At 42.1% G+C, this 288,358-nt stretch overlaps 3 protein-coding genes and 1 non-coding gene across 8 annotated transcripts in view; all 4 read right to left on the minus strand.

Moving 5' to 3' along the window:
• The window catches only part of CCDC198 (coiled-coil domain containing 198), a 15,878-nt gene extending 11,725 nt beyond the window's left edge, over positions 1-4,153 (minus strand). Inside the window, exons 1-2 of the mRNA XM_014075703.2 lie at positions 3,935-4,153; positions 3,557-3,786 (exon numbers count right to left, since the gene is read on the minus strand). Coding sequence (XP_013931178.2) covers positions 3,557-3,786; positions 3,935-3,960 — 256 coding nt within the window. The 5' untranslated portion in view covers positions 3,961-4,153. The remainder of the gene's footprint in view (positions 1-3,556; positions 3,787-3,934) is intronic.
• Positions 4,154-16,488: 12,335 nt separating this feature from the next.
• SLC35F4 (solute carrier family 35 member F4) lies at positions 16,489-186,902 on the minus strand. Of its 3 annotated transcripts, none has more exons than XM_087728089.1 (8): positions 186,573-186,902; positions 42,235-42,423; positions 32,962-33,259; positions 29,231-29,450; positions 22,269-22,394; positions 18,945-19,137; positions 18,125-18,214; positions 16,489-16,945 (listed from the first exon to the last, which is right to left on the minus strand). In XM_087728089.1, exons 1-8 carry the CDS (start codon positions 186,673-186,675, stop codon positions 16,704-16,706), a joined length of 1,461 nt encoding a protein of 486 aa, XP_087584215.1. In that variant the 5' UTR covers positions 186,676-186,902; the 3' UTR covers positions 16,489-16,703. The 3 variants fall into 3 exon arrangements, with proteins under 3 accessions (XP_087584215.1, XP_087584222.1, XP_087584229.1); XM_087728096.1 differs by lacking the exon at positions 186,573-186,902 and adding an exon at positions 60,866-60,991; XM_087728103.1 differs by lacking the exons at positions 42,235-42,423; positions 186,573-186,902 and adding an exon at positions 60,866-60,995.
• An 8,042-nt stretch (positions 186,903-194,944) lies between these two features.
• LOC148049779 (U6 spliceosomal RNA) lies at positions 194,945-195,051 on the minus strand. The gene has a single exon (XR_015695296.1). It is a non-coding gene; the product is annotated as a U6 spliceosomal RNA (small nuclear RNA).
• A 44,904-nt stretch (positions 195,052-239,955) lies between these two features.
• ARMH4 (armadillo like helical domain containing 4) overlaps positions 239,956-288,358 on the minus strand; it is an 81,249-nt gene continuing 32,846 nt past the window's right edge. For 2 of the 3 annotated variants that reach the window (XM_087728129.1, XM_087728114.1), the window contains 4 exons: positions 283,801-284,070; positions 253,493-253,524; positions 246,426-246,560; positions 239,956-244,501 (listed from right to left, as the gene is read on the minus strand). In XM_087728129.1, the coding sequence (XP_087584255.1) occupies positions 244,433-244,501; positions 246,426-246,560; positions 253,493-253,524; positions 283,801-284,070 (506 nt within the window). In that variant the 3' untranslated portion in view covers positions 239,956-244,432. Of the gene's footprint in view, positions 244,502-246,425; positions 246,561-250,300; positions 250,671-253,492; positions 253,525-283,800; positions 284,071-288,358 lie in introns of those variants that run through there. The other variant, XM_087728121.1, reaches the window with a different exon arrangement.

Consider the following 288,358-nt stretch of genomic DNA (forward strand, 5'->3'; position numbering starts at 1 on the left):
TGATAGAAACAAGGAATGGTCGATACATAAAACCAGTGTTTCTCAATCTTGTCAAATTTAAGATGTGTGGACTGCCACTCCCAGAATTCCCCAGCCAGCAATGCTGAGGAATTCTGGGAGTTGAAGTCCACACATCTTAGAGATGACAAGATTGAGATACACTTCGTATAACATATCCCTTCTTATTAGTCCAAATCTATTTACTCAAGGAAGGGCCCTTTTTGTGACTACACAAAGCAGAGGTTCATGATAGACACTATCCAGGACACTCACAAAACAGGCACTTTAGCAGGGCTAGTGTGAGAAAACGGCTGCAAAAGAATTACAAACTGTCTTTTGCAGGAAATCACTTCTCTATTATCAACAACAGAATCCATTTTTTAAATCTTTTTTCATCAAACCCAGATGTTTATGCAAGTGCTTGTGGTATAATAAAACAATACAGGATCTGTTGCTAAATGACCGAAACGCATTTGCATTCTCTGTAGTCTTTCAACTTGTGAGAAGTGAAGACTCCACTTAAAGTAGAAGTACATTTCCTTTCATCTTTAAAAGAGAATAATCTGCTGCTAGATTATCCAGGAGAGGAGGGGGAAATATATCCAGACAGAATCACATTATCATTATTATCTTTGGGGAAACAGCTTATCTTTTCATGGCATAGGTACAAAATGTGAAATAAACATAAGAAACAAATAAAGCATGACAAACTACCCAGAATGGTCCATCGGCATATCTACAAGAAATGTCACTTGTTTCCAAGTCAGAATTGGTGGGATCATAAAAAAGACAAAGTAATAGAAATTTAAAAAGCTAAAGTGCTCTGAGACTTTACAATTCAAACAGATAAATATCTTTCCATACAACAACATCCAGAATTAACAACTGTTGATAGGAAAAAAGAAAAAAAAGGATGGGGGAGCACCTGGAGACCACAGAAGAGAAAGGAGAAGATAACGGAATACAAAGACCTGCAAACAGAAGTAGAATGTCCGTGGTAGCAGATGGCAAAGGTAATACAGATAGTAATCGGCACCTTGTGTACAATGCCAAAACATCTGGAGCACCAGTTGAACACAATCAGCATTGACAAAATTACCATCAGTCAATGGCCAAAAGGCAAATTTACTTGGAATAGTTTACATCTGGCAATGATATTTTCAAACATATTAAATTATTATTAAAATTGTTAATAATAAATGGTCAAGAAACAAGGAAACTGGTGGCTCTGTCAGATTCCTTGAATGTTATCTAGCACAGAAAGGCAAGCAAGAAATCACATCATATTAATTAATCAATCAAGATTTTGTCTGTAGTCTGATCCAAAAGCCGGCTGGGCCAGAACTCCAACTGGCGCCAGCCTTTTGTTCCCATAATAGTCAAGGTGAAGGTAAATCCACAAAGGAAGCTTAAAAGGGCGCCATTCCTTGCTTTTTAAATTTCTCCTCTTAAAAATTGTTCCTTCCCCTTGACAAGGGAAGTTTTACCACTCATCTTCTTATTAAATGCTGAACCATGGGAATATTTACCCAGCAGCCCATTTCAAGAGACCTTGAAGAACTTATTCTGGAGCAGTGATAGGTGATGTGACAATGCATCCACAAAACCTTCTTTCAGGCTCAAGACAGACTTCCTGGCCCATTTAATCTTTTTTTGCTGGGTGGGGAATTCTGGGAAGTGAATTCTCCGTTGCCAAGTTCAAAAAACACTGGTTTAAGTCGATTCATTTGTGTTTCTACAGTAATTGGTCTCTTGATTCTTTTCCTTAAAAACTGTATTTCAAAGGTCTGAATTGTCTTGCTGTGTAATAAGTCTGTCTAAAGGACCCATTCCAGAGGTGGTATTCAGCCAGTTCTGATAGGTTCTGGAAAACCAGTATCAGAAATTTTGAGTAGTTCGGAGAACCGCCAAATAGGCTGGCCCCGCCCCCACTGCCTCCCAGCCTCCCAGCTGATCTTTTGTTACTGGAATTTCAATCATGTGACCTGAATTTTGATCATGTGATCATGGGGATGCTGTGGCAGTAATAAGTGTGAGGACCAGCTAAAGTCAGGGTTTTTTCAATGTTGATTGAAATTTGAACAGTTGCAAAATGAATTATTGTAAATTGAGAATTAGCTATATGTGCTAATCAGAGATGGGCTGCTGGGGGTTTGGGAGAACCTCTAGCTAAGATTCTGTGCAGTTTGGAGAACCCCCAAATCCCACTCCTGGCTGGCCCCACTCACCCTGCCCCTCCCCTCCCAGGAGTCTCCATGCAGCCTGTTTGGGATGCAGGTAAGTGCAAGGCGCTTGTGGAGCGGAGGTGGGTTCCTACCTATTTGGTCTGGTTTGGCCAAATAGGTAGTAACTCCGGTGGACACGTGACCGTACTGGTTCTACCCTCAACGGTGCCATCTTGATTTTCTGTTCTGCACATGTGCGGAACAATCTTCATTGAAAAAATGTAATTTTATTCCTTTTTCAATGTTGTGCGCATCTGCAGATCGTTTTAAGTGCAAATGCCCATGTGCGTGAAGCGCGTGTCTGGTGTGTGTCCTGGCTTCGCTCACGCATGCACCCAAATTTTTTGGGGCACCGAACCAGTACTAATGGTGGCTGGAACCCACCCCTGGTGTGGAGGCTTGAAGAAGGCAAAAAACAGGCTTACCGGAAGTTTGTGATGTTTGGAAATGAGCTTGTTTCTGGCCTCAGGGCCTTTGGAGCCTGGGGAGGCTGTTTTCACCCTCCCAGAGGCTTGAGGAAGGCCTCTGGAGCCTGGGGAGGACAAAAATGTCCCCCCTTGCCATAGTGCAGGAGACTGACTTAGCCATGCCCACCATGGCTACGCCCACTCAGCAACCAGGCACAGAACCCCTTGCTAAAATTTTTGAAGTCCACCCCTGCTAATGCCACCTGGAACAATGAAGATAAAAAGTGGTACTACAATCCAAACTTCTTCAAACATTTCAAGTTCTCCTTTCGAGTCCAAAAATTTCATTTCAAGTCTACTTTCGAGTCCAAGACCTGGGTACTTGAGAGACCGCCTTCTGCCGATTACCTCCCACAGACCCATTTGATCCCACAGATTAGGCCTCCTCCGTATTCCATCTGCCAGCCAATGTCGGCTGGCGACTACTCGGAGGAGGGCCTTCTCTGTGGCTGCCCCGGCCCTTTGGAACGAGCTCCCCGTGGAGATTCGGACCCTCTCCACCCTTCAGGCCTTCCGGACGGCCGTGAAGACCTGGCTGTCCCAGCAAGCCTGGGATTGAGTCCCCCCCCCTACTCGAATTGCTGTGTCTGTTGTGCTTTGAAATTGTTCCTATTGTCTGATTGTCTTTGTCTTACTTTTTGTAATTTCCCTTCCCTTGGCTTTGTTCAGCTGCCCTGAGTCCCTTCGGGGAATAGGGCGGCCTACAAATTGAATAAACTCCAAACTCCAAAAATACCATGTCACAGTTTACATACGGGGGAAGAGAGAAGAAAACAAAAACAAAGAAGGCCTTGAAGTTAGTGGATTTTTTTTTAAAGAAGTCAATCCATTTTTAAAAAAGATAAAAAGGAAACGTTAGGTTACCTGTGGGATATCTTCCGTAGCATGTCTCTCTCAAAGGTGGAAGTTGTCTTTCCAGAACTGGATTTCTCCCTGATGAGGAAACAAATGAGCTTGGCAAGGTCTGGAAGGAATAAACAGTCACACTACTAGGCTGTTTTGGTTCTCTTTCTTTGCACGGCATTGGCGTCACTTTGGTGACCTTCCTATGGGTCTTGGATGAAATCAAGCCCATGTTTCGGAGTTCGGGTGAGCTGCTTTGCACCACAAGAGAAAGAAGGAAGGAAGATGAAGCCCAGTCTTGGCGTTATTAAACATAGAAAGAGATAGAGTACCTCATTCCCAGCCTCAAAAATAGTACAATGCAGTCCTCATAATAAGGTAGCAGTGAGAAAGACCAACCTCAAAGCTGGAGAACATTTTGTCATGCAGGCATCAGGTCTCAAGGGCTTTGCTTTATTTAAATCAGGAGAAATATAAAACACAAAATGAAGTTCAAGATATTTCCTTAGGAAGACAGGTGCATAGAAGAGGAGAAACCAGCTTTGGTATTTTGTCTTGTTGATTTCTTCAGCAGCTTCTCGAGAGGAATCTGGATTCCTAACGTATCCTAATATAGTTCTCCAAGGGCATTTTTCTTGCAGAATATCCCCATATGTGTATGTGCGCATGTGCCAAAACACACATTTATCAAGAGCCAAAGGCCATGTGTTGCTATGGAAACTCCTTTATAAACTCTTCCCATTACCACACTTGGTGAGTCCAGTTAAACATTGACCTGGTCTGGGAGCTTCCTCAAAGGAGAGAATGGGCATCTGGCTTACTCAACCGGAATATTAAATTAGCCCCAAGCATTCTGGGAATCCAGTGTAAAAAAAAATTACAGAACAGGAATTTGAGAACATACCCTTCTTTTTATTCACCAAAGAATAGTTAATCCCAAACCGTCAGATATGGTGGTTGCTTCTGGCATGCCCCTTCTATTTGGAATGCCGTATTTATTTTCCACACTTTAAAAATGAGAAATCCAAACAGTGTGCCTTGGAAACAGGCTTTCTTGGAAAAGACTTTAGAAGTAAGGTCTTACTCAAAAGAAGAGTTGCTTTATAGATGCTCTGGTGTGGTGTTTCTCAATTTAGCAACTTTAAAATGTATGGATGTTAAATCCCGAATTCCCCAGTCAATATTTCAAGTTACACCTTCTAAAGCTGGCTGAGGAATTCTGGGAGCTGAAATTGACACATCTTAAAGTTGCCAAAAGCAGAGACATCACCCTGCCAACAAAAGTGCATATTGTCAAGGCTATGGTTTTTCCAATTGCAATGTGTGGCTGTGAAAATTGGACCATAAGAAAGGCTGAGTGCCAAAGAATCAAGGCCTTTGTACTATGGAAAAGACTTCTGTGAGTCCCTTGGACTTCAAGGTGATCAAACTGGTCAGTCCTAGAGGAGATCAACCCTGACTGCTCTTCAGAAGGCCAGATCCTGAAGATGAAACTCAAATACTGTGGCCACCTAATGAGAAGGAAGGACCCACTGGAGAAGAGCCTAATGCTGGGAAAGACTAAGGGCAAAAGAAGAAGGGGACAACAGAGAATGAGGTGGCTGGATGGAGTCACTGAAGCAGTAGGTGTGAGCTTAAATGGACTCCAGAGGATGGTAGAGGACAGGAAGGCCTGGAGATACATTGTCCATGGGGTCGCAATGGGTCAGACACGACTTTGCAACTAATAACAAAAAAGTTGCGAAGGTGGAAAAACATTATTCTAGTGATTAAAATTTGGGACTTTCAAGAGTTTTGTTTCAGATTCTAATAGCTGACATAAAAATGTCATGCTCTTATGTGCTATATTGACTACATGTATTTATTATCAAATTTTAAAACCACCCATGTCCCTCACTTATTTCTATATTGCTAGATCTCTTCCTCTTGATGGTCTGGTTCAGTTGTCAGCCCTGGATTTTTATACTGCTTGATGGCTCATTTCTCACTTGACTCCTGGCGTTACCTCTGATCATGCTTACAATGAATTGGGAATATGTGGCTCTTGATCTAGCTTATGTCAGGCCTGGAAGCCATCTTTTACCTTTGGGACTTCAGGCCTGCCACACTCTCTAATGTAGGGAAATGGGAGGGGGGGTTATACAGAGTCTGGGTGATATGTAGCCATAATAACATTCTTTCTCAGAAAGTCAAGGCTATCTTTCCCTGCAGCTGCAATGAGGTGACTGGGAGGCATCTCCAGTTTTGGATGGCGCCTGATTGGGCCATGTGATGGACATGTGTGTGCTGGGTAGGGACTTGAACTTTCACTTGCATGGGGAAAACCTGGAAACTTTCAGATTTTGGTTTTCCCAGATGTGCCAATATGACATCTCTAATAAAATGGAACTTTGAGGAATCTCAAGCCTCTGAGTCTTCTTTCGTTAGGGGTGTTACTTGGAACCCTGACAGCTTACTGTTTCAATAGAAGAGAATATCTGTAACTCAAGATTGAACAGTGAAGTCCTTTGTGTCCTCTGAGTTTTGTTGTTTACATGCAGATGTTTCATTACATAATTAGATAACATCATCAGAGCTGGGGAAGGGGGTGTTTGCCCCCCGTTTATATAGCTTACTGATGCCTGACTGTTTCTGCTGCTTTGTAATCTCACTGCTCTTGAAACAGGAAAGGTGAATCTCCATTTCAGCCACTCAGGAACTCTGGCAAGGAGATCATGGCACGGCTACCTTTACAGAGATGTCTTTGGCAATTGGAGCTGTATCCCCATGGTACATGACACTAATAGCACTCATTAGGTAAAGGCAAAGATTTCCCTCACACATGTGCTAGTCATTCCTGACTCTAGGGAGCAGTGCTCATCTCCATTTCAAAGCTGAAGAGCCGGCACTGTCCAAAGATGTCTCCGTGGTCATGTGGCCGGCATGACTAAACACCGAAGGCACACAGAACGCTGTTACCTTCCCACCAAAGGTGGTTTCTATTTTTCTACTTGCATTTTTACATGCTTCCGAACTGCTAGGTTGGCAGAAGCTGGGACAAGTAAGGGTAGCTCACTCTGTTACGCGGCACTAGGGATTTGAACCGCCAAACTGGTGACCTTTCTGATCAACAAGCTCAGCGTCTTAGCCACTGAGCCGCTGCATCCCAATATATATAGCACTCATTGCTGAGCTCAAAATGGCATGATATGGTACCCTTTTGGTCTGGGTTCTGGTACATGGATTTTTTTTTATTCTAGTGAAACTAAAAACCAAATCCTATGAGCTAGAAACCTGTCTGGAATGATGCACTTCAGCTGAAGAACATTTGAAGCGCCTTGCTGTTTCAAGCCAAAGTCCACTAGTTCTGTGTCTTGTGCCAGCTTTCCAGCAGGTATTAAATGATCTGCAAAGTTTGCCAAGCCTCATAGAGTCCTGCTGTTCTTACTTTGTTCCCAAAACAAGAGAAAAAAATCACACGGCTGAAAATCATTGGTTGCCACTGAATTTAACTGACATAATCTGGGTTTGTTCTGGGGGATGCAAAAATAGAATTCTGGAGCATATGTAACCCCAAAGTTGCCCAACTTTCATATTGGTTAAAATTAAATTGAAGAAACCCTATAATAGATTTGTATGCCGATTTAATAGATTTGTATGCCGCCCAATCCTGAAGGATGTATAATGTATCATCTTTCAAAAATGTGGGCTAGAATACATCATTCTTTGCTTTTTCCAGGAGCTAAATAAAAAGTAAAATTGGCAGTACATCCCAAGTATTGCATTAGATTGGGAACAAGTATCCTTTTTCAGTTGGGGACATGTTTTGAATTATGAGCAAATGTGACAAAGAACTTGCCTTGAGGGCTGATTCTTTACAAAGCACCTATTTACTGGTTATGAATGAACTCCAAATCTCTATTAACCTTTGTGAAGTCTGTGGTGTTACTAAATAATCGAAGGTACTAATGTCTGGTACACAGTTTTACATATGCCAGTTTTCTCTTTAAGTTCTTTTTTATTCTTAAGGAATCCTAGAATCATAGTAATGGAAGGATTTTCTGTTACTCACTATCCTGTCAGAACTGAAGAAGCTTCTTGGATGAGAAGCAAAACGCCTTCAAAGAAAAAACAAGGAAGTCCAGTTGCCCCCTGAAAAAAACACCTTTGGGACAAACTATGACCTGGATTACTGGGAATCTCTACAGACCCATAGAATCATAGGGCTGGAAAGGATCTTGGAGGTCTTCTAATCCAAATCCCCTTGCCTAAAATAGGACTGCTTATACTAGTGATGGCTAACTTTTGATCCTCACGTGCCAAAAGCACGTGCACAATGCTACGTTACCACAGCAGTTATCTTGACCTTGTATACAGCTTTATTCCTCTCTAGCATTCATCTCCATTGTTCAGTGATGTATTTCCTGCTTCTCTATGATTTACCTCTATCTGCTCCTGTGAGGCACTTCCTGTTCCTGTTGGATGTATATGGATGACTTGTATAGTCATGTATAAGGATCACTTGTATAGTTGGATGTATATGGATGACTTGTATAGTTGATGTATATGGATGACTTGTATAGTTCGGCACACGAGGATTTTGCAGACCCGAAAATCAGCTGGCCGGCGGCACATGCTTGGTGGATCTCAGCTGGGGCTCGCATGCCAGAGAGGCCTCTGCATGTCACCTGTGGCACACATGCATTAGGTTTGCCATCACGGGCTTATACCATCCCAGACAAATGGTTGTTCAATCTTTTCTTGAAAACCTCCAGGGACCTTTTCTATTGACTAATTGTTCTCATTGCCAAGAAATTCTTCCTTATTTCCAATTTGAATTTCCCTCTGATGGGCTTCCACCCATTACTTCTTGTTCTGCCCTAGGTGCTATGGAGAGGAAATTGACACCCTCTTCTCTGCAACTGTTTCCCCTGAGCCGTCTTTTCATTAGAATAAACATATATTGCAGTGGGCAGGGGGGGGGGGAGAAGAGTAACATGAGTAACTCTAGCCAAAAATGTTCCCAGTCCCCTTACTCACCACCCCCCTCCACTGTTTACCTAGTTCCCTTGTACGATTCATTATACGATTTAGCCTCCAGACCCCTTATTATTTTTGTCACTCTTCTCTGCACTCTTTCTCGGGCTTCAGCATCTTTTTTTTAACATGATGATCAGAAGTAGATGTAGTGTTCGGGTGCGGCCTCCCTAGCCCAATATGGGATGGTCCTGTCACTTCCACAGAGCAGTACTATTGCCTTCAGAAATAAAAGGTTAAATCTTTTTAAGAGTCAGATTGCACAGAGAGTTGGTGGGCACTAAGGGATTTAACAATATATTAGAGAGGCCTTGCCTATGAAGTAGATCAGTGTTGGTTAACTTTTTCCAGACAGAGTGACCAAAGCACACGCCCCAACCCCCAAAATGCAATGCCCCCACCCATGTGCCCCACCCCTATGTATGTGCATGCCCCCACACATAAGCCCCTCCCTTGCACATGCATGCATGCCTCTGTATGCTCCCCACCTCTCTGTGCATGTGTGTGCCCCCTGTACATGCCATGCCCCGCACATGCACACACAGCCCCCCGCATTCTCTCCTCCCTTCCGTGCATGCATGCACCCAATGCATGTGCCCTGCCCCCATGCATGAGCAGCAGAGACCCGAAGCCCAGCTGGCTGGCGGGATGCACGCGTGCAACTGCAGCAGAGCTGAACTGGGAAGACAACTTGCATGCCCACAGAGGGTACTGCGTGCTACCTCTGGTTTGCTATCATGGAACTAGATGGATAAACGATCAGTTCTAGTCTCAGGATGCTTCCTCTGTTCCATTGGCCCCTGTCCCCATCATAAATCTGCATTGGATGGATTGTTTTCTCTGGCATTTTTGTTACTCCCCCACAGTTCCGGTGCTGATGGTTAGGGGGGGCCTGAAATGATGGCTTTAGTCCTTCTGCAAAGCGCAAGAATGAACTGCACCACTCTTACTGACTTTCCCCAATATAGGTTACTCACCCACATAAAAACTCTCTTCACGCTTCACCGACTTCATAGTTATACTGCAGAGTAGTCACTGCGTGGATAACTCTCCTTTCCTGACTGAATGGAGATTATTGCTGGGTAGTGAGGGCAAAAAAGGGGGGACTTCTTGCAGGTGGGAAAAGGGAGAGGAAAAGACTACAGCCTCCTAGTCCTTTCACAGTGTGCTGGGCTCCAAAATTGAATGTTTTTGCCATAAGATCAGGAGCTTTCAGTGTGCTTTAATCAGTGAGTTAGAGCTTAAAATACTCAGCTTTACGTCGTTATTTTCAAGGATTTCATTGTGAAGGACTAAGTTATTTTCTCTCAAATGTGTTTGACATAAAAGCAATGCTTTTTCTTTTGCTGCTTGATCGTTCATAAAAGATTGTTCTCTTTACAGTCCAAAATTAGAAAGAGCCAGGAAGTTAATCTTTTCCAACTAATTTTATTAAAAGGCTTCCATGATTCATAATAGGTTTTGCCTTTGAATAATATTTGTTAGTCAGAAAAAATAAACGAACTCCTCCTACAATGCAGCAAGCTAAATAAGGGTTTAAAATTGACAATTCACGGCTGAAAGTTTGATCCTGTATCTGTTTTAAATTATGTCCTGCTGGATTATGTAGGGTTGATGTAAAAGTGAAGATAGCATCTTCCTGATCCAACAGCCTATATATTATATGTGCATCCTTCCCTCTGCCCTTTCCATTTAAATGCTGAAATTCTCTCATTCACCTTTCGGGTGTACAATGTTAAACCACAGCCTCATGAATCATGGCTTGCTGAACAAACACATTTAGCTAGGTTTACCTACAACATAAGCCAGGATTGTACCTTAATGACTGGATCAACGGTGGGTTCCTGCCAGTTCGCACCTATTCAGTAGAACCGGTTTGTCAAATCTACTGAACCGGTTAGAAGCGGTTCCACCAGTGGACCCAGAAGAGGTTCCAAAAATTTTTTAAACCCACCACTGGTCCTTGAATATGATTATTCTACACTATCGTGCTCATATTTATAAAACTCAGTGCCTCTGTGAAAGGTAAGGATGACTACTGCGTTTGTGGTGCAATCAGAACATTGCGTGTGTTGAAGTTGTTTTAACGCAAACCAAAGATGCCTTTTAAAAAACAAGTTTACATCATATTCTTATGCATGCCAGTGCTGTGTGTGAGATAATTTAAAGTGGTTCTGAGAAGTGTCGTCGGCATCTTCATATCTAGTCACATGGGTGTCAAGCCACTCCCACAAAGGAGGCCACACCCACAAAGTAGGTTCGAACAATTTTTGAAACCTACCACTGGGCTGGATCACAACAACAGCCTACCATATACTAGCAAACCACATCATGTTTTGTGATAAGTGATGGACTGGAAACAAGAGGATTTAGGACTCAAGTCCAAACCTTTATTCAGCTGATGGAAGAAATGCCCATCTGGGTTCAGTTCCAAGTGGGAAGAAAGACAAGGGTTTAATGGTGGACAGGACCACATGGTTTGAGGGCAAACCATGTGGGCAAAAAAAACCCACATGGGTAAGAGAGTTGGGCTTTGAACTTGCTTCCTGTTCCTGAGGCAAGAATTGTATCCTGATTGGTTGTCAGACTCCCATGAGGTCATACAGGGGTAACTTTGTAGGTTGTCTTGAGTCCCAGGTTTGGTTGAATCTTGCTGGGCGATGTAACCTTCTCAGGTGTCATGTGATGAGATGGGTAGAGGGCTAATCCTATTATGTCCTGAGGGGGAAGGTCTTTTGTGTTGTAAATAAGGTGGCCCAGCCTTTTGGGGGCTATTAAGAAAGGTGGGAGCTGCTTTCCAAGAGCATGTTCCTCCTTTTCTCATCCAGGGAGGTATAATATTCTGTCTTTTTAATATTCATTAAGGAGAGGGGTAGGTGCTAACTTTCTACACAGCCATGCAATTCCCTGATGAGCTCTTAGTCATAACAAAAACTAATCATCAGAGATAATAACAGATCAACTATCTGTTGATAGATTTCAACTATCAAAATATACTTAAATGTGCTATTATCTATTACAGTTAGTCCCTGACTTACCACTGTTTGTTTAGCAATTGTTCAAAGTTATAACAACACTGAAAAAACGTGGATTACAATCAGTCCTTGTAGCAACAGCACTTAGACTTATATACCACTTCACAGTGCTTTACAGCCCTCTCTAAGTGGATTACAGAGTCAGCCTCTTGCCCCCAACAATCTCGGTCCTCGTTTTACTGACCTCGGAAGGATGGAAAGCTGGGTGAACCTGGAGCCACTCAGAATTGAACTCCTGGAGTGAGCAGTGAGTTAGCCCTGCAATACTGCATTTTAATCACTGCACCACCATGACTCTTATATTTATGATTATCACAGCATCCATATTATGACAGGATCAAAATTTGGGCACTTGGCAACCAGCATGTATGTTCAAAAGATGAAGCATCACGAGATCATGTGGTTACAATTTCTGATCTTCCCAGCCAGCTTCCAACAAGCAAGATAAATGAGGGAAGCTGGATTCACTTAACAACTGTATGATTCATTTAAAATTGCAGTGACTTGCTTAATAACTGTGGCCAAAATTTTATATCATAAAACTGGGTGTGAATTATTAACAACCACCTTGCTATGAAATAGAAATGCTGATCCCAGTTGTGGTTTTAATTCAAGGACTTCCTGTACTGGGGTGGTTTTAAAAAGTGAAAAATTGGAAAGTGATCCAAGACAGGGCACAATCTTGAATTTCAGGAGTTGGTTGTCTGATCGGTATCAGAGCAAAAGGCACCAGATTTATTTACAGGATTCTGGTGGCTCAGTGGCTAAGATGCTGAGCTTGTCGATCGGAAGGTTAGCAATTCAGCAGTTTGAACCCCTAGTGCCACATAACGGAGTGAGCTCCCATTACTTGTCCCAGCTTCTGCCAGCCTAGAGTTCGAAAGCATGTAAAAATGCAAGTAGAAAAATAGGGACCACCTTTGGTGGGAAGGTAACAGTGTTCTGTGCACCTTTGGCGTTTAGTCATGCCGGCCACATGATCACGGAGACATTTTTGGACAGCGCTGGCTTTTTGGCTTTGAAACGGAGATGAGCACCGCCCCCTAGAATCGGGAACGACTAGCACATATGTGCGAGGGGAACCTTTACCTTTAATTTTCCTTACCTGCCACAGCCTCCCCTGGAGGACCAGGGCATGGGAGTTGCACACATAGCACTACTTGTGTATTTCCTAAGTTACTCCATCTCTGTGTTGCGATCAAAGGAAGATGAATGAATGGTTGGTTTTGCAAGGTATTAAGAGTGCTTTCTTCAGTGTTCATTTCAATTTATAAGAATGCATCATAGCGACAGGGAGGGCATCCAGCCATTAAACACTCTGCTAGCTCTATTCAGTTGCCCAGACTCCACCCCACGAGGGATTATCAGGTCATTAAAAGATGATGATGATGATTGTGAGGCACCATAGAGTTCATTGGGTCTTCTGTTTTAAGTTCAGTCTCATCCATCATGTGCTTCAAGGGAAGATTTGTTTCAACAGCAATAAAAGCTTGCCATGTTCATCCCTGTGCAAGAGAGTTACTGTTGCGATGGCTTCTTTCCTGCCTTTTCAGAAATGCATTAAGTCCTGGGATAGTTCTGCAGCTTGCATTATTCACGACACGTTTTGTTTTGCTTTCAGGGAGAGGCTGAGATCGTCCCTTACGTGCCGAAGAATGTAATCTCGCAGCTGCCTCATTTGTCAAACTGCATTTTTCTCTCTCTCCTCTTCCTATTCTTAGAGCCCAGAGGCAGTTTTGTCTAACAAAAATTAAGTTAGCAGATTTCTGCACTTCTAGATGATTGAGTTTTGCCTGCACAAGAGAAGCTGTCTGGTTCTTTTCTCACATATGGGGCAAATCAGCCTCTCTCTCTCCCTCTCTCTGAGCTCAGCCTTTTAAGACGGTAACCAGAACTGCAGCCAAGAGTCAGTTTCTGGAGACACTGGCAGGCGCCTTCTGGTGCACAAAATGCCGCAGGAATTGACAAGCCCTGACTTCCAGGATGTGTTTCATCCCAACCCCCATTTCTGTGGATTCCTTCAGAACCTAGGAAATTGTAACATGTGTCAGCAATAAACCACTGAGAAACAAGGTCTGATTTCCAATTGTTTGGGGGAAAGAAGAAAAGGTTACATTTATTTCTTTAGGGATTATTTTCTTCCTTCTGTTCAATCATCTCCGATTCCGAGAGGCTCAGACAAGTCCCTGCAGTTTTCTTGGCAAGCTTTTCAAAAGAAGTTTGCCATTGTCTCTTTTCTATGGCTGGAAGAAACTGACTGGTCCAAGATCACCCAGTTGGCTTTGTGCTTAAGGTGGGGCTAGAATTCAAGGACTTCCAAATTCTTGCCTGATGCCTTAACCACTACTGGCCCTAAGGTATTAGCAAAAAAAAAAAAAAGAAAATGAAAATAAAACAAGATTTGCTGCTTGCCCCAAAATTCTAACACTCCCCTTGAGGAGCTCTGACCATTTAGGTGATGTTGTCAGCACAAGCTTTAGCATACCACCCAATGAATACATAAGAGAGTCTTTTGACTGCCATCAGATGGCATGGCATTGGGTACATAGATCAGTGTTTCTCAACCTTAGCAATTTTAAGCTGTGTGAATTGCAACTCCCAAAATTCCTCAGCCACCCTTGCAAGTTGAATTGAGAGGGATTGCCCAAGGTTACCCAGTGAGTTTCCACAGATTAGGCTGGATTAGTAATTTATAATATTTGAGAATGCTTAATTCAACCTGTCATTAAGGAGTTAGAAGTAGGTTTTCTTCCCCCTTCTTCTTTGGGCAGGTGATTTTGAACCTAATAATTGTGCAACCCTAAGCTTTTTCAGACAGTGGTCCAAATGAGATGTGAAATTATTTGTATCAAATGTGGATTTTTAATTAAATAGGAATCCTGGGATAGAGCATTGGGCCATGGTAGGTGTAGAAGGAAAGTAACAAAAAAAACATTCATATTAGTGATTGAAGGACTATGATATCTGGAGTTGGTAAAAGGCCATAAGAAAAGGATTATTTCAAGAGTGAAGTAGTACTGAAGTATGAATTGACAAAGGCAATTTTAGGCTGCATCAACTCAGTTTCAAATCACCATGACAATTTATTCTATCTTGGTTAAAACCTGCTTTGAGTACTATGATCAGTTCTGGATATTATGCCTTAAGAAGGATTCAAAGAAACTAGAGTAGGCTGGGTTTTTTTAATCATTCCAAAATAGAGAACCTGAAAAGGTATTTTAAATTACAGGAAGGCAAATTCCAGGTGAATAAAGATTGTATTTTCAAGCGGTTAAGCAATAGCACTTAGACTTATATACCACTTCCCAGGGGTTTATAGCCCACTCGAAGCAATTTACAGAGTCAGCATATTGCCCACGACATTCTGGGTCCTCATTTTACCAACCTCAGAAGGATGGAAGGCTGAGTCAACCTTGAGCCTGGTGAGATTTGAACTGCCAAATTGCAGACAGCAGGTGATCAGCAGAAGTAGCCTGCAGTACTGCACTCTAACCACTGCGCCACCGCGGCTCTTAAGAGCAATTTGACAATGGAACTGATTGAAAGACATGGTGGAGTCTCCTGCTGCATTCCTGTTCAAGCAGAGGCTGAATGGCCATTGGCCATGCTTTAATTTGCATTCCTGCTCAGAGCAGTGAGTCAGCCTCAGTAATCTAAATGGCCCTTTTAACTCCAGGAGTCTAGAATTATTGACAGATCTACGGATGACCAGATTTGTTTTGACATTTTTAGTTCAAAATGCCATTGCCCAGCCTGTAAAGTTTGAATCTCACCAGGCTTAGGGTTCACTTAGCCTTCCATCCTTCTCAGGTCAGTAAAATGAGGACCCAGATTGTTGGTGGCAATGTGTTATTGACTCTGTAAACTGCTTAGAGGGGGCTGTAGAGCACTGTGGAGCGGTATATAAATCTAAGTTGCTGTTGCTATTGCCATTTCATTCTATATTGTACACAGTAAGGTTTAGTAAGTTTTATGGCTTAGAATGTGACATCCAAAAATGAAAGAACTGTCAAACTGGAAACCTAGGTTACAAGAAACTTACAAGTCGTTACAACGACTTGGAATTGCTACAATTTCATTTTGGATGGCATGATAACCTAAAAAGCATGAACACATGCTATATGCCGGTGTTGGGATATGTCAGTGGTGAAATTCAATTTTTTTACTACCGGTTCTGTGGGCATGGCTTGGTGGGCATGGCAGGGGAAGGATATTGCAAAATCTCCATTCCCATTCCACTCTGGGGCCAGCCAGAGGTGGTATCTGCCAGTTCTCTGAACTACTCAAAATTTCTGCTACTGGTTCTCCAGAACCTGTCAGAACATGCTGAATTTCACCCCCTGGGATTTTATCTGTGCAATGTGTCAAAATTGCAGTGTCTGAAACTTAGCTTTGTAGCTTAATTAGTCCCACAAACATCTGCTACTAACCAGAACAATAAAACAAAAGGCCAAATGATATTACAACACACATTTTGTTACCTGACCCTCCCTGCACACACCTATGGCTAGTAATTAGACTAGCTGTTTGTGATGATAGTAGAATGAAGCAACCGGAACTGGAAAAGTAATGATTTGGATCTTGTACTTTCTCAGTACAGCCTTTCCTGATTTTACACCCATTTAGATCTGCTGTGATTGCATCTTCCAGAAATGCTGAAGGCTAAATAGGCTGGATAAACCTGCTATGGCATTTGCACACGCTACACACAATTCAGCACATGATATACCAGAGGGAATTTTAATAAGACTCAATGACTGAATCACCCAAGAATAACGAAACTGCTGCCACCGGTCAATATCCATCTGCCTAATTCTTAAACTGAGTTCTGGATTTGATTTAAAGATGATTTTTTTTTCTGTGAACCATCTAACAAAGTACAAAAAACATTTTCTTTTGTTTTTGTTTTTTTTTAAAAAGGAATTTATTGTGGTTATTTTCACCTACTGCTGGACAAGTGTACAAATGTCAATCATTTACATACCAATGTGTTGAGCATTAAATTTATAATCCATCCCTGGTCTTTAACATCACTGTCCTTTTTAGTGTACAGGTGGGTGAGAAAAAAATTATTAAATCATATTCACAGAATATACATGGTCGTGCAATCACCAGCTCTAAGCCAGCGGTATAGACACCGTCCCATTCGCTCTACTCCTGCTCCTGAAGTGAATGTTTGAATCAGTCACGTCTTCAGCATGCTCTTCACTTTTCTTCTCTTTTAAATTGTTGATAAATCTCAGTGTAATTTCATCCCATTCCTCAGGAAGAAGCATTAGCAGGAACCCAAGGCAGATGAAGATGGTGGCTCCCAATCGGACGACACTAAAAATCACCTCACGTTTGAGGAGATCAACAGCTGGGGGATGGGGGATGCAAAAAGAATGAATCAAAATATCCCTTCTCTATTTGTCAACTCAATGACGGGGAAGGGAGACAAAAGGAGACAACCATTTTAATAATTTTTCAGTGTAAAGGAGGAAACATTTTCAACCTAGTTACGTTATTTTTGGATGGTGCCCACAATTTTTTCTGGCCACCATCAATCACCAGAAAAACAGACTGCATGGCTGCCCATCTTGAACATAAGGATTTCCCCAAGAATTGGAATTCAGCAGAAGAATCTTTCACTGACTTTTGGGTCCCTAATTTACCTTGCTAAAAGAACCCTTTTCACTCTCTCACACTGAATCTATAATATAGGACAGCGGTCTCCAACCTTGGCAACTTTAAGACTTGTGGACTTCAACTCCGAGAGTTCTGGGATTCTGGGAGCTGAAGTCCACAAGTCTTAAAGTTGCCAATGTTGGAGAACCCTGGTGTAATAGGACACACTGGTATCATCAGTTTTGTTCACCTAAAATCACAGCATTGATAGAATATCATTGGAATTCGGAGTGTCCAGAAATGACTAGTTAGAGTTAGGATAAAGGTCTGCCTGTCTTGCAGAAATGTGTTCCTCCCACCAGCTGATTTGGGGTGACCACTGTGGAACATTCATAGGCATCCTGATTTCTTGGAGCTTCAGTGTATGAAGATCAGGAGACAGTTTAATAGCTAAGCAGGCTATGAAAATCAGTTTGGCTGAGGAGCAGGCAAAACACATCTCAGTCAGGGCCTAAGGTGATGAGAGGCTGTTACATCTTCCAAGAACTTTAGAGGCTAATGGGCCATGGATCAAAGTCAAAGAAGCACACAGGCACATGCATTTTATGTAGTGCTTGGGAGTAATTAGTTAAAGCTGGATTTCTGTCTCCACTAGAATTTGCATATATGCTGAAGAGGTGTATATCTAGTTAAATTCACTCTTAGCATCTCTCAGAATGTTCTCTGCTTGCCCTGATTAATCTCGCATCCTTTTGCACTAGGATGGCATTCCCTTCTCTGTGCTATTCCTTGGAAAATTTTTATGAAGAATCTGGTGTTTCCTCTATAGAAGTACTGGAGATCTATTCCAACAGTACAGAAGAAACTAATAAAATGAATTTATCGCTATACTTTTTTTAAAAAAAAAATCATTGCCATCCATCATTTGTACCTGCATTGCCAGGAACACTGAGTACTGTCCCAATAGATATTAAGATTGGATATGTAAGCACAACACCAACATTCACCAAAATGTTGAAAGCTATGAAAGAAAAAAGAAAAGGAGAAAGTGAAGACCTCTCTCACACAATAACTAGATTTCAACCTGCAAGACTGAAATTAACTCATTTAAATCCCGATAAACTTATCTAAACCATCTTCTTTTTGCAGTACCCAGCATCTGATCGTCCGGTGTATGTATGTATATGTGTGTGTATGTATTACAAAATGCTGAATTACACAATGCTACTAAATTTGTAACTTCTACGTTAAAAAATGGCATTTTAGTACTAAACAAGTTAGGAGAAACTGTTGATTGGAGGTGGTTGGTGCACTAACAGAGATGGCACTCCAGCTCTCCCCCTCCAAACCCTTGTTTTTTTATTTCTTTTAATTTTTCAAATTTTAATCTCTCTCTCTCTCTCTCTCTCTCTCTCTCTCTCTCTCTCTCTCTCTCTCTCTCTCTCTCTCTCTTTCTCTGTGTGTGTGTGTGTGTGTGTGTGTGTGTGTGTGTGTGTGTGTGTGTGTACCACTCAGAGGCACCTTGAATCATGAGATGGGCAGCAAACAAATTTGATAAATAAATAAACTTTCCTCCTCTAAGGATTCTCTTCTATCTAAAAAGATGCCCAGAATTTTATGCAGCTGCAGAATGAAAAGGACAGATTTTCTTATAAACTGACAAAGAGTAAAACCAAAATGACCCAAAGATTCTGCTGCAAGTAAAGTTGAAAGAAGCACTGGGATACGGAAACATTTGCTCAGACACATACCCAGCCAGAGGCCTGCAATTCCACACAGAAAGCCCCATGGCACAGCTGAAAAAGGTGACCAGTATTCCACTTTGGTAAAGTACAAGATGATGGGAGTGATGGAAAGGAAAATCAAGTTAAAGAAGCCAAGGGTAGAGATGAAGTGAGCAGCTTCACCGAAGTTGGCAGTTCCAAGAAACATCTTAAACAAAACCTAAAAAGAAAGGAAAACAATTGAGCATACATACCATGAAGGGTCTCTGGGGATTCTCATCCAGGTGAGAATCTCTGGAGATCAGTCATCCAGGTTATAGTTGTCCCAAAGGTGCTTTTTCAAGAGGCAACTGTTTTTCTTTCTCTTGAAAAAGCACCCTTGGGACAATGCCATGAAGTATATTCAGAAATGGTCTCAGTGGAATCACATGGCAGGGATCCATTGTTGGAAAGTCCATTTTGACTAAGGCTTTCTGTGTCTCTCTGAATTGTTTGCGTTTACAAAAACTGGTCTTCAGATTCATCTTTGGCCCTTCACTTTCTCACTTCTTTCCACAATCACTAGTTCTTAGGGAGTTAAGAAAAGTGGTATGCTGTCAGACCTGGAAGCCATCTTTTACACTGGGCCTTCAGGCCTGCCACATTTTCTACTGTGGGAAAATGGGAGGGGGGGGTTATATAGAGCGTGTGTGATGCATAGTCAAAATAACACTCTTTTCTCAGAGAGTCAAGGACACCTGGCCCTGCAGCTGCGATGATGTGACTGGGAGGCATCTCCAGTTTTGGATGGTGCCTGATTGGATCATGTGAAGGACATGTGGGTGCTGGGCAGGGGTTTGAACTTCCTTTTGGGTGGGGAAAACCTGGAAACTTTCAGATTCGGGTTTTCCCAGCTGTGCCAATATGACATCTCTAATAAAATGGAACTTTGAGAAACCTCAAGCCTCTGAGTCTTCTTTCATTGGGGGTGTTACTTGAATCCCTGACATATGCTTAGGTATGTCATACTGAAGTCCAGGGCTCACAGATCATTTGCCTGGGACAAAGACAAGATAAAAGTAAACGAATTACTTTTATCATCTCCAACCTGACACCAAAGACTTTGCCAGCTTGGAGTTATTGAAGATTTAGTCCAATCCACCTTGAAAACCCAGCTAAAGAATTATGTGGCATGCACATAATAATGCCAAAACAATGTTTTCTCCAACCACCTCAGACTTGAAGTGAGTTGTTCTCATTATAACTGGTCACTGGAGTAATTAAATCTTTAGTATATCAATTAAATACGCTTATATATAGCCTCTAGTTTGGGCCTCAGGGTTGGCAACAGCCAAGAGCATCTCTCTTATGCAGTTTATTCAGTTGGCGATGGGCCTACTGAAATGTGATCAACACATGCTGCTGTATTATTTATATTTACATCCGTCTCTCTCTAAGAGGGCTGAAGGTTTGATTTGATGTATTTATCTTTCCTGATGTAGAGTACTCTGGGCTGTGTGCAAAAGGGACACACATACAATTTGTCAGAAGAGCAGGATTTTGGCAACTGATATTTATAGCTTGCTAATCTCAATGATTGCTCACTGCCGAGTGCTTTTCATGAGTTGCCTCTGAAAAGCCTTCTGAATTTTCAAATGGTTATAAGATTGTGGCAGGGCTGTGGAGTCCTTGGTGTTCTCTGAACTTGATCATTTGTGGACATTTTATTACCAGACCAGGTACTAGTGCTAAAAGGGAGTAAGGTTTGTTCTCTGTTTATATACATATATATGCTTGCCCTGCCAGTGTTCATGGGAGTGTCGTTTTCTATTGGGCAGTTCCTTGATTAGAGTACAGGTAGCCCTGAACCATTGCGACAAGCGACGGGGTGGCTCAGTGGCTAAGATGCTGAGGTTGTTGATCAGAAAGGTCGGCAGTTTGGTGGTTCGAATCCCTAGTGCCATGTAACTGAGTGAGCTCCCATTACTTGTCCCAGCTACTGCCAACCTAGCAGTTCGAAAGCATGTAAAAATGCAAGTAGAAAAATAGGGATCCCCTTTGGTGGGAAGGTAACAGCGTTCCATGTTCTTTCAGCATTTAGTCATGCCGGCCCCATGACCATGGAGACGTCTTCGGACAGTGCTGGCTCTTTGGCTTTGAAATGGAGATGAGCACCACCCCCTAGTGTCAGGAATGACTAGCACATATGTGCAAGGGGAACCTTTACCTTTAGCCCTCGATTTATGACCATAGAAAGAAAGTAAAGAAAACATCTGCAAGCAAACAACCAAAGCAAACTTAGAAGGCATCTAGGACTCCATGGTTCAGTCCTGAGCTACATACATTCTCATCTACAGATATTGTGACAGGAGTTAGAACAGGAAATCATTGGAAGCCACAATCAAATCTGAATTAACTACCTTTTCTCCTTCAGGAAATATTTTACATTTTTATTGACTTTTAGATCTTACTGCTTTCAAATACATTCCTGATTCCTGCAATGTTTTGATGCAGTCATTTGTTTCATATATTTGTTTTCAATGAATTAATTGGCTGTGCATTTGCTTTTTATTTACAATTTTAAAATCAATGACAAATCAATTAGTATAACTGATCAGTAGAGAAGCAGTACGGAAATTATTTGTCACTATTTGGGCATTGATGTAAAACAGTTGGGAGCACTACATCACAAATTTTTATTTGGTGAAGGGAATTTTTCCCCCTTTCTTTTAAGAGAACAATTTTAGAGTTTATAATTCAAGATTTGTGTGTACACTGGTTTAAATTGGTAGAAAACTATAATGTCAATTTTGGACAGTTGTTCCCTGAAATCAAATGAGTTTCCTGCGGAGCCCAAGAATGGAGCTGAACTTCTATAGGCTGAGTTAACTCACCTTTATTTTAGAAGACATTCTGATTTAAACTAAAATACAATTGGAGAGATTAGTAAAACATAGAATTATTAAGAAATCCCAAGATCTCCTAGGGAATCTCAGCAGAGTGACAGACAGATCATTCCTGAAAGGAAGATTTCCCCACTTTCATTGAAAATATCATCCTTAGCTTTCAACATTTTCTTTTGCTTGTGTGTCACAGTTGAATGTCATAAAATACTGGCATATAAGATAAGAGGAAACTCATGGATGCTAATCTTGCTGTCGTGGAATAACAGAGATTTCATTAAGACTTGATAAGGGGAATCCAAACCAAATCCTTGGAGGCCACCATGTAATTACCTAGCTGCAACTTTCTTCCAGTGCACATTGTTCAAAATGTGAATTAAGCAACCGTGAGCACTGTTTTAAACCCACCTTGCTTTGTTTGTCTACGCATTCATTTAAAAAGGATGAAAATGGTAAGAAAATGACCTACCTTATATAGCGCAGAGGTCGAAGCAGATCCAACTGCATATGCAACACCAATAATTGAATCGCCATGGAAACCATCTGCATAGGCCATCATAACAATTCCAGTGATGGCCATTATTGCGGCAACTATCTGTGCAATCCAAAAGGAAAGACATGTAGAAGGAGTTTATTATCTGGAAAGAACCACGATAAGATGAGTGTTGCGCGTGAGAGACATTAAAATGACTTGCGGACATGGAATGGGAAGATAACACTACAACAGCCGTGCAGGTTATGTACCTCCCAGAGAGAGACTGTACAATAACCTTGTTCTCTTTTCTTGAAAATCAAAAGGATTATTTCGTAGATTACTTTAGACTGAAGCCCATTCAGGCAGAATTGCTTCAAGATCAGATTAGTTTGTTTCACAGGTTGACAGCCATAAACCTAGCTTGGCCACTGTTGTGTAGTCAGAGAAATTATAGCTCTAGGGAGTAAGATTCAAAACACAAAACGGGCAGGTTCATTCATCAGCAAAATGCAACGGTGGAATAAACTTCAGCTTGTTTCTCGAGGTGAGTACAAGCAGATTGAAAAAAAGTATCAAATTCCAATGGTTCTACCCTGTTTCTCAGAAAATAAGACCTCCCTGGATAATAAACCCAATCGGGCTTTTGAATGCATGCACTAAAGTAAGCCCTTCTCCAAAAATAAGCCCTCCCCTAAAATACTTAAAGGCATACGCAGCTGGTCCCCGCCATTTCCTGGGGGGAAGGGCGGAACATTGACCACACGTCCCACATGCACCTTCCATCTACCAGGAATGGCCTCATGGAGGCTGCTCCCGCAAACCCTAGCTACCACTCCCCTTCTGTTAGTGACAGCCGCAAAAAGAGCAGCAGGCCCAGCAATGCTAGGGCTGGCAGGACTGTCCCAGAAACAGAGACTGAACTTCCTTTCCTCTCTGAATCAGCTGATCCACAGGCCACGGGCTGAGGTTAAGGGGGCTCCTGCACCTCAAAAATAATAAGACCTCCCCCAAAATAAGGCCAAGCGCTTATTTTGGGGGGGGTCAAAAGAAAATAAGACCCTGTCTTATTTTTGGGGAAACATGGTAGTGTTATGTTAAATGACTTCTCCCCAGTCTGGTGCCTCCAAATATTTTGGGACAGTCTTTCTCAACCTTGGCAACTTTAGGATGTATGGATTTCAACTCCCAGAATTCCCCAGCCATTATTGTTGGCTGGGAAATTCTGGGAGTTCAAATCCACACATCTTAAAGTTGCCAAGGTTGAGAAACACTCCTAGAATCCTGAACATTATCTGTGTAGGCTGAGAATTCTGGGATTTGTCATCTGGAGAAATGTTCAGGTTGGGAAAGCCTGCATGAAACCACCATTTAATAGTATACGAGTGACCAAACTTCAGCTAATTGTGCCACTGGTGATGTTACTATTTAGATGACGCAACATCTGCAAGCAAATAACCAAACTCAGAGAGCGTTAAGAACTCCACAGCCAATTCTATTTCCTCAACTCAATGTGTTTATATCACGGAGCCATGGTGGCGCAGTGGTTAGAATGCAGCACTGCCAGGAGTTCAATCCTGACTGGCTCAAGGTTGACTCAGCTTTGCATCCTTCTGATGTAAAATGGTAAAATGAGGACTCCGATTGTTGGGGGCAATATGCTGACTCTGTAAACCACTGAGAGATGGCTGTAAAGCATTATGAAGCAGGATATAAGCCTTAGTGCTATTGCTTACATGCAGGGACCCTACAGCACACTGGAGGATGGTAAAATGAATTTGAATAATTTGTACTGTATACAGTAGCTCAGTATGCGATGTGGATTGAGTTATAATTTTAGCATGTTATGTGGTTCTTAGATATAGCATATTTATGTGAACGAAGCAACTGTGTTCTATTAACCCAGTTTTACAATTCAATATATTCTGTGAATTCACCCAAAGAGTACTGACCAGTTGGTCAAGTTCAATATAATAGTGCTCAGTGTCATTAATTCAAATGCTAACCCTCAATTAAACCCAGTAGTGAGGGCAATGATCTTTAAAACAAAGCTTGGATAAGTTACTGCAGAGAGACGAAATGGCAGCCTGTCCCTACTTCCCTTTCCTGATTCAAGCTCTTACTATCTGTCATCATTTTGTTTCTGGCATAAACCCACAAGGGGGGAAAAAATCATAAGGAAGGTTTTTTTAAAAAATCTCTAGAAAACCTCACTTGCCACCTTTATCCCCCCCCCTCTCTCAAACACATATATTTTCTCCCAGCTTCTATTTTATAAAATTTTGCTGCATTCTGCCTGATACAATGCTTCTGTAATCTCAAAAGTAATACTTTAATACCCCAATCTGGTGTCAAACACTGATCATATCACCTAGGAAATGTTTGGGAATGAAGATATTAGAGCTGTTAGTGCTATTTACCTGCCTTTTATCTATCAAACCTATCAGGCACACTTAAATCATTTTTCAGCTTTACAAAAACCTTTGTATTCTATACAATAGATCACATTTTGGAGATATTGAAGGATGTATGAAACAGCTTATGAATTGAGAAGCAAATATTATTTTCAGTCTTTAAAAGAAAGATCTAGCTTTAGATACTTGCACATTAGCACTAAAATAAGCTTTAAGAACTGCTATGCATTTTAGCTCCCAGCACTAGTTATTAAAATTTATACATCGAATTAGAGTTTGTCTCTATTAATTAATTAACTGCAGGTTTTGTTGATTAATCCACGGATGAAACCAATTCAAGCTTGTCCAATTTACTTTTCTCTTTAATGAACACTCCTATGAATTAGATGAAGGAGATACAGAAATGTAGGGTTTGCACTATGAACTGAAGGAATCGTGACCTGTCAAAACCGCGGAGGACAAAATCGCACTCGACGAAAGCGCGCGTGTGACGTCATCACAGCGCGATGAAAAAAATTAAAAATGGAAATAAAATTAAAATTAAAGCAAGCCGATTCACATAAAGGTAAGGGTTAGGTTTAGGTTTAGGGTTAGGGTTAGGGTTAGGTTAAAGGTTAGGGTTAGGTTTAGAGCGTTAGGGTTACGTTTAGCGTTAGGTTAAGGGTTAGCGTTAGGTTTAGCGTTACGTTAACGGTTAGGTTTAGGGTTAGATTTAGGGTTAGGTTAAGGGTTAGGTTTAGGGTTAGGTTTAGGGTTAGGTTTGGGGGGGTTAGGGTAAGGTTTTCGCTTTATTTTTACATTTTTCGATCACAACGCGATGTTTTCGTCGCGCTGTGACGACGTCAAATGCGCGCTTTCGTCGAGCGTGATTTTGTACTCCGCGGTTTTGTGGTGGAACCGAAGGAATGTATTTCATATGTAGAAGGAGCATATTTTATTGAATTCTAATTAAAAAAAACAATGGAGCTGCTGGGATGAAAGCAGGACCTTTAAGTTTGACTCTCTTCTTCCACAACCAGATTTCCCTCATACAAAACATGGAATAGATTAAGTTAATAATCCAAACCACAGAGTGTCACATCTAAAGGGCAAGTGAGAAAAACGTAGCAAGTTCTTGAAAGCTGCTACATGTCTCAGGTGGGTTAAGAAATGGAACTAAAACAGTCAGAAATAACTCATTTCAGTGGAGCCCAACAAATTTAAACTGCTGTTTTCAATTTTAAAGAATCCTTGCTGCTACTGTCACCATCCTGGTAAATCATGTTCCATGAACCTTGAAGCACTTTGTGCCCTACAAATGCTTCAACTCTGAAGAATGCAAAGCTTGTTACTTTCAATGTCAAGTTACAAGTTCTTGTGTAAGAATGTTGGCCTCAATGCTAGTTTATAACCCCCCACCTAGCTAGTTTCCGGAAGGAAATCCATCAAACAGATTGGCAGGTTTATTTGGGGAAGTCCTCTGAGCGCAACCTGTGGGCACTTTCCTGAAAGTGGCAAATACTGCCCTGGGTTTGTAATTCATTGCGATGTGGGCTATACAAAGTGGTAGCATGGGAGGCATGGGTTGACTTCATATAGAAAAATTGCCTCTTCAGTTGCTTCTACATGTGAGGAAGTTGAGGCAACTTTCGCATTTTGAAAATGTGGGTGCATTTATTTATTGGCCTTATGAGCTGCCCCGATCACTAAAAAATGTAATAATGTGTGTCCATAATACTCCTTGTGTTCATTTAATTGATATTTTTCACATACACCCCTAAGCACTTCCCCTTTTTTATATTTACTGTCTGCCCTAGTCTCTGCAGTTTTCTTGGCAAGATTATACGGAAGTGGTTTACCATTGCCTCACTTGCTAGGACTGCGAGAAAGTATCTGGCCCCTCCCAGCTGGGTTTATGCGTAAGGTGAGGTTTGTAGCCCAGTAGCTACAATCTGTAGCCTTAACCACTATACCAAATTGTCTCTCTTGTCTGTCACTAATTGCCCAGAAATCAATTAATGGAAGTAGCATAGATACATTTATTCATTCATTCATTCATTTATATTCTGCTGTTATTATGTTCACAAACAACTCAAAATGGCAAACCTATCCAACACACCTTCCTCCTCCTTTCCCAATCACCACCCTGTGAAGTGATTTGAGTTGACAGAGAGTGAGGTCTTTCATGGCTAAGGTAGGATTAAACTCATAGTCTCTTGCTTTCTAGCCTGATGCCTTATCCACTAGACCCTTGATGGCAAATCTATGGCACAGGTGGACATTTTCGGCCTTCCGGAGGGCCAAGGAGGCCGTTTTCGCCCTCCCCAGACTTCAGGAAAGTATAGAGAGTGTGAAATGGGCCCCATGGCCCAACCGGAAGTTTGGGAATGAATTTCCAGTTGGCCCATTGGGCCTGTTTTTCACCCACCCCAGGCTCCGGAGGCTTTCCTGAAGCTGGGGAGTGGAAAAAATGCCCCAATGGGCCAACTGGAAGTTCATTCTCAAACTACCGGTTGGGTCGTTGGGTCGTTTTTCACCCTCTCCAGGCTCTGGAAGCTTTCCTGAAGCCTGGGGAGGGTGAAAAATGGCCCAACGGGCCAACCGGTAGTTTGTTCTGGAAAAATGATCTAGTAAAAAGAAAAGGCAACTAAAAGAGCAACATGCCAACAAAAGCAAATAAAACACCCCCAGAAGCAAAACAAATTAAAGTTTAATTTGTGTGCATTGTTCAATGGACTGTTAAATTGGCCATGCCCACCCAGTCACATGACCTAGCCATGCCCACCCAGTCACATGAACACCTAGCCACACCCACCCAGCTGGCCTTGCCCCCCCAACAGTCTGAGGGACCATGAATTGGCCCCCTGTTTAAAAAGTTTGAGGATCACCATCTAGCGATTAAAGTACCAGGCTAGAAAACAGGAGATTAGAAGTTCTAGTTTCGCGTTAGGCATGAAAGCCAGCTGGGTGACTTTGGGTCAGTCACTCTCAGCCCAACCAACCTCATAGGACTGTTGTCATGGGGAAAATAAGAGGAGAAAGAAATATTAGGTATGTTCATCACCTTTAGTTATTTATTTAAAAAATCTTTTTTAAAAATGTAACCTAGTTGAAATTCCAACTATTTCTCCAGATTGTGATGAAGCCAGCTGCCTAAATTCTGTCGCACGGTAGTAGGAACAAGGATGGAGTTTGCAAACAAAGAAAAAAATAAACTGCCATTCTTAATCACTTTCATTCAATTCTATGAAATTAAGTAAACAGACTGACATCTGGGATGCAAATGAAAGAGGGCAAAGCTTGCCTTGTCTCTGAGATTAGAAGCCAAGAGCTAATCTATTTCCCACCAGAACAGTATTGCAAATCCACTCTTTTCTTTGTTTCAGATAAGTGAATGGGATTGCTGCTCTTACGGGAAAAGTAAAATGCTATGTTTGGGAATGCAAGCTGAAAAGTAGTTTCTAAATTTGGAGCATAATTAAAAATAATAAAATTAAGCACCGTTATTCGACATCCTCCTATTATATTGGCAAAGAATAAGAATATGAGATTATACGAGTCTTAATGTTTCCCCATAATTCTTCTATAATAATGTCTCCCACATGCATTCCAAAGCAAGACACTGCATGGAATTATGCATTAATTCTTAATGGATTAATTGCTTGTGGCTGTATTTCACTATCGCCATCTGAGGGCAGCATTTAAGAGAACAGAAAATTGAGAAGCAGTCATATGAAAAGGTAATCTCATAATGGCGGTTTTTCTGGACATGAACTCAAGAAAATATTGTAGCCACTTCCAAATTCTTCATTGCCTGGAACCATTTCTGCTAATCTTATAATTCCCTCCCATTTATAGTACTCACTGGACACTTAACCAAAAAATGGATAAACCCGACATGCGTTTTTGGGAGCATAGTACCCAGTTTCCCTGAAAATAAGACACCCCCCCCCGGATAGTAAGCTCAATCGGGCTTTTGAGCGCATGCGCTAAAATAAGCCCTCCTCTGAAAATAAGCCCTCCCCCAAAATATTGCAACACAGCAGCAGCCATGAGGTGACCACGCTCAACGCCTCCTGCACCTCAAAAATAATAAGACCTCCCTGCAGAGGTGGGTTCCTACCAGTTCGCACCAGTTCGGTAAAACCGGCTCGTCAAATCTACCGAACCGGTTAGAAGAGGTTCCACCAGTGGACCTGGAAAGCAGGCCACACCTACAGAAGAGATTCCAAAATTTTTTGAAACCCACCACTGACACACAGACACACAGACACACACACACTCACACAGAGAGAGAGAGAGAACACATGGCCGGCAATCCACTCCCACCAGGTCACATGGCCAGCAAGCCACTCCCACAAAGGAGGCCACGCCCACAGAGTAGGTTCCAAAAAATTTTGAAACCCACCACTGCCTCCCTGAAAATAAGACCAAGTGCTTATTTCGGGGTCAAAAGAAAATAAGACCTTGTCTTATTTTCGGGGAAACACTGTAGTTGTCTTAGATCTTCAAAGTAAAGTTTGGGCAATGGAAACTATCATTAACAAAAGCTGTCTAGACCATTACCCTGACACCCATGAACCTGTCTTTCAGGACAATCCACGAGAGCAGGAAGACAAAGGCTTTGTTACAACAGAAGAGGGCCGAGACGTCTGTGGCGGTCAGCTTCTTCAGAGCCAGCAGGTATAGGTAGTTAGTCAAAGTCCACAAAATAGAAAAGGGAGCGGTTCTTTTAAGAAAGAGTTTCAGCGTCAGACCATCTTCGCCAAAGATCCGACTACATTCCCTAGAGACATAAAAAAAAAGATTCCTCTTTTAGAGGGATACAAATCTCCTCTCAATTTTGCCATTTCACAGCATCATAACTTTAATGTTTTAAGCTTGTTCTTCAGCCATGCTTCAGAGTGGCTGGCCAATTATTTTAAATCATGGTGACCTGCTCACATGTTTTAATAGAATGGTGCTCTGGGGTAGCCTCTTCTACATCAGAACTTACAATAGAAAGCCTCTCAAATGGCGACCGGGGCAGCCTCATGCTTGCCAACCTGCTCTGCACCACCTCTACGCAAATCCCCCGCCAATCTGTAGTGAAAAGGCTAGTGAAAAGGTGTTGATGGCCAGGTGGTCTAGTGGTCAAAGCAACAGGCGAGAGAGGGTGGGAGAGGATGAGTTCTAGTCCTGCCTTAGAAATAAAAGCCAGCTGGGTGAAATTGGGCCAATCACCAGGAGACGGTGAGTTCTAGTCCCACCCAAGGCATGAAAGCCATCTGGGTGACTGTGGGCCAAACACTAGGAGACGATGAGTTCTAGTTCCACCTGAGGCATGAAAGCCGGCTGGGTGACTGTGGGCCAAACACTAGGAGACGGTGAGTTCTAGTCTCACCTGAGGCATGAATGCCCAGCTGGGTGAAATTGGGCCAATCGCCAGGAGACAGTGAGTTCTAGTCCCACCTGAGACATGAAAGCTGGCTGGGTGAGTTTGGGCTAATTACCAGGAAATTGTGAGTTCTAGTCCCACTTTAGGCATGAAATCCAGCTCTATGAATTTGGGCCAAGAAAGGATGTGTTTTCCCCCCCTGAAAATGTTTAGATTAATTTCCAGAGTTTGATCTGAAAGGGCAAAGCATTTATGTACAGAATGTGGTAAAGGGGTTTCCAGCTAGGATCTATGAATACGGCATCAATCATTATTTACTTTTAGCCAGCATTTTGCTTGCAGTTATGATCTAAGTGAAAGAAATGGATTCAAGAAGGGATATTAATAGAATTTAAAATAGAGCTATCTGAATAATAACAATTCACATCTAAATATGGAGGCAAACTTGACATTTGATGTAGAGGGTTTCAAATGTGAGAGAAGGATCATGCTTTGTCAGAATTCGGTTAGGCTTACTCCCTAGAAATGTTTTTAGGTTTGCAATCCCATGGATTTTTTTTAAATCTGAATTTACAGATTTGACTTGGGACCACAGTATTTCCATGTGGGAGAATGGAAAAAGTAAATAGAATATAGGTAGTCCTCAACTTATAACCAATTGTTTGGCGACTGATTTATAATAGTATTGGAAAATGTGATTTAGGATGGGTCCTTGCACCGCTGCAGCACCCCCATAGTCACATGATCATCTCATGGTCACATGATCATCAACCTTTCCAGCTGGCTTCCCACAAGCAAAGTCAATGGAGGAAGCTGGATTCACTTAACAACTGCAGTGATTTCTTTAACAACCATGCCAAAAATGGACATAAAATCAGATCTGTATCACTTAACCATCTTGCTTAGCAATGGAAATTCTGATCCCAATTCTGGTGCTAAGTCAAGGACTTACTGCATGGTTGGGTATCCTGCCGTTTGTTCTCCCGAACATAGATATTGTTCTGGCATTCTGAGAAGAAGGCTAGGAAACTGATTTGAAAAAAAAATGCTGGGCTAAGGAAATAAGCACTTCCAATAGTGAGGAGTATGGCTACTCTTGAGAAAGAGAGAAATGAGCAGGTGAACCAAGATGGATTTTGGCATTTAAAGGCTTGTCTATTCAACAGTGGCCCAAGGCATCATCATTAAAAGCTTGCCTGTGCCAGCATGGTCTGGGAGAATATTGATAAGAAAATAGACTGCATGGAATCCTATCCAGACAGGGTAGTGATTTTGGCAGCCTATTTGGAGTGGAGTGGAGCTCTTATGACATGGGATCAGGCTCAAGGGAAAAATCTAGGACTGAGTTTCTCAATCTTGGCAACCTAAGGAAGTGTGGGTTTCCTCCCGAAATTTGCTAGCTGGGGAATTATGGGAGTTGAAGTCAGAAGTTGCCAAGGTTGAGAAGCATTAATCCAGGATAATATCTCCCTAGCTTGAGAATTTATCATTCAATTTCCCACTCAAGATACAACTGTTGATGATAATTTGCTCTGAATGAAAAAAAAAACCAGCAAGCAATTGATCCCTTTTAGCTGATTCCCTACTTAATCCTAGTTAAAATATTTCATGGAATTTATTATTAGTTATAAAATTCAAATTCAGCACTAAATAGTATTAAGTAGATACAATCCTTCAAAGTACCCGATGAAGATTCATATCTTTGTCACCTGCTACTTTTATACAAGAACACCTGTCCCTGGACTATAGAGATCTTCTGCTTGCAAGTGTTATTTTATCTCTGAACAATGATTCCCCTCTTCCTTCAGAGCTTTGGTTTCCAGATGCCAGAATAAGAAAAAGGCTAAAACTTGCAGTCTGTCAGACCTGCCAGAATCTAAACCTCTAAATAGAAATGATCCTTGGCTCCGTTTGTTGAGAAGGGTATAGTTTATTAGAAATCAAGTGTATTGCAGTATTGGAAAGCCAGAACTGAGAATTACGTGCCAAAGGAGAGCCGAGGTGGCGCAGTGGTTAGAGTGCAGTACTGCAGGCTACTTCAGCTGACTGCTAGTTTGGCAGTTCGGCTGTTCAAATCTCACCGGCTCAGGGTTGACTCAGCCTTCCATCCTTCCGAGGTGGGTAAAATGAGGACCCGGATTGTTGTTGGGGGCAATATGCTGACTCTGTAAACCGCTTAGAGAGGGCTGAAAGCCCTATGAAGCAGTATATAAGTCTAACTGCTATTGCTATTGCTATTGCTACTTTTCTCTCCCTTAACTATCTCTCATTGACCACCCCAATGTAACCAATCAGGTTCAGTCAAGATGTTTCATGATGATCAGTCCAAGCGCATTTTGGTATGTGGCTTTCTCCTTTTTCCAGCTGGATCACCTTGAGGCAGCATCTCAAGGAGATACAGCACTTACTTTCATTTCCCCCTTCATTCCCCTTCTCCACAGTTTATGACAGGCTCTCACTGCATAGCAGCAAAGCACAAGCAAGCACAAAGTGGCAGCTGACATAGTCTCTAATGTACATACAAACATATTTTTTTCAAAAAGGTAATAATAATTGTGTGGATTCATCAAATAATATAAATCATCTGAATGTCTAGATTTTGGATTTCCTTTTGGATTCCTATTCTATTTTTTGTAACATTTTATTTCATGAAGAGTTCTGGAAAATTCAGTCAGCCTTGCATTGGGGTTCTTAAATACATTCTAAAAAAATAAAATAAAAAGAAGAATTTATTAGATATGTACAAGAAAAAAAATGAGAATACTTTTTGAAGAACTGTTGAAGAACTTGAACAAGTTGACATGGCTACAAAACTTTTCCCCAATTGCTTCCCCCCCACTTGAATGAAGAAAAGATGTCAAAATCTTTTAAGTGACAAGACTGAAGTCTAACCAAATAGGAAAAGCGGCTAGAAACCTACCTGAATTTTTTGATTGGAGACTGCTTTTCCTGGGCAGTTGCAAAATGTCCAGAATAATAAACGGGAAAAAACATAATATTCCAATTTGTAGAAAACCAAGTCATGAAAAATGGATAATCAAAGTGCTTGTATGTGATTTTGACAATCTGTGTTGTTCCAATCCAAGAGGATGAGACTGACAAAATAATTAGAAATCCCCAGAGGATCTTGAGAAATGTAGATGTACAAGACTCACAGCGGGTCTGTGCGTGGCTCTCCTGGCTGATGTTTTCAGCTTGAGTTTGTGTCCCTTCTTCTCCTACAAACAGAGGCAATGAAGATAATTAAAGAAATGAAGGTTACATTGGAGACCAGTGCATTGTCCTGGTTAATGAAAAAGGAGGAATCACAAGAAACCGTAACATTTCAAACTACTGTTAACATCCAGACAAAATGCATGGTTCGTGTTGCCAGAAACAGTGGCTTCTGTTTGCATGAGTTTGGGGAGCTTCTGTTTCAGCACAACTGGAAGATGCCAAGATGGGAAATGCTGACCAAGATTTCAAGAAGAGAAGGAATTCGGAGAAGGAGGAGCCAACATCGCAACGATATGGACGTGCAGTCTCAATGCTCCGAGACCGCTGTCGATACTTTTGCTGCTAGGTGGTCCAATTGGACTTAAACTGTCCCATAGAGATGGTGAACAGGAAGAATACATCTTGCTGATCTCAGGGACACCGCAAAGTCCCTGATCGATCCAAGAGAAGTTCTTCAAGCCGGCAACAAAAAGTCCAGCCCCAGGCTGATGAAGTTGGGACTGCTCCAGAACAAAAGGGAAGTGGAAAGAGAAAGTGTGTCCATCTGGTGAGGAAACTTTATTGTTTTGGAAAAGACTGCCAAAAAAAATCAGTTTTTAAGTTAAATTAAATCCGAAAGCAGAAGAAAATAAGCGGTGAAATTAACCTATATTGGATTGATTTGAATAGTGTGTTTAATTTTACTTTGTGGATTGAAGTGCTCGCAACTTTATTTTAAAGAGAACGGATCAGTTTTTCTTCTTCTATTTTTTATTTTTATTTTTTAACCTATGGATTAAAGTCTTCTTATTTCAACAAGGACTTTTATTACTTGCTATTAATTCTATTTGAGAACTCTGTTTCTTTTAAGTTTGAAATAACATTAGAGAGTGGAAAGCAATACTGCCACTTGGAGGCTTGAGGCTTGAGTTTTTGAAACAATGCATTTTCCCTTTTCCTTTTGATCTCACTGACTTTGTATCTTGAGGCTTGGCAACTTGTTTATAGAAAGTGATAAGAAGCAAGGGCACGAATTGTTTTTACAGGTGCACTTTGAGAGTCTTACTGGCAGTGGGAGAGGAAAAGAAACAGAACCTTCTTTTTTTGAAGTTTATAAATGAACTTGTGTTTAAGCTAATTTAATATAAGAAGCCTTGAAAGCCAGAGTGGCAGTATCTACTAGCTTGTCAAAATGGCACAACTTTCAAAAGAAACAATAACTTTGCAAAACATCTTGGCTGGAATTCAAAATTTATTAGAAATAACAGAGAGAATTGAGAAAAAGATGGAAAAAATAGAGTTTATAACAGCAAAAAATGATGGGGTCAGAGTCCCAAAAATTGAAGGGGAAAATTATTATAAAGACAAGATAACTGATTACTTTATCAGTGGAGTGAAAGTGGGAAAAGGGGAATATGGAAAAGGGAATTAGATTGACAGGAATTATACCCCAGATTTCAAGGCATGGAAGAAGAAAAAAGAGGAAAGACGATGGATTTAAGGAGAGAGAACTTCTCTCTCCTTAAATCCATCGACTATTTCATGTAAAAGGATGTTAAAACAACCACAGTCAAATGAGAAGCATGGTATGTTTATAGTAAGATATATAAAGATTTTTTATTTAAAATACATAATTTGATTTGAATTATAAGCAATGACTGTGGAAGAGATGCATGAAAGTTATTTGTAACCAATCGACACACCCCTACAATATGATTAGTGATTAGTAATTTAGTAATCTTTAGAGTGATATGTTAAATAAATAATTGATAATAATAACAAGGTGCACACATGTGCTGGTTTGAAGAGAGGAAACCTGATATAATTAGCAAATGAATTTCTATTAATAAATAATAATAATAACAATGAAATGACAAGGGATATAATTAACAATATATATATGCACTGGCTCAATAAAAGGTATTGGGATACAAATAGTAAACAGCGACTTGGAAAAGAGGATTAGAAATTTTGTTATCAATCATAATTAATTCTTATTTAGAACATGTTATAAAGGTGTAATGTTATTGGATGATATTAGAAATAATTAATGAAATGTCATTATGTGGTTGTGTTTTTCAATTTTGGATTATTTTAAGCAAAAGGACGTTAAAACAAGTATAATCAAATGAGAATTTTGGGATGTTTATAGTAAGATATATAAAGATTTTTGATTTAAAATATACAATGTGATATGAATTATAAGTAATGACTGTGGAAGAGATGCACGAAAGTTATTTGTAACCAATCGACACACTTCTACAATATGTAACGAAAGATTATTTTATTTTATTTTTTTGTGTTGTGTTTGTCTGTTTAACCAAAAATAAAAAAATTCTTTTCAAAAAAAAAGAAGAGAAGGAATTAGGTAGTCTTGTAAATGTTGATAGACTAGAGGAACATCATATTACAGTTATGGGATTTTCACATCACTAGTATCTGAGCAACCTTCATACAAGTTTTCCATATTATGCACAAAAGGGGCACAGAATTGATATGAATCTTTCTTGGGGTGGAGGGGGAGAACTTCATTCCTTGAATGCATCTTTTTGATATCACAGTTTGCAGCAACTATTTCTCTTCTCTGCTTCCATCTATGAAGTCAATTCTTATATTTAGTGGGCCCTTAAATAAGACACCCTATGCTGATGTCCATCTTTCCTGAATAAGAGCTGTAGCAGCACAGTTGTTAGAATGCAGTATTGTAGGCTAATTCTGCCAATTGCCAGCAGTTCGATTCTAACCGGCTCAAGTTTGACTCACCTTTTCATTCTTCCAAGGTGGATAAACTTGCCATACTCAGCACCTCACACTGGGTTGCCTTTTCAATAATACTCTTCCTTACAATTGCAAAAAGGATACTGCATGACAAGTAGAAGCAAAGAAGGGAATAGCAAACCAAGGAGAAAGGTCAGTAGCTGCTGAGGTTATTCCAATTGTTAAGAAGGTATAGTACATGGGTTCTCAAGTTATGGTCTGCGGGCTGCTGAAGCCATTAATCCGGCCCATGCAGGACCACATTGCCACGCCCACCCTTTGGCTGGGCGCAGGACTTACAATCCGCAGCCAAGCAAGCTGGAACTGAAAGGTAAGGCCAACAATTTTGGCTTGCAGAGACCAAAAACAAGCTGTTTTGCCTGTTTTTGGCCTGCAGAATGCTTCTGGGGGTGGGGGGTGGGGATGAAAAATGGGACACACAGATGCCCCAGTAGGTGAAAAAATGGGCAAAACAGCCCATTTTAGCCAAAAAAAACCTAGCTGTTTTTGCATGGTTTTGGCCTACAGAATGCTTCTGGAGGTGGGTGGTAAAAAATGGGGTGCACAGACACCCCAGGAGATCAAAATGGGTTAAAATAGCCCATTTTTCACCTCACCTGTCTCTAGAAGATAAAGAGAGGGGGGCAGAGAGGCAGAAAGAGAAAGAGAGAGAGAAAGAGAGAGGGTGAGAGAGAAAGAAAGAGAGAAAGTGGGGGAGAGAGAAAGAAAGAGAGGGAGAGAGAAAAAGAAAAAGAGAGAGAGGGAGAAAGAAAGAGAGAGAGACAGAGGGGGAGACAGAGGGGGAGAAAGAGAGAGAGAAAAAGAGAGGGAGAAAGAGAGAGAGAAAAGGAGAGGGGGACAGAAAGAGAGAGAGAAAGAGAGAGAGAGAGAAAAAGAGACAAAGAGAGAGAGAGAAGAAAGAGAGTGAGGGTGACCAAGACAGAGAGAAAGAGAGAGACAGAGGGGGGAGAGAGAAAGAGAGAGAGGGAGAGAGAAAGGGAGAGAGGGAGAGAAGTGGAGAGAGTAGGGAAGAAAAAGAGAGAAAGAGAGAGAGGGAGAGGGAGAAAAAAAGAGAGGGGGGACAGAAAGAGAGAGAGAGAAAGAAAAAGAGACAGGGAGGGAGAGAGAGGGGGATATATATTAGAGATTGCTACAAATAAATTAATTAGGAACAATTCAACTACAAAGGAATTTTGTATCTGTAAACCTTGTATAAACAGTAAAAGAGCAACCCCATTAAATCCCACAGGAGAGGCATGCTCTAGGTCCCATCTGCAAGATAATAACATTGGCAGGACCCAGGAGGAGGGCCTTTTCTGCCTTGGCACCTGCCCTTTGGTACATCACCCTCTCCGAGATCAGAGTTGCCCCAACACTACTGGCCTTCTCCAACTCATTAAAAACTTGGCTTTGTCATAGGCTTAGAGCTCTGTTATTGTATTGAGCCCATTTCTTGGCTATATTAAATGTGACATGCTGAGAGTGTTCCTGGCTGCTATTTTTATGTTATTTGTGTTTTTAATTCTGGTTTTGTCCTCTCGGCTGCCCAGAGTCATACTTATGTGATGAGCAGCCATATACATTTAATAAATAAATAATTGACTGGTACATAGATAAAGGGGAAGAGTTCTTCCATCAGAAAAACCTGGGTGCCAGCAAACACTGAAATTTAGATTAATTTTCTTCTCATAGCTCATGACAAATTATTTGCTTTCTGATCATTCCAAAAAGCAAAGGATTAATTTACTAGACATTAATTTTTTAAAATTAAAATACTATTTTCATGGGTATCCTCCTCTTTGTCTGGTTCTGAGCTATCCCAAATATGGGAAACAAAATTCCATTTCCCAGCTGTCTGACTTCCTTTAGGCTGAAAACTTATTAAGGTCTTTATGATCTCTTTATTTTTAGAGCATTGCTTTTCTTTTTCCCTATCTTCCTTGACTAATTGGATTTGTTTTGTTATCTTGATCATAAACTTCTTCACTCCAGTCTAATGAATTTATGGTTCTATGCATGCACAAAAAAATTCCTAAACAGCTACTTGACTAGCTAACTTACTAAAAGAATGAGAAACGATTTAGTTTTCTGCAATTGTTAAGTTTTTGATTAGGATTGGTTGCAATAATTAGTTTACAAAGGAACATTTCAAAACATGAATGTTTTTTCCAGTGAAACCAGTCTATCAGGGTAACCGGGTGTACCCAATTATGGGATGGATCATGCTGCTTCCTCTTTCACTTTTCAGCCCCAATCCAGGTGCCTTCACATGCAGTTGCTTTTGCGACAAACTATGTTTGTGTTGAATTTATGTTTACTGACAAAGAAATAAAGGGAGACTACTATAGATCTATTTCAAGCTATTTAGCTCTCATCAGCTAGTCATACCCTTAACCTCTTAGTAGCTTGAAATAGATCTATATTAGTTCTCCCTTTCTTTCTTTGTTGGTAACCATAGATTCAACACAAAAATAGTTTGTCGCAAAAGTGACTGCCTGCAAAGACTCCTGGATTGGGGCTGAAAGGTGAAAGTGGAAGAAGTAGGATCCATCCCATAATTGGGCAGACAAGGTTGCCCTGATAGACCGGTCTCACTTGAAAAAAACACTTAATCTCTCCCCTGGTATAGCCGACAAAGCGAGGAGAGCCCGTGGTTTAGAGGTTAATACATCTACCTAATATGCAAGTAGCCTGGGTCCGAATCCCAGAAAGGCTTATGACTAGCTGATGAGAGCTAAATAGCTTGAAATAGATCTATACTAGTCTCTCTTTATTTCTTTGTCAGTAAAAATAAATTCAATTTATGCTTCAACCTTTGTGTTTGGGGCTGGTTCCTGCATGCTGCTACTACTTCCATTACAACTACGCATACAAATCAACTGTGCAATAAAACCTGCACAGAGAGGGCACTGTTGCACCTTAAGAAAGCCAATGGTGCAGACTTTGTATGCAGAAGTTCCAAGGTTTGGCTCCAAGGAAGTCTGCTGGAAAACAATCAAGCAGAAGTGTTGTGGAAATCCACTGTCCATCTATCTGAGATCCTGGAGACTCAGTGCCAATCAGAGAAAACAGTAATTGTCAGTATGCAGCCCTCTGTTACTGGAAAGGAAAGCAACTTGTTTCTTTTTCAAAATATAAATCTGAATGCCAAATATCATTTGCCTCCCCTCCCCAAATGATAAGAGGATGCAACCAGAGGTGGAGAGATCTCTGCCCCTTTTGTGTGTGATATCACACAAATGCAGAAAAGGAAGGGGCAGAGTTTGCAACTAGGGAACACTTTTAAGAGTCGCTTTGGGCAGCTTATAAATTAAATAAACACACAAACAGTGTTTTTTTGTCAATTTGAAGGAAGCAGCATATTGTTCTAGACATTTCTACATGCAACCATCCTTCTAAGCATTCCAGCACTGGCAGATGTTCAATAAATAACATTGATTATTAATTGATTATGTTCCATCAAATTGTTTTCAAATCCTAGTGTCTAGATCAGGGATGTCAAACTGAAGGCCCAGAGGCTGGATGTGGCCCGTGGGGTGCTTAGATCTGGCCTGCGGGGCTGCCCTGGGAACATGATGACTCTGCCAGGCCCTCTCGAGCTCCGTTTTTGCTGGCAGAGCGCTTGGGCCACTACAGACACCCCCAACACCAGTGATGTTGAGTTGGCCATTCTCATTATGGCCACGCCCCACCTCCACCTGCCCCAAGGTCAAACACAACCCTGATGCAGCCCTCAATGAAATTGAGTTTGACACTGCTGGTCTAGATAGACAGATAACACAATGGCTACTACATTGTATCCAAATTCCAGCAATCACACATTTCTACAATTTCTTCATAACAATGCCCAATTCACAATAATATATTCTTATCCAGACATTGCAACAGTTACAGTGATAATTCTGACCGTCCGCTGAATAGCTTTTCAATCTGTATGGGGTATTAATAATTGAAATATATCGATATTTTAATCTATATCTTTTGGATATATTATTTTTAATAATATAACTGTATTTATCTTAATACTTTCATTGTAGCATTTTGTAAATTACCCTCATCATGTTTTTTACTTCTGTAAATTGAAAGACATGGGAAAAAATAATACATTTGCATTTTTTGTGCTGCTCTTAGTCAGTCAAAATAAATTCAGAGATTAGCAAAAGAGGAATCATGAGATAAGAGAGTCACAAGGCAAAGGAACCACATTTCTACAGCTTTCTCTCTGATCATTATGTTTTTTAAGCCAAAGTCAACAACGGGGAAAGCTATATTTGAGGGGGGAAATCTTTCCTTCTCTGTCATACAGATTCCTGGTGATTTAAGACTGATCTTTCACTAGGATCAAAGAAAAGCCTTCTCCTCCATCCTATTCTTCCTCTTCCCATCAAGATAGATAAAATTAGTGTTGTGATGGTAGAATCAAGGTTAGTCTGGAGGTAGAGAAGAGAAGAGAAGTGAAGAGAACAGAACAGAACAGAACAGAACAAACTGACCTTGGAGGTCTTCTAATCCAACCCACTGTTCAGGCAGGAAACCCTATACCATTTCAGACAATTAGTTGTCCAATCTCTTTTTAGTTGATCCTGTTTGATTCTAACGTGCCTCTTGCCATAATGATGGTGTGGAATTAATGTTTTATCCTGGAGAGGTTTCATCCTGCTGGATATTCTTTGTGCAACTAATTTGCTACAAACATCTGTGCAAGGCCACATAGTGCACACCACTTTTGCCCATTAGTTCTTGTCTACAAAATGCCAGCATAGAAAACTATGGGCAAAGTAGACAATTCAAGAAACCATTTATTTAGTAGGGCACAGGAAGTTTTGCACCCAAGACACAAATGGAGTTGTGATACTCAATCAATCAGAATAGAGCTGGAAGGGATCTTGGAGGTTTTCTAGTCCAACCCCCTGCTCAGACCCTATACCATTTCAGACAACTGGCTGTCCAATCTTCTCTTTAAAAACTCCAGTGGTGAAGCACCTGCAACTTCTGAAAGCAAGCTGTTCCACTGGTTAATTGTCCTCACTGTTAGGAAGGTTTTCCTTAATTTCAGGTTGCTTCTTTCCTTGATTAGTTTCTACCCATTGTTTCTTTTCTTGCCTTCTGGTGCTTTGGAAAATAAGCTGACCCCCTCCTCTTTGGACAGCCCCTCAAATACTGGAATATTGTATCATGTCACTCTAATCCCTCTTTTCTCGAGACTAGACATACTCAATTCCTGCCACCATTCTCCCTATGTTTTAGTCTCCAAGCCTTTAATCGCCTTAGTTGCTCTTCTCTCCATTTTTTCCAAAGTCTCAAACTCTTTTTGGTAATGTTGTGACCAAAACTGGATGCAGTATTCCAGGTGTGGTCTTACTAAGGATTTATAAATCGGTAGTAATACTTCACGTGCTTTTGATTCTATGCCTCCGTTTATGCAATTATTGTATTGGCTTATTTGGTTGCCACCACATACTGTTGGCTCATCTTTAAGTGATCATCTACTAGGACTCCAAGGTTCACCTAATCTGTACTTATACCTTTCATTGTTGTTGGTTTTCTTTATTTGCCTGAGTGTAAAACCTTGCTTTTCCCCCCCATTAAATTTCATTTTCATTTTACTCAAGTCTTGTTGTGGCCTTCCAGTGGCCAGCAGAGCTGGCAGCAGAGTCGGACAGTGAGTAGGTTGGGGAGGAACATGGGCCAGTCCTGGAGGCTGCAGAAGGCTCAGATGAGGGCTCTGCATCGGAGGCAGAGATGGGGCCAAGGCCATCTAGCAGTTCTCAGCTGCCTTCGGAGCTAAACAGCAGTGAGCCAGAGGAACAACTGGAACCTGATCCCAGAGTGCACATGCGCAGAGGATACAGGGTTGATTTGGGAGTAAAGCCACAGGTAGACAGTGAATGGCCCCTCCCATAGGAAATAAAAGAGAAGTAAAAAGGGAATGGGCTTTTGCAGGAAACAATTTGTTCGTTCATTTCAGGAGTGTAAAGATCTGTCCATGAATCTCAGAGACTCTGTGCCAAGTTTGTCCTTGAGCAACACTGCATTAGGAAAATATTTACATAGCAGCCTTCCAAGCTAGATAAGGTCTGTGGTCATAACTTCACCTTTGAAAGACTGTTTACCAAGCCTTTGTGAATGTGAATGAGAGGAATTAACATTAGTTTAATAAAAGGGGTTTTTGTTGGGACCAGGAATCTGCTTCGTACTTTCTGGGGAAGCCTAGGTCAGAACAAATCTATTGTAAGCCTACCTGATCTGTCCTGCCTCTCTCCTCTGCCGTGCCGGCAAAATCCAGAAGGACTTCGACTCTGCAGCTCTAGAATGGGAGCAGCAGAATCTTCAGCAGCGGATAAAGGGGAATGCTGCCTGCGGAGGCCAGTCTGCGTGCTGGGGCAGTTGGCTCCCGGCTTGCATCGGACGACAGAGGATCGGGAGGCACCTGAGAAGAAAGAGTTTGCATCAGTTTGGTGGGTAAACTTCCTAGAAGCAAGAGATGGGCAACTGACTCACAATTTGTTCTATCAAAACGTCTTGAAGCATTAAAAGTTATGTACAACTGAAAATAAAACCACTTGCTGCTTGGATGAAAGAAAATGCATTTTGGAGCAATGGAAAGCTGAAAATTATTTTTTTCCTGCCTATCTATAAATGCGGTTAAATGGTTAAGTTAATGGAAGAATTAGAAAAGGGTTCTCAGATGCAACAGTGTTATTTGTTTCTGTAGATAAGAACCAATTAGAGGAGCATTCCCACAAATGCATGCAATGCAAATGCATGCCCCGCGGAAATTGTGAATGTTGCGGTTTTGTTTTTAAAGTGTTGTCTTTGTCTAGTTTTCCCCCTTCCCTTGTCTATTGTGAGCTGCCCGGAGTCCTTCGGGAGTGGGCAGCATACAAAACAAATAAATACAATACAATACAAATACAATTATTATATACATTATGGTCCATGCATTATAGAGTGTTGCGCATGCACAGCTGGTAAAGAACTTGATTTCTTTCCACTGTGGCAGTTAAGACTCCAAGTGGATGTTCAGATGAGGTTTTTCTGACGTATTTACAGCTGCAGTTACTCCATCTTCATAAGTAGCCTCGCAATAAAATCTCACGTACTTATGACCACAAAATTTCTCTTGCTAAGTGAGACAGTTGTTAAGTGAAATTTGCCTTATTTTACAAATTTTCTCGCCACCGTTGTTAAGTGAATCACTGCAGTGGTTAACATGGTTGTAAAATGAATCTGGTTTCCTCCTTTCCTCATTCCTGGCTTGCCAGAAGGTCTCAAAAAGTGATCACATGACTGTAGGTCACTGCAACCGTCATAAACATGAGCCAGTTGCCAAGCATCCAAAGTTTGATCACATGACTATGGAAATGCTGCAACAGTAAGTGTGATAAATGGCCATAAGACATTTTTTTCAGTTCCATTGTAACTTTGAATGGTCTCTAAATGAATTGTGGTATGTCGAGGACCACCAGTGTCAGGAATCTCAAAAGTGCTTTTTCAAGAGGCAAGTGGACTTTCTTTGTTTTTCTTTTTAGATGTTTTGCTTCTCATCCAAGAAGCTTCTTCAGCTCTGACTGGATGGTGGGAAATAGAAGGGAAGGGAATTTTTTTTCTTCAAAGAAAAACCCAGAAAGTCCAGTTGCCTCTTGACTAAGCACCTTTGGGAGAACCATGACCTGGATGACTGAGAATCTCCATAGACAGTATCAGGAATCAGTCTTGGAACACAAGACATGCAGAATGCTTTTTTTGCAATGTGTGAGCAATTGTGGAGGCACACACATTTAAGGTCAGTAGCAGGGAATTCCATGGTAGAAGTTAGGGTTTCAGCTGCAACATCTTTAATTTGCTAACAATTGATATATTTTTTTTAAACGTTTAGGCCGATATCTCAAAACCACACTGGCCTTGATCAGCATCATGATAATCAATTAAATTAATGAAACACTGTGAGCCAGCATTCCATGGAGATTTAATTAAAGAGTATCTTATAGTTTCCTGATAATGGCAATCTTGAAGATAGCATTTCCCTGTTCCACGTTGTAAAAGTGTCTCATAGAAGTCTTCTGTGAGGATCTGGTTACACTCTGAAAATTACCAGATTGTTTTCTTCTCTTGAAAAATGAAATATCTTAGAGAATTGTTACAGGACCTGGCTATCTCCCTATTTCAAGGAAGATAGCTATATCTTCTCATCTTAACAAATATGTTTTGAGGCTGTGGCTTATATGAATGATTAGCTCATTTGGATACGGCCATCAGAATCACTTTCATACTGAAATTGAAAGCCTCATTCTATAGAAGGGTTTGTCATGTTCCAAGGCATGATGTTACAGGACCAATAGAGAGCACAGTAGTAAATAGTATATACTAGTCATATATTTGATGTTGGCAAATGTCACAATCATATTGCTGGGATTCAGCTATTCCTGCCAGGTAAAATACTTCACTTAACTCAGTGAATTCTAACTTTTTAATGCAAATGATGAATTTGGACTAAAATCTAGTTGTGTTCCCTAATACTAGTTCAATCCTGACTTCTGATTAAGGTGGGCTAAGAGGCCCAATTATGAACCATAGTTCTACAGGCCATGTTTAATATCAAATACTCTGATTAAAGCTGAGGTTTTGCACCATTAAGCAGAAAACAATTGCTGACAGTTGCTGAAGGAGCAATAAATATTTTTACACATCTGGGAACAAGTCGACCCAGACGGGGAGTTTCCTGTTATCTTGCAAGATGGGCCCTGTTTATGTCACGCATGATCTATAAGGTGCTGACCATGTATATTTTAGGAATAGTAACTGTTGGCCATCTGGCATAGACAGTTTTTGGTTCCTCTCATGACCTTATATGCTTAAACACTGCCTCTATAGATGATGACGTAATTTGCACTATAAATGTATGGCTTTAAGGACCCTTCGGGGTTCAAACCCTTGATGCTTATTTTGGCATGTTTGAACCTGCGCATTCAATAAACTTTTCCTATATTGCATCGCTTGGCTTCCTGGTCTCTTAATTCTACTACATTTTCTGGCACCCCAGATGGGACAGAGAAGCTAAGGCAATATTTTGCTGAGGGCCACTTTGCCCCGTTGGGGTGTGGGGCTGCTGCTCCTTGGCTTCCAGGCGCCACGGGTCTTCTTTTGCCCCGGGAAGCAGCAACAGCAGCCCACCCACACCAAGGGGGACACACATTGTGAGTCCAAGAACCCTGCAAACTTAGGAAAGGAGCTGTGGTGTTTCCTGGCCAGGATCCGTGGGGAGAAGACGTCTCAGGCGAGTATCTTGATAATTGTATTGTACCTATCTCGTTTGAAGATAGAAGAGGGGGCCTGATCACCCCCCTGGACTCGGGACGGCGTTCCTAATGAAGTCCGTATAGGTTGTGTGGGTGGTTAAACCAGCGCAGTTCCTGCAGGTGGCCATTGAGTTCCGGCTTCTGGGGCCTCAGGTCGCTGGTAGTGTGTTAGGAATGGGTGGGGGAAGCAGCATACCCAGCACACCGCTGGACTGCATGATTAAAGGATTTGACTCATATTTTAACCACACTGAATATAGAGTCCCTTACCCAAAATTGACCAAGGATAGGCTTATTTACTTGTGTCAGAACCAGTGGCCACATATGGGGGTAGGATGGCCAATGGGAGGAACTTTTCGAAATCAAATTATAGATGATTTAACTTCGTTAATTGCTGCAGACGAAGAACGCTATCCCAATCAGTTTCCATATATAGATCAGTGGGGAGACGCTGTAGCAGGACAGGCTGATGAATTATTGCAGTGTCAAGCCGAAATGGTTCGCCTGTGTGTGGTTAGACCGAAGGAAAAGGGGAAGTTGAGGTTAGCGTCGAGATGTGTCAAAAATGTAGCAGCTTCAGAGAAAAAGGAGTCAGAGAAGAAAAGGATTTTTGCCCAAGACGAGGGGGAACTCTTCAGACCTCCCCCTCCCTATGCATCGGCACCTGTAGGCATTGTTGTGCCCCAGGCTATGGGTGCTGCTGTTGCGGGTAGTGGAAATAAGGAAAGTGCTGTGGGGGCAGGAGATCATCGGACAGCAGGAGGCGGAGAGGGCGGAAGCCGGGAAAGAGGAAAGTACATTGTTAGAGGAAAAGGAAGGACTCTTTCCATTAAGAGTATCAGAACAACAGGTGGCCATCAACGCCCAGGGAGATCTTGAGTACCGCCCTTGTTTTCAATATATCCCTTTTTCAACTATGGACTTATTGAATTGGCAGAAGCATTTTGGTCCATTGTCCGTGAAGCCCACGGAAATGACGGATCTGTTTCAAACCATTATGCATAGTCATAACCCCAATTGGCGAGATATACAACAGCTGTTAACTACGTTGCTAACAGCAGAGGAGAGAGAGAAATGCAAAGCAGGAATGTGAGAGGTTTTTAGAGAACGTTATCATACAGAAGCAGATAGGGCTCGGAAACTTTTGGAAGAGGCACCGGAACGGGACCCTGGTTGGGATCCTAAGGTAGCAGGTGACATGGCAAAGATACAAACATATCAAACCGTGATAGTGGCAGCTCTCAAGAAGGCAGGAAAACCCCCTGTGAATTTGTCTAAGCCCTCATTGGTTATGCAGGGAGCAGATGAGAGTCCAGGAGCATTCCTTCAAAGGTTGATTGAGGCTTATGAGTTGTATACTCAGATGGACCCGAGGGCTCCAGAGAATGTGAGGATGTTGAATGAGAGGTTTATTGCACAAAGTGCGTTGGATATTCGTAAGAAATTGCAAAGGTTAGAGGGAGCGTTGGGAAAGAATACGACCGGGTTGGTAGAGGTGGCTAGGAAAGTGTATGTGAATAGGGATAAGGTTGAGAAGAAGGACAAAGATGATCGTATGCATAAGAAGACGGAGTTGTTGGCATTGGCCTTACAGGGAGGAAGGACAGGATTGGGGCCAAATCAATGTGCCCATTGCGGATCTGAAGGTCATTGGCAGAGAGAGTGTCCAAAAAGGTTGACTCTTAGAGGACGTGGAGTGTTTAGGGGCCCGCCCGGGCGACGCCCGTTGGGACGTAACATGGTAGGTCGTGGAATGCCTGGGCAAGGGATGATGAGCCGAGGAGGGCCACCCAGACATCCAGGTCGTGGATGGGGATCGCAACCGGCTCAGGGTCAAGGAGGAAGAGGTTTTAATGCTCAAGTAAATGCAGGAGTAGAGGGAATTGGATTGGCAGGAATCGGTTGGTCAGATTGACGGGGACCTGGCTTGGAGCAGACTCCCCCCGAGCCAATGGTTACTCTGAATATTGGGGGTCAACAGACTACCTTTTTAGTAGACACAGGGGCTGGACGATCGGTGATAAATAACCGAATAACTACTCCTGGTCCATACCAAATTCAAGTACAAGGGGTGTCTGGACAAGTTGTAGGACATCAAGTCTTGAAACCAGTCACCTGTACTTTTAAGGGCTCTGAAATTCAACATGAGTTCCTGTATATACCCGAATGTCCTGTCCCATTGTTAGGAAGGGATTTGTTGAGCAAGTTAGGAGCTACTATTTCCTTTGATGAGGGAAAGCAGTATCTCACTGTTAGTCACCGGCCTGATGAAGTGTGGAGGTTGATGGTGGTTAGGACTTCTGAGGAAGAATGTTTGGATGTATGGAGGGAATTTGATGTACCAGGACTATGGGCTGAGGATAACCCTCCGGGGTTTGCAGCACATCACCCCCCTATTATTGTGGAATTGAAGCCCCTGGCAACTCCTGTTCACATTGGGCAGCAACGACCCTATTGGAGGGAAGCCATCCTGTCTATATACGACTGTATTCTAACATACTTAGATGCTGGAGTGTTGGTCCCTATTCAATCCCCATGGAACACTCCAATTCTGCCTATCCTAAAACCAGACGGGTCTTTCAGACCAGTGCAAGATTTGCGCGTGGTTAATGATAGGACAGTCACAATTCACCCGTCGGTGTCTAATCCATATACTCTGCTCAGTCTCATCCCGCCTAATGCTACATGGTTTTCAGTGATTGATTTAAAGGATGCCTTCTTTACTATACCCATTCATCCTGTTAGCCAGCCATTGTTTGCTTTTGAATGGGAAAATCCGTATACTGGAACAAGGAGCCAATATAGTTGGACAAGGTTACCTCAGGGGTTCAAAAATTCCCCAACTCTCTTCGGAACCGCGTTAGCCAAGGATTTACAATATTTTATCCCCTTCCAACAGGGAGATTCGGTTTTACAATATGTGGATGATGTGCTGGTTACTGGATAGTCACGGAACGGTTGTTGGGAAAATACGAGACGTATGTTGTGTTTGTTGTTAGATTGTGGATATCGGGCGTCCAGAAGTAAGGCTCAGTTAGTCCAACAAAAAGTCCGTTATTTAGGTTATGACATAATGCAAGGGCAAAGAGCACTAGGCCCGGAGAGAAAGCAAGCGTTGCTTAATCTGGCGAGGCCAACCGATAGGAGGCAATTGAGAGGCTTTCTAGGCTTGGCAGGTTTTTGTAGAATTCGGATTCCAAATTATGCGCTAATGGCAGCTCCACTTTATTCGTCTACCAAGGGAAGTAAGACAGACCCCTTCCTTTGGACAAAGGAGCAGGATCAAGCCTTTGATGCAATTAAAGAAGCTCTGTTAAGAGCTCCGGCCTTGGCCTTGCCAAATCTGAGTAAGCCCTTCAATTTGTATGTGGATACACGAAAGAATGTCGCTTTAGGGGTGTTGACTCAGCAGCTCGGCCAGTGACAACAACCAGTTGCATATCTGTCAAAACAGCTAGATGCTGTGGCGCAAGGGTGGCCGCATTGTTTGAAAGCTTTAGCAGCCATCGCAGAATTGCTGCAAGATTGTAACAAACTCACTTTTTCCTGCCCCATCAAGGTCCACACCCCACACTCTGTTCAAGCAATTCTTGATCGGAAAGGCCATTTGTGGATTAGTAACCAACGACTCATCAAATACCAAGCCATGATGATCGAAAACCCCCAGGTTCATCTAGTGGTTTCTACCTCATTAAATCCTGCTACCCTCTTGCCCACAGAAACTGAGGTGGAGCATGATTGTGTACAAGTGTTGGAAACCGTTTATTCCACACGACCCGATTTAACTGACATACCTTTGCCTCAGGTGGATTATAACTGGTTTACCGATGGGTCTAGTTATATACATCAGGGGATGAGAGTTGCAGGCTATGCCATTGTTGATGATGAGGGGGTAATTGAAAGCGGGCCGTTGGGAGCAGGAAAAAGTGCGCAAGTGGCAGAATTGTGGGCCCTCATTCGGGCATTGGAACGGGCTGAAGGTGAACGCTTGAATGTATGGACGGATAGTAAATACGCCTTTTTAACTTTACATGCTCATGGTGCTGTATACAAGGAAAGGGGATTTAGGGATTCAGCTGGCAAATATATACAACATATCCATTTAATTCAGAGATTGATAGATGCTGTTCAAAAACCAAAAAAGGTGGCAGTTATGCATTGTAGAGGCCATCAACGAGGTGATGATAGAATTGTTTTAGGGAACAGGGCAGCAGATGCTTAAGCACGAGCTGCAGCATTGCGTCATGAGCCTCTACCAGACATGTATATTAATGTGGCCTTGGATTTAGGGGTTATACCAGTAGACATCCAACCCTCCTATTCTTTAGCTGAATGTGATAAGGCAGTCAACGATTTGATGGCGGTCATCGATAAGGGCTGGTACGTTCTTCCGGATGGAAGAATATATGTGCCTTCCACAGTGGCATGGCAATTGGTTCGGTCCGCTCATGAAACCACCCATATGGGGAAAACAGCTTTGGAATCCGCTCTTATGAGGGATTACTATATAAATGGGTTAGCAGGGATGGCAGTAAAAGTCGCATCTTCCTGTGAAACGTGTGCTAGAGTTAATCCTAGGCAGGGTCCTTCCCTTCCACCAGGAACTATACCTATTGCCTACTATCCTATGGACACAGTCATGATTGACTTTACTGATATGCCACGAAGTGGGTTTTATCGGGCTATGCTAGTTATTGTGGATTTATACACGGGATGGCCAGAGGCGTTCCCTACTAGAACGAAAAAGGCACAGGAAGTAGCAAAGGTTTTACTTAAGGAGATCATTCCTCGATTTGGCAACCCCTCCTTTATTTCATCAGACAATGGCCCGGAGTTTGTCCATCATATTAATCGAGCCATTGCACAAGCTATAGGGGTAAAATGGCGCTTCCATTCTTCTTTCCACCCACAATCTGGTTCTCCCGTGGAAAGGATGAATAGGACTTTAAAAGAAAAGATAACCAAAATTTGTGCGGAAACACACTTGAAGTGGCCCGATGCTTTGCCCCTTGCATTGTATGCAATTCGGAGTGCTCCCAGACGACAACATAGACTCTCCCCATATGAGTTGATGTTTGGTCGGCCTCCGACGTTGTTGCGGCGCAATTTGACTGGATGGCCTGATTTGGGGCATAAGGGGGGAGTTTGGGCCATGGAAATGGTGCAGGAACTAAATAAACAGGTTGCGGAATTATGTGTTAGAGCAGACCCCTCCCAGATTGGTAACTAAGTGTCATTCTTTCAAGCCAGGGGACCGAGTATGGGTAAAACATTGGAAAAAGGAACAATTAGAAGGGAGGTGGAAGGGACCTTATGAGGTAATTATGACATCTCCACTTGCTGTTAAGATTGCGGAATCTAAAATCTGGATACATTGGACTCGTGTAAAGAGGGCCGCTGACAAACAATGGACCACACATCCCAGCGACCAACCGTTGAAGTTGAAATTGATTCGTCAATAAAGTCCAACTATATCCTTTGTTGTATTGCTATAGGTATTGTGATTCTTGCTTTCATTGTGTGCATTATTTGTATTGTGAAGTACGCCAACCCAACGGTCCAACAATCAATTGGCGGAACAGTCAATTAGCGGTTGACTGGTGGCCATTTGCTGGTGTCCCATTCGCTAACGGACAGTTGCATACAGACAATTTAAGGGAAATCCAAGCCGATCCTGCACCTGAAGCAGATCCCGCACCTGGAAGGGAAGACGGAGAGCCAGCGCAGCCTTCCCCCCCCCGGCGAATTGTCCAAAGGTCGGCGGTGGAGAACCCTTGCTAAGTCACTCCGGAAGCTGACTTTCTACGCACGGGTGAAGAATAGTGGACCAGCATACTAACCTTTAATTATTTTCGTCTTTTATCATCTTTACTAACCATATGTGCTGATTCTGTACCTGTGAATGTGGATGTTGTTGTTGTGCCCACTGTATTGATTGTGTATACGCAGTCACCCCAGGGGTGTAAGTCTACTAAAATGAATTGCCTTCATAACAAAACTATGTATAGTTTGTGCACCCTGCAAGGAAAGACTGTATGTTATAATCCCAACACTCCAGTACGCCTCAATGTAACCCTATGGACAGGCCTGCCCAAGGTGGGTGCTAGAAATAGCCCACAGGGAGAAGGCAAGCTGTATTTTCCTTAATGCAGAGCGAAAAGCAACAGCACAGGTAATGGCTCTATGGGAATATGAGAAAATGCGTCCTGTGGAAGAACCATCCAATGAACCTGAGTATGTGACTCTTCTGGAAATGTCAGATGAGTCACAAAGGGGGGACTAAGGTGGGCTAAGAGGCCCAATTATGAACCATAGTTCTACAGGCCATGTTTAATATCAAATACTCTGATTAAAGCTGAGGTTTTGCACCATTAAGCAGAAAACAATTGCTGACAGTTGCTGAAGGAGCAATAAATATTTTTACACATCTGGGAACAAGTCGACCCAGACGGGGAGTTTCCTGTTATCTTGCAAGATGGGCCCTGTTTATGTCACGCATGATCTATAAGGTGCTGACCATGTATATTTTAGGAATAGTAACTGTTGGCCATCTGGCATAGACAGTTTTTGGTTCCTCTCATGACCTTATATGCTTAAACACTGCCTCTATAGATGATGACGTAATTTGCACTATAAATGTATGGCTTTAAGGACCCTTCGGGGTTCAAACCCTTGATGCTTATTTTGGCATGTTTGAACCTGCGCATTCAATAAACTTTTCCTATATTGCATCGCTTGGCTTCCTGGTCTCTTAATTCTACTACATGATGGCTAAAAACATAACCTTTCCCCTCTCATCTCGTAGTATGAATCCCTTGTTCACATTATTCCTTCTCAGTGTTTGAAGACCACAGTGCAAGCAGTCCTCAGCTTACAACCATTCATTTAGTGACCATTCAAAGCTACAATGCAATTGACTTATGACCATTTTCACACTTACAACTATTGCAGGATCCCAGTGGTCATGTGATCAAAATTTGGATACTTGGCAACTGGCTTTTATTCATGATTGTTGCAGCGTTCAGGGGTCATAGAATCACATCTGGCGACCTTCTGACAAGCAAAGTCAATGGGGAAGCCAGATTTATTTAACTAACTTAACAACTGCAGCAATTCACTTAACCTGTGAAAGTCAACCAGAAAAGTTGTAAAATGTGGCAAAACCCATTTAATAACCATCTCACTTAGCAACAGAAATTTGAGCTTAATTGCAGTCATATGTCAAGGACTATCTGCAGTATATCCCGTAGAAAAGCAAAACAGAAATTACTCCTCTGACTAATTCTGCTCTATCCAGTCTGAGCAAATCTTTCAATCTTACTTAACTTAGAAACAGGGTAAAAACAGCTATTCTTAGTAAAGGCTGACTAAAAGGAGAAAAAGTGAGAAAGCAGAGTCATACAGAGACTAGTGAGTAATCTCCTTTTTTCATTCAAATGCTTTTAATTTTTAAAAAGGGAATGGCAAAACCAAAGTTACCTCTTTCCAGCTAATATTATTGGAAATGCTTGCCAGGCAAATCCTCACCAAAATGATACCAAAAGCATTCATTTTTCAGATACTGAGTACATTGAAGGCATACGATCTCATGCCTGTGATAAAACTGGAATCTGGACTACAAAAGCTTATAACCTACGTACATCTTTGGGCTGTTAATGTACTATGAAAATATTTTATGTTTTTTTTTCCTGCTACAGACTAACACAGCTACCTCTCTGCAATTCAAAATAATGCTGCTTCCTCTTCAACACTATTGTTTTTTAGGTAATATAGCTTAATGAGAGCCGAAGTGGCGCAGTGGTTAAATGCAGCACTGCAGGCTACTTCAGCTGACTGCAGTTCTGCAGTTCGGCTGTTCAAATCTCACCGGCTCAGGGTTGACTCAGCCTTCTATCCTTCCGAGGTGGGTAAAATGAGGACCCGGATTGTTGTTGGGGGCAATATGCTGACTCTGTAAACCGCTTAGAGAGGGCTGAAAGCCCTATGAAGCAGTATATAAGTCTAACTGCTATTGCTATTGCTATTGCTATTGCTATTAATGTAGCTTAGCTGTGCTTGGATCTCACACAATACCCCAGCCTCATTTTTGCATTTCTCCCAAACATCTCTGGATTGCATTTCAGCAATTTGGTAGCAAGTTAGCATTTTTCGCAGTGCAATGCTGGGGAGTTTTAATACCACCTTGTTCTAGTTTTCTTTTCAAAAGAAAGAGTGGGATTTTTGCCTTTTGACATTGTAAGGTTTTTTTTTTTAAATCCCCTAAGCTTCCAGAGCAATACACATATCTGTTTTACAGTATGTTAATGTACCAAACTTCCAAAAATAAGACTTAAAAACAGGTTGAACATTTTGGCTCACCGACAGCCTCTGCAGGCTGAAAAAAAATTAAAAGGAAAACACAACATGTAAAAATTATCTACCTCTGGCTTTGAATAATGCACTTTACAGGACTGATGTAAAGTTAGTGTGATGTGAGACTAAAAGGAGAAAACCAATGTTTTCTACCATGAATATCCTAAAAGATGAGTGGAATTTAAATAGAAGATAGAAGAACAAATGGTTCTTGAAAAGGTACATAGAATTGGACATGGCTAGATGAGGACCTGTACACTTCACGAGTCAAGTAGAGGGCCATGAAAATATTTACAGACCCCTCGCATCTAAATTGTTTCAACTCCTATCCTCAAAACGATGCTATAGAGCACTGCACACCAAGACAACTAGACACAAGAACAGTTTTTCCTCCCAAAGGCCATCACTCTGCTAAACAAATAATTCCCTCACCACTGTCAAACTAAGGCTGCATTACTATTACTATTAGTCTTCTCATCATTCCTATCACCCATCTCCTCCCTTTTATGACTGCAGGACTGTAACTTTGTTGCTTATATCCTTATGATTTATATTGATATTGATTGTTTCCTTATTTGTACCCTATGACTATCATTAAGTGTTGTACCTTATGATTCTTGATGAATGTATCTTGTATTTTTATGTACACTGAGAGCATATGCACCAAAGACAAATTCCTTGTGTGTCCAATCAAATTCTATTCTATTCTAGATGGGACACTAACAGATAATAGCCTACCAAGCTGATTAAAAGGAGATTTAGAAAAGACATAAGGAAACAGTTCTTCACACAGCATGTAATTAACCTGTGGAATTCATTACCACAAGACACAACAGCTATTCAGTAGGCTAGACTGGAAAATGAAGACATGATAGCAAATCACTTCCTGGGACTTTATCTTTAGAATAAACAGTTACTACTCAGAAAACGGTCCTGTTGTATGAGCATTGCGTGTGTCATTGTTTGCCACTGTAAGAGTGTATTTGCAAACCCTCCCCATCATAATTCCCGATGCAACAAAATATATTCATAACTGACAACACAGGTGAATTCTAAAGAAAACTTGGGTTTTTCTTACTTTCATTTTAAAAAAACAAAAGCAAGTAAGGCAAATTTAAAGCTGATCTGTAAAGAATGTTCACATAATTAAAAGAGACAGTTTGCATTTACACCGAGAATTGCAAAGATAGTGATATGTGTCGTGGGAATTCAACTCAGGAGGAACTGGAAGGAATGAGGAAATGCAAGATTAACAGACATTGAACCAGTTGTCTGAGCTGTGTGGTAGCTCCTTCCCCTCTCCTTTCACATACAGAACAATCTTAGATGTTTACAAATCCAGGACAAATGTTGCCAATCCTTCCCCCCCCCCCTTGTCTTCTATGTCCAAAACAGCAAAGGGCCTCCAGACTGCTCTTAGGAGACTGTCATTACTTTAGAGATTCTGATTTCTCTACCAACCTTCTTCCTTCATGTTTGAAGAGCAAGTGGTTATGAATATTTCATCATAGCTCCTAGAAAACCCGAGAAAACTCTTTCAACTACTCTAACTTAAGCCATTGCAGGGATGTGTTCTCACCATCAAGGAGAACTACCATATTCCAGCACATTTTTCTAACTTTTCTTAGTCCTATGCCCTCTATTACTCCAGGCCCTCTGGAAGTCACCTGGCAGTTTGTACTGACAATGAAAGTGTCACCAAGGCCAGAAAGACAGTTGACTTTTTAGTCACCCACCAGGAGCATAGAAAACTGACATGGACAATTTGCTACTTGATTGTTCACAAACAGTTGAAATGGGGGAGCTTCTGCATGAAAAACACACGTTATGTTCTCTCTGCTTAAGCCATTCATCTTGAAATTCTCTGGGGTTTCTGCTATACAGTGTAGCTCTTGATTTGCTTAACCTCATTTTGCTGAAGAACATAAAATAGATTGGTTTCATGTCACTCGGAAAACCATAAACAAGCAAACTACATGATGGCATAGTAGAGTGTAAATTTCAGCTACTGGGGCAGCCAATCTATGGACAGAAGGAGAAGTTTTCACAAAGTGTCTACAGATAATCCTCAATTTACAGCTGCAGTTGAGCCCAACATTAGTGTTGTTAACCGAGACAGCTGTTAAGTGAGTTTGGCTCCATTATATGACCTTTCTTGCCACAGTTGTTAAGTGAATCACTGCAGTTGTTAAGTTAGTGGCAAAACCCACTTAAGAACTATCTCATTTAGCAACAGAAATTTGAGCTAAATTGTAGTCATAAGTCTCACAAAAGAGAATCACCTGACCTCGGGACACTGCAACCATCATAAATACATGCCAGTTGACCGAGGTGGCGCAGTGGGTAGAGTGCAGTACTGCAGGCCATTTCAGCTGACTGCTAGTTCGGCAGTTCGGCGGTTCAAATCTCACCGGCTCAGGGTTGACTCAGCCTTCCATCCTTCCGAGGTGGGTAAAATGAGGACCCGGATTGTTGGTGGCAATATGCTGACTCTGTAAACCGCTTAGAGAGGGCTGAAAGCCCTATGAAGCGGTATATAAGCCTAACTGCTATTGCTATTGCTATTGCTGCTATCTGACTTTTGATCATGTGACTATGGGGTGCTGCGATGGCCGTAAGTGTGAAAATTTTTCATAAGTCTCTTTTTTCAGTGCCATTGCAACTTTGAATGGTCAACTAAATGAACTGTTGTAAGTCAAGGACTACCGGTAAAAGAGAAATGTCTTTGCCCTATCTCAATTTACTGGATGAATTTTTGAGCCTGGCTTTTTTTGTGGCTCTATATTTATATATTTAAAGGCAAATACTATTCATTCATCACAAAATCTCCAGAACCATAAAGCCTACAAACTTGAAATTTGGCACATATGTTCCTCTTGGCATCTAGGTGCTCGCTAAGAAAGGATTTGTCAAAATGACCATCTGATCATTACTATTTTTATACAGTAATTAACACACTCTGATGCTAAGAGTTCTACTCCCCCTCCCCACCTGCAAAGAACTATGTTCCAACTGCCAGTTGCCTTATATTAAAACACTCTGATGCTAAGGAGTTAGACATTCTACTCCCTCTCCCCATCTGAAAAGGCCTCTGTTCCAACTGCCAGTTGCCTCACATTCCATTACCTCAGTTCAAGCTGGCAGACATTCCACTCCTTCATTCAGGAGCGATCTAGAGCTCCTTACAGTACTAAACGTCGGTACCTCACCAAAATGTCTATGCCTTCCACCTATGGAACTGCTTCCAAACTCAAGGTGGTGGGAATGATATTCCCTAATGTGTTTCAATCACCAACCATCACTGAGCCAACAGATTGAACAGGAGTGAACCGGATTTCTCCTGCATTGCCTGATCGCATAATTTCATCACGAAGTATGGGTATTCAGCTAGTGTTTGTGTATACAACAAATGGGAAAAGAAAGGTCTTTTTTTGCCTAGACTTAGTGCCAGTTGCTTCATGAACATACAATTCATGTAGTTTTCTTGGAAACAGTATGTAAGTAGTTTTCAATGGTCTTTTTCTAGATCCTTTTTACTCCCTACTTTAACTAATTATAAGTTTGAGTCAAGTACTTGGAAAAATAATTCCTAAAGGGCAAGCACATTGAGTTCTAAATCAGAACATAATCAAGCTACGTATGTTGAGGAGAATGGTTGGTTGTCCTGGTACAGCACAAGTTAAGCATGAACCAATAGTCTGCTATAGCTGCCAAAAAAAAATCCTTTGAATCATTAGGCTGCGTCAAGAAAAATTTCATGTTGAGATCATGGGAAGTAATAGTTCTATTTTGGTTGAGTTGTACCTGGAATACTGTGTCCACAAGAAGGATGTTAAAGAACTGGAAGAATGCAAAGAGCAACAACAGATGATAATGGGCTTGGAGGTTAAAATCTGTAAAGAATGGTTTTAAAAGCTGTGATTGTTTAACCTACAAAAGGGAAGGCTAAGGGGTAGGAAAGAAACACAGAAGCTTTACAAAGAGATCTAAATTCAAAATAAGGAATAATTTCGTGACTGTGAGAATTATTCAGTAGTGGAATAGCTACCTTCTGAAAATATAAGGGCTCTTTCACTAGCGGTTTTCAAAGATTGGTTAGTCATTTTTCCAAGACAGTCAGAGAATGCCAACTCTGGACAGGGGAATGGACCAGGAGACCAATGTAAAAGATGGCTTCCAGGCCTGACACAGGGCCATTTCCCGCACTATGATTCTACTGTACTTTCATCAAAATGCAGCGTCTTTCAAATTTATCTGATGTAAAAACACATTTCCCAATTTAAAGGTGACTTCTTGGCCAAAAAGCTCCCATTTCTGTCAGCACATTTCTGCCTTGCCATCCATCCCTCCTTTCTGGATGCTGCATACTTAAAGAAGACCTTTGTTTTGCGAATTAACCATTGGTGTATTTGTACAGTAATGTATTTTGTAGTTCCTGCAGATTTTGATGGCAAAAGCAACAAAGAAGTTTCCTTGGTCCTTGGTATAATAGTCCCCTACCTTGCCACAGATTCCAGTACAACTTGTCTTTTAAACAAATTTATTAAGATCCACCCTAACAGGATAATCATGAATCAATTTAGACTGTCTCCTGTTTGAGCAGGGGTTTGGACTAAAAGACCTCCAATGTCCCATCCAATTCTATTACTCTGTTTTATGACAAGTAATTCCTTGAGTTATGGGTGCAGTTGAAAAAGATATGCAGCTGTGTTTATTTCTATCCTTGTGGCCTGCCCTCACTTTTTTTTCTATTTCTCCTGTTCCGATGCCTGGATGACCACTGTTTGAAACAGTACACTCATCTAAATGAGTATAGGCTAAGTCTGATCTAGCAAGCAATTGCTGGCATCACTGTGCTAATTCTTGCTAGTCTGCCCATCAGACCAAGAAATTAGCAGAGTCAGACATAAACAGCACAGTTCAAATGGAGAAAAGGCTGAGGATCCTTGCAGCACACAATTTGTGCTTCTGTTGTTTTTTTTATTTTATTTCTACATAAAATCTTTACATTACACAATCTGGGTTATATTGCAGAGATGCTACAAGGGCCAATTTATTTAACAACTTTAAGACTACTCTATTTAAGAAGTCTAACATTTTTTTAATGCCATTTTATCCTTTAAAAGTCTTAACATTTACTTGGAAGCTATCAAATGTTACCAGTCCAAAAGGTTCAGCTAATAAAGTTATTTAGGTTGATTCAGCCTTCCATCTTTTCGAGGTGGGTAAAATGAGGATCCAGATTATTGGGGAAAATATGCTGACTCTGTAAACCATTTAGAGAGGGCTGTAAAGCACTGTGAAGTGGTATATAAGTCTATGTGTTATAGTGCTATTGCTATTATTTCTTCTTCTAAGTCCTGACCGAGCTTGTGCCTCTTTTGAGAAATCACAACCCTTGGAGCAACAGCAAGCAAGGCCCTGCCTGCATTTTACTAAGGTGGTCCTGACTTTAAATAAAGCAGGACCCCATATAATAATGCAACATAAGAAGGAAGAATTAAATCACAACCGTCATGAACTTTAAAAATCAAACCCCATCTTAAAACTCAAAACCAAAACTAACCTGAAACCTTTCATATCTAGTGTAAGTAGGATGCTCATTTGTTTTAATCAAACATAACACGGAACCCTACAATAATTATTATTCTGGAGGAATGTTGGAACTATGCTTCTTTTTTTCACCTTCTATGAACAATACAGATTACTCGGTTATCTCTTTGCTTTCAGCAAATCATTGCTTGCCATACAAATGAACTAGCTAGGAGTTGTGCTTGTCATCAAAAATAAATAAATCCAATGCTGTAAACCAGACTCTGTTTCTAGTTTGAACTGGAAGTATCCTGAATGACTCTGTGGCACCAATGCTGGTGAACAAGTTCGGTTTTAATTATCACGATTACTTGTGTGCTGATGACTCAAAATTTATATATTTACCTTCCCGGACTTTAGCAAAACTTTGTTCCCTGCTTGATAAATAATTCTGCATGTATGTGTTCATCCTGGTGAAGAACTAGCTCAAGTTCCTTCCTATATGCTAGACTTTCTTTGCTTTCCTGAATGTTAAGCATTTAAAAAACAAAGTTTACATAAGCTTCTCTCACTAAATTTGAATACAGACCTCCCTGGTCCAAGCATCTTTGATATATTTGCTTTCAACCCCACTTCACATCCTCTGGGAAAATCAGTTTTAACATCAGCCACCAGGGAATCCCATGGATTATGAGTTCTGTACTACATTTATGTAAATCCACCAAGTCATCTTATATTTAGGCTCTCTAGAAAATTGCAGTTGGTACTCACTGTTGTAGCAATTACAGTCAAGGGACCTTGCCACGGATAGGGGGGCAACTTTAAAGGGGAAAATGGATCCCTGAGCAAAAACAATACCAACTTGATCCTATACCAAAAGCCCATCTATGAATACAAACCCATAGTCAGTAATTGCCAACACTGCTTTAAGTGATATTTGACTGCCTCTCTTGCTGTCAAAATTGCTCAGATCTCTGGTAGCTGGAATTGGAGGACATTCCTCCTTCAGAGAAGTCTGCAACTCTGTGGTAAAAAGAGCAGTGAGAGGAGTAATATGTATAACCAACAGACACACCTGCAAACAGGTGGAACAGAAAGTACCTGAAGGATGAAATCTCCTCCCTGAGTAATTGCCTGCCTTCATATTTAGAACCGCATTAAAGTCATTGATTGCTGTATTGTTGAAGGAAGACGTCTTGGTTCTCTCCCCCCCCCCCTGCACATTCATGCTATTTTAAACTACGAACCCTCCAAATAAGCAGCTAATCTTCGGAGACTGTCGTGACACAATCCAGCATTTCAAACAGAGAAAAATGGTAAGATTTTATACTGAAATACTATTGGATGACACAGGCAGACTGGGTGAGCTGGTTTAGCACTTTGCAAACTAACAATGAAAGGCAACCAACTTTTCCTCCCTCAGCTGAATCTCTTTCTCCCCCTCCCCATAAAACAGTTTTTATACACCGTAAAAACCAGACATTAGGGGGCTGTTAATCCCAATCTTTAAAAAAATCTTTTAGTTACATTTTCAAACATTTTACAAATGGTCATCTTTCAAAGGAAGAGATGGGCTCAAAAAGAAAAAATGGAAAGAGAGAGAGAGAGAGAGAGAGAGAGAGAACAGAACGGCAGCTAATTCCTTTCTTTGGGTAAGATAACACAGGAGGAAAATAAAATTGCATTTACCGTCTGATCTAGGTGAATTTAATGTGGAAAGACTGAAAGGTTCTAACGGTGCCACTCTCGATGTATGTTTCTTCATTCTCTGGAAACGTCCGCTCGCAGATGTTATGGTCTCTTCTCCGCATTTTCCCTCCACATTGTTTTTTGTTGCCCCCCCTCCCCCCCAATATCAAAAGGTACCTCTCTGTTGTGTCTAGAGACAAGATGCTGTTCGGAAGATGCTGCAGCAAGCTTGGAGGGCAGATCTGCTGTTTCCCGGGGAAACCATTTGCAACACATGCAAACAAGGCTTGACCTCAAAAGCCAATACTTTTCTCTTGCATTCGGTGTCGGTCTGACACGGCCGGCAGTTCAGAAAACAATACCCTACATGTATTGCCAAATACACCTTCCTTCAACTTCTAAGACGGAGTAAACTCCTCCTGAAAGACAGCACCTTTTGGCATGAAACAGTGTTCCTCTCTATGCCCACAAACCAGGCACGCGATCCTTTGGCAACAACAGCAGGGAAAGATGAAATACAGTACAATTTACTGGTACTTCGTGCTACGGAAACGTATGAGAGGTTATGTGGGCTGCATCTACTAAACTTGTAAACCTTTCTCTGGTCTAATACTGGTGGTGGGGGAGGGAAAGTGGGGAAGGCTTCCTGCTGCTTAGTCAAATATAATGGGATGGGAGGGAAGTCTTGAAAACCAGCACTGCATCAAAAATCAGCTAACTGGGTACTGAGAGGGATCTCATAACGTGAAATAAACCCCTCTACGTTTTCAGCTTAGCAGAATTTTTTTTCTCAGGGGAAGCCAAAACAAGCCCCCATTATTTAAAAAAAGGGGGGGACTAAATAATCATAAAAAGTATGATTAGGTACAAAGGAGTAGATGAGTTTCTGATTCTCTCAATTGTACGAATAAAAATGACCACTAGCAAAGGTAAAAAAGTGCAAGGGGAAAAAAGAGCACACCGTTTCTTTCCAACAGGGAGTTCAGAAACCACGTATGAGTCTCACCACCACAGCTATTCTCCTGCAATATTACCTTTACAACAATAGCAGTAGCACGTAGACTTATACACCGCTTCACAGTGCTTTACAACCCTCTCTAAGCGATTTACAGAGTCAGCATATTTCCCCCAACCATCTGGGTCCTCATTTTACCAACCTTGGAAGGATGGGAGGCTGAGTCAACCTTGAGTCGGTCAGGTTTGAAGGAATCGAACTCCTGACACTGTGCGAGCAGAGTTAGCCAGCAATACTGCCTTCTAACCACTGTGCCACCACAGCTCTTACAATACTGTCAGGTAGGTCAGTGATGGTCAGTACTGAATCAAGGTCATCAAGCAAGCAAGGTTTTACATGTCTGCATATCCAACATGGTACCAGCTCAGCAACCCCTCTTTTAAGTACAGACAATCCTCGACTTACAACACTTCATTCAGTGACTGTTTGAAGTTACAATGGCACTGAAAAATGACTTGTGACAGTTTTTCACCCTAATGGCTGTTGCAGCATCCCCTGATCACATGATCAAAAATTGGACGCTTGGCAACTGACTCATATTTATGACGGTTGCAATGTCCCGGGGACATGTGATCAGATTTTGTGACCTTTTGACGTGCAAAATCAACGAGGAAGCCAGATTCAGTTAACAACCGTGTTATAGTCTTAGCAACTGCAGTGAGTCATTTAACAACTGCGGCCAGAAAGGCCATAAAATGGGACAAAATTCACTTAATAAAAATGTCTCGCTTAACAATAGAAAGTTTGAGCTCTGTCGAGGTCATAAGTCGAGGATTACCCATACTTAGTCTTTTAATTCATAATTCACAATATGGGAAATTAGCATACTATTTCAAGATTAGCCGTAAAATGTTTCCAGGCCCACATAAATCCCACATACTCTTAGGGGAAAAAAGAATAACTGCTGTCTAGTTTTTGTTTGGAAATGAGTCCATATGTTCTGGATAAAGGCAAACATTAGCTGAGATGGTAAAAAGCAACCTGGGAAATTAAGAGCAGAGAAAACTCATAATTTGTTCATGCTTGCCATAGCCATAATTTAGGGCTGTAAAATACCTTCAACATTACAAATACACCTGAACAGAAATTTAAACTCAGATTTCCATGCCTTGTTAAAAACCCTACAAAGACAACCAATGCTCAATTTCTTGGAAGAAAATACTATTGGACTATATCCACATGTGCCAAGGTTTCTGTAATACACAACTGAGCCTGCTGCAATGGTAAGATGGACAATATGAACACTCTACACCAGAGGTGTCAAACTCAAGGCCCGAGGGCCGGAACTGGCCCATAGGGTGCTTAGGTCTGGCCCGTGGGGCCGCCCTGGAAACAGCGAAGGATTAGCTCGTGGTGACTCTGCCAGTGAAAATGGAGCTCGGGAGGGCCACATGCATCCCTCCCAAGCTCTGTTTACGCTGGCAGAGGGTTGCAGGAGGCCGTCGCAGCTGAAAATGGAGCTCAGGAGCCCATTTTCTCTGGCAGAGCACTTGGGGCACTGCAGGTGCCCCCCGACACGAGTGACGTTGAGCTGGCCACACCTACCATGCCCACTCCGGGCCCCCAAGGTCAAACACAACTCTGATGCAGCCCTCACTGAAATCAAGTTTGACACCCCTGCTCCACACACATCAAACTTCCCAGTCATATGTCCTTTTTGTTTAGTCATAGTTATTGGTGTTGAATTGCACATTTCACACATCCATTTCTTATATTCCAATTGGGTATCCTCCAGAGGTTTACGGCACTACATCTAACAGAGTTCCAAGATTATGAGAATTATGGTTTAAAATATCTGGAGGGTATGAGGTTGGAGAAGACGTGGTTATGCCTGAACTTTCCATACAGCAGCCTTCTCCATTTTGGGGTCCACCTACATGTGCTTCAAATTCAATAATCTCCAAGCAATATGGACGAAGGCCAGGCTAACATGAAATATATGGTTCAAACTATCTGATGGGCACTAAATTGGAAACAGTGGCTCTATTATTATTATTTTTGAGAATTTTTTTTATTTTTTATTCTTTTACATAGCATTTTAAGTATACATTCACATAGTTGTTATTCTTCTGTACATTTATCATTCTTATACATTTATTATTTCATTTAATGGGCTATAATATACAATTTGGGTTCCTTTATTTACCATCCCTTCTTCCTGTTGTAACACCACCTCATTTTCCCTTTCTTTTCTCCCTCCCTCCCTTCTCTACTTTCTTCCTTCTTCCTCTCCTTCCCCTTCCTTCTTCCCTTGCCTTTTTCCCACTCCTCCTCTTCCTCTTTCCCTTCCTACCCTCTCCCCTTCTCTTCCTCTTCCTTCCATCCTCCTCTCCTTGCCTCTTTCTTCTTTCCCCCATCTTCCTTTCATGTTCTCTTCGTTTCTCTCTTTCTTTTCTATTATTGTAGGTGTCTCTTTTCGGCCTCAGTTTATATTTCCTTGGGATGGTATTTCCACAGACCCAAATATAATTTGATATCATTTCTTATTCCCTTACCTTCGCTAATCTATCCTAGCTATATTTTCCTCCCCTTTATCTCTCGCTTTTGGCTATATACTTATATATTTAATATTTTCTTTTCTGTTTTCCCCTTCTTCCCCCACTTTTCCATTTAACAGTGCCTCGTCTGGGTTCTATATCTTCTCCCTATTTTCTTTTCTAGTTTCCTTTCTCTGACCAACCATAGAATCTTCCCTATATAGAAACAGTGGTTCTATATCTATCAGGAAGTAGTTTCCAATGGCATGCTTTTCTAAGAAAGTTCATTCAAGACTCTGTATTTCAGGAGAAAATAATGGGATTGATTTTCAGATAAATCTAAACTGCCCTTTTTTAAGAGCGATATTGAGCCAGCCACCCCAAAGTGTTATTTATGTCAACTCATGTTGCTGTGTGTTACAGTTAATGATAGAGAAGAGGTTTGAGGGATTTTCTGCTTTGTGTCAAAATAACCAGATTGGTTTTGCACCTCCTGACTAGGGCAGGTGAAAGAGACTTTTCTTGTGTCCTCCCCACCCCACCCCACCAATGCAACAAAATGTGCCACTCTGTGTCAACTTCATACAATGTAACTACCAATCATATCTAGAGCAACTAAGACTAACTGGTTAACTTTATAAACTAAAATCCATTTTATCAGATGCGTTGTCCTAAGCCTTAATTGGATACGTTCATAGGTCTCTGGAGGTGTGAGAGGGGGTGTAAAGAGAGGGGGGAAGCAGAAAGAGGAGAGAGAGAGAGACAGAGAAAGAGGAGAAAGAAAGAAAGAAAGAAAGAAAGAAAGAAAGAAAGAAAGAAAGAAAGAAAGAAAGAGGATGAAGAGAGAGGAGACAGAGAAAGGGAGGGGAGACACACACACACACACACACACAGAGAGGGAGGGGGGATTCACATATGAATTGGGAGAGGCCAATTAACAATGTGCCTTAAAGATTCTAGTAAACATACCTTTCAATAAAATATACAAAAGAAAAGAAAAGAAAAAAATTACTTCAAGTATTTCTGGCTAGTTTTAGGTCAGGTTTCTACTTTACATTTACAATCCTCCCACACTTTTTCCACACTATCAACTTCATTACTAGTTTTATGTATATATTTACAAGTTGTCTTTCCCTTCTCCTCCTCTTCCTCTTCTTCTGGAAGGTAAGGCATGCTAAGAGTTCACTAGATTATCTCATCCTTCTGTCTTTACTATACAGAAAATACAATCACAACAAGAGCCATCTAGCCTCTATTTAACACCTTCCAAGGCACTTTCACCAGAAAAATTAGGAAATTGTGTTGTGTACAACAGTTGCATTGTAAGTTAAAAGAGAGTAAATGATAGTTGGACATCAGAAAAATACAATACAATAGCAGAGTTGGAAGGGACCTTGGAGGTCTTCTAGTCCAACCCCCTGCCTAGGCAGGAAACCCTATACCGTTTCAGACAAATGGCCATCCAACATCTTCTTAAAAACTTCCAGTATTGGAGCATTCACAACTTCTGGAGACAAGCTGTTCCACTGATTAATTGTTCTAACTGTCAGGAAATTTCTCCTCAGTTCTAAGTTGCTTCTCTCCTTGATTAGTTTCCACCCATTGCTTCTTGTTCTACACTCAGGTGTCCTAGAGAATAGTTTGACTCCCTCTTCTTTGTGGCAACCCCTGAGATATTGGAACACTGCTATCATGTCTCCCCTAGTCCTTCTTTTCATTAAACTAGACATACCCAGTTCCTGCAACCGTTCTTCATATGTTTTAGCTTCCAGTTCCCTAATCATCTTTGTTGCTCTTCTCTGGACTCTTTCCAGAGTCTCCACATCTTTTCTACATTGTGGCGACCAAAACTGAATGCAGTATTCCAAGTGTAGCCTTACCAAGGCATTATAAAGTGGTATTAACACTGCACATGATCTTGATTCTATCCCTCTGTTTGTGTAGCCTAGAACTGTGTTGGCTTTTTTGGCAGCTGCTGCACACTGCTGGCTCATATTTAAATAGTTGTCCACTAGGACTCCAAGATCCCTCTCACAGTTACTACTATTGAGCAAGGTACCACCTATACTGTACCTGTGCATTTCATTTTTCTAGCCTAAATGTAGAACCTTACTCTTTTCGCCATTGAATTTCATTTTATTAGATAGTGCCAATTATCAAGATCCTTCTGTATCTTAAGCCTATCCTCTGGAGTGTTGGCTATTCCTGCTAGCTTGGTGTCATCTGCAAATTTGATGATTTCCCCATTTATTCCCTCATCCAGCAGATCCTGCACTAAATAGCAATAGCAGTTAGCAATAGCAATTAGATTATATATTACCAAGGCTTTCAGCCCTCTCTAAGCGGTTTACAGAGTCGGCATATTGCCCCCACAATCTGGGTCCTCATTTTACCCACCTTGGAAGGATGGAAAGCTGAGTCAACCCTGAGCCGGTGAGATTTGAACCGCCGAGCTGCAGAACTAGCAGTCAGCTGAAGTGGCTGCAGTACTGCACCCTAACCACTGCACCACCTCGGCTCTTAATAACTAAATAATAACTAAAGAAGATTCAAATTCCAGACAGCTTTCCTCCAGCAACTTTAATGCCATTTGACCTTCTTCTATATTAATAACAATTTAGTACTATGAAGCCATTTATTTTTGAACATTCTATGCCACCACTCAGCATAGTTTTCCAGAAAGCTTACAGAAACAAAGAGAAAAAAAAGCATTAAAAATTCATTACTAAATTAACAAAGCAATTATATCTTCTGTCAGGGTGCTCCTAAGTTAGAGTACTCCAATGAGCCCCAATGATTACAGGCAGGCAGGAAAGTTACACTTTAGGGAATCCAAGTCAACTTTCCTGCAGTATTAGAAAACAAATGCAAGTAGTTTTAAGCTATTCACATCTTTATCCAGATTGTTTGAATAAGGTCCAACTGGTTTTTGAAATTAAGCCTGCATAATTTGCAGATTGTTCCAGTGACTATGCAATTCGCACACTCTTCCCCATTTCTATCCATTTTGGGAGTGGTAAAAAATTCTGTCAACCCTGAAGCTGGCCTGGCCGAAGCCGTCTTGGAGCTTCAGTGCCACCACACTGGAGTGAGGGATAGGGATGGGGGAGTAGAGAGAGCTGGAGTTGTGTAGTCCAAATAAAATGCTTTCTCTTGGGAACCAAGGACGTTTTCACACCTGGCCGGGGGAAGGAGGAGTGATGTCACTAGACCAGTGGACACTGCATTGATTGGGCCATGTTACTGATTGTTTGGGGTTGGGGAAAAACTTTTACTTTTAATTACAATAGGTGAAGACCAAGGTGGCTTTCAGAATTGGTTTTCACCAGATATGTGTCAATTTGATATTTCCAATAAAGCTATTTTTGAGGAATCCACTTGCCTCGGAGTTTTTGCTTGCAATGGATCTATTACTTGGAACCCTGACAAATTCAGTAGTTGGCCACTACAGATTTCGATATCGGAAGTGAAATTCCTATTGCCAGCAGCAGCTTCCTCTTTTCCCCAAGGTCTCCATCAGAAATAAAGTGAGAAAGTAAAACGGCGGGCTTCTCTCATCAGCTCTGGATCACAGAATTGGCTTTTTTCCTTATCAAAATTCTTTCCTCTCATCTAAAACATTCTACAGTTTCTAATTCAATCTGATTAAAGAGGATCTTTTCTTGGCAATGCTTTCAAATTAAAAATTGAGTGTAGAGTTGTTGCACTTCAGCTTTGAGGTGCATAAGGTGCATGTGTGTATTCATTATACAATCATTTCTAGATCGTGGAAATCTATGGGACCACGGCTTCTTTCCAGTTCAAGAAGATTTGGTAGAATAGGCAGCCTCTGCATGCTTTCTTTCAGGGAATGTCACCCACAGGGATCATGGAAATACGCCTTCTCAACTATGGCTCCTTTTGGTAGAACATGGTTTATTTATTTCTAATTAATTCATTTAATTTGTATAACTGCTCAACTTGAAGCAGTGATTGTTGGTGATGAGCAATCATAAAAATGATTAAACAATTAAAACACAATGCAGAAAGGTCTTTGCCCCTTTTCTTCCTTCTATACATTTGGGAGAGAAATGTAGAAATTTACTTTATGTTGACAATAGCACCAGCTTGTACTAAGTCTTTTCAGCCTTAGAATAATAGAGTTGGAAGGGGCCTTGGAGGTCTTCTAGTCAAAAACCCCTGCTTAGACAGAAAACCCTACACCATTTCAGACAAATAGTTTTCCAATCTCTTCTTAAAAATTTCCAGTATTGGAGCATTCACAACTTCTCGAGGCAAGTTGTTCCACTGATCAATTGTTCTAACTGTCAGGAAATTTCTCCTCACTTCTAAGTTGCATCTCTCCTTGATTAGTTTCCACCCATTGTTTCTTGTCCTGCCCTCAGGTATTTTGGAGAATAGCTTGACTCCCTCTTCTTTGTGGTAGTCCTTGAGATGTTAGAACACTGCTATCATGTCACTCCTAGTTTTTCTTTTTATTAAACTAGACATAGCCAATTCCAACAACCATTCTTCATATGTTTTAGCCTCCAGTCCCCTAATTTGGATTGGTCAAGGTTTGAACCTACAACTTCTGAATACAGTACAAAAACTCTACTGGGTGACTGCAGCCTCTTCCTTTAAAACTCTGAGTAATATAAATATTAGCCTCCCAGCAGTCTTTGATGAACAGAACTCTTTAATATGCCATTTATTTTAAGTGGAAGGTTATCTCATAGGACTCTTTTGTTTAAACAGAGATTTTAAGGTTCTTAATACACTCATAATATGCTCTTCACATACCATATAATTAACTTGTGACATTCATTAACACAGGGCCAGTAATTTGAACAGTTTTTTAAATGGAATTGGGTGAATTTATGGAGAGCATGTCTACAAGGGCTATTGGTCTTGAAAGACTCAAAGTTTCTTCCAGATTGGGGCAGGAGGACGAGGTGGAAAGATGCCTTCAAGTCTTGCTTTTGAGTAGCCCAAAGACAACTGACAAAATGTGAGAAACAAAATGCTAAACTAAGATGGGGTTTCTCCTTCTCCAGCAGGGCTGTTCTCTGGTTCTGAACTTCCTCCAAAGAGTAATTTAGCTGTTCACTGACAATAGTGCATGGTGTGAATAAACTGAGTGGAAAGACAGTTTGCAGCATCAACAAAGCAGAAATCTATATTATTACTTTCAAGTTTGCAGCATTGCACTGCTGGACATAATAAAGAATAGTTGAGTTTCTATTATTATTAGCTGTAGAGGAGGAATGTGTGAGCAGGCATAATTTAGTTGTAATTGAATGTCAAATAATTAATGAACTAATCTGGGGCAAATGACAAAACCACTTAAATTTTTCCAATTCTGTACTTATGAAGTGTCTTATCTCCAGATGTCTATGGAGAAGTAATTTCTCAGAACCAAAGTTTAATAAGAACAGTGAAAACTGTACAATATGCAATTATATTTTAAATATATTTCAGAAATTCAGTACCCCTCATTAGAGACATATTACTTTTTATTATACTGTATGTCTGACTAAAAGTTCAAGCTTAGACAAAGTAATATACTTTTGAATGGCAAAAATCACATAGCTGTTCTTATTGGATATTGTTCAAATGATTTGTTTCCCTTTTTAAAGAAGAGTCAATTCCATGCTATAAACTCATCTTTAATTTCATTTCCATTGAGGTGCATTGCTTGCTTGTTATCATCTTATTCCCAGATGCTCAAGACAGCCCAGAATAATATCAATAGTAATGAATTATTAAATATCTATGCTACTTGTCTTCCAGTGTTATTATACTTCTCCTCCTCCTCCTCTTCCTCCATCCCATCCCCCTGTGAGGTAGTTTGGACCAACTGACTCAAAGTAACTCAGTCAGATTTCATAGCTGAGGATAGTCTAGAACCCAGGTCTCTTCAGTCCTAGGACAACACCTTAACCAGGGTTGGGTTCTGGCATGCATGTGCAGAAGCAGAAAGCAAGATGGTGACACCTATGGCACTGCCCGGAGAAGCAGTTCAGGGGTGTGGCAGGCCTGGGTCACTGCCAGTTCCAGCAACCCAGGCCTCCATACCACTACCAGTTTGGCCAAAATGGTCCGAAACGGTAGGAAACCACCACTGACCTTAACACTGCAATAGACTATTATGCCCATCATGCTAACCCTAAATGGTTAGCCATCATTCCAATTGGAAAGGGGAAACCATAGACCGGGATCGCCATGAATTTTCTTTCCTACTGTCATCTGCCTATTCTGTAAATAGAAAATGCTGCTTCTTTTCTATATAGACTCTGACTGAATCCCTGATCACTGCAGATGAAGTAGAACTACCTCCATAATTTTGATATCGCCTACAAGTCTTGATCTTGCTGGTAGGGACTGGGCTAGAAAAAAAGGGAGACTCTGAGTTCTTGCCCTGCTTTAGGCACAACGCCAGTTGGTGGATTTTATGGCCAGGATTCCAAGTAACACCTCCAACGAAAGAAGACTCCAAGGCTAGAAGTTCCTCAAAGTTCCATTTCATTAGAGATGTCTTATTAACACATCTGGGAAAACCCGAATCTGAAGCTTCCAGGTTTCCCCCACCAAAAGGAAAGACCAAGTCCCTTCCCCTGCACCCACATGTCCATCACATGGCCCAAATCAAAGGACAGTCCCAACTGGAGATGCCTCCCAGTCGCGCCACTCCAGGTGCAGGGCAGGATTCATTGACTCTCAGAAAAAAGAATGTTATTATGGCTAGATGGGTCCCCGATTCCATACACATACACCCCCAAGATGGCTTCCATGATTGACATTCACTCTCTCTCAGCCCTAGGTGAAAGGCCATGGAAGGACAAAAACAGCCTTTGCATCAGAAAAAAAAGGAATTCCCTGTCATAATAAGACTACCTAATTTCCATCAATTTAAGGGCTATGGACTAATAGCAGAAAAGGCTAGGAGGACCCATTTGAGGAAGGAAGTTCAGGAATCCCAAAACTGAAATGGCTAGCTGAAACATCTACAAGTTTCAAGACCCCCCTTTATTCGGAAACAAAGGACCTCTGTTTTGAACCTATCCACTAAGATCCAGGTTTCAAACTCGCGGCATCACGTTGCCGTCACGTGATGTTTCGCAACATTTTCCCCATTCGCGGAGCTGGGGTGGGCGTGGCCTGTGCGTGACGCATCCAGCCCATGGGCCGCCAGTTTGACATTCCTGCACTAAGTCCACAAAAGGAACGCTGGTGGGTTGCACTTTATGCATCCTTGCTAGAAGGTTTTACACATTTTACAAAACAATTCCTTGATTGAGGTAACATGCTAGGCCAAAATAAGGAAACAAACTTCATTTGTTTGCTAGGCCAAAATAAGGAAACAAACTATGCCATTATGGCACAGTCCAATATGTATAACAATATGTACAATATAAAAAGGATCATAAAAGGGGAAAAATTAAAAACCACATATGGCCTTTTCTAATTTTATGATATTTTTAGCCTTATATCCAACATCAAAGATAACCTAAAGCAGTGTTTCTCAACCTTGGCAACTTGAAGATGTCTGGACTTCAAGTCCCAGAATTCCCCAGCCAGCGAATGCTGGCTGGGGAATTCTGGGAGTTGAAGTCCAGATATCTTCAAGTTGCCAAGGTTGAGAAACACTAACCTAAAGGTTAGTGCTAGCACTAATTTTTCCTGGAAACTCCATCTAGGGCTGTTTTCTCTTCCCTTCCTTTCCTCTTGCTTTCTGATTCTAATTCCTGTTTAATCTCTGTCTAATCCTCCCTAATACTTTTCACTTGAAATCTTTCTTTCTCTTGCCACATTGCAGATAACACAGCAAAGCCAAGTGGGCTTTATCAAAGGAAAAGAACCAGATTATATGTTAGCTACAATGTAAAATCAGAAGAGGAGGCTGGAGAAATTGACTGAAACCAATCTGGCTGGCTGGAGTTGAATTATGTAAGAATTACCACTCCACCTGAAGTGGCTTAGGGGATCAAAGCAGTGTTGTCTTTGTCCCATAGAGATGGGATCCTTAAATGAATTTGAAATGATCCTTCGCTACACTTCACTTCAAGATGAGAGCCCAAGTAACCACAGTCATGGGGTGGAAAAAAGGAAAACGTTGAAAGAAAAGTGCCTTATAAAGAAGGGACGAAACAGTATCAGTTTGTTTTCATTGGGATTCTTCCATCATCTCCTCTCATTCTGCAATTTGAAACCATCTCGGAAACTTTCCAAAGGGAAACTGCTGTACTGTATTAAGGGTTTTCGTTTTCCCAACTCCTCCCAAATTTGCCTAAGGCATGGTACATGCTGACCTTATTACAGCTTTTGCCTCTGTTTAATTGCATCATTAATCAATACCATCATCTCATCTCAAATCCAAATCCAAATTCAAACCTTTATTGTCAATGCACAACCTGTGTTCAATGAGATTGGATGAGCCCCTTAGTGCAGCTCCCCAAACACAAAATACATCTCAATATCTCGTAAGTGAAAGAAAAAAAAATGTAGCCCAATAGATCATGCTAACAGACACACAATCGTGTGTGTGTGTGTGTGTGTGTGTGTGTGTGTGTGTGTTTGTGTGCATAACAGAGGTGGGTTTCTGCCGGTTCGCCCCGGATCGGGTGAACTGGTAATAGCAGCGGCGGGAGGTTCTGCCCAGTTGCTTCTGTACTTGCGCAGAAGCGTTGCGTGAGTGAACCGGTAGTAAAATAAATTAAAACCCACCACTGGTGCATAACATAACAATATATTATTTTGCACCAGTAGACATGTTGTTGCACGTTGAGCTGGCCCTGCAAGGCTATCATGCTAAATAGTTATGGTGTTATGCTGCATTCAGAAGTCTGACAGCCCACGGATAGAAGCTATTTTTCAGCCTGTTCATTCAACTAGCTTGTGCTTCTGTATCTCCTGCCCGATGGTAGGAGAGTAAAGAAGTGCTGACAATGGTATCCTTCTGCGATGACTGGGGGAGGTGGGAGTGGGAGGCACCATTTTACGGTGGTTCTCCTCTTACCCCTCAGACAGGTCGCAGTCGTTGTTGGTTGGAGGACAGAGGTCGACCCCTAGGCCCCTTACATATGGGGTGCCGCAGGGCTCGGTCTTCTCCCCCCTCCTATTTAACATCTACATGTTAAAGATCATTCGCCGGCACGGGATTAAATACCACCAATATGCGGACAATATTCAACTGTATCTGTCCGCCCCATGCCAACTCAGCGAAGCAGTGGAAGTGATGTGCCAGTGCCTGGAGGCTGTTAGAGTCTGGATGGGAGTGAACAAGCTGGCACTCAATCCAGACAAGACCGAGTGGCTATTGATGTTTCCTCCCAAGGATAGTCCAGACTCTCCATCTATTAGCCTGGGGGGGGTGAAAGTCTACACCCTCAGTACCCCCATGTTACACCTATCCTCCGCGAGCTGCACTGGCTCCCGATTGGTCTCCGGACATGCTACAAGGTGCTGGTGATTACCTTTAAAGCCCTACATGGCCTTGGATCTGGATATCTGAGAGACTGCCTCCTGCTACATACCTCCCAACAGCCGATAAGAACCCACAGGCTAGGCCTCCTCCGGGTGCCGTCGACCGGACAATGCTGACTGGAGACCACTCAGGGGAGAGCCTTTTCTATAACTGCTCTGGCTCTGTGGAATGATCTGCCCGCAGAGATCCGGACCCTTCCCACTCTCACGGCCTTCAAAAAAGCCACCAAAACCTGGCTGTTCCGGCAGGCCTGGGGCTGTTGATCTATGAATTAGGTCCAACCCCCAGCTAAGCCGAATGTATATTGTGTTTTTAAACTGTTTTCATTTTTCTCCCCTATTTGTTATTTTTATCTTTATCTCGTATTTGTAAGCCGCCCGGAGTCCTACGGGATTGGGCGGCATATAAACTTATTAAATTACGAATTACGAAGGGTGTGAATCATCCTTAAGGATTTTCCTCACCCTGCTAAGACATCGAGTCCTAGCAATTTCATCTAGTGAGGTCAGGGGACAGCCCATGATATTTTGTGCTGTACTCATCACTCTTTGTAATGTCTTTCTATCTGTGGCTGTCAAGCCAGCATACCCTACCGCAGGTGCTAGTTGTCACCTACAAAGCCCTTCATGGTATTGGACCTGGGTACTTGAGAGACCGCCTACTGCCAATTACCTCCACTAGACCAATTAGATCCCACAGACTAGGCCTCCTCCGAATTCCATCAGCCCGCCAGTGTCGACTGGCGACTACCTGGAGGAGAGCCTTCTCTGTAGCTGCTCCGACCCTCTGGAACGAACTCCCCGTGGAGATTCGTACCCTCACCACCCTCCAGGCCTTCAGCATAGCCCTTAAAACCTGGCTGTTCCGACAGGCCTGGGGCTAAAGACTTGCTGCCCCACTTCGAATGTATGATTGTTGTGCTTTTAACTATGTATGGTTTTTATGTTTTTTGTAACTTGTTTGTATTTCCCCTCCCTTTTGAGTTGTGAGCCGCCCTGAGTCCCTTCAGAGAAAAGGGCGGCATACAAATAAATTAAACCAAACCAAACCAATGCAATATGTGAGGACGCTTTCTATCATAGACTGGTAGAAGGAGGTCATCAGTCATTGTTCCACCTTGTTTTTCTGGGAGATCCTGAGAACATGGAGTCTCCGTTGAGTCTTCCTGACCACCTGGATCGTATTATTTTTCTGTGTGAGATCTCCACTAAGATGGACTCCCATGAATTTGAAAGAAGAGACCTTCTTCACACAGCCCCCCCCCCCATTGATGTAACGTGGGGCAAGTTCCTCTATCTTCTTCTAGAAGTCTAGCATCATCTCCTTGGTCTTGCTGATGTTTAGGTGCAAGTTGTTTTCTGAGCACCATGTGGGTAACTCCTGGATCTCTTTCCTGTATGCTAATTCATCAAATCCTGTAATAAGACCCAGTACGGTGGTTGTGCAAGGCATGGATGCTTAACTTTTTAGGGGCTATGAGGCAGGTTTAAATAATAATTCCTTTATATTATAAAAAAAATCCTTGAAATGCTGTGCCGTGTTGTGATTGACCACATCTCAAAAAGCTTACTGTAGATCCATTGCAGTTTTGCAAGAAAGACTGGGCAAAATAGTTGAGATGCTAAAGCAATTGCTTTTCTAGAGAAAATTACAGTGATTGTTGCTTTTTCATATCAATTGAAAGCAATTGAAGTGAGGCCAAACAGAACTGCTTAGTATTTTGATGGTGAGGAAAACATTTTTCATTCTTTGTTTTTCTATTGTTAGGGTCACTCACTCAGAATTTACATAACACTAAAGATTAATATATCATCAAATTAAACTCAGTTCCCGAGGTCTGCCTCCATGCAATTTTCTTAGCAATATTATGGAAATAGCTTGCCGCTGCATTCTTAAAAGATGATTTTTCAACTTTGTGGTGTAGTATTGGGGGTCTTAGGTCATTTCCCATTTAAATATTAACCAGGGCCCAAATCAGCCAAACAACTGAATGCTCCTACACTTAAATTGTGCAATTCGCTCTCATTAGATATGGTAGTAGCCATCAATTTAGGTAGCTCTAGAAGGTGATTTGACAAGTTCATGTAGGAGTTTATCTGTTTTTATTGATTATATGCTACCCCCTGAATCAGAGGCAGCTTAATCCACATTCCAGCTGCTGGGAACAAGAGTTGAATAGGATTATCAACTTCCAATCCATTTTTTTTCATTATAATGTTTTATTTCATTTTCATTTTCATTTTATACAATCACTTATATACTGTGCATAAAAAAAAGAAAAAAGGAAAAAAAAAACCCAACATAACACTTCATTCCCCCATACACCCTCTCTTCTCCCCCTCCAACTTTCCTTTCACCCCTCCAGCATTCCCCTCTTCTACTTCCCTACCCCCTCAGACATCTCCCCCTCCCTCCATTTCACCCTCCTTACATTCCCTCTCACTCCCTCTTTACTTCTCCCTTCTCTTTCCCTCTTCTCCTCACTTTGGTGTATCCATACAATTCAATTTGTTTTTTACAATAAAAGTAGAAAAAGAAAAAAGGAAAAAAAAAGAAAAACGAGCCGCAGTACACAAGTGAATTCTTATTGTTCTAAGGATTGAAACTGTAATTCCACCCTCCCCCCTCCCCCCTATAATCCCCCCTCCCTAACCCCCTTACGGCTTCGCAGGTCCCATGCCCGGCATAATTCTTTAACAAACATTTGAGTATAATAAGGCCAGCTAACTTTAAAATTAAAAAAATAAGATAAAAGTAAAGCCAAAAAGAAAAAGGAAAAATAGTAGAAAATAAGAAATAAAAAAAAAACACCCACACTCACACACAAAAAGAAGAAAGAAACAAAAAGGGTCAATAAACCCACTACGTTAACACAGCTTCCCATTATCTGTAAATCTTAAACAATGTGACTCATTCCAAATTTCGATTATTTTGCTACTTGCAGGGTTTCAAACTGTATTAGAGCCAGGTAAGTTGATCAATTAGAATTCCCCAACTAAAAGTCTCCTTGCTTTGTCTATCTATTCAGACCTTTAATTTATCTCTTTTTTATCCAAATATCCAAACCTTTCTATAACACCATTAAACTCAAATACTTCTTTCATTTTTCATTTCCAACACCTCCCTTTCTATCCTTACCCACCTCCACATATAAATTTTTTACCTTCCACCCTGCCTTTATCCATATCCACATATATATTTTATCCACATTCATTGCTCCTCCCATGTTTACTCCACTTTCCTGAAGATTCTCCGACCAATCTTTCTTAACCTTATATTGATATAGCAACTCAAACAAACATCAGCTTGCGTTCTAGCCCCAGGTAATCTAATTAAACTTTCGCTGCCCTTCCCTCTCCCACGCACCTCCCAACTCCGTTCGTCCCAAACCGCAACTCAAAAAGATCACAATTTCCGCTCTCCTCGCCTAAGAAAATAGTTCATGCACAATTTGAGTTAGAGTTCAGACAAAACTTCTGTACAATATATGTCCACAATCAGCAACGCTTCTTTCAGTCTCCATGTCTCATCATCGATATGCCACTTTTCCATTTTATCTCAGACGGAAATCATAAAACTTTAAAAACATCGCTTAGTCTTTATTCTTTAGTCTTCTGCCCTTCCGGAAGAGAAAAGCAACACCCTCCGCCTTGTAGCCACGTGTCTCGCTGTTTGTCTTCTCCTTCTCCTTGTCTCTCCCCAGATCCGGATGAATCAGGAAGTCCCGCCTTCAGGGTCTCGTAGTAAAATTTTCGGGTTTCACAGACGGAGTTAATGCGGTGTTTTTGGTTACCAAATGTAACTGTAATACCAGCTGGGACTTCCCATTTGTATGAAATCTGAGAGTTTCTGAGTTCTTCGGTTAAGAAAGCGTACTGTCTTCTTGTTCTTAATATTTGAAATGGTATCTCTTTAAAAACAATCAAGTCATCCCCATCAATTCTCAACCTCTTTCCGTAGAGCCTCTGTATTATCTCATTTCTAGCTTCCCTTGTAGTAAAGTATATTATTATGTCCCTCGGAAGCTGTCGCTGTTTTGCTACCCAGGAATTCTGGCGGTAAATTCTTTGAATCTGCCAATCAAAGTTAAGTCCCGGACTTCCCACCAAGCGACTGAAAGCCTCAAAAAATGTCTGTTTCAAATTCTCCTGTTGGTTTTCACGCAGTCCTCTAACTCGTATAGCAAAGACAGTCTTGTTATAATTTATCATGACAAGTTCTTTTTGGGCAGATTCAATTTCCTGTTCTAACGTTTGAATTTTTGATATCAGATTAAGGTTAGTTTCTTCCAAAAGTTCCAATTTGTCCTCCGTTTCAGCAATATAATCTGTCATGACTGTCATTACTCCGATCATATCCTGCTTTGTCTGAGCAATTTTAGCATCAAATTGATCACATAAATCCGATATCAGTTGATTAATCTCCTGTCTGAAATCATTAAGCGTTTTGAGAAGGAATTCTTGTGTTAGCAAATCTCCCGTGGAGGGTGTAGGAGACAAGGGTAGCGACTTCATAGCAGTTTTTGGAGATATGTTGTTAAGGAAGCGCTTCTGTTTAGGTTTGGGAGCCATTCCAAAATAAAAATAAAAGACAAGCAATCAAGCGAGCCAAAAATCAAAGTCTGTGCTCCCCTCAGTTAATCTTTTAGCAATTAGTACGGAGAAGCCTTCAGGAGGGTAGGGTCAACTAGCTACGTCAGATCAAACACAAAAGCTACGAGATCGCCATCTTGTGACGCAGCTAAAAAAGAAAGGGAGCCTTTTGCGAAATTGAAGCTGGTATTTTAAATAGTAATAGAAGAAATTCCTCGGGAATGGTCCCCGCCCGGATTGGCTTTTAAATAGCTTAGCTTTGTCCTGGGGGGGGAGGCAATCTGCCTAGGCTGCAAAAAAGGCAGCGCGGAAAACTGGCCGGAGTAAAGGCTCAGCTAATGTTGAACCTCTTCTCCATTCACAGCAAAAAGAAAAGCTATGAATTACAAAGAGATCCTAACGGCTGACCTTCTCCCTGCCCCTTTCTGCCAGAAAGGGGAGATATCTATAGATCTTATAAGATATACGAACCAGAGTCCTGGCAGGAGCTTTGTTGAGCTCCCGACGGCGGCAGCTCCTCCCCTCGAAGCCTCAACTCCTTACTTTCCACTTCCAATCCATTTGATGAGCTTTCTAAATATAAGTAGTTGGGCTCTGTGTGGCACAAAACAGTAAACGAGATGGGCATGCTGTATCCTACCGTGCGAGTAACGATATTTCCAATTTAAATAACTATGTGTACTATGTCCATTTGGGAATTATTGAGTCTGTCATCTGCACCTCTATAACTGTCTGGTTTGGCTCTGCAATCAAACAAGACAGACACAGACTTCAATGAATAATTAGAACTGCAGAATTGCTACCAACCTGCCTTCCATTGAGGACCTGTATACTGCACGAATCAAAAAGAGGGCTGTGAAAATATCCTCAGACCCCTCACATCCTGGATATAAATTGTTTCAACTTCTACCCTCAAAACGACGCTATAGGACAGTGTACATCAGAAAACTAGACACAAGGACAGTATTTTTCCACATGACATCACTCTGCTAAACCACTAATTCCCACAAGACTGTCAAACTATTAACTAAGACTGTATTACTATTCTTCTTCTCATCCTTCCTCTTACATATCTCCTTTTCAACTTATGACTATAACCTTGTTGCTTGTATCTTACAATTTATATTGTTTTATTTAGTTTCCTAGTATGATTTTGATTGCTTACTTAATATCCTATAACTATCACCAAGTGTTATGAATCTTATGATTCACGATGAATGTATTTATGATGACTATGATCATGATTAATCAGTTATATCTTTTATGTACACTGAGAGCTTATGCACCGAAGACAAACTCCTTGTGTGTCCAATCACACTTGGCCAATAAAGAATTCTATTATTTACATGCTTGGTGTAAGCTGATATTCAGTCAAAGTATAGTATCACTTTTGAGAACAAGGAGTTGCAATATCTAAGAAATAAAATTTAGAGGAGGAGGGAAGGAAGAGGAGACCAGCAGTTGTCTCAACCTTCTCAGGCAATACCTGTATTCTTGCATGGGTTGCTAAATTTCTGCTATCTCTGTATAAAAGGAAGAGTCATCAAAGGAAAAGTGATTTTTATCAGCTTTTTATTAGAGACATCTTCTCTTCCCACTTGGACATGAGGGATTAGTGGTTTGAGAAGCTCCCTGCTCCTAAAGGTAGGAACATATTTCTCTTTTCTATTCCACAAATTCTCTGTTATGAGAAGATGGTGTGGAAGACAGAATGAGGAGCAGCAATAGCCATAAATTAAGGTAAACTTGAAACAGTGGTGGGATACAACTGGTACGCCCCGGGACGGGCATACCGATGCCTGCTGGAGCACCAGGTACTGTTCCAGTACAGTGCTCCAGAGGGCCCACCCACCCACCCGACCTCCTTACTTCTATTTGAGCTGATTGGGGCATTTGTGCACGCACACAGAGTGTACGGCACCTGTGCAACGCTCCGCCAAGCAGCTGGAGCATCGCGGGCGGTAAGTACATATACGTGTGCTGTGCATGTGCACGTGGTGGACCCCCAGCCCCATTGCAGTGTACCGGTTGCAATGGGATCCAGAACCCACCACTGACTTGAAACCAATGTGGGGTATAGGCTGTACCTCTAACATTTTCCTCCTTTCCCTAAATTTTAATTTTAAAAGTCTTTTTAGATCTTTTCGAAAAAGATTTCTCTTTTTTTTAATATATTTTTTTCAAAACAAACACAACACATAAAATCTTCCTTCCTTACATACTGTAGAAAGTGTATCAGTTGGTTACAAAAGGTTTTTGTGCATCTCTTCCACAATCATCAAACATAATTCATATTAACTCAAGTATTTTAACTCAAATATTTATACATGTTACCCTTGTACCTCCATTTATATTTGACCGTAATTATTTAAACGTCCTTCATCATAAAATATACCGAAATTTAATACATAACCACATACTGGCATTTAATTCTCTTTAGTTTTTCAATGCCCTCACATGCAAACACTTATGCAGACTATGGTTGCGTCAAGAAACCATGTTTTAACCCTCAAATACATCTTCACAAACCAAACTAAATGATGGTGTAAAGGTAAAGATTCCCCTTACACATATGTGCTAGTCATTCCCGACTCTAGGAGGCGGTGCTCATCTCCACTTCAAAGCCGAAGAGCCAGCACTATCCAAAGAGGTCTCCGTGGTCATATGGCCCAAATGACTAAACGCCGAAGGCACCCAGAACACTGTTACCTTCCCAACAAAGGTGGTCCCTATTTTTTTACTTGCATTTTTACATGCTTTCAAACTGCTAGGTTGGCAGAAACTGGGACAAGTAACAGGAGCTCACTCACGTCCTATAATGATGGTGTACTTAACCATATTTGGTTGACAAAGCCCCAAGACCTGGGTTCATGGATAACTTAAATGATAAACAATTCTTTGCAATCTACAATGGCAGGCTTCACACATACTAAGCCCAAATCAAATCAATTATATGAAGTTTTATCATAAACTTCTGCAAGTAACCAAGGAGAAGGGAAGAATGATGTCCTGTGTCATGATGTTGCCATGCACATGATGCAAACTAGTAATTATATAAAAATTGCATAATTAGAATAATTTGTACATTGTTGTCCTGATGTGCAGATATCGTTGTAGTTTTTACCTAACACCCATATGAGAAACTGCTCTAAGAAGTCTGCCTGCCTCCACCCTCCCCTCGCCCCTTGGTTTCCCTTTGGCTGTTCTACCCAAGTCATATGCATGTTTGAACTTGACTGGATACAGCCCTGATTTTAATGGCATCCCTTGGCTTTCATTTGGCAGACCAAATACTTTAATTCCTGCAATCATTCAGAGTTTCCATTAATACATGCAGGGTGGAAAGAGGCATATTAGCAGCAATGGCCTCCTGCTTTGATTTGTGCTTCCATTCCTTGTAAAATAGTAAGAACCCAGGTTCTGACTAGTTTCCCAAAGGGACTACCAAACCAGGATAATCTGTTGTGAACACAGAGGATACATTACAAAATGACGCAAAAACCTCAAGATGAAAAAGCAGCCCAATAAAAATGTAGCAGCAGCTTCCCAAATCCCAAGAGTGAGGCAGCAAAACTGACTTTAGCTGAATGATAAAATTAAAAAGAAAGGGCCCGAGAGAATAAAAACATCTTCATCTACCACTAAAAAGATCGGATTGGGATTATATTATGCAATCACCCTGCTCCGTTCATGTAGCTTTGTAGATGACATTTTTTTCCATTTAAAACACACATATGCATGCACACAAACAGTATTATACATGTTTTCTTGCTGTGGAACAGATGAACTCTAAAATGACAAGTTTCCAAGGTCTCAAGGGCAGCCAAAATTGGAACAGCACACAATGGCTTTTTGAAATTTTCTCCCAAATCGTGGGTTTCGTTTTTTCTGATTTTTTTCCATGGGGAAGGAGAAATTCTCAAGCAAATTCTCAGGAGAAAGTTTACCCTTATTAGTGAGAATACCACCCCTACTGAAAAACCCAAAAGGTTACCTTTTCTCCTCTGCTTTCAAAAGGCAACTGGACTTTCTTTGCTTTTCCTTGAAGACATTTCATTTCTCATTCAAGAAGCTTCCTCAGTTGTGAAGAAGCTTCAGTTCTGAACTGAAGAAGCTTCTTGGATGAGAAGTGAAATGTCTTCAAGAAAAAAACCAAGAAGGTCCAGTTGCCGTTTTTTTTTTTTTAAAAAAGCATTTTTTGGAACAACCATGATCTGAATGATTTAGAATCTCAATAGACTATTGAAAAACTTTCATGGAAGGAGTCAATATTTAATAAGAACACAAGAAAATATGAAAGCCACAAACTGGTAAGCGATGATTGTATAAAGAAAGAAAGGACACTCACAGCCACCACATGAGCAGCTGTGAATTTGAGAGTAAGGGCATAAAATAATCCACTGATGAAAACAAAACAAAAAAATCTCTTGATCAGAATGTCATCAAAATTCTAATTCTCTCTGGAACACATTTCAAAATGATAGAGGAAAATATCAAAAGATTCTTTTCTGCAAAGCCCTATGTTAATACTAATCTATGTTCCCCTTTCAAAATGTATTAATTATCTTGCCCAGACATTTATAGCACAGCTGAAGGGCAGATATAGGCTTTAACTTCTTGGCAGAAGCAATCATATATATTTTCTGTCTGATGTCTTAGACAGAATGAAAGGAGTATTCTCCCTGTCAGAATGGAGATGTACAATCCAAAATCTTCGGCTCTATTTCCCTGTTTAATCGAGGTTATCACACACACGCATACACAACCTTATTGATGTTCTCAATCAGCTTTACTACTGCTTCTTCTCCCATGCCATTTTTTCTCTCAAACGTTGGGCAGAGTCTGTGAGCTTGTTTAAAGATCAACTTTTCACCTCAAGGAGTTCATGGTCAATTTTGTTGGACAAGGCATGAAATTGAATGGATGATTCTTGGATCTACTGCCATAAATCAGGGATAGTCCGCAAGGTTTCATTCGATTAAATCAGCAGACCCTACTTTGTTACAAGACCAGCCTTTCTTAACAGCAAATATTGGGAAGTGATATGAATTTTCCTGTCTTGGTGTTCAGAGTTCAATCTATCTTGATCGATCAATATTTGAAAATGATGCTTTATTCTCCTAAAGAAGAGGAAGGAATATATTTTCCATTTTTAATCATGATAGAAAGAATAGTATTTCCAATGCCTTTCATCAATCCAAAAATCTAATCCATGGATCCCTTCACAGGTTCAACTGAATATGCTGCCCTATATAATATTTTTTTCCTCCACAAAGTGCGAAGTTGGAGGCTTTCATTGGTTTATCAGATTTGCTATCACTAGAATGTTTTTGAAAATGAATTGGATAAAGTAATCTTCGTCACAACAAGAAAATAAAACTTCCAACCTCAGTTGTTCTTGCACATGAAGTTTTCATTTTGCAGTCGAAAAATCCAGAAAGAAATTTAGTGAAATGACGATCTACACAAATAGAGAAATGCCCCCAAGGATTCAAACTAAACACCCAGATCATCTTGCAAGACTGGATACCTTCTGAAAATCTGTCTCTCCCCACCATTCTGGACACTAATTTTGTGTAAAAGTAAATGATAACAGAAGAGGACATATATAGCTCAAGATTTATGTATCGGTAAAGATTTTCAGTCATCCAGGTCCTCCCATAGGTGCTTTTTCAGGAGGCAACTGGGCTTTCTTGTTCTTTTCTTTGAAGACCTTTTGCTTCTCTTCCAAGAAGCTTCTTCAGCTCTGACAGGATAGTGGAGAATGGAATCCCCGTCTGTTGGGGATGTTACTTGGAACCCTGACATTCCAGTTGCTTCCTGAAAAAGCACCTTCGAGACATTTATGTATTTTATTAGTCATATGATTTGCAAATAGGGAGCCACCCAGAATTTGATATAAGATGAGCACCTATATAAATGTATTAAATGTTTAAATAAATTTTAAAAAACCAAATAAATCGTGGGATCCTTGGCACTATCTTAAGTTTGATCATTTTCCTACAGATGTTTTGTTAACCAACCGCATGTCCAATGCAGACATTGGGTCAACTGGAAACCCAACAAGCCTGGAAAACGGGATCACAGAGAGGCAGCTACAGAAAGCCTTTTTGCACCCAGCACAGTTGAGCAGAAATGTCTCCTTGCCCATGTTGACCTTGTACTAAGGCTGATAGTTGCCTAGGCTGATAAGCTGGCCGTTGTATGGCTGAGCGAAGACAATGAGATTCTGCTGGCCGAGAGTATCTGCTCCTCTTGACACATCGTCCCTGCATCTCAGTATAAACCGCCTCCAGCAAAGATGCTGGATGGGCTACGGAGCCTGCCTCTGGAACAAACTTAGACATGCATGGCTGTGACTTGACTGCTGATGAAACGGTGAACAGTTCAAGGCACAGGCAAACACAACAGCTAGGACGTTGTTCTCTGCCGCTTTGTGGTGAGCAACTGAAACGCACACACACCATCACCATGCTGCGTTGCATAAAAACAGAGGCAGTCCTGCATAATGCTCAACGTTTTGGCTTCGATAATCTCTTCCCAGTAATAGATCCTTTCCCCTCTACTGCATACCAGTTCATTTACAATGCAGAAAACCTCCTCCTCACCTTTTGAAAAACAAAGAAGCTGCTGGATGCGTGGTTACAAATGTGCCAGAAAACTGATTAAATATTATTTAATACTTGGAAATAAATCTTGCCAGCTGCATTATGCCTGGCTGCACATGATATATGACAGCCGTAGCCATACATTTACATATGCACACTGTACAGATAACACTGCATGTGCACGCAGGAGATTTTATTTCTGGGGACTAAAGAAGTGGTGTTTATACTATATATATATATATATATATATATATATATATATATATATATATATATATATATATATATATATATATATATATATATATATATATATATATATATATATATATATATATATATATATATATATATATATATATATATATATTTTCCATTTCAGCCCAGCATTGTCTTGGGGTTTTTTTTGGGGGGGGGGAATCAAACCCTGAAACAATCTGCTTATGCATAATCCCACTAACTCATTTGCTTTGATCTTCCATGCTATGGTGGCTGGGAATAATGGAAATTGAAATCAAATTTGGAGGTTAGGAGACTGGAGAGACCATAGCAAAATCTTAGATGGAGACAGAACCTGAACATGGCAGAAGATCTGAGACCAGCTCATACTGACGCAGCAAATCTCTATCTGCGCTGTATCCAATTAGGTAACATCTTAGATGCAAGAAGCTTTAGATATTGGTCTTCATCAACATTAGAGAAGTCTTCAATTTGGTACACCAACAAAAGCTATGAAAAAAGTAGACCTTGCAGGGACTCAGTGCCTCTTTTTATTCACTAAAGCAACCCCTCTCTATTTTTTTTTCAAACTTTTGAGCTTAAAGAAGCTGATTTACAAAGTGCTAATGCAACTCTTGGTACTTCGGGCACTGCTGCTGAATGTTCATTTGTTAGTGCATACAACTTTCACTTACCATATGAAAAATAGAGGCTGTGAAGAAGATTGCCACTTCTTCCAAATAGATAGTACTGCATCGTTTGGTGCCGCCTGTAGAAACCTGCTTTCTGGCAGTATAAAACCTTGGACTGTAATGCTCCCAGCAAAAGGCAGATATGCATAACTGTGATTGCTTCCTGGGACTTTAAAAGAATCACTTTTATGTTTCTAGGGCAAGGCTGGGAAGGAACTGCTGGTTTAACATGGCCTGGCATTCAGAATGCATCAGGAAGTGAAGTTTGGAAAATATTGGTTTTGATTGCACAAAAAAAGTTAGTTCTTGCACCTCAAAAGACTGCACATTCGGTATGTCAGCTGCATCCTTTCCTGAAATTATCTGATTTGGGGATTGTCATTCCATCTTGACAAATATAACATGTGTGGGCTAACCTTTGAAAGTGACTGGTTGGTAACACGTGGCAGCCAGACTGCTAATCAGTGCGAGCTAGAAAATTATATGATGCCTGTGCTGAAAGACCTACACTGGTTGCCAGTTTCTTGCCAGGCGTAATTTAAGGTATCAATATAGATCAGTGATGGCGAACCTCTTTGGCACCGAGTGCACATCAAAAACATCCCCTGGAAGAGAAGGTATTGAAAGGAGAGAAGGTAGTTCAAACATGGTTCCAGTATGGCCAATTACAGGCCAGGTGGAAAATAGACCAAAAAACTGGTTTTATCCAAGTTGAAGATAATTTGTTTAAACAAATAAGAGATCAAAGTTTAATTCATATAAAGAGGATATATAATGTACTAATACAGATGGATTCGGAAACAGAATTAGTTAAAGATTGTATGATAAAGTGGGCTCAAAATATTGAAGAACCAATAATGTTGGACACATGGGAAAGAATATGGGTAAGAAATGTGAAATTCACACAAGCACAAAACCTGAGAGAAAATTTTTATAAGATGTTTTATATATGGCACTTAGATCCTAGAAAGCTGGCTTCTATGTATCCAAATGTACAGCCTAAATGTTGGAGATGTGGTTCTCTCGATGCTACATATTTTCATATATGGTGGACTTGTCAAAAGGTTAAGGCATTTTGGATAAAAATGTGGTGGATTATGCAAAATATCTTTAAAAGAAGGATAAAGTTTACTCCTCAGTTATTTTTACTAGGTATATGTACTGACTTTACAGCGCTAGAGACTAATTTGGTTCTGCACCTAATAACGGCAGCAAGACTGTTGGTGGCGCAATACTGGAAGAAGGAAGACTTGCCTACAACTCAAGAATGGACATTGAAAGTCACAAACCTAGCCGAGATGGCTAAAATATCGGCATATCTTAAAGACCATTCAAATGAGAGATATAAACGAGACTGGAAAAAATGGATTGACTATATACAAAACAAATATGGGACTAAGAAATTACATATAGCCTATGCTTAAGATTAGGAATAATCTAAACTGCTCAAAGTTAGTGTAACAGGAAGAAGCTGAGTTCAATGCAGAGATGTTATTAACTTCGTTTTTTTAATTTCCTTTGTCTCAATATATTTTAGACTGTGTTTGTTAAAAATCTATACCGTTTATGGGCTCTGGGAAGTCGGGGTGGAGGGAGGTGGGGTGTTAGGGGGGAGGGGGGAGGGGGGATATATAGTATGTGCTAGATTTTAAAGTAACGTGACGGCACTTGTATACTGTTGCTCTTTAATTCCACTGTAAAAATAGGACAAGCTGAATATATTAATAGATTGTAGAAATACACTGAAGGGAGGAGTAGAGGGATAGAAGAAAGAGGGGTAGCGAGGGTGGGAGAGAGGACTGGAGGGAAAGGGAGAAGGAAGGGAAGGAGTGTATTGGGAGAGAGGAGTGGTAGAGGGGGAGGGGAAGTAGGGTAGAGGGGAATGATGGAGGGAAGAAGGGAAGTTGGAGGGGGGCGAAAGAAAGGGTGTATGGAGGGTCGAAGAGGTACATTGGGTTTCTATTTTGGGGGGTTTTGTTGACGAGAGGAATGGCTGTGTTTATTGTTTAATGTTATTTGGCTCCGGTTATGCATAGTATATATGTGACTGTACGAAAATGAAATGGAAAATAAAAACACATTTACAACAGAAAAAAAAAACATCCCCTGGAAGAGAAGCTGCCTAATCGGCATGCGCACCCTGAAAAATGAACTTCCAGTTACCGGCATGCACAGGCGCCCCGGCCAGCTTGTCTTCTGGTTACTGGTATGCATGCACGCATGACGATCAGCTGGCTGGCACCCATGCACACAATGGAAACTGGAAGATTAGCTCTTCTGGTTTCCAGCACCGTGGAACACGCAAAAAATAGCTGATCGTCACGTGTGCATGCGTGCCAGAAACCCAGAAGAGAAACAGACAATGCTGTGCACTCCAGCTGATATGGCTCCATCCATGTGCCCCTTCAGGCACGTGTGCCATATGTTTGCAATCATGGATATAGATCCTTAAGGAGGGACAGTTGGCCTAGGATCTTTTTATAAGACCATTAATCTCACTATACATCTATTCTAGGTTTGCTTCTCAGACCATGGAAGTCTGGATGGTGCAACTTTACCAAGAACGAGTGCTTATGGCTTCTGGGGTGCCACAGACCTAGAAATTTTCCAACTTTGGTTCTGATTAGGATTACATTGCCCTAGGCCAGGGGTATCAAACTCAATTTCATTGAGGGATGTATCAAGGTTATGTTTGACCTTGGGGGGGGGGGCAGGTGGTCATGGCCAGGGTAGGTGTGACCAGCTCGATGTCACTCATGTTGGGGGCACCTGTGGTGGTCTGGGCAGGGCTGGGGTATCCATTGTCTCCAGCAGACAAAGGTGAAACCAGGGAGAGCTCTGTTTTGGGGCTCCCTTTTTGACTGCAATGGTCTCCTGCAGCCCTCTGCCAGCGAAAACTGAACTCCCAAGCTCCATTTTCATTGGCAGAGATACCACAGGCCAGTTCTTTGCTGTTTCCAGGGTGGCCTCACAGGTGACATCTAAGCACCCCATGGGCCAGATCCAGCCTACAGGCCTTGAGTTTGACACCCTTGCCTTGACAGATCTGGTATGCAAAGAGACATACTGCCCCAGACATACCCAGTGTGCAATTTGGGAGTTGTCCCAAATGAATGATTCCTACTTAAAGAAAGCCATGGTTCTGAATGTCTGTTCAAAACTATTTTGTATACTAACTGCACCCATTTCTGGATGGAGAGACCCTACACTTATTCACTCATGCCTGGGTGATCTCTTGTCTGGGTTACCACCACGCACTCTGCATAGTCCTGCCCTTGACAGCCATTCAAAAGCTACAGCTGGTCCAGAATGCAGTAGCGTGACCCATTATGGGTCACCTTAAAATTGCTCCAGGCCCTATGAGTGACTGTCATTTGACAGGGCATAGGAAGACTCACTGGAGAAGAGCTTAATGCTGGGAAAGATTGAGGGCAAAAGAAGAAGGGGACGACAGAGAATGAGGTAGCTGGATGGAATTACCAAAGCAGTAGGCCTGAGCTTAAATGGACTCTAGAGGATGGTAGAGGACAGGAGGGCCTAGAGGAATGTTGTCCATAGTGTCACAATGGGTCAGACACAACTTCGTAACTAACAACAATAACAAGAAAAACAGCTTTTTCTTCCATTGTGCCCGCCCTGTGGAACATCATCCAGAAATTAGATTTGCACAATCCCGCTGACCTTTTGTAAAACATTAAAAATGGTTTTGCCATCAAGCCTGGGTGCCATCAAACTATATATGGGTGAGCCTATTTCTTGGTTATGGTTTTGTTAAATGAGTGTTCTCGGCTGCTACTTTATAATAATTTTGCAGCTGAAACCCTCAATGAACTGCTTTCCCAGCCTCCTACTTCAGCTAAATTATCTCTTGCTCTACATCGATACTCAGTTGATTTAACAATAGTTTTATTCGTTGAGAAGGGATTTACATGCACTTAACGTCTACTAAAAACAGGGCTTCACAATTAATTATCAGAACATGAAAGTTGCCGTCTTTACAAGGCGAACCAAAACATATGCCAAGCTGGTAAACAGATGGCAATCAGCTTAGATCATACAAATACAGTACATTGGAGCTATTTTCCAATCTATGAACATATGCAATGAATACTTTAAATATTCACTTGAAAACACAATGAGTGCCACTGATGCCTCCAAAAAATTTAGAACAGGCATGGGACAATTTATCCACCCAGGCACTCCAAGTTTTCAAAGCTCAAGAAGTGGCACAGTTACTATATATTTCAATCTACCCCATTATACTTTAACAGAAATGGTTTAGTTTTGCCTACATGTTAGCAATCATTGGGCAATGCCCAGAGGTGTGTTGCTGCTTTGCATTTAGTGGGGTGAATGCTGGTGACTTAGCTCTGGAAGTATAGAGACCAATGTTGGGGGGGGGAACCTTAATTTGGCCTGGGGGGGGGGTTATTACCTCTTTAAATATAAAGAAGATCCAGGATAGGAGTATGAAGAACACATCTTGGTCTAAAAAGATCTTGACCTACAAGGGATTTCCTGAATGGAGTGATAAAAGCAGCATTGTGCCAGCTGCTTATTTGTTATATAATCAACATACAAAAACAACAGGGAACATTTCTTCTGGCCAGACATAAGCTATGCCACTAGCATTTTTAACAGGCTGGTACACACGCAAAAAAAAAAACCTCACCAACCCTTTGCCCTTGTGATACGTGTAAGGCAGAGGAATTCAATCAGTGGAGCGTGAGCTGCTGCATTCCTCCATTTATATGCTTTCTATTTATATCATGTTTATTTATAGGAGTATGCTGAACTGGGATAGGCAATGCTTTATTGTATTCCTCCCGGCTGGAAGTTCTCACTGAGTGGCCATCTACTCTCCCCAGCCAATTGCATAAGGCAACATTTAAATCCTTTGGATGTTTCAATTAGAGTGATGCCACACTTTAAAAAAAATCATTCAGGATTTGAATGATTTGGATTTCAGCATCTCTCTTCTATTAATTAAAGCAGCCTGACATTTTTAGCCTTCCTTGTGGGCCAGAAAACCAAGTTCGGCTGTTTTAAGAGTTACATTAACTTTAATGAGTGAAGTTTTTTACTGAGCATTTGAGTTAAATTATTTTTGAAGCATAGTCTTAGTATTGATTTATTAAGTAATACTTTAAACTTTTAGCAAGGAAGATCCACTCTAGTTGGAGGCACACACACACACACACACACCTATTATTCTATCCCCTTTCTAAATAAGTAGTGCTATGCCAAGCACAGAAGAGGAAATTAAAATATTCAATTAAAGGAGTTTAAATTTTCAGCTTAAAGAACTTAAAGGAAATTAGCTAAAACTAGTTTATACTAACTCTTCACATTTTTTTATCCTTCCAAATCATCATTGCTGCTATCACATCTACACATTGCTTTTTGTTTTTTAAACTTCTCATCTCCCTTTTTCAAGATTTCACCAGCAACTCCCAATCACAATTTCTCGGTCTTCTCCCTCCTCTTGAATTCATTTGAAATGGGAAGCTAATTGGTTTCTCTATATAATCAAACCAACTTACTGTACTTTTTATTTATTTGTTTGTTTATTAAATAAATATACTGATTGTTTTCATTGCTCTGCCATATTCAACCATTCATTCTTGACTCTCTTCTCTTTTTATAACACAAATTCTCAAGTACAGGTAGACCTCAACTTACGATGACAATTGAGCCCAAAATTTATGTTGCTAAGTGAGAAACTTGTTAAGTGAGTTTTGCCCCATTTTATGACTTTTCTTGCCACATTTGTTAAGTGAATCCCTGCAGTTGTTATATTAGTAGCACAGTTGTTAAGTGAATCTGATTTTCTCCATTGACTTTGCTTGTCAGAAGGTTACAAAAGTTGGTCACATGGCCCTGGGACACCGCTACCATCATAAATGTGTGTCAGTTGTCAATCATCCGCAAATCATGCAACCATGGGGATGCTGCAACGTTCATAAGTGTGAAATATGGTCATAAGTCACTTTTTTCAGTTTCCTTGTAACTTCGAGTGGGCACTAAGTCAACAGTTGTAAAGCGAGGATTACCTGTACTTCATTCGCTGGCTGGGGAATTCTGGGAGTTGAAGTCCGGACATCTTCAAGTTGCCAAGGTTGAGAAACACTGATTTATACTATTCGTATTCATTATATTTCTCCTGCTATTGGCATGTCTTCAGATTTCAGATATCTACATCCATCGCCCCACTTCTGTTAATGTTTCAGCAAGATACACAAATTCAATGCTCTAATTTTTCTCTATGAACAGCTTCCAATCATTCATGCTTGGGTGTTTTTTTAAAATTAAACTTTATTATAAAAATACAAATAGAAACAAAAGTAAGGAAAGTCAACCCAATCTTGGTGTGGCCTCAAGAGCAGATTGCAAAACAGGCTGCAAGCAAGCCATTCTGGCAAATGGGTACAAGAAAACCATTAGAATTTAAACATTTAAAGATATCTAGAGCTGAATTCTAATTAGCATAGCCACTAGGGCTACTTAGGATCTGCAATAAAAAGCCACTTATTCGGTTTGTCTCTGATTTTCCTGCACCAGCACTGCATTGCTTGTTTGCCCACCTGTTTATTCATTGTACTTGCAGATTCTCAGGTGCCTCTCTTTTCAAAAAGTGCAAACTGGAACTGAGATTTGGGGACAGGAGTGTAACTATATTCATTAGCTAATCACTTGGTCAGCTGCTGTTGTAAGTCTTACCATCAGACATATGCTCAAAATTAAGTAAACACACTCCAATTGCCAATAGAAGAGATTGTTTGTAGCTCAGGATTGAACTGTGGGGTCCTTCGTTCTCTGAGGTTAGTGGTGTTTTTTGCAGATATTTTATTACCTAGGTAACATCATCAGTGCTAGAAGGGAGTGAGCTTTGCTCTTAATTTTATATATTAGTAGCTTGCCCTGTCAGTGTTGGTGGGAATGTTCTTGGTGGTTCATTAATTAGGTTGTTGTCTACTGTTAGCTTCTTTGTCTGCATTGGCAATTCCTTGATTAGGGTATTGTTTACTTATTAGTCTTGTGTTAATCTTGGTGTTAAACTCTGCTCATATGGGTGTTGATTTCTGGTGGGTAGATAGTGGCCTTTTTATTTGGTCTTTTTATTTCATTTTGGGCTTTTTGATTGTCTCTTTTAAGTGATATGTACATGTTGTTTATTTCTATGTGCCTATTGATGGCCAATTTGTCTGAGTTCCAGGCCTTTTGTAGCATCTATATTTACTTCCAAACACATCGTGTGTTGTTTAGGTCAATTTTCTCCTTATTTGTCATTATTTGTGGTAAGATGTTTTTCAAGGTCATGTTACTTGAAGCTATTTTTCCTAGCTGTCCACTGTACAGTGTTACTGGCTTCAAGCACATTGTCTTCTGTGAAAGGCTGATCACAAGAAAAGCACATGGATGTTATGGTACCTAAGATTTCATGAAAGGGCAACCAGAATGTGACAGGCATGCACATTTTATGAAGGTACCAATCCTTCATGTCCATGGGAAGAGGCTCCTACTTGTACCAGGAAGATCAGAAGTAATCAGGATTATGAGTTCACAGGTATCTTGTGCTTGTTAATGAGAGAAATGATAAATAAGATGTAATTTGCCAGAAGCTCATTATGAAACTGATGTCACTCACTTGTTCTTGCACTTCAGTGGACATCAATCGGCAGATTGAACATTTTCTTTCTCACCCCCCCAAAATATGGCTATTTGTAAGAAATCTAAAACCTCACAGTGTTTCTTATCCCCAGCAGTTTGTCCTCAAACAGAAAATGAGTTAACTAAATACATTTGCATCTTATTAATTTAGATCAGACATTTAGCTCCTCTCTAATGAAACCAAAATAAGTTTAAACATGATGACTATTTAAAGATACAACTATCTCCTAGTTCCCTCTCAAAAGAAAAGGCCACACTTGAAATACTGCATCCAATTTTGGTTGCCACGTTGTAAAAAACATGTTGCGAATCTAAAAAGAGTGCAGAAAAGAGCAACAAAGATAATTAGGGGACTCCAGGATAAAACATATAAAGAACGGTTGCTGGAACTGGATACAGGGATGGGTTCTGGTAGGCACTACTGCCGGTTTGCTCGTGCACGCGCATGCACAGTGCAATTTTTAAAAAAGATGGTGCCACCCAGAGAACCGGTTCGGTGGCGTGGCAGGCCTGAGTTGCTGCTAGTTCCAGTGACCCAAGCTGCCAAACTAGTCCGAACCATTAGGAACCCACCACTGACTGGATATGTCTAGTCTTATGAAAAGAAGGACCAGGGGAGACATGATAGCAGTCTTCCAATATCTCAGGGGTTGCCACAAAGAAGAGGGAATTCAAGCTATTCTCCAAAGCACCTGAAGGCAGGAGAAGAAGCAATGGGTGGAAACTAATCAAGGAGAGAAGCAACTTAGAATTAAGGAGAAATTTCCTGACAGTTAGAACAATTAATCAGTGGAACAACTTGGCTCCAGAAATTGTGAATGCCCCAACACTGGAAGTCTTTAAGAAGATATTGGATAGCCATTTGTCTGAAACGGTATAGGGCTGTGATGGCGAATTTATGGCACACATGCCACAGGTGGCACATGGAGCCATTTGTTAGGGCACACAAGGCATTATATATATATATATAGCAATATAGCAGTAGACTTATATACCGCTTCATAGGCCTTTCAGGCCTCTCTAAGCGGTTTACAGAGAGTCAGCATATTGCCCCCAACAATCTGGGTCCTCATTTTACCCACCTCGGAAGGATGGAAGGCTGAGTCAACCCTGAGCCGGTGAGATTTGAACCGCTGACCTGCTGATCTAGCAGTAGCCTGCAGTGCTGCATTTAACCACTGCGCCACCTTGGCTCTTGGCATTGCCCTGTCAGCTCCAGCACACATGCGCACACTGGCCAGCTGACTTCAGCCTTCTTTTGAGGCCATTTTTCACCCTACAGACAAACCGGAAGTTCGGTAACGGACTTCCGGTTTGCTTATAGGGTCATTTTTTGCAGCTTTCATGCCTAAGGCAGGACTAGAATTCACAATCTCCAGGTTTCTACCTGGTGCCAAAACTACTAGGCCAAACTGACTCTATTTGAAAAGATTTTCCCTCAAAAAAAAATAGCCCAGCCTTTTAAATAAGCATAATACTCTATCATTCTAAATGAAAAGACTATGTTTGATTATGTATAGTAAACAACATTCAGCAACAGTAGAATTCCACAGAAAAAGAATTGGTCTATTTGGTTAAATCTGTAAAGTTCAGTCTCACTATCATTTTGATCCATTTGCTTGTTCACAAGGTTGCACTGACAAAGAAGCAATAACTATCATTATCATCCTATTCTTTCTTCTCCTATCATGGTCTACATTTCATAGCAATCAACCCCATACCTCTTGATTCCTGCTGTCATCTGAATACACTTTACTTTTGATGTTTACCTGCCCTTAAATCTGAACCTTTTTATATTTCATCTTCTGCTTCCCCCACTTCCCCCTCCCTGCAAATGCCTCCTCTGTCCTCTTCCTTCAACTGTCCTGCCTCTAGAATTACTGTCATTAAGTCAAGCTGTATATAGATACCTTACTCCCTTCAGCACATGCTCTGCAAAGTTTCCCTGCATTTAGGATTTTAATGCCAGCCAAACTGACAACCTCTGTTTCCCTCAAGGAATTTGGGCAGGCTAGATTGTTGAATGCTCACTTTCTTGCTGCTAAAACTGCTTGAATGTTCTTTTAGTTCGCCAGTTATATAGATTTTGCAATCACTCAGAAATATTTTTTTTAAAATTCTTAAGCCTTTACAAATATAGTTAGTTGTGCCTTATCGGGGCCTGTAAAATACAAGCATAAACCTTTCACCTCAGAAAGTCTCAGCAAGCCACTAGAACTACATTTTTTTTTAAAAAAAACTACTTTCCCCGTCTGTGAGATGTTTTTATACATTTGCGTGGTTAAAATTCTTAATGCCTTAGGGCTGCCTTCACAGTTGGCACCAAACTAGGAAAAAAGTCGGTTTCATGAAAATTCTCTGACATGTGCATATTTTAATCCTGGAATAAATTTCCATGCAGACAAGGCTGTGATGGAGAACCACAATTCCCAGGCCTGACAAGCTTTTAGTTTTCTGAGGAGGTCAAAACATCTGGCTGGAAGGACCACATCAGTGTTTGCATGTGAGACTATCCCCCCACACACACACACCCTGTTTGTTAGCACTGGAGAGGGAATATCCCAGCGGAGTGACAGTCTATCATCAAACAGGCTGATTTAGAGTAGAATGAAGAATGATGTGAAAAAGGTTTTACATTCCTCGGTTTTAAGTAGAGCTGACATTTATTTCAGCTGCATTTACATACAGACAATGCATTTCTCCCCTGATGATGCATTTAACACTCTGCCTGTTATAAATATGCTTGCTTCCTGCATATGCAAGACCACGTCCAGGTAATGCCATTTGATTTGACATCATCTTGAAACGCAGGGGAGCAATTATCCCTCCAAAACCCTGACTCTCTGTTATAGATTAACAGATTAGATTAACAGGTAATCCTTGATTTATGACCACAATTGGGTCCAGACTTTCCATTGCTAAATGAGCCATGCCTGATATTATGATCTTTTCTGCCACAGTTGTTAAGTGAATCCAGGGGTGGGCTTCAAAAATTTCAGCAATGGGTTCTCTGCCCGGTTGTTGGGCAGGCATGGCCATGGTGAGCGTGGCCTTGTCTGCTTCCTGCACCATGGCGGGGGGGGGGGGGCATTTTCACCTTCTTCAAGCCTCTGAGAGGGCGAAAATTTCATGTTTGTAGTCAATATTAAACATATATTTTCCAAATCCCAATTTGGCCAGGAAGCAGAATGATGATATCTGTTCTGCTCACCACCTCCATCAGATTCCTTGTCTCCATTCAGACTCTTCCTCTCCCTGAGATGTTTTGATGATCAGTTAGAATATTTGAATGACTGAACATATGCTAGCAAGTCAGTGACTATTCTTAAGCAGCTATATAGACCATGGATGCCAACCTTGGCAACTTTTAAGACTTGTGGACTTCCACTCCCAGAATTCCCCAGCTAGCATGGCTGGCTGGAGAATTCTGGGAGTGGAAGTCCGCAAGTCTTAAAAGTTGTCAAGGTTGGCATCCCTGGTATAGGTCTTCCCCAGGATGATCTGTCCTCACTTGAGCCTTTCAGATCTTCTAACAGCAGTAATCAAGTCCATCCACCTTGCTTCTGGTCATCCGTTTAACTTGAAAAGTGCTTCTTGGATGTTCTTTTTTCCATTTTATCTCCATGCCCCCTTTCCCCTCTTCTGCATCCATTTTATAGTATAACCCTAAAAGCAGGGACATTCTTATTAAACTGATCGTATAACCTGCCCTGTAAGCCCTTCCAGCTTAGAAGATATAGTATGGCATAAACAAAATGCTATCATTCTTTGGACTGCAAATCTCTCTAGCCCATGGCTGTCTTTTAACAGCACTTTCTTTTCACACCAGCTTCCTAGAGTCTTGGGAAAAAATGATTAGTCACCCAATTATTTTAGTTTAAGTTAGAGCTACTGTTCTTTTCCTCAGGTCCATACAGCAAGGCACATACAATTTCTTAGCCTGTGGATTACCCTTAGCCTTGCAGTCCAGTCCCAGGGGATTTCCCTCCAAAACATACATAAAATCTGAACTCTGAAGCAGAGATGTGTGCATGGAAAATATCTATATTAATTTCATATTCCTATTAACAAATTAAATGTTATGATTAAGCTCACACACTCAGTAAGTTCCCTTTCTAATATCTTCATGCAAGTTTTGGAGAGGTTTGAGATGTCATATCCAAAGCTTGGAGAGACACATGCAATGTGGGGTCACAAACTCTGCATTCTTGTCATGAGGAAGTTATAGATCCAATGTCAAGCCCAGGGAAATCAGAAGATCCAGGCAGTTCAAATGGATATAAAGTTTTATTGCAAGCTTAAGCTCCCTATAAGAATCTGAACTACTAACCGATTGAAGCCAAATAGCGGTGGAAGAGTCAAAGGAATTCAAGGTGGGCTGAACTTTGATCTCTTGTGGGTGCAAAGGAATTCATAACTTATGACTGCCTTTGACCCCTTCCTTGGGCTCAACCTGGTCATCTCCTACATCCATCTTTCATTTACTGTCCCACCAATGCCTCCAATACAATGTATGTTCTACTGTGTTGCACTGTGTGCAATATACAGTGGCTGAACAATGGATGTTTCACACAGGTGCCTTTGATAAATCTGCCCTCTGTGAATGGGCTTAGCATGATTTAAAAGTCATCCAAGGCCATGGCCATTACTGTTTCTTCTGATTGTGAATTTTGTTTAGTTGACCTTAACGTGGAAGAACAGGCGGATAAGGAGAAAACCTCTCTATGAAAGGGAAAAGCAGCAAGGATTTAACAGACTGAAGACAAGTTTAGAAGTAGCAGGTTTTGGGGGCATCACAGAACTAAAGTTCATAAAGAGTGCAGAAAACTCAATTTGCTTGAGTTCAAATTACCAAGCCATACTTTGATTTCCAGCCTCCTTGAAACACAAGATCTTCCAAGCCTGTGATGCTGGTTAGAGACCAGTAGAGCATTTGTGTGGGTTTTTAAAAATCATTTTCGATCAACTGTATTAAAAGAGAAAGAAAATGAACAAGTGATAAAAAGAAGAAAATGATGTGAAGATATTAGTAAATGGGCAAAGAAGTTCAAGAAGTTGTACAGTTAGTGCTCACTATTAGCTTTTTGAACTCAATTACTAGAAAGGAACACAAGTAGAAGAACCATTCTCTTCTGAATAAATTCTAGCAGGGCTGTGATTCATTGAACTCTAGCCGACAGCCAATTGAATCTGCCCCCCCCCTTTTTTTTTCTTTACTTTCTTATGGCAGCAATCATGGGAGTGTTTTAGTTCAGCACTTCAATGCTTTGCTTTGTAATTAAGGTTGGAAAAACCTTGACCCAGACATGCAGTTAAAACCTGCTTTGGGGAGGACATCTTGGCTTGCTTACAATTAAAATCAATGCTTTGGCTTTGAATTAACACAACATTAGGGAATTCAAGGGGATTAGAAAAAAACCCACTTTCTTTTTAATGAAAGCTGCTTCTCTTGGCAAATTCTCCAGAGTTTAAATAATTATTTATGCTCCTTGCAAAAATGCAAAGGAGAACTGTTTTGATCTTTCCTGCTCTCCTTCGTTGGAAATTGCATTAAACATTTCTGCCAAAGATCTAATAAAATGGCTTAATCATATGATAGCAAGGACTTGCCCCCTCATTTAGCAATTATTATTTTGTGCCCCATACTCTGGAACAAGAGAAAACTACTCATCAGCTTCTCAGCTGTGACTACCCTTCAAGTAACATGGTCCTGAACTTTATAGGATGTTTAAAGGAGTTTAAGCATTTTAACTTAAGTCCAGACACAATAGATAGTGTAGCTTGCCTGGTAGTAGTGTTGTATGTTTCACAATCTTTCCTAATAGTTTTTAACTGCCAGGGATACTTTAATTTGATCTACGCACTAGGCAGGGGTTGGATTTAATGACCTCCACACTGTCTTTTCCCTTTTTTATTTTAGCAGCAAAGCTGCCCTTCCAAAGTTAGTTGAAATTCTGGTCTGTGGATGATTTACTGGATGTATCCAATTTAGCTTGCCTTACACAAGAAAACAGAAGATAGCCTTTTACTGGAAATAAGCCATTCATTTGGTGAGCTCGGCATTGGAATACAACACATAGCATTTCTTTTATTTCAGACAAAAACTGTGCTGATCACCTATTTAAAGAGGCCAAGTAGAAGTATCAGAAGAGCGGAGCTTTTCTTAGTGAACAAGATTAGCTGAATCATGTACAATTTGACAAGCATATCCATTCATCAATTCCTTTTCTAGATCATAAGTAGGCAACGCACTATGTGGGACCAACTCTTTTCAACCCTTATCGATACAGTAAATGAAAAGGGTTGTGGAGACTTTAGTCCAAAATATCTAAAGCAGGGGCGTCGAACTCGATTTCAATGAGGGCTGCATCGTGTTTGACCTAGGGAGCTGGGTGGATGTGGCCAGTGTGGACGTGGTGAGCTCAACCTCATTCATGTCAGGGGAACCCCTCCCAGGCTCCATTTTTGGCTGCAGGAGGCCATCGCAGCCGAAAACGAAGCTGAGTAGGGCTGCACATGGCCCTACCAAGCTCCATTTTCATTGGCAGAAGCACCGTGGGCCAATCCTTCACTGTTTCTAGGGTGGTCCTACAGGCCAGATCTAAGCAGCACATAGACCAAATCTGGCCCACGGGCCTCAAGTTTGACACCCCTGATCTAAAGGGATATTTGGATACTTGGATAGCTTCTTTAATATCTGGTTTAGATTTCTTTCTTTTTCAAGCCAATCTCTAAGATGGGTAGATCAACTCTCTCAACATACACCAAGCACCATTACCATCTTTTTAAATGAATGACGCTCATCGGTAACATGCAATACTAAGAAGAGTGGACAATATCTGTGCTCAAAGAGAAATTTTTCTGGCAAACATCGAATGGTCATTTGATGGAGACCTCAAACTGACCCATTTCAAATGACTTATTACACAAAGGTCCTACAGAGATTCTCAATCATCCAGGTCATGGCTGTCCCAAAGGTGTTTTTCCAAAATGCAACTGGGATGTCTAAGGTTTTTTCCCTTGAAAATGTTTTGCTTCTCACCCAAGAAAGTTCTTCAGTTCAGCGAAACATTTTCGGGGGGGGGAGGGAAACCAAGCAAGTCCAGTTGCTTTTGGAAAAGGACCTTCGGGATGGCTTATTAAGCATTTGTGTCTAAAGAATATTTATCATCTCACAACAAGAAACCAACTTTTAGATTCATTCTTGTATTGACAATGGGTTTTCCCCTTCTGTTTAGGTTTGGAAATTTTAAGAACATTCTTGGTGACGTTCAGTAGTAGACCTAGCTTGGATAGCCTACAGAGTCCTGAATGCAAACCTGAAGCATGTGTTTTTGGTTTCGTTCCAAGCAAAAAATGTTCCAGGATTGAAAGATCAAGGGAAATTCAAAGCCTTAAGTGGTGACACAGGATGATGGAAGCAGCTAAGTGTAGATGAGGGAAAGGAAAATGTGGGGGAAGAAATTGCTTGAGTATAATTCTCTTTTAAGGACAGTAGCACTGGTGACTATGAGGAACTAAGGGGAAGGAGAGAACTGGGAAAAGTAGGGGAAGTTAATAGCAATAGCACTTATATACTGTTTTATAATGCTTTACAGCCCTCTCAAAGTAGGTTACAGAGTCACCCTAATGCTCCCAACAATTTGGGTCCTCATTTTACCCACCTCTGAAGAATGGAAGGCTGAGTCAAGCTTGAGCCTGGTGAGAATTGAACTGCCAAATTGCAGGCAGCCAGCAGTCAGCAGAAATAGCCTGCAGTACTGCACTCTAACCACTGCGCCATCAAGGCTCTATGAATACATAGCCAGGGAAAGGACAGGTAAATCAGAGAAAAGAATGAGTGGACCAGCCAGATAAGACTATGGTCTACAGGGAAGGAAGATCAGACTGAGGTGTTGAGGTATATTGGACTGAATTGAACTGCAGGAGGCTGGCGCACTAACCATGAAGAGAAGAACAAAACAGCAGTGGGGCAAAGCATACCAATCCTGCTTTACACAACCATAAGACCCTCTCCAGATTTTTCTCAAATGAAACCTGGAACAACCAAAATACCCCAAGTTTCACTTCAGCTGGATTGAAACCTGCCTGGAAGAGGCCAATCAAGCTTCAGAACCACAAACGTTGTATGCTTAAAACACGACACATATTCCCAGTTGTGTGCACAACTCTAGTATTTATTATTAATAAGTTACCTTTTACTGGCCCCAGGTATTTGATTGCGACATGCACCAAAGTAATATTAAAAGCAAAACAGAGATGGACCTTCCCAAAACAACTTACAAGCTATTGTTTAGTAGTTGAGAAAGGCAACAGAGGCAAGAGCAAACTCTTGCACAACATACTCAGGATGAGTTTCATTCAAGGACAAGAACTGGAGGCTAAAACATGAAGAACAGTTGCAGGAACTGGGTATATCTAGTTTAATGAAAATAAGGACTAGGTGAGACATGATAGTAGTGTTCCAATATCTCAGGGGCTGCCACAAAGAAGAGGGAGTCAAACTATTCTCCAAAGTACCTGAGGGTAGAACAAGCAGCAATAGATGGAAACTAATCAAGGAGAGAAGCAACTTAGAACTGAGGAGAAATGACATTTAGAACAATCAATCAGTGGAACAACTTGCCTCCAGAAGTTGTGAATGCCCAACACTGGAAGTTTTAAAGAAGATGTTGGATAGCCATTTGTCTGAAAAGGTGTAGGGCCTTGATGGCGAACCTATGGCACACATGCCAGAGGTGGCATGAGGAGCCATTTCTGAGGGCATGTGAGGCATTGCATGTGCTGGCCAGTTGATTTTCAGCTGTTTTTCACCCTCCGGAGAGCAGAAAACTGTCCAATGCACAAACCGGAAGTTTGGGAATGGACTTCCGGTTTGTGTGTTGGGCTGTTTTTTGCCCTCCCCAGGCCTCTGGAGCCTAGGGAGGGGATAAATCGACCTGCCAGGCCCACTGGAAGTCAGAAAACGGGCTGTTTCCGGCCTCTGGGGGGCCTCCGGTGGGGAGGCCGTTTTTGCTCTCCCTAAGCTCCAAGAAAGCCATCCACACATACGCGTGCATGCACAGGGGGCACGGTGCAGGGGGGCATTAAATTATGGGGGTGAGCATGGGACCGCGCGCAATAGCAGGTGCAATAGCACGTGTGTGCTTTTGGCACCCAAGGTGAAAAAGGTTTGCCATCCCTGGTGTAGGGTTTCCTGCCTAGGCAGGGAGTTGGACTAGAAGACCTCCAAGGTCCCTTCCAACTCTGCTATTGTATTATTATATTATAACTAAGGGATTGCCAAGTTTATTAGATCTGATGGATACATGAAGGATTGGATCCCAAAATCAAGACATGATAGTAACACTCTTTTTTCACAGTTTTGCAAACTCTATTTTTAGTATTTAGAAGCATGCTGTTGTTGAGCACTGTGGTTCCAGGTAATTATTATTATTATACATCAGGGATGAAATTCAGCAGGTTCTGACAGGTTCTGGAGAACTGATAGTGGAAATTTTGAGTAGTTCGGAGAACCAGCAGATATCACCTCTGGCTGGCCCCAGAATGAGTGTGAATGAAGATTTTGCAATATCCTTTCCCCAGGAGTGGGGAGGGAATGAGGATTTTGCAGTATCCTTCCCCTGCCACCAAGTCACGTCCACAGAACCAGTAGTAAAAAAAATTGAATTTAACCACTGTTATACATGCAAAATAGTGTTAACATTAGGCTTCATTGTTTTCATTTGTTTTGGAGAGGGAACAAAGAAACCAATACTTAATAATAGAGTTAGAAGGGACCTTAGAGGACCTCTAATCCAACTAGTTTCTCAAATTGTAGATCTTATACAATTTCAGACAAGTGGTTGTCCAATCACTTCTTAAAAACCTCTGGTGTTAGAGCACCACAACTTCTGAAGGCAAATCATTCCACTGATGGCTTGTTCTAACTGTCAGGACATTTCTCCTTAGTTCTACGTTGCTTCTCTCCTTGATTAGTTTCAATCCATTGTTTCTTATCCTGCCTTCAGGTGCTCTGGAGGGTTGACTCCCTCTTCTTTGTGGCAGCCTCTTAGATATTGGAACACTACTGCTGTATCATGTCATTCCTAGTCCTTCTTTTCATTAGATTAGACATACTCGATTCCTGCAATTGTTCTTCATATGTTTTAGCCTCCAGACCTCTAATCATTTTTGTTGCTTTTCTCTGCACTCTTTCCAGAGTCTCCACATCTTTATTTATATATTTTAACTGAAATAGAGATAATATAAAGAGGCAAGAAAACTTTAGGTGCTGGGAGGGACTGAGCTTCTGGTAGTATGTATTTGATTTGGTGAACATCCCAAGCTGATTGCAATGCATTGCCACACTCTCCCACACCCCAAAACACTTTGGGTAAGATATTTGGCTACCAAGTTCATATTTAAAACAGACAGCATCTCTATACCCAGATTTTACCCTGATCTGAAAGCAGCTTTGGTTGATGTTAGAAGCAGTGTAGAGCTAAGCCAATTTATTTCTAGTACTGTACAGCTGCAGTTTAGTTGAAACAGCAGTGTAAAAAAAATTAATGCTGTCACTCCATAGAGTTCATTTTCACCCTTAGAGGGTTCTTGCCTCCCCCTCCTGGATTCCTGTGCTTTGACTGCTCTAGGAAATACTTCCCATGGAATTTGGCTTGATGGCTTTAAAAATCAACTGCTCAGATATTTGTCTGCATTTAGACGAATGCAGTGTCTACGTGTAGGAATGCAAAAAATATATTTCACGTGAGGACCTGTGGCGGGTGAGGTGAAGGCAGGACAGTGATTATTTAACAATCTATATACCTTGGGGGCAGCTTCGTGCAGTTGGCAATATGGAGGGTTATCATGACCATTTAAAGCTATTTCTATTTCTTGGCAATGTAGAAGGGACCAAAGACAGGGAGTAAAAACTGCCTTCAGACCCAATATTTGCATAGGCAAATCTTGTGGCACAGTGTTGCTTGTGAGATTTACAACATTCTACTAGATTTACATTTCCTAGATATCCTCAGATCTGCATTCTGCTTCTTGACCAGAAGGAAGCTGACTTCAACATTAAGACATTATTTTTGACAATTTAGCAGGTTAATACTAAAAAAAAAAAAGTAGTCACCATATCAAAGTCAACAAGAAAATAAAACCAGCCTCCTATGGAAGAGGTGGTGGAATCTTATTCTCTCTAGTCTTGCGCAGTTGGGCCTTGTCTATGTCCTCCTGGGAGGGGAGGGGGAACATACAGAGCAGAGCAGAGACAGACAGAGCAGAGACCCCCCTGGCTAGAGAAAATTCTGAAGTGATCTTCATTCTGCTTCAAGTAGATCAGCTGGTGCTTGATAACTTTGCAGCAGCATCTGAGATTCTGAGATATTTTTTTTTTGCCTGCTTCCTAACACATTTTATCTATGATCTCCAACATGTAAGGTTTGGCATTAGTAGGCTCCCTGCATGCCTGACTTCATGACTTATTCAAGATGGTTTTAATTATAGATGCTATAATTAAAAGGAAAGCCAAAAGGTTGCAAAGCAGAACAGCAGCCTGCAGGGTCATTTTTACTTCTCAGAAGATTTCTGGTCCATCCACTCAGAAGCAAAGCAATGCAAAACAAAGCAGAGCAAAACAGGGGTGGTAGGAAGCATCTTGGAAGATGAGGATCAACCTCAGAGCTATGTTGCAGGATCCAATCTAGGTTGATCACCAGAACCAAAGATTTTGTTGTGGCCTGTCGGCCCCTCCAGCGGCCGAATCAGAGGAGGAAGAGGTGTGGGAGTCAGGGTCAGCATCAAAGCAACCTGGGAGCTCTGAGGGGGAAGAAGGAATGGAGCTGTCAGAGAGAGACAAAGGTGGAGCCTGGGCTGTCCGTCAGCCCTCAGATGGAGAGTCAACAGCCTCCAGGTCTGGAACTGGCTGATGAGGAAGAGGACAAACAGCTGGGCCCAGTGCCTGATACACAGAAGGCAGAGGAGAGCAGAGCAGTGGAAATCTGTGGGCCGATCCCTGGGACGGAAGACCAAAGCCCCACCCTAACTCTGGGAATAAAAGGCAGGGGGCGGAGATGAATAGATGTGGCAGACAATTATTCATCTTCCGGACGGACGGACTTGTTAGCAGTCAGAGAGAAGCATTTTGCTGGAGCTGCCGGCACTCCTAATTAAAGGAATCTTTGAGTTAACTTCAGAGGGTTTCTCGTGTTTGGAGAGTGGGACAGAACAGATTAGTCTTCAAAGCTTCCATCCCCAGGGAACTTCTCTCTCGCACATTCTATTGAGAAAAGAGATTCCTGAGGATGGGCTCCAGTATAAGTCCCAAAACTCAGAAGACTAAACTTCTGGTCCCGATGATCAACCCAGACTGATCCTGGGACATTATCCTGGGACACATGTATTTGCCTTCATTTGTCAGAACCATGTGTCTGGCAAATGGATGTTTGTTGATTGGCCATGCCTACTGTGGCAGCTATTTTAAGAATAGCACACTGTCACGTTCTGAGCATGCTCAATAAAGTTGCGTTTAAGCGGGAGTTACTCGACAGCTGATTGGCTGGTCGTTTGACAGCTCAGAGTATAAAAAGGGAGCTGTCAAACGAACAGCTGTCGTTCCTGTCTGAAGCTGGTTCCATTCTGTTAGCTTGTTACTGTTTAGGGAATAAACTTGTTAGCCTCTTTATTCCCGTCTCCGCCTCAGTTATTATGGCTCAACCCAAGGTCCTACCTTCCCTACAGTAACCCAATACACACCTTCCCCACAGTATATAGATCAGGGGTGGGTTACTGCTGGTTTTACTACCAGTTTGCAACTCGCGTGCATCAGGCACTGTAAATTGTTCTTTGTGCATGCGCAAAACATTTTACAGTGAACTGCACACATGCAGTCACTAAAATCCAAGATGGCAGCGGCCCAGCAGCAGCGAGGGAACCGGTTCAGGGGTGGGGCAGGCCTGGGTCGCAGAACCAGCAGTGACCCAGGCCTGAATTCCACTACCTGTTTGGCCAAACTGTGCCAAAATACCTACAGTATTTTATGAGTGGAATGTACTCACAACTTTAAATTTGCCCATTTTCAAAATGTGGAGCTTCTTACATTATATTTATTCATTTTATTAATGTGACTTAGAAGCCATCCCAACCTCAAATGACTGTCTACCCTTTACTTTTTAAAATAACAAGCAATGAAAGGTACAGGTTATAAAACTCCAGAAGAAAATCCATGCATTACAAAACATCTTACAGGGCTCAACACTTACCCTCCTCCAAGATCTGGGAGAACAGCCAAGTTTTCCTGAACAACATCAGGATGGGAGATGCCCGGATCTTCAGGGGGAATGCTATGCTATTCCAGGGGTCCGGCAATATAAAAGTAACAGCCTCCACTGGGCTGCGTCCTGAATCCTTAAGCCTGACTGAGCAGCTTCTCTGTCTAACTCTGCTTATTGTTCAGTCACTCACCTGCTGCTCCACTATTGACCAAATATTTCTAAAAAAAACTACAGGTGAACAATCCCATATTGAAATAAAATGTCTAAAGTCCAGCAATGCAATAGTCAGCTATCTCCTTCCTCTGTATAGTGTAAGGATGAATACTGCACCACAAGATTTTTAATCCTTTTATTGCTTACAGGTGTATGTTGTGTGTGTGAGTGTGTCATTGTACAGACCTCTCTTTGAGCTCTTTTGCATGGCAAACAATAAACAAATGGCAGTTTAAATTAATAGTAATGCAATCCTATGCTCTTCTACTCCTAATTAAATCCCTGTGTGGATTACAGCAACTCTTAATGAAGCTTATTATAAGTGTGCACAAGATAGCTGGCCAAAGAAATCCATTTTAAAAGATTAATGACAGGATACAAAGCAATTGATAGTGCTGGTATTGCCGGTAACCATTTAGCTTTTCCAGATATTCACATTTTCTCCCCTGAAAATAATTCACTGCTGCCTTTGGAAATATTTCAATCTAGGAAAATGATCTGCCATGATCACCTCATTTAGCTTACTTGAGTGAGTTAATGCATTTTAATGAAACTGGGACTTGACTGTGGAATTACACTTTGGTTAATGACCATCCCCTTTGGACAACACTTCACAATGGAAATGTCCGGCCCTTCAAAGGAAAAATGCCACCAAAGATTGTGACCAGATATAAAGACTTTAATTTTTTTATAAATGTCTTTCAAACAGAGCATATGGAAGATTTCAAATCCAGCATCAGTTAGTCAACTGAGATTGTTACAGGCATTATATATGAAGTTGGTATTTTTTTAAAAGGTAACAGAATGTTTATAAGTTTGGAATTATAACAACCATGATATGTGCATAGGGAATTGATGTTCAGTTATTGCTCAAGGAACATAGATAAAGGTTCCCCTCACACATCTGTGCTAGTCATTCCCGACTCTAGGGGGCGGTGCTCATCTCCGTTTCAAAGCCAAAGAGCCAGCGCTGGCCGAAGAAGTCTCTGTGGTCATGTGGCCGGCATGACTAAACACCAAAGGCGCACGGAACGCTGTTACCTTCCCACCAAAGGTGGTTCCTATTTTTCTACTTGCATTTTTATATGCTTTCAAATTGCTAGGTTGGTTTAAACTGCTCAAAGTTTGTGCAACAGGAAGAAGCTGAGTTCAACGCAGAGATGTTATTGACTTTCTTTTTTTTAATTTCCTTTGTCTTAATATATTTTAGACTGTGTTTGTTAAAAATCTACACCGTGTACGGGCTCTGGGAAGTCGGGGGGGGAAGGGAGGTGGGGTCTTAGGGGGGAGGGGGGAGGGGGGATATATAGTATGTGCTAGATTTTAAAGTAACACGATTGCACTTGTATACTGTTGCTCTTTAATTCCAGTGTAAAAATAGGACAAGCTGAATATATTAATAGATAGTAAAAATACACCGAAGGGAGGAGTAGAGGGATAGAAGAAAGAGGGGTAGAGAGGGTGGGAGAGAGGATTGGAGGGAGGGTGAGAAGGAAGGGAGGGAGTGTATTGGGAGAGAGGTGTGGTAGAGGGGGAGGGGAAGTAGGGTAGAGGGGAATGATGGTGGGAAGACGGAAAGTTAGAGGGGGGTGAAAGAAAGGGTGTATGGAAGGTCGAAGAGGTACATTGGGTATCTATTTTGGGGGGTATTATTGACAAGAGGAATGGCTGTGTTTATTGTTTAGTGTTATATGGCCCCGGTTCTATACAGTATATGTGTGACTGTACGAAAATGAAAATGGAAAATAAAACACATTTACATTTTTTAAAAAAATTGCTAGGTTGGCAGAAGCTGGGACAAGTAACGGGAGCTCACCCCGTTATGCGGCACTAGGGATTTGAACCACCAAACTGCCAACATTTGTGATCAACATCTTAGCCACTGAGCCACTGCATTCCCCACAAGGAACATACACATTAAGTATTTTCAGATGAAACAGAAGGAAAATGCCAGAGAGAACAAGAAAATAAATGAATGAATGAATGAATTGATTAATTTAGCCAGTTTGATCTAGGGTTAAGGTACTAGGCTAGAAAACAGGAGTTCATGAGTCCTAATCCCCCTGTAGTCATGAAAGCTGACTGGGTGATTTTGGGCCAGTCACTCTCTCTCAGCCCAAATTATCTCAAAGGGTTGTTGTGGTGGTGAAAATAGGAAGAGGAAGGAGTATTAGGTATGTTTACCATCTTGAAAGTGTGATAAAATATAAATAGATAAATAAAATCACACTCACAGTTTCAAAGAAGCCTACAAGTGAATTTACCCTATCTCCTGAATGTCTTGCCTTCCCGGTTATCAATTATCGAATACCCATCGCATCTTGCACTGAGCCTTAAGTCACTGTTAAAAACACAATGGTAGTTTCATACAAACTCAAATTAAAACAAGCATGGCACATTAGTTAACCCAGTAACTGTAGTTCTATGCTTCCTCTGGTGATCAGAAATGACTAGTCCTTAAACATGATGCAGGGAAGATGGAATTTTTGCTGCACTGATTGAGAAGATGCTCTTCCTAACCCTTGAAAATCATAGTTCACTATAGGTAGTAGTGTAATCAACCAGATTCTGATTGCAAGGTAGAAAAATCTGAATCAGTCAAGATGTTGGCCACAACTAGGCAATCAAAACTTTGCTGTTTTTTTTAATGTCTCTTATGATGATGTAAAAGGATGATGGGATTATAGGCAACATCTTAACAAAACACTCCATCCCAGAAAAGGAGAAAGAAAAGAGATTGTATGAAGATCAGGAAGATATTATAGAAGAAAAAGAGATTGAAAAAGAAAAGAATTTAGATGATTATACTGGGATTTACAGTTATATACCCAAAGGAGATAAGGGAGAAGTGGCCCCAAAAAAGGGAAATAGCAAAGGTGGGATCAATGGGAAAAGAAGGGGGATACTGAAACAAAAAAATTAAAAAGGAGAAAAAAGATTGGAAAGGGAAAATACAGGAATTTTAAGATCAAGAAAAAGAAAAAAATTAGACAAATGGGTGGAGAGAAGAGAATATGAGAGAAATGAAATTCCTGAGAGACTAAGAGAAAATAGTTGAAAGGAGGAAAGAAAGAAAAGGATTTACTAGTAGAATAGAATGAAACTTAGTAAATATAGCCAACAGTATATATTCAATAAAATGTGTGGGATACAGATTAAAATTGCTACTTGTGGATAACTAATTAAATGAAATGTTTACTATATAAAATTAAACTTGAGGATATGTATTATTTTTTTTAAAAAATTATTAACAAACATGTAAAATACACAAACACAAAACTTAGACGTACACCACATTTACACAATACAATATGAACAGGAGCTCCCTGTTCTTTCTAATAGCAATTATCAATCGATACCGCTCACCTTATATTATTTCCCCTTCTATTGTATTTCATTTGGATTTCACCATTCTTAACCCTTTTATTTTACTCATAACTATTATTTTTGTGTTTTGTTATATTCCTTTATTGATTCTTGTTTCTTTCCTCCATCCACCTATACCATTTATCCCATATCTGGTAGAATTCTGATTCTTCTTTTCCCTGGATTTCTTTAATTAGTTTGTCCATTTCAGCACAATCCAGAGGATATGTGTTATTAATAGTAAAACAAAATAATAGATGGAAATGATATGTTAATTTTGATTAACTTTGAGAGGCAAAAGGATATTGTTTATATATTAAGAAAAAATATATGGAATATGGAATAAAAATAAGATGACTGAAATGTAAAATGGAAATATGATGTAAAATGTAATGTGCATATTAGAAGATGTAAAGGGGGGGGGAGAACCAGGACAACAATTGGTTCATAAAAGAAATTAAAATATGTAACAATAAATAAATAAAAAACTTTGTTTGGGGGGGGGGGGAACCACTCCATTGCAGATGCTCCAGAAAGCCACAACACAGGACCTCCAGTAAGTGATTCTGCAACATATGAATGGCTGAGAAGGAAAAGAGTAGCGCTACAGGTTCACAGTTTTAACTTTTAGGCTAAAAGGTATTTAAAGGGATTAACAAAGGTAGGCAGAAAGGGAAGGAAAGACAATTTGGGGAAAGAGGTAATTTTAGAAGCACACTGTCAGCCTCTGCTTTGCTTACTTGCTATCGGCTGCCATAGAAACGGGGAGGGTGGGGGCATGGTATTTGGGATGGGAATAAATGGTGCTGGAGGTGATGTGGCTAAGGGAGTTTTCTTCTCACCATCTTCTGCGCATGCTGATGGCCGGTGTTTGGACCTGGTCAAGGCCAACCGTCCTCCATACCAACGTAATGATGTTGTTTGGAGATGCCATCCACATGACACCTTAGGTAGTTGCAGATTGGACACTGGGGTGGGAGTCATTGGAGGGAGGGGGTTGGGTAATCGTTTGATATGTATGTGTTCGCGCCTTTCTGGCTCAGATCTTGCTTTTTAATTCCACAAACAATGGAGTTGGGAGTTTTCTTTCTTGGTTACTGAAGGAAGCACGCCTGACACACGCTATTGGTGGGGGAGCAGCATCAAAGCCTCTCTCACACACATCACCCTGCCTTTTTGAAGCTTTGCTTAACACCAACAATGTTTCCCTTCATTTTGGAATAATATAATATCACATTATAATATAATTGCAGGAGTATTTTCTGAAGAAAATGTAGACCTCATCTAGAGAGCTCAGCTAAAGCCATTTAATTGCTGCCATTACAGAAAATTAAAAGACAAGTCTAGCCAATCCTAGGTGTCCCTTTAGATTACTAAAATATTTGTTTTTCCCATCCTGAAAAATAAACTAATAAGTTGGTTTGAAAAACAGAAGAAGCTTGATAGAGAAAATGATTGGCACCTGTGAGATGTGGTGACTAAAAGTTGGACAAAGACTTGGAAGAGCCAAAGTTTTCCTCTTGGAAATTCTTCAGAAGTCCTTGAACCAATCATTCCTCCTTTGAGCCCAATATACCCCATCGGACTATTAATGTAAAAAGAAAACTGGAGGAAAGACAGCTATGTAAATCTTTCCAATTTTCATCTATTTTCTCCACACAATGCAGAATTGGCTCCCTTTGTATGATGTCTACTTGTCTCATCCACATTAGGCAAATTAGAAGATTCTATCCTATCTTAAAAGGCTTTATCCTAACTCATAACTAGTTTCTTTTAATTTAGTTTTGCTTGCTCTTTTCTGTCATTCCCCTCCCCCCCAATTTACAGTAACTTTTATGAGCAGCAACCAGAACTAATGTTCCAACTGATGTTGCACCAGCATAAATTTGAGCAAGTGTGTTACAAATTGTACAGTGCAATTTTTTATTTCTTACTAAATGACCCATAGCTTGTAATTTTCTTCTAGCAAATGCACACAGGTTTGCTCTTTCATATATCTCTCCACTGTATTGCAAGTCCCCTTTCTTTATCAGCCATTGTCAGCATATCAATGAAGTTAGGAACAGCAATAGCACATAGACTTATAAATCAGTGCTTTATAGCCCTCTCTAAGCCGTTTACAGAGTCAGCATGTTGCCCCCAACAATCTGGGTCCTCCTTTTACCCACCTCAGAAGGATGGAAGGCTGAGTCAACCTTGAGCCCGGTGAAAATTGAACTGCCAAACTGCAACCGGTAGTCAGCAGAAGTAACCTGCAGTACTGCATTCTAACCAGAGGTGGGTTCCTACTGGTTCGCACCGGTTCAGTAGAACCGGTTCGTCAAATCTACCAAACAAATTAGAAGAGGTTCCACCAGTGGACCCAGAAAGCAGGCCACACCTACAGAAGAGGTTCCAAAATTTTTTGAAACCCACCACTGATTCTAACCACTGCACCACCCTGGCTCTGGCTTCAACCACCTCCCTTTTTGCCCAATAGGCATTGCATAGGCATTGCTTTACTATTGTTTCTGATAAAATGTATAGGACTGGTAAGTATGGCAGCAATGGGACGCATGAGGACTAGACCGCAAATGAGAAACTGAAGCATGAGATATGCAGATGATACCACTGTGTGTATTTTTAGCTGAATTAATTAAGGAGACAAAAATGGAAAGTGAAAAATCCAGTTTAGGGTTAAACACTTATATTATTGGATCCAACCTGGGTCGAACCAGAGGTTTAGTCTTCCGAGCTTTCGGACTCATGCTGAAGTCCATCCTCAGAGACCTTCTCTATAGCAGAATGTGTGCTTCGGGCTAGTCTGCGTGTGGAGTTTATGTAATGCCTGTTGTAGGTGGCTTTTTAGTTGTTGATTGGCACATTGATGACAGGCTATTAAGTCATTGGCTGTTGTTTCCTTATGTTCCCAAGCGCTCAGCAACCTAAGTACTTGATAAGCTGGTGGTAAATCAGCATTCCTGTTGACTGACTTATATTATACATTATCAAGACTTTATTGACCTAATAGAAGAGAAATGAAGCTGATTGATAGCTTTCTTTTCTTGGGCTCAAGAATCAATAAAAACAGATAATGTGCAGGAGAACTAAATATTAATTCAAAAGAAGAAGTCTGTCAGGAATTTAGAAGAGGTCATGAAGCTAGGGACATCTGAGTGACAACAAAGATCAGAAAAATTAAAATATGGTTTTCCCAGCACTTTTATAAAATTGTGGAAGCTGAACACAGAAAAATAAAAGAAGACAGATACTTCTGAGTTGTGGTTGTGTCTGCAAAGAGAACCAATTAGTCCCACAACAAGTAAGGAATGAATGTTTCCTTGAGGCCATGATCAACAAGCAGAAACACACGCTCTTCCATTGTGTAATATGAGTGGGATTTTTTTAAAGTGATAGTATTGGACAATCCTGAAGATGAAACTCAAATACTTTGGACACCTAATGAGAAGGAAGGACTCCCTGGAGAAGAGCCTCATGCTGGGAAAGATGGAGGGCAAAAGAAGAAGGGAACGACAGAGAAGGAAGTGGCTGGATGGAGTCACCGAAGCAGTATGTGTGAGCTTAAATGGACTCCAGAGGATGATAGAAGAAAGGAAGGCCTGGAGGAATGTTATCCATGGGGTCATGATGGGTCGGACACAATTTTGCAACTAACAAGAAACAACAACAACAACATTGGACAATATTGAGACAAATGCAAGGGGAGACAATGGGTAAAATCAGTGGCTGAATTGAACAGATTGCTGGAATGTCTTTGAAAGAGACTTGCAAGTCTTTGAAAGAGACTTGCAAGTTATTACTACCGTAGACAAGTCAAAATGACCATCATTTGACCCTGCAACCGTAGGAATCTAACCTGACTCATGGCACCTAATGTTTTAATGCTGAAATATATTTTCCTACTGACACGTTTTGAAGAAATCATTCCTAGGTTCCTTGCTGTGATTTTAAATAATTTTGGGTAACAAGCAAATGTGTTTACCTCACTGCTCACCACGTATCCTTTGCCACTTATGAACAAATTTAAAAACACAGATCACAACAAGGAATACTGTAATAGATTATCTGATTTTTACCTTTCCTTAAAAGAATTGTCCATTTATTCCTATTTCAAATTTCTGCTTCTTAACCAATCATAAAGAACAAACTCTAAGACACAGGCCAAAGATGTAAAAATCTTTTAATATCGAAATCCTTTTGGACTAAGATGACTTATTAGCCACACACACTGCAGTGTCACACCTGCCTTTGTGATCGTTTTGATTTCCACTTGAGAAGAAAAAGGACAAAGAGGTATCAGCAGATGGCAGCACCTGGCTGATTTAGGAAGCTAAAAAATATTAAGCTCTGTTAATACTTGGGTGAAATACTCCAGGGGATACCACTGCTGTAGACTTGACTGGGAAGTCTAAAAACATCTGCAAGGCAATGACAAGCTACTTTGACACTGCTTCTAACGTTCGGTTTAAAGAATTCTCAACAAGGGGGAACAATAGTTTTTAAAACAGTTGAACAGATTTTGGCATGAGAACACCAGCAAGATATCTTTCATTACTTTATTGGATCATGGTCCCCTAAATCAAGGTGATTCTGTTCATTTTGCTAATGAGGGTAAAAAAGGCCCAAGGAGGTTCTGAGATGCTAACATTCTGCAATGCTCTTCGTAGAGAGGTCCACAGTTGCTCTCCACTGTCTTAAAAAGAGCTGGTTTTTAAACAGCTGAATTGAGAATCTGTTTACCTGTTCCATTCCACTCCACTCCACTTGGTATATTCTGACTTGATTTGACTTTGTTACCTGTCTTGATATATACCAAGGCAGTGCATAAATCAGATAAATAGATTCATTTGAACTGACTTGGGTCATATGATGTGCTCAGCCAATTTAACCAGGATTTACCAAAAAGCACAACTGCCTGTGTTTGTTTAATAAGCTAAATTGTAAACTATATATATGCATATCCCGTGTCTCATAAGCCATAATTGATCCATTTTTTCAATAAACATAGACCGAGTGGCTACTGATGTTCCCTCCTAAAGATTGGCCAAGTATTCCATCTCTCAGCCTGGGGGGTGAAATTACATGCCCCTCAGAGAGGGTTCACAATTTGGGAGTCCTCCTGGACCCCCAGCTGACTTTAGAACACCATTTGTCGGCTGTGACCAGGGGGACCTTTGCCCAGGTTCGCCTGGTGCACCAATTGCGACCCTACCTGGATCGGGAGGCCCTTCAGATAGTCACTCATGCCCTTGTGACCTCAAGACTCGATTACTGTAACACGCTCTACATGGGGCTGCCCTTGAAGAGTGTTCGAAGACTTCAGCTAGTCCAGAACGCAGCCGCGCGAGCAATCGTGGGAGCACATAGGTACACCCACGTTACACCTATCCTCCGCGAGCTGCACTGGCTACCCATTAGTCTCTGGACTCGCTTCAAGGTGCTAGTAGTTACTTATAAAGCCCTACATGGCATCGGACCTGGGTACCTGAGAGACCGCCTCCTGCCAATTACCTCCCATAGACCAATTAGATCGCACAGACTAGACCTCCTCCGGATCCCATCTGCCAGCCAATGTTGGCTGGCGACTCCCCGGGGGAGAGCCTTCTCTGTTGCAGCTCCAGCCCTCTGGAACGAGCTCCCCGTGGAGATCCGGACCCTTACTACTCTCCCGGCCTTCCGCAAAGCCATGAAGACCTGGCTGCTCCGGCAGGCTGGGGGGCTGTTGAAACAGTCAGCCCCACGAGAACTATGAATGTTGTGTATTTTAAATTGTTGTTTGTCTAGTTGTCTATTTATCCCCTTCCTTTGTTTATTGTAAGCTGCCCGGAGTCCTTCGGGAGTGGGCGGCATACAAGACCAATAAAATGAATGAAATGAAAAATGAAACTGAGCCAAAATGAAGCAAATCTCATTAAGGTTAGGTCAGTGATGGCGAACCTTTTAGACACTGAGTGCCCAAATTGTGTGCACGCACATGCCCAAACTGAAAAGTGCCCGGACATGCACAGGTGTGCGCATGCACAGACATGCACATGCCTGGACATGCACATGCATACGCATGCTTGGAAATCCGTGAACATGCATGTATGCACAGCAGAGACCCAAAGACCAGCTGGCCGGCAGGAAGCAGGGCATCCCAACACCAGCAGCACAGCAAGAGGTAACATCTTTTTGTTTTGTAAGCTTCTGTTTTGTCGTTTGCAGGAAAACAGAAGCTCATGAAAGAAACGGCACAGAGATCTGACCTGGGACGACAGTGTGCCTGCCAGCAGAGAGGGCTCTGCGTGCCACCTCTGGCATGTGTGCCATAGGTTCACCATCACGAGCATAGGTAATGTGTGAATTCAGTTGTTGCATTTGATGATTTGTATCTGTGTATTTCTATCCTTCTCCATTTCATGCCGTTCAATATCTTGGACCACAAGTCACTCTAGTCTCACCCTAAGTTTCTGCACAACATCCTCAATTCCTACAAACTGAGTCTACATCACATAGTATAAGTAGTCCTTGACTTGTGGTCATCCATTTAGCAATTGTTTGAAATCATGATGATACTGGATACCTATGACTGATCTTTGCACTAATGGTCAGTTACAGAATCTCATGGTCATGTGATCACCATCTGCGACCATCCCAGCTGGCTTCCAAAAAGCAAAGTGAGTGGGGGAAGCCAGATTCACTTAACAACTGTACAAGTTGCTTAACAACCACAGCAAAAAGTTGTAAAATCAAAAGCGATTTACTTAACAACCACCTCACCTAGAGACATTAATTCCAATCCTAATACTAGGTCTATCCATATGTGTGTGTGTGTGTGTGTGTGTGTGTGTGTGTGTGTGTGTGTGTGTGTGTTTGTGCTGATAAATAAATAAAGGGAGACTAGTATAGATCTATTTCAGCACAAATACAACACAAATGTAACAAAGGCAACAGTAAAAATATTGGGTTTCTGTCTGGATGGTCTCTTGTGACGAGCCGATGGACAGAGAATGGAAGTAGTGAACTTCCTCCCATATTTGGGCATACCAGGGGTTGTGACTTTAAATATATACCTTTCTCCCTGGCTTAGCTGATAACGGAGGAGAGCCTGTGGTTTAATGGTTAACACATCTGCCTAATATGTAATACAGCCCAGGTTCAAATCCCAGTAAGGGTATGGCTAGCTGATGAGAGCTAAATAGCTTGAAATAGATCTATACTAGTCTCCCTTTATTTATTTATCAGCACAAATGCAACATATATATACAACATATACCATATAGATAGATAGATAGATAGATAGATAGATAGATAGATAGATAGATAGATAGATAGATAGATAGATGATAGATAGATAGATAGATAGATGATAGATAGATAGATAGATAGATAGATAGATAGATAGATAGATAGATGATAGATAGATAGATAGATAGATAGATAGATAGATAGATAGATAGATAGATAGATAGATAGATAGATATAGTGTGTGTGTGTGTGTGTGAATTTATTTTACCATGAATTGGTAAGATAAATAGTCTCAATGACCTTAAATAGTCTCAATGGCTATTTAAGGAGAAAAACATTTGTCTTCAAATGGGCAAAGAGGGACTTTTCTTCCTTTATGAAACCTGCCATATGTCTGAGTTTTGAAAACATATGTCCTGTGTTCTTGCTAATGAGGCTGCCATGCTTCTCTTTTAATGGATTGTAAACTGAATTAAAATGTCATGGGACATTTGTATTTGCATGTCTACAAATTATTGTAAGATTCTCATCTGAAACTGCAAAAAAAAAGGAAAGGAAAACTAAGAAGTTGATCAATGCCTGTCAGATAGACTTTAAGATTCATCATTTTAGGACAGGAATGCAAAATGTGTAACCATGTTGTCCATCAGCATTCTTTTGGACCCATGCTCCCTCTACTATATGGAGTCAGATTTTAGCCGCCGCCTCCTCCTCTTCCATGTGCAAGTTCCTAGCTTAGTCAAGACCATTGATACCTTGATGGACAGCTCAGGTGTACTATTTTAAAAGATTCTGGAACAGAGGTGGGATTCACTTACCTTCCTTACTGGTTCGCAAATGTGAGCACACAAACCTCATCTGCGCACGTGCACCACCTTTTGCACATGCACAGTGATCGTGCATTACATCGGGGGGGGGGGAGTCACCTGCACCACCCCTACTGGTTCACCCAAACTGGAGAGAACCATCTGAATACCACCTCTGCTCTGGAGACTGCAAAAACAGGAGGATTTCATATTCATGGCGGGAACATCTACTTCTAAATTTCTTACACCAGTATTTTTTATAGAGCAAAGAAGAATAGACTTTGGCACATTTGTACCAAAGCCCATGCTTGAAGATACTAGATTCATTTGGCAATGCTAAAACTTCCCATCCTTTATCCCTACTCAAATGGAGAAGAAAAGAATGAATGTCTGCTCCAGATAAGAAACCTAATAGAGCTACAGAAGCAAAAGGAACAGCCAAGTCAACCGTAAGTTGTTCATATATGATCAGATTGCTGGCACAGCAGTTCCTAAAGCTTACATCTTTGTTTTAGCAGCTCCCTTTCTCTCATCAAGGAGCTGCTTATGTTGGAAAGCTCCCCAGCTGGCATGCAAGACAGAAGCCAATTTAGGTTTCACAGGAATAAGGGGAGAAAACTGCATTTACACTAGGAGTGGTCAACCTGGGTTAACCTGGGGGTGAAGTTAAAAGAGGGATCAGCCCAGTGGTGGGTTCTGGATCCCGGTGCAAGCGGTACGGGGCTAGGCGTACACCCGCGATGCTCCGCGGCACTCCAGCTGCTCGGGAGAGCATTGTGCAGACACTATACACTCCATGCGCATGCGCGGAAGCCCAAACAGCTCAAATACACGTAAGGAGGGCAAGTGGGTGGGACCTCCAGAGTATCATACCAGAACAGTACCTGATGCTCCCAGCAGGCACTGGTACGCCCATACTGGGGCGTACCTGTCATAACCCACCACTGGATCAGCCTGAAATCTCTACATCAGTGGTGTCAAACTCAAGACCCAGGGGCTGGCCAGGGAATATCAAAGGACTGGCCCAAGGTGCCTCTGCCAGGTAAAACAGGCCACATGCAGCCCCCTGCAACCCATTTTTTGCCTCCACGACCTCCTGCAGCACTCTTCCAGCCAAAAATGTTCTTGGCCCGTTTTTGGTGCTGCAGGAGGCCATGGAGGGTGAAAAGGAGCCGAGGTGGCGCAGTGGTTAGGGTGCAGTACTGCAGGCCACTTCAGCTGACTGTTATCTGCAGTTCAGAGGTTCAAATCTCAAGGTTGACTCAGCCTTCCATCCTTCCGAGGTGGGTGAAATGAGGACCCAGACTGTGGGGGCAATTTGCTGAATCAATTTGCTAAAAAAAATTGTAAACCACTTAGAGAGGGCTGAAAGCTCTATGAAGCGGTACATAAGTCAAATAAATAAATAAATAAATAAATAAATAAATAAATAAATAAATAAATAAATAAATAAATAAATAAATAAATAAATAAATAAATAAATAAATAAATAACTGAGATGCATGGGGGCCAGTAAAATGCTGCAGGAGGCCATTCAGGCTGAAAACAGGCAGAGGGGGCTGCGTGCAGGCCACCCCCTGCCCCGTTTTGGCCCGTAGGGTGCTGTAAGAGGTGTCCATCCCATCTTTCCCCCACCATTTCCCATTGCCTCCCCCACCAGCCTGCAAAGGAGAACTACAAAGCTGATTTGACCCTCGAAGAAATCCAGTTTGACACCACCGCTGTTTAGCATTTCCAATACCAGAATAACTGAAGACTGTTTAATAAAAACTATACCTGTTAGACAAATAAATTACTTTTATTATTTTTCCATAACACTCAAGTCATGCCTCAAAGAAGCTTGCATGGATATAAAACAGACACATCTAGGTCTGGTATTCTTCAGACATGTGGGGCAGGCTGGGAGGAATGGAATTCAATAATCCAATAATTCTGGAGCACATCAGTTAGATTTAAATTCTAGCTGTTGTCACTGAATTTCTGTTTCGTTCAAATAAACATGTTCCTTCAAAACCAAGTTGAGACTCCCATATTTAATCACCCCTTCTTCCTTTTCAAGAAGAATTGTGCCAAGCATCTTTTATAAATGAATCACCCCTGTAGATTTTGCGTTCACACTTATTACTTTTCCCTTTGCACAAGCCAACACTTCATGAGGGTCAGGGGACATCTTCACACACATTAAACAAGTCACACAGCAACTTACAAGCAAACCACATACTTATTTTCAAATGCTTCCAATTTCACCATCTCTGTTTGCAGCCTTGCCGTTTTTCAAACATTTTTCAAGCATTTTTTACTTCATTTCTACCCCTGTTTTTCCTCTTGGACTCTAACTTTATAGCATAGATTTAAATTCCATTCTTGAGTATCTCAGTATTGACTGAAAGTGTTTTGCAAGTGTTCCTAATTATGTTCCTGCTGTCAATACACTGCAAATCACAATCTTAACACATGCCAGACAGGCTAAACCTTAGCCAGTGCCATTATCAGGCATGCTCATGCTATTGTCAGGTATAAAAAATAAAGAGCACCAGTTAGGTTGCAGCATAGAAAATTTAGTCAAGTCTCTACACAAATATCTAGTCAACTAAAGTCCAATGCTAAATTGGCTCCAGATAAGGGTCAACAGAATTTAGGAGGGGTTGGGCTTGGAGCACTGGTAAGAATGCAATGACTCTTAGCTGATGACGTATTTAATTCTGCCCCCACCTCTCCTGCAGCTATTCTGTGCAAACTAGGATTTCTAAATCTAGTGATCACTTTGTAAGCCAATATTCTGTTGCTTTAGAAATAAATATAGCAGATTTACCAAAGAATAAATCCTGCTGAATATTATAAATCTTAATTCAGTGTAAACCTATATAGGATTCCACAGGAAAATTGCAGCAAAAGCTCTTTAATAATCTGATGATCCTTTAAAATCAAACAAATGTGTTTACAAAGCATGTGTTTTCATGATTATTGTCCATTTTACCAGGTGCATGGGACTAGTCTAACAGAGTAATATATTTAATTACATGGCTGCTAGAAAGAGAATAAGAATATTGATAATTATCAATTGATAGTGACATTTAATAAAACAATCATGGGCTGCAATTCAGCCACAATTACATTATGTAAAAATGTATTTTAGCCTTTAAACATGTGTGAGTAGCCACCCCAGTAGGTAATTAATATTAACTGCAGCTCCAAATTTCATTTCTCTTTTATTCCTTACTGTTTTACTCACCCAGGGGTTATACTTCTCCATTAAGATGCATATTTGATAAAGCTTACGTTATAAAATAGAATGTCAAGGTTCCAAATAGCATCCAAAATTAAATCAGAGTCTGAGGCAAAGCATTCTTCAAAGTTCCAATTTATTAAGAGAGCCATGTTGGCACATCTGGGAAAACCCGAATCTGAAGGCTTCCCAGTTTTTCCAGGCAGTTGAAAGTTAAAGATCTTGCCCCCACATCCACAAGCCAATTAATGGTCCAATCTTCCACTGCCATGCTGGCAGTTCCATCCATCCAGTTCTGGTCAGATGCAGAGGTGCAAAGACAAAGGATGACCTTGGCTTTCTAGAAAGAATTTTGTTATGGCTACATATCATCTAACTCCATACAATCCCTCCTCCCATTTTCCCACAATAGAAAATGCATAGTAGAATAATAGAAAGGGTGGCATGCCAAGAATTTGTTGATCTAGAAGATGATCTCCAGAGTCTTTTTTGGTTTTGCACCAAATTATTATGTAATTTTGCCATTTCTACTAGGGAAGAAGGGTTTGCTAAATAATGGCTTAACTCCCCATGTCATGCTACCATCTGTTTTCATAACAATATGAAAACGGGGCTCGCCCCCCCCCCCCCAGCTCCGTTTTCACTGGCAGAGGATTGCAGGAGGCCGTCGCAGCTGGAAATGGAGCTCAGCAACCTGTTTTCACTGGCAGAGGCACCATGGGCTGGTCCCTCACTGTTTCCAGGGTGGCCCCGTGGGCCAAATCTAAGTACCCCATGGGCTGGATCCAGCCTGCAATTCTTGAGTTTGACACCCCTGTCCTATAAGAACAAGCAGTCTGATCATGGGCTATTTTTCCAGTTTTTAGATGAGCCTGATTTTAGATTTATACATATTATTTTGTTCACTGACCAGACCAAAGGAAATTCTGAAAAGATTTAAACTGAGAGAGACACTTCTAGGATGAAATCGCCATTCTAGTGACAGCTCTAAACTTCAGTGCAATTAAGCAAAACAGTTTATCAGCAATGCTACAAAGACAACAAAAACTTTTTTAGCCTCAGCACGCAAAAAAATAGTACTGTTACCTATGTAAAATACATCTATATCCCTTAAGTAACAATAGGCAGTGAGGGTTGACACCTCACCCATAATCTCTTTTTCATTTCTAAATTATGAAACCGTTTGGGATTAAAATAGGCTCATTTGCAAAGTCTGTAGCTCTACTCCATTTCACACACAAAAAGCTGATATGTACAGAAGGAAAAGCAACAGAAAAGGCTGCATTGCTATCTGGCCCATGGTTCACTTGCCTTAACTATTATTACAGCTTCTCAAACTCTACTTTTCCCCATTTGCTCCCCCCCCCCCCAACAACAACTTCAATTTTTCAGAGAAAACCATTTGGCATTAGGGGACTCCTGTCTGCAAATTTTGTCCTGATATGGCTCAAAGCTGAGTGAGGGAATGTACCCAATAGTAATTGCAATTGCCCATTTCCAATAATCAGTGGTGCGATTCAAATAATTTAACAACCAGTTCTCTGCCCTAATGACCATCTGGGTAGGTGGGGCTCGGTGGTCATGTGACTGGGTGGGCGTGGCCAACTCAAGGTCACTCAGGTCGATGGGCGCTTCGCCTTAGCTGTTACAATGTAATAAGCGTTAACTGGAGAGGCAGTTTCTGTAAGCAGGGCAATGAAGATTAGGCTAGAAACAACACCAAAATGTTTCCTTCCTGCCTTCCTTACAGGATTAGCCCTGTAAAGTGGGAAAAAACAAAAGGAGATTTCTTCCAACAATCGGTTTTCCGAACTGCTTAGAAAGTTACCAACGGGTTCTCCCAAATAGATGCGAACCAGCTGAATCCCACCACTGCCAATAATATTCACACATGTTTTATCCCTGACTGGTGAAGGTTCTCTAATGCAAACTAATGCATTCTAAAATTGAGATAAACCTTTTTTTATATAATAAAAATACTACACCTATTTTTATTAGGTATACTACCAGGGAAATACAATAAAAGAATCATATACTTAATGTTATATGTAATAACAGCAGCTAGGATTACATAGGCACAAAATTGGAAAAACAGAAGTATACCTACAGATGAAATGGTAATAAAGAAAATATTAGAATGTGCCGAACTGGATAGGTTAATGATGGAACTTAAAGATAAAGGGGAACAGAGTATTACTCAACATGGGACATTGTATAAATGGTTAGATTGCAGGTGCAGAGATTAGAAACTTCATAATGAAAAGAGATCAACAAACTAGAAATAAGTACAGGTATATAGATATATAAGAATATGTACTGTAAGGTAAAGGTTCCCCTCCACAGAACGCTATTATCTTCTCACCAAAGGTGGTTCCTATTTTTCTACTTGCATTTTTACATGCTTTCGAACTGCTAAATTGGCAGAAGCTGGGACAAGTAACGGGAGCTCACTCCATTACGCAGCACTAGGGATTCGAACCGCTGATCTGCTGACCTTTCTGATCGACAAGCTTAGCATCTTTGCCACTAAGGCACCCTGTCCCTCTTACCGTTACCGTACATTACCGTAAGCAATATTAATATCAGACTGTACGTGACTATGGATTAAAATGTACATTTAAAAAACAATTGAGATAAATAGCTGTAGTTAAACTTGCTAATTCTCATCTATCATATTTCCTTGATTCTACCACCCAAGTCTTCTTGTATCTGCTCCACCCAGATCATTTTAAATAGTTTTGAAATAGCCTCCAGGGTCAGAAGCAGTGTATCTTTGAAATTGCCCAAACAGGAGGAAGTAGCTATTCTTATACTGCCCTGCTTTCCAGAATGTGACTACTTTGGAGACTATTTTGGGGAACAGAATGCCACAAAAGGTAACTGGGCCTTTTTGGAACTTCACATGTGACGAATAAATTGCTAAAAATGCAGCACTTGGAAATATAAGTTGAGTGAACCATGAAACAACCGTAGGCGTATTTTACTAAGAAGCTGTTCTACTCCAAGGACTCCTGATGTCTAAGTTTCAAAGGAAAGTTTCCACACAAGGATAATCAAGACTGTGGTGCAACACTTGTATCTGTTTTAAAGGCTGCCTTTATCAGAATCTTCCATTTCATATTGGTAGGGGTAAGGAGAAATGTCTGTACAGATAGTCCTCCACTTACAACAATTCATCTAGTGACCATTCAAAATTACAACAGCACTGGAAAAAGTGACTTATGGCTGTTTTTCATTCTTAGGACCATTACAGCATCCCCATAGTCACATGATGAAAATTCAGATGCTTGGCAACTGGTTTATATTTAGGATGATTGCTATGTCCTGGGGTCACGCGATAACCTTTTGCGACCTTCTGACAAGCAAAATCAATGGAGAAGCCAAATTCACTTAACAAGCATGTTATTACCTTGACAGCTGCAGTGATTTATTTAACAAGTGTGGCAAGGAAGATTGTAAAACAGGCAAAATTCACTTAACATCTCTCATTTAACAACAGAGGTTTTAGGCTCATTTGTGGTCATAAAGTTGGAGACTATCTGTATTCTGCAATATATATTTTACTAAATTATACATTACTGTTCTGACCCCCCCCCTTCTCCATCCAGGAATGAAAGCCAAAACAGATGTACAAAAGAATGTTTTAATCAGTCCAGACTATTGTTGGCTGCAAGCCCAAAATAAACAAATAGATAATCGCTCTGGCAAAAAGTCCTATAAACTCACGCAGCACTGCAAACAGGCTTCTCACAGCAAACCACTTATCCAAATTGGTTTCTCTCGATTTGTGAACACGAACGAGAATGTGAACGAGAACGTTGACTCCTGCAACCAGGGTGTGGCACAAACAGTTCCCTTTATACTCAGGAGAGGATCCCAATGAGCAACAGCTGCTCGCAATCATCTCCTGTAAGTACTCAGTTGTTCCTTCCCCCGAGTAACCCTTCGATGGGGTGCATCCTGCAACAACTCCCAAGTGTTTCCCTGAACACACCCTCTGATCCAAGGCTCTGCCGCCACCTGGTGGTCAACGGCTCCTGCCGGGCCACAACACATTACAATCAATTTTGAGAGCTAATTTGGTTTCGTGGTAAAAGCACCAGGATAGAAATCAGGAGTCTGTGAATTTTAGTCCAGCCTTCGGCGTGAAAGCCGATTGGGTGACTTTGGGCCAGTCACTGTCTCAGTCCTGGACATCAAATCTGAGCAATGAGCCAGTATATCAATTTTTGTTGCAATCAATGGATCAACACTTGGTTGATCTGGAAAAAAAAGTGAATCCTGCATTTGTAGAAAAACTGCTAGGGGAAAAAATCAATATGACTACAATCCAGATTAACATCACTGCATGTCCTTTCTCTTAGAGTTAACTGACTCACAAGATGTACAGCAAATAAATTTGATAAATAAGTAAATAATGAAAATTTAAGAGTGACAGAAATATTATTTCTCATAATCTAATAACAAAGGAAGAAAGTTTTTTCCCACAATAATAGCAACAGCACTTAGACCTATATATGGCTTCACAATGCTTTACAGCCCTCTCTAAGCAGTTTACAGAGTCAGCCTATTGCCCCCAACAATCTGGGTCCTCATTTTACCCACCTTGGAAGGGTGGAAGGCTGAGTCAACCTTGAGCCTGGTGAGATTTGATCTGCCAAATTGCAGGCAGCCGGCAGGCAGCAGAAGTAGCCTGCAGTACTGCACTCTAACCACTGCGCCACCTCGGTTCTCTATATAATACAGGATGCAATTTAACCAGGATGCAATTTATTATTAGGCATCAAATTCAATAGAATGCATCATTGATATATTCGTTGGTTTTTTTTAAAAAAAGAAGATTCCAACCGCAAGAAATTTAGAGACGTTGCAAAGATTTCCAGTATATTTTCCCCTTTCGTTGTAAAGATATAATTTTTTACTCTGAACGAGAGAGAGAACATCAATAAAAGAATTCCAACTTGATAGCCTTGGGACCTGAAGCAGAACAGCTTTGGCCATTTCTCACAACATGACCCTCTCCAGCTGTCAAGTTAGTTCACACCAAGGAAGCTGCGCAGAGTCTGGCCAAAACATTTTTGAAATATGATTTCTAAGGTAAACCAGCAGCTCTGCTGGAGGAAACAATTGTTTATACAAGACCCAGTGTGATGAATTTAAAGAGTAAGCGGTTCTGGATCAAACTGTTTCTCAGCTGGGACGTCACTGAACCCAAAGCAGAGGCTCTTTGTTCTGGAGTCTTTCTTATATATAATACAGAGATAATAACCATGGTCTTCATTTGTGACTACAATCCCTGCTGCTTGAAATAATGGGAGTCAATGGGGCCCAAGGCTGGGAAGCGCTAAAAGTCCAATATTAAAATCACCTACTTAAGAATATACTTAAGTGAATTTGGCAGCTCGTACTTTTGACAGACTTGCACAGAATCGTGCATAAAGTATGAAAGCTAAACTAGAAATGGAGGAATCTGTCTATTTCAATTTCTCATTCATTATGAATCTGTCAAATTCAGTTTTTATTTTTCCATCCTTAAGTTTGAGTCACCCCATTTCTGTATTAATTGGAGAATTTGGGGGAGGGGGGAGAAAAGCTCCCATTTGCATTTCCAAAAACATATCCATTACTGTTGCAATTTTGCCTGCAAATATGTATTTTAATTTCTATGAATACACATGTTTTTAAATACTGTTATGTCTATATGCACTTGAAGGAAAGTTCCTCCAATACAAAGGGGGCATATTTTTCTGATGACATTTGGAGATGTTCTCTTTTTAAAAGATAACAGCTTTGAATGGTATATTTCTTCAAAAATGCAAAATAAAATAACACATTGACAGATTTAACCACAGATGAACAACTGGGAAACTATTAACATCTTAGACTGAGCCAAAGCAGCTAGAGAATTCCTGGAACTAGCATTCAGAGAAATCAGCCATCAACAGACACATAGAGATAAACCACATTTACATACCAATTAAAAGAGACAATTAAAAAATCTAGGAAGGAAACAAAAAGATTCTCTCTCTCTCTCTCCCTCCCTCCCTCCCTCCCTCCCTCTCTCTCTCTCTCTCTCTCTCTCTCACACACACACACACACACACACACACACAGACACAGCAACCCACATTCAGGAATAAGCACCAGATAAATAATCAGGCAGAAAATATTCAGGGTTCCACCAAGAAGGAAATCATATCCCCACCAAAACTGGCAAGGCAATCTACTGCATATAAACAGGCAGCAAACTACATACTCACTCACACTAGTGATATTACCTAGTTAGGTAATAAAACATTTACAATCAAACAATCAAACAATGAGAGCACTAAGAACTCCAAAATTAAATATGTTTCAAGTCAAATGTAAGCTAAACAAAGAAATGACTTATATCCGGAACACATTTTTATTGATAAAAAAAAAAACTTTAGAGTTTTAAGGGGTCATATTAATCTGTAGGGTTTATGAAGCCCTCCAAGTCCCCTCTGTCTATAATTGCCAAGAAAATGATATTTCTTTCTCCGATATTATCCTTCCGAAGTAATCTTATAAGATAAATTTGGCTCAGTGAAAGTCACCAAATCTAAGTCACCTGGGAGCTTCTGTAGCAGAAAATAGGACTAGACGTAGTTACAAGATTGCAGACTTTTCTCACAATGATGAAAACAATGTCACACTGTCATAACATAAGCTCTGTCATTTGGAGGTGCACATGCAATATCATAATGTATGTACAGAAAAGTGCTGTTTGTTTGCAATGATGTACAATTGCTGCTTTATTGGCCCCCTTGAAACCACATCTGGATACCTCTGTCTAAGGTTTCCCTACACTTAGTGCAACACATTTACCTTTACATCATATTTGTTCTTTTGATTTAGGCTTTTTAGCCATTTAGTCACTGTCTTTAATATTTTCAGTCATGCTTTTCCATCGTAGTTTAGACAGAAGCTATTGAATAACAGCACCCTTAATCAATAGCAAACATAATCTGGTGGTGATGGATGGGGCAACACAACTAGTTGGAGAAGCTTAGTTAAACTCAGTGGCAGGGACGTGCAGTCAGGGGCCTCACCAGTCTCATGAGGAAAAGGAAAGAATTTTTAAAATAATTAAAAAGGCCAAGGCAGTTGCTGCCAGACTCCAGAGTCACAGTGACTCTGAGTCTGCTTAGTGCTAACTGTAGAGGGAGGCAAGAGAACTATGGGCCTCCTTTGCATAAGGAATTTTTCACCTTTTAACCCTTGCTCAGAGTTAAGGAGGCACGTGATTCTCCCGCCTCCTGATCTGGGAGCAGCAAATCATGCCTTGCCTAAGTAAGTTGCTTTTTTACTTAATTTTTTACATTTTCATCATGGCGGGCGGACAAGAGGAGAGTTGAAATCCACAGCTGGAAAAGGTATGTGGATCAGACGGAGGGGGGATTCAAAATGATTGTAATTTAATTTGTATTTTTTTTATTGTGAGGAATTTGTGTATATGTGTGTGTTTGTGTATGTGTGCGTGTGTTTCGGGATAGGCGAGGTGGTGGAGTGCAGCAGCGGCAGGGATGTTCTTGCCGCTGTGTCCAACAAGCCAGGCGTATCACGTTTATGTCCAACATAAACGTGAGACCCCTGGCCTGTTGGACACAGCGGTGGCGGGGGGAGGAATGGGCTGGGTGGGCTGGCTGGCTGGGGAGGGGGGAATCATGGCCACTCAGGCCCCAGCGGCAGGGCTTTAAAGTGGAGGCAGGGCCCCGGCGGCAGGACTTTAAAGTCCCAGCGCCACGTCCACCATAGAGCTTATTTGAATCCCACCACTGGTTAAATTCAGTTTTTCAACAGTGCTTTTATCTGTTTGCCTTGCTTGCACTTTTTGTACAGAAGGTGATGCACAGATTTACAAGCACTGATGATGTTACCTAGTTTCGGTAATGAAACATCTACAAGAAATCAACCAAGCTTAGAGAGCACCAAGGACCCTTTAAACCACCTTTGTAAATTTCCATCTGTAACGGAATAGATAATGGCACACAGATCCTCTGACAAGGGAAAAAAATGAAGCTATTCTGCAGACTGCCCACACATCTGAAGGAACAAGCTGGCTAGCCATGATGAAAAGGATATTAGCTGGAGTTCAACATCTGTAAGGGCATTGGTAGGGGATTTAAGAAACTGGAATATGTTTTATCAGAGATGCAGCCTACCTTTATCTCTTTTAAAAGTTATTTTGAAAAGTTCAATCTTCAGTACTGGTATAAAATAAACAATTCTAAGTAAATTCAACTTTCCTTGTGCTGAGACCTCTCTGCCAGATTTTCAGACTATTTGGAGAAAAGCACCAGGGACAAAAGCATAACCTTTCTGTTTTTCTTCTCAGACATAAATGGCATCTTTCTGAATAAAATTTTCTTCCACCTGAGATACACGTAATTTAAGGGACCTAATCAGTTTGAGGCAGGGTTGGGTTCCAGCAGCTGCTACTGCATGCGCACGCACTTGATGCACACTACACATGCATGATGTGCATGCACAGAACCTAAAAACAAGATGGCGGTGCCTACAGCGCCACCCGGATAACTGGTTCGGTGGTGCGGCAGGCCTGAGTCACTGCCAGTTCCAGCGACCTAGGCCGCCAAGCCACTACCTGTTCAGCCAAACCGGTCCGAACCGGTAGGAACCCACCACTGGTTTGAGGTGGGAGATGGAAACATTCCAAACGAAGTATGACTTAATCTGTGGCAAAAGCCGACAAATGGGGCCAAATGCCCAGAGGGTTTTTGAACTTATTTCGGGCCTTATTGGTCAAGTAACTTTTTCCTCTGCTCAGAATTTATGAAGATGCTGAGGTCCTGCCCAAAGATGAAGTTGGCAATCTCCAGGCAGAGTTTTAAATGTGAAAAGTATTTATTGACAGAAGAGCTTAGTTGTTGCCAGTTCTGCTGAAAGCTGTTTTAAAAACGTAGTCAGAGAACAAACTGGCAGACTTCCAAGCTAAACTGCAAAGAAAGAAGGTTTGGGGTGGGGGGAGAGAATGGTACTTGTTCATTTACACAAGAGAGCAGCAATGCGGACTTTCCTTGGAATATTAATTCCCTGAACAGAAGGAGGAAAGTTGTAATAAGCCTATAAAATAATTTCTATTTGTTGGTTTTGTTTGTACAATGTGCTAAATATCCTAAGCTAACTGGAGTTTGTTTGTTTGATACTTCTTTTTTATGGAAATTATGTCCCTATATATATTGTCTATACATATTGTCTCTCTATTCAGCAAATAAATCTCCCTGCAGAGTACTGGGAGAACATAAGAATAGACCTTTCCTAGCATACCAGCCAATAGGTACCCTGTTTCTCCGAAAATAAGACCCCCTGGATAATAGGCCGAATAGAGCTTTTGAGCGCATGCGCTAAAATAAGCCCTCCCCAAAAATAAACCCTCCCAAAAATATTGAAACACAGCAACAACCATGAGATGACCACGCTTGCCACCTACTGCACCTCAAAAATAATAAGACCTCCCCGAAAATAAGGCCAAGCATTTATTTGGGGGGTCAAAGAAAATAAGGCCCTGTCTTATTTTCGGGAAAATATGGTACTGGTATTACTTCCAAAGGCTTTCCTGCTGATCTAAGTTAATAGGCTGGTTACTAATAGGAGAAACAGTCCCACAGAGAGTCGGGCCCTAAGCTATATATGGTTTTAAAGATCAATATGAACACTCTGAATTGTGTCCAGTATGCTACTGGACATTTGTGCAGATGTTTCAGTGTGGGAACTACATGATGCCTGTAAATTACACTAGTCAGAGAACCAACTGCAGCTTCCAGACACAAGACAAGTTGCAATCAAGGTGTGGATAAAGTCTGGCTAGTTCAGTAGGGATTACTAACTGTAATGTACAAACATATTCCTTGCAACAGCCAGACATGCAAGTACAAGTAATCCTCAACTTACAACCACAATTGAGCCCAAAATTTCTGTTGTTAAGTGAGGCATTTGTTAAGTGAGTTTTGCCCCATTTTATGGCCTTCCTTGCCTCAATTGAATCACTGCAGTTGATAAGTTAGTAACTCAGTTGTTAAGTGAATCTGGCTTCTCTATTGACTTTCCTTGCAGAAGGTCACAAAAGATGATCAAATATGAACCAGTTGCTGAGCATCTGAATTTTGATCACACAATCATGGGGGTGCTGCAAAGATTGTAACTTTTCTCAGTGCTGTTTTAACATTTGAACGGTCACTAAATGAACTCCTGTAAGTCGAGGACTCCTTGCACAGTGAAGGTAAGGGATCAAGGAGTCTTTCCAAACTGAAAATCTGATCTTTCTGTGGAAATAACATTCCTTATAGAACAGGCATCAATTAAATCCCAAATCCAACTGTTTTTCTTGTTAATAACACCCCATCCTGTCTGGATTCAATTTCAGCTTCTTCAGCTCATTATTTGGGTTTAGCACTGTTCAAGATTGCTGATTATTCCCCTGAATTAGTAACTACAGAGTAGTAAAGCTAGATGGCACCCAGTTCTAATGCTCTGGAGGCTACAAGTATTTTCGTTTTGATATTACAAGACATAGAAAACAAGACAGAGCTCTGAGGGAGGTCATAGGTTAGGAGGCTTCTGGTTAGGAAATGGAGAGCAGAAGACATCATGGCTGAAAACTGCAACTAGATGTTGGATTCAGAACATTGAAATCTCTCTGGAGAAAGAAGAACATTTTTAGATTACCCATCAGCACTCTGGACAGATGCTTTTTATGAAGTAGACAGCAGGAGCTGAGGTTTTTGCTGTCAATTTGCAAACAACTAGAAGTTATGGGATTCCACTGAACTTGAATTGAACTTCCATAAACATAGCCTTTATGGACTCAAAGTTCAAATTTCACTTCTTAATTACTTTGGATTTTTTTTACTGCTTTTTAAAAATTGAGAACCTTCAGAACTGCAAGTTTTATTTTATACACTGGATATGTTTTTCTGCAATCTGAGTTTAAGATTTTGTGACTATACCGCAAAAGGATGATTAAAGTACTGATTTTAGAAAGTTTTAAATGAATTAAAGATTCAGGACTTGAATCAAGACTTTGAAATTAATTGCAAGAATCCTTCCCATGGGAAACTTTCTATGTTTGTATCTGAACTGATAAGATGACTTTGAAGGTTAGTCACTAGAGGGCATCAGAAGGAAATGAATTCAATGGTGGATATGTTGAGAGAAATTTATGACAACACTGCCCTCTTCTTCCAAATCACCCTAAAAATGCAAATCTTCAGGTTGGTGGAAGTTGGCCGGCATCATCAGGCTCACCATAAACTCTTGAGTTGAAACTGCTCCCAACCACTCAAACTTTGCAGGCTCAAGGTTGACTCAGCCTTCCATCCTTCCGAGATGGGTAAAATGAGTATTCAGATTGTTGGGGGCAATACGCTGACTCTATAAACCGCTTAGAGGGGGCTGTAAAACCACTATGACGCAATATATAAGTCTGCTATTCCTAAGTCTGCTATTGCTAAGGGCTAAGGGATATTTATCTTTCCTTCTGATATGCCTTCTCTGTCAAATTTTCAGATTCCAGAGATAAAAGCTGGACTTTTAGGTTTTGCTTTCCAAGCATATGGATTATTCTTCCTCAAGCATGGTAGGCTCATTCAGGGCATGCAATTAACTCCATGCGTAGGAATCTCATTCAGATCAAGTTTATTATCAGGCATTCTTAATAACAAAACTTACAGTTCAGTGTTAAGATACTTCTGACTTTCCATAATCTGCCCCATCATGTGATGTAAAAAGATGATGAATTGGCTCCCATGTTGAGAGGAGACACATGTGTTGCTTCTCTGGTTCACAATGGCATTTAAAATGACCGGCTTGTTCTGAAAGCAGGCAGAATGCCCAGTGGCCAATCAGAAACACAGATATGATCACATGTCATGGAACTATATTTCCCATAAGGCAGCCTCTGCCTACATTTCCCAGGAGGTAGTTTCTTAAAGGAGAGAGCTACACTATCTATATACTGCTGGGGCAGCACACGCGGGTCATTGTTTTGAATAAAATTTTCTTCAATGTAACTCATGAGATGCTTTAGGAGAGCAAATGTTTGAAATGATGCATGATCTGATCCTTAACAAACGCCGACAAACAGGGCAAAATACATAGAGGTGTTGTTGTTTTTTTAATTAATCTGGCCTTACTGCATTGGGTGAATTTCTCCTACAGCCAAAGTTGATAAAGATACAGAAGCCTGGCAGAAAAAAACTGTGGGCAACCTCAGGGCAGAATTTAAGATGTGGAAGGCATTTATTGACAGAAATGTTTAATTGATGCCAGTACCATGCAAAGCTATTTAAAATGCAATCAGAGAACAAAATGCCCTGCTTCCAATCTAAAATGCCATGGAGAAGATTTTAGGGGTGGAGGAGCAATACTTGTTCCAGTAAAACAAGGCCTGCATTTTTACAAATTTCAGTCCATTGATCAGAAGGAATGTAAAACAGTATAATGAGATTTATAAAAACATTTCTTTACACTGGCTGCTTGTACAACGGATGAATCCTAAACTGAGTTACCAAATGTAATGGCTGTGTTAACACTATATGCTGTATTAAGCAAAATGTATTACAAATTACTGAGATAGTCGGTTTTATCCGCCAACGCATGGCTATGTTTCCCATAATACATTGAATTAAAAACCACCCAACATATTTTTAGCCTACTCTAGGGCGTTGTGTGAATGTTGAAGCAATTTTTGCAATTGAAAAGCCTTTTGTGGTATATGGCTTTGTATATAACAGCTGCCAGGATACTATGATTTTTACTGGAAATTACACATAACACAGGTCTACAAAAAAAAAATTCGAGAGCTGTTTTGGCTGTTCCACGTAATCTTTATGTTTTTTAGTGCGCTGAATCCGAAAATGACATCCATTTTGTCATAGGACATCACATTTCCTGACAATTTAGATAACTATGTTAAATAAGGCAATACCTCAAAATAAATGGAAATAGACTTATAAAATTAAAGTTTTATTACAATATTTTCATGAAAATCCTTTTTTGAACTGAAATGAGCTCACCTACAAACACTAAACTCGATTCTTCTTCCTTGTGATGCTCCTCTTGGTGCATTTATGCTTGTGAGTAGCATCTGGAATGTCTCTCTGAAGCATACAACAGTAGTCTGCCATCATTGTAATGCTCCATTTTCCCTGGTATCTCCTTTCCATCTCTTTAATGTCTTGGTGGAATTGTTCACCTTGTTCCTCACTCACAGCTCCCAAATTTTCAGGAAAGTAGTCAAGGTGGGACTGGAAGAAATGCACTTTCAAACTCATCAGGCAACCTAAAGCTTGAAATGCTTTCAGCATTCTTCCAACAATCTTTTTGTAGTGAGGATTTTTGTCATTGGCTAAAAGTTTCTGTACGACTTCTTTAAATGCAATCCACCCTTCTTTTTGAGGATCCATCATGGTATTGACAAACTCTTGATCATCTATAAGCCTTCTAATGTCTGATCCGACGAACACACCTTCCTCTAATTTTGCCTCCGACAGGCATGAAAACTTGGTGACCAAGTATTTGAAGCATTCTCCACCTCTTGGAAGTGATTTTACGAATTGCGTCATCAATCCCAATTTTATGTGGAGAGGTGGTAGAAGAACTTTATGGGAAGGTACCAAAGTTTCTCGGAGGACATTTTTTTCACCGACTGTTAGCACCCTCGGCTGCCAACTCTTCTTGGTCCAGTGATTTTGTCGGTCTCGACTGTCCCATAGACACAGAAAACAAGGATATTTGGTATACCCAGCTTGTTGCCCGAGCAGCATGCACAAGACCTTCAAGTCCCCACACACTTGCCAACCATGGTCTTCATATTTAAGTTTACGAAGAACCAATTCCAAGTTCTCGTAGGTTTCCTTCAAGTGTACAGAATGACCTACAGGTATGGAAGCGTAAAAACCATTGTGGAGTAAAACTGCTTTGAGACTTCTTTTTGAAGAATCTATAAAGAGACGCCATTGCTCTGAATCATATTGGATTTTAAATTGACCCATCAGACCTTCAACATCGATGCAATAAACCAACTTGTCTTCCTGAGTGAAGTAAGGAACGAACTCCTTTTCACAATGTCTGAACCATGAAGATGACACTCCTGGCAACAATAAATTCCTGCTTTTCAGCCTTGATCTGAGTAACTCAGTGGCATCTTTGGGAAGATTCAAGTCTCTTACCAAATCATTCATCTCCTCCTGAGAAAACAATTTTGGTCTTGTATCATCTTCAAAGTCAGAACCTGATTCGTCATCTGGTTCAGATATGACTTCACCTTCATCGGAGCTAGGTATCTCTTCCAAGGTAGCAGGGGGCTTGGGTACTGGTATATCTGTGCTATGGGGGATGGGACAAATTGCTGACTGAAGATTGGGGTATGAAATGGAATGCTTCCATTTGGAATTAAACCCTTTCACATCGCATGAACAAAAGTAACAGTCATCACTATGGTTCTTTTGGTCTCACCATACCATAGGAATCCCATAACGGAAAGATTTTATCTTACCCTTGAACCAGTTTCAGAGGTCCTCAACACACCATTTGCACACTTTATGAGGTGGCCAAACTTTATCTTGATCTCCAATTTTTAGTCCAAAGTATGCAAAGTATACTTTTTTCACAAAGTCTGTAATATTCTGCTGTTGCTTCAACACCGTATATTAACCACAGATGAAACAGAAACTGTCTGGCGAATTAATACACTTTCGTGTAGCCATAACATAACAGTTGAAGAATGATGAAGTAACATGAATTGTGATGAAAAAGTGTGAACAGCCTAGAACCAAGAACCTGATGATGATTCATGCACAAGTGTGGCATGCAGGAGAGAGTAGCTCTGTGTCTGTACACGAGATGAGATGTCACAGTGCTGGCCACGCCCCCTGCACTGACCGGAGATGCTGCTATCTGCCCTGTGTTTCCCTCCCACTGGATTCTTCAGGAAAGATTAACCCCTTCTACCATTAGAAGCACAGACTTAAAACTTGCTTAGCTTATGTATGTATTGCTGACCATCAGATTTACAGTGCTATATTTTTTTTATATAACTTGGACAAACCCTTTAAGGCTTTTTTGGCATTTTATATCTTAAATGCACTTATGTGAATTAATTAATAGTAATTTGGACTTTAAATTTGGTTAAAAATCCATAATATAAAAAAAAATACCAAAAATTTAAAAAAATGATAAATTTGAAGACAATTTTGCATGTTGTGGCAAATCATGACGTCTAGGAGTTTTTTCAATGTTTTATTTGTTTTCAGCACACCAAAATACATGGAAATTAGATGAAAATAATCAAAGAGCTTTTTAGTCGCAGACCTGTGAATTGTTTCTTTAGAAGAATAAGAGATTAAGGTGGAAGAGTACACATCAATATCAAAAATAACTGTATTTTTTAAAAGTTTGATATCGAACTTAATTTAACCTCGAAACAGTTAGTGTCTGTCCGTCCGTCCGTCCGTCCGTCCATCCATCCATCCATCCATCCATCCATCCATCCATCTATCTATCTATCTATCTATGTATCCAGCCATCATCTCCAGTTGAGTGGCTTTGGGCCAGTCAGTCTCTTTCAGCCCAAGTTACTTCACAGGGTTGTTGATGTTGGGAAAATTATGAGTGAAAGGAGTGGTAACTATCTCACCACCTTGAGTTACTTATAAAGTAATGTTTAAAAATAGGTAAAGAAGTCTCTGTGGATTTTACTCTGCTAGACACTGCTAACTACAGGGGAAGGTGCACGTCATTTGCAAGGTAATTGAGCAGTGCATTCTGTAGACATTACACGCTTATGTGGCCAGCATTATGTCATGGAGTGCTGTTACCTTACCACTGAAATAGTACCTATTTATCTACTTGCATTTGCGTGCTGTCGAACTTTTAGGTTGGCAGGAGCTGGGGAGAGAATGGGAGCTCACCCTGTCAACATGGTGTTCGGGTCTCGAACCTGGGCTGCTGGATTTTTAAGCACACGAGCCCAGCATCTTAACCACTGAGTCAGTGCACCACCTATAAAGTAATAAAGGCAGGATAAATATCTATGGTAATAATTAATAGTAATTCTGAACATGGATTTGCATCACATCTGAAAAGTGAGTTACTCGTAAAAAAAGGTTTTAAAACATTGTATCTTGCATATTTTGTTATAACAAAAATTCTTCTTAAATTTGACAGACATTTTTATTACTTAATTAGTCTGATTTGCAATTCTTAACATATTGATGATATTTGTCACTGAATTGATTCCACTAACAGTTATGAATGCATTTTATATAATATTAATCTAAGGTGACTTTGAACATTCTTGCTCAGTTTCACATGACTTGTACATCTCTTTTTGTTTTGGTTTCTCCTTTCTTGCCTTTTTTCTTGGATGTTTTTTAAAAGATGTATTAAAATAAAACAAAATAATAAAAAGGGAAGAAAAGCTGAGGAAGGATGGAGTCATAAAGTTGTTTTGGTAGTATTGTGGGATTCAAAACCTTTTACTACCAGTTCTGTGGGCGTGGCTTAGTGGGTGTAGCAGGGGAAGGTTACTGCAAAATCCCTATTTCCTCCCGATCAGCTGGCACTCAGGAGGCAGAGAATAGATGGGGGTGTGGCCAGTCAGAGGTGGTATTTACTGGTTCTCCAGAACTGGTCAGAATCTGCAGAATACCACCTCTGTTTGAATACCAGGTTCTTACCCCATATGGAAGGTAATCAGTAGACTGTAGTTCTGGCATACTTGTAAAAAAACAAACTGCAAACATTTCATGATTAGTCCCCTCTTTGGATCGATTTGAACAGCAAGTATATAACACTTCCAAGTTTTTTGCAAGTTTAAGGATCGATCTATTCCAAATACTGTAGGGATCTTTGTAGCTTTAAAAGCGAGCAGGCATATTTTGTTATTAATAGGTAAGTGATTACATTTTGATGCCTCATCACATGATAAAATGTTGCTATGGAATAACCCAAATTTGAAAATAGCAAGGAAGATTATTTTACTGGAAAGTTTGGGCGAAAAAGGGATCGACACTTTCAGTCACTTACTTTCTAATGGTTACTTTAAAGCTTTCAGAGATGATCTGTTGAGTTTGACTTACTTATAATATCTGTTTGGAAATATACACAACTAAAACATGCACTGTGAATATACTCTATGCAACCTCTGTACAGGTATTCCTCGACTTATGACCACAATTGAGCCTGAAATTTCTGTTGCAAAGCAAGACAGTTGTTAAATGTTAACTTTGCCCCACTTTATGATTTTTCTTGCCACAATTGCTAAGTAAATCACTGCAGTTTATTTAGTAATACAGTTGTTATGAACCTGGCTTTCCCATTGACTTGCTTGTCAGAATGTCACAAAAGGGGATTATATGACTCCGGGACACTGCAACCGTCATCCATATGAGTCAGTTGCCAAAGCATATGAATTTTGATCATGTGACCGTGGGGATGCTTGCAACCATCGTAAATGTGAAAAGGGGTCATAAGACACTTTTTTTTCAGTGCCGTTGCAACTTCGAACTGTCAAACTTCTAACACTAAATGAACAGTTGTAAGTTGAGGACTACCTGTACAAGAATCTGTTCTACTAATGATCAAGGCGAATTGGCGCCAGATAAAAATCAACAGACTTCAAAGAGGACCAGATTTAGGTCTCTTTCGAGGTCATGGGGACTCCAGACTGATGATGTGTTTGACTCCACCCTCAGGCTCAGTCTGGCCATCACCTACAGTATGGTCTTGATACTCTAGCACAGTGTTGCTGAAACGGGAGCAAGCAAGCGGGCGCGAGGGAGCGCCGGAAACCGAAAGAGAAGCTCCCCGGCATGCGTGCATGGGAGCACCAGAAACCAGAAGAGCAGTCACCTGATCTTCTGATTTCTGGCACCAGCTGGCAGGCGCAATGTGTGCACTGGAACCCAGAAGAGCAATAGGCGACAGCTGGTGTGCTCAAAGAGATGGCTCTGCATGCCACTTCCAACACGCGTGCCGTAGGTCCTCCATCACAGCTCTAGCATGTTCCTTGGTGACCTGCAATTTTAGGATCTTTCAGAGATGAAGCACTTAAAACCAAAATTAACAATTCATTTTTATGACTTTAAAAAGTTAAAGGAAAGTTAGCATTCATGTATCGGATGTCCAATGGTCGCTTCCCCACCACAGTCACATGACCACATGACCAGCTGTTTACAGCATCCGTGATCACACGAAAGCATTTCATGATGGTTTCCCAAAACCCAGAACTTCTGGTTTCCAGCAAAATCACACTAGATTTGCTTAGCCAAAGCAGCCTTCACACTTACAATTGCCACATTCACACTTACGACCATTGCATTCACATAACAATTGCTGCAAAAAAGTGGTAAAATCAGGTCAGTCATGTAACTGACCTATTCTACAATTGTATACAACTATTGTAATAACTGCAATGGGCAGGCTCAATTACATAATAAGAACTATGTGCAGTTAAAGATCTGAATGTGATATTGAACTATATTATTAAAGGATTCTAGAATGCAACTTCAAATTATTTTCCCAAATTATGTGAATAGGAACTTGTTACAAAGATCAAGTGAATTCCTTGTGGCAACAGAAACCATTAAGATGTGTTCCTGTAGAATTAGGGGAAATTTACTGAAATGAATACTGTATCTTGTTGGTATAATACATCAACCCAGCAAAAAAACAATCCAAAAGTTTCTGCTGTTCAGTTTATGTTGGAACATTCCGGAAAGTAAGATCAGATCGCACCTATAAGTTTTGAAAGGCAACCTTTAAGAAAATTAGAGGAATTTGTATTTCACTGGTTCTAGCAACACCAAAATTATAACAACTGTCATTGGTTTAAAAAGAAAATGAAAACTCTACAAATAAGGATATGATTAGATTTATTTAGCAAGGATATTTTTACCTCAGAAATGGAAGGAGACCTCTGAATCCTGGATCTTTGGCTTTCTAAATTATTAGTAATCGTTTTAATGACTTAGAGTTGCAACAGTACTTTAGCATTTTGGCATCTCCACTATGCAATTAACCTGGTAGAATTAACTAAAAGGACATTACTCAGCATGGCAATCCATGAGAAGGCAAATGATGGCACATGTATGAGGTGGAACAGCTTGCCTCCAGAGGTTGTGGATGCTCCATCCCTGGAGGTTTTAAAGAAGAGAATGGACGGGCATCCATTTGTCCAGGATGGTATAGGGCTGTGATGGCAGACCTATGGCACACATGTCAAAGGTGTCACGCAGAGCCCTCTCTGCTGGAATGCACACCGTCGTCCCAGGTCAGAACTCCATGGCTTTTCTTTCGTGAGCTTCTGTTTCCCTGCAAACAATGAAACAGAAGCTTACGAGAGAAAAAGAGCTTACCTCTTGTCGCGCTGCCGGTGTTGGGATGCCTTGCCACCCACCGGCTGGCTGGTCTTCGGGTTTCTGCTCTGCATGGGCGCATTTGCGCATGTCCATGCATGTGTGCATGTCTATGCATGTGAATTGGTGCATGCCCGTGCATGTGTGAGTCCATGCATGTCTGTGCATGTGTGCATTCACGCATGTGTGCGTGCATATGTATGCGCCTTTCGGTTTGGGCATGCATGCATGCACAGTTTGGACACTCAGTATCTAAAAGGTTCGCTATCACTGTTATAGGGCCTCCTGGTCAAGCAGGGGATTGGACTAGAAGAGCTCCAAGGCCCTTCCAACTCTGTTATTCTATGTTCTCTGACCCCCTCATACAAATGCTGCAATTAACAGGCTTGTATCAGGGATCAGAATGCATGCCTGTGGTATTGTTGGAAGAAATATCCATATGGTTCAGTTACAAGCAGGGAGAAAGACACTGGAAACATGGAGGCTGATTGGATGGCATATCCATTTCTGCAAAGGGGGTAAGGTTTCAGTAGGCCAAAAATGCTGTATTCAGTGTATAAGACGCACCTGAATTTTCACTCTCTTTTTTGAGGGAAAAAGGTGCGTCTTATACTTTGAAAAATACGGTAATCCTATAATGTCCTGGAGGGTAATGTCTTAATCCCATCACCCTGGAGCTGAAAGTCTTTTGTCTTGTAGATAGGCTGGTCCAGTCTTTCTTAATGGGCACCAAATATCTGCTGGGGGCAGGGAGCTGAGGCTGAGTTTCTGTCTCCCTTAAGATTTCCATTTCTCTTTTAACAGGATATATAATATTCTGCCTTTTGAAATATTTCTCAAAATATTTCATTCTTCTGAGAGTGGGTGGCTTCCCACAATATCATTGTATATAGGCCAACATTACAACTGCTGGGTAGAATGATGTGGATGCCACTGCATTACTAAAATGTGCTTAGGACCCAGGAATGGGTCAACTGACCTCCTTTTTGTATGTGTGTTCCTACAAACACTAGGCTCTTTATTTAGAATAGTATGGGAAAGGTTGATTCTGCTGTCATCTGAAATCATGCTCCCATGAATATACTGGGAAGGCATGATATATAATTGACTGCCTCACATTTTCAGCAATTGTAAGCAGGCCTTCAAAGACATTTGGCCCTTTTTGAGTTTTGCTGAAAATGCTGCTCACTATGTAAATATTATACAGTTAGGGAGCAGCTTTCAGTCTCCAGTGGTGCCTTTCTAGAAAGATTCCCCAGGGGAGCTAGCCCAGCAACTTTTTTTATTAAAAGGGAAGGTCTTCCTTATTAAAAAGGCAGATCCAGAATAGACAAATACACAAGTGTCTGCAGTGGGACAAGGAGGGAAGTTGTAAAACGGGTCACAGCACTGCAATGCAAATTCCACCCTTTATGTACTTGCAATGTGACATCATGATGCAAGTATGAAAGAGCACAGCTTCTAAAATGTTTCTCCATTTTAGACAAAGAAAATAAATACAATATTTCCTGCAATGAGACTACTGTATTTTTCAGACTATAAGACGCACTGGAGTATAAGACGCACCAAGATTTTGAAGAGGTAATTTTTTTAAAAAAAAGTTTTTGCCCTCCCTGGTCCCCAGGAACAGTTTGCAGGCCTCCCAAACCCTCTGTACACTTCATTAAAAATGGGGCAGGCAGAGAGTTTGGGAGGTCTGCAAAGTGCTCCTGGGGGCCGGGAAGGCAATAGCAATAGCAGTAGACTTATATACCGCTTCATAGGCCTTTCAGGCCTCTCTAAGCGGTTTACAGAGAGTCAGCATATTGCCCCCAACAACAATCTGGGTCCTCATTTTACCCACCTCGGAAGGATGGAAGGCTGAGTCAACCCTGAGCCGGTGAGATTTGAACCGCTGACCTGCTGATCTAGCAGTAGCCTGCAGTGCTGCATTTAACCACTGCGCCACCTTGGCTCAGTGGGAGCCTGCAGTGCTGCATTTAACCACTGCGCCACCTTGCCCTTTGGGAAGGGCAAAAATACGTTGCATGGAGAGTTTGGGAGGTGAAAAACAGGCCCATTTTTCACAGAAACGGGGCATGCAGGGTGTGTGGGAGGCCTGTAGAGTGCTCCTGGAGTCTGGGGAAGGCAAAAACGAGCAAAAAACAGCCTGTTTTTCGTGAAAATAATTTATAAAACTCCTGCTCACGGAGGCCCATTTTATTCTGAAATAACCCTTCTGGATCCAATCCATGACATTTATGGAATCTTTAGTAGGCTATCATAAGCGGATGTTGGATTTAGTTCTATAGAACGAAACTCTGGCTCTTGGAGCTATAAAGTAATTAATATTCAAAGGACAAATTATTCAGTTTGGGTACATAAAACCTACTAGAAATGTTCTGGAAGGTAAAATGGTTTCAGATTGTTCCAAACTCTGCGACAGTTGATCATTGCTCGATCTGATGAGTTTTATCAGGGCATTTTTTCTCATGATTATATGATCACAGTTCTATGGAAATAATTACCATATTTTTTGGAGTAAAAGATGCACCGTTTTCCCTCAAAAAAGAGGCTGAAAATCTGGGTGCATCTTATACACTGAATACAGCATTTTTTGCCTTCCAAAGCCCCACTCCCTTTACAGAAATGGCCATGCATAGCCTGTAGAAGGCTTTCAGCGAGCTCCTGGGGGCTGGAGAGAGCAGAAATGAGTGAAAAATGGGCCGTTTTTTGCTCAATTCTGCCCCCAAACCCCCAGGAGTACTCTATAAGCCTCCTAAAGGCTATGCATGCAATTTTGTTGACATGGGCCCGTTTTCACAAAAAATGGGTCATTTTTGCTCATTTGGGGGGGCACCCCCCCCCCAGGAGCACTCTGCAAGCCCCCTGAAGGCTATTCATGCCTTTGGGGGGGGAGGAAACAGACTCGTTTTCACAAAAAAACGGGCTGTTTTTGGGAGGTTTGTAGAGTGCAAAAAACTTTTTTTTTTAAATTTGCCTCTTCAAAACCTTGGTGTGTCTTATACTCCAGTGCATCTTATACTCCAAAAAATACGGTACAGATACTCAACCAATAACTAAGTATTACCAGAGGTGGGTTGCTCCCGGTTCGGTTCGGCCTGGATTTGACAAACCGGTAGTGGTGGTGGGAGGCTCTGCCCCCCCGCCCCCAATCCCCGGACGCTTCACGAGCACAAGCGAACCAGTAGCTCTGGGATTTGGAACCACCATCTGAGTATTACTGTACTGAAAGTGATATGTGAACAATTAGAAGTTACAATTAAAAGCATAGCAATTGAAGTATTGAAGCGGGCAAAAGATGATGGGTAGAGGACTTCTTTTTCTTTATGGCTGCTTTGACTTGTTTTTCCTTTCAGCCCTCTTTTTCTAAAGAATAGCAATTAAAATATAAAGCGGGCAAGAGATGATGGAGGGATGATTCCTGCTCCTGGTTGCTGTTTTGAACTGTCTTTCCCTACCTCTCCCTCTTTGCTCTCTTTCTCTTTTTCTTTTTTTGTAGGCAGATGATTTGATTACAAGTTAGACAGGAAAGAAAAAAAAGTTCTGAATATAGGATGATATGATTAAAAGCTGGAGTAAGAGATAGAAATAAAGGGAATATTAATGTATTACACTTTTAGTTGATAAAATGGAAGTACTAAGAGAAATAGGTGGAATAACTGAATAATGATAGATTGTAAGCTAATATAGATGTGTATTGTAATGGGAAGTTCATAAATTGATTGAATTTAATAATAAACCTTATCAGTTTTGTTTGTGTTGGAATTTATGGAGCCCAGATGCCACACTATATAAATATATAAAAATAAACTTTTTTAAAAAAAAAAGAAGTTTTTTGTATCAAAGAAAATAACTCTTTTTAGCAATAGCAATAGCAGTAGACTTATATACCGCTTCATAGGCCTTACAGGCCTCTCTAAGCGGTTTACAGAGAGTCAGCATATTGCCCCCAACAATCTGGGTCCTCATTTTACCCACCTCGGAAGGATGGAAGGCTGAGTCAACCCTGAGCCGGTGAGATTTGAACCGCTGACCTGCTGATCTAGCAGTAGCCTGCAGTGCTGCATTTAACCACTGTGCCACCTTGGCTTATTACTCAGCCACAGTGGTTACCTGAATAAGAGTCGTCTAGGGCTTCCTAAATTTTGTTGTCAAAATGAAACCGAACTTTAAAAAGTTAGAGAAAGAATGAATAAGGATGAATAATGAATAAGAATGACCGTTAAAAAGAGAGAAAGAATGAATGAGGAAAATATTTTGAAAGTCTTCCAACTCTCTTGATTTATATATTTATTATATCAGACACAAAGGGAAGGAAGGTTTAAGGCAGCAGGAAATAAACAGTTTCTTTCTCCACGCAAATGGGTTAGATTTGCTTCCTTTCATAATGTTTAGATGTGCCTTACAAGCTTCCTTCCTAATATCACTGAAAACATTCTTTTAATCTTCTGGTATTTATCCTCCCCAGACAGTTTTGTACAACAAAAAGCAAAGATTGTTTCATCTTTGCAAGCAAAGCAATTAAACAGAGTGATTAGTTCTGTTTCTTCTTATCCAGGAAGGAATCATAGAAGAAATTAGCACACATACTAGGCTAAAATAGGATTAGGTAGCTTGTGGTACAGTGTATTATAATGTCTCAGCATGTTATGTAAACCCATACATCACATGAAGCTGTGTTATGATTACTTTATTGGAATATTTGGACACATGAATATATGAATATGGTGATATTTTATTAAATCATGATTAAGGTTTAACATTACTAAAAGGAGGTGGAGAAGCTCAATTATAGTATCAAAGACACAGACAGATGCTAACTGTGGAACAAATCACAAACTGCACATGTGTATGCTCCAGGCTATGTTAAAGAAGAAAGCCATTGAGTTTCCAAAATCTGAATTTGAACATGTTGTGATTGAGTTGCGAAGTTGTGTCCAACCCATTGTGACCCCATGGACAACATTCCTCCAGGCCTTCCTGTCCTCTACCATCCTCTGGAGTCCATTTAAGCTCAGGCCTACTGCTTCGGTGACTCCATTCAGCCACTTCATTCTCTGTTGTCCCCTTCTTCTTTTGCCTTCAATCTTTCCCAGCATTAGGCTCTTCTCCAGTGAGTCCTTGAACATACACCCAATATTTTCAAGGAGAACATTAAGGAACACCTGAAGCCCTTGATCTCAGCCCCTGTACACATTCAGCACAACTTCAGAGGCCCTGGCTTTCAGCTACTGCTTCCAAATGTCAGGTGAGTCTGTAATAAGGCCACCCTTATCTGCAATGTAAGTCTTGATGACCTGGCATGTTTCACCAGGACCTGGATTGAGCTGAAAGTGGTGGGATGGCCCTTTTTAAAATATGCCCTGCTGGATTTCAAATGTAGCACCAATCAAGACTTTGGGGCAAGGGTGGAGGTGTGGCAATAGTCATCCAAAGGTTACCAGATGTGAAATCTTGTTCGTTATCCTGTTCTGCCTTCTCTATGGATGGGGATTGAGGAGGCTCTGGAGTTCATGGCCCCATTCCATGTCATCCGAAACATGAGATGGGGCAATGGTCATATACTGGGTCTGGTGTTTCTATTGGGGCAGTGGCTATATGATCCAAAATTGGGAGATCTTATGATGTCCTTCTTGTCATGGTCAGATTACACTTTGATTAACATGAGATTATCTGATGCTACCATCCATTGCAAGGAGACCAGACCATTAGATCATGCTGATATATACATCTCAGAAGGCTTGAATTATGGTTAATGATGGTCCAACTAAATCACCTAAAATTCAGAACGGGACAAGAAAAGGTAGTCCTTTGTCCCCTTTGTTGTTTAGTTTGGTTCTTCAAGCATTGAATGGAGACATCAGACAATATGAGGTGAGGGGCTAAAATTATAGTTAATAAGGTATATGAACCCAGAAGTACAGTCTAACCCCAAAATGTTATGCTAAAGTACTCCAATGAATGGATAGTGATCAATTCAAAGGAGATCAAACATGGAAGGAATATACTGAAATACTGTAGGGTAGAGATGTCAATATCTAAGATACCTTAGAAGATATTCCCTACTTACACTTCTACTACTAGAAGATGAAATTAGATCAGAACTCTGGTCATTACCAAGTTGAAAAACAATGGGAACTGATGGAATACCCACTAAAATGTAGCAAGCCACAAAAGAAAAAAACAGTCAAGGTTCTAACTGAGCTTTGCTAACAAATCTGAAGAATGATACAGTGGTCAATAGGTTGGAAAAGCTCAATGTACATCCCATTACCAAAAGAGGAGTGTTAACAGAATGTGCAAACTATTCCAAAATGTCCTTAATTCCACATGCTAGCAAAATAATGCTTGGGATCATCCACGCAGATTAGAGCCCTATATGAAAAAAGAGATGCCAGATGTTCAGTCTGTCTTTAGAAAAGGCCAAGGGACAAAAGACATTATTTCTATATTTGAGAAAGCTGAAGAATATCAAAAAGAAGTCCTTATATGCTCCATTGATTACATAAAAGCCTTTGATTGTGTTGATCATGTTCATCTTTGGAAAGTGTTCAGAAAAAATGTGAGTCCCAGAACATCTCATTGTCCTCGTGATAAACTTTTATGCAGGTCAGGAAACCACAGAATGGACAGAAGATGGTAGGAGTTGGATACATTCAATGACAATGGGGCCGTCACTGAAAGAGTTGTAGGAGCAGGTGAGGGATAGATCATTCTGGGGGGAATATGTGGTCGCTAGGAGTCAACAACAATTTGATGGCACATAATCAAGCAAATGAGCTTTAGCGTGTTATATGAACCCAGCCATCACTGAATGCAGCCAGATATGCTTTATATAGCTGTGCTTCCTGTATCCACTCTTTACCCCCCACGACTACTGCTGGGAAGGAAAGCAACACACGCTGTGTTTGTATTCATTTCCATCACTGCTCACTTTCACATGGAGAAGGGAATCAGAGAAACGGTACGGTTTATGCTCCTTGCATAAAAGCTAAGTTCATTTTCCAGCATCTCACAACAATGCATGCAGAACTGCAGCATATCAATGCAGAGCTGAAAATACTGAATTACATAAGGAGATTACCTGATTTAGTACAATACACTTTTGTATGATTTTTTTTTCAGAGTGTGATTTCATCTTCAGTTGCAAGGCTATAGAATTTCCTCAATACAGAAGGAACCCCAAACAGTGGGAAACTATTGTTGGTATCGTTCAGTTTAGTTTGCACTGAGCAGACTTGCAGTCTCTATCCCAAGGTCACTTAAGCCAGCCAGAAGAGGAAGATGTTCAGCCAGCCAGCAGAGGAAGATGTGAACAACAGATAAGATGTAAAAAGAAGTGAATTTTAATAACACCAATTCAGATTATCTATATGCTACTAAAACTCTCATTGTCATTACCCTTAAATGGGTGAAATGGTACATCACAGGGGCAACATTTTTTGAATCAAGATACCTCAGATGAACTAACTTACAGAATGTGTTCAAAATACAGGACCAATAACTCTCAAGGGAAAGTTGTGGCTGCTTCAGTGCTATTGGCTTCTGCTACACTGATGAGATGCCGCGATCTTCATTTTCAACATTCTGTGACAGTTTCCCAGCCAATCTCATAATCCTTTGCTCCCTCCCCCATCCAACAGCAGCCATTTGGGAACCAAGGGAGGGAGGAAGGAAGGGATTTCCCAAGTTCCCTAACAGATTCTCACAAACTCAAAGGGAAAACTGATAGCGAATTGAAAGTGGCTCCCACTCCATGGTCCGGTGGTGGTGGGTTTCCATTTTTTTATGACCAGTTCGCTTGTGCATGCATGTCTGGGTGGGTGGGCATAACCTCCCACCATCCCTACTATCGGTCTGCCCGATCCTGGCCGAACTGGGAGCAAGCCACTTCTGCCATGGTCTATATCATCACATCCAGAGGAGGGGGGTGATAGGAATAAGTAAAGCAACACCAAACTAAAGCACCTCACCTTTTAATGTGTGCTATGACATCACATGCATAGAAGAAGGGGAAGATCTTGCACCACAATGATAGGGTGCTGCTTTTATTGTTTGGACAGAAATATCTATACCACTGCATCTCAGTACAAGTAAGCAAGAGCTTTAGATCAAATACTAAATATCAGGAGAAAAAAGGAGAAATTTCCTCCAAAGAAAGGCTGAAGTGGCCCTCTGAACAACAGTAACACAATCTAAGTGGAGCATCATGGGGCAAAGACATGGTGCCCTTCCTTGTGAAGATATACATTAAATAATCTTCCTGGTCTGCATAACACTGGAAACAAGGTGGGACATTTAAAATTACAGGATCCTGCTTTTAAAAAGGAAGACCACTAACCTCCTACAGCCCATCTAAAAATGTCATAGGGCACCAATTTCCTGAAGTGGCTCCTTTTGAAATCTTTTTTTAAGATGTAGGTGAGGAAGCAATTACCGAAGGCAGCCAGCAACACCTGGATATTTAAAGAATGCAAGCTGATAAATATTACTGCTCATGCCAGGAGCCCATAATCTCTCGTGAGTATTATTTGTCTTCCTGTGGTAAATTATTTCCAAAGTGTGCCTGAGCAGCCCTAAGTGCTAACTTCATAATGTTTTCTTGCTTCAAACAAACATGATTGGCGCTTCAGAGCATGAAATAAGTAAGTTCCGTGGAGGATTGTATTTTTAGCTCTGCCAGCCACGAGATGAAGCTTTGGCTTCTGCTGGTATCATCAGCATCACAAATTTGAAACCGAAACAATGGGTCTGTTTGGGAAAACAGGATTAAAACGAATAGATTTCTGAACTTTGAACCATACAAGAGGCCCAGCTAAATGAAATAAAGATATTACTAAAAAAATATTTCTCTTCTTCATTCTGGGAAGCTGGTAGGTAGTAAAGATGACAAAATATACTGATATTCATGCCAACATAACCTTTTCTCTTTCTCATACACATCTCTCTTCTATCCAGGTACTAAATATGGTTGTTCTCTTACTTAAGGTAAAAGTTCCCCTCACACATATGTGCTAGTAGTTCCCGACTCTAGGGGGTGGTGCTCATCTCCGTTTCAAAGCTAAAGAGCCAGCTCTGTCTGAAGACTGTCTCCATGATCATGTGGCCAGCATGACTAAATGCCGAAGGTGATTGGAACACTGTTACCTTCCCACCAAAGGTGGTCCCTATTTATCTACTCGCATTTTTACATGCTTTCGAACTGCTAGGTTGGCAGAAGCTGGGACAAGTAATGGGAGCTCACTCTGTTACACAGTGCTAAGGATTCGAACCACTGAACTGCCAATCTTTCTGATCAACAAGCTTAGAGGCATCTATAGAGGAGCTCCAAAGAAAAGCCCAAGACATTAGTTTCAGCCTTATGAACACCCATTAAAAAGAGGTGGATTTTGATCATGTAGTATGTGAGGAGGACTTGGGAGTGACATGATAGCAGTGTTCCAATATCTAAGGGGCTGCCACAAAAAAAGAGGGAGTCAAGCTATTCTCCAAAGCATCTGAGGGCAGGACAAGAAGCAATGGACGTAAACTAATAAAGGAGAATAGCAACCAAGAACTAAGGAGAAATTTCCTGCCAGTGAGAACAGTAAACCAGTGGAAGAGCTTTCCTTCAGAAAATGGGGATGCTCCATCACAGGAGGCTTTTTAAAAGGGACTGGAGAATCATTTGTCTGAAATGGTTGGTTTATTTGCTCTTATCATTTGATTTCCTTTGCTGCATCCTTCCCAGCCCTGCGGTATCTTCTCTGAAGTGTCAAAACCAGAACTGTACATACTATTTCTAGTGTTACTGCAACAACCGTTTGTACCACCGGTTTGTATAAAGGCCCAGTGATGATTCTGTCAGTTTTATTTTCAGTTCCTTCCCCTTTCATGTATTTCAGCTGCTCATTACCATTTGTATGTGAGCTTTTCAAGTGTCATGCAGGATGAGGAATGGAAAATCTGCACTAGTTAAGACCAAAAGTGTGTGATGTGATGGTTTGAAATGCTTCTCCATGTTCAAACAAACTAAAAGGACCCTATACACATATTATTAAAGAAGGGACCAGATAACATCTTCTGTTCTCTGCAGCGAATTTTTTATGTGCAGAGAGGTTTTTATTCCACTTTAGTCACTTTTTTCAGTGCCATCATAACTTTAAAGAAATGGTTGTAATCAGGGGTGGATTCCCGTTGCTGCTAATGCCGGTTCACTCAGGCAGGCGCAGAAGCAAAAAACAAGATGGCGGCGCCTATGGTGCTGGGGAGAGAACTGGTTCGGCGGCGTGGCAGGCCGAGTTACAATCTACTCAGCCGAGCTGGTCCGAACCAGTAGGAACCCACCTCTGGTTGTAATTCGAGGACTATCTGTAGCAGTGCTGAAGTAAAATTCAGGGCAAAGCCTAGCCCACATATTGAAAGGATAGGGTATGACCTTAAGCTTTGCAGCAAAAGTTTTGCTTGCTCTTCTCCATCTCTGTTCACTTACCTCAGGGGTGTCAAACATGATTTCATTGAGGGCTGCATCAGGAGGTGTGGCCAGGTTGTGCATGGCCAGCTCAACATCACTCATGTCGGGGATGCCTGTGGTGGCTCGAGTGCTCTGCCAGCGAAAACGGGCTCCCGAGCTCCATTTTTTGGTTGTGACGGCCTCCTGCAGCCATCAATGAAAACTTAGCTTTCATTGACAGAGCTTCCTTCTCATTAGGTGGCCAAATTATTTGAGTTTCCTCTTCAGGATCTGGCCTTCTACAGAGCAGTCAGGGTTGATCTCCTCTAGGACTGACCGGTTTGATCGCCTTGCAGTCCAAGGGACTTCCAGGAATCTTCTCCATAGTTCAAAGGCCTCAATTCTTTGGCGCTCAAACTTTCTTATGGTCCAACCTTCACACCCATCCATTGCAACTGGGAAAACCATAGCCTTGACTGTATGCACTTTTGTTGGCAGGGTGATGTCTCTGCTTTTTAGTACACTGAAGGTTATGCTAGATAGCTGTTTTCTGGGACGGTATGAGGATTCCTGCCCAGGTCCTGCCAAGCCCATGTTGAATTCCCATCCCTTCCATCCAGGGATTTAAATGTTTCCCCTCCTTATTTATGTTTTATATAGGAGGCATTTTTATCATAAACACTCGTCACTGGTGGTGGGAGGAGGAGGGGGAAACAAAAGAGAAAGAGCTCAAGTTAAAGAAAGGCTAAACATGAATGACCTGGTTCCCTTCTGCTGCTTTCAGTTTTGCAAATGAAGCTTGGCAGAATGACTGAACAAATAAAAAATAATTAGTTAAATCCAGAATTTTGACAGATACCTGCAAACCAGATGAGTTCAAAATAGATTCTCCTTATGCGCCAGTAAAAAGCAACCTCAACAAATTACAGCAAAAAAGGGGGGAAGGGGGGAGGGAGGGATGGTGGACAGGACAGGACTCATAATTTAGCCTGCTTTAATGGATTGCTGGCATCAGAATGGAAATCTGAAATTTTCATTAGAGCTGAGCAAACAGTTCACAAAGACAGAGTTTATTCATCAGTTAATTGTCGGGGGGGGGGCTTTCACAAAGTGGCTTCCTTGGTTGTTCAATAAATGATATTTGGGACCAGTTTTTAAGATTCCCTCAATTTTAATAATGCCAAGGCAGACAAAAGGCAGGCCTTCCAAATCCTTTTCCTTGCAAAAGTTCTTGTCTTGTCCAAGGGACAACAGCTAATTAAATTGTAGTTGAGGAGAAACTATGGAATGGAGGAACAGGTTTGTTTTTTTTAGAGAAGAGCATTAATGTAGACACCCTCTCAAGGGGAAGGTAAATTCACCAGCAAATCAAGATTACAAAAGGCCCCGCCAAAGTATGCAAGGTTTCTTGACCATTAGTGCTAAAAAAACCAGCCTGCTGCTTGAGCCTTTTTATTGGAGATAAATGAACTATGGTTGAAAATGTGCCCCTTGCAGGGGTGAAATCAGTGGTGGGTTTCAAAATGTTTTCGAACCTATTCTGTGGGTGTGGCCTCCTTTGTGGGAGTGGCTTGCCGGCCATGTGACCTGGTGGGAGTGGCTTGCCGGCCATGTGTTCTCTCTCTCTCTCTCTCTCTCTCTCTCTCTCTCTCTCTCTCTCTCTCTCTCTCCTTTCTTTTGTCTCTCTGTCCCTTTTTTCTTTTTTTCTTTCATCTCTCTCTCACTCTTTTTCTTTTTTATTTATTTATTTATTTATTTCTTCCTTTCTTTCTCTCTCTATGTGAGTCTGTCTGTCTGAGTGTGTGTGTGTGTGTGTGTGTGTGTGTGTGTGTGTGTGTGTGTGTGTCAGTGGTGGGTTTCAAAAAATTTTGGAACCTCTTCTGTAGGTGTGGCCTGCTTTCCGGGTCCACTGGTGGAACCTCTTCTAACCGGTTCAGTAGATTTGACAAACTGGTTCTACCAAACTGGTGCAAACTGGTAGGAACCCACCTCTGGGTGAAATCCACTTACTTTTGTGTTCTGTCCCCCCTTCACGGCTCTTAACAAACAGCAAGACAAATAAACTTAAAAGGACTTTCTTTATCAGTTCTCAGCTCAGACTGGCTTCGAGCCCAAAAATAACATAAATACAAGTCTCCGACAAGAATGCAAAACAGAACTCTTACAAGCAATGCACTTCTCCAGTGTAGCCTTGAATCAGGGTTACAAGAAACAGAAAGCACTTATCCAAGTGTATCTTCCATAAATCACGATTTATGATCAAGCAATGTTGTACCAAACAAGAAACACACGAAAGAACGTTGACTCCAGCAACTAGGGCGTGGCAGCATCTGTCCTTTTATCTCCAAACTTTATCTCCAGCCCCAGCTGCATAATGAATCTTGTATCCCGAAAAGACTCACAGCAGACATCTGCTGAGTCACAACACTTTTGCTACTTGTTTGGTAGCAATGTGAGCGTGCACATGTACATTCGCTCGCATATGCCACCTTCATGCATGCACAAGGCATTCCATGCATGCACAGATCATCAAAAACGGACATGATGAGGTCCGGGCAGGTGGGCAGAGCGTTCTACCAAGCTTGCTTGAAAAGGTAAGTGAACAGCAAGGGGGCAGAATATGCTGTGCCACGCAATTTATATTAGCTAGAAAGGAGGATTTTCTGTTCATCAGAAAAACCGGTTTGCCCAAACCGGTAGCATTTTTTTACTGCCAGTTCGGGCGAACAGGTAGCATTTTTACTACCAGTTCGGGTGAATAGGTCCGAACCAGTAGCATTTCACCCCTGACCTCTTGTATATATTGTGTGTGGGCAATCCATGCTTACAGACCATTTGTAGCTTCTACCTCTCCTTCTGAACAACTTTTGACATTGCACCTTCAGTAAGGTGACCAGATATTAACAATGGTAAAGAGGGATACCATTGACCAGGGGCAGGGGTGGGTTTCTCGCCCCGTTCCAACCGGTTCGGTTGGAATGAGGCCGGCGGCGTCCTCGCACACACGCGCGGCGCACGCATGCACGTGCGCGGCGCACACATGCGTACTAGCGTCTGTGCGATGCTCCAGCTGCTCCTGGAGGATCGCGCAGGCGCTGTATGTGTCCTGCGCATGCGTGGAAGCGCAGAATTCATCACAACCGGGTAAGGAGCGGGCGCGGGGGCGCGGGTGGGCCCTTCGCCGTTCCCGGAAGTTACTTACTTCCGGGTTCGGCAACCAACCGGTTCGCAGGGACCGCTGCGAACCGGCTGAAACCCACCCCTGACCAGGGGTGAGGGGGGTTGATTAATTTTTTTTAAAAAAAATCGGGACTTTGCAGCCCCACTCCAAGAACCTTCCTGTAAATAGTCATAAAATATAATTATATGAATTAAATGCAGTATTATTGAAGGATATAAATTATTGGCTATTTTTAAAAAATTAAATGTAAATGTAATATAGGCAGTCCTCAATATACAACAGTTCATTTAGTGACAGTTCAAAGTTACAACGGCACAGAAAAAGGACTTCTACTTCTACTGTTTTTCACACTTATGACCATTGCAGCATCCCCATGGTCACGAGATTTACATTCGGATGCTTGGCAACTGACAGTTGCAGTTTTCCGGAGTCATGTGATTCCCGTTCATGGCCTTCTGACAAGCAAAGAATGGGGAAAGCAGATTCACTCAACAACCATGTTACTAATTTAACTGCAATGATTCACTTAACAAATGTGGCAAGAAAAATTGTAAAATGGGGCAAAACTCAATAAATTTCTCACTTAACAGCATAAATTTTGGACTCAATTGTGGTCGTACATTGAGAACTACCTGCACTTATCTTCAGTGTTACTTCATTCTGCTGTAGCATTAAATTTCATATAGAACAAGCTTGTTCCTTCAGAATTGTGGAATTGTTATATAACTGTCTACCTTTAGAAAAGTTTCTCTTGAGTTAAACTCAGCTCCTATAATTTTATTGATGTGTCGTAATTTTCTTAGCAGTAGTATGGAAATTGTCATTGTTGCTTTTGGACAATTTTTAATATTTTCCTATTAAATATGCAGTACTGAGATTCCCAGGTGGGTTCCCCTCCAATTATTAGCCAGGTTCAACCCTGCTCATCTTTTTCAGAGCAGGCAAAAACAGCCAGGTTACATCCCTACAAATTGAAAGCTAAATGGGAAAAACAAGAGTTTCAAAAATAACCTGGCAGTTTTTGAATATGTTTATGGTTTCTCCAGGAACCGAGCTAGACTCAAGGAAGATTATATCTTGTAAAAGGAATTATAGAGAAAACACTGAAATAGTTTAATCAGCAGAAGCATGTCTGCTTGATTCAGCAACAAGTATTATTAAATTCAGTGAGACTCCTGTTGTCTTCTAGCCTCCTTCAAGCCAATTTGCTTAAGATCTGCACCTCTGTACTGAGACTTCAACTCCCAAAATTCTCACGCAGGCATTTAAATCTGATGTTTAGGAATTAGGGCGCTGTAGTCTCCATTCTGCCAGCTTGGAAAATGCATTGATACTACTGAATGTATTTACTGTAGGATCCAATTATGCTCTGCAGAGTTGTGCATATTGTATGGGAGAAGTTCTGGCAGATGGGACGGAGCGAGCTGGAGGATGTGTGTGGGGCTTACAGGGCCGTCTGGAGAGGCAAGCTTCCAGGAGGCTGGTCTCCCACACCCTACGCCCTCCCCTCCAGCTGGGCAACGCCGCCGAGCTCTTTGCCACCAGCGACTCTCGGTGCTGCTGGAAGAAAGAGGCGTGCATGGAGTTTGGCCACCGCCATTGCCCGATCCCTGCTGGCCCCGCAGCCCCCGCCGCTTCCCTTTTACCCACACCACCTCCGCCTTGCCCCTGCCTGGGACAACTACCGCCGCTTGTGGCTCTGCCAACCTCTCGCCCTCCCTTCGTGGTCTCTCGTCTTGTGTCCAAAGGAGAGGGGTCCCTGGCTACCCACAGCCTGTCGCCCTTTTGCCCTCCACTCGTCCCCTCCTGAAAAAGGAAGGAAGGAGGGAGGGAGGAGAAGGAGACCGAGAGAGGGATGGAGATAGGAAAAGAGGCAAGAAAAGAAGGAAAGAAGGAAGGTGTTAGGAATAAGAAGAAAAGAGGGAAGGAAAGGAAGGAACAAGATGAGAAGGAGGAGGAGACAGAGAAAGGAAGGAAGGAAGGAAGGAAGGAAGGAAGGAAGGAAGGAAGGAAGGAAGGAAGGAAAGCTCCTCAGAGACAGATCTACAGAGATCTACTGCACATGTGAGAAGTTCTGGCAGATGGGACAGAGTGAGCCGGAGGGGGTGTGTGGGGCTTACAGGGCTGTCCGGAGAGGTGAGCTTCCCGGAGGCTGGTCTCCCGCACCCCATGCCCTCACCTCCAGCCGGGCGATGCCACCGAGCTCTTTGCCACCAGCAACTCTCGGTTCTGCTGGAAGAAAGAGGCGGGCATGAAGTTTATCTGCCCCCCCGACTCCACCTTGCCCGGTCACACCCTCTTGCCCTGCGGAGGGCTTGCCCGGTGAAGAAGACACCTGTAGCAACGGTGCCAGCAGGCAGGCAGGCGGGGCGCAGAGGGAGGGAAGCGCCGCTGCAGGTAGCTCGAGGCGGCACGCCTTGTCACAAGCGGCTCTCCAGCCACAGCAAGTCGAAGGGTGGGCTATTGCACCCCCGCAAGCAAAAGGGCCGCTGGGGGCCGCAAGACTGCTTTGTTTCTGGTGGGTAGTTCTAAGTGAGGCGGCAAGAAAACCATGTGCAATTCATTAAGACTTACTCCTTAATATATTAATTCAGGATTTACAGCTTAATGACGTCAGTTTTTCCATATTATATCTTTTCAATTTACTACTGCATAGCAACGTTGTGAGCTATAATGCAGAACCCCAATGCTATCGCGAGTAGATAAGTCTTCCCTTGAATATCTAGGCTTTCTGCTTTCCGAAAGCATCGAACTGAGAGATTAAATATTTGTCTCAACAGATTGGGATGAGTGACATTCTCGTTCCTACAGAGACGGCTATTCTTTAGGCGAAGCTACAGCACTTTTGGTCCTCCTTTGGAAGCCGTCTCTCATGATGTTTGCAAGCCAATCAAGAGTGTGGCTTTGAAAACCTGCGGTGTGATCATGCTGCGCGGGAGCAAGTGTCTCTCCCCGAATATGGAGGACATAGTAGGCAACTTGTATATATCCTAGAAAATCAGTAAGACCCGCTGGCGGCCCCTATCTGCCATGGCCTTGCAACCTTTTTACATTGGTAAAGATAATTTTTTAAAAAAAAAAATCGGGACTTTTTAAGAACGCGGCGGGACGCGGGACAAATTGTGCGAAATTGTGACTGTCCCGCCAAAATCGGGACGTATGTCACCTTAACCTTCAGCAAATGGCTGAAATCATGTCTCATGTCCTCAGCAACTCAAAGAAATCGCAAGAAAACCAAGGCCCTGTTTTCTCTCAATTCCCCCAAGCAAACTAAGAGAATGTAAATGTAGACTCTTTCAAAGTCACCTTTAACAGAACAATAGAGTTGGAATGGACCTTGGAGAACTTCTAGCTCCAACCTTCTGCTCAAGCAAGAATTTTGGGAGTTGAAGTCCACAAGTCTTAAAGTTGCTAAGGTTGGAGGCCCCTGCCCTATACCATTTTAGGGAAATGGCTGTCCAGTCTCTTCTTAAAAAGCCTCCAGTGATGAAGCACCCACAACATCTGAAGGCAAGCCATCCCACTAGTTTATTGTTTTCATTGTTAGGAAGTTTGATTAGTTTCCATCCATTGCTTCTTGTTTTGCCTTCTGGTACTGTGGTGTTTTGCTTTCTGGCAGCCTCTCAAATATTGGATGACTGCTATCATGTCATCCCTAGCCCTTCTTTTCACTAGACTAGACATACCCCGTCTAGTCTTCGTGTGTTTTAGCCTCCAACCATCTTCTAAGATGAATAAGTATTTTAAATACCCAAATTAAAAAAAAAACCAGTGGAAATCCAGCTTTTACACATTTGCATGACATTGACAGCATCTCCCGTCACTTTTCGCTGCCAAACTTCACCCAATTTGTTTTACGTAACTGAGCTATAATCCTTTTCTTTCTATCTTCCCCAATCTTGCATTCTTCACCTAGGCCTGTGATGGCAAACCCATGGCATGTGGGCCACAGGTGGCACACAGAGCCCTCTCTGCGGGCACGTGAGCTGTCACCCCAGCTCAGCTCCACCACGCATGAAGACACACTTCCTGCCAGCCATCTGATTTTTGGGTCTCTGCCACACAGGCATGGTGGAGCAGGGCACATGCGGAAAAGCCGAGATGGCGCAGTAGTTAAATGCAGCACTGCAGGCTATTTTAGCTGACTGCAGTTCTGCAGTTCAGCTGTTCAAATCTCACCGGCTCAGGGTTGACTCAGCCTTCCATCCTTCCGAGGTGGGTAAAATGAGGACCCGGATTGTTGTTGGGGGCGATATGCTGACTCTATAAACCGCTTAGAGAGGGCTGAAAGCCTATGAAGCGGTATATAAGTCTAACTGCTATTGCTATTGCTATTGCTATAAGGCACATGCACATGCGCAGGGGTTTGGAGGGAGCGGGGAGACCCTGCACATTGCATTATGGGTATGGGTTTCGGTACGCGAGGACAAAAAGGTTAGCCACCACTGACCTAGGCCATAGTTCCTATAAGGCAGGGGAAATATGTCCATTGGACATACTGATTAGGATTTATGGGATCTGGGGCTCAAAAATATTTCAGAGGGACCGGATTGGGATCCAACAGAAGAGAAACTGTTGATTGGAGTGGAAGAGACCACACAACATGTCCAGGGGGTAATATGCGGAGGTTGTAAACGGAGGTAATCCTCAATTTACGACCACAATTGAGCCCAAAATTTATGTTGCTAAGTGAGATATTTCTTAGTATGTTTTGCCCCATTTTATGACTTTCCTTACCACATTTGTTAAGTGAATCACTGCAGTTGTTAAATCAGTAACACGATTGTTAAGTGGTTTGTCCACTGACTTTGCTTGTGAGGTCACAAAAGATGATTACATGACCCCGGGACACTGCGGCTGTTATAAATGTGAATCAATTGCCAAGCATCCAAATGTAAATCACGTGACACATGGGGATGCTGCAACAGTCATAAGTCTGAAAAATGGTCATGTCTTTTTTTTCAGTGCTGTTGTAACTTCAAACAGTCACTAAGTGAACCGTTGTAAATTGAAGATTACTTGTACTGCTTGTAGTAGTAAAATAGTAGTAATTGCAACAAAAAATACATAGAGGTATTCCTCAACTTACAACCCCAATTGAGCTACAAATTTCCGGAACAGCCAGGTCTTGGTGGCTTTACGGAAGGCCGGGAGGGTGGTAAGGGTCCGGATCTCTACAGGTAGATCGTTCCACAGGGCCGGCTCAGGTACAGAGAAGGCCCTCCCCCGGGGGGCCGCCAGCCGGCATTGTCCGGTCGACGGCACCCGGAGGAGGCCCAACCTGTGCGATCTTGTTGGTCGTTGGGAGGTAATCCAGGCATCCAAGGAAACCCATCTAGATATTCAAGCTAGCAAAATGTCTTGTGTTTTAAAGCTATTTACAATCAAATTTATCAATGAACTGGTATAATGAACATTTACTAGAAAAGCTGCAATAAAGATCTTAATTGACCATCTATAACCCCACCCGAAAGACATTTCAGCAAATGTTGGGTTTCTTGAAAATGAAATGCAGTGGGGGGTGGGAGAATAGATAAGAGGAAAAACCTCCTTAAACCAAAATAGTAACCTTCTTCAGAGATGTCAGACTTCATATGGCATCATCAAATGGCAACTAAAAAGCCTCCTGCTGTTGTTTTGTGGCGATGCAGAATCAAATCAGCAGGCATGTGGGTTTTGTTTGGAGATGTGGGAGGAAAATAAATAATAAAGAGACGAATAAGCTATCAGACCAAAGCTATGGGGGAGGTGGGAATCTGCACTGAAATGAATTAATGACAAAAGGGAGTAGTGATTTCACCCTATTGGTAAGGTTGCTACACAGGTATTCCACTCCCTTAATGTGAAAATTCCCCAACCTTTAAAACTCATCACTCTCAGGAGGAATTAGTGTGCCCTCCATGGCTCCAAGTGGTTTTCCATGGCTTTCTTCTATCTAGAATATTTCCAGTCTAGTGCAGCAGTCTCCAAAATTGAACTTCAGTTGCCAGAATTCCCCAGCCAGCATGGTTGACTGAGGAATTCTGAGAATTGAAGCCCACAACTCTTAAAGTTGCCAAGTTTGGAGAGCTCTGGTCTAGTACAGGGGTCTCCAACCCCTGGTCCATGGACTGGCACCGGTCTGTGGCATGCCAACAACCAGACCACACAAACAAGCAAAGCCCCGTCAATGGGATGCAGGCAGTATGCAAAACTACACCCCCTCTGCTCCACAGGAAAACCTTCCTCCATGGAACTGGTCCCTGGTGCCCAAAAGGTTGGGGGCCGCTGGTCTAGTACATAGTCCTGGGAATTTCTGGTAGTCTTCTGTTGTGGCCCAGCAGGAGCCGTTGGAGCTGCCACCAGACTCCGACAGCGAGGGGCCCTATGAGTCGGCTCTGGAGGATGTGGAGGACCCTGGACAGGGTTCTGACTCCGAGCAGGGTGCAGAGAGGCTGGTTCGCCACCAGGAGGCGCCTGAGCCTTGGACCAGTGGGGAGGAGACAAGGGAGTGTGATCCTGATGTCAGCAGAGAGTTGTTCCTGGATGCCCAGCACCCGAGAGCTAATAGGTATAAGGAACAGTTGCGCAGTTACAGGAGGAAATTTCACTCAGCTGCTGATAATTAGGCTCCTCTCCAGACTATAAAAGGAATGCTTATGCACACACCCCTTTTGCAGAAGTCAACGCATTAACAAATGTTGGAGAACAGTATTGTGAGCCTGGCAGGCTGGATTGCTGCCACGGCTTATCTGTGTTGGATTGCTGCTAAGGCTTATCTGTGCCGGTTTGCTGCCAAGGACCTGTCTGTCTGTTAATAAATTCCATAAAGTATATTTGACTCGGAGTGTGTTGGTGTGGGACGAGGGGGGTCAGAACAGTCTTCCATCCAAGTAGTAGCAATACCCAACCATGCTTAGTTTTTTTAAGATCAGCCAGCATGGTGAGACTGTATCGAGGAAACCATAATAATAATATCAGGACAGAATGATCTGTGGTTCCCTTCCAAAATGAACTAATCTCTAGGGTATATATGTGCAAGGTCAAAACTTGGGGAAGTGGGATCATTTTGTCTTTGTTCTCATACTGTCATCATCCCCCCCACCACCATCATTTGTGTACGTAATGCCAACCTTGCATAAATGTGAGCTGCTATTGTCTTTATAAAGCCCAGATTAAAAGAAGAGATGCTGTGAGGAAACTGTTACGTATGCACAAAAGAAATGTGGGGATTTATCGTTTCAAATAAGCGCTGGTGATTCTCATGAATATTTGAATGCAGCATTTTTGTAATTCTTCCCTGCAATGCCTGACTCACTTCAATGCTGAGATGCAAGCTACTAACACTGGGAGTTTATCCTACAGAACTGCCCAGAATTAGAAACAAAATTCAGCTTTGTAATAAGTGAGATTTTTGCGGTCCCGTTAAAGCCAGATGAAAGAAGTAGCTTTTTCTAGCCTGGAGCTTGATGATGGAGCTTGAGAAAGGAGACCAATTCTTGAGCAGTGGTGGCTAGTTTGGAGCTAGCCTTTCCCATAAACTGTCTCTCTCATGCAGCATTTCCAAGAAACCTCCTCATTAGGTAAAACACTATGCTTCTCCCTGTCTCACCAAGTATTTTGGTGAGTCCTCCTAGTCATCTGAGAGAATCCCTCCTTTGGCACGAGAGGAGGGTCCGCCTGTCTTTTCATCCCCATAACTTCTCTTGCCAGTCACCACTCAGGACATAGAGTTTTCTAGGCACCTCAAGGCCTCTGAAACAGGCTCCCTGTGTCTTTAGGAGATGTCTCCTTTTTAAAAGGCTCTCGTTTTTTAAAAAAAAAAAAAACCAAAGGTTTAATTCTTACTGACATTCTTGGTTTTGACAATGTTTTATGTTTTTATTGGAAGCTACTAAGGGAGCTATAGATGATGATGTAGTGTAGATGTTAGAGAGACAGACAGACAGATAGATACAGTTTACTTTAGTTTAGTTTATTGTCATTGCACATGGTGCAACAAAATTAAATGCCGTCTTCAGATTACACCATAACTATAAAAATAAAAACACAAACATACATCCTTTACTTTCTATATAATTAAAATATAGAGAGACAGATAGAGATAGATAGACAGGGAGAGAGAGAGACAGAAAGACAGAGAGGGGGGGAGAGGGAGAGGTAGAAGTAGATGTAAGAAATAAATATCATACTGTGAGTGAATCATTTGTACAGGGAATGGACCAATTGGAAGTCACTATTTTTAATCTGAGAAGCACTCACAGACTTCTAAAAAGCCCTTCTTCAAATAAATCACAAGGTTGCTAAATTGTAGATGTATTTATTTTTTTATTGACATTTCTAAACCGCCCATCTCATGCAAAGCTGCGTCTCCCATCTAGGCACCCTCTATTATCAAGCCCATCTTGGGACCAGAAGCCTTTGAATATATTGGTGAAGTTGACAGATCTGAGCACTTTAAAAACTTTTCTGATGGCATCTTAAAAAAGCTTTCTCTTTGGGGGGGAATGGAGGGAATGAGGGGATGGGAACAAGGGCTATATATCACTAATTTTGTGGAAGAGGTGTGCAATATGCAATATATTAATCCAAAATGGGCAAAGATGCTTCAGATCCAGCATATCTGAAAACAAATACAGTGAAGGTAGCCATGCCAAATCCAAAGATCGCATCTACTAGTAGTGGATGCAGGAGATGGATCTGAATAGAAATATGGATGAAAAGAGAGGGTGAGACCGAGAACAAGAGCAGAAGTATCTGTACACTCGGATTATCTCTACTTTTTCCTCTAATGATGATTGCTGTTGCGTACTGTTTCTCAAGCTTAAGAATCTGGAAAATTCTGCAAGAAAAGCCATAGCACACCTGCCTTTTTGCAGTTACGTTCCCTTCCTTTTGGGAATGGCAAGGACCTACTAATTGCATACCTCTTGCACGTCCCAGCCCTTTTTCCTCCTTGTTGTTGCCAGCAAACAAGCAACATGAGCAATACCTCTCTGGTGATCCACGATTCAGCATGTTGGTTGGGAAGACAGACTGCTTCTGATTAAGCGAGGACTGGGCAAAGAGTATATAGTATATCTCTCATTAAGGGAACCACCATGCTGAACCATCCTGCTCTCTTCCATCATTTCAACCTTTCACTTTCTTCTACACTTGAACAGCTTGCTGGAAAGTGTCAGGCATTCTAGAATACGCACAATATCAGAACTTATTCTCAAAAAGGAAGCTAGGAAGGATAAATTCACTGAGGGCCTATATTAGGACTTCTCTTGTGGTGAAAAGGCCAGCAAAGCGTAATTACTTCTTCCCCTTTTTAATATCCACATGAAACCTCTAGGGTAGGTCATCTGTCAGTATGGGGTTTGGTTTCATCGATATGCTGATGATGCCCAATTATGTACAAATAGTTCTTGTCTTAAGGGACTTGGTGGCTCAGTGGCTAAGATGCTGAGCTTGTTGATCAGAAAGGCCGGCAGCTCGGCAGTTCGAATCCCTAGCTTCCGTGCACCTTTGGCATTTACTTAATGCTGGCCACATGACCACGGAGATGTCTTCTGACAGTGCTGGCTCTTCGGCTTTGAAACAGAGATGAGCACCGCCCCCTAGAGTCAGGAACGACTAGCACATATGTGTGAGGGGAACTTTTACCTTTACTTTAGTTCAGTGTTTCTCAACCTTGGCAACTTGAAGATGTCCGGACTTCAACTCCCAGAATTCCCCAGCCAGCATTCGCTGGCTGGGGAATTCTGGGAGTTGAAGTCCGGACATCTTCAAGTTGCCAAGGTTGAGAAACACTGCTTTAGTTCTTGTCTTAAAATCATTCATTTAGCAGCCATTTAAAGTCACAACAGCACTAAAAAAGGTGATTTATAACAAATGACCCTCACAATCATATGGTCAAAATTAGGCACTTGGTAACCAATGTGTGTTTACGATGGTTGCTGTATCCTGCGTCACTTGATTGCCATTTGCGACCTTCCCACAAGCAAAGTCAATGGGGGGGAAGGCAGATTCACTTAACCACCATGTGATTCAGTTAATAACTTACGTAAATCATGGTTGAAACAAACCATGACCTACTTATCTGTGAACTCATTTAGCATCATAAAAACTCTAATAGATTACAGTCTATTGAGCTGAATAGAGTCTCACCATGATGCAAAAAAGATGCTGAGACCTTAGAAAGAGAGCAGAGAAGAGCAACAAAAATAGTAAGAGGTCTGTTATGTTTAGCCTAGCAAAGAAAAAGCTTAGGGAAAACTGTAGTCTTCTAACACCTGAAAGGCTGTCACAGGGGAAGAGGGTGCCGATTTACTCTCCATAGAAGCTGAGGCCAGGACAAGAAGTAATGGGTGGAAGCTCATCAGAGGGAGACCCAACCTGGAAATAAGGAGGAATTTCCTGACAATGAGAACAATTAACCAATGGAACAGCTTGCCTCCCAGTTGTGGGTAAATCTGGAGATTTGGGCAATATTGGCAACCCTTTGATCAGCCGCGATGGTACAGTAGTTAGAGTGCAGTACTGCAGGATACTTCTGCTGATCACCGGCTGCCAGCAGTTTGGGAGATCGAATCTCACCAGGCTCAGGGTTGACTCAGCCTTCCATCCTTCCGAGGTCAGTAAAACGAGGACCCAGATTGTGGGGGGAAATATCAGGGGTGGTATTCACTTACCTTCGCTACCAGTTCGCAAATGTGAGTGCACGTGCCACCTCTATGCATGCGCAGAGCATCAAAAATGGAACAATGTGATGTCCAGGTGGGTAGGCGGAGCCTCCCACCGTTGGCACTACCAGTTCGTCAGAACCAGATAAAACCGGCTGAATAGCACCACTGGGCAATACACTGACTCTGTAAACCACTTAGAGAGGGCTGTAAAGCACTCTGAAATGGTATATGTCTAAGTTCTATTTCTACATAAGGACTTCTGCCTTAGGCAGTAGGTTGAACTAGAAAACCTCCAAGGTTCTAGCCTTATGATTCTCTTTATTGGGCCAGGAGTTGACAGGTGGATGTTCCTTAAGTGCAACTTAGGGTCTTTCCTGGGACTACTGTAGGCAGAGCAGTCTAGACCTGACATGATTTTCATCAGAAATCAACCTACCTTATAGACCCTCGCATCCTGGACATAAATTTGTACCCTCAAAAAGACACTATACAGTACTGCACACCAGTACTAGACACAAGAACAGTTTTTTCCCAAACGCCATCACTCTGCTAAACAAATAATTCACCACTATCAAACCATTCACTAAGACTGCATTACTATTACTATTAGTCTTCTCATCATTCCTATCACCCATCTCCTCCCACTTATGACTGCAGGACTGTAACTTTGGTGCTTGTATCCTTACGATTTATATTGATATGGATTGTTTCCTGATTGCTTATTTGTACCTTATGACTATGATTAAGTGCTGTACCTTATGATTCTTGATGAATGTATCTTGTCTTTTTATGTACACTGGAAGCATATGCACTTGTGTGTCCAATCACAGTTGGCCAATAAAGAATTCTATTCAATCTATTCTATTAAATTTTTTCAATGGGGATCTTTTCTGAAGACCTTCAAAGAAATTAACTGGTCTTTTCCACTACAAATTAACTGAGCATAATTAGGATTAAGAACCTCTAGAACAAATAACCTCTAGTTCTCTGCATGCCTATTGTGGAATTTTGTACAGCATTTTTAACATGAAAATATTTTTTACTCAAGCAGAATCCAGGCCAGCCAATGGGTAAGAAGAGCTATTAAAATGTTCTTATTTGAACAGAGAATTTTCTTGAACAACAAACATCATCCTGTCATAACAAGGATGCTGTGCACAGAGATTCCCAATGCAACTTACAGTCCTCTTGCCTCATTTTTCTTCAGTTCTGCTTTGCCAGCTAGAGAATTAGATTAACTTTTAATTACTGGAGTAGCAAATGGAAATTTCTGCTTACTGTGCACAGAAAGTTTATACATTATTTCTTGCATTTCATGTGGTCTTAGTCCCCAATTTACCTTCTATGTCCGTAATAATGTACTGCTTATAATAAAGAGGGATTGAGTCCAGCAAAGCTCTTTTCACAACAAAACACATCAAATTTATTTATTTCTATCCCACTTTTTCAAAGACCAACAAGACATCCTCCCATCTTGTTCATGGAAAGATTTATTTACTTGATACATTTCTATTTCCCTTCCCAGTTAATCATATCTCAACATGATTTACAATATAGCTATTACAATGTAGTAATAAAAATTATATATATATATATTTACAATGGAACGGTTCCAAACAAATCCAAGAATCTCTTCCTTTCTTTGTCAATTTTTTTTCTTTTTTTAAGATTCCTTTCATTTGCTTTTAGCTGACCTTTGAAGGGTCAGCTGAAAAACAGCCTACAGAACTAAAGTGAAAATAAGCAAATCTGAGTAGATGAAAGATGGGCTTCCTGTCGAGTCCAAACAGTGAAAATGTGGGAAGAGACAATAAAATGGAAATGCAGGTGCTACAAGTGGAAGAAGGACAAAATAAACATATCTGCAGATGTGGTGGAATTCCCCGTCATTTTCAGTGAAAAATGGGGAAATTTATAACAATACAAAAAGAGGAGATACACTGGACCGGGCCAAGGGTCCATTTTCATTCAGCAAGTTCAAATGCTTAAGTGGGGGTTTGCGTTGAGGCCCCTTTCCATATGCCAAGGCTCTCCAGATCTGAGATCAGCACCAGGCTCCTGAGTTCAACCACACAATGAAACTTGTATAGGTCTTGGTAAAGTCCTCAGTATTCTCACCTTCTTCTGAAGCCCTTTCTCATATCTTTCCTGGTTGCTCAGAAGGAGAGTGGAACAAAAGTGAGAATGGTCACAGATTCACTACCATTTTTCAGGTTCCCCTATTAAATCACACAGATGATCTAATGCACAGTTCAAAGGGAGGTATTCAAACAGAGTTGCCATGAAGACACATACAAGTAGTGGTCCCAAAATGCTGAACAGCACATAAAGGACAATGTGTATGAACCTTCTAGGTCCAAGTCTAATTCTACTCACTATATCACTGTGCCTATCAGTGGGGACTAGCTAAACAGAATATCTGACTTCAAGGGTCAATAGAGCCCTTGTTTTCAGGTCAATGACAGGTCATTTTAGAGTGTCTATGGAGACTCTCAGTCATCCAGGTCAGGGGTGGGATTCAAAAATTTGTACTATGGGTTCTGTGATCATGGCTTTGTGGGTATGGCAGGGGAAGGATACTGCAAAATTCCCTCCCCTCCCCATTCTCAAAATTTCTGCTACTGGTTCTCCAGAACCTGTCAGAACTGGCTGAACACCACCTCTGACCCAGGTCATGGTTGTCCCAAAGGTGCTTTTTCAAGAGGCAACTGGACTTTTTTGTTTTTCCTTAAAGAGGTTTCACTTCTCATCCAAGAAACTCTTTCAATTCTCCTTCAATTCTCATCCAAGGACTGAAGAAGGTTCTTGCATGAGAAGCAAAACGTCTTCAATGCAAAACAAAAAAAGTCCAGTTGCAGGGTGGGATTCTACCAGTTCGGACCAGTTCGAGTCAACCGGTAGCTCCAACAATCAGCTGGGAGTGAACCAGTTCACTCCCACGATCAAGTGGGCCTGCCCGCCCACTGCGCTATACTGACCTATATCTTTTCAGCTGAGTCTCATGGCAGAGTAGATTTCCACACCTCAGCTGTTTTCCTCCCCAGCAGTAATGGCAAGTTTTCTCAAAACCATGCACAACGAGCGATCATTGAACCGGTTGTTAAACCAGTAGGATCCCACCACCGCCCAGTTGCCTCTTGAAATAGCACCTTTGAGACCATCATTTTAGAGTAGTTTTAAGAATCTACATTTAATTTTAAACTTAGGCTTCACTGAGTGAACTGGTAAAATGGTAACACAGTCTTTTTGGCTTATTTTACAAAATAGCAAGCCAGTCCTGCTGCGTTTGAAGTGCTTCCTATTTATTCTGTAGAAAGGAATCCTGGAGCCCTGCTCCCAAATCCTACCCTCAGGTGCCACCAATCACACTTTATTGTGGTTTGCTGGAATTGTCCTGCTGACAACTGTTTAAATAGAAGTAGGGTGGTGGATCTTTGGTCCCACTCAACAGGAGCCTTATACAACCACAGGTAATCCTTGATTTGCGGTTATTCCTTTAACAACCATTTGAAATTACAAAGGTGCTGAAAAAGTGACTTACCACCAGTCCTCAGATGGACAAGCATCTCATATGTAGTCACACCATCAAAATTTAAGCACTTGGCAATGGCTTCCAACAAGCAAAGTCAGTGGGAGAAATCAGATTTGCTAAGCAAATATGTGATTTGCTTAACGACCATGGCAAAAAGATCATAAAATTGGTGAAGATTCTATCACTTAATCACATGCTTAGGGATAGATATCCCTGCCCCAATTGTGGTCCTAAGTCAAGTGCCTTGAATTCAGAACTGGGTGGGCAATTCTGCAACCTCTCAGCTGGTCTGTACCTTATAAGGGTTTTTTCATCAGACTTTTCCCGGGCTCTCGAATAGAAAATTTATTCTTCCTGATTTAAATTCACCCTTTTATTTGGGCTATACTGTATACCATTTTTCTTTCCCGGGCTCTCGAATAGAAAATTTATTCTTCCTGATTTAAATTCACCCTTTTATTTGGGCTATACTGTATATAATTTTTCTGCATTGGCGTTTGCTGGTTGGTGCATGTGAGGTTTGTGTCCCAAAAGCCGCCTTCTGCAAACTTTGTATATTTTTTTTAAAAAAATGCATTTGGCTCATTATCACAAGCAATTTGCTAAATCAGCAGAAAAAGTCCCAGCTGCAAGTGGCAAGCTAAATAATAGAAAACAAAAGGATTGTTATGGTTTACTTCAAACCTAAATGCTCCAGATCATGGGGGGAAATGTGGCTTAACTAGTGTGTGTGAGAGAGGGAGAGAGAAAGAGAAAGAGAGAGAGAAAGAAAGAGAGAGAGAGAGAGAGAGAGATCCTATAACCTTAGTCCTGGAATCTTAGTGGTTGTTGTTGCTTAATGAAGCCAATACGTGCTTTTGACAAACAAACATGATACTTGAAGGCCATTTACTATCCTAGATAAATCGAAGGATAATAAAAGTATTGTGGCATTATTTATTTATTTAGAAGTATTAGATGTATAAGCCAGCAAATCAAGAGACACTGTACTCTTCAAAGAAGTAAAGTATTGTTGGTGTTTTGAGGCATATATCCATATAGTTTTCTTGGCAGCAGTATCAAAATATAGGCCCTCGGGAACATATTTTTTTCACTTCTTAGCCTAAAAGCTACAACGTCCAAGGGGTTTCTCACTGAAATACTAGTCAGGTCCATGCCACTTAGCTTTTTGGAGACCAGATTGCACTACCACAGATTAGCAAATTTGTTATCATGTAAGCTTTTGTTGGCAGGGTGGTGTCTCTGGTTTTTAGTATGCTGTCTAGATTTGCCATAGCTTTCCTCCCCAGGAGACTCCCATACATTGCAACTCCCCAGTTGCAATGTATGGCTGGGAAAGTTGGACCATAAGAAAGGCTGAGCACCAAAGAATTGAGGCCTTTGAACTATGGTGCAGAAGAAGACTCGTGCAAGTCCCTTGGACTGCAAGGCGATCACACAGGTCAATCCTAGAGGAGATCAACCCTGACTGCTCTTTAGAAGGCCAGATCCTGAAGAGGAAACTCAAATATTTTGGCCACCAAATGAGAAGGAAGGCCTCACTGGAGAAGAGCCTAATGCTGGGAAAGATTGAGGGCAAAAGAAGAAGGGGACAACAGAGAATGAGGTGGCTGGATGGAGTCACTGAAGCAATAGGCATGAGCTTAAATGGACTCCAGAGAATGGTAGAGGACAAGAAGGCATGAAGGAACGTTATTCATGAGGTCACGATGGGTCGGACAGGACTTTGCAACTAACAACAAAAAGCTTTTGTAAATCCCAGTTTATTTCAGACAATGCATGGAATCTCTGGGAACCAGGCTAAACATGCAGTTGTCTATGTGGAGAAAATCCCTCTTTAGAAGAAAAACTTCCCAAAATAACTTATAAAACATTTGTTTATTGAGATGCTGCTGAGTTCCCTGTGAATTCTGTTTGTGGAATTCACTTCTATCTCCTATTTCTTCTTCTTCTTCCCAATGCCTTCTACTGAGAAGGAAAGACAAAATGAAATACATGGACAGTCTTTGTATTAAAAGCTTCTCAGAGCAAGAACAGGAAGCGACTGACCGAACCTGAATTTTCCATCCATTTTTGAAAAAGTAATGTTATACATAAAAGATTAGTGACACCAACTTTTGAACTTGGGTTCACTCAATATGCTTCACTGGCTTGTTTAAGGTCTATCTGTTGCTTTCATGCAACATACTAAACATGGCTGGTTTTAATCTTGGTTAGATTTGCTTTATTTTGGATATGAGGCCTGAATTACAAATATGTAAATGAGCACAAAACTGTAGCAAAGAAATTGGAAAGCATAAACTCTTTGCTGTCATTTAGTAGTCAGCAGGGAGTAGAGTTGAGTAGAGTAGAATAGGAACAGGAACAGGAACAGGAACAGAATCAGAATCAGGAACAGGAACAGGAACAGGAACAGGAACAGGAGAGTTGGAAGGGAGCTTGCTTGAAGGTCTTCTAGTCCAACCGCCTGTTCAAGCAGGAGAACCTATACCATTTCAGACAGGTGGCTGTCCAGTCTTTTCTTAAAAACCTCCAGTGATGGAGCAGCCACAACTTCTGAAGGCAAAAGCTGTTCCACTGGTTAATTGTCCTCACTGTTAGGAAGTTTCTCCTTAATTCCAGGTTGCTTCTCTCATTGATTAATTTCCAACCATTGTTTCTTGTCCTGCCCTCTGGTGCTGATAGTATGATTGAAGCTCCTCCTGCTTTATTTTCTTTTTTTTTATGAGCATTAATCATTTTAAATTTTAGGAAAGCAGATTGCAGCCGAAGGTTTGAAATAAAATCCTAACATAAAACCAGAGGTGGGTTCCTACCAGTTCGCACCAGTTCAATAGAACCGGTTCATCAAATCTACCAAACTGGTTAGAAGAGGTTCCACCAGTGGACCAGGAAAGCAGGCCACACCTACAGAAGAGGTTCCAAAATTTTTTGAAACCCACCACTGCATAAAACCTAATTCCATCATGCATGAATTAAGAAAATGATCAGCTCTCTTTCAATGGATATTAAAGCTGGATAGACATAAATACAGGTAGTTCTCCACTTACAACATTTCATTCAATGACCATTCGAAGTTACACTGGAAATTTTGACATGAAGAGTTTTCACATTTATGATCACTGCAGCATCTCCATAGTCATAAATCACTTTTTTCCACTGACGTTCCATTGTAATTTTGGTCGCTAAATGTACTGTTGTAAATCAAGAACTAGCTGTATTATGAAGGTAAGAAAGAAAATTGATTCTGCATTCATTAATGTAGAAACAAAAAGATAAACTGGCTGGCCTTGAATATTTCCCATTTTGAGATATAAAGCCTTGTTCAAAAATGAAAATGGCTGTGCTCTCTGGCCCAATTTCTTCCATAAAAGCAAGCTGAATGCAACGGCGATCAAGTAGTTAAGAAATACGTATGATAAAACAAGAAATACAGAGTCAAGAATAGATGAATGCTATAATGAATGTGGACCGAAGAGAAAAGTGATTGGAACACAATATCATAAAACAACAAGAATCCAGGAGATAGGAAGGCAAAATAGTAACAAGCTAAGATAAAGGTAAAGGTTTCCCTGCACAGTTGTTCCCAACTCTAGGGGGCAGTGCTCATCTCTGTTTCAAAGCCAAAGAGCCAGGACTTTCTGAAGACATCTCCATGGTCATGTGGCCAGCATGACTCAACACCAAAGGGGCACAGAGCACTGTTACCTTCCCACCAAAGGTATTTCCTATTTTTCTACTTGCATTTTTATATGCTTTCGAACTGCTAGGTTGGCAGAAGCTGAAATAAAGTAATGGGGGCTCCCTCTATTACGTGGTGCTAGGGATTCAAACCACTGAACTGCCGATCTTCTGATCGACAAGCTCAGCATCTTAGCCACTGAGCCACCGCATCCCTTAAAACTAATTACTTTATTGACAATTGACTAACAAAATACTGAATGACAATTTCATCCAAAACCTGAAGAACCCTCCATGATTCTTTAAGCCAGTATCTAAAAGACAATCAGGTCATTCTTGACCAAGAAACATGTATGGCAAGGAGTATTCTGATACCTGGATCTCCCCCACTAAAATGGTCATGTCCCCAGTTAACCTCACCTCCCTCAGAAAGTCAAAGCATCCAAGACAGAGTCATCACTGAACTGAATAATTCAGCAGCTTCATAAGATCAGAGAAGCAATGCATGATGATAGGACACAGAAAAGACAAAATCCTAGTGACTAGCTGAAGTCTATCAAAATTCCAACTAATCACTGAAACATTATCCAGTATATAAACTAATTTAATTCAATCAAATCAAAATAAATTGAGGGAACTAATCACATTTTTTTCCAATGGTGCATGACAATGTTTTACAAAAAGAACAGCTCCCATCCTCATTTTTTAATACAGTACTGGCTTCTTTTAAGAATCATGTTTTAAAGATACGATCACTGGAGCTTTCCAGTGGATTAAAAATAATTCAACTGATTAATGAACTGACCAAATGAATTTACTAGATTTTGAAAATATAGTGTGAGAAGAAGAGGAAACACTTTGTTACAAATCTGTCAAAACAGTGAGGCTCTTCTTATGAAACTGCTGGAAAATAAAGATTTTATACCTGGAATAAAAGATTAGGAGAAAAGCTGCATGTCACAGAAAGGGTTATATTGACATTATTTAAAGGGCGTTCGAGGACTCTAGACATCCTGGATTTTTTGAATGAAATGGGAAAAATGCTTCTTTGTGTGCATTGTTTTTTCTCTCTCTGAGACTGTTATTTGTTTCTGGTGACTGCCTTCTGGAATTTCAATGTGCAAATTTGAATCTCACTCATGGTCTCTCAAAATAGTATGCAAGACAATCATCTATCCCCAATTAAAATAGAAAGTTGGTTCCCCAGCCTGGTGTCCTCCAGATATCCGGGATTACAAATCATATCATAAAAGATGTTGGATAGCCATTTGCCTGAAATGGTATAGGGTTTCCCGCCTAGGCAGGGGGTTGGGCTAGAAGACCTCCAAGGTCCCTTCCAACTCTGCTATTGTATTGTATTGTATATCATTCTCGGTTCACATGGTCTATGGTTAGCTTTAGTACAATCCAACCAGGGGTACCACGTTAAGAAATTCTGATTTAAGATTATGCCTTGCTTTTTGTGCCATAATTATTCGTCCCTTGAGACTAAAAACCTATATTTACAAGTTTTTTCATGGTGGTATAATTTAGAAAATAATCACCTGGTGCTTCTTTGGAAAAAAATTGTGCAGAAGAAAGACTTTTTAATGATGAGAATCTTTTGATGCTGTCCATAGTTAGATGTGTCATTGAAAGTACAGTAGGTTACCTTCTTCCATCCAACCCCATATTCCACTCATCTGGTAGAAAAACTTCACCTGGAGAACTCTGTTTTGGTGGCCTCAGAAGATATGAGATGACAAAAGCATCTTTATTCCTGCTCAGATTAATTCCATCCAAACTTCTCTCTTCCCAGAATAAAATTATCCAATAGTTCGGGTGTCTCTGCTTCCTTTTCTTTGCCATTTTTGCTTTGTCTATTAAATTATAGCTGCATTTGGCAGTGCACAAAGTAAATAAATAGATCACATTTTAGTGCACATGCTATGCCATCAGCACAAATGCTGCTTGTTGAGTGTATAAAAGTCCCTCTTGAAAAATATTTGGCTACTTTTATCTATGGAGATTCTCAATCATACAGGTCATGATTGTTCCAAAGGTGCTTTTTCACAAGGCAAGTGGACTTTCTTGGCTTTTTCCTTGAAAATGTTTCGCTTCTCACCCAGTTCTGAATGGAAGAAGCTTCTAAGGTGAGAAGCGAAACATTTTCAAGGGGGAAAAATCAAGAAAGTTCAGTTGTCTTACATTTGTACTCACTCTGCATATCATAGTAGAATTTGTACATCTTTGCAAAATTCCTAAAGAAACTGATCCATAACTAGTTCAAACCGGACCAGCAAGAATATTACAATCAGCAGTTGGATTGAATGAGGTTTTCCCTGTATCAATAGCTTAATTGGTTTATCAATGATTTGAAATCAGGTAGGAGCACTTAAGTGATGGCAAGATGGCATCAAACAATAAGATAATGAGAATCAAGCAGGGCATGTTGATAAACAAGTTCATCTAAAATATGAAAAAAGGAGACAAAATGACAAATGAGATTCTGTATAAATATAGAAGGAGGACACGCTGGAACAAAAAATCTGAAACCCAAAACAGAATTTAACAACACAGACAGACACAGTATTAAAGTATAAATTGGCAGTGAAGTAGGAAGGATGAGAAAAACAGATGACCTATGAAGTAAAAAAATTGGTGAGTCCCTGGTCCACCAACTGAGTTATTTACTTGCTTTAACAATATGTAATTATCCCAAATATGAATTCAAGTTGATACCTTCAACGATCAAAAAATATTTAAAAGTATCTCTCTATTTAAGCCAAGAACCTTGAAAGTTATTTCAATAAAAGATTAAACTGTCTGCAGCAATATGGATATGATATATTATCTATTACTATATCATAACAGAGAACCTGTTAAAAATAAATAAATAGATATCAAGTGGAAACCCTTTCTTCTGCAGATGAAAAACACACACATCTCTTACTAATAGAATATAAAAAACAATATCTCCAGTAGAACTTGACTCAGATTAAGGAAAGAGACGTGTTAGGTATTTCAGATACAATTGTCTAGATGTTAGCTAATTCGGATAATGAACCATCTCCAAAAAAACCAACCAAGCTCTGAGAGCACCAAAGAACTCTCATTTCAATTCTGAGCTACAAATATTCTCCTTCGTTGGTCAGTACAAGCATGCAACAACTGCTTTCAGGTGATTCATACCCAACATAAAACATGAGGGCTTCAGATATTTTGGCATGTATTGCAAATTGGCTGGGGAATTCTGGGAGCTGAACTCCACACATCTTCAAGCTGCCAAGGCTGAGAAACACTGCTGTAAACAGCATCAAACAGAGCGATTTTGTTCTGGAACAAAATGTTGCCCATGGGAAGGAGAGAAAAACCCAACCACATTGGGGGATGAAGGGAGAAAAGGGAAAGGAAGGAAGACCCAGAGAAGATGGGGACAGAGGGATACTCCATACAGTGAAGTGTTAAGAGGAAGAGAGGAGAACGAAGGAGGAGGGAGCCAACCAAAGAACTAAAAATACCTCTTAAGATCAATAAATAATATTCGTAGCTTAGGGTTGAAATGAGGGATCCTTGGCTCTCCCTGAGCTTGATTGTTTTCTTGCATACATTTCATTACCCAAACTAGGTAACCTCTTCAGTGCTAGCAACCCTTCATGCTCAAAATCCTCTGGATTTGTTTTTCTTTCAAAACTGAGGACAATTAAAATGGTTTTGTTTCTGCTCTACTGGGGCCAAACAGATGGTGCAGCAAAACTCTCAGGACATGCTGGTTTATTCCAGGTTTCAAACAAAACCTACTGTCTGTTTTATGCACATCCCTACTGAGAGCCATTCGGCTCGGAGACTGCCAAGATGGAAGGTTGAACTTTCTGTCTGAAATTGATGGGCTATTACCAAGCTGCCATCCTCCCGCCTAACTTCTAGCAAATGAGAAATGTTGACAATCTTCCCAGCAACTGGAAGCTTAAAAGCTTGGGTAGCTTTTTCATGAATTACACATTGGCAAATTCCATGCCCATTCCTTCTCAAATTTGTCTAGCGTTTGGGATGAGGTGGTGATAAGTCTCTGTTCAGGTGGAACATCTAAAAGATTTGGGCCAGTTCAAAAGAGGTTTTTGGGAAATGACTACTAGATTTGTGTCCTTTCCTGCAGACTTCTTTTTTTAGAAGTTACACCATCTTGCGCTTCGAGAATCTGCTTTAAGGGCCCAAAGTTAGGAGGAGGGAAAAAAATGGGAGGTTTTCAGATTGCCTTAGATAATTGTTTCCTATAGATTTTTGCCTGTTTGCTGCAACAACAATCCAGTCTTAAATGCCACCTTCACCATATGAAAAAGTTATCAAAATTTCACTACTGTTGAAAGGAAAATTAGGTCCATTCGGAGCCAGGTTTGAAAGAATGCAGGACAAATGTTTGAATAGAATAGAATAGAATAGAATAGAATAGAATAGAATAGAATAGAATAGAATAGAATAGAATAGAATAGAATAGAATAGAATAGAATAGAATAGAATAGAATTCTTTATTGGCCAAATGGGATTGGACACACAAGGAATTTGCCTTTGGTTCATATGCTCTCAGTATACATAAAAGAAAAGATACATTCATCAGGAATCATAAGGTACAACACTTAATGATAGTCGTAGGCAGTGGTGGGTTCTGGATCCCAGTGCAACCGGTACAGTGCAACAGGGCCCAGTGTCCACCATATGAACCTGCGCAGTGCACGGGCACATGCGCACAGCATACACATGCGTACTTACCACCTGTGACACTCTGCGATGCTCCACTATGCTGCAGCTGCTCGGCGGAGCATCACGCAGGCGCCGTACGCTCCATGTGCATGCACGGAAGCCCCGAAGAGCTCAAATACTGGTAAGGAGCACGGGCAGGTGGGTGGGCCCTCTGGAGCACCATACCGGAACAGTACACAGTGCTCCCGGCAGGCACCGGTACACCCATACCGGGGTGTACCGGTGGTAACCCATCATTGGTCATAGGATACAAATAAGCAAACAAACCATACTAGGAAACAATCAATATAAATCATAAGGCTACAAGCAACAAGGTTACACCCATGCAGTCATAAGTGGGAGGAGACGGGTGATAGGAACAATGAGAAGATTAATAGTAATAGTAATGCAGACTTAGTAAACAGTGTTGACAGTGTTGAGGGAATTTGTTTAGCAGAGTGATGGCATTTGGGAAAAACCTGTCCTTGTGTCTGGTTCAGGGGTGGGTTTCAACCGGTTCGCAGTGGTCCCTGCTAACCGGTTGGTCGCCGAACCCGGAAGTAAGTAACTTCCGGGAACGGCGAAGGGCGCGCCCGCCTGCGGTCCTTACCCGTTTTTGACGAGTTCTGCGCTTCCACGCATGCGCAGGACACATACAGTGCCTGCGCGATCGTCCAGGAGCAGCTGGAGCATCGCGCAGACGCTAGTACGCATGCGTGCACCGCGCGCGTGCACGAGAACGCCGCCAGGCCCGTTCCAACCGAACCGGTTGGAACGGGACGAGAAACCCACCCCTGGTCTGGTTGTTCTGGTGTCATCTAGTTGTTCTGGTGTCATAGTGTCATTTTGAGGGTAGGAGTTGAAACAATTTATGTCCAGGGTGTGAGGGGTCTGTAGATGTTTTCACAGCCCCTCTTTTTGACTCATGCAGTGTACAGGTCTTCAATGGAAGGCAGGTTGGTAGTAATTGTTTTTTCTGCAGTTCTGATTATTCTCTGAAGTCTGTGTCTGTCTTGTTGGGTTGCAGAGCCAAACCAGACAGTTATAGAGGTACAGCTGACAGACTCAATAATTCCTGAACAGTACAAACAAAGAATCAGATCAGACGTTCAGAGGCGGTCTGAAGAGGCTCTTGGCATTTTCTTTTAGAGGAAATGTTTTGCCTTTGCTCTTTGAAAGCAAGCAGAAACAATCTGCTTTCTAGAAATTCTTAGAAAGTGTAATTGACCAGTTCTCCTAAAGGGAATGCTGGAGTAGGCATCCCACTGAGCCACAGTCTCCCACTTAATTAGCATTACAGATGAAGGTAGCAAACTTGTGGAGGAAAAGATCTGTTATTTATTAATGGGAGAACCTCTGGCCTTCTGAATGGAATGATTACCTGCATAGGCTGGTGTCTTTTATCAAGGGTCAGGCCTGTTACCTTTTGCTACAAATGTCATTTCTAAATGGCAGCAAGATTGAATGACAAGGAACAAAGGGAAGATTTTAATGGCAGAAAGGATTTGGTTCCCTTTCCACACTACCTTTTATCATCCTTGCTTAATTTATTGAAAGTGAACTTTGCTGATCATATAGACCCGCGATGGCAAACCTATGGCACGCGTGCCACAGGTGGCACATGGAGCCTTCTCTATAGGCATGCCAGCCATCGCCCCAGTTCAACTCCATTGCACATGCACGCACGTCTCCCGCTGGCCAGCTAATTTGCAGGTCTCTGCCATGCATGTGGGAGACGTGCGTGCATGTTTGGGGGGATGCATGCACAGGGGTCATGCACACATATGCAGGGGGTGGGGGAGTGCGGGGGGATATGGTGCATCCCCGCACCCTGTTTTTGGTCCCAGGAGGCTCCAAGGAGGCCTGCTAAGCCCAAAATGGGGCACGGGGGGGGGGTTGTTACACACATGCATTGAGGGAGCACAAAGGGGTCATGCGCACATGCACAGGGATGGGGCACATTGCATTATGGGTGTGAGCGCATTGTTGCATGTGGCACGATTTTGGAACGCGAGGACAAAAAGATTAGCCATCACTGATATAAGCAATTACAAGTATTAGGGGACTTGAGAAACATATAAGCATATATGTATATATAAACACATACGGACATATAAAGAACAATTGCTGGAATTGGGTATTTCTAGTTCCGTGATGGTGGACCTATGGCATGCATGCCACAGGTGGCATGCACAGCCATTTTTGTCTGTCAGTTCCAGCATGCATGCGTGCAATTGTAATTTAATTGTAATCTAATAAATTTATATGCCGATCAATCCCATAGGACTCCGGGCGGCTTACAAGAACAAGATTAAAAGATAAAAAGTTAAAAATAGGGAAAAAAACAACAAATTTAAAACAACACACCATACACTCAATCTTAGTGGGGCTGGACCTCATTCATGAAGTCAACAGCCCCAGGCCTGCCGGAACAGCCAGGTCTTAATGGCTTTTCGGAAGGCCGAGAGAGTAGGAAGGGTCCGTATCTCTACAGGTAGATCGTTCCACAGGGCAGGAGCAGCTACAGAGAAGGCCCTCCCCCGAGGGGTCACCAGCCGGCACTGTCCGGTCAATGGCACCCGGAGAAGGCCCAACCTGTGAGATCTTATCGGCCATTGGGAGGTATGTGGCAGGAGGCAGTCTCTCCCCCTCTCCTCGGAAACCTGGACATTTGATATTCGGTCTTGATTTTGGGCTGTTTTTCGCATTCCGGAAAGCCTCCATGAGAGGATGCCATTTTCACCCTCCCCAGGCTCCTAGAAAGCCTCTGGAGCCTTGGGAGGGTGAAAAACAGACCTACTGGGCCCACCGGAAGTTGGAAAATGTGCAATTTCCAGTCTCCGGGGGGCCGATTTTGCCCTCCCCAGGCTCCAAAAAAGCCATGTGCACATGTGTGAGGCAGCGGGGGAGGGTCACACATGCATATGCAGGGGGCACGATGCAGGTAGGCAATAACATATGGGGGTGGGCACGCGAGCGGACGTGGGCGCTTGCTTTTGGCATCCCCGACAAAAAAGGTTCACCATCACTAGTCTAGTTTAATGAAAAGAAGGACTAGGGGAGACATGATAGCAGTCTTCCAATATCTCAGGGGTTGCCACAGAGAAGAGGGAGTCAAACTATTCTCCAAAGCACCTGAGGGTAGAACAAGAAACAATGAGTGGAAACTAATCAAGGAGAGAAGCAACTTAGAACTGGGGAGAAATTTCCTGACAGTCAGAACAATTAAGCAGTGGAACAGAAGTTGCCTCCAGAAGTTATGAATGCCCCAACACTGGAAGTTTTTAAGAAGAGATTAGACAACCATCTGTCTGAAGTGGTGTGGGGTTTCCTACCTAAGCAGGGGGGTTGACTAAAAGACCTCCAAGCAGTGGTGAAATTCAAATTGTTTTACTACCGGTTCCGTGGGCATGGTTTGGTGGGCACAGCAGGGAAGGATACTGCAAAATCTCCTTTCCCACCCCACTCTGGGGGCAACCAAAGGTGGTATTTGCCGGTTCTCTGAACTACTCAAAACTTCCTCTACCAGTTCAGAACCTGCTGAATTTCACCCCTGCCTCCAAGGTCTCTTCCAACTCTGTTATTCTGTTCCTTTCTTTTCATTCTAAAGAGTTTAAATATTCATTGAAAAACAAAAACAAAAGAAGCCCAATCTTTTGCAATTTCCCACTCCTCACTTCCCCCTTCCCCCATCTGACCAAATTAAGTTCTGTTTTTGCCCTGGAAGTGACTTAAATCAGCATCTGTTTAAGGTTAATGCCCAGGGCTATCACAGTCTGTGCTAAATAGAAAAATCATGCTGAAACAATAAAAACGGCATTGGGTCATTTCCCAACCATGTATAAAAAGAAATCTCTTTTCATTAGACCCATGCTGTTTCTGTCTTTAAAAATACAACCCAAAAAAGCAACCAGCAGCAGGTCATCTGATCTATCCCAGTCAGATAAAGTGCTGCTGCCCTCAATAGACTGGTCTGCTCCAATTGCCACTGGGCGCCAGCATTAATTGAAAGTTTCCAATGCAGAAATATTCTGTTTCAACAAAACCATTTGCTTGCCTTCTGGCTCATAGAAGAGAAGACACACACACACACACATATACACACACAGACAATCCCCAGTCATTCACTTGCTGATGAATGATCCAACACTAGTCTAAATCCAGGATGGAAAACTGAACCCTATAAGCCTACTGCGGTACGTCATGTGTCAAACACGTTGTTGTCACATGACGTACCGCAATTTTTCCCCCTTTGCTAAAATGGGGGTGGGCATGGCCAATGCATGATGCATCCAGCCCATGGGCTGCGAGTTTGCCACCCCTGTTAAGGCTAAAAGCCTTAGGCTAAAACTTCTATGCAGAATAGATATTTTATCTGGACTGTTTAGCTCAGTACTGCTTACACCAGTGATGGCAAACCAATGACCCATTTGTCAAAAGTGACATGCCACAACATTTTGGATGACACACCAATACCTGAAAACACCTATTTTCAAAAGCACACTTGGCATAATTTTCAGAGGCTGCAGAGGCCATGTAAGAATTAGGTCTGCTCTCATGCAACCTCCATAGCTTTAGAAAAATCACAGGAAAATGGGGCCCCTCCATGCTGTTATGGGGTTTTTTCTTCAGAAATTCAAAATAATAATAATAATAACAATAATAATAATAATGAGGTTTGCGGGGGACAGGAACCTGGCAAGTACCAAGAGAGGGATCTGTGAGCACCAGATTGACTCTTAATTTGCAGTAACTGCACTGATTTTCCAAGCTTCTCTTCCCAGATCACTTCTTTTTATCTCGTGGTGCTCTTAGCTAAATCCTGAATTGTATGCAATTCATCCTGGTCAATACAATGAGAAACTCAGAGTCTGCCACAAAACAAAGACACCCCCACCCCCACCCAATACTGCAGCGAAGCTATTTAAATTCTATATATCCCACTTTAATGAGTAAGGACTTTTAGCTAGTAATGTGTGTTCACTTCCTTCAAAATGTTTCCTATTATGTCAGAGTCTGGGCCTTTGTCCCAAAACTCTATCCTCAAGACACCCCTGAAAATCTCTTGCTTCGTGTCTGCCTTTTGCAGAATCAGAAGAGATGATGTTGAGAGTATGAAGTCAGGCAATGCAATAGACACCCCTCAACCACTGTCCTAAGTGAGATAATAAAAACAAGGACAAATAGGCTGAAAAACAGCTTCTATCCCAGAGCAGTAACTATGTTAAATTATACTGTATAGTGCAATATTAATGCAATATCCGGGGTTTTCAATTCAATTGTATAGAATGTGAAGGACGTGTGTTTGTGTTTTATTTTTATAATAGCTATAATGTACACTGAAGAGTTGTTAATCTATTCTTGTGTAGCTTCTTCTCCAGTAATATTGAACTGCAAACTAGGGCATAAAAAACTTTTCCTAGACCAATTCTTGAATACAGCTCATCTGTCTGGAACCCACACTGTGTATCAGACATAAATACAATCAAAAGAGTCCAAAGATATTTCACAAGAAGAGTCCTCCACTCCTCTGCTCACAACAGAATACTTTATGCCACCAGACTTGAAATTTGGGACTTAGACAACTTAGAATTTTGCCGCCTTCGATCCAACCTAAGCCTAGTACATAAAATTATCTGCTACAATGTCCTACCTACCTGTCAAGGACTACTTCAACTTCAACCACAACAATACACGGGCACACAATAGATACAAACTTAAGGTAAACTACTCAAAACTCGATTGCAGAAAATACGACTTCAGTAACAGAGTGGTCAATGCCTGGAATTATTACCTTACTCTGTGGTTTCTTCCCCAAACCACCAAAATTTTAACCTTAGACTGTCTACTGTCGACCTCACCCCATTCCTAAGAGGTCTTTAAAGGGCATGCATAAGCGCACCAGTGTGCCTACCGTCCCTGTCCTAATGTTCCCTTTTATTCATATTCATTTCGTAGATTCATAATCATATCTATACATATGTTGTGTAATTCATGCTTAACAAAATAAAATAAAAAAGATGGCATTTAATTTTGTTGTACGAGGTGTAATGACAATAAAGTAAACTTTTTTAAAAAACTAAAAACTAAGAAAGGACCATCACTCAATGGCAGAGTAGATGCTCTGCAGGCAGAAGAAGCCCAGCTCAATCCCAGCCACTGATGTGTTATAGAGAAGATATGAAGGCCTTGGGTCCACAGAACTGGCTCTGGGCTACAGAAGTAAAAGCTCTGTAACTTCCAAATAAAAGGGTGCTTGAAGAAGAGAACTATATTTAAAAAAAAGCATAATAGAAGCTGGGCTGTTGGTCTGAGCTTATATTCTAATACATTTCAATAATAGAAGCTGCCCATTGGGAATGCATGGAGTCTCCCTATATAGGAATGTACCAAATATCCCAGAATTGTGGAGCGAGCACTACCTTGCTCCTATCCATCCCAACTCAAAGGAAGTTTCTAAAATGTTAAATGAGCTCCTGAACTACCCATTACTTTGTTGATCTAGAAGCTGGATCAGTTCATTCTCAGCGCCCACCTACAAAGTGAGGAAGAACTTATCTTTATCACAGCCAGATGGTCTCCAGCATCTGTCAGGAGAATGTACAATAATACAATAGCAGAGTTGGAAGGGACTTTGGAGGTCTTCTAGTCCAACCCGCTGCCTAGGCAGGAAGCCCTATACCATTTCAGACAAATGGCTATCCAACATCTTCTTAAAAGACTTCCAGTGTTGGGGTTTTCACAACTTCTGGAGGCAAGCTGTTCCACTGATTAATTGCTCTAACTGTCAGGAAATTTCAGTTCTAAGTTGCTTCTCTCCTTGATTAGTTTCCATGTATAATGTATATGTGGTAGGGTGAAAAACTGTCAAGGACTTAAAATAATATGACCATGAAAGAATCATAACTGAAGAAACCAATTCTCCATATTCCTAGACCAAGTTGCTGCTGTACTTTTAAAAAATATATGTATAAGTATGATACCAATTCAATGCCTTCCAAGCCTATTGTATTTGTAGATGTTGAGTCTCTAGCAAGAGTGCAGAGAAGAGCAACAAATATGATTAGGGGACTGGAGGCTAAAACATATGAGGAATGGTTACAGGAACTGGGTATGTCTAGTTTAATGAAAAGAAGGACTAGGGGAGACATGATAGCAGTGTTCCAATATCTCAGGGGCTGCCACAAAGAAGAGGAAGTCAAGCTATTGTCCAAAGCACCTGAGGATAGGACAAGAAGCAATGGGTGGAAACTAATCAAGGAGAGAAGCAACTTAGAGCTATGGAGAAATTTCCTGACAGTTAGAACAAATAATCAGTGGAACAACTTGCCTCCAGAAGTTGTGAATGCTCCAACACTGGACGTTTTAAAGATGATGTTGGATATCCATTTGTCTGAAGTGTTATAGGGTTCCTTGCTTAAGCAGGGGCTTGGACTAGAAGACCTTCAAGGTCCCTTTCAACTCTGTTCTTCTAAATTCTAAATTTCAACTGTGCAAATCCACCATCAGGATGTCCTGGGCTTCTCTGAAGGAAGCACAGCTGTGGAAGCCAATGTGTCCTTGCCACACAACTTTTCATGTGTTCTTTGTCACCATGAAATAACATTCTCCTTACACTTGGCAGACAATTGTTCTCTTTCTACAAAGCGGTGATATAAATGCTTAAATCAAACAGACCACCTGGAAATATGTGAAATATCCACAGAAAAGCTGCATTGCTGCAAACTTAAGAAGCCACATAAGATGAATACTTTGGCCACTATCCAAGAAAAGGCTTTGCAGAGGTAGTGGGAAAGGAGGAGGACAAGGCTCTCATTGCCTCTGCACGTGATTTGTTCCACTTAATAGCCACCGCAAATGGTCAGAAATAAAATGCTCTCAGTGTCTGGCCACAGCTCCAAGTGCTGCTCCTGCTTGCATACTTTGTTAGGGACAACTTCATTTTGTGTTTGAAACTCAGAGCCGTTTTCAAACAAAGGGGCCAATGGGCCTTGCCCTCTCTCCTTTTATTAACCACTTCGCCTGAACATGGGAAACAAGTTATTAAAAGTTTATTTCAGAAACTGGTACACAGGCTATCCACCCCAGGAAGGCAGGTCCAGCAGCCACACCTTCCTGCAACCATTACTTGGAATCTCTCTGCAATCCCCCCTTTTTTTAAAGCCAGTTTTAATCATATGAAACATCTCCCTCTCTCCGCGCCCTCGTAGTTTTAAGGCTCTCTTGCGACACCTTCTCTGCTTAGTCGTCTTTGAACCGCAGCGAACCCGGAGCCGGATTCCCACACGCGCCGAGGCCGCGGGACGCTGATGACTGCAGCTTTATCCCGCTGCCGAACCTACCCACCCCTTAACAGGCAGGCCGGGCAAGACTCGATGCGGCAATCCTCAAAGCGTGCGCGCGATTCTGTCTCTCTCTCTCCCCCCTCCCGCCCCCTTTTTCTTTCTTTCTCTCTCCCCCACTCCCTCCCTCTCTCTCTTCCCCCCTCTCTTTCTCTCTTTTGCCCCACCTCTCTTTCTCTCTCTCTCTCCTTCTCTCTTTCTCTCTCTCCCTCCCTCTCTCTTTCTCTCTCTCCTTCCCTCCCTCCCTCTCCCTCTCTCCCTCTCTCTCGCAGCTGCAAGGTGCAGATGCGCAGCCAGTGCGCTCCTTTCGCGCGGGCGCCCCTTTGCTCCTTCAAACGCGCGCGCACACGCCACGCAAGCCCCGAGACCCCCTTCTTCGCCGAGCCCACCATTTTCGTAGGAGGTGGGAGGAGAAACAACCGCCCACCACAGGCAAATCACGAAACAGCCCGAGGCAAGTGGACGTTCCCCAGCCTAATATGCAGAGCGTGGAAAGGGGGCGCATGTTCTTCCTCTCTTCGCCCTCCGCTCCCCCCATCCCTCGACCCCCGGAATCCAGCGCACATTCTCCGGCATCCCCCCTTCCCCCTTGCCCTATCCGCTGCTGCCCGGTTTTGGGGGTGGTTTATTTTATTTTTATTTTTATTTTTTTGAAAGGCTCATCTCCGGAGGAGCGACAGCAAAGTCGCGCAGGGCACGAGGGGGTTAAAAAAGGAAGCGAGGACATTTCCTTGCTCCCCAAACGAGCGGCTCAGTTGTGCGCAGGTTTCCTGCGAGACCCCTGGATGAAGCGATACCTTCCCGCTAGAGGAGACGGAGAGGGGGGGGGGAGTGCGCCGACTTCAGCCGGCCAGCCAGCCAGCCTGCCATCCCGCAACCCAGCGCAGCGCAGCAAGCCACACGCGGATTGCCCACGGCGCCGCTTTCTCCTTACTTTTCTGGCCGGAGTAGCCGGGGTAGTAGCCATAGTAGCCGGTGATTCGAAGGATTCGGTCCTCGATGGTGGCTACCCCGTTGGGCGCCGCCTTGACATCCATGCAGAGGGGCTCGGACCGCCCGTCCGGGCTCCTCAGGGGGGTAGCGGCCGAGGCGGCGGCGGAGGAAGAGGAGGAGGAGGTGGAGCCGGCCGCGGAGCGTTGGGCAGACGCTGGGCTCGGCTGGGTCGCTGGCCGCGCCTGCGGTTGCAGCGTGGGCCAGTGTGCTGTGCTCGTGGCGGCCGTGGCACGGCGGCTCCTCGGCGCACCTTCTCCACAGCTTGGTGCAAAGAGCGGCTCCTCTGCATGATCGCCGAGGCCGCCGCCGCCGCCCCCCGTGTGGCTTCCCCAGAGCCAGCCTCCTCCTCCCCCTCCCACCTCCGCGAAGTTTTCGTGCGGTCCCTTCGCGGCCAGTACTTCCACGCCGCGAGCGGCCAAACTTAAGTCGATGGGCGCGGACCGAAGCGAGGAAGGGGCGCGAGCGGGATTCGCGCTCCCTCCCGACGAGGGAAGAGCTGGAGCCCGGCAGAGACTTCGGAACACAATCCCCATCATTCCCGCCCAGTTAGAGGTGAGGGGAATTTTGTTCTGTTCCCTACCAAATTCTTTGGGATTTCGGATCCTTTTCAACTCCAGGATTCCTCTCCCCCTCCCCTCAGATAATATTGGACCACAACTCTCACGCTCAGCCAATGGACCACAACTCTCACGCTCAGGCAACATGGCTAATAATAATAATTCTGGATGGGAGTTCCCGTCCAGGGCGTTTGGGAAGCGCCCAAGTAACAGAATCTCTCTGGAGCTGGTTGTATCAAAACCTAATGAAACGAAGTCAGAGAAACCGGGAAAGGGTAAGGAAGGATGTCTATGGAGATTCTCAGTCATCCAGGTCGTGGTTGTCCCATAGATGCTTTTTCAAAAGGCAACGGGACTTTCTGGGTGTTTTTCTTTGAAGATGTTTCTCTTCTCAGCCAAGTTTCTTGGATGAGAAAAACCAGAAAGTCCAGTTGCCTCTTGAAAAAGCACCTCTGGGACGGTAAGGAAGAATGTGTTAAACATTGAGAAAGTCAGATATTTATGAACAATCTGATCCTATAAATACAGGTAGTCCTCGATTTACAGCCACAATTGAGCCACAATTTTCTGTTGTTAAGCGAGACCTTTATTAAGTGAGTTTTGCTCCATTTTACATTTCTTGCCACAGTTGTTAAGTGCATCACTGCAGTTGTTAAGTGAGCGAATGTGACTTTCCCACTGGCTTTCCTTGTCAGAAGGTCGCAAAAGGAGATCCCATGATCTTGGGACTCTGCAACCCTCATAAATGTGAACCAGTTGCCAAACATCTGAATTTTGATCACGTGACCATGGGGATGCTGCAAAGGTCATAACTGTGAAAAACGGTCATAAATCACTTTTTATCAGTGCCGTTGCAACTTTGAACGGTCATTAAATGAAGTGCTGTAAGTCAAGGAATGTTTGTAATAATTACTTTATTTATTTTTTTATTTATTTTTGTTTATTTGTATGCCGCCCTTTTCCCTGGGGGGACTCAGGGCGGCTCACAATCAAAAGGAAGGGGGGAAACAGACTTTTACATATAGACAGTACATAATTAAAACGCAACATTCATACCATTCGGGTGGGTCACAATCTTTAGCCCCAGGCCTGACGGGATAGCCAGATTCTAAGGGCTGTGCGGAAGGTCTGGAGGGTGGTGAGGGTACGAAGCTCCACGGGGAGATCGTTCCATTGGGTCGGGGCTACCACCGAGAAGGCTCTCCTCCGATTAGATTTATTTATTTATTAAACTTATATACCGCTTCAACTTCTCTAAGCGGTTTACAGAGTCAGCAACTTGCCCCCACAGTCTGGGTCCTCATTTCACCCATCTCGGAAGGATGGAAGGCTGAGTCGACCTTGAGCCGGTGAGATTTGAACCACTGAACTGCAGATCACAGTCAGCTGAAGTGGCCTGCAGTACTGCACCCTAACCACTGCGCCACCTCGGCTCTTATATGTGAGGTATCCGAGACTGAGCCATGGTATTCCCATTTGACACTCCATGCAAAGTTGCTGCAGCTACATGAGAAGGAGGGACAAAAGATAAAGGCCCCTGAAACACAAAGAATAATAGAATAACAGAGTTGGAAGGGACCTTCGAGGTCTTCAATCCAACCCTCTGCACAGGCAGGAGACCCTATACCAAGCTCAAGGCCCAGGGGCCGGATCTGGCCCTCGGAGTAAGATCTGGCCCACAGAGCCATCTTGGAAACAGCGAGAACTGCCTGTGGTGCTTCTGCCAGTGAAAATAAAGCTGTAGAGGGCCATGTGCGGCCCTCCCAAGGTCCATTTTCTCTGGCAGAGGGTTGTAGGAAGCCCTGGCAGCCAAAAACAGAGCTTGGGAGCCCATTTTTGTGGGCAGAGAGCTCAGGCCACCACAGGCGCCCCCGACACGAGTGATGGTGAGCTGGCCATGCCCACCCTGGCCATACTCACCCCAGGTCCCCAAGTGAAACATAACCCTGATGTAGCCCTCAATGAAATTGAGTTTGATACCCCCAGCCCTATACCACTTCAGACAAATGGTTATCCAACATTTTCTTTAAAACTTCCAGTGTTGGAGCATTCACAACTTCTGGAGGAAAGTTGTTCCACTGGTTAATTGTTCTAACTGTCAGGAAAATTCTCCTTAGTTCTAAGTTGCTTCTCTCCCTGATTAGTTTCCACTCATTGCTTCTTGTCCTACCATCAGGTGCTTTGGAGAATAATTGGACCCCACCCCCTCTTCTTTGTGGCAGCCCCTGAGATATTGGAACACTGCTATCCCCTCAACTCCTTCTCATTAAACACAATTTTGCTATGGGTTCTCTTTTCTCTGGAGGAAAAGAGCAAAGGAAGTAACTGCCTCCTTTGCAAAGGCTAAAAGTTTCCAAAAGTGGTCACTTCTAACTAACCTCTGCAACTACAGCGTTGTCTGTGCCCAGGCCCACAAGGTTACAGGAGATTATACTCTTCGGAAATGATACATGGGTCTTTAAAGAGCTGTGCAATTTATGCTATAAATTTTATTTATAGGAATGAAGAGCCTGATAACAACATGTGGTGGCCTTACTTTGGCCTGAACCGGACACCTCTGCCTCCAAGCTCTCCCTTTCTACTGATAGTAGCAATTTCTAACATAAACAACTTTTTAAATTGTACCCATATATTAATTTTCTTCACACTTTGCAAACAACCACCTGATTTTTATTTCCCACTTCTTTTCTTCCAGGGTTATCAAGTAGCTCCAGTTTAACAGCTCTGCCTAAGTGTACTTTATTTATTGAATTAATATTTATGTAATTAATTAATTTTATCCTGACTTTTATTATTTTATCAATCTCAAGATGGCAAACATACCTAATACTCCTTCCTCTTCCTTTTTTCCTCACAACAACAATCATGTGAGGTGAGGTGTCATTGAGAGGGAGTAATTGGCCCAAAGTCACTCAACCAATTTCTATGTCTAAGACAGGACTAGAACTCAGAGTCTCCTGATTTCTAAGCTAATACCTTAACTATGAGACCAAAATAACAAATTGTGTCCTCCAAAATTAGTCAGGAATTAGTCAGTCGCTTAAAAATAACATTTGGCCAGTCAGCCATATTGTCTAAATGCAACCATTATGGTACTTCATCTGCTTTTCTTAAACTACATCTGGGAATAAAGAATGAATCATCCACTGAAATTGATAGGAAGGGCCTTCCATTTGTATATCATAAAGTTCTCCTTTATAAAAAAATGTGTAATTATGATGCTCCCTGCCAAGAAGTTAAGGTAAAGGTAAAGGTTCCCCTCGCACATATGTGCTAGTCATTCCTGACTTTAGGGGGTGATGCTCATCTCTGTTTCAAAGCTGAAGAGCCAGCACTATCCGAAGACGTCTCCGTGGTCATGTAGCCGGCATGACTAAATGCCGAAGGCGCATGGAACATTGTTACCTTCCCACCAAAGGTGGTTCCTATTTTTCTACTTGCATTTTTACATACTTTTGAACTGCTAGGTTGGCAGAAGCTGGGACAAGTAACAGGAGCTCACTCCGTTACTGGCGCTAGGGATTCAAATTGCCGAACTGCCCACTTTTCTAATCAACAAGCTCAGCATCTTAGCCACTCAGTCCTTGCCAAGAAGTTAGCAATATTTTTTAAGTATATTTTTAAAATTACATTGAACAATGCAATTGTAGACTACCCTACAATTTGCTTTGTGTGAGGTAGGCAGCTACAGTATAAATATTGATTGATTGAACAAACAAGTACTAACTGAAAGGAGCAAGCAGTTAGAAGCCTGTTACTTTCACTCCCTCTTTGAAGATTTCCCAGAAGTATCTAATTGATCACTACTGAAATCTGTCTGCCTGATTGGATGGATTTGAGTCTGAAGTAGTAGTACCCTTTCCTTAGGCTCTTAAATTATGAATTCTCCAGTCCTTTAAAACATTATTTGGTAACCTTGACAACTTTTCAGATGTGTGATTATTTTTGTTTAATAAATACATATTTACAAAATATAAACTGGAATGAATATCTTTGGGGGCGGGGAATAAGGTCAAACAGAAATTCTGTCAATGATAGGTATTCATGTATGTATAGACAACTATCTTGATTTTAACATACACCTATGTGACAACACGAGAACTTCCTGCAACAGCAGTTTTGATTTTTTTTAAAAAAAAGACTATGTGGTTATATAATCAGCCAATCTGGAATAGAGTTTGTAGATAGAACAGCAAACATGCAGGTGGACAGATGAAGAATCTGGAAAAATACCAACAGAAGTGGGTAACTTCATTTGTCCTTTCTAATGCCACTGAAACATCCCACACACTTGGTCAAGAAATGATGTGGGTGTGTTTTCAAACGTTTGATCTCACTGCTATTTTGTTCTCATTCTTGTTGTTCGGAAACATCATGCATACTATTCTGAAAGGAAATAAAATATATTCTTAGTTTCCTTTTATACTTGTTCTTTTTTTTTCAGGCAATGGTACCCTTTATCACATCAACAGCTTCACATGTCAGGGTTCCAAGTAACACCCCCAATGAAAGAAGACTCCGAGGTTTGAGGTTCCTCAAAGTTCCATTTTATTATAGATGTCATATTGGCACATCTGGGGAAACCCAAATCTGAGAGTTCCAGGTTTTCTCCACCCAAAAGAAAGTCAAAGATCCATCCCCTGCACCCACCAGTTCATCACATGGTCCAATCAATTCACTGACCCAACTGGAGACAAATCCCCGGTCACTCCCATCCAAGTGCAGGCCTGATGTCCTTGACTCCCAGAGAAAGGAATGTTGTTATGGCTCATCTACCACTCCTTGCAATTCTCCCCTCCCATTTTCCCAGGCACTAAATGTGGCAGGCCTGAAGCTCCAATGAAAAAGATCACTTCCAGGGCTGACAGAAATATACAACTGTTGTAGCCTTTCCTCTCCAACTGTCCTTTCCTACCTCATACACCCAATAAAAGCCTTTGACTGTCTTCCAGAATACAACTGTCTCTAGTAGGTTATTGCTGTATTACAATACAATCCATGACTTTTCTTTGGAAAGGTGTAAGCTCCACATCTGATTCAAGATTAAGAGCCATCAGAAGGGAGAAAATGGTGTTTCAAAACTTGTCCATCAATAGGAAGCAGAAGCTGGGGAAAAAGCACAACATGTCTATGGATCGCCTTGTTTCCCATTAGAAGAACATATAGTAATTTGTATTATCAATCATGATTATCTCCAAATCCACAGATATACAAAAATACTCAATGCAATTAATAGATAAATGTTAACATCTTCATTCCATTCTTCAGTAAAAAATAAAATAGGCTTCAGAGCAGTTAGAATCAATAATCAATTAAAAATATACATTCTTACAATCTAAAAGTCAAGGTATAAAAGCAAAAAAGGATTAGGAAGGAAGCAAAAACATGAATACAAATCTTTGAATATTTCATGTGAAATCAGGTTGATGCATTCTGTTCAGTTTAATCTAAATGGCCACCTCAGAGTTAGTAAGTAAACTCTTGGACACACAATACAGAAACCTCCCCTCTCCCCCACCCAAAAAAAAAAACACCCAAGGGGATGCAGTGGCTCAGTGACTAAGACACTGAGCTTGTCGATCAGAAAGGTCAGCAGTTCGGTGGTTCGAATCCCTAGCGCCGTGTAAGAGAGCCGAGGTGGCGCAGTGGTTAAATGCAGCACTGCAGGCTACTTCAGCTGACTGCAGTTCAGCAGTTCGGCTGTTCAAATCTCACCGGCTCAGGGTTGACTCAGCCTTCCATCCTTCCAAGGTGGGTAAAATGAGGACCCGGATTGTTGGGGGCAATATGCTGACTCCGTAAACCGCTTAGAGAGGGCTGAAAGCCGTATGAAGTGGTATATAAGTCTAACTGCTATAACAGAGTGAACTCCCATTACTTGTCCCAGCTTCTGCCAACCTAGCCATTCGAAAGCATGTAAAAATGCAAGTAGAAAAAAATAGGAACCAAAATGGGAAGGTAACAGCGTTCCATGCGCCTTCAGCATTTAGTCATGCCGGCCACATGACCACGGAGACATCTTCGGATAGCGCTGGCTCTTCAGCTTCGGAGATGAGCACCACCCGCTAGAGTCCGGAATGACTAGGGGAAACTTTACCTTTACCAAAACACTCAAGTCTGTTGGAATCTGAACCCAACCACACAAAGGATCCTTTTGGTCACAGCACCTGGGTGTGGATCATTTTTTTTTAATGTAGTCTCACTTCTTTCTTTAGACTTCAAGATGCTTTAATAAATTAAGCCTTAAAACTTGTTTCAAGTTCTGAAATCTTACTAAAGGCTCTGTTAGTAGTGTTTAGTGTGTAACACACTAAGGTGAAATGAAAATGTGTTAAATGTTGTAATTAATGTAACATCAGTGAAAGGTGCTATATAAAAAAAACTTCCCTATCTCTTCTGTAATCTCCAGGCTATAGACAGCCTTGTTCAAAGATCTCACTAAAAAAGGTTACAGAATATTTCTACAAGCCTTTGATTCTGTTTGGGATTTTAAGTATCCAAAAATAAGTTGGAACTAAATGATAATACTCAGGGTTCTAAGAAGTCTTTTGATCTTAGCTGCATGTCTCTTTTTTGTTCTGAATAGTAATTAAAACTGCCCTTCATAAAATAGGAAATTGAAGTTCCTCTCTTAAAATCGCAAAGTTCAAAGGTGATTCAGCAAAGCTGCTTGGAAAGACTTTTTTTTTAAAAAAAACAAGAAAATGCTTCTTCACACAGTGCACCCATGGAATTCGTTGCCACCTGATGTGATGATGACCCACTTATTTGGATGGCCTTAAAAGAAAAATGGGGAGCCTCGGGAAGGTTCAAACATTATTAGTCTTGAAGAATCCATATTGAGTACTTAGGGTTAGGATAGAGCCTGCCTTCAGATGCCAGTCACAGGGAACACAATGGTAATGAGAGGATATCTTTTTAAATCTTCCTTGTGAGTTCTCCAGAGGCATTTGGTTGGCCACTGTGGGAAATAAAATAACTGGGCTAAGATGAATCTTGGACAGGTTCGGAAGGGCTGTTCTCATGTTTATCTGCCAGCAGGAGGAAAGTCACCTCAAGCCTCCACTCCTTTATTGGCTAAACCCAGTGGTGGGATTTATTTGTTTGTTTGTTTGTTTGTTTGTTTGTCAAACATGCACAAGATAACATCATTTCAAAAGATCTAAGCCCCAGAGCTCACTGTAACAGCATTGCAAAAAAGCCATTAAGAGTTGTTAATGTAATTTTGTGAAGCTTCCTCTCCAGTAACATTGCACTGCAAACCAGGGCATACAAAACCTTTGCCAGACCAATTCTCAAATACAGCTCATCTGCCTGGAATCCACACTGTGTAATGGACATTAATACAATTGAGGGAGTCCAGAGGTATTTTGTGAGAAGAGTACTCCTCTGCTTGCAATAGAATACCTTATGCCACTAGGCTCGAAATCTTGGACCTGGACAACCTAAAACTATGCCACCTACGCTCTGACCTAAGCTTAATACACAAAATTGTCTGCTAAAACATCCTACCTATCAATGACTACTTCAGCTTCAACCACAATAATACATGAGCAAACAATAAATACAAACTCAAAGTAAACTGCTCCAAACTCGATTGCAGAAAACACGACTTCAGCAACAGTGGTCAATGCCTAGAATATTCTACCTGTATTGTTACATCCTCAAACCCTCCCAGCTTCAACCTTAAACTGTCTGACGTGGACGTCACCCCATTCCTTTTTTTTTTAATTCTTAAAAGTATTTTATTACTCTTAAAAATATGGAACGCTTCACGAATTTGCGTGTCATCCTTGCGCAGGGGCCATGCTAATCTTCTCTGTATCATTCCAATTTTAGTATATGTGCTGCCGAAGTGAGCACAGACGTCACCCCATTCCTAAGAGGTCTATAAGGGGCTGTGTATAAGCGCACCAGTGTGCGTGCTGTCCCTGTCCTTCTGTCCCCATTTATTTGTACTCATTTCTTATGTATATACTTATACCTGCTTATACATATAATGAGGACCCGGGTTGTTGGGGGCAATATGCTGACTCTGTTAACCGCTTAGAAAGGGCTGAAAGCCCTATGAAGCGGTATATAAGTCTAACTGCTATTGCTATATATGTTTATATGTTATATTCATACTTATACTTGTTTTCTCCTACATGCTTGACAAACCAAATACAATAAATTAAAAAAAATTTATATCCTGCCTTTATTAAATTTTTAAGTACTGGAGGCAACAAACACACAATGTTCATTCCTCCTCCTGTTTTTCCCACAACAACAACCCTGCGAGGTGGGTTGGACAGGGAGAGAGAGAGAAACTAGCCCAAAGTCACCCAGCCAGTTTTCATGCCTAAAGTGGGACTAGAACTCACAGTTGTCTAACCCAGTGCCTTAAACACTACTTCAAACTGGCTTTCTGATGCTGGGGAACATGAGATAATCCAATGTTGGTGGTTTGCTCTTCAACTGTATCTGTAAAGTTTCTGCTCCTTCTTTTAATTCTGCGAATTTAAGGGTGGGGCAAGGAATTTAGCAAATGGTTATTTATCCCTGAACTCATCTTTTAGAGTTCTTCGTGAGTGCTCAATGCATATGAATAAAGATGATCAAGTAGAAAAGTATCCTTCAGTCTGAGGCCCATATCCCCTACCTGTGTTTTGTTATGTGCTTTAGTGCTGCATAAAAAGACTCCTAATTCAATGGCACAGTGAGCATCTTGAAACATAAATTAGTAACCTCTAAAGTGAGTAAATCGTGAGGTAGGATGACATGAATAATCTATTAGAAGACAGAAAGATGAGCTAATAGTTATCAAGTCTGACGTGAGACTGATGCTTTTTGTCTTCTTCATAAATGAGCTAGAATTATCTGTGCCTTGGAATAGCTAAGTTGCTGATGACACCCAATTGTACAGAGTCGGGTTTTTTGCGTTTTTTTAAAAGGTTGTAAAATATCTGAACTGGTTCAGTGCTGATGAACATAATGAAATAAAATGACAGATGCTGTTCGGTGGAAATAAATGTACAGTGACACCTATTGAGGCAAAAACCATTGTTGTAACTTTCTAAATGTAAGAAATAGTTTCTAAGTGCGTTTGAATTGCTTATTTCATAAGGGGCTGAACATACAATACTTTTTTCCTGTTTCTAGGAACAGTTGGATTGCTATTCTGGTCATCTTCTTTTTCCTTGTATGCATGTCCTGCTTTTAAAATAGTACCTTTAAGAAGCATAGGGGATCTCCAAAGAGACCTATAGGAATATTTGAAATCTCAATATGGCAACATTACTGGATTGATGGAGCAATTAAGCACAGTTTCCTGGGTTTTTCTAGCAACCACAGTTTTTGGAGCCACTGTGAGGTATTGCTGTCTTAGCATGGAATATACCTCCATTCCCTCATTCGCCAATGGCCATTGGAGACCACACCTAGAGCACTGCATCCAGTTTTGGTCACCCCACTACAAAAAAAATGTTGAGACTCTACAAAAAGTGCAAAGAAGAGCAATCAGGATGATTAGAGGACTGGAAACTAAAACATATGAAGAACTGTTGCAGGAACTGGGCATGGTTAGTGAAGAGAAGGACCAGGGGAGACATGATAGCAATGTTACAATATTTGAGGGCCTCACATATACAGGAGAGGGAGAGTGTACTTTAGAATAACAGAGTTGGAAGAGACCTTGGAGGTCTTCTAGTCCAACCCCCTGCTCAGGCAGGAAACCCTACACCACTTCAGACAAATGGTTATCCAAGCTCTTCTTAAAAACTTCCAGTGTTGGAACATTCACAACTTCTGGAGGCAAGTTGTTCCACTGATTAATTGTTCTAACTGTCAGGAAATTTCTCCTCAGTTCTAGGTTGCTTCTCTCCTTGATTAGTTTCCACCCATTGTTTTTTGTCCTACTCTCAGGTACTTTGGACAATAGCTTGAACTCCCTCTTCTTTGTGGCAACCCCTGAGATATTGGAATACTGCTATCATGTCACTTCTAGTCTTTCTTTTCATTAAACTAGACATACCCAGTTCCTGCAACCGTTCTTCATATGTTTTAGCTTCCAGTTCCCTAATCATCTTTGTTGCTCTTCTCTGCACTCTTTCTAGAGTCTCCACATCTTTTTTACATTGGGGTAACCAAAACTAAATGCAGTATTCCAAGTATTGACTTCAATCTGGGATCTGCAGTGATATCTAGTTTATCCTCTTTAAATGTGAATGGAGTGAACCCAATGGATAACAGAATTTGGCAAGCCTGTAAGTTATACACGAATCCAGGGCAAGCTGGTAGTTACTTTATTAGCTTTCTGAGAAATGAGACAGCTCTTAATAAATTTTTATCTCCTGTTTTCTTCATAAAGAATAATTGCCCACACCAGCTTGGTTTCTACAAGGGTCATTAATTGAACATTGCTGGCAACTATCCCAGCAAGGGTCTGCTACAAAGATCTCTTATTGCTCAAATCTTCATTGCATCGTCTGCAACATTTTATTTCCTGTTAGGCCTCCATGTGAGAGGCTCTGGTTTGGTAAAATAGACTGTGGGTTTTATTCTCCATATGTTTATATGGGGAAAAGAAATCTGCCGTAGCAGTGCTAGATATTTGATCAGCTGTCAGATGGCGGAAAATAATGAAAAATTAAAAATTCTCAATTCCCTATTAAAGTAATGTTTGTCCTGATAGTTGCATGGATACATCCACAGAGCTTTCATACCTGGAACTGGTTTGGCATTGCCTTAGTTCTTCTTTTACTTTCTGAGTTCAATCTACAGCCCCGGAATTCTTTAGTGGTTCCCTCTCGCATGTTCTAATCTACATAGACATTGCTTTGCTTCCAAGCCCAGACGTGGCCCGCTAAGTGTCCAGATGTGGCCCGCTAGGTGTCAAGGTACCCATGTGTGGAATATTGTCTATACTTCTGATCAATGCAAATGATCGATGAAAAAAGGATATTATAGAACTGGGAAAAGAAGAGATACAATCCAATAACATGATCTTTTGAGTGTGGCTAGAAAAATTCTCCTAGGAGGAAAGATTGTACTATTTGAGGGTTTTTTGCCCTGGGGTGGGGAAAAAAAGGAAGATGGCAACAGAAATGAAGCTGGCACAGCAAGGATCAGCAATTCCCAATTAGTGAGAGCCATTTTCAGCAATACCCAGCTGCCTTCTATTACTTTGAAGATAATAATCAAATATCCAATATCTTGGAAAGCAGGGGTTAGGGTTAGGGTTAGGGTTAGGGTGGGTTCCAACAGCTGAACAACGGGTTCGCATTGCAAGCATGCCATATGTGTGTTGCGTGCGCATGCACAGTTTAACAAAAATTGAACTTCCACATTGCAAACAAGGAAAGGAGCAAGGAAAACAGCTGAGGGGTGGCAATTCAATCTGCCGCTACTGATCAGCTGGGCTTCAAAAGCAGACATAAAGGTCAATATAACCCGGGGGTAGCCGGGCGAACCCACTTTCACGGAAACAGAGAACCGGTTCACTCTCAGCTTGCAGTCAGAGCTAACAGTTTGTCTGAACTGGTCCGAACCAGTAGAAACCCACCACTGTTGGAAAGGCAAGAAGAGAAAGCCTAGAATTTAAGCCTTGGAGTTGGGGGGAGGGGAGTAGAGTTGCACTTTTCTGTGTGTAGGACTATAGGAAAATTATAGTTTACAATAGATGGATCTTGTCTACAATAAAAGATCTAAGCTAGCCAAGTCACATCCAGAGGTCTACTGCCAAGGCAGCCAATTCTATAATAAGAGACTGAGAATCTGGAGAGTTAAGATTTACAGGCTGAAGCAAGACAAATATAATAGATATTTATTTACAGACACATTCAGGAATACATCATAAAATGCAACAGCACGCCCAAGAAGAGCAGCACTAAAGGGCTCAGATTGCTATTGTGGGAGTGCTATATTTCAGAAAGAACCATTTTGCCATGAAAAGCTATTCAATTTGAAAATAATAGAATGTACTATGTAATATAGGAACGGCATAAATCATATAACATACAACTAAGGAACTTTAATATGAGTCTCCCAAGATAGGTGGCCAGACAATTCAGAGGAGGGGTAGGGTTAGGAGGAGGGATAGGGGTATGGGTAGGAGGAGGAAGAGGAGAAGGGGGGAGGAGGAGGAAAAGGAGAAGGAGAAGTAAATTAAAAGTAATTTTTCAAGGTGACTCATCACCTTTACTCTTTATGTTTTCAATATCCCCATCAATAACCATTTTGAACAAAACAAACTGTGGATATGAATTGGCTTTACAAAGAGTACAACTTTTACACTACCTCTATGTGGATTATTTTAAATTATTAGGAAAACAAAGGTTGAATTGGATTCCCTGCTAAAGAGCAGAGAAGAATTCAGCAAAGATCTTGCAATGCAATTTGGCATTAATAAGTGTGCAGCCATAGCCATAAAGGCATGCAAAACTGTTGAAAGTGATGGAATCCGGCTTAACGATGAAGATTTGATAAAAGCAGTTGTGCCAGAAGAAGGCTGCAAATATTTGGGAGTTTTGGAAGCTTCCGATTTATTATAGAACAAATTCAAAAAAAATACTTCTACCATATAGATCAAATAAGTTTGGAAACTTTTGATATCATAAACAAAATGGTGGGAACATCATCAAAGCAATCTCAATACCCATTTTATAATATGAACAGAAATAGTTGACTGGGTCCAAGATGGAATTTGATAACTTGAATCAGAAAAAAAGAAAAGAAAAGAAAACTAGTGACAATGCACCATGCTTTAAACCCCAAAAAGTGCTATTGATTGGCTGTACTTACCAAGAGCCGAAGGGAGCAGAGGGCTCCTACAAGTGAAATGAACTATGGTGGAAGGAAAACATGGTTTGAAAGACTACATGAAGAAAAGCCAACAAAGGCTTGCTAAAGGAAGGAAGTCCATCAAAGATAGTTCTTGAAAACAGCAAATGTGAAGGCTGAGTATAGGGCAAAAAACACAATTGAAAACCGGTTTGTAAATTGAAAGAACAACCCAATGCACAATCAGTACTTGAAGTACATAGAAGAGAAAGACAGTAATAATGCCACCTAGAGTTGGTTAAGATCAGGAATGTTAAGGAAAGAAACTGAAGGCTTTATTTTAGCAGCTCAAGAACAAGCTTTGCCAACTTTCACTTTACATGAAAGCGAAAATACAGCATGTGACAAAAGACAGCAAATATTGCCTTTGTAGAGATAAGAATGAAACAGTTGACCATTTGATCTAGCAAATTTCACAGACTGATATTCATGCAGCGACTCCAAAAGCAAGTCACATCAAATCGCCCCATCTACACCTACAGCCGTACCATTTTTCAGCACTGTCAAAGCATTTATTCCTTTTTTTGCAATCATTCTTTTTTTCTTGTCTCACAACAGAGTAACCTTTTTCTGTGGATCAGATACATTTGCTGTTGTGTTTATTTTATAACTTCTATCGCCTCACACATGCAGGAGGCTTGCAAGGGTAAAAATTGTAAAATAAACAGTTTAAAACAATAATAAAGATGGCCATACTGGAGATAATAGCATACCACTCACACTCAGGAAGCCTCAGTAATAGGCTTCCATAACAAATAGCAGACTTGGGTAAACTGCAACCTTTTACAGTTTTCCCAATTCTCATCCTTAGTTCTTCCCTTTTTACAATTCAATGGTATATAGCACTCAACTATTATCAACCTATGGATTCCCATTTTCATACATACCACCACAATCTAGATCAGTTTTTTTCTCAACCTTTGCAACCTGAAGATGTGTGGGCTTCAGCTAGCAGGCTGGAGAATTCTGAGAGTTGAAGTCCACACAGCTTCAAACTGTCAAGGTTGAGAAATGCTAATCTAGATGACATAAATTCATTTTTTTATTAGCTTCAGTCTTTCTTTCATTCATTCGTTCATTCATTCATCAAGAAGAATAGAATAGAATGGAATGGAATGGAATGGAATAGAATAGAATAGAATAGAATAGAATAGAATAGAACAGAACAGAACAGAACAGAACAGAACAGAACAGAATAGAATTCTTTATTGGCCAAGTGTGATTGGACACACAAGGAATTTGTCTTTGGTACATAAGCTCTCAGTGTATATAAAAGAAAAAATACATTCATCAAGAATCGTAACGTACAACACTTAATGATAGTCATAGGGTACAAATAAGCAATCAAATCATATTAGGAAACAATCAATATAAATCGTAAGAATACAATCAACAAAGTTACAGTCATGCAGTCATAAGTGGCAGGAGATGGGTGATAGGAACAATGAGAAGATTAATAGTAGTGCAGCCTTAGTGAATAGTTTGACAGTGGTAAGGTAATTATTTGTTTAGCAGAGTGATGGCATTCAGAAAAATGTGTACTCTGAATTTGTACTAGCTGTTGGTCATTCAGTGTTAGACCAATTATACGCAATGCCCGTTCGTTGCATCGCTGAAAATTTGCTATCTTCTTGGCATCATCATCGTTATCTGGATTTCAAGCAGTTACATCTGGTGGATTCTGTACAGCATCCCATAAACCTTCCCTACGCAGGAGTAGACTGCATTTCATAGACCAGGAAAGATAGTTTGTTCCATCCAACCGGGTTATCATCGATAGACTTGTTGATGGGTCGCTCGCCATCTTCTCCAGGATAGTAACAATCACTACAATAAACAGCTGTCTGTATACAGTATTGCGTATCAACACCAACTCCCCTTTAGCTACGTCTGGTACACTCTGGGCCCATAACCAGTGTTAGATAAGTTCCCCGTTGGGAGAGCGAGTGCATTCAGAGAAGCATTGTGAGAGTTATGTTGGAGAACACACAAACCAGCATACAAAGACACTGCAGTTTAAATAGGCTTTTACTTTCATGGAAATAGAGGTATCAGAGTCCATCAAACAGTCCAAGTCATACACGGATAAGACAGTCAGTCATCAATTTCTTTCAGTTTAAGGGATAATCCAAATAACATAGTCCATAATCATACAAACAGTCTGGTAGTCAAAGTTTGCTAGCAGTTGCAAAACTTACAATAGCTCATGGCACTTTCTATCAGCCAGCTTCCGAAACACTCAGATCAGATCAGCCCAGCATCTAACAAACAGAGAGCTAACAGTCATTCTGGCTCCCTCTTATGGCCGATTGGGGAAACAGCAACCAATCACATTTTACAGCATGATTTAAGGAAACAGGTCATTGTTACATGATTTATATATTGCCAACCCAACCATTAAATTATATTCCCAACACTGTTCTTGTGTCTAGTTGTTCTGATGTACAGTGCTCTATAGCATTGTTTTGAGGATAGGAGTTGAAACAGTTTATGTCCAGGATGTGAGGGGGCCTGTATATATTTACACAGCCTTCTTTTTGACTCATGCAGTGTACAGGTCCTCAATGGAAGTAATTGTTTCTTCTGCCATTCAAATTATCCTCTGAAGTCTGTGTCTGTCTTGTTGGGGTGCAGAAATCCGCATTGTCTCTTCCATATATCTATTTCTTGACTTCACCCCACAAAACCAAGCCGCCTTCTTCAAATTTGTTATAGTTTTCTCTTTTCAAATATGTGAACATAGACATATTTCTTTGTTCACAGACACAATCTGATTTATTAATTCATGCCTTTTAATATTTGCACCGTTATAAGGCCTTAATAAAGTATTAAGTGTACTTTGTTAGAAAATATTGTAATATATTACATTCATTTAGTTAATATATTGCTTTACATTAACTAAATGAAATTAATGATGGCAAGTGGCAGTTGTGGCTAGGAGGGTTTTTGCACAACTTCATATTGTACACCAGTTAATTAATTTAACCCCTTTAAAATTAATGGACATGTTAGTCATTATGGCTAATTCTCTTAATCATGCTTCTCGTAGGAAATAACACCCTGCAAATGGTACTTCATAAAAAAAATGTTCGGTTAAATTAAATTTGGAGTTTTTTAAAATTTACGTTTATGTTTTGTTATCAGAGAAAGGGGGTGGGAAAAGATGGTATTCTTATTTACTTCAAAATAAACATTACATTTAATCCTTAATAAGAGGCAGGAAACCCTTGAAATATTGAACAAATTTACCTTTTTCCACATTTTAAGTAATAAACAGCCAGTCAAAGAATATACTTGCATGAAGAAAGAATCTATTCCTGGTGCCAACGGGAATTATCCCATTCATGCTATAATTTGAAAACTTTGCATGTTCCTAAATTTTACTCAGCTACATTCAGAAATGCTATATTCTATTTGCTATCCAGGTCTTTGTAGCCATGTAGCCATGCCAGATTTCTTGGGAACAAGGAAAATGCATTGGAGAACTGAACCATTTCTGTTCGTCTGGCAAGTTCAGGCAGAGCTCCAGGTCCCATCAATTAAATGTTGAGAGACCAAAGAAAGTGGTAACATCCATTGCCCTTTGGAGTAGCAACCCTCCAGGGATGCATTTAGTGTCACTCTCTTAAACTTTCCAAAAGAACCTTTAAACTTGGGTCTGTTCCCAGGCCTAAAGTTAATAACAATAAGTATTAGTAGAGTCCCTGATGTGTTTTTTTAACTGTTATGGTGTCAGCCTTTCAAGTTGTTCTAGAGTCCAGGCCTCTTCAAGGTGGAACAGATTTGAACACCAAAGTCATGAATATTAAAGCTACTATATTACACAGGTACAATAACAAAATCTCACCATTCTGAATGTGCCTCACCCCACTCCACCCTTTATCCTAAAAATAACTCTTTAAAAAAAATTACATCTCAAGATTCCTCCCATCTCATTGTTGTCTTCCCTTTGTTCTGTAGGAAGTTATCACCCAGCCCACTCCCAGAAAAATGAAATATCCAAGGAAATATTGAAAAGGCAGAATATTTCTCTGGATGTGAAAAGAAAGAAACATGTTTTAAAAAACAGAATAGCTTCCTGTAGCTTCCTGCCCATCCCCCACTTTTTTCAATGGGCCATTAAGAAGGCCAAGCTAGTCCACTTTACATAATAAAGGCTTCTCCACTGCAGCTGCAGGGGGATGGGAGTAAAAGCATGATAATATTGGCCCTTTACTCAACTGACCACATGGCATCTGAGAACTCAACCAAACCTGGATTGAAAACACAGCCTAGAGAGTTGCCCCTGCATGGCCCCATGGGAGTCTGACAACCAATCAGAATACATTTCTTACACAGGAACAGGAAACAGAGAGGTGGGACTGAACAGGTTATAAAAAGCCTAGCAAGCCCCTCCCTCAGCCCTTCTCTTCTTCTCCACCAACATTGAAGCATGTGATCACCTTTTCTGTTCAGGACTCAAGCCTTGTGGTCCTATCCACCAATAAACCATCTTTCCAAGCAGCCTCCATGTCTCCAGTGTCTTTTTCCCCACTTGGAGCCGAACCCAGAAGGACATTTCTTTCATCAGTTCCTCAAAGGTTATTCTCATAGCCCACTTACATAAAGATAAAGGTTCCCCTTGCATATATGTGCTAGTCATTCCCGACTCTAGGGGGCGGTGCTCATCTTCATTTCAAAGCCGAAGAGCCAGTGCTGTCCAAAGATGTCTCGGTGGTCATGTGGCCAGCATAACTAAATGCTGAAGGCACATGGAGCATTGTTATCTTTCCACCAAAGGTGGTTCCTATTTTTCTACTTGCATTTTTATGTACTTTCGAACTGTTAGGTTGGCAGAAGCTGGGATAAGTAACGGGAACTCACTTCGTTATGTGGCGCTAGGGAGTCGAACTGCCAAACTGCCGACCTCTCTGATCGACAAGCTCAGCATCTTAGCCATATGATTAGGCAATTATATGCTGTTGTTATGCTTTTAAACTAGTAAGCTATATTTACACAATATTGTCAGTTGCCCAGAGTCTTCTGAAATGGGGGACTATGCAATAAATCTAATAGAGGAAGAGGAGAAGGAAGAAGACGATATCAATGAATAAATTTCCTTCTCCACCAGGCCTCAAGGAATTTGGTGATTTAAAACTGTCTGAGGCTGTGGGCTTATTTTCCCTCCAGAAACATTTTAATCAAAACTCTCTTTACTGCCATTTCTACACTATACATTTTCCCTGATTTTTGAAGGGTTAACTCTGTTACCATAAATCACAGAGCAATAACTCAATCATACCATTGTTGACATAGTAGAGTCGATAATAAATTAGCACCTTACTGGGGATTTAATTATAACATAAATCATTACCTCAAGGATTTAATAAGAGAACCTGTGCAAAGCAGCTGGAATAATGCAGCAGAAAAAGCAGGGAATTGGATTGCTTCTACAAAAATATATGAGGAAATCAGTGGAACAAGAAACAGCCCAGGTAGCTCAGCCTTTTGGGTTACATGGTGTCAACCGGAGACAAGCAACTCACAAGCATGAAGAGATGGCCATTGGGTTAGTATTCATGCTGCCTGTGATTCTAGAAATAATAATCAGGGCTGTTAAAACTAATAGTTATTAATAACCTGATCCTCTGTGGTTTGCCCAAGTTCCTTTGAACAATGAACATTGTCTCCATTGGTGGCTAGAACCACATCTGGTGGCAGCAAATTCCAACTGAGCATTATATTAAAAAGTATTTTGTGTTACAGGTCCTGAATCTCCCTCTATGTCAGACTTCCCTCTGTGCAATCTAATCGGTAAAAAATCAGTCCAAGGAATAAGAATCCGAGCTCTGATTCATGGTATTTATTAGAAGGAAGTTAAGGTTAAACCCAATATTTAAATGAGATATGCATATATATCAGCGGTGGGTTTCGGTAGGTACTACTGCTGGTTTGCTCGTGAGCATGCTGCATACATACTTGATTCGTACTGCATGCGCTTATGCGCGCTGCACGCACATATGCATTGCAATAAAAATTGTTCTGAGAAGCGAAAAACAAGATGGCAGTGCCTACAGCGGTGCCCAGAGAACCGATTTGGGGGCATGGCAGGCCTGGTCACTGCCGGTTCCAGCGACCCAGGCCGCCAAACCACTACCAGTTCAGCCAAACCGGACCAAACCGCTGGGTACCCACTACTGATATGTAGTCAATTTCTGTTGGTAAAACTCTTTTCATTTTGCCCCTTCAGTATCAAGGGGACAAAACTTATTTCTTAATTCATTAGATCTTTCTTTTCTTCGTGGCACGACAAAACCGCGCTCATCAAAATAACGGTGATAAAATCGCGTCGCTAAAGCCGCGACATCATCACCACGCGTCATCACCGCCGCGACAACAGCGCGGCGACAGAAGGGCGCTTTAAAACAGACTTCCTGGGAGGAGCCTACTGGTGGAAGCAGCAAAAAATCAGCTGCCTCCGAATTCCTGGCTACGTACCTGTTTAGAGGATCTTCCATCTGACGTCTTATCAGGTTTTCTTATCCTTCAGGCAAGAAGGAAAGAAGAAACTGTTTTGCTGGCAAATGCTCTTCGATTTTTGCAGCTTTTGTGCTTGCAAGGAAAGGGGGGCTAGCCCAAGGCAGAACGGCTGTCCGTGCTGGGAACTTCAAACTGCCTTGTGCAGGACAAAGTAGGTCTCTCCCACTCTGATCAAAGTTTTGTTTGATTTATTCTTATCACGAGCTGGATCCGTTCACTGTGGACATTAATTGCTTATCAACATTTTAGCTTCTTTTCTTTTTCTCCTCCGAAAAATTATTTACTCAGAGGCTTCTAAAATGGCGCCGAGCAGCCTGGTTTCTCCGGTAATAACGAACACTTTTTGCTAGACAATGCAAATCCTCAAAAGAATTCAAAACAAAAGAGATTACTTATCATTTGTTTTGGTTTCACAATAGAAGAATTTTACTCCTTTATTAACCTTGCTTATTTGGAAGTTAAATGGTGATGAATCTGCTGAATGGTCTTGTTACAATGTTTACTCACTGAAAGTTTTGCCAAGCCTTAAACTTCAAAATAAAAGCCTCTTTTCTTAAAGCTGCATATTTTAGAAATAGAGTTTTATTAACTGCAGGCAGATAAATTTTGAAATGGCCTCAAAACCAAATATTAACTTGAAGTCGTCACCCTCTACTTCCAGGGGCACATCCTCAGTGCCTGGCACAAAGCTGCAGCCTCCGCTTCCTACGCCCCCTGCTGGGGATGTGTTAACGAAAGAATTTTTTCTGAGTAATCTAAGCGAGGCTCTTAATGCACAGACAATTAAAATGGAAGATAAATTTAGAGATAATAGAGAGGAGAGAAAAGAGGAAATAAAAGAAATGAAAGAAGAAATTAAAAGTGAAATTAAAAGTGAAATAAAAGGACTTAAACAGGAGTTGTATGAGAAATTTGAGGCTAAGGTTGATAAAATTAGAGACGACATGCTGAGTCTTGTAACTGTATTAACAGAACATATTTCTGGAGTGGAAGATACTCTAGAGGTTCTTAATGATGCCAATGCTAACTTGACATTGAAAACAGAGGTGGTGGAACAAAAAGTGGAAAATGCTGAAAAAGAAATTATTATGATACAGTACCGACAAATGGAGTTCGCATTAAGAGTAAGGGGGCTGCGTGAGGAGAAACAGGAGAACCTGAAACAGATCCTATCGGAAGCTTTTGACCGCCTGATGGGAAGACCAGGGACCAACCAAGGCTGGCAAATTGACAAAGCTTACCGCGTCAACTCCTGGCTGGCAAAGCAGAAGCAGCTTCCTCGAGACATCGTTATATATTTTACTACAAGAGAGTTTAGAAATATGGTACTGCAAGCATCTTATAACACTAAGCTTCAAATTGGCGGTCAAGACCTGGTTGTTTTGAAAGAGATACCACCTCCAATGTTAAGAGCCAGGAGAGACTACGCTTTTTTGGTCGAAGAACTCAGAAATCGTCAGATACAGTATAGATGGGATGCACCATTTGGCATCATATTTACATTTGATAAGCAAAGGTACCGCCTCAACTCTGTATGGAAAGCCCGAGATTTTTATTATAATATATTGAAGGTCGGACACCCTGCACCATCTGGACCCAGAGAAAGACCACAAGAAAGACAGGATAGACAGCAAACTACACAACCATCAGACAAGATGGAGCATCTTTCTTCTCTAGAAGTGCAAGGTGCTATGGAACCAAGACCTAGCCGCATGACTACTAGACGTATGGAGAAACAAGCTAAAAAGCAACAGCATCAACAATCATCGGCCATCGATCAAGGATCTACAACAACAAATCTGGAAGCAATGGGAGGAGCTAGACCTAAGGTTAAACAGGCCGTGCAGGAAGCTCTAAAAATGCTTCAACCAACCAAAAATGACAACTAAGATTTTAACATGGAATGTCAATGGACTGAACTCTCCACAGAAGAGGAAGAAAATATTTCATTACCTCAAACAGTTTAAGAACGATGTAATTTGTTTGCAAGAAACTCATATCAAGTCAACTGATCAAAAATATTTGATCAACTCAAAACTTGGTCAACATTTTGCAGCTTCTGCTATGGAAAAGAAGAATGGTATAGTTGTATACTTAAGAAAAGATATGAAAGCTGAATTAATAGAAGCAGATCCCTTCGGAAGATATATTGCTTTAGACTTAATCTTAGAAGGGAAAAAGACATTACTTTTGGGAATTTATGCTCCCAATCAACAGCAAGATAGATTCTATAGAAATCTTCATGCTAAATTAGTACAGTGGGACTATAGTTCCTGTATACTATTGGGTGACTGGAATGGAGTGATAGACACTAAGAGAGATAAGAAGATTTCCCGCCTAAATACCAAGATGCGAGCAAAGTTACCCAAATCTTTCTTTGACATTATGGATGATTTTGAATTGAGGGATATTTGGCGAGAAAGAAATGCAGAGGAATGTGACTTCACTTTCTTCTCGGACAGGCATCAATCCCTCTCAAGGATTGATTTTATTCTAACCACTAATGATTTGCTTTCTAGGGTCAAGAAAACAAAGATTGCAGCTAGGATCCTTTCGGACCATAACCCAGTTTGGATGGAGTTGGGAAGGGTAGTGCAGGCAAGAAGGTCTTGGAGATTGAATGAAAACTTATTTAGATATGAAAAGTATATTAATGATTGTAAAAAATTATTATCTGAATATTTTGTTTTGAATATGAATAAGGGTACATCTATGGAATTTGTATGGGACGCAAGCAAAGCGTATATGAGAGGAGTTTTGATGAATATAAATAAAACACATAGAAATAAGCAAGGGTTAAAACGAACAGAACTGGAAGAGGAAATTAAGAGAAAAGAGCTGGAGTTAACAATGAACCCAGACGATACAAAGGTTAAGGAAGCTATTAACATATTAAAATCTCAATTTGACATGTTGATCTCTGACCAGGTGGCTACTAATCTATTATATGCAAAACACAATACTTTTTGTAATGCAAACAAACCTGGCAGATGGTTAGCTTATCAGATTAGGAAAAAAAGGAAAACTCGAAATATATCTAAACTGTTTTACAGAGGGAAGGAGGTGTTTCAACAGGAAGAGATTCAAAAGGCTTTCTGGGAATTTTTTACAGAACTGTATAAAGGGGATAAAATTAATGGTTTAGACATAGACAAATATTTAGACAAAGAGAAAATACCTTCAGTTAGAGAAGAACACAGGCAAAAATTGAATCAACCAATAACCTCGGGGGAAATCCTGCAGGTAATTAAGCAATTAAAGTTAGGGAAAGCACCAGGTACAGATGGTTTGACAGCGGTTTACTATAAAAACTTACAGTTAGAAATGGTAGAACCTCTTAGAGAATTATTTAATATGATTCAAACGGAAGGTAAAGTCCCTCCATCTTGGAAGACAGCGTTTATATCTTTGATACCCAAAGAAGAACAAGATACTACTCAACCCAAAAATTATAGACCTATTTCATTACTGAATGTAGATTATAAAATTTTTACTAAAATATTAGCAAATAGGTTAATGTTGGTCATTCAACAATTGATACATACGGACCAAACAGGTTTTATACAAGGGAGACAGATGAAAAGTAATGTTAGATTAATTATTAATGCATTAGAATATTTGGGAAAGAACAACCAGATCCCTGCTGCGTTTATATTTTTGGATGCTGAGAAGGCCTTTGATCGAGTTAACTGGCAATTTCTGTTGAAGATACTGCAAAAAATGCAGATAGGAGATAATTTTCTACAGTCAATTAAAGCAATATACCAACAGCAAACAGCACAAATTATAGTCAATGGAAGTCTAACAGACTCTTTTCAAATTGGAAAAGGTACAAGACAGGGCTGTCCTTTGTCCCCATTATTGTTTATTATAACTTTGGAAGTATTGTTGAATAAAATACGGGGCTTGGATGGTTTAAAAGGGATCAAGATTAGGCAGCAAGAATATAGAGTCCGCGCTTTTGCGGATGATTTGGTCATAATATTGGAACAACCGCAGGAATCTAGTATGGTTTTAATGGATATGATTAATCAATATGGTCAAGTGTCGGGCTTTAAAATCAACTTAGGAAAAACCAAAATATTAGCTATAAATATGAATATTAAACAAAAGGAAGAATTAGGAGTGATGCTAGGATGTGAGGTAGTTAAAAAAGTTAAATATCTTGGAGTTAACATTTTAACTTCAAATGGGAAATTATATAAGCATAATTATGAACCACTTTGGCATAGCACACAGACAGAGATGAAAAAATGGGAGAAATTGCACTTATCTTTGCTGGGTAGGATAGCGGCAGTGAAAATGAACATTTTACCAAAATTTTTATTTCTCTTCCAAATGTTACCTATACTTAAAAAAGATGCGAACCTTTTAGAATGGCAGAAGGGTATCAACAAATTTGTGTGGGCAGGAAAGAAGCCGAGGGTAAAGATGAAAATAATGCAAGATGTACGTGAGAGAGGAGGATTGAAACTACCTAATTTAAAAATATATTATGATGCAGTGGTATTATCTGTAATTAGTGACTGGATTCACTTAACCAATGATAGAATATTGAACATTGAGGGACACGACCTGGTATTTGGTTGGCATGCTTACCTGTTATTCAACAAAAAATTGGATAAGAACTTTAAAAGTCATATTTTAAGAAATGCTTTATTGCGGGTCTGGAAGAAATATCAATATAAATTAAATGACAAGATACCCATGTGGGCAATTCCTAGACACGCAATTGAAAATATGAATACAGCACAAAAACAGGACAGAATTACCTACAGACAGCTTCTTACCTCGGAAAGGGGGGTATTACAATTAAAATCTTTAGAGGTATTAAAAGAGGAGAAGGTAGTTCAAACATGGTTCCAGTATGGGCAATTACAGGCTAGGTGGAAAATAGATCAAAAAATTGGTTTTATTCAAGTTGAGGATAATTTGTTTAAACAAATAAGAGATCAAAGCTTAATGCATATAAAGAGGATATATAATGTATTAATACAGATGGATTCGGAAACAGAATTAGTTAAAGATTGTATGATAAAATGGGCTCAAAATATTGAGGAACCAATAATGTTGGATACATGGGAAAGAATTTGGGTAAGAAATGTGAAATTTACACAAGCTCAAAATCTGAGAGAAAATTTTTACAAGATGTTCTATAGATGGCATTTAGATCCTAAAAAGTTGGCTTCTATGTATCCGAATGTACAGCCTAAATGTTGGAGATGTGGTTCTCTCGATGCTACATATTATCATATATGGTGGACCTGCCAAAAGGTTAAAGCATTTTGGATAAAAATATGGTGGGTCATGCAAAATGTTTTTAAAAGAAGGATAAAGTTTAGTCCTCAGTTATTTTTACTAGGTATATGTACTGACTTTACAGTGGTAGAGACCAATTTGACTCTGCACCTGATAACTGCAGCAAGACTGTTGGTGGCGCAATATTGGAAGAAGGAAGACTTGCCTACAATTCAAGAATGGACATTGAAAGTAACAAACTTAGCTGAAATGGCTAAAATATCGGCATATCTCAAAGATCATTCAAATGAGAGATATAAACGAGACTGGAAAAAATGGATTGACTATATACAAAATAAATACGGGACTAAGAAATTCCAGTTAGCCTATGCTTAAGATCAGAAATGATTTAAATTGTTTAAAGTTAGTTCAGTAAGAAGAAGCTAAGGTCAATCTAGAATGTCATTAATTTCTTTATTTCTTTTTTCTCAATAGATTTTAGACTGTGTTAGTTAAAATTCTATACCGTGTACGGGTTCTGGGAAATCGGGGGGGGGGAAGGAGGAGGGGGGGTGGGGGGGTGGAGGGAGGGAGGGGTACACACACAAAAAAAAATGTACTTCAATGTTTTAATGATTGACAAATGATGACATATTTGTGTTTTTTTTTTTAAAGAAAAATAAAAAAGTTCTGAAAAAAAAAAAAAAGAAGGGCGCTTTAAAACAGTGTGGCGGCAGAAAGCGGATTTAAATTAAGGTAAGGGTTAGGATTAGGTTTAGGGGTTTGTTTTAGGGTTAGGTTTAGGGTTAGGGTTAGGGTTAGGTTTAGGGTTAGGTTTAGGGTTAGGTTTAGGGTTAGGTTTATGGTTAGGTTTAGGATGCTGAGTGCTTGGGAATGCGCGGATTTGCCCTCCGCGATTATGTCATCGCGATAGGGTCGCGTTTTTCTTTAGCGCTTTGAACGGCCCGAATTAGTCTTCGCGCTTATGTCTCCACGGATAAGGGCTTCACGGATTTGTGGTGGAACCTCTTTTCTTAACTGCCAGTCATTGTATTAGTATGAGAAATAATTCTCACAACTAAATGTGTTATGAAAATTATTTTGCATACTCATACAATGAGAATGTATGGATACAAGAGTTTCCAGTTTTAATATTGTGAGAAACAGAAAAATACTTTTCATAGCCACATTTTTCCATACTATTCAAGAGTTTATCGAGTTTAATATTTTTCTTTTCCCTGACTTTGCTCAGGTTAAAAAAAGCATCTCAGCTTTGTGCCCACCTCTTATAGGATCAGGAGCTGCTCTGGCTCTTTAATCAGATTAGTTGACACAATCTGCACCTTCTCCATCTCTAAAATATTCCTAAATTAAAGTGAAATTAAAACAAATAGAATTAAGAATAAAATTAAAACAAATGGGGAAAAGAACAGAAAATGCAATTATTGGATAAATAAATAGAGAAGAAACACACATCTTTAAATATGTTTGTACAAGTGAAAGTAATCTATTAGGGAAATCATTATTAATAGAGTAAGAAATATATTTGCATGTATTTCTCTTTCATTGGTTCCAAGAGGAGCAGGATAGCAATAGCAATAGCATTTAGATTTATATACAGCTTTACAGTGCTTTGCAGCCCGCTATAAGCAGTTTACAGAGTCAGCATATTACCCACCTCGGAAGGATGAAAGGCTGAGTCAACCTTGAGCCTGGTGAAATTTAAACTGCCAAATTGCAGGCAGTCAGCACTCAGAAGAAATAGCCTGCAGTACTGCATTCTAACCACTGCTCCACTATGGCTCTTAGGATAGAAAATTAAAAACAAGATGGTAGCCCATTTCCAACTTGTTGCCAAGAGAATTGCATCCTTATTGACACCAACTGAGATAATCTTTTTTTTTTACAATTTGACTGATATCCTACCTTTTTATAGACATTTAAGATGGCATACTAATGCTCTCTTCCCAAAATGAGCAGATCTAGGACAAATAAATGGGTAGAGTCTGGACTGGAACACAATTTTATATTTTATTAAAGTTTATTCTTAAAAAATTCTATGATTCAGGAACAATTTCTGAAATCTAGGAAGCCCTACAGGAGTTGACTCCTTCCCGAGTGAGTGGGTGCAATCAAGTTAATGGGGATGAAAAACCAAACCTTTGGCTACTCCTACATGGGATTCTCCAATGCTTAGCTCTTTTCCCCATTTTGTTTTAACAGTGTTGTCCCCAATTCGGGTCTGAACTGGTGCCGAAACCAATGATGGACTCCAGACATGAGGTGCTGGTTTTCTGATTGCTTTTTATTGGAGTACTCCAAGGAAAAGGGTTCCTGGTCAAAAGGCCAAGAACCAAGAACAAAGGATTAAGAAAGCTTTATACATTTTCACTAAAGGAGAAGGCGGGACAAGGTGAGATAATAAGAAATATCCTCCAATAAACATTTTAGCAACAATGCTACATTTTGTTCTATTGGTCTATAGCTGCCCATTCCTAAGCCTTGGCTAATGAATGCCCCAGGAGTTATCTAATAGACACTTCATTTGCTGCCGGCCATCTCTATTCCTAACTTTTAGCTGAGGACTGCAAGTTGTCTAATTTTTATTACTTTTATCAACTTTCTAACTACCCATAATTGCTACAAGCTTTACACATGCATATTTCCTGTTGATAAGCATTCTTTGTTCTTGCCAGACAGACACACACAACCCAATTACAGTCTTCCTGATTGACTTTCAAGTTGTGTGCCATGACCTTGCTTTATCATCCTGCCCATCAACAGTTACATGAAATCTCTGGGACAGATCTTCCATCCATTCCGGGTGAGGTACCACCAATCTTTGGATACCCAGCAGAACATCTCCATCCTTCATAGGGCGGATCCTTGTTTACTTAGAGCCGCTTTCTACAAGTAAAATCTTCCTGTCTTGTGATTTACTGTCTTTTCCAAGGCTACTCTTGCCTTACATACATTGCAATAATTCTCTCTTTGCTTTTGCTAATAAAACAAATAAAAAACCAGCTGGCCTGTGGAAGGCAGACCGATAGTCATTGTGGCCAGTATCTATCGCCTCCGGTGATTATGTTTTATTATAATTATTTGAATGTGTTATGTATATTAGGTTTCGTGGTATTTTTATGATGTTTTTATTGCTTTGATCCTCTGCCCAGAGTTTTAAATTTGGGCTGGCATAAAACCACTGTAAAAACAATGCAATATTATTGATAAATGTTTATGCATTTAATTTTGTGCATCATTTGATAGGATTTTTCAAAAAGCTTGCTTATAAATCATGTATACTAGTAGTGATTTCAATTCTCCAAGGGCATTCAGCTAAAATGATAACATCCATACACCAGAAGGAAAACCCCGATTTTTCTAAAAGATAAAAAAGAACTATTTGGGTGGTTCTTGACCTGTGATCACAACTGAACCTGAAATTTCTATTGCTAAGCAAGATAGTTGTTAAGTGAGTTGCACCCCATTTTACTATCTTTTTTTGCATTGTTAAGCAAATCATGTGGTTGTTAAGCAAATTTGGCTTCCCCCCTTCATTTTACTTGCTGGAAGCTAGCTGGGAAGGTTACAAATGGTGATCACATAACCCTGGGACAGAGCAACTATCATGAATATAGACCAGTTATGAAGCACTCAATTTTTTGATCATGTGACCATGGGGATGCTGCAACAGTCATAAATGTGAAAACCGGTCATAAGTCACTTTTTTCAGTGCCATTGTAACTTTTTTTTTAAAAGTTTTATTTTTATTTTTTTATTCTTTACATACCATTATAGGTATACATTCACATAGTTCTTTTTTACATTTGTCATTCTTGAACATTCCATTTAAAAGGTTATAATATACAGTTTGGGTTGCTTTATTTACCATCCCATCCACCTGTTTGAACACTACCTTATTTTCCCTTTCTTTCCTCCCTCCCTCCCTTCTCTACTTTCTTCCTTCCTCCTCTCCTTTCCCTTCCTTCTTCCCTTACCTCTCCCCCACTCCTTCTCTTCCTCTTCCACTTCCTACTCTCTCTCCTTCTATTTCTCTCCCTTCCACCCTCCTCTCCTTACCTCTTCCTTCCTTCTCTCCTCTACCTCTCATCTCTTCTCCACCTCCCTTTCTTTTTCTGTTGTTGTGGGTGTCTCTTTCGGCTCCCAATTTATGTTTTCTTGGGTGGTATTTATGCAAATCCAAATATGATTTAGTATCATTTCTTATTCCTTTTCCTTTGCTAATCTTTCCTAACTACGCTTTTTCCCTTTATATCTCACATATACTTGTATATTGGTACTTTGTTTTCTGTTTCCCTTCCCTTCCCCCCCCTTTTCCATTTAATAGTGTGTCCTCTAGGTTCTATATCCTCCCCTTACTTTCTTTTCTGAGTTTATTTCTCTAGCCAGTCATAAAATCTTCCCCACGTCTTGAAGTACACCGATTCCTCTTTATTTTCAAAGTCAACCTGTTCATCTTTGCATGGTCTACTTTTTTAATTATCTCTTTGTCTGTTGGTAACTTATTTGATTTCCAATTTTGGGCAAATAAAATTCTCGCTGCTGTAGTGTTTCTCTGGAAGAATTCCCAATAAAAATGTCTCTGGTCTAAATTCTATTTTTATTGTAACATTTTCTCTAACCATGTTCTTATTTTAGTCCAATAATTCCTTGCTTCTGCCATTGTAACTTTGAACCATCACTAAATGAATGGTTGTAAGTCAAGGACTACCTGTAATGTGACCATCCAGCTGGCAGTATGGGCAACCTGAATGCAAGCTGTCATTTATTCCTTCTCTGATTATAGATTGCAGACATTCCTGGCACTTCTTTACCCTCCTACCATTGGGAAGGAGATATAGAAGCATAGCCAGCCGCACAAACAGGCTGAAGAACAGTTTTAATCTGTGGGCTGTCAGACTCCTGTATTAGAAATAACATCATAACTACCTAATACGATGGACTTGCAGGGCTGGTGCAATGGGTAACATGTCCACCCTGGTGCAATAGGACTGGGTGTTTGTTAATGTAAACAGAGGGATAGAATCAAGATCACGTGAAGTGTTAATGCCACTTTATAATGCCTTGGTAAGGCCACACTTGGAATACTGCATCCAATTTTGGTCACCACGATGTAAAAAAGATGTGGAGACTCTAGAAAGAGTGCAGAGAAGAGCAACAAAGATGATTAGGGGACCGGAGACTAAAACATATGAAGAACAGTTGCAGGAACTTGGTATGTCTAGTTTAATGAAAAGAAGGACTAGGGGAGACATGATAGCAATAGCAATAGCAGTAGACTTATATACCGCTTCATAGGCCTTTCAGGCCTCTCTAAGCGGTTTACAGAGAGTCAGCATATTGCCCCCAACAATCTGGGTCCTCATTTTACCCACCTCGGAAGGATGGAAGGCTGAGTCAACCCTGAGCCGGTGAGATTTGAACCGCTGACCTGCTGATCTAGCAGTAGCCTGCAGTGCTGCATTTAACCACTGCGCCACCTTGGCAGTGTTCCAATATCTCAGGGGTTGCCACAAAGAATAGGGAGTCGAATTATTCTCCAAAGCACCTGAGGGCAGAACAAAAAGCAATGGATGGAAACTAATCAAGGAGAGAAGCAACCTAGAACTGAGGAGAAATTTCCTGACAGAACAATCAATCAGTGGAACAGCTTGCCTCCAGAAGTTGTGAATGCCTTAACACTGGAAGTCTTTAAGAAGAGATTGGATAACCATTTGTCTGAAACGGTATAGTTTCCTGCCTAGGCAGGGGGTTGGACTAGAAGACCTCCAAGGTCCCTTCCAACTCTGCTATTGTATTGCATGGTATTGTAATATGATTTATTGGGTTAGGGATTTTCTGTCTTCACTGTACATTGTATTGTGTTTGGGGGGCAGATGCACTGAGGGAGCTCAACCAATCTCATTGTACATATATTGTGCACTGACAAATAAATAAGAATGACTATTATTAATTAGAAGATAGGAGAGGGAAAGGGGACTTATTTAGGTTCTGCAGGAGTTGCTGCCAGACCAGAAAGATAACCAGACTATCAACAGATCACAAAGTGACTGGATATGTGGGAAACCCAGATGATCCACCTCTGAGTAGGTGTGAAGGAGCAGAAACTGTCTGCAGAGGACTTAGGAGGAATCTGAGAGAAGCCGCTGATAGAAGAACCAAAGCAGTGTTGCAAACTCCAAAGTAACCATGGACCAAAAACCCTCACACTGAAAAAATTCAGGTGGTTCAAATACTTGCAGGAGAGTTTTACAGAGATGGTGTCAGGGTTCCAAGTAACACCCCCAATGAAAGAAGATTCTTGAGTTTCCTCAAAGTTCCATTTTATTAGAGATGTCATATTGACACATCTGGGAAAATCCAAATCTGAAAGCTTCCAGGTTTTCCCCACCCAAAAGAAAGTTCAAGCCCCTACCCATATGTCCATCACATGATCCAATCAGGTACCATCCAAACCAGGAGTTTCCTCCCAGTCACCTCATCGAAGCTGCTGGGCCAGATGACCTTGACTTTCTGAGAAAGAATGTTATTATGGCTACATATCTCCCACACTCTGTATAATTCCCCCTCCCATTTTCCCACAGAAAATGTGGCAGACCTGAAGTCCAAAAGGTAAAAGATGGCTTCCTGGTCAGATGGATCTGGAGAAGATTGAGGGTGTTCTGTCCTCTTTTGGTCAGAGTAAGGCTCTTTTGCCATTCCATTCCAGCAACAAGTTTAGCAGAGAGGGAAATTTGCATCCCCAAGCTTGCCCTTAAAATAAGTTACTGCAAGAGGAAGGAGGGAGGATTTGGTACTTGGTTCTGCTTTGAGTTTGATTGTTGTTTGGCAGAAATTTCAATAACAGGCTAAGTAACATCCTCAATGCACTAATGATGTTACGTACCTAGTCTACTGAGGATGTTAGTCTGGTAATGAAATATCTGCAAGAAAATAAAGGTTATCAATCCAAGCCTTATTCGCTTCTTTTGGAAATTAGAACAATGAAGGACCTTGCTGAAAGGGCTGGATAGAGGGCATAATAGTTATACTTTTCCATAGGTTTTCGCCTTTCCATTCACTTACCGGTATATATATTAACAGAAATAAATTTTTTCCTTTTTTTTGCAATTTGCTGTAAATAAAAATAAGTACCACTTTGTTGGCTCTCCTGGCACTATGTATGTGGATCAGTTCCTGTCCTTATCCATGCACTGACAGGACCACATACAATAATAGCATATTATCAAATTATTTTGAGCTTATTGTTATTAAAAATGTGTAAAGAATACACTTTCAGGTGCAGATTTATTGGATTATAAATACTATCATATTTTATTCATTCATTTTTATTCATTCATCTGTTGCATTGGCTAATAGAGGGCAGGAGTTGTGGACCCTGGCATCTAGGAGCCAAGGTGGCGCAGTGGTTAAATGCAGCACTGCAGGCTACTTCAGCTGACTGCAGTTCTGCAGTTCGGCTGTTCAAATCTCACCAGGCTCAAGGTTGACTCAGCCTTCCATCCTTCCGAGGTGGGTAAAATGAGGACCCGGATTGTTGGGGGCGATATGCTGACTCTGTAAACCGCTTAGAGAGGGCTGAAAGCCCTATGAAGCGGTATATAAGTCTAACTGCTATTGCTATTGCTATCTGGAGGACATCTGCTTGACAAAGACTGGTCTAGTTGATGGATAATTCTCCAAAGCAAATGAATGGTGAAGTATTTCTTCATAGCCAAAAAGGAAACGAAATTATAGGTGGGAAATCAGCCAGGGCAAAGGTAGACTGTCCATCAACTCTCCTGTTTTCAGAAGTTACTGTCTTGCTTCCTGATGGGTGGGCAGAAGATGGCTCTTGCCATGAGTGACCTTGCTGCAGAGAAAGACAGAAACCTGGAGCTGTATTCCTATGAATTTGGTTATCTCGTGGAGTCACTTTCTTTCCAGCAAGAAGAGACTGTTTCTAAAGTTGTATAGTGGAAACAATTATTTTCTGTAAGAAATTGAGGAAAGTTAATGAAATTGTTAATGAGACTGAACGCGAGGTCTAGGGAAACAGATGGAGGATTACTTTAAATAACCTGAAATTGGTTACCAATTATCTTAAAATGAAGTTATGCAACTAGAAACAATTGACTTAGCCGTTTCAAAGAATGTTTAATAATCATCTTACAGTTGGAGATGCAATTGAGGAATTGGAAATTATCTGTGCGTTTCAGGTTTTTTCCTGGGAGAGAACCAATTATTGTTACATTTTGAGCTGAAATTGGTGGGATTGTGATGTACCTCTGGATGTGACTGTTATGTTAAAGAGTTGTGTGATCTTAACTATATTCCCATTATTGGGACTGTATCAGATTATCCATAATTGAATGTATTTCAGGAATGAGTGTTGACTAAATGAATTATTATGTAACACTAGAAGGAGAAGTCTGCCTTTGATATATAGCAGATCATTGTGATTCTCTGCATTTAAATTAGATACAAGAGGGAAGATAATATACTTTGGGCCAATTGTTTTATCTCAAAATAACTTACCTTGGAAGATTATTTTGGGAGGAAAAGAGGAGAACTATGCATGTAACCTGGAGTAGTTGAATAAATTACAGGATACGAGTGTGGTAAAAACATAGGTAAATTTATCAAATGTTTATACTGCCTATCACACTTATATGACTCTAAATAATTGGTGTTGTTCGTCAATCGTATTTGAAGAGGACCTTGACATCTAACGGGTTGTGGGTTGTCCACAGTGTGTCCGCAGGTGGCTGATAAGACCTATGCAGGGATGGAATGTTCTTCTGCCACATGTTGGGCAGACATGCATGGGCACCATTGCTGCAGCATTTGCAGCTCTGGTTTTTAAGAGTGCTCACTTCTCTTGTGCTATGGGTGCCCTTCTTCAAATGTCTGGTAGCCTTGGTGGATCCACCTGCACCATGTTGGTCGATCTTATGCCAGGGTTTCCCAGGAGGTGGTGTCGATATCCATGGAGTTGAGAGAGGCTTTCAGTGTGTCTTTGTATCACTTCCTTTGTCCCCTGTGCGATCGCTTTCCTTGAGACAGCTCACCATAGAGGAGCTGTTTAGGGATGTGGTGGTCTGGCATCCTTGCAACATGGCCTGCCCACTGTGTCTGGGCTTTCATCAGCATTTTGTGAGCTAACCAAAGGTGGGTTCCTATCAGTTTGGCCTGGTTCGGCCGAGTAGATAGTAATTCAGTCGGACACGTGATCGTACCACTTCTATCCTGGGTGCCGCCATCTTTATTTTCTGTTCTGCACATGCACAGAACAATCGTCATTGAAAAAAATGTATTTTTTTTTCTTTTTTAATGATGTGCACATGCCAGTCTCAGAGAGGTCCCAGAGATGGGCCATTTTTTGCAAAAACATTTGCAAAAAAACGGGCCATTTTTTGCAAAAACTGGGATGTTTTTCCCTTCCCACAGCCTTGCTGAAGCCTGCAGGGTGTTCCTGGGGGCCAGTGAGGACAAAAACTTGTTTTTCTTACTGGGTAGTTTGCAGGCACTCCCTTAGCTCCAGTGACGAGCCCTCCCCCCGCCCCCCGTTCGGTGGGCATGGCTTGGTGAGGGGGTCATGTGACTGAGTGTGCATGAGTGACATCAAGCTGGCCACACCCACTCAGTCACATGCCCTCATCGAGCCATGCTACCAAACTGGTAGTAAAAAAAATTAAAAATTTGGAGCTACTCTGGACAGGATTTCTGTGACTTGTCCTGCCACCAGATAGGTAAACATTTATCAATGTTTACCTATCAATGTTTACCTATGTGAAATCAATTTACACAGGTAAATTTATCCAATGTTTATACTGCCTGTCACACTTATGTGGCTCTAAATAATTAAAATAACATAGGAGGGCATGGCCAGGAGTCAAGATCCTTTCTTCACTTACCATTTTCTTTGAATTGTAAAAGTAAGATGCACATGGTTTCTTTTCGTTTGACTGTTCAAACTTTTTAAAACTGAGTTTTGCCAAAGATCTGAAGAACAACATCTTTCCTCACCAGCAAGGCGCCCTCAGCATGACTCGCTGATGCTTCCATCAAAATGAAAATCCCATTAGCAACCAACTCTCACCATCAAAGCAGAAGGTTATGCTGATAAACACAGCACATACAAAACAGCAAGTATTTAATCAGGTTTCTGCTTTAGAAGGGAAGCTTGCCAGATTCCACTAGGCTCAGGTTGATGTCGTTTGCAACAAAAAAAAATCCCCTATTTGTACAACTGACCAGTGACCCACCAAAGACCTGTCCTGCTTTTTCAAGCAAACACCATTAGTTGAAAAGAATATTTCTCAGTTCTTCAGTCTCTGCATTGAAGAGAAGCGTTTAATTTGTGGCTGACTGAGCTGGAAAACTTTCTGACAAAAAACTCCAGAAAAATGACCTAGCATTTCCCAGTCATATTTTATTCTCCCCTTATAGCTGTTTTGCTCAGTTTTTCAGCCAGTTTCCTTACTCTAGTGCTTTTAGAGACATTTTTTTGTTCCAAACTATTGTCTTTTGCTTCCCTCATCAAAAAAAATTTTTTTGGGTTAGTAATTCCATTGATCTACAGCCAGCTGTTTATCCACATGGCATTACTACCATCCTTTCCATAGATTTTGCAACATGATTGTCATCTAGATTTTAAAACCAAGAAAGGGGGAAACATTCTGCCTTGCCATTTATAAGAACAACCATCCAAGGCAGAGGTGGGGAACAATGGCCCCTTTATGACTTGTGGACTTGAAGTCCCAGAATTCCCGAGCCAGCCTGGGTGCTTAGGGATTCTGGGAGTTGAAGTCCACAAGTCATAAAAGGGCCATCGTTCCCCACCCCTGATCTAAGGTGATGACTTTGGGATGTAGGAAGTTAAAACCCACCCCTCTCCTAGAAAAATGAAATATCCTGGGAAATATTAAAAAGGCAGAATATTATATTTCCCTGCATGTGAAAAAGAAGAACGTGTCTTAAAGTAGCTCTCTGCAGCTTCCCCACCCCACCTTTGTTAATGAGCCATTAAAACCTGAGTTAGTCTACTCTACATAACAAAGGTAGGATTAGCCTTCCACAGAACCTCACCACAAGGCACCTAGGAAAATTACATCAGCCAGCAAGGCAGCCAAACTTGGACTCAAAGCACAGCCAACAGAGTTGCCCCTGCATGAACCCCATGGGAGTCTGACAACCAATCAGAATACAAGATCAAGATCAAAGGCCAGAGAGGGCATAAAACCAGGGACTTTCAGCATCTCTGCCTCTTTTCTTCTTCACCCAACATCTGGAAGCATGTGATCCCTCTTTTCTGTTCAGGAGCTCAAGCCATGTGATCCTGTCCGCCATTAAACCATCTCTCCAAGCAGCCTCTGTATTTCCAATGTCTTTTTCCTCACTTGGAACTGAACCCAGAAGGACATTTCTTCCAACAGGGGAATAAGCATCTGGGCATTTGAAAGCTTTGAAAACTGAGGTCTAGAGAGCAAAGAAGAGCTTTTCTTGTCGGTACAGTTGACCCAGGCAAGCATCTTCCTTCCTTTGGGAGTGAGGCACCATCTTGCATAAGTCCATTTTCTATCTTAAACCAACAAACAGTGTTTTGAAAGTAGCTTAGCTATTATCTCAGCAGCAGTGCTGTTATGCTTTTCAACGATGAAGCTGCAGCGTAGGCCAAGCCTGCTGATTCTTGGAAAAGGTTTCCAGTAGTAGAAATTCCTTCTTAAACCAGAGTGACAATCGAGTCTTATTTTAGCAACCTCTCCATATCTATGAAAAATGTTCCTGGATGTGAATAAAGCCCCAAGAACAAAATCCAACTTTGAACCTCTATCCTGGCTGATTAAGGTGCATGTAGCAGCATTTATATGTACTTCTGCCTTTGATCATTTAAAATAAATGGCTGCATAATTGAAAGCATTCCCAGTGGTCTTACATCTTTCCTCTTCAACTTCTTGAGTCTATGGCCCATACTTTGTTGTTAGATGTAGTGATATCTGTGTCTGTGTTACGATTTGTTAGTATTTATTTGAGGATTCAGAATTTTGAGTTGGAGCCGTCTGTTGGCAATGGGCCACTGGCTACGACTGACACTTCAAAGACAAACCACTAAAAATAGTTGCCTCATTACTTATTAATCAAGAGCATTAATAACATTTAGCACATCCTGTTGAAAGTGAATATATAACTAGATAAAATGGAATATGTGAAGGTTCCTTGGCCTTTCACTCGCTCATGAAAGATTTAAGCAAGAATTGCAAATATTTTCAGTAGCTAGTCAGTTGGCTGACAAGACAGATGTTCAGAAAATAGCAGGTTTTTTTTCTGATTTTGCAGATTCTGAAGTTGTGAACCTGCATCATTTTTTTTTTTTTTTTGAGATTTCTTAGTGGCAAAAGTTTGAGAAGTACTACATTTCTAAGGTGGCTCAGTGGCTAAGACGCTGAGTTTGTTGATCAGAAAAGTGGACAGTTCGGCGGATCGAATCCCTAGCACTGTATAACGGAATGAGCCCCAATTACTTGTCCCAGCTTCTGCCAACCCAGCAGTTCAAAAGCACGTAAAAATGCAAGTAGAAAAATAGGGACCACCTTTGGTGGGAAAGTAACAGCATTCTGTGTGCCTTCAGTGTTTAGTCATGCCAGCCATATGACCATGGAGACGTCTTCCGACAGTGCTGTCTCTTCAGCTTTGAAATGGAGATGAGCACCGCCCCCTAGAGTCAGGAATGACTAGCACATAATGTATGTGTGAGGGGAACCTTTACCTTTACATTTCTAAAGTAATGAAAGATATGAATGTAGATCCAGATGTCAGAAAATCAGAGAGACTGTGAATTTACTGTTCAAACTCAAACTTCTGAGTCCTTAAATACTAACAAAATAATATCACGAATGCAGATATCGCTAGAGCTAAAATGTGGGTAGTAAACCCGGGAAGTTGAAGGGGAAAGAGGTGAGACCATGGGAAAGTCTTTCTTGAAGATTTAAAAGCCAAAAGTTCAATTTACAATTTTGGAGAATTGAAGAACTATATAATTCAAGATCAACTTCTGAATTTTTTTTTTTTTTTGCGTAGTTTTTTCAACTTCTAGGACAGTGATGGCGAACCTTTTCGGCATTGAGTGCCCAAACCAAAATGTGTGTGTGCATGCACACCGGAGCCCTGGAAACTCTAAGGCCAGCTGGCCAGTCTGCATGCATACACTGGCCACCTGGTCTTCCGGTTCCTGGCACGCACATGTATGCCGGCCACCTGGTCTTCGAGTTTGTAGGACTCCGGTGCGTGTGCCATCACTAGTCTAATATCTTCTTAATTATCTCTTCATCTTGCATTATTTTTTCATCTTTCCAATATTGTGCAAAGATAATACAGAAGAGCAGGTGGTGACGGGTGGATGCCCACAGAGAGGGCTCTGCGTGCCACCTCGGGCACGCATGCCATAGGTTCACCATCACAGTTCTAGGAGATTGTAGCAATGAAAGAAACTGTGAAGAGATATAAGCTGTTGTGATCAACCAAGAGTGATCAAGTTACGGAGAAAACCAAATTATGGTGAAAAATAATTGCATCTAGGTTAAAAAAGAGCCACAAAGTAAATTCCAGCTCTTTGAAGTATTGTGGAAGAAAATACTGTCCAGGTGATTGTTGGATTTATTGAGTCCCCTGCTTTTAGTACAAGGGGAAAAAATATTTTGCAAGCTTCAGCAAGAAAGAATACAGAGCAGCCCATTCTGTGACAGCCGCTTCTCTTTAACCTTTACCTATTACTGTGGTATTCAATGAGGCTAATGGCTTTGCTCTTATGCCATGGCACATTTTCTCCTTGCATGACACTTTTTCTTCTTCTTCAGCTGAACTTCATTACTAAACTCCAACCCTTCACCATAAACAATGACAAAGCAAGCGAAGAGCCATGAAGAATACCTTGAAGTATATCAGTGCTAAGAACTTTCATTCCCTTGGGATTATGGAATCAAAGGAGAAGGTGGACAGGGATTCCCTTGAGTTGAATTCAGGTTCGGAGATTGCAGGGATATTCTATTTAATTTTCTTGGCAGCAGTATAGATATGGTTCACCACTGTTGGGGTTTTTTTGAGGGGTGGGATGGACATTTTTATTTCATTCTATAGTTCTAAAAGATCTCTTAGTGGTCTCCCTTTCAGCTACCATGCAGACATAACTCTATTTAGCTTTTTTCAGATCAGCCAAGGTCATACTGCTCCAGTTGCGATTATGGAGTTGCTCTGTGAGTGAGAGGGGCAGTTTCTAAATTAGATGAATAGATAGATATATAGATGATATATAGATATATAGATGATAGATAGATAGATAGATAGATAGATAGATAGATAGATAGATAGATAGATAGATAGATAGATAGATAGATAAAGACAGACAGATGATAGACAGATGATAGATAGATAGATGATAAATAGATGATAGATAGATAGATAGATAGATAGATAGATAGATAGATAGATAGATAGATAGATAGATAGATAGATAGATGGGTAGATGGGTAGATGGGTAGATGATGGGTAGATGGGTAGATGGGTAGATGGGTAGATGGGTAGATGGGTAGATGGGTAGATGGGTAGATGGGTAGATGGGTAGATGGATAGATGGATGGATAGATAGATAGATAGATAGATAGATAGATAGATAGATAGATAGATAGATAGATAGATAGATAGATAGATAGATGATAGATGGATGGATGGATGGATGGATGGATGGATGGATGGATGGATGGATGGATGGATGGATGGATGATAGTAATATAGAGTTATGCACCTTAGTTTAATTTCTTAGATACATTTATTTTATAATTATTACACAGAAAAATCCATTATATTTTCTTTTAGGAGGACATTTTACCAAACATAAATATTTACTATAATCTTTTCAGTTCTTCTTTGTCTTGAGGCATCTAATTTTGGAAATCACAAGTACCACTGTTAAAAAAGAGATGGGCTTTGCTTAGCCTTGCTACAGTTCATTACATTGTTAGGGAAGAAAGATCCCACTGATCTTTCTTGCAGGCTTCCTCCTGCAGGCAGTCCCTTTCTTCTACAAGACACTCTGAGAGTGATACAGAATGAGTGAGCAAATATACTGGTAGGAGCTTGGACCCAATTTTATCCTCTCCCAGTGCATGTAAACTCTTAGGGCCCAGGACAGAAAGGGGAGCTTTTCAAGACATGACAAAGGAAGAACAGATGGACATTTCAGTCTTCTTTGGTAAAAGAGTAGTTAACTCTTCAGTTAAACCAATGTTTCTCAACTTCAGCAACCTAAAAATGTGTAGACTTCAATTCCCAGAATGCTCCCAGAAGACCACATATCTTAAAGTTGCTGAAGTTGGGAAATGCTGGGTTAAACTGTCTGTGAAAAAGAGGATTAAGCAATTCACTGAGATCCCTTGATCTGTAATGATTTCAAAGGTGCTGTTTTGAGCACAGTATCCAGTTGTCAAGCTTCAGTATCCTAGCCCTTTTCCTGCCATAAAACATGATTGATGAAACTCTGAGTCTTGTTTTTCTGACCAGGCTTTGCTGTTTGGGACGTCCTTTCATTCCGTGATACGGCCAGTCCCAATGTCAGGACCTGGCACCACATTTTTCTATGTCAGTATTTCTCAACATTGATAACTTTAAGATGAGTGATTTTTCCCCTTTTAAGACTCTGTAATGCCTTTATTTGCGGTAGAGTCCAGGTGGCTGAATGGAACTGAGCATTTACTGGCCATATGCCCTTCCTGTCACCTACATGGAATTCACAGCAGATACTTTTCGTTGACACCCTGAGAGAGAAACATCCATCTATTGTTGCCTAGGATTGAACTCTCAACCTTCTGCATGGGAGGTGAATGTCTTCACTTCTAGGCCACCACACCTTTCTGAGTGGACCATTTCCCAGAACTAACATATGGACATCAACTCCCAGCATGCTGGCTGGGGAATTCTTGATGTTGAAGTCCACTTATGTTAAAGTTGCTAAGAATGAGAAATAATGATCTACATAAATGAGATTCCTCTCCATCTCTAACAAAATATGATAAATACACAGCTCTTGTGTTGATAAGTGGGTCCTTTTCTATGCCATTTCATGTGCAATTTTAGCTACAAATTACTGTATTTTTCAAAGTATAAGACGCACCTTTTTCCCTCAAAAAAGAGGGTGAAAATCTAGGTGCATCTTATACACTGAATACAGCATTTTAGGCCTGCTGAAACCCCACCCCCTTTGCAAAAATGGCTGTGCATAGCCTTTAGGAGGCTTCCAGAGTGCACCTGGGGGCTGGGGAGAGCTAAAATGTTTTTACCCTCCCCTCAGTCCCCAGGAGCCCTCTATAAGCCTCCTAAAGGCTATACATGCCCTTTTTCATGAAAAATGGGCTGTTTTGGGGAGGTCTGAAGAGTGCAAAAACTTTTGTTAAATTTGTCTCTTCAAAATCTTGGTGCATCTTAAACTCCAGTATGACTTATACTCCAAAAAATACGGTATTTGGTAGACATTTTTAGATATTTTTTTAGACATTTTATTAAGATTTATAGGCCGCCCTTCTCCCTGAGGGGACTCAGGGCGGCTTACAATCACAGGGAAGGGGGTGCAATACCAAAAGACAAACAGTGAGTGAACAAAATAAAATAATAAAACACAACTTGCATTCAACAGTCAACACTCGGGCGGGTAAATTAAGAACCTATCCCCAGGCCTGCTGGGAGAGCCAGGTCTTAAGGGCCGTGCGGAAGGTCTGGATGGTGGTGAGGGTACGAATCTCGACGGGGAGATCGTTCCACAGGGTCGGAGCTGCAACAGAAAAGGCTCTCCTCCGTGTAGTCGCCAGTCGACATTGACTGGCAGATGGAATCCGGAGGAGGCCCAATCTGTGCGATCTAATCGGTCGAAGGGAGGTAATCGGCAGAAGGCGGTCTCTCAAGTACCCAGATCCACTACCATGGAGTGCTTTAAAGTAGTAGTCTTATTACAGTCTTCCCCAAACTGGTCCTCTTGTTCTGCTAGGGAGACTGGGAATTTATGTCCAAAATACCTTGAGGGCACAGGGTTGGAGAAAATTATCTTATAGCCTCAGAATTATAGGAAGACACTGGGAAAATTCATAAAACACAAAATGCCTACATTTCTCTAATTAAACTTTTTTTCTGGGATTTTTTTTGGAGGGAGGGGGAGGAGCCAGAGGTGGGTTGCTGCTGGTTCAGCCCGGTTCGGCCAAACCGGTAGTGGAATTCAGGCCTGGATTGCAGAACCAGCAGTGACCCAGGCCTGCCACACCCCTGAACCGTTCCCTCACCACTGCTGGCTACCACCATTTTGTTTTTTTAGTGACTGCGCATGCACGGTTCACTGTAAATTGTTCTGTGCATGCATGAAGAACAATTTACACTGAACAGCACATGCGCGCACATGGTGCGCAGGTTGCAAACCGGTAATAAGACCGGCAGCTTCCTACCCCTGGGGGAGCCAACATTCTCCTGGCAAAGGCTTCTTGCTGACAGATGCATTCCAGTGTTCCCCCATTTCACCCTGTGACTTCAATTGCTGGGCTCCCTGCACTGCAGATTTTGCAGAATCAGAGAAGAGAATCATTCTGAAGACCCTGCCATGAGAACGAAGAGTCTCATCTAAGAGGCTTCTCTCCACTTAGGATTCTCCTGACTTGAAGGTCTGATCATGCAGAAGGTGGAAGTGAGGCCACTGGAATTGAAGCGAGAGGCTCCCTTCCAAACCCTCTCCCGTATTCCCTATTATATAAAGCAACTAGGTTGCCTCTTAAAAAACAGGGCTTGCTTCCCATAACTGTAAATCCTCCACTTTCCTGCCTACTGTAGCTACCAAGACTCCAAGCATACTGCATTGCTGGCAGGGAGGTGGGAGAATCATCAATAAGTTGATCAAGATAGACAGCCTGCTTGGCACAAGTTGCTGAATCAGCCCCCCCCCCCCCTTCCTGCTGGCTGATCCCGGGATAGGTTCTGATAGGACCAATTGTGAGCAGCCACCAATTACTGCTCTTTGGAAAGCAGACTGGAATCTGGATGACTATGAGATGTTGTTTTTAAACCTAAGTGGAGATTGCTTGGATGGAGGCTCTTGGAGAGCAGAATATCCACCCACCCACCCACCCCCAGTGCAAATCCACTGAGCCTTTTTTCCCCTTTGGCTGGTAGACAAGTATTAAATTACAGAACTCTTGAATCCTAGCACTGGCAAGAGGCCATTTGTCCAATGCCCTGCTCAATGTGGAATCCAAGTGACAGTGCCCACAAAAGATGGATGCCCAGTCACTGCCTGAAGACACCAGTGGTGGCATTCAAATTTTTTAACTACCGGTTCTGTGGGCGTGGCTTTGTGGGTGTGGTGTGGTTTTGTGGGCATGGCTTTGTGGGCGTGGCAGGGGAAGGCTACTGCAACATCCCCATTCCCTCTCCACCACATTAACCTGCCTTCCCGCTCTGTTCTCCTGTTCAGGTCAACAAAAGAAGATCGGCTGGGAGGCTGGGAGACAGCAGGGGAGGGGCCACCTTATTTGCCGGTTCTCCAAATCACTCAAAATTTCTGCTATTGGTTCTCCAGAACTGGTCAGAACTGGCTGAATACCACCTCTGGAAGACACCCATTCAACGGCAGCCAAGCATTTTTTGATAATTGGTTCAGGGGTGGGTTCCGGCTGCTGCTGCCAGTTCACTCAGGGACGTGCTGCACGGGCGTGCATGCACAATACTAAAAAAAAGGCCTTCTGTGCATGCGCAGAAGCAAAAAACAAGATGGCAGCGCCTATGGCGCCACCAAGAGAACCAGTTCAGGGGCGTGGCAAGCCAAGTTACTACCTACACGGCTGAACCGGTGCGAACTAGTAGGAACCCACCTCTGAATTGGTTCCCTTATCAAATACTCCCTTAGAATCTGCCTTCCTGCAACTTCAATTGACTAATCTGCATCCTGTCCCTCTGAAATGTTAGAAAAAGGATATTCTGGACATGGTGCTGAGTGAGATCCTTTTTTGGTATTTGAAGAGAGCTTTCATGCCCCATCACACTTCACTTATCCCAAGACTGAATATCCTCAATCACTTGAATTTCTCCCTTCATAGAATGGAGTTCCTTCCTAGTTCCCTGGTTGGCTTCTTTGCCCTTCTCTGAGCCTGCTCCAGTTTTTCTGATTCTCTGAACCAGAAGCAATGCTCAAGAGGGGCAGTATGAGAAATACAGAATAAAGCGGAACTTTTAGATTCAATGTTTAGATTGCCTCCTTCAAATGAATGCTCTGAATTCTTTTAGCACTATTTCTATTGGCTTACTTTAAGATAAAAGAACAACAAGCAAAAACCTGATCCATTTGTTTTTATTGTGCTATGGGTACATTGCTGTGGGGAAAGGAGAAATACATGGATGGATGGATGGATGGATGGATGGATGGATGGATGGATGGATGGAAGGATGGATGGATGGATGGATGGATGGATGGATGGATGGATGGATGGATGGATGGATGGATGGATGGAGAGATGCAGGGATGGATGCAGGGATGGGTGGATGGAATGTTTTCCTTGTTGTCAGAAACTTTTAAAATAATGAAACAAGAATTTCTAAAACCAACCTGCCCCAATCTGGCATGTTCAGATGCTTTAGAATTGCGCCAATTCCCAAGATTCTCTTTAATCATAACCATTCTCTTTATTCATGAAGACTGAAGAAAGATGCTAAGGCAGGTGACCCGTCATGGTGATGTGTGGCTTGTCTTTCAATCTTTTATGAAGTTTAAATGCATTTTCAGGCCTGGGATTTAGGTCCAGCATTAGCCCAATTAGGCATTTCCCAAATGACACTTTTACCAGCAGAGTTGGAATGAGAGGAGCACCAAAGAAATATATCAGATTAGCCTTAATTCCCACCCCAAACTTTCCTGCCAGATGGGGGTGCCTGCCTTTCTTATGTACCCCATTATACATCAAGGGGGAGGGGGCATGAGGGAACAAAGGCTTCCTGAAGGACAGATATTTTATTTTATCCTTTTTACAGTATTTAGAAGGTCACTGAAATAAAAAAAATATTTCTGGGCAGCTTTTAAAAAAAGAAAGAGAAAGGGGTACATACATCAAGACAAAATCATCTCCTCACCACAAACACTTGTGGGTTTGTTTCAGCAGAGCCCTCAAGATCTCACCAGGCAGGAATTCAACAGGCATAGCTTTCCTTCAAAAGGAAAAAAACTGTGTTAATTGGATATTGCTTTGGGCCCCTTTCTATCAAATTCCAAAGTGGGGGGGAGACAAAGAGGTGGACAGCAGGGGTGAAATCCACTTACCTTTGCTACCAGTTCGGTAGCCAATGGCACCTCTGTGCATGCGCAGAACCTTCCCCGTATGCACAGAGCATCAAAATGATGTCCTGGTGGGTGGGCAGGGCCTGCTACTCAGCGGGCTGGGCAAGCGAGTAAACAAACAGCGAGGGAAGTGAACAGTGAGGAGGGAATCAGCTGTGTCACACGATTTAGATTAGCTAGAAAGCGGGATTTCCTGCTTTCTAGCTAATCTAAATCATGTGGCACGGCTGATCATCGAAAAAATCGGTTCACCTGAACCTATAGCATTTTTTTTTTACTCCTGGTTCAGGCAAACAGCTGGCATCTTTGCTATCGGTTCGGGTGAACCGGTCCGAACCGGTAGCATTTCACCCCTGGTGAACAGGCAACGGGGAAGGAGCCCCAACTTCAGCTTGGGCATTCAGGATTCCAAGTCCTTCTACTTCTAATCCTAACCCTAACCCTCGAGGCTCTGATCCAGCTGGCAGGTTCTTTCAAATTAGACAGAGGAATTGGAAACACTTTGCTGCCTGCAAGGACAAGGTGAGCTCCCTCATCCTTTATCTCCTTTCACTACTCAAAAGATACTGAAGCTAGTTTGGCAGGGCAATCATTCTTTGGGGTTCTAAATCTGGCAACAGGCTGTCTTTGCGGGTATATTGCAAGTTAGGAGACTCATTGATCTTTCCCATCCAACACTTCTGTCATGGCCCCGTCGCAGTGGTGAAATTCATTTTTTTTTACTACCGATTCTGTGGGCATGGCTTGGTGGGTGTGGCAGCGGAAGGATACTGCGAAATCTCCGTTCCCTCCCCACTCTGGGGCCAGCCAGAGGTGGTATCTGCCAGTTCTCCGAACTACTCAATATTGCCGCTATTGGTTCTCCAGAACCTGTCAGAGCCTGCTGAATTTCACCCCTGCCCTATCAGATGCTCGGAGGAGGAGGAGTTGAAACCAGGATCTCCTGACAAGGATAACACATCTCCCTTGGAATGTTTGGAGAGGCCAGGGGCTGAGGACGATGCTGTCCCAGGTCCCTCAAGCATTAGCGGAGGTGGTCAACTGTATGGGGAGCTGCCTGCCCTCACAGACAGAGGGGAGAGTTGGCTGCAGGCAGGCAGTGATGTTGAGAGGCAACAGATCCCCACAGATGAGCAACAGCTTCATCCCTTACTCAATTGGAGGGTATGGAGAGTAGAGCGGAGGCAACCTCAAAGGAGGCCTGCGAGGAGGTCGCTCCACCCCTCCTCATAAGGAACACCTGGCTTAGGTTGCAGAGGCTGGGGGAGAGGTTGTCTTTGCCAGGAACAATTATTACCTTTGGCATGCACTCCCCAGCCTTGGGAAAAACTCAGCCTTGACTCATGTTTCTTGCCTTGTGTGCCTTTGCTTCATGGACTTGCCTTGCCCTGGGGACCTTAACTCTGGACTTTACCCCATGAACTTACACCTTGTTCCTCTCTGCCTTTGCAAATTGGCTTGTTGTATCCTAGCTTTTGTTTGTGGGTCTGTGAGTGACTGCCTTCAGGGAAGATTGGGGTGAAGCCCTACCAGCTGGTTGATGTACAATTTAACAGAGAAATAAAGGACTCTACAGAAGGCTGCCTCTGCCTAGCTGACCTGGAACATAAAAAACTTCCCTGTGCCTCCCTAAATTGCAGGAAGCCATGATTTGAAGCAAGGTGAAGGTGGATTGCTGCCGGTTTTACTATCGGTTCACTTCTCTCGTGTGCACGCCTGATGAGCATTGCGTGCGTGTGCGCAGTTCACTGCAAATTGTTCTTCACACATGTGCAGAACAATTTACATTGAACTGCGCACACACCCGCACTACTAAACAATGGGAGTGGCGACCAGGGAACCGGTTCTGGGGCATGGCCAGCCTGGGCCGCTGCTGGTTCTGCGACCCAGGCCTAAATGCCACTACTGGTTTGCCCAAACTGGGCTGAACTGGGAGCAACCCACCTCTGAAATGCAGGACTTGACATGTGACATGTTTTTTTTTAAGCAAGGGAGAAAGGAAAACTAAAGAGTGATTTCAGGAAGTCTAGGGAAAAGCAGGGCTTCTGAGCCAAGGGGAATCAAAAAAGACTAAAATCATAGTCACGATTGTGTGATTGTGTGCTCTTAAAAAAGGGCTTCAATCACATCGCTATAGTTAGGATCTTGACTTTTTTGCCCCCTATTGCAGATGCCCCCCAAAGGGAAGTTTGTGTATGTATCCTTCCAATTTTCCGTCTGATTACTTAGGAAAGAAAAACAAAATCCTCTTTAATTCTCCTATTCTGAAATTACAGCCTGAAGTTATGTTCAATGTTCCTTAATGCGTTTTCCTTTTGCTATTTTAATTTATTACAATAAAGGGTTCAAACAGGAGTCCTACAAAACATGTGAATTATTTTGTACACTTTTGTTTTGGTTTGATCCTAATAAAATTATAAACTAAAAAAAATATTGTGAGATGTTGTAAAATTTCAGATAAATCAATCCTTTGATATCATTCTGACCTTTATCACTATATATTAACTGCCTTTGAAGCCGGGCATAGCAAAATGGGGACTTGTTTGTGTGTGAGGGGTGGGTGACAGGTATGTCATCTATAGATGTTTACTCAAATGAGTAAATAACTGAAATTTACAAAAATTGTTTTTTTAAAAGTCCAACCACCAGACTCGTCCTTGGTAATTATATGGCTTTGTTCTAACCTCTGCTACCAGTTGTGTCTACCATCCCTTCTTTCTTGCACATGGAAAGAATTGATCCAAAAGTTCTTGCCAGAGCATGTGAAACGGAATGTAAATCTTGCCTTAAAGTAAATTTCCACAAATATCCTGAAATTGCAAACTGGACGATGCTCCAGAAGGCCTTCCAGTCTTGGGTAAAAGTTCTTCCTTCTTTTGCCTACCCCCCCTCCCTTAATCATCACCCTTATTCATTATGCTTGAACCCTAGAAAATAGATAAGTAGCCTAGCAAACCACCACAAGAAGAAAGTCAACTGAAACCAAGCTCAAAATAACTTAATTCTTAAAATAAGATTCCATCGCTCTGAAGGCAATTTTGATGAAATTTCAGATTGTGTTCTTGTTCTAATATGGGAGGCCTTGTTCTTGTGGAAGGGATCAACCTGTTTGATTGTACCACTCAAATTTAGGAATCGGTATGACTGAAAAGTAATTGATTCATTAAATAATTCCTCCATGTGGACAAATGGATTGAAAACTGCATGCAAGGTTTTTATGTGTATGGGAGAAGCTCTTGTCCCAAATGATGCTCCTCAAAAACAGAGGATGTGTCCTTACTTGGATCCATCCATATCACGATCATGGATTGAAAACATTTTTTCCTCCTTGTGCTTCATATCATCCTTATTCCATATGTGAGGACAAATCATCCTTAGTTCCATTGGCGTCATGGCGCTGTCGGAATCTGAATCTTCGGGGGGAAAGATGAGCTGGAAGAAGAACTGACAGCGATTGAGAAGGTGGCTCCATTGGCCTTGGAGGAAACTGGGGAAGGCCAGAGTCCCTCATTACCACCCTGACTGAGGCTGAGAAACACTGGGCTAGAGCACTTAGGAAGAAGAATCCTTAGAGAAGGATTGGTTCTGGTATACTCGCAAGATTTGTTTTTCTCACCATGTACATATATACATCTGATCTAGACTGCATTATTTCTCCGTGCCATATATGTGAGTAGATGCATAATTTTGTATTTACTGTATTTTTCGGAGTATAAGATGCACCAGAGTATAAGACGCACCAAGATTTTGAAGAGGAAATTTTTTTTAAAAAGTTGCACTCTGCAGACCTCCCAAAAATGGCCAATTTTCCATCAAAACAGGTATGTTTTTATCAAAAAAATGGCATGCATGGCCTTTAGGAGGCTTATAGAGTGGTCCTAGGGGTAAGGGGGACAAAAATGAGCCAAAAATGGTCCATTTTTTACTCATTTCTGCCCTCGCCAGCCCCCAGGAGCACTCTGGAAGCCTCCTAAAGGCTATGCACAATCATTTTTGCAAAGGGGGGGGTTCAGGAAGCTAAAAATGCTGTATTCAGTGTATAAGACGCACCCTGGTTTTACTCCGAAAAATATGGTATTTATTTTGTCATGTTTATGTAGTATATATTGGAGATGGAGACCCTTTGAGAGCTGTATGCAACAAAATTTCATTTTAATGTATGCCAATTAGTGTACATTCAAAATGACAATAATGTTCTTCTAAGTCTAAGTTCTAAGACCTTGGCTGCTATCAGGATGTAATGGGACAGAATGGTAATTCACATTATAAGTATTCTCTCACTTCCATTTCCTCTTAAGCATTGAGGGTGCAGAAGCATACTGATCAAAACCATCTTCCAACAGCCCTTGTCTTCAGTACAAAAAGATAATCATTAAGAAGCCCTGAAGGAAAACTATAGAAGAGACTCTACGACCATTTGTGGCTTGATAAGACATTTCTCCAGTCTTGGTTGCTTTTGATGACTGAGCCTGGTTAGAAACCTTGTGATCATCTCCATCATCTATAAAACTTGCTTCTTGGAGGCAACAAAGGGACAGGTACCGTGAATAGTAATACTTTGAGCATGCCTCCATCCAGAGGTGGGCTGCTGCCAGTTCAGACCAGTTTGGGCGAACTGGTATTTACGACACCACCACCACCACCCCAGCACTATCCCGTCTTATATAATCGCCATGGTGCCGCCTGAATGCGCGGATGCACATTCACTCATTGAGCGTGCGCATGCACTCATTCACATTTTCCAGTTCTGGGCGAAATGGTTGCTACAGTATGTAACACCCACCTCTGTCTCCATTCCACCTTAAAAAAATATGGAACATCTCCTTCCAATTGATTGGTGGGGTTTTGGATATCATGTTCTCTGCATTGCAGAGTCTGTCTTAATGCTATTTCTTGGCAAGTGGCCAGCCCTTTTCACTTTTAGAAGAATTAATGCCTCTCCCATCTGATCTTTTTTATCTCATGACTCTTCTCCCCCTTCCCCCACTCAGGAGAATTTAGGTTAGTTAATTATCAGCCTCACTTTATTTGATTAGAACCAGCCTTGCCAAACTGAAAGTAGTCTTGGATTTCTCTGCAAGGGCACAATAAAGCAGGAGCATATTTTACAGAAAAATCAGTGTTTTATTTGGGGTTATTAATGTTTGAGGATTGGGAATAAAAGAGGGAAATCTCCAATGAGCTACAGGAAACACTGGATACTCCCAGGATAGTCAGTATCTTATGTCCACTTGACAGGGTTGCAATGAATGTGGTTTTTCAGATGGACCAATTCTGCATTCATTTCCAGAATTTCTTGGACTAAAGACAGGTTGAAAATGTTGTTCCACTTAAAGTCTGAGACAGCCGACAGTTTCATGTTAGATAATATCCTCCTTTGTCCCACTCTGTTAGTTTGGCTTCCCTTTTCCAGATTAAATTAAAGCAGGATTTCATAACTCGTACTGAAACATGGATCTCTAACTTAATGCATCAGCTACAGTTATCATATGTCCTTTATTTATTTATTTTCTTGGTTTTGCTCTTGAATTTTCTATTGTGAAGCAAAATTATAAACAATGCTATCTTTATGAACCTCTTTCAAAATTTTCCCTTTTTCAGGTTTGTCCTTTATTTTTATTTTTCTAAGAAATTGTGGTCATTGTATGTCTCTGAGTATAAATGCCAGGTTCAAGAAGAAAATTGAAAGCGAAGTTTGACTTCTTGCATTTAAATGCACCCTTTTGCAAATGCAAGTAAAAGAGGAATGGTGATAATTAGAGATTGGAGCAAAAAAATGAATTTAACTTTTTCTTCTATTGCTGAACAATTGTTTTCCTTGTTTTCTTTCTAACCCAGTGTTTTTCAAACATGGCAACTTTAAAACAGGTGGATTTCAAATCCCAGAATTCTGGCTGGAGAATTCTGGGAGTTAAAGTCCACATATCTTGAAGTTGCTAAATTTGAGAAACATTTTTCTAACTGCACTGGTGGAAAGAATCATTAGTGCCTAAAAGCAACATCTAATTGTGTAAGTAGCAATGAGAATCCTTGGTGCTCTCTGAGCTTGGTTGTTTGCTTGCAAATGTTTCATTACCCAACTAGTTTACATCATCAGTATTAGTGAGAATGGGGTTTACTCCCTGTTTTTATACTATAACTTGTCCTGCCAGTGTTGGTGGGAGTGTGATTTTCTCCTTGGTAAAGGTAAAGACTCCCCTAGCACATATGTACTAGTCATTCCCGACTCTAGGGGGCGGTGCTCATTTCTGTTTCAAAACCGAAGAGCCAGCACTGCCCAAAGACATCTCTGTGCTCATGTGGCCTGCTCATGTGGTCGGCATGCCGAGGACGCACGGAGAGCTGTTACCTTCCCACCAAAGATGGTTCCTATTTTTCTACTTGCATTTTTACATGCTTTCGAACTGCTAGGCTGGCAGAAGCTGGGACAAGGAACGGGAGCTCACTCTGTTATGTGCATTAGGGATTTTCTGATTGTCAAGCTCAGCATCTTAGCCACTGAGCCATCATGTCTCTTTTTTTTGGTAGCTCCTTGATTAAGGTACTGTTTTGTGCTTGTTTGTCTACTTATTTGTCTCTTTAGCAATAGCAATAGCAGTTAGACTTATATACCGCTTCATAGGGCTTTCAGCCCTCTCTAAGCGGTTTACAGAGTCAGCATATTGCCCGCAACAACAATCCGGGTCCTCATTTTACCCACCTCGGAAGGATAGAAGGCTGAGTCAACCCTGAGCCGGTGAGATTTGAACAGCCGAACTGCAGAACTGCAGTCAGCTGAAGTAGCCTGCAATGCTGCATTTAACCACTGTGCCACCTCGGCTCTTATTTAGTAATTCCTCTATTTATAATATTGTTAGGATGTACTATTGTTAGGCTTTCCTAAGGTATTACGCAGAAAACAATAATATCCTATTCAAGGAATTACCAAGGAGAAGACCACATCCCCACCAGCACTGAGAGGACATGCTCCTTTACGGAAACAAAGAGCAAACCCCACACTCACTAGCACTGACAATGTTACCTAGTCAGGTAATGAAATGTGTGCAAGAAAACAAAGAAGATCAGATCACCAAGACTCTTGCAGCTCAACTCTAAATGACATATATTCACAGCAGGCAGTGATTTCAGATTAGATTTTCATCCTCGCTTTCTGCTGCTGCAACTCTAATCACTGTACATGCATCCTGCCAATATATGAAATTTAAAGATGCATTTTATGCCGCACGTGTTTAAGCACAGCTTTCCTTAAACAAACATTCCTTGCACTTGAAAACTTCCCTCCTTTATCCTTTACTCCTTGCTCTTTGAAGCCAAGATGAATACCTTTCCCTGCTGCTTTCAGCTTTGCTCTGCCAGCCACCTCTAGCAAAAACAAAGTTTGATCCCCTGGGATTGCCTCTTCCCCAAACAGTCCAGCTGTGGTCATTATGAAAGCCTGGATGTCCATCATCCAGAGGGGCCGAAAAATGGCACCACAGTGTTTTAAGAGTAGCCAGGAGGGAACCTGATTCTCTTTTGGTCGTTAAAAGCAAAGGTATTTCCAGACGTCTTTTCTTCCAATTAGGAGAACTTCATAGCAAGCCAAAGTGCAGAGCCAAAGTGCAGAAAATCAGAAAATCATCACCCAGAACTAATCACTTGTTCATTAATGTGTTCCTCAGACAAGGCCGTGATAAATCAAATGTTCCCAGGAAAAGAAGCCCATTTTTTTTAATCTTTCCTACATTTTTTATCTGCCGCTAATCATTTATGCCCACATGGCTGCTGGATAGGTTTTTTTTTTTTAACAAGCAACACTGTTTTGTTTTCTTTATGCGCAATATTCCTGACAGGACACATTTAATGGCCAAGTGCTTCAAAACTTTATTGGCTTGCCCTCACAACAACCCTGTGAGGTAGGTCTCTTATTCCTACCCAAAAGATGAAGAATTGGGTTGACCAAAGTGACTCACCAAAGGCCCTAAGCGGCATTCCCCAACCTGGTACACTCCAACTGTTTAGGCACATCGTGACATCGCCATAGCTTCCACTGGACAGCTCGGATTTTGGACTACCACTCTTCATCCCAACCAACACATTTACACATCCAGAGGGTTCCAGGTTGTGGAAGGCTGGTCTATAACTAGAATGCAGGACTAGGAGTCCTGAGATGCACCTCAAGCTCTACCCTCTATCTACTTTGCACTATATTCCTCTTCCTAGTTGCTTTTTTTCAGAATCCAGTTCTACACAGGTTAGAATGCTAACAAGACAAACGCAAAATATTTCTCTTCGAGCCCTGAAATCTCCAGGGGTATTTTTCCCAAATTCAAAAGCAATTCCAGTTTTAGCCAGCTTTTTGTGTTGTGAGATGCAGGAAGACTGAGCCTGCATGGAAGAGAAATCGCCTGGCATGTAATGGGGCTCAGTTTCTATCCCTGCCTTAACTAAAGCCCCGTCTATCCTTGGGCTCTAGTTAAGGGCTCAAGGGACCTCTTGCTGGCTAAAGCAATCAAAGCTGAGTTAAACATCCAAACTCTTACGCTTGGCATCTAGTATCACTCCCTTTCCTATTGGAATGCCCTGCATTTTGAGACATTCTATGCCTTCTGGGGGTGAATCAGGAAGAGAGGGATCAGTCCCAAGCTCTGGCCTGTGACATTTGGGGCCTGCCATATCTGATCCAGCAAAAAGAGCCATTAGAGAAACTGCAAGGGGCAGAACTGTTCTTCTTGGACTGGCTGCTTCGACTCTGCTGTAGTGAGCCATTGGGTGGGAGGAGAACATGCACTAGAAGATACAGAGAGGGCTTGCCTGAACTGGCAGGCATGGAGAGGAGGAGGCAAAGAGTGTCTCTATTTTATTTTATGGGCATTCTTGAAAAAAAGTTACCTTGACAGATCGAGGATAGAAGTTTCGATTCCGTGAATTTATGGTTTTATTAGAGTTGGGGGGAGGGGGAGAATTGGAAGCATCCAAAATATGATCTTTCATCTTTAGTCTAGAGCAGTGATGTCAAACTCAATTTTACTGAGGGCTGCATCAGAGTTATATTTGACTTCGGGGAATGGGTGAGCCTGGCCAGCTTGATGTCACTCATGTCAGGGGCACCTGTGGTGGCCTGGGCAAGACTAGGGGGACAACGGCCTCCTGCCGCCCTCTGCCAGTAAAAACAGAGCTCAGAAGGGCCACATGCCTCCTGAGCTCTGTTTTTAGCCGTGTCTGCCTCCAGCCCTCTCCCAGCGAAAAAGGAGCTCGTAAGGGTTGCATGCTCCCCCTGAGCTCTGTTTTCAGTTGCGACGGCCTCCTGCAGCCTTCTGCTAGCAAAAATGGATCTCAGAAAGAGTGTGCGGCCCTCCTGAGCTCCATTTTCACTGGCAGAGGCACCGCGGGCTGGTCCTTCACTGTTTCCAGAGTGGCCCTGTGGGCCAGATCTAAGCGCCCCACAGGCCAGATCCAGTCCACTGGCTTTGAGTTTGACACCCCTGGTCTAGAGCACCTCATCCATTCTGTTGCTTCTGAATCATCTTTGTCATCTCTATCATCTCAACGTCATGCTATGGCCTTCAGCCCTTGCCAGATCAAAAAAGGCAGCCCAACATATTATGTGCTACACATCACATTGTAGCCCTTGTTGGCACATCATTGGTCTTGGGAGCTTCTGGTTTGGGCATCCATGGTCCCAGTTTGCTGTTCCTTGCAGCCATATTGCTTTGTTTACAATTGGCTGGAAGTCTTAGGACCCCCTTGTCTACAGTTTTGGGATACTATGCTAGGAAGCCACTCTTACTAAGACATTTCCTGTTTATGTAGTGTGTGTGTGTGTGTGTCTGTGTGTTTTCTACAAAAATAGTGTTTAATATCCTTAAGATAACAAATCGCTCTCTATGGACTAGAAGCCTGAAATTAGAGACACATCAACTGTTTTCGTACTTCTTTCCTGCTTACCTGCTATTTACTTTGTGGTGTACTGCTACTCTGAACTCCTTTTTTCTCACCTTCACATAACCCTAAGGAGGGTCATTAAAGAAATATCCTCCAAAACGTTTTGGAAGATCAAATTGAAACCCTACATAGAGGATGTATTTACACATACTTCCATCAGGTAAAGTGATGAGACAATGATTCCCAAAACATTGGAGCCAAAGAGGCAAAGCATTTTGGTAAAATTAAGTTAGAGTATATCAGAAACGGCAATCACTTAATTGTTAATAAAGCTAAAGATTTCTTGTTATAGCTTTCATTTCATTCTCTATCTTTTGGAAAAAAAAAGGCCAGAACTCAGCAGAAGGTTGTTTGTTTAGTATGCAGAAATTCTGGCTTTAGCCAATATTGCTGAGTGTGACCTCTTCCTGAAACCCCTAACAGTTGTAGTAGCTCAGGGTGGATAATAATTGGGAGTAGTAACCAAAGGTCTAGCTTAATACACGCCTCTTGTCTTTTAATGGAAAGCAAGACAAGAGCTCTTTACTAGTTGAGTTAACTGGTGTTGGAAAAACTCCAAGTCAGAAGCACATTTTTATTCCCAAGGAAGTTGAACAATTAATTAGACCAGCCTTCCCCACCTCTAACTCCCTCCAGATTGTATAGAAATATTCCTATCATCCCCATTGAGTAGGAAGAATGGGAATGATTATCTGACTCAAGTGGAGAGGATCCAATAAATCAGACTAGGTTAGGCAATGCGTTGGCTAGTTTGCATATTTGGAATTCTGAACATCTTGGAGGGAGCTCCCTTGAAATGGCTACTAGAGGCTCGCCTATTTTCAAAACAGCTTCTGCTGTGGACACGGCCAATGAGGATAGTTCTTATTATGCTCCACAAAATGTGGTGCCCAATTGGATCTTTTCTTTCCTAAGCCAATAGATACATTTTTTTCCAAAAAAAGAAAAAAGAAAGAAAAAGAAATGACATGCGGCCACCATGTTTATTTTCCAAGAACAGAAATGAAAATATCTATTGAATCTAGAGTTATTTTTGTAAAAAAATAGAACGCTAGAGGGTGGTTCCACAGAATGCCAGCTTTCACTGGAAGTGCTAAATGAAAAGGAAGTGAAATGGGGCAGGGTGCTTTATGGAAGCAAAGACGTATACGGAACTGTCAGTCTTATTTATTTATTTATTTATTTTATTTGGAAATTTTATATTGCTACCCACTCACTCACAGGTGACTCCACGCAGCTATATACGTTTTCCAAATAAATAAATAGGGCTGAATAACTTTGCTCAATACCCAAGCAGCTGCAAAAGAACATGCGCCCGAGCTCTTGGCTTTTCTCTGAGTGCACAAAAAGTATACTCTAAATTTTTAACCCAGATCAAAAAGTGCTTTGCCTCAAGGTGTCAGGAATTTGGGCACCACTGTCACACATTTACCTGCATTTACCACTGGCTCATTGCCATCATTTGCTGACTACAGCACCAAGTAATGATCTCTCCCAGATCAAATGTACATGGACCACTTCCATATCACTTTGGGAACATTGCAGACAGTAGAGAGGCTCTTAGCTGTGGGAGCTGAGTAAATAGTCATGTGAAGTATGCCATGCATATGTCACAATTGCTTAGTACTTTGATCTTTATGGGTCCCCCACTGAGCTCATGAAAGCACTCTCCTTCCCTCTCCCCACTGTTCTTCCACTCCCACTTGTTTCACAATGAACAAAACAAAACACATGTCTCTTGGGTATGTAACTATCTAGTTTGGCCCTAAGCATAATACACTATATATACATGACGTGCTTGTTCATTGTATTCTACCTACATAGTTACTATCCTGTTTATGAGGTGGACTGCTTCTAGATGACCCATTTGTTAATTAAACACAGCCAATTATTTTCAAAACCATGAACTTCAGCTCAGGAAATCCCACATCTTAGAAGAGGCATCCTAGTGGGAGATTGACAGGCATTATTTGGGTTAAAAAAAAAATCCTCCTCCCCAAGACAATATGGGAAAGGATGACATTTTGACTGCTACCATCAAAATGAAAATTAAAACTTTAGGACCATTATTATCATTCAGCCTGCCTTGTCCCCCACTCTTAGTGGAGTCTTTGTTAGTTTCATCCTTAAAAACATGCAGTGCAATGGAAATGAAGTTGCACAAATGCATGGTGGTTTTTTTTTTTTTTAAAGGCTGCAACATGCAGTGAGTGGGATGTGTTTGGCCATGTGTGTTTCTCCTTTTGGGGACCGGTTGTGTAAAGCAACACAGCCATGTGAATGCACAACAGGGGCTGGGATGCAGCAGAAAGACTTTTTTTTAAACTTGCAAACCTCCCTTTGCAAACAAAGTAAGTCACTGGAGAACATGATGTAGCTTTGCAGCCGGATTCAAAATTCATCTTCAGAGCTGTCTGCTAAAAGCATCACCCGGTCTTGCATGCTGTTGAATTCTCTCTGCTAGTTGGGGTGAAGAGTGAAAAAGAGAGACAAAAAGAAGAAGAAGAAAAAGAACAACATCAGCTACAAGGAAGACAAGAAGGAAGACATTGTTTATTTCTTCCCTGCCTTGAAATATTCAGCTACTGCAGCTTTCTTCAACCTACTTTCTTCCACATATGCTGGACTTCAGCATCTCCAAAGAGCTAAAGTCCAATGAATCTGGAAGACACCAGATAGAAGAACACCGGGTTAGTTATAAACTTGGAGCAGATCGAGAGTAGAATCATCAAGACCAAAGCAATTTCTCTGTAAAAATAGGATAGGTTAAGTACATTGACATATAGTGGAAATACACCAAGGGGAGGAGGAGTGGGATAGAAGAAAGATGGATAGAGAGGGCGGGAGAGAGGATGGGAGGGAGGGTGAGAAGGAAGGAGGGAGTGGATCGGGAGAGAGGAGTGGTAGAGGGGGAGGGGAAGTAGGGTAGAGGGGGATGATGGAGGGAAGATAGAAAGTTGGAGGGGGGTGGAAGAAAGAGGTGTACAGATAGTGGAAGAGGTATATTGGGTTTCTATTTTTTGGGGTATTGTTGACAAGAGGAATTGCTGCGATTATTGTTTAATGTTGTATGGCTCCGGCTATGCACACTATATACCGGTATGTGAGTGTATGAAAATGAAAAAATGGAAAATAAAAACCTTTTACAGATTAAAAAAAAAGACCAAAGCAGGTGCCTTGTAGATATTTGGGATAACTCGCCCAATCTCAAAAGCTAGCAAATGCAAAACAATATAACAGATCAAACAATAAGTTCATTCTTATCGAAATAAGATGATGGGTTTAATTACCCTGCAGCTTTTACCAAGGTGTAAGGTTGTAAGCCGATTACAGCTGATTTGATTTGGGGTTAACATGCATGGCACTGGGTTGCTCTGGGATGCAGATTTCACTCTGCAGGATTCATCCTAAGTTGAATACTAATAAAATATTGTGTCTTTTCATTAATGAGGCTGGAGTACAACCAGGTCTGGGACTTACATGGTACCCTGAGTTCTTCCTTTTCCTTAGAGGAAAAAAACGTCCATCTCTTGTTATCACAAAGATTTGGCCAAAAAGATTATGATCTATTGGGATGTCATTGATTTTTAAAAAATCCTCGTCTAAAAAGGTTAAGAAAATGTGACTCAGTTACACCAAAACACTACAGAATTCAAAATAAGCGGAAAGACAACATTAATTCTACATCACCTACAAACTAATGTGTGCATGTCCCAATTTTTATATTTTTGGGGGGGCTGAGACTGGATTTCCAGTGTCATTCTATCATGAAGTATTCTCCAACTTAGTGTGTTTCAGATATACTATCTGAACCACTAAGCCAAGATGATGGAAATTGTGGCTGAACACTTCTGGGTTGGGAAAGTCTGTATTTAATCATGCTTTGTGTGTCTGTATATGTGTGTGTGTGCCTTTGGGTCAGTTTTTGACTCCAAGCAAAGGTGGCGAAGTTTTCCAGAATTGGTTTGCCATTGCCTCCTGTCTGGGGCTGAGAGAGTATGACTGGCCTAAGTACACCCAATCTTCTGGTTTCTAGCTTGGTGCTTTCACCACTACACCAAACTAGCTCTCTTCTAATAATGCATCTTACAAATCTAATTTCTCTCACATAAAGCCAATGTATTCTCTTTTTAGCAGAAACACAGCCTATGTGGCCACAGGAATAAACTTTGATTGCCTCAAAGGAAAGGACTGATACAAAAACAGTAAATGGATACTTGCTTTAAGCCATTCTTCATTCATGTCAAAAACACAAACTGCAAATTATAGGCATTTAACAGCTTTAAGTCCCTGCCTGTTAATTTGAAAGATAAGACAGCCTTTTTCAAGAGCAAGCAATCATTTGAGAACTCGAGCAGTTTCACAGCATTTAAAGAATACCAACCTTTCGCTTATGTCTTTTAAAGCCATTTCTGCGACGGCGGTTCATGATCTTGATGCTATAAAGTGCTCCCAGGATGAAAAGGGCTCCAGCAATGCCTACACCCACTGGGACCAGCATCCCAGACATGTATCCTGCCTAAGGAAGGAAGGATGGAAGGAGAATTGCAAGTAAACCTCAGGTCAAGCTGGATTTTTATTATGCTTATAATTATTTGGCCACTATTATACATGTTGCAGACCTCAAACAAGATGTTGCAGAGATGTTTCCAACTGTTAGCAATCAAGCTGCGACTTTGCTCTGCTGTCATTTAAACATAGAAAGTAATACTTAAGTTCTTAGTTGTAACTCTGGCTCTATCTTGTTTTAACCTTTTTACATCGCATACTCTTGATTATGTAATTTTACAATCTTACTACTGTGATTTTTTTTTTAGTTTTATGGTACATTATATGTTTTGAAGGAACCCAATGGCTCAGTGGCTAAGATGCTGAGCTTATTGATCAGAAAGGTTGGTAGTTTGACAGTTCAAATCCCTCGCACCGCGTAATGAAGTGAGCTCCCGTTACTTGTTCCAGCTTCTGCCAACCTAATGTTTCGACTCAAGGTTGACTCATCCTTCCGAGATCAGTAAAATGAGGACCCAGATTGTTGGGGCAATATGCTGACTCTGTAAACCACTTAGAGAGGGCTGTAAAGTTCTATGAAGCAGTGTATAAGTGCTGTTGCTATTGCTTTTACTAGTGACCATTGCTGTGTTATAGGGCAAAGAACTGAAGAACACACACCAAGTTCTCACTACGCTCTATCTAAAATAATGAACAGCAGTGGGCCAGAAGTATTAGGGATACTGACACACAATATATTCAACATATATAGCAGTGAACCCAATACATTTCCTCAGTACATCCTTGAAGAAATATGTTGTTTTTTTTCCTTCCAAAAGCTTTTGAAAATTAATTTTCTTTTCATGATCTCAAATTTTAACATTATAGAAGGGAGAGGTAAAATGTCACCTGTCTTTTGTTCTGCAACTGGAATAATTTTTGGGGAAAGAATCTGGTGTTTTACAAGTTGCTTTTTCCCCCAAGGCAAAACAACCTAAACTTTTAAGCATTTACGACTGTTTGTGTTTCTTTTAGGGTGACATTAATTAGAGCAGCTTTCGGCATAAAAAAACAGATAACTAAGGATAAAAATGAATGCTGATCATGTACCATAAAACAAAACTGTATTAACAGTAGAATAAAATTAAAACAAAAGAATAATAAGAGTAATAAACTTACGGATCAATGTCTCACTTTATGAGAAGCATTGAAATGAATTTTGCTGATACTGAAGAAACACTAAGCTTAAAATAAAGGCAGAAACACTGCATAGTCCCGTTGCAAACAAATATTTGATTTAATGTCTTGGATTTTATGCTTATTTTCTCAATTCATCCATGCTAGAAGTGGGTGGTTGCACCTAATATTTAGGAATAGGAGAAAAACAATGTGAATATAAAACTGGTTCTTCCTAAGGCATATTTTTGCCATGTTGATTATCTGTTGGACTGGTAGATAGAAGTACCAATATAGCAAAAGCTGGTTTAGGCTGAAAGTTTTGCCCCACTATTTATTCTCACCCTCATTCTTTAGGGCAAGGGGAGGAGATAAATACTCCTTAATTAGGCTTAAGTCTAACTAGCCAGGGGGTTTGTTCCAGATTGTGGGTAAAAACAAATTAAAGATGGCACATGTACGACATCCATATAAAAACTAGACGAGTTTCCATTACACCATTGTAGCTACCACCGTGCCTTTTTTAATCATTCCCTGTAGATTAGGTTGGAAGGCCTTCTAGCCCAACCCCCTGCTCAAGCAGGAAACCCCTATACCATTTCAGACTTGGCTGTCCTGTTGTGTCTCAGGTGTCAATCAGCAAAGGATCTGGGTCCTCATTGGTTAAACGCATGGAGCGTTCTGGCAGGAGAATTACGGTTTCTAATTGGTTGCCGGGTTGACAGCTGCCATATAAAAAGCTGTCAACCCGAAGTAGTTGAGTTCTGTTAGTTCTGGTTTACAATAAACATCTTCTGATTGACTTGCCTCCTGCCTCAGCTCGTGATTCCTTGTTCAGGAATACACAAAACTGGTGACGAAGGTGGGATACTAAGTTCCCTCAGATCAGTGGCTAACGAGTGAGAGACTGCTACAGAATGGTGACTATGCCTACATTCACGCCGTTTAACGCAGATAAAGAATCATGGGAGGCTTTTGTAAATGGTTCGAATGCTTCCTAATGGCAAATGATCTGGCTGAAGTGACTAGCGATAGGAAGAAAGGGTATTTCCTTAGTGCCTGTGGGCCAGAGATGTTTGGGACAGCACGAGCCCTGTCAGCACCTATGTCAGTCAATACAGTGCCGTGGGAGCTTCTTTTGACTAGATTAAAAAATCACTACGCTTCGGCCCTGTCAAAGATCACTAGAAGACATGCTTTTAGGCAGTGTCTCCAAAGAGAGGGAGAATCGATCAATCAATATATGGCCATGCTTCGCAGAGAAGCTATCAATTGTGAATTCCCTGTGTTAGATGACGCGCTACTAGAGCAGTTTGTGTGTGGGCTTAGGGACTTGCATCTACAGCGGAGGTTGTTGGCCCATTCTGAAATCACCCTCCAAATAGCAGTCGATGAGGCCAAAGCTGCTGAAATGGCTGAGAGATTGACAGTTCAAATTCAGCGCTACTTGACAGCAGCTTCCTTAGGACCGAAATCGGCTGCCGTCAACCAACAGGGTAGTCCTGAGGAAGAGGTAGATGAAGACTCTGAGGGAATCGACTGCCTCAAGACGCGATCTGCCAGAAGGCCGCAGGAGGGTTGCCTAAATTGCGGAGGCAATCATCACAGATCAAATTGCCGTTTTAAATCTGCCGTATGCAGACGCTGAGGACGGAAGGGCCACTTGGCCAGCGTTTGCTGTGCTTCCACGCCCGCTCCCAGCCAGGCAGGGGTCAACTACAGAGAGAAGTACACTAGGCAAACCGGGAAGCCAAAGACATCCTGCTCCGCTATTGATGACGACCGGCCACAAGAAGCGTGGGATGTGTGATCCACAGGAGAGCTTCCTCGAGAGGAACCGGCATACCTTTCGGACTACACATGCGCAATCCAGGAGGAAAGTAGTGTTGTGTCTCAGGTGTCAATCAGCTAAGTATCTGGGTCCTCATTGGTTAAAACACATGGAGCGTTCTGGCGGGAGAATTACGGTTTCTAATTGGTTGCCGGGTTGACAGCTGCCATATAAAAAGCTGTCAACCCAAAGTAGTTCAGTTCTGTTAGTTCTGGTTTACAATAAGCATCTTCTGGTTGACTTGCCTCCCGCCTCAGCTCATGATTCCTTGTTCAGGAATACACAAAATCTCTTCTTCAAAACCCCCACTGTTGGAGGACAGGCTATTTCAAGAGCCCGGGTCAGTTATGTGAGCAGGAGTGTCCACAGAGTAGGGTCAAAAAGTCAAGATGGCAGCTTTGAGAGTGCCATTGAAGCTTTGCCTGTTTTTTTTTTTTAAAGTGTGTCGCAAACATGGAATGCAATTTAAAAAGGCAAATCTTCAATGATACTGTTGTAGCCGCCATCTTGATTTTTTGACCTTACTCTGTGGACACTCCTAAAGGTGATCGTATCACTAGTTGATGTGCTATATTTGAGGGGTATTTTGGAGTCTTTAATGGGATGAAATGAGGCTGTCAAAAATATATTCCTTATTCTCCAGTCAGAGAAAGAAAAATAAGGCTGAAGTTTCAGGAAAACTTTATTATTTAGTTTGACAAAGCAACCAATTTTTTTTAATGCTGATTTGTCTTCCAAATTTTGGATGTACCTGATCTTGGGTATGATCTGGCAAACACCACAGTTGTTAAGCAAATATATATGGTCATTAAGCAAACCCATTGTTCACTATGGACAGTTTTGCTGAAGACCAGAAACAAAAGCCTATTTTCAGTAAAACCATCATAAAAAACATAGTCACATGACCAAGGATGCTGCAAATGACCAATTGCCAAGAGCCTAACATGTGGTCATGTGACCATTGGGGTGGGAAACTTTAGAACGGGACCGTAAGTACACTACCCTTGGGGAGGCCTGCTATAACTTCAAACCATTGCTAAGCAACTGATTATAATCAAAGAAATATCTATACCTACATAAGCCCATAAAGAGGTAGAAGGCATAGGGCGTGACCTTGGAGGACAGGAGGAAGAGCTGTTAGAAGGGAAACAATCAGATAAGAGGTCACTGTGTCCTGTCCAAAATACAACACTGAAAAAAAGTCTCCAACAAATAAATCTTTGCCTGATTCGCCCAAAGATAAGAAGGTTCAGAGGAGAAGCTTATTTAGACTTAATTTGATTTAAAGGATTCTATTACTATAGCTGTTACAATGTGGGGCTGATCTATATGGCATTGATAGCTTAGTCTGGTCTACCTTATAGGACTGACAGTGGAGTTTCATGGATTCACAAAGCAGAAGTCAGCAGGGAGGAAAGGAAAGAGAAACAAATAGGTGAGGCTGTGTATACTGACGGGTCTAGCCCAATTCTGAACAATTAAACAAGGTCTCTTTACAGATTAATCAACCTTCATCAGCCTAGTATCCACAAGGTGTCTCAGGCCTATAGGTCAAATATTCCATTGATTTCTAACCACACTGGCTGAAAATCCTAAGAGTGACATATCAACTTATTCAGGAATACAACACACAGATGATGTGTTGCATTTTGTCCATTGAAATGATAGGGCACTGCTTCTACATTTGTAAATGCATTTATGCTGATGCATTTCTAGATATTCTTATATGTAATCTTCTTCAGATATTCCTGCCCTCTAAGGGTAGGAAGGTGTGAGTGCAGAAGGGCTGTTTGCGAGTGATATCCTGGCCATTAAGCATTCTCCACAAGGACATAGTCATATCTGGATCCTTGGCTATTTTTAGATTCATATGGAAATGATCACAGTCAGTGGCCTGAAGTGCTTGGGAATGTGTAAGTATTTCTCCTCAACCTGCTGCCATTCATATGTATGTAACCTAAAGGCCCACAAGATAGCCTGCTTATCCAAATTTTAATGATAATTCATCTAGCATCTGCAGATTCAGTGGGTTTCGACTTAACCCAAGCAAGACTGAGTGGCTGTGAGTGTTTGGACTTTCTGGAAACAAGGTTTTTCCATCTGGATGAGGTGGATGGAGTAGCATTGCTCCAGATGGACCCAGTACACAATCTAGGGATCCTCCTAGACTCATGGCTCCTGCTCAAAGAGTAGTTGGCAGCCAGGCCTAGGACAGTCATTGCAGATTTTTCAGGTGGTGAGCCAGTTGTGATCATTGCTGAACTGGGAGGCTCTGGTCACAGTATCCCATGCCCTCATGTTGGGATTGTTGTTTGGATTACTGCAACATGGTCTTCTTGGGGTTGTCCCTAAAGAGCAGTTTATCATATGTGGGAATACCCTGCATCTGTTGCAGACCACATCCTCACTTTTGATAACCCGTGCAGTAAAGCACTGCTAAAGCACTGTAAAACACTCAAATTTCAGTTCCTAGTTACGACTTGAAAAACAGGCTTTGCTTCCTTCTGGGAAGGAACATGCACTGCCCTGCCCTTGTTTCTGGAGATATGGAGATGCTACATGCAAAGTGTTCAAATGACTTTACCTCCCCACAAAGGAATTGTAAAACCCAAATGAGGATTCCTGCATCTCACAGCTCTCTCCCCCTGTGGATTCTGGCATGGGAAACCTACTTAAAATAAATGTATCAGCTATACAATATTTAGGTACACATTGCATATTGAGAAGACTGTAGAATGGCAAGGCTCCAAATATATAAGCAGTAAATCCTCAGGGTGATTAGCAGAATTGGGACATACACAGTATTTCCACACAATATTCTGCTTCTACTAATTTTTAGAGAAGAAAGTAGAATCCAGGACCTGTAGCAAAAATTACTCAGTACTCAGGAAGAAAAAGGCTGGGTATGATAGACCAAAACAGTCTTCCCTTCAAAATGTGTTGGAACTATAAATCTCAGAATTCTATAACACTCATAATCCAGAAGATGCCATTATAAAAATGGGATCCAAGGCTTGAGAACCACAAATGACCACAGGACTCCAGTAAGACAGCACATGTACCTTGATCCCATCACATAGCGACGTGCAATGAAATAATGATGCACATGACACCATCTATGGAGATTCATGGTCATCATTCAACTCATAAAACAACTGTGCTCTCTGCTACCCACCCAGAAAGCATCTGAGTCTTATCAAAAGCTATGAATTAAAACAGGGATGCCCAATCCCTGGGCTGTGGCCCACTGCTTGGTCATGGCCTTTTCAGAACCGGGCCACATGAGAGGCAGGCCGGTGCAAACGTGCAGCTCCACTCATGTGAGTGGTGCCCCAAAGGTTTCTCTTCTCTCTTGCATGAGTGGAGCTGCATGCGCGTACGTACTGGCCCACCACTCATGCAGCCTGGTTCCCCTCTGCCCCCACGAGTGGGCCACCAAGTCACCTTCTCCCTAGGCTGCAAAGGTGGAGCGATGACAACAGAGGCTGAGTGGGATAAGCACGCTGTGCTCAGCTTTGCTGACTTATCAAGGCTACCTGTGCAAGACACCTGATCCACTTTTGGAGTGTCAAGCAGCCTCGGTGAGTGAAGGAGCACGAGACTAAGCCCCCCAAAGCCTTCTCTTCCTTGTGCCAAAAGCTTTTGCAAATGGGCAAAGGGCTTTGGGGGAGCGATTTCGCACTGCTTGAGGCCTTCCATCCCTTTGCAAACCCTTTTGGCACGGAGAAGCCTGAAGGAATGAGGGACCGCATCCCAAAGTATTCTCTCTTGTGTGAGTGGAGCTGCATGGCCCTGTTCCCCTCTTCCACCACCCCCGCCCCCAAGCTGGGCTGCCAAACCGCAAAGGTTGGGGACCACTGGATTAAAAGGTCATCTCTCCATAGTGGATTTCTAAAAAATAAAAATAAAAATTACAGTGCATTTTAAAATAAATTATACTGAGAAGAGTTCCCTACCTTGTCTTTCAGTTTTTCCATCCAGCTTCTCACTAGAAAATTAACAACATAAAATTAATTGCAATCAAAAGTCACTGAACATTATAGTAGCATAAAGCCAACATTAGCCCAATTTTGCAGAGGATTAGAAGCTTCCCAACATCTGGAGAGCTTTCTCCATGGTAGAGTACAGATAGTCCTTGACTTACAACTGTTCATTTAGTGACAGTTCAAACAGCGCAGTCTTTCTAGAATCCCCATGGTCATGTGATTTACATTTGGATGCTTGACAACTGGTTCATATTTATGACGGTTGCAGTGTCCTACGGTCATGTGATCTTTCTTTTCGCGACCTTCTGCCAAGCAAAGTCAACGGGGAGGCCAGATTCACTTAACAACCGTGCTACTAATTTAACAGCCAAAGTGACTCACTAAACAAATGAGTTAAAAACTCATTTAGCAAATTTCTCATTTAGCAACATAAATTCTGGGCTCAATTGTCGTCATAGGCCAAGGACTCCCTGCATATACAATGGCCCCAAAGGCAGTGAACTGAGCAGCCCCGCCCAAGACTTCAGTGTGTGGACAAAACCCTTTCTGAGACAAGCTTAAAACTTCCCGATGGTGGATTGGATGACCACCAATAGCTCCTGGGTGAATATCTCCACCCCATAGTCTCTTCTTTGAATCCTTGAACAGGCACCTAAACAAATCAATGTAAGAATCACAATGAGGTGGTGAAGAACATACTATAATAACATAACTATGCAAAATATAGTTTGCTTAATTCTTGCGGTGCTTTTAGAATTATGCCCACAGTTGACTAGCAGCTTTCCTGCTGCAATATAAGTGATCGCTATGCTGCAGTTACAGTACGTTTAAAATGGGCTTTTGCGCATTTTGCAAGCAAAATAACGATCTGGGATTTGAACCAAGGCCAATCCAGTTCAGAGCTAGCTAGAAAACTACCCTGACACTGCTTTCTGTAAGGATTTGCAAAAAAAAAAAAAAAGTATCCTCAGTATGATGACTCAGCAGAAATGGCTTTGTTAAACCTACTGATGCCAAGAGACTATTAAGTTATTAAGAGTTGTTGTCCTTGATATCTGCAGTTGCAAGTTTCAGTGAATAAACAGACTTATATCCAAGTTCCAGAGTATAATTGAAAGCAAGAGTCCCTAACCAATTCTCTGGAAGCATCTCTAAACCTGCAACTGATTGTCTATTGTGTAACCGACCCAAGTAGGCAACCCGTGACCCATCAGGTTATTGTTTCAGATGCGTCATCGTTTCAGAAATATTTACTTAACCTAAACAAAATGATAGAATTACCATAGGGAGCCCCCCCCCCAAAAAAAGCAGTGGGAATGGGGGCGATTTCTGATTTCTTGCCAGCTTCCCCACTGACTTTGCTTGCAGGGAGAAAGTCAATGGGAAAGCCAGCAGGAAAGGTCGCAAGCTGCTCGGGTAGGTCTGCCTCACTTGCACACACTGACCAGGGCCACTTCTGCAGCCTCGTGCACCCACCCCAATCCATACCGCACCCGTGTGCAAATTCCCCAATCTGGGCTGCGCTATGGCACACCCTCCCTGATCCTTGCCGTGCCTCTTATGCAACCTTTTACTTCCTTCATACAGATCCTTCCTACAGAGAGATTGAAAACAGTGTTCTCCAGCAGGGTTGACAGGGGATATTTATCCTGCCTAAACCATGCTCAGTGCCTTTCAAAGAATCACTGAGGTCGCCTCTGACTCCTCTCTTAATTTCTTTAGGAAGTTGTGTCAAGCACTGGGGAAATCAGGAGATTCAGGCAGTTCAAATGAGTATAAAGATTTATTGCAAGCTTAAGCTCTCTACCAGAATCTAACCAACTGACAGTTAAGAGAAATGAGCAGCATTCAAGGTGGACTGGACTTAAGACCTCTTATGGGAATGCAGGGACTCATGACTTATGACGCGTTTGACCCTTCCTTCAGGCTCAGTCTGGCCATCTCCTACAAGTTGTTTATTACTTATTTCTTTGGAGTTAAGGTTTTTCCAAAAGACAAGCTATATTAAACTGGGAGATTTTCCTTCCACTCTGGACAAAAAAACCCTCTCAGTAAGTTTATGGCATAACAAGAGCAGCTTTAATTTTTGACAAACACCAAAAGGGGGAATGAACTGTTGATTTAGGAAAGTTAAGGTGCTAGATGGACTTGAAAGAATATTTTCTGCGGGGTGCATAAAAATTTATAAAACAGTATAGGAAGTCTTTGAAACTACTTGTAAGAGATCCTCCTGTGGGAAAATTTTGTTGATTGGAAAATAAACTGATGACCAGAGGGGACCTGAAGGGGAGAACCAAAGATTATTCTTGAAGGAAAAGAGACACATTAACACAATGGAACAATACTATTGGACTATAGAAGAAATAAGGCTGTTTCGGAACAATTTACTGAGAGGTTGCTTGCAAGACCAAGTGATACTATAGCAGAGGATGTACAAGATCAACAAATTTTATTGGATAAAACAGAAAACTGACAGGGATTTAAAGTTTTAAAAAATGTTGATTAGGAAAATGATATGGAAAAAGATATGGATCTCAATATGGATTTAAAAATGCTAGACCGTGAGACCAGTATGGGAAACAATGCCAAAATGGATTTATCAATAAAACCAGCTGATGTAGGATGCAACCAAGAGGAGTGTGGCAGGATGGCTCATTGGTATTCCTGCCATGGGCAGGGGGTTGGACTAGAAGACCTCCAAGGTCCCTTCTAGTACTATCATTCCATGACTCTATGCCCTAATAATCAAGGAGGAAATAAAATAATAAAGCAGAAGAGTGAGTTGGAAAGCATTCTTACTTTGGATTTATCAAAGGGACGTGTGGAACCCCCCCCCCCCAAAAAAAAATCCTGAAAAGAGATAAAAAGTAATTGTTCAAGCTATGCTTTGAAGAAGATAAAGAGAAAGTGATAAGAAATCATCTTGTGATGGGAAGATTTACAAAGTGAACCAGCTGAATAAGAGTTAAAATACATATGTCTTGTCACTTTTCTTCTTTTCTTCATTTTTAATATTTTTCTTAGCTTGGATTAGTTTGTTATCTTTTTATTTATAAACTTTAATCAAATTATTGAGGGGGGGGGAATGATGATGGCATAGCCATGGCTGAGTATAGCAGTGCTGAAGCAGCCATAATCTTTTCTAATTCCAATCCCACAGGAACAATGGATCACAGATGTTGGTGTTCTGACCCAGACTTCCTTAGAAAGCAAGACCAAAGTCTTAGTCCTCTTTTTTAAAATTATTTTATTTATATGACTATGAATTCCTTTCATTCACAGTCATCAAGGCTTTAGTAAACAGCCTTTCAGAGGAAAGTTTATCCACACGCACTTTATCTCATTTAGAGTACTGCCAGATAACTACCATATTTTTCAGAGTATAAGATGGACTGGAGTAAAAGACGCAGCAAGATTTTTAAGAGGGAATTTTTTTTAAAAAAAGATTGTGCTCTGCAGACCTCCCAAAAACTTGTTTGTCAAAAAGGGGCATGCATAGCCTTTAGGCGGCTTGTAGAGTGCTCCTTGGGGCTGGGGGGGCAAAAATGAGAAAAAAACAGCCCATTTTTCTCAAAAACGGGCTCATTTTTTGTCAAAAAAGGACATGCATAGCCTTGGAGGCTTATAGAGTGCTCCTGGGGGCTGGGGGGCCAAAAACAAGCAAAAAATGGCCCATTGTTCGCTCATTTTTGCCCTCCCCAGCCCCTAGGAGCTCTCTGGAAATCTTCTAAAGGCTATGCATGGCCATTTTTGCAAAGGCAGCAGGGTTTCAGGAGGTCAAAAATACTGTATTCAATGTATAAGACGCACACAGATTTTCACCCTCTTTTGGGGGGGGGGAAAGGTGCAGCTTATATTCTGAAAAATACAGTAGTTTCCAAACATAGGGCAAAGCAAAACATGGCACAGAGTCTCCTATACTCACAAACAGAACTTTCTGGACCAAATGAATGAATTGTTTCCTGCAAAAGCTCACTCCCCATTCGTTCCTCTTTTGTTTCCTATGGGATGGGCCAATCACCCAAAAGGTGTGGCTTTACTCTTAAGTCGACTCTGCTTTCTTAGTTGTTCTTGTCTTCTGGCAGCTCTGCATATGCGCACACTGGGAACAGGCTCCACCTGCTCTTCTGCCTCACTGCTGTCTAACTCCCTCTCTGCCTCCAACGCAGATCCCTCATCTGAGCTTCCCTCAACCCCCAGAACTGGCCCATGTTCCTCCCCAACATCATCTCTGGCCGCCGATGGGCCACAACAATTGAATGCATTGTGTATGTTAGTCTGTTTCTTGTTGTTGCTTTGTGAAGCACCTTTCGTCCAGTTGCAGGTTACAAACAAGGTGTTTGTGTATATAGATATGTTAGGTATACAATATAGGCTATGGCATGTAACTGTTTCACTATATTCTACATTGCTTAGACCAGGGATGTCAAACTCAATTTCATTGAGGGCAGCATCTGGGTTGCGCTTGACCTTAGGGGGGCTGGGGTGGGTGTGACCAGCTCGACGTCACTCGGATCAGGGGTGCCAGAGCCTCCTGCAACCCTCTGCCAGTAAAAATGGAGCTCAGGAGGGTCGCATTTTTGTTGACAGAAGCACTGCGGGCCAGATCTGGCCACCGAGCCTTGAGTTTGACACCCCTGGCTTAGATCTTTCTTTAGCTAAGATTCTGATATTTGGAATAGTTTCAGACAAGGGCTATACCAGTAGTGGATTCCTACCGGTTCTGACTGGTTCAGCCAAACCAGCAGCAATCCAGGCCTGCCATGCCCCCAAACTGGTTCTGCAGGCAGCGGCATAAGTGACGCCATCTTGTTTTTCACTTCTGCGCATGCACAGAACATTTTTTATTGCATCAAGTAGGCACGCACAGCATGTACACAAGCAAACACTAGTGCCTGCTGGAACCCACCCCTAGGCTGTACAGGCAATCAGGGAACTGAAATTACAAAGATTTGAATCATTGTGTGCAAACTGAGCCATTGTGTAAATTTGTTTAATAAAATAATAAAGAAAAACCATTGAGGGAGGTGGATATGTTTAGCTTTTAGAAAAGTTGACAGGATATGCAATAATACTGTTCAAATATCTGACTTGGTGCCACAGTTTATTCTCCATTGACTGAATGGAAGATACACAATAACAGAATTACGTTACAGGAAACAGATTCCAACTGAATTGTAGAGAGAGAGAAATCCTAAAAGTAAGAACAGGTCAACAGTAAAACCAATGAGTAACCGGTGATGGCGTTCCAAAGAGGTCAGGGAGCCTTTAATCCACATTCCTCCACTAAACAAAGGGTTAGTCTTGATGGTGTAAATAAATCCTTCTAACTTCACGACTGTGATTTTACATCAGAGAGCCTGAGAAACTTAATTTAGCCTGGAAGAAAAACAGAAGAAGCTAATGCTTCATGTCCCAGTTTCTGTTCCATAAAGAAAGCAGCTTTTTTTTCCCTTTTATGAAATAAGATGACAGGATCTCAGCCACTTTAAAAGGCTGAAATCCTAGAGGTGATGTTTTCCCTCTAACAGCATCCTTAGGGCTGAGAAGGCTATATCGGATTGATTTTTCCTTGGCACTTATGAACCTGCAGACAAGAAAGAAGCCATCCCTCAGCATCCTTCTGGTTTCAGAGTGACCATTTGGTAGCACTGTTCCAATATTTGAGAGGCTGCCACAAAGAAGAGGGGTCAATTTATTTTCCAAAGCACCCGAAGGCAAGACAAGAAACAATGGATGGAAACCAATCAAGGAGATAAGCTACCTAGAACTAAGGCGATATTTCCTGACAGTTAGAATAATTAATCAGACTTGCCTCCAGAGGTTGTGGGTGCTGCATCACTGGTGGCTTTTAAGAAGAGACTAGACAGCCATTTGTCTGGAATGGCACAGGGGCGTGATGGCAAACCTATGGCAGACATGCCAGAGGTGGCACACAGAGCCCTCTGTGGGCACGTGCCATCTCCAGCTGATCTTTAGGTTTCTGGGGCTCCGGCACACGCAAAGACCAACTGGCCAGCGTGCATGCGTGCACCGGAAACTAGAAGAGCGTGCACCGGAAACTAGAAGAGCAGGTGGCTGGTGCGCATGTCATCTGCGCATATGTGCACCGGCCAGCTGGTCTTCAAGTTTTCGGGGCTCTGGCGTGCACAAAGACTATCTGGCCGGCGCGCATGCATGCACCGGAAACCAGAATACCAAGTGGCTTCACCGGCCAGCTGGTCTTTGAGTTTCAGGGGCTACAGGTTGCGCGCATTCCAGTTTGGGCACTCAACGCCAAAAAGGTTCTCCATCACTGGTATAGGGTTTCCTGCTTGGGGTTGGAATAGAAGACCTCAAAGGTCCCTTTCAAATCTGTTGTTTTGTTATTATTCTGACCAGTTCTACACTGGATTACTCTGTCCCTTTTCCAGCAGCTCATTGGGAAGAAAGGAAGTAGAAGAGAACAGGAAACGAAACAAAAGGGAAGAAAGAATAATGACAGCAATCATTTTCTTTTAGCTTTGCTTGTTTTTTTGCCATTCAATCCCTAATATATTTACCCTACCTCAGTTTCCAGGAAATATACCGTATTTTCCGGAGTATAAGATGCAGCTTTTCCCCTCAAAAAAGAGGCTGAAAATCTGGGTGCGTCTCCTGAAGCCCCGCCCCCTTCACCAAAATGGCCATGCAGAGCCTGTAGAAGGCTATCAGAGAGCTCCTGGGGACTGCAAGCCCCCTAAAGGCTACTCATGCCTTTTTTGGGGGAAAAAACAGGTCCATTTTTGGGAGGTTTGCAGTGCAAACCCCTTTTTTAAATGTGCCTCTCCAAAACCTTGGTGCATCTTATACTCCGATGCATATTACACTCCGAAAAATACGGTAGCCCATAATACCTAGTATTCTCCATCTCCCCTTTAAAGATGGAGCAGTTCGGGTGGGGTGGGGGAATAGGCACCAAACTTAATTCAGAGTATCTCCTATTTACATCCTTTCCCTCTGTCTCTAGTGCATTTAAATAAGTCTGCATTTTTCATAGTGCCCTCAAAATAGTATTATTCTCTAAAACAGCTTTGCAGCCCACTGTACTGCAGCCCCCTTAAGCAGCTTGTCAGTCTGGTTTCCTGGGGGATATTTTTCCCGTTCTCCCACTGATTATTTGAGAAAGCTGGAGGAGAGTAATTTTTCTATCGACTTGTGCTTTGTCAATTCTTCATATTGCTAATTGCCTAATTAGACACTCCAGCAGGGTTAAAGCATCTTTAATGGAGTTCTGCATCCCCTTCCTCTCCCAGCTGAAAGTCTTCTTTTTTTGAGTGAAAGTTGTCTATTTTATAATTGGGTTGGAATTGGGCAGCTAAAAGAGAGTTCATGTGCTCTTGCAAGGTGCCTGAGTCACAGGTATGCATTTCCATTATGCAATCAGCAATTTAGCTATTACTAGACAACCCATGCTCCAGTGGGCCATTGTTTCAGAAAATATTTCCTTATCTTAAGACCGTGAGTGGGCAAAAAGCAATGAGAGCAGGAGTGACTTTCAACTTCCTACCCTATTGAATTTCCTTATAAGAATCTGGCAACATCAGAAAGATCCATCTTTTTTTTCTTCCTTCCTTCCTTCCTTCCTTCCCTTCCCTTCCTTCCCTGTTCCTTCCTTCCTCAATCCCTGGCTCTCTTCCTTCCACCATTCCTTCATTCCTTCTCTCCCTCCTCATTCCTTCCATCCCTGCCGCCTTCCCTCTCCTCTTCCCTCCCCTTTCCTCTCTCCCTAACATTTCTTCCTTCCTTTCTTCTTTCCTCCCTCTCTCGACTTCCTGCCACCTTCCCCATTGTGGGAAGCCTGCAGCAGGTGTAGAACAAGAAACATTAAGTTGTAGGGGACCCTGAGGTTCAACTAATACATGATGCAGAACATTCACAATTCTAATTTTCTTGCTTTTTTAAATTTCAAAGCAGCCACACAAGGCTGTTACTTGGATTGTAGGAATAATTATGATGAGATTCAATTGTTTCCTCCCTCAAATGCTTCCCAGTCTAGATGGCATTTGCTGCAAAATGGAATGGAGGTTAATATACCCGTATTTAAAGCTGCAGATTTCTGTGAGACTAAATGGGTGAGAAGTTGATTCCCAGAAGAGAAGCAGCATAGGAGACAAGACTTAAACCCTTTCTCTTGCAGATCATCTACCCAGATAAGTTATTGACACCTTCAAATTAGTAGCTTTGAAGTAAACATAAACGATATATATTCACTCATCTCTACATAAATGATTCTGATCAAATAACAGCCTCATGTCTAGCTTGGATTAAAATATCATTGTGCCTGTATTTTCCATCATGTGCTCACCACAAAAATAATATGCCTCCACTGGGGTGGGTTCCTGCCAGTTCTAACCTCTTCTATAGAAGAGGTTCCACAAATCTACAGTGCCATTTTGAACCGGTTCCAACTCCCTCCCCCCGCCCGTCCGCACATCATCAAGATGAAGAGCAAGGGAAGAAATTCTGGGAGTTGAAGTCCACAAGTTTTAAAGCTGTCAACTTTGAACATCCCTGGGGGTATTTTTCTAAAGGGTTAGGGGTGCAAGTGTCTTGTAACTTGACAGCTTTAAGACTTGCGTGCTTTAAATGCCAAAGTTTCTGAGCTAACATTTTGGTTGCTAAGCAAGAGTGTTGTTAAGTGAGTTTCACTACATTTTACAAGTTGGCCACGCACACCCAGTCACATGGCTGGCAAGCCACTCCCACCCAGTCACATGGCCAGCAAGCCATTCCCACAAAGCAGGCCACACCTGCAGAAGAGGTTCTAAGAAATTTTGAAACCCACCACTGGCCTCCACTCAAATATTTCAAAGGCTTAACATCTAGTAGTACCTCTATGCCCCAGCTCCTGCCAACTTAGCAGTTCAAAAGCATGCAAATGCAGCTAGATAAATAAGTACCACTTCGGTGGGAAGATAACTGAGTTCCATGCACCTGAGCATATAGTCATGCTGGCCACATGACCATGGAAGCATCTTTGAACAACACTGGCTTCCTCAGGTAGGAAATGGAGATGAGCACACATACACACAGAGACACACAGACAGACGCACGCACACACACACACACACACACACACACACACAAAAGTCAGACACAAGTGGACAAGAGAATCTTGTACTTTTTTTGTTATTTAAGATACACAAATCTTAAATGGACTCAAGCTTTATACCCAAACATGGTAAATACCAACCCTTTTGAAAAATAGCTTTTTTTTTAAGCATCTCAGAGGTAGGGCTACTTTATGGAATTTGGGAGCTCCCCTTACACATAGTGCAAGATTAACATGGTACATGGAAGTGGAGGTAGAAAAGAAAAGAAGGGGAAGAAACAATGTAGTTTAGAAAAAATCAATAAACTTTTTGTGCAGAAAACATGATTTGGAAACAGAATAGTGCATTTACCATGCAATATAAAACATTACTTAGGAGAATGGCTTATTTGACTCAAACTAGCCACTGGCTAACATGGAGCCTTTGGTGAATTTGTCTCACCCATCCACCTCCCAATCCTCAGGGCAATCTTCCCATTATCTAATATGGAGCTGCTTTAGCCAATACGTAGACCTCCCCTTTCAAAAACTCTTGGCCTGGGATGAAGATTGGTGGCGGGGGTGGCAGCAGGGTCAAGCTGTCACAGCCTTCACATCCTGGGCTGGTGATAAGGGCTATGCACACTTTTCCAGGCAGGTTATTTGCTCCACAGGATGCTTTCTGGGAAAAGAATGCAGCTGTGCTGTGATGTCCCCAGTTGGCCTTGTGCTAAGTTTTGTAGTCCTTCTATTTTGAAGTAGAGGCCCTTGGGTTCCTACTGTGACAGGTGAAGCGAAACAAACAATTACATTTTTTAAGATTGCTAAGTCTGTTGATCAGTCCAGCTAACTGCATGATTTCCCTTCAACTCACAAAGCCTCTTGGAAACCGAAGTGGCCAGAGCTGTCGGGAAGTACAAGGACTCAAAATTTATTTTCAGCTAAACAGGAGGAGGAGGAAACCTCAGGACTTGTATAGGAAGACACGTATATATTAGCTTACTGCAGAGGTAGCTAAATCAGGAAAACAGCTGATGTTTGCTCCTCATCCTTCTGCATCTGGACTGGCCCCATGGACACTAAGCCTGGATCTCGCCTAGTGGGGAACTGGGTTAACATTACTCCTGAACTGCAGCACTGTGTAAATCAAAGGAGGGGGATGCAGAGTGTGTGAATCAGGGATGGGTTCTGGCCGTCACTACTGCTGGTTCGTTCGTGGGTGCACCGCGCAGTGCAATAAAAATTGTTCTGCACATGCCAAAAGGAAAAAAAACAAGATAGCGCCGCTTATGGCACCGCCCAGAGAACCGGTTCGGGGGCATGGCCCAGGCTGCCAAACCACTATCAGCTCAGCCAAACAGGTCTGAGCTGGTAGGAACCCACCACTGGTGCAAATGAACAGGAGAGAAGCAGCAGCCCAAACAGGGTAGATTACATCCTTAATTCAGGGAGTATCTGAGTAATATGGTACCAAATTTACAGAGGATAGCACTGTATTTAGAGCAAATGGCAGCATTTATAAAACTATAGATATACAGTACCTACATACTCTCTACACGTACTCTTTGGTACACATTCCCTTTTACTCAGAATAACTTATACATTACATTCTACTCATCCTATCTAGGCCATTCATGCAGTGTCAGCTTATCTGTATTTCAACAGAGCCTTATGATTTATTTAATTTTTTTTAACCCCACTATTATTTTTGGTCAACTGAAGCCAACATACATACCTAATGTCCCTGTCTCCTATTTTCCACATAGCAACCACCATGTGATGAGCTGGGCTCAGAGAGAGACCTGGCCCAAAGTCATCCAATTGGCTTTCATGCCTAGGGGAGAATTAGAACTCAGCTTTCCTTGGTTTCTAACCTGGTACCTCAGCCTCTACACAGGTGTTTTGGCAATTTTAAGAAGTGTGGGCTCCAATACCAATATTTTTTTTAAAAAAAAAAACCCACCATGCTAGAAGAACATTATTCTCTGTCATACTGGCCCTACAGTAGTAGTTCTGAGGTAAAGCTATCGTTACCTCAGAGCTGCTACTCAGTCAGGAGCACCAGTTTTTCTAATATTCATTAGATAGATGCAAAAAAAAAAAGCCATAATGATGCCACAACTTACAGGATCCAATCTGGGTCAGTTACCAGGCTCAGACGTTTAGTCTTTTGCCCTTTCGCAGACTCTGCTAGAGGGAAGTCCCCTTAAGATGGGCTCCAGCACAAATCCAAAAGCTCGGAAGACTAAACGTCTGATCCCGGGGCCAACCCGGATTGGATCCTGCAACATCAGTCTGGGACATGCATATCTGCCTTCATTCCTGCCACATCTTAGTTTAAAGAAATCCATGTGCTTTTAAACAAGGAATGGTGTTAATGGGCTCCTTCCCAGCAATGTGTAATAACAACAGAAGGTAATCATTCTGTTGACCACTGAATGACATGCAAAAGGATAATGGTGTATAATGAACTACGACTAGGCTTATTGCAAGTGAAGAAAAGAAAAAGAAGGTTTAAGAAAAGGAAAAGGATTTATTAACTCTTGGGTGAAAGCTCCACTGTCAAAAAGGTTCCTTGGGCTAAGGTGCCTAAATTAAAAATGAAATTGGCCAAAGGAGGCCAGTGTCATTATTTAGGTAGGCAACTAATTCTTTTTGACAGCACAGTGCTTTGCAACAGAGACCTGACAAGTAAATATTTTTTTCAGGGCACAGACTAACGGTCTTGAGATAGAGGCTGACTCCTGGGTATTAGGAGAAACATGGTATCAGTAATGAGACAACATAACTGAAGATATGGCAAGGAAATGGGACAACCTTTCTTAGATTTGCTCAAACTAAGACTGGATAGACATTTGCTGAGAATGCTTCTGTCTGGATTTCTACAATCTTACTATCAATAGAGGCCAGTTGAGCCATCTAACTAAGGAAACAATCAATCATCAAACAATTCAACCCAGAGTTCTCACTCAAGACAAAAATGTCCAGGCTCAAATGACCACATTGCGGAAAAGGTGGAAGGAAAGAGAAGAGGATGATTACCAGCAAAGTGAATGGCACCAATGGAAAACGTGAAGGATCCAGTGGGGGATAATCTATCTATGTAATTCCTAAGAGACAACGCCACGTAATCATTCAATCACTCAATCAGTTTAGGCTACTGAAGCCAATCCTGTAATCTGTGCAGGTAAAATATCCCTGAGATATCTTGACCACCTCCAGTGAAGGGAGCCTATAATCACCCTTCTGATTGCTCATTGTTTTCCTGACTACATCTTTCCAGGAGTAAGCAAGAGCTGGGCTCAGGGGCTAAATCATTCTGTGACTTTTCCGAACCCAATTAATTCTACCATTTGCCCCTTTTTACATGACATCCCTTCAGGTATTTGGGGTGAACTATCATATCTGTCACCCACTCCTTGCTCTTTTCTATTTCATGTTAAAGACACCTAATACTATCAAGCTTTTTAACTAATTGTTCAGTTGTGGGACCAATTTCATCATGTCCTTTGAACCTATTCCAAGTCACCTACACTATGTTATCATGCTTTTAAAAATCAAAATTTGTTCCAGACCTGAGTGCTTTAGAATGAATTTGTTGCAGTAATTGCTAAATAGGAAGCCAGAAGTAATTATATGTCTGATGGTACAAAGGCACTATTAATTACATTTATGTTACCATAATATATTAGCAAAACTTAGTATTTAAATAAGAGAAACTTACTAAAGATTTTGTGAGAGTATGCATTCATCATCATTATATAATGGCTGTGTACTAAACTAATTAGTTCCACCTGTTCCTTTTAAAAAGTCCAAAATCCATAATTTAATGATTCATTTGCTAGGCTCAACAGACAAGGCATTGTTTCTGTGTTTTGCTAATTTGCCCCACTGAACAAAGAAGTTGGGTAATTCTGGAAATTGAAATCTACGCATCTTAAAGTTGTCAAGGTTGAAAAAATGTAATTTAAGGATTCCAGGGCTATTGATTATATTAAGGGGTGGAGGGAAACAGCCCAAAAGAAGGTTATGGCAAAACTGCATGAAAACTGCATAGCAAACTCTCAAGTTGAGGAAAGAGGCATTTTACCTCTTCTTTTTTTTTAATGGAGCAGGATTTTTAATTGTACCTCTTGCTATTATTTATTTATTTAGAATATGGCATACAATGTCAGGAAAATCTACATGTGCTAGACACAATGCACTCCTGACAACCGACATTGCTAGTTCATTCCATTTGGCGCTTGTGCACTTATTGTCGGTGCATCATGGGGGAGGGGGGTGCAAACTAGCTTCACACCAATTAGCTAGTCGTGCTTGGGTTTTTTAAGTTTTGACGGAGGGACGACGCGCAGCCAGGTTTAAACTAACAACTCGGTTTATTCTGGATGACAGCGATTCGAACAACAAAACTCGCGCCAAGGTACTTATACTAAATTTAAACCAATCACCGGCCGGGGACGGGACTGACAACAGTCCCTCGGCCAATCAACAGTAACGTTCGGCCGGCAACACCCTCTGAGGCTCTCAGCCAATCAGAGAGCTCAGAGTGTGTTACTGGCATCTTGAATATTAACTAATATTTAACACCCCTTTCCCCCAGTTCTGCGCATGCCCGAAACGGAGCATGCGTAGTCCTTAAGGTATGCTGGGCGGCGCCGGACCCGCCCAGATCTTCTTATTGCAGGGGAAGTCGTCGGCGGAGGAGGACCTCCTCGTGGTAGCTCCTCCCCGAAGGGAGTGCAGCTCCGAGGCACGCCATTTCGGGAAGGCCCAGAAGGCGGGCTCAACTGCAAAGGTAGGTTTGGCCGTGGGGGCGCGTCACCGACCGTAGGAGGGACCCTCTGGATCGTGTCCTCGGATTGAGCTGTAAGTGCAGCGCCCTTGTAGTTGGCGCTTGGGTAGGCAGGGCCTGGTGTGGCGAAGGCCCTTGTTTGCGGTCTCTCGGCTTGGGAACCTTGTGATTGGCACAGGAGGGGGCCTGGTGTGGCGAAGGCCCTTGTTTGCGGACTCTCGGCTTGAGAACTTTGTGGTTGGCGCAGGTTGAGGCCTGGTGTGGCGAAGGCTTCACATTGCAACCCCGGTACTGCGGTGTTGTCACTCGGGGGTTCGTGGCCACCAGCCTGCGACGGGAGACGCCTCCTTAGCTGATCCAGGTGGCGTCTCCATTGGGATCCATCAGCCAATTGGATCCTAAAAGAACATGGGCCGGTCAGGTCAATGATAGAACCTGGCACCCATCTAGGCTCCCCCGCAAAGGACCGGGCCCACACGGAATCCCCTATCTTAAAGGAACGGGGAGGAAGAACCCCCAGATTGCTCGGCTGATCCCCTGAATAGAGCGGGTGAAGCCTATCCAGGGGAGTCCGCAGGCGCCGGCCCATCAAGAGCTCCGCGGGGCTTTTGTTGGTAGTTGGGCAGGGGGTGGAATGTTGGCTTAGCAGGTAAGCCGCCACCCTCGCCTGCCAGTCGCCCCGGTCCATGCGGCCCAGCGCCTCCTTCGCTGAGCGGACCGCCCGTTCTGCCCGGCCATTGCTGGCCGGGTGGTACGGGGCTATGGGCGCATGCCGGATCCCTTGCTCGGCCAAGAACTCCTGGAAAATGGTGGATGTGAACTGGGGCCCATTGTCCGATACCATTATGTCCGGCAACCCATGGGTTGCGAACAGTTTCCGTAAAGCCCTAACCGTACTCTCGGCTGTGGTAGAGCTCATGAGGACTAGCTCTACCCACCGGGAGTAGGCATCCACCACAACCAGGAAGTTCTGGCCGTGGAAAGGACCAGCGAAATCGATGTGGAGGCGAGACCATGGGCCTCTCGGAGCCTCCCACTCACGAGCAAGCCCGGCAGGGGGGTTGGGCCTGGATAATTGACAAGTGGTGCAGCGGCCTACATGGGCCGCTATCTCTGTGTCCAGCAAGGGCCACCAGACATAGCTACGGGCCAATGCCTTCATCCGTGCTATGCCCGGGTGGTCCTTGTGGAGCAGATCCAGAACTAGTGGCCGAAGCGCGGTAGGGATCAGCACCCGATCCCCCCAGATGAGACAACCCCCGTGGAGAGAGATCTCTGCCTGGCGATTTTTAAAGGGCTGGAAGCCCTCTGCCACTTTGTCTGTTGGCCATCCCCTCAGAACCCAGGAAGAGACCTGGGAGAGGATCGGATCGGCCTTAGTGTGGGCCGCCACGTCTGTGGCGGAGAGTGGAAAACCGGAGGCGGCAATGGAGAGGACAGAGAGGGCTGGGACGGGGGCGGTGTCCGTCTCCGGTAGGGGGCAACGGCTGAGGGCATCGGCATGCCCCAGCTGTTTGCCCGGACGGTAGAGCAACGTATAAGAATACGCTGCGAGGAACTCCGTCCAGCGAGTCATGCGGGGGGACAGGATGGCGGGGGTCGGCTTGTCACCCGCCAAAAGCCCAAGGAGTGGCTTATGGTCGGTGACAAGAGTGAAGTGCCGACCGTAGAGGTAATCGTGGAACCTCTTAATCCCGGACACTGCAGCCAGAGCCTCCTTGTCGATCTGACTGTAGTTGCGCTCCGCCGAGGAGAGTGTCCGGGAATAAAAGGCCACAGGGGCTTCAGAGCCATTCGGGAGGACATGGCTCAGGACCGCCCCTACACCAAACGGGGAGGCGTCACACGCCAATGTCAAAGGCATCCCATCATGATACTGAATGAGGACTGCCGATGACGTCAGTGTCTCTTTGACAGCCGCGAACGCATGCGCTTCGCGGCTCCCCCAGCGCCAGGCCGCGGATCGGTCGAGCAACCGATGCAGCGGCTCGGCTAGTGACGCCTTGTGAGGAATAAAGGGGGCGTAGAAATTGAGCAGCCCTAGGAACGCCTGTAACTCCGCCCTGGAGGTGGGAGCAGGGGCGTTCTTAATGGCTGCAATTTTAGATGGTGTAGGGTGAATGCCTTGGGCGTCTATTAAGAAGCCCAAGAATTCTACCCTAGGGACAGCAAATGAGCATTTGCTGCTTTTCAATTTCAATCCCGCGCCCCTGAAACGACAGAGGACCTTCCGTAATATTTCGATGAGTTCTGAGCGGCTTGTGGCAGCGATCAGAACATCATCGAAATATGGAACCACCCCCGGTAGCCCATGGAGCAGACGCTCCATGAGGCTCTGGAAGATCCCCGGGGCCACGGACACACCGAATTGTAGGCGGCGACAACGGAAAGCCCCACGATGGGTGACGATGGTCTGGGCAGCCGCCGCATCGTCATCCACCGGGAGCTGTTGATAGGCCTGCGCCATATCCAGTTTGGCAAATATGCAACCCTGCCCCAAGGAATGGAGCAGGTGTTGCACAACAGGGACTGGATAGGGGTTTGCCTGAAGGGCCAAGTTGATCGTCGACTTGTAGTCGGCGCAGATTCTCACCGAGCCATCCGGCTTGACCGGGAGGACTATGGGTGTCTCCCATGGAGCATGATCAACTGGCTCGATGACACCCTGCGCCAACAGTTTGTCAAGTTCGGCGTCAACCTTGGCCCTTAAGGCAAAAGGCACCCTGCGGGCTTTCAGCCTAATGGGAGCAATCTGAGGATCCAAGCTAAGGGAGATGGGGGTTCCCTTATAACACCCGAGCTGACCATCAAACACATCAGAGAACTCCTGTAGGATGTCCTCAATAGAAGGGGAATTTATCCGGTGCACCCCCCCAATGGACAACCCCAGTGCTGGAAACCAGTCAAGGCCAAGAAGGGCCGGCAGGGCATTCTTTACAATGATTATTGGCAGCTCCCCAGTAAACTTGCCATACTTGACAGGAATAGGAAAAGACCCCAGGACAGGAATTAACTTTCCCTGGTAGTCCCTTAGAAACACGCGGGATGGGGCTAACTTTGTTTGGGAAACCCCAGGGCAGAGGCGGGAGAACATGTCCCAGGACAACAACGAACGGGAGGAGCCAGAGTCCACCTCCATTTGGCATGGCTGACCTGCCAGGTGGACATTGGCTGTAACTTTGCGGGATCCTGAAGAGGCCTGGTTAATGGAACTCTCCACTTCCTGCGGTTCAGACACATTGTGGCAGTCGTCTCCTCTGCGAGTTGGCCTCGGTGGCTGGCGGCGCGGCTGCGACCTGGGTCTCTCATTTGCTTGGAAGAAGGCAGGGGCCGGCAATGATGCACGGCAGACTTGGGCAATGTGCCCCTGCCTCTGACAACGGCGGCAGATTGCGTTTTTGAATTGACAGGTCTGGCGGTCGTGGCGGCCTCCGCAACTAAGGCAAGGCGCCTTGGGGTTTTGCGGTGCGGCCGCTGTAGGAGCCGGTTGTCTTCGCCGAGGCTGGGCACGGACTTGGCCGATGTTGTCGGGCTCGAGGTCCTCAGATGGTGTAAGGTCATCATAGTCAATGTCATGTACTTGTGAAGCCGGTGGAGTGAACGGAACGTGCCCTGAATTTTGGGATGACAACTGTAGCCGCTCCAAATCTGCGGTGGATTGCTCAGAGAGCTCGGCTGCTCTGGCGATCTCCACTGCCTGAAGTAGTGTAATATCATGATGACGGAACATGCGGCTTCTTAAATGTACATCCCGCACTCCGCACACAAACTGCTCGACTAAATTTTCTTCGAGGTTTGAAAAATCGCACTGGGACGCCACAGTGCGCAGGGCTTCTAAAAATTGACTAATCGACTCTCCCGGCTTTTGAACTCTTCTCCGGAACGCGAAACTGCGGGCAATTTTGGAGGGCGTCGGGGCATAGTGCCCCTTCAATTTCGCCATTAAGTTTTCCCAGCCTAACTTATATGCTGGTCTGGGGGCAGCCATAGCTCTGGCTGAGGCGAACATAGAGGGTTCGCAGCATGATAAAAAGAAGCTGCACTTCTCCTCATCTGTTTGAGCCTGATTTTTGGTAGCAATTAGATAAGTTTCAAACCGCTCCATGAATCCTTCCCAGGATTCGCCGGCAGAGCCAAAAGGAGCGAATGGCGGTAAGGAATTCATGTTGATTAAGAGTTCGGCAGGCTGATGAGTGAGGAGCTGAGGGGAGGAGGTCGTGACAGGAATTTTTTTCCTCAGCGTGCGGTGCCGGCGCGAGTAGCGACTTGTGGCAGCTAGCTGATAGAGCCTCTCTCTCTCTCTAACCTAGGCTTGCGTGGAATCGCCAAATCCCACCTTCGTCGCCAGTTTTAAGTTTTGACGGAGGGACGACGCGCAGCCAGGTTTAAACTAACAACTCGGTTTATTCTGGATGACAGCGATTCGAACAACAAAACTCGCGCCAAGGTACTTATACTAAATTTAAACCAATCACCGGCCGGGGACGGGACTGACAACAGTCCCTCGGCCAATCAACAGTAACGTTCGGCCGGCAACACCCTCTGAGGCTCTCAGCCAATCAGAGAGCTCAGAGTGTGTTACTGGCATCTTGAATATTAACTAATATTTAACAGGGTTGTTAGCTCTTTCAGGCTCCTCCACAAATCTCCTCATGAGGCAATGCCTCGCGTCTGGCCAGATCCAGCACTGGCTTCTGTTCTCCACACACATGAATGCAGCCAGGTTCCCCACCCCCACGCCCAACGAAGTGATAACCCGTTTATCTAATTGCACTATTGCCTGCTTTTGAACTGCTGGGTGGGCAGGAGCTATGGATCGAGGGACGGGAGCTCACTTTGTCTCATGAAACAGGTCTTGAACCATCAGAGTGCGCGCTGTACATCATTCCTGGCCAATGTCGTTCTAACATCATTAAGCCTCTGCGCCACCACTTCCCCACCAATTGCACTTCTGAAAAATTCTGATGGGCTTACATTTTTGTTTTGTAGGAAGCAGAAACAACTCCAGAAAAAAAAACCTTTTCTTTAATTCTCACCTACTAATTCTATCTCCAGATTAATGCCGTTTTAAAATAATCAGAAAAAAAAACAATTCGTTGGGTCAGTTATGCTGTCGTTGGAAACTGGAAACCGAAAACAGTAACGGATAGCCTACCGCACGCATCAAATATATAAAGTCAAAATAAATGCTCTACTGTCTCGATCCTGGTGATTTGTTTACTGAAAAGTAGCATTTCTGCAGGAGTTTTGATTGCCTTGTCCTCATGTAGCCTTTTCTCTCCCCAAGCTCCTCCAAAACAATTGCAAAAACTGAAGAGATGAGAGCAAGACATCTGGATGGCAGATGTATTGGATTGTCATAATGCATCTTCCCAAAACGCATTTATATCATCCACACCATCCCCATGATTTTCTTTGTCCTCTGGAGACTAGCAGTGATGGCTGCCATTTTAGTAACCCCTTGTTTACTAAAAATATTTCTATGACATTAATAATGTTGTTTTCTTTTTCTTTATATCATAGAGTTGGTAGAGGCCACCTCACCCACCCCACCTCACCCAACTGAACCCCCCCACTCAGAACAAAAATTCAGATACAAGCTCCTCACACAATCACCAAGTTGGAAAAGGCCATTTAGGTCATCAAGTTTAATCCCCTGCTCAGTGCAAGAAAACTGACTGGCTGAATTATCTCAGACAAGATGGCTGAACATATCCAGTAGGAATAAAGAGCCCACCATCTCTTTGGGTGACCATTCCCACTATCAAGTTGATCTAAGATTTTGTAATTTTCATGTTAAAGACTTGAATATACTTATTTCACTGTGAAATAATCCAGGGCAGGGGTGTCAAACTCAAGGCCCAGGGCCCGGATCCGGCCCATGTGGTGCTTAGATGTGGCCTGTGGGGCCGCCCTGAAAACAGCAAAGGACTGGCCCGCAGTGCCTCTGCCAGTGAAAATGGAGTTCGCGATGGCTGCATACGGCCCTCCCGAGCTCCGTTTTCACTGGCAGAGGGTTGCAGGACACTTGTAGGAAGTTAAAACCCACCCCCTGTCCTAGAAAAATGAAATATTCTGGGAAATATTGAAAAGGCAGAATATTATATTTCCCTGGATCAGAAATGGAGAAACATGTTTTTAGGCAGGAAACAGACTCACTCTTCATAGCCCCCACTGTTGAATACTAGCGCGGGAAATACTAGCGCGGGAAATACTAGCGCGGGAATAAAGGACTCCCTTCTGATTGGTTCCCGGGCGGAGCCGGTTCAATCCTCGTCCCGATTGGTCGAGCTACTCGACGCCCCATTGGCTCCTCGTTCAAACCCGGAGGTATAAATGTTTGGCGCGAACCACGCCACGTTGAATCGTAGTCACTCTGTTCTCAATAAAGGTTGCTGTTTGCATACCCGCTTGTCGCGTCCTTTCCCTTCGCTCCAAGATGCAAAACTGGCGACGAGGATGGGATTCCGATTCCCGCGACCACGGAGAAGAACAAGCCAGCTGCCACCGCGTCTGAACCAGCACGAACGCTATCCTCAGGCTGAGAACTCCGGCAGCGAACGCAAAATTTTCTCCGCCCTCTTCCTCCCCCTCTCTGGCTCCACACCACGATGGCATCAGCGCTTCCTCCTTTCGCGCCATTCGGATCCGCCGGAGAATCATGGGACGGCTTCATGGAGCGCTTCGAGTGCTACTTAATCGCATCGAAGAACCAGACACAGACCGACGAGGAGAAATGCAGCTTCTTCTTGTCCTGCTGTGAGCCTTCCATGTTCGCCTCTGCGAGAGCCCTGGCCGCCCCGAGGCCAGCCTACAAACTTGGGTGGGACGAGCTGATGTCCAGGCTGAGGAACCACTACGCTCCCTCACCCTCTCTGATCGCACGCCGCTTCACCTTCCGCCGCCGAGTGCAGAAGCCCAACGAATCCATCAGCCAGTTTCTAGAGGTTTTGCGCACAGTGGCCGCCCAGTGCGATTTTGCAGACCTGGAGGAGAACCTCGTGGAGCAGTTTGTATGCGGGGTCCGCGACGTGCATTTGCGCAGCCGCATGCTCCGGAACCACAAAATCACCTTGGTGCAAGCCGTAGAGACCGCGCGAGCAGCGGAGCTCTCCGAACAATCCACGGCCGACATCGAACGCCTCCAGCTGAAAACCCCCGCGCAAACCGCCGCGGGGCCTTCCACCCAGACGAACCTCGTCGACGACCTCTCTCCTGCTGAAGACGAGGAGGAGGAAACCGTCGGACAAATGAGGACGCAGCCGAAGCGGAGGCCACACCAGCAACCACCGACGCCCGCTCAGCCAGTCTCAAACGCACCTTGCCGCGGATGCGGCGGCCGCCACAGCCGCGCATCCTGCCCGTTCCGTTCCGCCGTCTGCCGCCACTGCCGAGGAGAAGGACACCTCGCCAGGGTCTGCCGGGCTCTCGTGCCAGCCCCATCGTTCATGCAGCCCAGCGACCAGCGCCAGGCACCGCAACGCCGCCAACAGCCACGTCCTGCGAGGCGAGCTGAGGACTGCCACTCAACCTACCAGCCCTCCAGCGCCGACTGCGTGGTCTACCAGGCTTCCCACGTTCCCGCCGGCGATCGCAAAATCAGCACCGCCGTCCGACTCGAAGGTCAGCTTTGTCGAATGGAGGTGGACTCCGGGTCTTCCCGTTCTCTCCTATCTTGGGCCCTGTTTTCCCGCCTTTGTCCCGGAGTTCCCCAGAGCCATTTGCGCCCCGTCGGGGTCTCCCTCCTAGACTACCAGGGAAATGGGATTCCCACGGCAGGAATATTCCACATCCAGGTGGAATACGGAGACTTTAAGGGGAAACTCCCAGTTCTAATCGTCAGGAACGATCTGCCCGCTCTCCTTGGGTTGGATTGGTTTCCCGCCTTGGGCCTCACCATAGAGGGGGTGCACAGGGTAGTCCCCCTCACCGTAGATAGCGTTCTAGATGAGTTCGCAGATGTGTTCGATGGGAAATTGGGCTGTTATAAGGGCACCCCCATTTCCCTCTGCCTCGATCCCCAGGTCGCTCCCATTAGGCTGAAGGCACGCAGGGTCCCCTTCGCATTGAGAGCAAAGGTAGACGCTGAACTTGATAAGCTTATAGAGCAGGGGGTAATCGAGCCCGTAGATCACGCCCGTTGGGAAACCCCCATAGTCCTCCCGGTCAAACCCGACGGATCGGTGAGAATATGTGCCGACTATAAGTCGACCATCAATTTGGCCCTGCAGGCAAATCCATATCCGGTTCCCGTAGTGCAACACCTACTCCACTCCTTAGGGCAAGGCCGCATTTTCGCCAAGCTAGATATGGCACAGGCCTACCAGCAGCTTCCCGTTGACGACGATGCGGCTACAGCCCAGACCATCGTCACCCACCGCGGGGCCTTCCGTTGCCGCCGCCTCCAATTCGGCGTTTCGGTTGCCCCGGGGATTTTTCAGAGCCTCATGGAGCGGTTGCTCCACGGGCTCCCAGGCGTCGTTCCCTACTTCGACGACGTCCTGGTCGCAGCCCCCAGCCACCCGGAACTCCTGAAAATACTGCGGGAGGTTCTCACACGTTTTAGGGAGGCAGGACTGAAACTAAAGCGCAGCAAATGCGAAATTGCTGTTCCCAAAGTAGAATTCTTGGGGTTCCTCATTGATGCCCAAGGCATCCACCCCACTCCTTCCAAAGTTGCCGCCATCAAAAACGCACCTGCACCCACCTCTAGGGCGGAATTGCAGGCGTTCCTGGGGCTTTTAAACTTCTACGCCCCTTTTATTCCCCACAAGGCGTCGCTAGCTGAGCCGCTACACCGACTGCTTGACCGGTCAGCGGCCTGGCAATGGGGTAGCCGTGAAGCGCACGCGTTCGCGGCTATAAAAGACATTTTGACCTCGTCGGCAGTCCTAATTCAATATAGCGATAGGATGCCCCTAGTTCTGACTTGCGACGCCTCTCCCTATGGCATAGGGGCGGTCCTGAGCCATGCCCTCCCGAACGGCTCAGAGGCCCCCATAGCTTTCTATTCCCGGACACTCTCCTCCACGGAGCAGAACTACAGCCAAATCGATAAAGAAGCCCTGGCTGCAGTGTCCGGCATTAAGCGGTTCCATGACTACCTCTATGGTAGGAATTTCACCCTTGTCACGGATCACAAGCCGCTCCTGGGGCTACTGGCAGGCGACAAGCCAACCCCCCCCCCCATTTTGTCTCCCCGCATGACACGCTGGACGGAGTTCCTAACGGCGTATTCGTATACGCTGTTATACCGTCCGGGTAAGCAGCTAGGGCACGCAGACGCCCTGAGCCGTTGCCCTTTGCCAGAGACGGACACAGCCCACGTGCCCGCTCTCTCTATTTTGTCCATCGCCGAATCCGACCTCCCCGTCTCTGCCGCGGACGTCGCAGCTTGCACAAAGGCTGACCCCGTCCTATCCCAAGTAGCTTCATGGGTTTTGAGGGGTTGGCCCGCGGAAAAGGTAGCGGAAGGATTCCGACCATTTAAAGCACGACAAGCCGAACTCGCCCTTCACGGGGGTTGTCTTGTCTGGGGGGATAGGGTAGTGATCCCCACAGCCCTGCGGGCACGAATCCTGCCCGCACTCCACAAAAACCACCCAGGCATAGCGCGAATGAAAGCCTTTGCCCGTAGCTATGTGTGGTGGCCCTTGCTAGATTCGGAAATTGCAGACTACGTAGGCCGATGCAGGATCTGCCAAAACTCTAGGCCGAATCCCCCCACAGCCGCCCCTCGTGAGTGGGAAATCCCTAGAGGCCCATGGTCCCGTTTACACATTGACTTTGCCGGCCCCTTCCACGGCCGAAACTTCATGATAGTAGTCGATGCTTACTCCAAGTGGGTGGAGCTGGTAATCATGACCTCCACCACAGCAGAGAGTACAGTGAGGGCCCTTCGTAAGATGTTCGCCACCCATGGGTTACCGGATGTGATAGTCTCAGATAATGGGCCCCAGTTTACCTCCACCACGTTCCAAGAATTCCTGGCCGAACAAGGAATCAGACACGCAGCCACAGCCCCTTATCACCCAGCTAGTAACGGCCGGGCGGAGCGCGCAGTTCGCTCAGCCAAAGAAGCTTTGGGCCGCATGGACCAGGGCGACTGGCAAGAAAGAGTGGCGGCTTACCTCTTGAGCCAGCACTCCATACCCTGCCCAACGACTAATAAAAGTCCCGCGGAGCTCTTGATGGGTAGGAGATTGCGAACCCCCCTAGACAGGCTCCATTCACTTTACGCAGGGGATCTGCCGAGCAACCTGGGGGCCCTCCCTTCCCACGCGTTTAAGTTAGGGGATCCTGTATGGGCCCGCTCCTTTTCTGGGGATCCACGGTGGGTTCCCGCAACCATCACAGCTCTGACTGGCCCCTGTTCCTTCAGGGTCGGCCTGGCCGACGGAACACAATGGAGGCGCCACGTGGACCAGTTAAGGCGACGCCTCCCCGCGGAAACAGACGGCCCGAGCCTCTCAGACACCCGCTCTCAGCATGAGCCACCCTCGATGACCTTCCCCCCAACGGACCGCCTCCACCCGGGGAACGGGGGACAAGCCGATACGAACTTTTCGGACAGACGCGCCTCACCCGGCTACTCCCTTCCTCGAAGCCCTTATCGAGACTCTGAACCTACACCCCAACCAGACTGCACGGGGCCACTGTCAGACACTCCTGTTGCCACGGAGATGCCACCCCGGACAAATGGACATCGGGCACGGGGCCCGGGGCCAGCGCCATCTCACGGGGCCGCGTCGCAGATTCACCGCCCCGCCACGGACACACCTCCGCCGGCGGTTCCCCCCCCGACGACAACCGCCGGGGAGCCACGAAGGTCGGGACGAGAACGTCACCGTCCCACCTACTTACAAGACTATGTTTGCCCTTCCTAAGGGAACTCTTTGACTAGGGGGGGAGGGGTGTTGAATACTAGCGCGGGAAATACTAGCGCGGGAAATACAAGCGCGGGAATAAAGGACTCCCTTCTGATTGGTTCCCGGGCGGAGCCGGTTCAATCCTCGTCCCGATTGGTTGAGCTACTCGACGCCCCATTGGCTCCTCGTTCAAACCCGGAGGTATAAATGTTTGGCGCGAACCACGCCACGTTGAATCGTAGTCACTCTGTTCTCAATAAAGGTTGCTGTTTGCATACCCGCTTGTCGCGTCCTTTCCCTTCGCTCCAAGATGCAAAACCCACCTTTGTCAATGGGCCATTAAAAGGCCTGAACCAGTCTATTCTACATAACAAAGACCTCTCCCCTTCAGCTCCAGAGTGATGGGATTAAGGCATGCTAGTATTAGCCCTTTACCCATCTCATCACAGGGCACCTGGAAAGAAGCAATGCTCAACCAAACTTGGACTCAAAACACAGCCTACAGAGTTGTCCCTGCATAGCCCCATGGGAGTCTGACAACCAATCAGAATACAAGATCAAGATTAAAGCCCAGAGAGGGCATAAAGCCAGGGACTTTAAGCATCTCGCTCTCTTTTCTTCTTCACCCAACATTTGGAAGCATGTGATCCCTTTTTTCTGCTCAGGAGTTCAAGCCATGTGGTCCTGTTCACCATTAAACCATCTTTCCAAGCAGCCTCCACATTTCCAGTGTCTTTTTCCCCACTTGGAACTCAACCCAGAAGGACATTTCTTCCAACATGCTTTTGCAGTCAAAAACAGAGCTTGGGAGCCCATTTTCACTGTCAGAGTACTTTGGCCACTACACGCGCCCCCCGATATGAGTGACATCAAGATGACCACACCCACCCCAGCCCCCCACCCCAGCCCCCGAGGTCAAACACAACCCTGCTGCAGCCCTCAGTGAAATCAAGTTTTACACCCCTGGTCCAGGGCATAAAAGTAGCATCTAATCAATTCCCTATTCAGCTCCCTCCCTCTGTCCAGGTTCAAACTCTTCTCAAAGGCTGTAAGAACTTTCCTTTGTTTTCCTTTTTAATTAAAGCTGAGAATCCATGGATATCCAATGAAATCAGACATTCCACTCTATTCTTTCTGGCTTTTTATTTGAAAGAAGCAAATTGCCTATTGATTAATTGAATGGTGGGGTAGTTGTTAGTGTCCTCCCTTCCCAGTGAAATGTCATTCTTCTGTGTTATCGTGCCCCAACCCCCTCATCACCCTGACTCCTGTATCTCTGTTTTCATTCCTCATGAATTGGGTGCAATCTGGCTTCTTTCTCCTCCAAGAAAAACATCATAAAAATCCTGGAGATGTCCAATAAATGCAATCCCATGAAGATGAAGATAGGGAAAAAAGGGGTAGCGAGCTTCATTCTCTCACCAAGCATTATTTCTGCATTTTAAAAAAATTCTTTGGTTCTTTTTGCAAAGATTCATCAGGATACGCCTGAAAGATGGAACCTCTGAGAATCTAACTGGAGTTTCTAAATAATATAATGAAGCATGAAGGATGCAGGTGTTATAAGAGTGAAGATCTTATTTGCCCTCCAGATATTACTGAATTACAACCAGTATCCTTTATTATTTGGCTATTTGGCTAAATCCTGGCTATTTAAACAAGGATCTCTGGCATTTGAAGCAATACCTAGACTAGATATAAACCTAAGGTTTCAACAACCTTAAGATGTGTGGGCTTCAACTTCCAGAACTACCCAGGAAGTTGGTTGAGGAATTCTGGGAGTTGAAATTCACATATCTTAAAGTTGCTGAAATAAGAAACACTGACCTAGAGGAATACAGATTCCATATACAGGTAGTCCTCAACTTATAACAGTTCATTTAATGACCGTTCAAAGTTACAACGGCACCAAAAAAGGGAAATTAGGATCATTTTTCACAAGTACAATCCTTACAGCACCCCCCATGGTCATGTGATCAAAATTCAGACCCTTGGCAACTGACTCATATTTATGACAGTTACAATGTCCCAGGGTCATGTGATCAACTTTTGCAACCTTCTGACAAGCAAAGTCAATGGGAAAAACTAGATTCACTTGCCAACTGTGTTACTAACTTAACAGCTCAATTATGGTCATAAGTCGAGGACTACCTGTAATTTTCTTGGCAACAAAAGATGCATAGTTTGACATTGCCGTCTTCTGGTTTTGTTTGTTTTTAACGTCTTAATCTACCCTAAAGCCTTGTTCTTTGAGGTCAGTAGTAGCTTCCTACTGGTTCAAACCGGCTCAGCCAAACTGGTAGTGGTATGGCAGCCTGGGTGGCTGGAACCGGCAGCAACCTAGGCCTGCCATACCCGGTTCCCCAGTCTCTTCTGCCGTCGTTGGCATGTTTCTGCACGTGCGCAGAACAGTTTTCAGTCAACTGCGCATGCGCAACAACGCATGGCGGGCGGGGGTATGAAGCGAGCAGTGCACACGCAAAATGCCCTCCTAGCAAACTGGCAGTAAACAAATTAGGAACCCACCACTGATTCAGGGAGCCCCTTATATAAATACTAACCATTTTTAACCTTGCTTAGTTTCTCTACCCTCCCTCCCCCAAGATCAGCCACGGTCAGCTGGGTGCTGCTGTCTGCTGCTTCTGGACTAGCCGTGAGATTGATCAAATGCACCTCCCAGAGCCACATATGCAAAATATATTTCCAGATCAATCAATGAATATTCATCTCAGATTGGAATGAACACTCAATCCACTGATGGTTTTTGTCTTCCTAAAAAAGCTGCTTCAACTCCAAGCTTCTCAGAAGATTACAAGCTTAACAAAGATTCAAGAAGGGGGCCGTGTTTCTGCCTAATCTTTTCCCTTTCTGCTATCTTTTCTGTTCAAATTCATCACTCCTTCTCCAAGCCTCCTACAAAAGGAGTCAAAACAAAAGGAATGCAAACAGATGAGTTCTCCCCTTCCACTTTGCCCATTGTTCAAATTTGCAAGCCAACAACCCTGTTTTATAGTTGAAAACAAACAAAATGAAGAAAAGATTCAAGGGAGTGCAGAATTATTCTGTCCAGGCTATGATAAGATCTCACGGTTTCTTCTTTGACAAGTGGGATTCCTGCCCCCACTCCGCCTCCCCGGCTCCCATCCCGAATGGGTGGGTGTGGCTTGGTGGTCATGTGACTGGGTGGGCATGGCCAATTTAGCAGTCCATTTAGCAGTCCATTAAACAATACACACATATTAAACTTTATTTTGTTTTGCTCCTGGGGGTGTTTTATTTGCTTTTGTTTGCATGTTGCATTTTTGGGGCAGCCGTATACATGTTTTTGGCCTTCCCAGCCCCCAGAATCCTTCTGCCAGCCAAAAACAAGATGCGCAGAGGGATCCCGGGGCAGCTGTGCATCCCATTTTTGCCTTCCCGGCCTCTAGAAGCCTTCTGCCAGCCCAAAACAGGCGTCCAGCCTCCAGTAGCTCTCTGCCTTACCTTTCACTTCCAGCTTGCAAAGGTAAGTCCTGCGCTCAGTTGAAGGGTGGGGGCCAGCGGGTGGGCAGGATGACATGGATGGGGCAGCCTTGTGGTCCTGCATGGGCTGGATTAATGGCTTCGGCAAGCTGTATCTGGCCAGCAGGCCATAGGTTGAGGACCCCCTGCTCTAAACTCTTGAAAGCACTGATAGACTTTGCTATACCTCACTGTGAATCCAATAACCTTTTACTGAACCAATGAACATTCAACGGGCTAAGGAGAATTTTGCAGCACATACATAGTGCCTTCCCTCAAATATCCCTAAAAGTAATGAAATTCCATTTCCCTAAAACTGGTAGGGTACACATTTATTTATTACATTTGTTTCTACTTTTTCCTTTCAGATTTTAATTTGGCTCCCTTGAGGTTATTTTGTTTTCTCATGTCAACAGCAGCTAATGTAGTGTAGTAGCAAAGATACATTGGACTAGCTGTGAGACCAACAGTTGCAAACAATAAGTTATGCTACCCAAGGTAAACAATCCCGCCTAATCATCATACCACATCAACAAAAGCATTGCTTGTTTAACTTCTCTTCCCACACATCTGGGGAAACAGCTAGGCCTTCATAATCTTAAGAAAGGGTATCAGGGACAGGGTTGGTGCCATTGGATGTCCAGGATGATGCTGTTCCACAAGACAGCAGAAAAAGCACAACTGCTGATCCAACAAGATGATATTGTTCAATACGAGAGGAGTCATGCTGTCCCTGCTGGATCTGGTGAGAAGGAGCAGAAGCAATGGGAGAAATGTCCTACAAGGAGCCTGGCCTTATGCCTTGTAGGGTTTTATAGATAACAACCAGCACCTTAAATTGCACTCAGAAACCTACTGGGAATCAATATTATATGAGTACAGTGAAAATGCCAAACATTTGAGTGCATAAATGCATTCCAGACTAGGTTCCCAATGCTTTTCAAGGGCAGCCCAACTAGAGTGTGTTAGACTAACCCAGAAAGCATGGATTACCACAAACAAGGTCTCTCTATCCAGAAATGGGCCAATATGTAGAAGACAAATCTTGCAAAAGCCCACGTTATGGTTGGGGATAAATAGAATCAGGGGGTCACTGAACTCTTTAATGAAAGGTGAGATATAAATTCAAATAAATAAATAGAGTGAAAACATCAAGAATGGAAATATTTCTTCAATTCTAGTTCATCAGTTTAATCACTACCCACTACCCCAGTAGTGAAATCCAGCAGGTTCTGAAATTTTGAGTAGTTTGGAGAACCGGTAGTGGAAATTTTGAGTAGTTCAGAGAACTTGTAGTGGAAATTTTGAGTAGTTCCGAGAACTTGTAGCGGAAATTTTGAGTAGTTCAGAGAACTCGTAGCGGAAATTTTGAGTAGTTCAGAGAACTCGTAGTGGAAATTTTGAGTAGTTCAGAGAACTCGTAGCGGAAATTTTGAGTAGTTCAGAGAACTCGTAGCGGAAATTTTGAGTAGTTCAGAGAACTCGTAGTGGAAATTTTGAGTAGTTCAGAGAACTCGTAGCGGAAATTTTGAGTAGTTCAGAGAACTCGTAGCGGAAATTTTGAGTAGTTCAGAGAACTCGTAGCGGAAATTTTGAGTAGTTCAGAGAACTCGTAGTGGAAATTTTGAGTAGTTCAGAGAACTTGTAGTGGAAATTTTGAGTAGTTCAGAGAACTCGTAGCGGAAATTTTGGGTAGTTTGGAGAACCGATAGCGGAAAAATTGAGTAGTTCAGAGAACCACCAAATGTCACCTCTGGCCCCAGAGTGGGGTAGAAATGGAAATTTTGCAGTATTCTTCCCCTGGAGTGGGGTTGGAATGGAGATTTTGTAGTATCCTTCCCCTGCCATGCCCACCAAGACACACCACACCCACCAAGTCCAAGCCACGCCCACAGAACCGATAGTAAAACAAAATGAATTTCACCACTGCACTACCCACTAGCCAGCATTTGATAACCAGCTAAACCACTGAAGAATTGATAACTGCAATGAAAATAAGAACTCCCTTTTCGAGCATAGAGATTTTGCTGCCCAAACCTTCCACATGTTACGTATTGCTTACCGAGCCCTTGGTTCTGCTGTTCCCATTCAATTGCATTTGGTACATGATAGGATATTCCGGAGAGGCTTCCTGCAGGGTTTTCCAGACCTTCCAAGGGTTCCTGTGAGGTTTCCCCAGGAAGAGTAAAACTGGAGAGGTCAGCATCATCTAAGCTTTCATCTATTAAACTGGGTTCTCTGTCGTCCTCATTCCCTTCTTCATCCTCATCCATATCCTCCTCTTCCTCTTCTTCCTCTTCCTCCTCCTCTTCCTCTTCCTCCTCCTCTTCCTCTAAAGAGATAGGAATTAAAAGAAAGATGATATTTTTTTAAAAAAACATATTATGATGTTCGTATTTGTACTCCTTTTTTATTGAAGAAATGTTGGAAGATGCTTGAAATAGAGGTTGTTGCCTTGAGGGGAGAGGATTAATTAAAGTCTCAATCCTCTGTGAGTATCTAATGATAGTATATGGAAAGTTCCAAAGATACAGCTATTCATCAAATGCAAAGTAGTTTCTTTCTTCTTTTCCTCTTATCTCACAATATTGGTGAAAAACTCTTCCCATCTTTGGAAAGAAGAATATCTTAAGAGGAGGGCCTTTCAGTAGAAATACATTACAATCCTAATGTTAATTTTAATCATTTACCCAATGATCGATACTCACACCACTAGAAGTAAAAGTGTTTAACTTAATTGTGGCCTTTTTAAAATTTTATTTCATTTTATCCCTTTTAAGTGAATGATTTTTTTTGGAATTAGGGGACACACTTATTAGAGGACTTAATTTGTAGGAACAGAAAGACAAATATTGTGCCACTGAAAATGATCATTTGGCTATGTAATTCTGAATGCTCCACCCGAATCTGCAAAATGGATACATGCAGCCTATTGGCCATAATGACTAACAATCTAAGAAAGTCTGTCCAAGTTTGGTGTCCTCTAGACATATTGAATATATTCTATAGATAGATCCTACAACTCCTAGCCAGCATGGAAACAGCTTGTGGGCTGGGAATGCTCAGTGATGGTCTAACACCATGGCGAACCTATGGCATGCCCCCTCTACCGCCAGCCACTTTTGGGTCTCTGCCGTACATGCGCAGACGGTTGGATGCACATTGAGGGTTGCGTGTGCATGCATAGTGGTGGGGGAGTGTGGGGGGGTTGCACACACATATGGGAGGCATGTGGGGGTGCACAGGCATTGCATTATGGGTATGCATGCACACCCTTTCGACACACAGCAACGAAAAGGTTAGCCATTATACTGGTCTAACACATCTGGAAGGCACTAGATTTGGATGTCAATCAAGCATAACTGTCTTTAAGAGACCCTTGTTCTTATGAGAGATGCAATTCTGTTTGTACTTGCCCAATATTAGAATTTATCCATCATTATCAATGCACAATTTATTCTTTCAATAAAAGCTTTTTTTCATGCAAACAATGAGGCTGCACTAGAGTCCATATTTTTTAAAATCAAATAGGAATGCTCTCCAGCGAATTTTAGTACGTTCCTGTCCCCTTTATTTCAACCGAAAATAATTAAATATCCTAGAGGTCAAACCAGTAGATATTTGACTGATCAATTCTCAAAATTCCAGACATTGTGCAAACGGATGAATGCAGTGATTTCATGCATCACAGAAGGAAATGCATTGGATTCTTGCCTATCTCTAAAATATTTTGCTCTAACCCTGCATTACCAATTACATTACATTCCTTGGTGTTAGAAACAAAAGGAAACATTGCCATCAGTTGGTCATAAGGAGGCCCTGCAATCTTCAAGGAAGTTTAGAAGAAAAATCCCAGTGAAGAAGGAAGACGCTATAAAGAAAATGCCAGCAATCAATGAGGAAATAAAACCGCAGTATTTCCATTTTTTGAGTGTTTCCTCTTGATAAGTGTTTTAAAGTATCAAAATAAGCACATAAATTTAAAGTTTACATAAAGCTACAGTGAAAAGTGATGGGATTAAAGTTGGTGTTTACTACAGATCTCTATCTTAGATTTTGGCTGAGAGCTGTATAGAACCCAACCAATGTGGCATTGTTTGTTAGTTTGTTTATAAACTGCCCTTATTATCATTATATCTTAATATTTATAAGAAATTATTATTTAAATAAAATATTTAATTTATAGCTTTATTATTTGGTAGCTTATTATCCTGGCTTATTCAACTAATTAAAAAAAGTAAAAGACAATATATGAATCCAGCCATACTCTCCATCCAGTCCTCTCTACCCAAAGAAATAATTATCGCTCTATAATTAAGAAATATTTGATTTAATGAACAATTGTGCAAAGGCTCTACAGATAGCCTTAAATATTAAGGTCCCCCCCGCCACCTTCCATACCCTGGATTTTAACTCTTAACTTATTTTTGTTTCAACCCAGCTCCTTTTACATAGGTACAGCATTTTTATATGGTTTTTATGCTTTTATGTTTTGACTATAAACCACCCAGTCATTCTGAGAGTGGAGATGGTGGTAATTAATTTTGATATATATTTACAATATAAAAATCTGTTTATTCCTAGAAATGCATCACACAAAAGTATGAAATGTAATTAATGACAGAAAAAAACAACCTTAAGGACCTAATTTTTAGTGGGGGGGGGCTGGAGAGATTAAGTCTGTTCTGAAGGACAGTTTTCGGTCCTTCAGCCGCGACATATGCATCATCTTTGATCAGATTCACAGTGCAATATGTGATGTCCATATCTAGATAAAATATTAACTGGTTTGTTTGATTAATTAACCATATCACAGGCTGATATTCCTGGTCTTCAGAAAGAGGGAGGGAGGCATAAGTGTTGCAAAATAAGACCACTCCAGTCACTGCTTCCATCCCTTTTTACTCCACACAAATAAAACAGAGATATTCATTTTAAAATAACTGTTGTTTTTTTTTAAAAAAAAAAACCAAATATGCTTGGCAATTACACCAATATAATGGAAAAACAGAAAACTGTTACTGTTTTATGATATAGGTGGGTTTTACAGTAATAGTATGACGGCCTGGGTCGCTGGAACCAGCCGTGGCCCAGGCCTGCCACAGCCCCAAACCGGTTTCCTGGTCACCGCCGTCACCTTGTTATTGAGTTCTGCGCATGTGCAAAACAATTTTAATTGAACTATGCGTGCGTGCACAGCACGCATCCAGCATGTGTGCACATACAAAGCATATGCACGAGTGAACCAGCAGTAAAGCCGGACAGAACCTACTCCTAGTATAGATATCCAATCATATCTGGATGGCAGCTGAGAGGCCCCCTGAAGAAGTTTGCTGCGTGTGCCCACCCCATAACATAATGCTCCCTGTGCCGTGCCCCTTGTGCATGTGTGCATGAAACCCACCCACCACTGCTGTCCCATGCATGCGTGCACCGCTTTCTAGGTCCCTGGGGAGGGCAAAAACGTCCTCCTCTGGCTCCCCCCCCCCCCGAGGCTCTCGGAAGGCCAGAAACTGCCCATTTTTCAACTTCCAGTGGCCGCGGTAGGTACGTTTTTCACCCTCCCCAGGCTCCAGAGGCTTTCTAGGAGCCTGGGAAGGGCAAAAACAGCCTCCCCAGCCCCCTCCCTGGAGGCCGGAAACAGCCCATTTTCCAACTTCCGGTTTGAGCGTTGAGTCGTTTTTCGCCCTCTGGAGGCTTCAAAATGGCCAAAATCAGCTGCCCAGCATGCACGCTGGAGCTGACAGGGTAACACCTTGCGTGCCCTAAGAAATGATTCCTCATGCCAGCTGTGGCACTAGGTAGATTAAGAGAACTTGCAATTCATACAATCTGCTTTTTTAAAATAAACATTGCTGAGATCCATTTACCAGAAAGTTAACTGTTCCCTGCTCTTCCCATCAGTCCCCTGTCCTAATTCCTTCTACCTCAGTTTACTTTTATTTTAGTGTGGCGGAAGCATTTTTAAAGTTTTCACTAGGCTACAACCACCCTCCCCTTTTCGAATTCTAAAACTTTGATCAGGCTTATCACCTTCTGGGATAGACAAGTCTCCTGTTTTCTCCAGCTACCCCCCTCTACTTGCCTCAGAAAGAATAACAAAGTTCAGAGTCCTTTGATTATGAAAAGACTTTGCAATAAGTGTTGAGAGTTTAACATCAGAGTACAGAAATGAAGCTACTCCACTAGCATAGAAATATCTTGAGAGACATTTCCATATGCTTGGAGATGCTGAATTTGGATTTGAATCATATAATCATCTATAAAGCCCTGGGTAAAGAAACAATGTACTGTGAAATCTAGTCTCATTTTAATCCACATGTTTACAGTTTACTTAAAATCATTGTATTTACTTATTTATTTATTAAATGTATATAATAATATATTATAGCCTTTATTGTCATTGTACAAAATAAATGCAACAAAATTGGTTTTAGCCTCACTGTACAATCGATGACAACAAATACAAACAACATAAATAGTATAAAGAATAATCCCAATGCAAGTAATTGGGGGGGGGGGTAGAAAAAGAAAGGAAAAGAAAAACTAGTCATGCATTTCCATGTGTTTGTGGAGTGATTGTGGTTGTGTTTACGGGTCTGACAACCCAAGGGATAGAA

The sequence above is a fragment of the Thamnophis sirtalis genome, unplaced genomic scaffold, assembly GCF_051295495.1.
Source record: "Thamnophis sirtalis isolate CommonGarterSnake01/CBP01778 unplaced genomic scaffold, rThaSir2_p1.2 scaffold_1, whole genome shotgun sequence".
Classification (NCBI taxonomy): domain Eukaryota; kingdom Metazoa; phylum Chordata; class Lepidosauria; order Squamata; family Natricidae; genus Thamnophis; species Thamnophis sirtalis.

Coding starts and splice junctions, on each gene's coding strand:
- SLC35F4 (XM_087728089.1), bottom strand. CDS start 186,675: ATGGATGTCAAGGCGGCGCCCAACGGGGTAGCCACCATCGAGGACCGA. Junction 19,138..22,268: donor CGACCTCTGCGCTATATAAG/GTAGGTCATTTT, acceptor CTTTCTTTTTAG/GTTTTGTTTAAGATGTTTCT. Junction 18,215..18,944: donor AATTGCAGGCCTCTGGCTGG/GTATGTGTCTGA, acceptor TTTCTTTCATAG/CTTTCAACATTTTGGTGAAT.